Genomic DNA, 237,831 nt, shown 5'->3' with positions numbered 1-237,831 from the left:
GTGTAGGAAAATTAATATTTTACATGCAGAGTAGATAAGTGAGGTGGGATGATTCAGTCCCAAACTGAGCAAGAGATGAATTTGGAATAGAAAGAACAGTGGTGAAGAAAGGCAATTTCCCAAGGGCAGAGAATAAGCAAGAGAAAATAAGCAATTTCTGTTTAGCTGATAACAAGCATATTTGGCTAGCAAGAGCAGAAATCTGTGTGAGGGCATAGTAAGAAATAAGGATAGGTGAGGTGCTGGAACATTCATGTGGTAGCAGATGCAGGAAGAATTAAATAGTGGAAGAGAATGGTGACAGGGAGACCAGTTGGGATGCTATTGTCATAGTGTACATATGAGGTGATAAGAGATGGAGAGTGGTGAACTGGATACTCTCAGAAAAGGCAAATCTGAGGAGAAAGAGGAATAGATAGGATGTGGTGAAGTGAAAAGTGGAAAATTTTTTAAAAAGTCAATAAAGACTTCAAGGATCAAGAAACTTAGTTGCACAAAAGGAATTCTCTTGGAGTATTTAACTTACCTTCTTAATTGAGCATCCTGACACTGTAGGGACAAGAATAGAGACAACATAATGATAGGTGTATTTGCTACTGGAGCAACTTTTGAAGTGTTTGCAGGAGAATAATGGTCAAGAAAGACAAAGTACTCCTGCAAAGCTGTTTTAGAAATGAGTAATTACATTCATTCACTAAATATAATCTCAAATTCTCAAAGAAAGAATTGATGGAGTTTGGTCCTTTGGGTCTCATCTGTCTACTGATTCTATTTAAATTCCTCACTTGATTTTGGAGTATAGAATTATGATCTGAAAATAAAGGCATTGAAATTGTTCAATTAGAGAGAACTTCAAAAGGTAGGGATTGAGGGTGTTTGTCACTAGTTTGAACATAATTTAAAAAACACCATAATAGAAAAAAAATAAAATAGAGAAACTGGACAAGGTTTACAAAGAGCAAAAAGGGATATGTTGAAGTGTGTTGGAGTGGTAGGAGGAAGCTTATGGAGTGGCCCTATGAAGAACAACAAAAAATTAACAACCATGTAAAGCTTGAGCCCAAATAACCAGATTTTTACCAAAATTGAATGTGGAATGATTACCATCTTTAAAATTACGAAGGAAAATTGATAAGGAGCATTGTATTAGTAAGAGTTGATAACTGTTGTTAAAGGACAACAACTCAAATCCTGCAGCTTAATACGATAAAATTCACTGCCTGCTCACATCACAGTCTGATGAGGCTTGGAGGGGCTCATGGGAAGAGGATGTACTCCACAGTTATTCAGAGATAGCCTCTTTTTATTTTGTTTCTCTGATCTCCTCTAGGTTCAAGGAGTTCTCTCCATTCAGCCAGTAGATTGGTAAAAGGAGAGGGCATGGAGATTGGCACAAAACTGCCCATAAAATCCATTCACATTAAAGGGTGAGGGCGTGTAGTCTAGATGTTTGCTCAGAAGGAAAAGGAAATGGAATTTAATGAACAAATGAACAGATTCTCAATTAGTAAGATGTTGAGCAATTCTTTTCCACAATGCCAGAAGATGAAACAAACAAACAAAAAAATAGGACAGTTTTAAGAAAGAGAGCTTTTACCTTCAGAAGCAGAAAACACAAGAATAAATAAAGAGTTTCTGAAGATTGGTGGCCATGTATTATTCCTTGCTATAGTTCAATTACTCAAGACAGTGCTAGTCACAGAGTAGGTGCTCACATCACATGTCTTGATTAAAAGGACAAATGGATTTGGGAGCATCTGTGAAGTTTCAATTCCTGGATTCCTTAAAAAATGTAAGAGGGATATTTTTTTCATTTGCTTCTTTCAGCAAGCAGTTTTGTTTATTATTTTAATTTAAAAAATAAATTAAATTATCTCTTTACGTCCTGTCTAGGTCTAGGATTTTAGAATTCTAAAGTCAATTTGTGGTTGGAGATCAAAGTTTCTTAAGCATTTTGCCAGTCAAACAAATCATTCTTCCTCAGAGCATCCAGACAATTTATTCTATGAAACCACCCAATGGAGTTCATTGCTCCCAACCACATAGAACTTTTTTATAAATATGTACTTTACATACTGACTTACTGCCAACAAAAAATATTGCCTCTCTTTTTTGCAAAGGGTACTTTTATGTCTATAATTATCATATTGGGTGGAATAATAGGGATTTTAGATCAACCTCCTTTACTGAGCACAGGATGTGTCACAGTAGCAATTCCACCAATGAATTCAGGATGCAGAAATATCCAAGTTTCTGTCCTCCCTGCCATATTTTCTAGACAGCCAATACATTGTAATTACTCCCAACCTTCTTGACAAAGGAGATGCAGGGAATTAAACAGAAAATTTGAGAATGCCATTCATTTTAATCTTGGGCAAATTACTTAACCTTCTATGCCTCTATTTTCTCACCTGTAAAATGGGTATAACAATAATATATATATATATATATATATATATATATATATATATATATATATGTTTGCAGTAAACAATATGATTGAATGTATGTAAAGCTCTTAAAAGAATGACACAAAATAAACACTACATAAGAGTTACTGTTATAATTATTATTTTTATACAAAAATGACACTGCTGACCTACCATCCATGGGAAATGCATTTTTATTTTACTTTTCAAGTGGTAGAAATTGGCTGTTCAGTTTCTTGCGTGACTGCCTGTAGGACCAAGGACACTCATTTTTCAGACAGCTGGCTGAGGCTAGAGGTGCATTCTGTGGCCATGGAACAAATCAGAGCTAACTGGCCCTTACAAGGAACAAACCTACAGTAACTTTGACCTCATTAGTAATGTGTTCTGAACTAGACAAAAAACAGGACTCTCAGAACATGGATTATTCAGATTTGCTGTCCATGTTAATCAAAGTCCCCAGATGATTGCCTGATATTCTCCTTCACTTTAGCTAGGTTTACATAAGACCAAAACATCTGGACCAGAAGTGAAAAAATGCAGATGTTTAAGCCACATGATGGGAAACATCCAGATGTCTCAAATTTAGATTTGTCATTTTGTTCTTTGTTTTAAAAGAAAGAGAAGCCAAAAGGAAAAAAAAAATCCACCATGGTTTGTCTTTTTCCTTAACCTGAGTAAAATCAAGCTGTTTTTTTGTTATAGAAATTGAAAATGCCCAGAGGCTGATTAGAAAATTTATTGATAATATCACTAGATTAATTGTGTTTTAAGAGGAGATTTTTAAAATTTACTTTAAGAAGACATCTTATCCATGAGTAGCATTTGTAAGAAGCAATTGCTTTTAGAGTGAGACAATATTTTGGAAGACTTGATCATAATGGATTATCCAGGAAAATATTGCTAGGATGATACCAACAGAAAGGAGAATTTGCTGAAGAAACTCCTCAGACATATTGTTCATTTGCTAAGATCTGAGCTCATCTAAATGAGTAAGGAGTTAAATCCAAAAGGATACATATAAGTCTTTTCTTCTGTTTATGAAATCATATTTGCTTCCTGGAAAGCAACAAAGAGAGTTGACTATAGGCATAAACAAAATAGGTAGCCATTTATGGAGTGTGATTGAAAGGAAAACAAAATTAATGGGGAAGTCTCTGAAAGGCTTCGAATTAGTCTTCTAAAATAATTTTAACTAAGTGAAATCATGATGTTCCCAGGGAGTTGCCACAATCTGGCCCTTATAATCTCACCAAACTCCTCTATCAGGAAGCAAAGCACATTTACTAGATACCACATTAATGCAGGTATTCTAATTTTAGAACTGGATGGGGCCTTCAAGGTCATCTACTTCAATCCCTTTATTTTACTTATGGGAAAACTGAGGTCCAGAAAGTACATGACTTGCTCAAGTGATATGACGTACAGAAGCATACAATTATGAGGCAACTGATGGATAGGTCTTGATGAATGTACAAGTAGGCAGAGAGAAAGGAGGAAGGATTCTGGAATTCATGAAGACACTGGGTACAGAGGGAATGCTGGGAATATGCTGAATATAGGAGAGGGAGTTAGGTGAACACCAAGCAAAGAACCCAACATCAGTAAGCTTCACCCATGAATAATTTTGTTAATATACACATTATTTAACACAAATGGCAGCCTTTTGTGATTGCTCCATCTTCCACCGTGGTTAAAAATCACTGAGTATAATGTTGTTTGGGACTTGGACCAGTTCATTTGACAGACGAAGATACAAAGTTTTAAGCTTTCCCCCAAAGACTCAAATAAGGCGTCAAAGGACTAAGCTCAGGTTTGGGGAGTTGGTTTTGATTATCAGGTAGTGCTCAGTTGCGTAAGCGCATGGCAAGCAAAACTACTTTCAGATCAAAGTGAGTCTTTACAGGTCTCTAACACTGTCTTTGGCAATGTGTGTGAAGAAACTACAAATCATTTGTTTTCAAATGCTTTGAAAGGGAAGGATAAAAAAATTTAGGAAAATATTCTGCACACCTGGCTTTCCCCAAGTAGAAAAAATCTAAGAGTAATTTTCTCCTCAGAGTTCCCCGGTCTTCTCAAGAGCATGCCTGTAAAATGAAGAAAAGCCTAAATCAAGACATACCATTTTCAAGTCTTAAGATCAAAATCCATATAATTGTTCACTGATTACAATTATCACATGATGACCATTTTATCTAACACAGTTGAAATCTACCTGAAAATAATAATGTGTGCATTAAAGAGAAATATAGAATATCAGTATAGAATTCAGAGTTCAACCATTGCACCATACCCGACCATTTATCATTTCAATTTAAAAACAGTAATGCTGCCAGTGGAAACAGAAAACAAGTTGTCAGCATTTTTCCTTAAGCATGATGGAACCACAAAGCCATAGAGTAGGCAGTAAAATTTGTTTAAAAACCTCAATGTTTCAAGACAAGCCAGATGATTATGGGAGATATACTGTAAACTACTCATCTAATTTATTTTGCACTGATGCCAATTCACATGAAATTAGCTTTATTGGGTTGAAAGATTTGTTTTTTTTTTTTCTTTTTCCTTTCCTTTACTTTTTTTCCCCCTTTCCTTTTTCTTTTCCCTTTCTTTCCTTCCCTCCCCCCCTTTCCTTTCCTTTAATATGAGCAAACCCAGTTCTGAGCCACATTGTGGAGGATGAGGTCATTGAGCTCCCTCCTTGCTTTTCAATTTCATTTACAACCCAGAATGATTAAAAATGGCAAAGCCAAAGCTAGACTTTTTTCCTCTATTCACAGCATTTTAAACTCTTTCTCTACTTCTCTACCATTGGTTTACTTTCATCTCTAAAAACATGGAATGCTCGAGTTAGATGGGTCCTGAGAGATCATCTAATCTTCTTATTTTAAAGATGGAGAAACTGAAACTCAGAAAGGTTAACTGACTTATCAAAAGCCAGAGAACCAATTACTGACACAGCCAAAACTAAGATCCAAGATTCCTGACTGATCTCTCTCTCCACTATCCCAATCACAGTCTCAGCAATTAATTCATAGACTGGATTCTTAAGGTATTTATCTATCCATCTACCTTTTTAGGTGGAGGGCAGCCAATGCCTTGCCAATTCATGTAACTTTAAATATTTTCAAACACGATTATGTCACATGTCTGTGAGATCCTAAAATGTTTAATCAAATATACTACATACACAAAGGACCAGAATCAATTGTGAAACTTCTTCCACCATAACCACCACCACCAACACTTGCAGGACAGAAGATATACTAGTTTGAACTATGGGAGCTTAACTTACACTTAAATTTGGTCTTCTTAGCCCAAGCAAGTTGAGGACATTTTCTAGATACTATAAGATATTATTTGGATTCTACTATTCTGATTGAAATGAGTGGTTGGATATGAGAAGCACAATGAGCATCAACTCTGGAGCCAGATCATCTGGATTCAAATCCCATATTTGAATTTACTGGCTATTTCACTTGGGAGAAGTTATTTAAATTCTCAGCACCCCAGTTTCCTCAGCTGTAAAATAGAGATGAAGTGGTTATGATAACAATAGTGTCCACTTTATAGGATGGTTGAGAAGTTTAAATGAGCATGTAAAGTACTTAGAAGAGAACCTTGCATATAGTAGATACCATAAAAGTTTTAGCTGTTACTTGTATTTTCTTCCCTGCTGTATAGGGAAAAAAGTTGGCTCAGCAAATAAATGCCCAACATTGAGCATTACTGGGACTGTTTTAAAAGATTTTAACCATGAAATGTATGTAAGGAAGGGTGCTGTTAAAGACTAGTTATGTCTATTAATTAAAACTAGCTGAGCACATCCTTTCCTTGAAAATATCATCATAGTCTTTATTTCAATTACTGTTTTCTTTCAAATATCATTATTTTTCAAATTAAAAAGTAATTCAGCCTTTTTGCTAATTCAGTAAATAGATCCTCCAACTACTCTTGAATTAGTGAGTTGTGACTGTATCTCAACACTCCTTCTCCCCCCAAATAATAAAAATCCTAGAGATTTTTAAGAAAGAAGTAGTTTTTACAACCTGCCAAGTCATTTAGATTTTCTACTCACAAAGATCTTACTTAACAGGTTTGAAAGGCTAAAATAATAAAGAGGAAGTTCCCCAGGTCAACAAGCCATTGTGTAGTTGTGGCTTTTAGGCAGTCACAAATTGAAATGAGTCAATAATGTGATGTAGCTACTTAGAAAGCAAATGTAGTGTTAGAATAGAGCACTATACAAATAGAATACCCAGTTCACTAGTGCCGAGGAATTTGGCACTAGTCAGGCCACATTTGGTAGGCTGCATTCATTTCTGGGCAACCACATTCTAATAGGAACTTTACCAGTCTAGAAAGATTTCAGAAGAAGATAGTCCAGATGGTAAAGTTTCTGAAATCATGCTGTGGAGGGAGGATTGAAACAACTGCAAGTTTGTTTCCTGAAAAAAAGAATATTTAGCCAAAAATGTGATGTGGAGACAAAATTAGACATTTTCAGTGTAGTCCCAAGGGGAGAACCAGGATAACAAGTAGAACTCATGAGGAGGCAAATTTAGGCTCAGGATCAGAAAGATCTGTCTAAGGATACAAAATACCCATAAACAAAATGGGCTGTCTTGCAAAACAGTAAACTCTGTCACTGCAAAGTGTCAAAGACTGGGAGAATGCAGAAAAGATTTTTACTTTAAGTGTGAGGTTAAAATAATTATTATCTAAGAATATTTCCAACTTGAATCTATGACTGTAGCCCTGTGACTATATGCTCAGATAGCTGAAATACACATCCTGCTGATTTGTCTTCGAATACACATTGAACACTACTACCTCCTACACTATTGCCAGACTAATCCATTTAATTTTTATTTGCTGCTCCCCCTTCTTTTCCCCATCTCTTCCCTCTCCTCTCTTTCTTTCTCTTTTCATACCACACACACACACACACACACACAATTGCTGAACCACGTATGAAGTTCACCGTGTGCCAGCACTATACATACACTGCATGTATTCACACACATACAAACACACAAACGCTTTATATATGACTGCTTCTTCTCCTGAATTGGGTCCAAATCTCTTTTCTGACACTTTGTACCTCTCTACTACCTGAACTCCTTTCTGGTAATGTCATTTCTTCCTCTTTGCCAAAATACATTCTCCATTACTGAAGACATCCTAGCTATATCAAACTTATATTTTACTGCATGACATCTTATGTACTGTACTTCTTCCTGAATTTTTCCCAATCATTCCCTCCACAAAGTTAAATGGTACTGACCCTTCAAGGCTGAGTTCTTCCACCCACCCCCCAAGGCTGAGTTCTAACCCATCTTTTCCTGACTCTTTCCATGGCTGTTATAACCTACACTTTGTCTCGTTTCCTCTGAATTTGTACATATACAACTATCATAGTTTCAATCTCTAATTTTATGTAATCCACAGTTTTCCAAATAAGGAAATGATAATGCCCCCCAAATAAAGTGACTTGTCCTAGCTAACCAGGCAATTTAGTAGCAGAGCCAGAAAGATAACAGACTTTACTGTTCTTGGGCTGAGTGTCTTAGCATGCAATATTTTTTGTATCTATTCATTTCATCTTCTTAGGTGGATTCTGAACTCATGGAAGATAAGGACTGCTCCATACTAAAAATTTTCTTTGTATTTTCAGAGGACTTACCACTTTGTTAAGCATATAGGTACTGCTCACTAAGCTCTTACAGAAGTGAACAAAACAAGAACAAATATCATACCCTTATAGAGCTTACATTTTAACAGATATCCAATAAACTAGAAAGAAGGCCTGGTTGAAAGCATAGTTTATCTGACTTGCCCTTCTATAAAACCTCCTTGCACACTACCAAACTGACTTGAACTAAACAACACTGACCTTAACATGTGGAACAATTTTGGAAACTGGATTCTTGTGTGTGTATTGTGTGTGTGTTTAATGTACTTATTAGAAGGATCATCTGTCATACTTGTGTGAATAAAAGTAAGTCCTAGAAGCTTATAGTCTTATCCAGTCTAACTAGATCCAAACCAAGTTGACCAAAACTAAGAACACAATGACCGAGTTTTGGTGTCTAAAGTCACATTTGCCTAATGAACTCTGTTCTTTGGATTTAGACCTTTAAATGAAAATTCAACCACCTCATCTCTAGGAGTTAGAGATATTATTTTAAGTCACTAAAGTTCAGAAACTGCTAGTCAACATGAAAATTGAAATCCATCAGTAGATACTGAGTATCTATTATATGCTGAGCATTGTGCTTATAAAGTATAAATCATGGCCCCTGCTTTCATGATGCTAGGTGAAAAATAAAATGTGCCTAGTGTGAAATACAAGCACTTCGTATATAAAAACTCCCCTCCCCATCCAGTCGCCAAACCAAACATATGCATAGGAAATAGTATTGGGGAAGGGAATAACTTAAGAGCAGAAATGAAAGCTCCAAGCTAACAAAACCTGAAAATATCCCAATTTTGATGTTGCACCTCAATGGATGAAACCCTAATTCTGAGAGAGTAACTTAAGAAATTGAAGGAGCTCTTTTTCTCCCCACTCTTCACTTCCCCCACAGACCAATGCAGACTACGGAATGTAAGTCCACAAACCGCCACATCGCCACTCTTTACCTTGTGAGGAGGCCAAAAATGTTTAGCTATGTCAGTGGGTCCAATGGCCAAACCTCATATTTTTATGCATAAATAATTGGGAGTATGTGTAACGCTCTGTCCTCAGGGTTTTCAGGGACTGGGAGGGTGTAAATCATCTTAGAGTGCTGAATAAACGCAGATTGATAAAGAAATGTACACAGGTTTACACATATAAATTCGCTGATATTAATATGCTGGAACATTTTCTCCAGCAACCTACAAATAACAACTGGACCTCAAATATTTGAAAAAGATTTATAAGTCCAGCAACAGTTCCTTTGCTGTTTCTCCTTTAGGAGTTACAACTGGTGATTTTTATGTGACTTCTAACAGCACAGTTAGTAGTCTGCAAGTTCCAGCAGCTTGAATAAAGAGAGTCAATTTCAAGGTGTGAGAGTGCAATCACAAAATCAGTTTTACAATCCAGAAAATTTTAGTCTCAATTCATGAGAACTCCTCAAAGAAAGAAAGCTCCCCTTGAGGAATAGAAAAAAAAAAAAAAAAACAACTTCCTTTTGGGCCAGAGACCCTTATTTAATTCTCTGAAGTCTCTTAAAGCAGATTCGTCTAGGTTTGTATACAATGATGCTTCATGTTCAGAACCATATGTTTAATTTTTGGCTCCTGAACCATGGTTGATAATCTGGTGAAATTTATGGATCTTATTCCCAGGAAAAATGCACACATATACAAATATATATAATTTTGCACAGCTCACAATGTGAGAGGTATCATATATTTCCAGAAGCTCATCTTTGGGTGCCATTAAGGGTCAGTGGTCCCCAAATTAAGAGTGCCTCCTCTAGAAGTTGAAAAATGAACATAGGAAGAAGGATGCATAGGAAGACAAAAGGTGGGGAATATAACATTTTCAAGTAAGACAAAAATGTAAAGAATGTAAGCAATTTATAATTATAGCTGTGATATTCCTATCCCAGAAACAAAACAAAACAAAACAAAACAAAAAGATAATGTGAGGAGTTGTCACAAAACTATGAGCTTTTTACTTTGCAAAAATAAAAGCAGAATATGCTTCAAGATATTCTTGCAGAATGTGGAAACTGTGACCCTTGGCTGCTATCAATTTTTTTTCTATTTTTCTTGCCAAATAAATGTTATGAAAGAATATCTCCAGGCATTCGCTCTACCCTGAGGGTTAAAAACATGTACAGGATGGAAACTGGCAGAGTGCTGAGGTTGGCGGACTCGACTGCCTTTCTAAACCTTCTAGAGACCTTCAAGTGCTCTAGGGATGAGGGAGTTGTCTTTTTTAGAGAAAATCAGGTCACAAAAAAGTGTCCAAGTCTTCAGAACAATTGAGCCATGGCAGCAGATACAAGTAGAAAAAAGTTCTTCAGTGTAGATTCCATGATCTCAGAATGCTGCATTTTACATTAAGAGCATCTACAGGAAATACTCTTGCCAGCACAAATAATCAGGAACCTTTCTCAGTTGGAGAAACTGGGAACAAAACAGCAGAGACATTGTATCTTGGGAGAAGATAGATGATTGAGGCTTTGAGACAGGATTCCTTGGGGATAAAATTCTCAAAAAGAATTCTATGGAGCTGAAATCATGCTCAGATATCACCAGATTTCCAAGGATCTTTTCACTACTCTCATGCCTCCAAGAAAACCAACATTATACTTTCTTTTGTATAATTGTGTCAACATACTTTTATATGTTCTTACAGGCCCTGCACTTTTCTAGGCAGAAATAACATGGCAGAAAGCATAATGGATATATTTTTTTTTTATTCTTAAGGAACTCACAGTCTAGTAGAAAAAATAGAAATGCAAGAATATAATTACGATTAAGTGTCCTAAGTGAATTAATAGGAGTATGTACAAGATATTAGATAGAACAGAGGAAGGAGAAACTAAGTCTTCTTGAGGAGGTAACACTTTGAATTAAGTCTTGAAAGAAGAGTAGAAGTTTGGGGGCGCCTGGGTGGCTCAGTTGGTTAAGCAACTGCCTTCAGCTCAGGTCATGATTCTGGAGTCCTGGGATCGAGTCCCACATCGGGCTCCCTGCTCAGCGGGGGGTCTGCTTCTCCCTCTGACCCTTCCCCTCTCATGCTCTCTGTCTCCCATTCTCTCTCTCAGATAAATAAATAAAATCTTTAAAAAAAAAAAAAAAAAAAAGAGTAGAAGTTTGCTAGGTGACCAAATGGAAAAAAGGACATTCAAGGCAAAAAATATAGCAAATCCAAAGAGATCAAGAAATGAAATAACATACATGCCTGGAGAAGTACAAATAGAGTATTGTTACTAGACCATAACATGTGACAAGTTAAACAAAATATAGTTAGTATTTCAGTTAGATCCATTGGTTTTCAATGGTTGTAATCTATAACATCCATGAGATTTATAATTATGGATTAGATTGACCCAGATGACCTTAAGAAGCCTTTAACCTGATAATAGGGTTGCTAAATGGCTAACACTGCTTCTTAAATCTAAATATCTACACATCAATGAGGTTTTTTCTGTATCTTCTGCCTCTAAACCCAATTCATGTTGGAGCGCAAACTGTGAACTTCACTGCTAAAATGCACATTTTAAAAAGCAACATGAGGGCGCCTGGGTGGCTCAGTCGTTAAGCGTCTGCCTTCGGCTCAGGTCATGATCCCAGGGTCCTGGGATCGAGCCCCGCATCGGGCTCCCTGCTCAGGGCAGAGCCTGCTTCTCCTTCTCCCTCTGCCATTCCCTCTGCTTGTGCTCTTCTATCTCTCTGTCAAATAAATAAAATCTTTAAAAAAAAAAATAAAAAAAAAAAATAAAAAGCAACATGAACGGTAACTGCCTACCTCCTTTTAAAGAAGTCAGTAGAGTCCCTTGCAAAACGAGTAAGATAGAAATTTCGTTCTACATCTTTAAAAAGTGAAATTCATGTAACTTAAAATTAACTGCTTAAAATGCACAATTCGATGGCATTTAGTACATTTAGAATGTGATGTGACCGACATCTCTATCTAGTTTCAAAACATTTTCATCACACCAAAAGAAAACACTGCACCCATTAAGCGGTCACTCCTTTCTCCTCCCCCCCAGCCTTTGGCAACCACAAAATCGGGAAGCAATATGCTTCCTGCCTATATACATTTGCTTATTCTGCATATTTCGTATAAATGGAATCATTCAATATGTGATCTTTTGTGTCTGGCATATTTCACTTAGCTTCACATTTTCGAGGTTCATCAATGTTGTAACATGTATCAGTACTTCACTTTTTTTAAATTTTATTTTATTATGTTATGTTAGTCACCATACATCATTAGTTTTTGATGTAGTGATCCACAATTCATTGTTTGGAGCACTGGGTATTATACGAGTACTTCACTATTTTATGGCTGAATAATATTCCATTATATGGATATACCACATTGTGTTTATCCACTCATCAATTGATTGACATTTGGGTTCTTTCTACCTTTGGGTTATTGTGGACAGTGTTGCCATGCACATTTATGTACAGGACTTTTTTTGAACACTTTTTTTCAATTCTTTTGGATATATACCTAGGAATAGATGCCTTTTGGAATTGTTAGGTCATATGGTAATTCTGTGAATAACTTTTTGAAGAATGGCTAAATTGTTTTCTACAACAACTGCATTGTTTTACATTCCTACCGGCAATGTATGAGAGTTCTAATTTCTTCACATCTTTACCAACATTTTCTGTTTTTTTTTTTTTTAATGATGGCCATCCTTGTGGGTATGAATAAGATATAATTTGCAACAATATAAGACAAGGAAAGAAGATCTACTTCAAGTCCACTTTGGCAGACTATCTCATTAAGTAGTGGAAACTTTGGTCGACCACTGCCCAGAACATTAAAATCTGTAGACAGTTAATACCACTGATTAAAATCATGTTCATCAATAAGTCATAAATATCATGCTTTTTAGAAAAAAAAATCTGTTAACTTCATTCTGGATGTATAGGTAGATAGCTAGATAGATACGGATATATATATATAGAGAGAGAGAGAAATAGATATAAATGTAGATAGACATAGATTAAATAGATATGGATATATTCCATATATATAGTTATGTAGATGTATTCCAGATATAAGAATATATATATAAATATACCTCCTTAATCCAAATATTCAAAAGGAGAGTAGATAAAATGTATAACCAGATGTAGCAACACAACTAGAAAAGGAAAGAAAACCACATTCAAATTTCATGACGACAAGTTAGAACATCTTTATCTTCTATGAAAAATATATTTCTTCATTAACATTAAAGCCTATAGATGCTATTTGCTCTGTCAAAATCTCATTTTTATAAAATATCTGAGCCTGTTAAACTCTGGGGCCAGCTCAGGATTTCTTTATCATCAATTAGAGCTACAATAATTTTCCAGTGATTTCAATTCTGATCACACCCCTGAGGGAACAAAGCTGCTTGGGTGGGGTGGAGAGGAAAGAGTTTTGTACGAAAATTCTAGCATTGTGAAGTCTCTGGCAAGCCAAAGCAGCTGGATGAGCAGCATAGAGAAATTCATATGAACCTGGGACCAGATTATATGATAATTTTTTACTTCCAGAAAGCCAGGCCAGCAAACATTTGCCAAAATTAATTATTCCACAGATGAGCTCCAGCGCCAAAAGCAGCATAAAATCCATAAGAAGGACCAAAATTTGAGCACCATTTTGTCCTTAAATATATACATTGTATAATTTGCAAATGATACCATTAATGGTCAGCTAGTGAACAAACTTCTAGATATCTAGGTTTTTCCATGAGTCCAGATATACAAATCAAGACCTAAGGAAGGGGTTCTTGAACATCTAAGAGATAAGAATTCATAATGGAAGACTGTAGAAAGGTAAGGTAGAGTGGAGATTTTTCACCTGTGAAGTTCTTCAAGAAAAACAAAAGATAATAATATGTTGTTATTGGTCCTGCCATAGGCATAAGTATACATGATACCTTCCTGCGTGGAGAGGAATTTGTTGGATGCTTGGGGAGTTCCACCCCCTGACAAAAAAAAAAAAATAATCTACCTTATTAGTCTGCCTTAGTACCTGAAAATTTCAACATTAGACTCATTCTTTCAAGTTTAGGCATTATCTCCAGGGGACTTCAGAGCCAACATATCAACAAACAAGACCAGGATCAACACAAAATGTTTATCCTAGAGAAATGTATTGATAATAACATTCCAAATAACAGGATACTTGAATTTATATAGTGTTTACTTGTGAGGAACACTTTGATATTTTTTTTAAGATTACATTTATTTATTTGTCATAGAGAGAGAGTACAAGCAGGCGGAGCAGAAGGCAGAGGGAGAGGGAGAAGCAGGCTTCCCGCTGAGCAGGGATCCCAACGTGGGGCTCAATCCCAGGACCCCGGGATCATGACCTGAGCCGAAGGCAGACGCTTAACCCATTGCGCCACCCAGGCGTCCCTATGCTAAATATTTTAAGTGCATTATCTCAGTGAATCTACACTATAAATAAGGTAATATTACTATTCCTCTCTTACCAATGGGGAGACTAAGGCTCCGAGGTTGTAAGGGATATAGGCAAGTTCATACAATTTGTCAGTGACAAAACCAGAACTCATGTAAAGATGTAAAGATTCTATATGAATATTCTTACTTAAAGAAGAAGAAAAATGTATAAAGCTCCATTTTTGGCATTTCTTGGTCTTTCATTTATTTAACTTTTCCTTGGTCTCTTTTTAAATTTAAATTCAATTAATCAACATTTTTAACCAACCAATGGATAGAATTAGGGGTGAAAGTGCCATCTCACAAAATAAAATTTTCCCATTACAAAAAAGGATTCAGCATTCTTTAGAGAACCTGGTATATTTAAATGTTAACAAAGAGAGACTGCTGGGGCGCCTGGGTGGCTCAGTCGTTAAGCGGCTGCCTTTGGCTCAGGTCATGTTCCCAGGGTCCTGGGATCTAGCCCCGCTGCTTCTCCCTCTCCCACTCCCCTTGCTTGTTTTCCCACTCTCGCTGCGTCTCTCTCTGTCAAATAAATAAATAAAATCTTTAAAAAAAAAAAACAAAAACAAAAAACCAAAGAGAGACTGCTGGATAAAGCATTTAGTGAGAAAAATTCAGCTAAATCATTAAAACCATGTTGAAATTAGACTATATTCCTGAAAAATAAGAACTTTGCCACAAGGTATTTTCTATTCATTCTTCCATGATACTTGGGGCAGAAAGAAAATTATTATTTCTTTTTTTTTGAAGTATAACTGACATCTAACATTATATTACTTTCAGGTGTACAACATAATGATATGATATTTGTATATATTGTAAAATGTTCATCACAATAAGTCTAATTAACATCCACCACCACACAGTTACAAATTTTTTTTCTTGTGATGAGTACTTTTAGAATCTACTCTCTTACCAACTTTCAAATAGGCAATAGAGTATTATTAACTATACTTACCATGCTGTACATTATATCCCCATGACTTACTTATTTTATAAACAGGAGTTTGTACCTTTTGGGCCCCTTTACACATTTCACCCACCCCCTGACTCTGGCAACTATCACTCTGTTTTCTGTATATATGAGCTTTTTATTATTTTTACTTAGATTTCACATAAAAGTGAAATAACATGGTATTTGTCTTTGTCTGTCTGATTTACTTCACTTAGCATAATGCCCTCAAGGTCCATCCATGTTGCTGCAAATGGCAAGATTTCATTTTTTATGGCTGAATATTATTCCATTGTGTATACATGCCACATTTTTAAAATTCCAATATAGTTAACATACTGTGTTATATTAGTTTCAGATGTACAATACAGTGTTTCAACAATCCCATACATCACCCAGTGCTCATCATGACAAGTGCCCTCCTTAATCCTCATCACCTATTTCACTCATCCCCCAACCCACCTCCCTTCTGGTAACCATCAGTTCGTTCTCTATAGTTAAGAGTCTGTTTCTTGGTTTGTCTCTCTTTTTTATCCTTTGCTTGCTTGTTTTGTTTCTTAAATTCCACATAAGAGTGAAATCATATACTATTGGTCTTTTTCTGACTGACTTATTTTACTTAGCATTATACTCTCTAACTCCATCCATGTTGTTGCCAATGACAATGTATATATAGTGTTTTCAACACTTCCATACAGCACCCTGTGCCCATCATGACAACTGTACTGCTTAATCCCCATCACACTTAAGCCACTGTTAGAACAGTATGGAGGTTCCTCAAAAAGTTAAAAATAGATCTACCTTATGATCCAGCAATTGCACTACTGGGGGTATTTATCCAAATAATACAAAAACACTAATTCAAAGGGATACATACACCCCTATGTTTATAGCAACATTATTTATAATAGCCAAGATATGAAAGCAACCCAAGTTTCCATTGATTGATGAATGGATAAAGATGACCACTACAAATTACCAGGGAAATGCAAACATACACATATATATGAATATTATACAGAAAGCTTCTTATTTTGATGTAGTTCCAACAGTTTATTTTTCCTTTTATTCCCTTGCCTCAGGAGACATATCTAGGAAAAGGTTGCTAGGGTTGATGTCGAAGACATTACTGACTATGATGTCTTCTAGGATTTTTATGGTTTCAGGTCTCACATTTAGATCTTTAATCCATTTTCAATTTATTTTTGTGTATGGTGTAAGAAAGTGGCCCAGCTTCATTCTTTGGCATGTAGCCGACCAGTTTTCCCAACACCAATTATTGAAGAGACTGTCTTTGTCCCATTGGATATTCTTTCCTGCTTTGTTGAGGATTAATTAATTATATAATTGTGGGTTTGCTTCTAGCATTTCTATTATTTTCCATTGATCTATATGTCTATTTTTGTGCTAGTGCCATACTGTTTTGATTACCATGGCTTTGTAATATAACATGAAGTCCGGAATTGTGATACCTCCAGGTTTGCTCTTCTTTTTCAAAATTGCTTTGGCAATTTGGGCTCTTTTGTGGTTCCACATAAATTTTACAGTTGTTCTAGTTCTGTAAAAAATGATATTGGTACTTTGATTAGGACTGCATTAAATGTGTAGATTGCTTTGAGTAGTATAGACATTTTAACAATATTTTTATTCCAATCCATGAGTATAGAATGTCTTTACATTTCTTTGTGTTGTCTTCAGTGTCTTACATTAATGTTTTATAGTTTTCAGAGTATAGGTCTTTCGCCTCTTTGACTAGGTTTATTCTTGGTATCTTAATTTTTGTTATCACACATTTTATTTATTCATCTATCAATGGACATTGAGGTTGTTTCCTTATCTTGGCTACTGTAAATAATGCTGCAATAAACACAGGGGTGCATATATCTTTTTGAGTTAGTGTTTTCATTTTCTTCAGACAAATAACCAGAAGTGGAATTGCTGGATCATATGGTAGTTCTATTTTTAATATTTGGAAGAACATCCATACTGTTTTCCATGGTGCCTGCAGCAATTTACTTTCCCACCATCAGTGCACAAGCATTCCTTTTTCCCCACATCCTTGCCAACACTTGTTAGTTCGTGTCCTTCTAATAACAGCCTTTTTAATGGGTGTGAGGTGATATCTCATTGTTGTTAAGATTTGCATTTCCTTGATAATTAGTAATGATCATCTTTTCATATACTTGTTCATCTGAAAGTCATTTCTGGAAAAATGTCTATTCAAATATCCTGCCCAATTTTGAGAGCTCATTTGGAGGGAATGCCGCTCCTCATATACCCTTGATGAAACAATGATCCTCCTCTATCAGGGAAGGTCATCCTCTTCAACCAAGTGTGCAACTTTGGGAAGGACACACATGGAGTGGTGAGCAGGGAAGGGGACTCCTGCCTAGCCAGCCAGATCAACCAAATCAACCCTGGAGATCAAAGTGGGGACAGATATTGCATTTAGACCACCCTCACAATCTATTGGGCCCATTTTTAAATTGAATTGTGTGTGTGTGTTTTGTTTTTGCTATTGAGTCGCATGAGTTCTTCATATTTTTTGGATATTAATACTTTTCAGATATATAATTTGCAAATATTTTCTCTCATTTAGCAGGTTACTTTTTTATTCTGTTGCTGGCTTTGTTTGCTGTGCAGAAGCTTTTTAGTTTGATGTAGTCCCACTTTATTTTTCTTTTTCTTGCCTTTGCTTTTGGTGTTAGATCCAAAAAAATATTGCCAAGATTGATGTCAAGGAGCTTACCACCTATGTTTCCTTCTAGGAGTTTTATGGTGTAAGGTCTTATTTTCAAGTCTTCAAACCATTTTGATTTAATTTTTGTGTAAGACAGTAGTCCAGTTTTTTTCTGTTGCATATGGCTGTCCAGTTTTCCCAGCACCATTTATTGAGAAGACTGTCCTTTCCCCATTGTATATTCGTGATTTCTTTGTCATAAATTATCATATATGCATGGATTTATTTCTAGGCTCTCTATTCTTTTTCATTTATCCATTGTGTCTGTTTTTATGACAATAGCATACTGTTTTGATAACTAAAGCTTCGTAGTATAGTTTGAAATTTGATAGTGTGACAGTAGTGAAATTTGTTAGTGTGATGCTTCCAGCTTTGTTCTTTCTCGAGATTGCTTTGGTTATACAGGGTTTTGGGTGGTTATCTACAAATCTTATGATTGTTTGTTTCTATTTCTGTGAAAAATGCATTTGGAATTTTGATAAAGATTGTACTGAATCGGTAGATTGCTTTGGGTAGTATGGACATTTTTAACAATACTAATTCTTCCAATCCATTAGCATGGGATATCTTTCCATTTATTTGTGTCTTCACTTTCTTTCATTAATGTCTGATAGTTTTCAGTGTACAAGTCCTTCATCTTCTTGGTTAAATTTATTCCTAGGAATTTTATTTTTTCTGATGCACAGGAAAAAACCTAGTATTTCTTAAATATTTATCAGGTGTTAAGAGTAGCGTCAGACTATATCTGAAACTAATGATGTACTCTATGTTGGCTAATTGAATTTAAATTTTAAAAAAAGAAAAAAAAGAGTAGTGTCAGACACAGTCATTAGTTAGGACTAGCTTTGTTTTTATGTGACAGAAAAATCGAAATAAATGAAAATGAACAAAAAATAAACAAAGTAAACAAAAAGCTGACATTGCTCTCTCCATTGTATAAGAAAGTACAAGTGATCCAGAGTGGTATTATACAAAATACTGCCAGGAATCCAGGTTCCCTTTTATTTGTTGCTGTGCTCCATTATCACTTCATGGTTCAAAATAGCTGCTAGAGTTTCAGTCAATATATCCTTATTCTAGCTATCAAGAGGAAGGAGCAGAAGAAGGGCACACTCTATTTAAAGACACTTTCTGGAATTCCACACTTTTCGACATTCCACTCTTACATTTATCACTTTATCAATTACCTATTGTTGCAGAATAACTTATCCCAACATTTAGCAACTATAAAACAACTCACAATTCTGTGGGTCAGAAACCTGGGCATGGCTTAGCTGCATCTTCTCTCTCACAGTCTCTTGCAAGGCTCACTCAAGGTGTTGGCTAAGGCTGTGTTTTATGTGAAGACTTGCCTGGGGACAAATCCTCTTCCAAGCTTATGCACATGTTACTTGGCAGGATTTGGTTCTTTGCTGGCAGTTAGCCGAAGGTTGTCCCTTGTTCCTGCCAGTTCCTTCTTCTCCAGTCTGATCCATTTGGTGAGAACTTAGTCTCATGGCTACACCCAGGTTCAAAAGAGTCCAGGATATTAAGTCTTTATTCTCGGTGACCATGTGGCAAGATAAAATTAATCTTTCTACTACTAAGGAAGAAGTGTGCTACAGAATATTTGGAAACAGTTTATGGTTTCTACTACATACATTTTATACATCTTATCCCATTAATTCTCATAATTACCTTGTAATGTAACAATATTACCCCCATTATACAGAAAGACTTCAAGGTTCGGTCCCTATTAAGTGTTAGGTTGGGTAGAGAAAAGAAAGGAGATAATGGATGGAACAACGCTGCTCAAAAAGTATCAATTATCTTAACCTTCCAATCTGTATGAGGACAGGTAAACTTCCTGTTTTCCTTGTATTCTATACAATCTTATTTAATAGGAATCAAACTTCCATGCAGATGAGTGTGTGATCTTATTCAAATGTCATCCATTTTTAACCATTGTGATTTTGGCATGCTATTATGATATAAATTAGCCAATAAGAACTGAGAAACCGAGAGGATCCTACAAGCTGTCAAACTTCTGGGAGAAAACGAGCTGGATTATAAATTCCTTAAGGGTAACATATATGACTTTTTTTTCTCCAAAGATTCAGTGATGGTTAATTACCACAATTCTCTTGGGGTGTGATGGAGTTTATTCTTCTTAAACTGATTAAGATATTTTAATTGAAACATTGATAATTTGCATAGGTAAATGCAATACTGAAGGAAATAAATGCCCAACAGTGAAATAACAATGACCTTAATTATCCAAATGCCTGCTTCAATAAACTCAGCTGAGTAGATACCTGGGATAAGAAAAGAAAATAATTTTATTAGGTGAGTCTTCTCCTGTATAAAGTTGGAGACACTTTCATTACCAAAGACCCAAAACTAGGAGTTTAAATTGGTTTCCACAAAGAAAGTAGAATTCTAGTTCTCTAGTGAGCTCATTTTCCAGAACCTTCACTAAGCTAAGTAACTCCTTGCCACATTGACTCTTAAGACCACTCTGGTCTTTTGGAGTTCCTGGTTCCAACTTTCATTTCCTCCTACTGCCCAAGTCCCACAGTGACACCCTGCATATTTTTATCTTGATATTTTCTCTATTCTCTGCCTTCTTATTTTTTTCTACATTTCCCATGCTTTATCTCCCTCCCACTCCTTTTTTCCTCTGCATGACCCTCCTATGAGAGTAGGGAACAGATCCTGTCTGTATGATAGAAAGAAAGAAAATGGACCAAATTTACCCATGTTCCTTTTATCTTCATATCAATTCCAGTCACAACTTGAAATATGTTTATTATTGTGCCTGCTGAGTGTAACCTGGGGCCCAAATGATTCACTGAGTCTGGTTAAACTTGAGAACATCCTTTTTAGGGAATAAGGGTCTCAATGAACTCCTTGGGATATTTTAAAGGGGAAACACTAAAAAAATCTCTATAATCAATCTGTCTACGTACTCCTGCAGGTAAAGTTCACCACCTCCACTTAATTGCTTTGCAGAAGCTCTCAAATTTATGTTTAAAAGCTGGGTGGGCATGTAAGTCACTAATGTTTATAAGCATCACAAAATATGTTTATAACTGGGGCTGTAGTATAGAAAGGCTCAGCTTTAGCTATAGCTTCTATGATATGTTCTTTACCCTTTGGCCTACATCAGTAATAAAACCATGCTTGTAAAAGAATTTTGATAGTCTCTTAATTCTCGCAGAGCTTCCATAAGAGTCTTAAACGACAAAAGAAATCTAGAGCACATGGGATACTTGGAAGATAATGCCTAGTTTGAAAGGCAAGAATATCACTGAGACACGAAGACCTCATTTGGGAATTATAATGACAGATGAGACTGATATCAGTAAATTTATGTGCTTGTCAAGCATTATAAAAGAAAACCTTGGAAGATAATTCATATATTAAGGTCCACAGTTGGAAACCACTAGGCTCTGTTGTAGCTAAGTCCTGCTTCACTAGGAAATAGCCCATCAACTTTGTCTAAACATATTAAAATATCAAGGGCTATTCACAGCCAATATGTCAACATGCTGAGAAAAGGTTATCAGAAGTGCCAATGCATGCATTTGGAGGTTCTTCACAGGAGTGCACAGCTAGTCCCATAACCTTAACCAAGGAACGTGGGTCTCTCTCTGTGAGGGTCAGCTTCTTCCAACAAGTGTGCAGTTCCATGAAAGACCCACAAGGAGGACTGGGCAATTTTGCAGCCTGATCTTTCCAAATTCCAACGTAAATTTATCTGCTTTTGTAATCATCACCTTAACCAAACTAAAAAATGCAGAAGAAGGTACTTAGGAGATCTTGCCATTTTGAAAAGTTGGGATTCAATAAGTAAGACAAAATAGAGGTTTTACTTGGAAAAAATTTTCTTCGTGTTTTTAATGGTCACCAGTGGGGAGGAACCTATAATTTATAGAGTACCTACTGAGTTCTAAGTACTGTGCATAAGTTTTTCACATATTATTAGTTCTCTCAATATTTGTGTAGGTAAATATTATCTTTGTTTTATAAGAGAAGAAATCATAACCTATGGAAGTTAAGAGACTGGTCCAATGATAATGCATAGCTAGAAAGTGACAGAATTCAGAATCAAACCCAAGATAACCTGACTCCAGGACCAATGTTCATTCTGAGAGATTCTTAGCCAAAGAAGAAAGAACCATACAGTTTTTTAGAGCTTCTTTTCAGAGGAAGGGGCTAGCCTGGGGGAAAGAGGTGGGAAGACTGGCAGATTGACTTTCAAAATTGCATTTGTGTAAATACCCAGTAGTGCAATTGCTGGGTCATAGGGTAGCTCTATTTTTAATATTTTCAGGAACCTCCACACTGTTTTCCAAAGTGGCTGTACCAACTTGCATTCCCACCAGTGGTGCAAGAGGGTTCCCTTTTCTCCACATTCTCGCCAACACTTGTTGTTTCTTGTCTTGTTAATTTTTGCCATTCTAACTTGTGTAAGATGATATCTCAATGTGGTTTTGATTTGAATTTCTCTGATGGCTAATGATGCTGAACATTTTTTTCATGTGTCTGTTAGCCATTTGTATGTCTTCTTTTGAGAAGTGTCTGTTCATGTCTTCTGCCCGATTTTTAACTTGATTATTTTTTTTGGGGGGGGGTGTTGAGTTTGAGAAGTTCTTTATAGATCTTGGATATCAGCCCTTTGTCTGTAGTGTCATTTGCAAAAATCTTCTCCCATTCTGTGGGTTGTCTCTTTGTTTTGTTGACTGTTTCCTTTGCTGTGCAGAAGCTTTTGATCTTGATGAAGTCCCAAAAGTTCATTTTTGCTTTTGTTTCCCTTGCCTTTGGAGACATGTCTTGAAAAAATTTGCTGTGGCCAATGTCAAAGTGGTTAATGCCTATGTTCTCCTCTAGGATGTTGATGGATTCCTGTCTCACATTGAGGTATTTCATTCATTTTGAGTTTATCTTTGTGTATGGTGTAACAGATGTAGTGAAAAAAGGGCCATATGCACCCCAAAGTTCATAGCAGCAATGTCCATAATAGCCAAACTGTGGAAGGAACCAAGATGCCCTTCAACAGACGAATGGATAAAGAAGTTGTCCATATATACAATGGAATATTATTCAGCCATCAGAAAGGATGAATACCCAACTTTTGCATCAACATGGATGGGACTGGAGGAGATTATGCTAAGTGAAATGAGTCAAGCAGATAAAGTCAATTATCATATGGTTTCACTTATTTGTGGAACATAAGGAATAGCATAGAGGACATTAGGAGAAGGAAGGGAAAAATGAAGGGGGAAAATCAGAGGGGGAGTTGAACCATGAGAGACTATGGATTCTGAGAAACAAACTGGTTTTAGAGGGGAGCAGGCTGGGAGGTGGGTTAGCCCAGTGATGGGTATTAAGGAGGGCATGTACTACATGGAGCACTGGGTGTTATACACAAACAATGAATCATGGAACACTACATCAAAAAAAAAAAAAACCACTTTGGGGGGCCTGCTTCTGCGCGTGTGCTGATCCTGGCATTCTGCCTGGCGCTGTTTCTCATTCTCCAGGTTTTTCCGGGGGTCTGGTATCCCAACTCCTGGCCCTTTTTCAAGAGCATCCGAAAATGAACAAATCCCAGAGATCAGTTTCATCCAAGGACCTGACTGTGGACTTCACCCAGGAGGAGTGGCAGCAACTGTGTCCTGCTCGGAGGTTCCTGGACAGGGCTGTGATTCTGGAAAACTACAGACAGCTGGTCTCCGTGGGGTATCATGTTAGCAAACCAGATGTGATCTTCAAACTGGGGCAAGGAGAAGAGCCATGGATAGTGGAGGAATTCTCAGGTCAGAACTACCCAGAGGCGCCAACTAAGAGGACTTACTGGTACTCCACCCTCCAGGCCCCACAGTGGGAATGCCACAGAAAAAGAAAGAGACCCTTCTCCCCTTCCACCATGTGAGGACACAGTGGGAAGGCCCCAGCTGTGAACCAGGAAGAGAGCCCTCACCAGAAGAACCTTCATCTTGGACTTCTCAGCCTCCAGAACTTGGAGAAATAAATTTCTGTGGCTTGTAAGCTACCCAGTCTGTGACATTTTGTCACAGCGGCTCAAATGGACTCTGATAACTACTTCTCCACCTCCACCCTTCCAAATTTCACATAAGACCTCACTGGAAATGTACAGGGAAGGGAATTCTGGGGAATATAGCTCAGCCAAGCCAATGTGACACATTACAAAGTCATCACACTCCCCTGTCCTCTTCAAGGTAGGAACAGTGGACACTTCCCCCTGTTGCTAGCCCTGTGTGTCCCCCACCATCCTTGTCAGTTTCCCCCAGCCCTGCCCACACTTGTAAAGAATCTCTTCATCCCATTTTCTTTCATGCCTTTTGAATGCACTGCTTCCTAACAGGACTGATTGCATATTTGGTGCCAGAAGTGGCCCCAGGAAACAGACTGTCAGAATGGAAATAATAAGATCCTGGAGTGGCAGAGGCCAGGTGTCAGCACCCGACCCTTGGAGACACAGTGGACAGTGATCATAACATGCCTTAGGGCAGAGTGGTAATCGGAGGATTTTGGCCTGCTGGTGATGGCTAATTGGTCATGGAGACTCGAATATGGGCAGCCTTCTAAGGTATAGCTTGACATACAAGTGGAAAATGTCTGGGTCTCCTGGACAGAAGCCTGATGAGTGATTATAGTGGAGATTCACTGTACCTTCTTCAGTTCCCAAACCTAAGTCCACTCCTGGGCCCAAAGTAGCTTCAGAGAGGACCTTTGAATAAGGGCCTGTAATGTACCCATAGGAGACAGTGTGAGTCTTCCTCCAGGCCTTCCCAGAGGGAGCTGTGGTTATTTACCAGCGTAACTATGCCCTGGAGAAAGGGAAATACTCGGACCTCCAAGGGTCATTAGGTGTTGGCTCAAATATAATGCTAATTCTTTGATTCCCAAACACCGCCATGTCAGAGTAGGGACTTCTGTAATGGTCACGAGACAGATGGAGTTTGGGCCTGAGTCTACCTCGCAAAGGATTTATTTCCATCAGTTGAACCACAGGCCCATCCTGTGGTTATTTCCTCAGAATGTGTAATAGAGACAGACTTAGCAGCCGGCAGATTTCCTGTCTATGAAGGTATTACATTGATACTCTTGTAGCCCATGATAATCTAGTTTGCTAATTTTTAAATTTAGACCCCCCCCCCAAATCCCCAAATCATCTGAGAGGTAGCAACTGATTTCATGTAAATATCCAACATTGCTTGTATGGTGTACACAGATTACAGTATGCTGTGTACTTACTCCAATTTTGCATTCTGTGCAAGTTGAATGGTCTTCACAGAGATAATTTAATCTTTAATAAAGTTAAAACATTCATCTAAAAAAAAAACCACTTTGTTCTCTGTAAAAAAAAAAATTACATTTGTATGATTCTTTATTATAAAATGCTTTTACATACAGTATCTCTTTTAATTCTCACAATGACCCCATGGGGCAGGTGTTAATATTCCCAATAATAAACTCAAATCTGAATATAAAATCCTTTAGACATTTCTGGAATGCCCATAATCTTACCTCTTTCTATTATACTATCTTTTATTCCCTGTGAAAAGTATTCCTCCCAGTTAATGCTCCTTGTTTCAACTTGCTTTTTCCTTTTTCTTTTTGACCACTTACTTTCATTCCTTAACTGTCATTAAAAGTGCCACCCAAGAAGCTTGGGAAGGAGACCACCATGACTTGAAAGGTGAGAAACTGGAAACTACAATGTAAGCCTGATTATTATAAGTTCTATTGATTGGAGGAAAGATGTTAACCTTTGAGCAGAGATAGTTAAAGTCTTGTGTAGCTTTTCCCTTCAGTGAGTTAAAAGGATAGCAGACAGATAGAATTTCCCTTGTTTGAGAAGAAAGAGAAAATTAAGAAAATTCACTGTTAGTCCTTGAATGCTTTAAAAATTGCAAAATGGTAGCTTTTAAAAACAGAGTAAAGTACTTTTCTCAGTTTTTTTTTTTTTTTTCTGAGTACCTTATCCTATCAGTAAACAAGTTCCAACCTTATCTCTCTACTCAAAGTTAGAAACCATTTGGAGGATGAAGAATTTAATAGATTCAAATGACCTTCAAAAGAAAATCCAAATGAGTCTTCTTAAAAATGAAAGAGACTAAGAAAGAAAGACCTCCAACATGGTTTGCAAGGTGCAAAAAAGAGGTTAGGGTGGGAAACAAGGTAAAAAAAAAAAGAACAAATAACAACAGAAATAACAACAATGTGGAAACCATTGAGACAGGCAATGTTTAATGCAACATGATGCCACATAAGTAAGGTTCTGCCATTCGTGTGTCTTTTTAATTGGAATCAGTAGACCAAATTGTTGGGTTTCTCCAACCTGGCTTCCCAGTTTGCTCCCCAATCTCCAGAAATACTCAAAGCATTTCCTCTCCCATTTCTTCCTATTTAAACTTCCTTACGCTTTGTTTTATTCCTTTAGTATCTTGTTTTCTGCTAGATATATGATAAATTTATACAAGCTAAGAAATTAATGGCTCAGAATGATTTATTAACCCTCAGGTATACACATTTTACATTTATTTTTTTAAGATTTATTTATTTATTTGAGAGAGAGAGTGGGTGGGGGAAGAGGCAGAGGGAGAGGGAGAGAATCTCAAGCAGACTCCCTGATGAGTGGGAATCCCAGCCTGGGGCTTGATCCCATGACCCTGAGATCATGACCTAAGCCAAAATAGAGTTGGACACTTAACTGACTGAGCCACGCAGGTGCCCCAACCCAGGTATATGAGTTTTAGGAGACTTCAAAAAGACTTATTCCAAGGGAAGAAAGGATACTCACTCTATGGTGGGAATTTCAGGCACTGGTGCGTGTTGACTAGAGAGCCATTGCAGGGGTGGTGGTAATGTGATTTCAGCATCTTTCAACTCACACCATAGAATCCTACATATAGTGTATGTATTTGCAGAGAAATGGGGTCATTTTAAAGTTTATAAACTACACTATGAAACAAATATAATAATATGATGGGGTTAAAAACATTGTATTAGGCAAGAATTTACAAATTCAATACTATTTAGGGTGGATGGGGAAGAAAGAGTATATCTTCTGATAATACACATTTCCCACCTCCTATCCTCAATATCACACATAAGCAACATATTTTTTGGCACTTGCGAAAAAAGAACAGTAAAAGGAGTGTCTAGGAGGAAGGAACTGAGTGGACAGTTTCTAGGTCAGAGACCAGACCTAACATCACCAAACACAGGAGCAATTTTCATCCCTTTCTACTTTTGCCCATCTATATACCCACTCCAACACTTTATTGATCTCCCTCATTGGACTTTGTTAACTGAAAAATTATGCCATGAGTTTCTATTTTAAAAAATTTATAAATAATAATGATAATATTTCTTCATAAGGGGGGAAGATATTGAACCAAGGATGAATCAATCAGAAAGTCATGAGAATTAAGGCAACTTCTTTGCCCAAGAGGAGCAGGGTGTTAACCAGAAGGTAGGAAACATAATAACCATTTGCACAAAGTGACTCATCCTTGAATGGGTGTCCTCAGTGACATCTAATATAGTGCTTAGCCTCTCATTTCACCTTCCAAGGCCAGCTAGCTAACCATGTGTAAGTACCCAGATATGATGGTGGTTAGCAGAACCCTTTATTTTCTCATTAAGTTGCTGTCATTCAGACTGCTGATAGCCAAATGACCAAATAGTTCATATAGAATGTGACATTGGCAGCAAAACAAAACAACCAAATAAAATGGAGGAGGAAAAAAAAATGGAGGAAAAAATGTTAAAAGACTCTTCATTCAAGTTGGAAATACAAATAAAGTAGAATGACATTTTTTTCCCATCAGAATTTCTGCATAAAACATTTTTTTTTAAAGATTTTATTTATTTATTTGAGAGAGAGAATGAGAGACAGAGAGCATGAGAGGGAGGAGGGTCAGAGGGAGAAGCAGACTCCCTGCCGAGCAGGGAGCCCGATGCGGGACTCGATCCCGGGACTCCAGGATCATGACCTGAGCCGAAGGCAGTTGCTTAACCAACTGAGCCACCCAGGCGCCCTCTGCATAAAACATTTAGACACCAGGGTAATATGTTCCAAATATATGCTTAGAGAAAAACAAAGATATAATTAGGATGCATTTCCTTTAATTGCAACTTAGTTTATCTTGATCCTATGACAATATATACATTACACAATATTCCACTTTGCTCTTGACTGAATGACAGTGAAAGTTTATAACATTAATGATAGCAAAGAAACAGCTATACATCAGAGTAAAACTGCATTAAATGAACCTGAAAGTACTTTTTTGTCCTTTAGAAATAAAACATAATATTTGTGTTGATAAGTTTGAGGGTTTCTTCTTATGGTAAAGTAGTTTGTTTTAAAGATACTTTTTGGGGCACCTGGGTGGCTCAGTCAGTTAAGCGGCTGCCTTTGGCTCAGGTCATGATCCCAGGGTCCTGTGATCGAGCCCCGCATTGGGCTCCCTGCTCAGCGGGAAGCCTGCTTCTCCCTCTGCCTGCCACTTCCCCTGCTTGTGCTCTCTCTCTCTCTCTCTGTCAAATAAATAAAATATTAAAAAATATTTTTTAAAAATATTGAAATAATATTGCTTAGAATTTTAAGTTATAAATTTAAAATACTTAGTATTTGAGGAATATTCACCCTTCCCCCCTCAGAAAAGCTCTCATTACTTGGAGTCTTCATTTGCATAGATGAGATTGTATTCCAAGCCAGAGGCGTAGACCAAAGGAAGCCAAATCTTAGCCTATTAAGCAAAAAAAATTTTTAGAAGGAATTTGGTAGCCAGACAGGCCTGTGCAAATATGGTTGAAAATTTCCCCAAAGGAAAATTCACACTGTGAGTGTATATAAAAGTAAACAGAAAACTTTCAATGACCAGTGTTACTTGAAAAATAATGTCACGATGTTGTGGAAGAGACTTTGAGCATGGAGGCTAATCTGGTGAGGGAAAGATATATATGGCCATCCTGAGAAACCTGGTAACACTGCTGAGAAATGCTACTTTGCACAAATTAAATGGGTGATTTTTCTTAATTTTTTTATTTTTATGTTTTTATATTAATTCCAATTAGTTAACATACAGTGTTATATTAGTTTCAGGTGTACAATATAGTGATTCAACACTTCCATACATCAAATGGGTGATATTTTTTAACAAAGCATCAAGAAGTCTTCTTCCAAATGGCTAATTAATGGTGTGAGTGAGACTTGGAGCTCACATTTGGCTAAGGGGATTAAGGCAACAAAGAGTACAATGATTAAAGTATCAAGGCCCTCTTCTTCCAACTCTCCTCATCCAATTGGGAATAACTGGGGAAAGGGAGAAAAAGAGATATTGTTGTAAAATTTCTTTTTGGAAGAATCCATTGAAATAAACTCAGGAGTTTGAGAGAAATAAGAGTTATTAAAATTCTGTCTCCCAAAGTAAAGATATTAAATGGCAAACATTCTTTCTGCCATTAGATCCAGGAGGAGAAAAAGCCAGTCTTTTCCTCTTACTGATGCAAGACCAACATATTTCAAGATCCCAAAATTCATGGCTGTACTGTACAATTCAGAATTTAATATACTCTTCTGGGAATTGGTATTATTTCATTCTCCTGCAGGCTGATCATGGCATGATGGTCAAAGTGGGTAAAATCAAGAAAAGTAAACTTTTGTACACTTTTGAATTCTGTTGCATTATTGAGCAATGTTTATTCACTTTCAAAGGATGCTAACAAATCAAAAGTTAGTATCAATAATATATAGATTTAAACACCTTTGGACATATGCTAGCAATACTCTGAGAAAAATTTCTTTTTTTTTCCCTTTCCTCTAAAAACGTATGATTTAGCAATAGAAACAGCTTGGATCATTCATGCAAAGGATTTCTAAAAATCACATTTTCACCTATTCAGATATGATAAATTGAGAGACACTGTGCTTAGAAGAGCTGTTGCTCATCATTATGGGTAGTGAATGGAACAGGCAACCTAATTTATGGTGTGATTATGGAGATATCACAAAGACACCCTCTGTCTCCTTCCCTCTTCCTCATTATCCCACAAATACCTCCTTCATCTAGCTTGGTGATATCTAAATTTCAGTTATTGCTTTATCTTTTTGGCTTGAGGCACTGTAGTACTGGTTAAGAACACAGGCTTGAGATTCAGTCAGATTTATATTCCAAACACATCCATACTTATTAGCTGGGGGTCCTTTGGGAAATTATTCAATCTCTTGAGCCTTTCTTCTCAGATTTATAAAGTGAGGGTGATAGTAATAATAATAATAATAATAATACCTACCTTATTGGATTATCACATAGATTAAATGAGATAACATATTTAGCACAGTGCCAGGAATAGACTAAGTTGGCAATACATGTTAGCTGTTAGTATTATTAAGATCCAACCATCCTCAGGGAAAGAAAACATCATATTTAGCTTTATCCATCATTTTCTATTGAATTTAGCAGCTTCCTTCCTCAGAACAGGTCATGAGGAAATGAAATTGCAGAGAAGACATCAGGTTATTGAGGAGGCTATGTGTTATGGGGAGAGCACCACCACTCTAGGCGAGTGGAGGGGATGCATGAAGAGCAATGTAGAACCTAAGATACACCCTCAACCTTACAAGTTTTTCAGGGTCTGTCCCCTCTCCCTTCTGTTTCAGATATTCTCCAGCTGCTTAGGCAAATGAAGTTTATGAGAATTGGTTTTCAGGGTGGAACTGCAAAATGTCCTCATGAAAAAAAGTGTTTAAAAACACATCTAAAAAGAGAAGTAATGTACTGAAAGCTGCATTTAAAATTAAGGAAAGTTCACAGGAGAACATTTCACTTCTGGCAGTAGGTCAAATTCACTCTCTTGCTGAGATTCCTACGTGACTTCTAGCTTGTTGTATGTTCTAGGGAAAAATGGCATTGTCTTTGGCAAAGGGAAATACAAGTGGTATTCCATCTCATTCTATTTGTTTTACATTTAAGGAATGATCTTGTTTTACTGCTTCACTTCTGTCCCAGAGAAGTTGGACCTGGACTGAAGAAATGTGAGAACCCACCTGAGTAATTAACATTTCTTTTATGTGACTTTAGGACAGAACCACTTTGGGTCACAGTGATGTGGGTATCCGTAATTGACTAGTCATGTGACTTGAGCAAGTTGCTTAAGCCCTCTAAGGCCTTGATTTCTTCATATATAAAATGGGTTAGTATTTCCTGTAGGAACTCATTGTAAGCGAAATAATGTTCCTAAAGTTGTTAGTACAGAACCTCCTCAAAAATTGTAGCAATTAATTAGCATTCTTGGTGAACTAACTCACTTTGTTGGGTAACATCATGGTATAATTACAAGAACATGGATTTCAGAGGCAAAACAATCTCAATTTTGAATCTCAGAATCCTGTGTTACCTTGGGTAAGTTATATAACCTTCCTAAGTCTCAGTCTATTCATCCACAAAATGGAAATAATAGCACAGACCTCTTGGAGCTATTATAGGAAATAAATAAAATGAAATAATATATGTAAGAAGTCTGGTTTAGGGCAAATAAATTTCAGTTCCCTTTTCTTCCACACAGAACCTTAAAAAATGCTCTTTAATTTTTAGAGATTATTCCCTTAGTAGAAAAGAATTATTTAGAAAAGCTTCTCTACACCCCAATTAAACAGTTGAACCTAGGATAAAATGAGGCCTGAAGCATAAACAGCAAGTAGCATTCCCAGCTAAATGTCACCTCTTCATTGAAGTTTTATATGACTACCTTATGTAAGGACAGTCCCCTTATTATTATTCTCTTTCTCTTATCCTATTTATTATTTTCCTAACATTTATCAAAAGACAGTTATTTTGTTTGCTTATTTGACACATAGTAGGTACTTCTTAAATGAATGAATCTCACTTCTTTAAAAGAAAGTCAAATATGCCATGGTCTTTTCCTATTTGCCGTGGTCCATCAGTGCCTAGAGATATGGCAGATAGCTCTCCTATGTTGCACACTGAAGTAATAATCTTCTGTCACTCCACCCTTACTTTTATTTTCCTTTGGAAATCTTTTCCAGGGTTACCAAAACTTCTGAACTACCACCACTAGTAAGACATAGGCTTTGAACTTATTTTAAGGTAGAGGAGAGAGGTTTGTTTTGAGCTATTCACATATACTCTCTCTCTGCCCATCCTGTGATGAAGGCATAGTTACACCGTAGAATTGACAATGGTTAGTTTTGGGGTCTAAAGTTCTGGAGCACAGCAAAAGCTAACAGGTCCAGATGGAAACCACATCCACAATTTTTATCTTACTAGCTTTTCCGCCCACATCTATTCAGATAACAGAACATACAAAGCCTAAAGCCAAACCCACAGGCAGGGAGAAATAACATGGTAATTCTTCTTACTAGATGGTAACTCTGTCCCAAATGTTAATTTTCAATATATGGAATAGCTTGTGGGGTCGGGGGATCGTCCACTCCATCAATCACCAAAAGCTGTGAGAGATGAGACAGTACCATTCTTAAGTAGTTTTCTAGCCTATCAAAGACTCCTCTGACAAAGCAAAAGCTTTCAAAACACCTGTTTTTCTCCTACCCAAAGCTTCAGAAAATCTCTGATCTTATAGCATTTTGGGGACCCATAAGTCCTTTTAAGGAGACTATCTTATGCTATGACTTATCAAAATTATTAGGGCCTATGATCTGAAGGGTGTGTGCATTTTCCAGCTAACCTGGGAAGCTTAATAATTCAGTAATTTAACAAGTGAATACTTACTATGTGACAAGCCACTGTGCTAGGCACTGGTGAGCAAGACATTTACTGTCATGGATCTCATTATCTAGGTATTGAGGGTTACAGTGCATAAGAGTAATGTTTAAAGGGATTAGGGAGAAAAAGGACAGTGTACGGCAAGAGCTTTTTAGTAAGGCTGTCTATTGTTGAAATCATTGACAAGAGTAGAATCCTTCAATCATTCTTAATACTTAAAAAGTTACATATTTGTTATTTTTGTGAGAGTCATTAACTGTTGTGTAGAAAATGCCCCTAAGCTGTTGGAAGATGAATATATTATAGAACAAATGTTGGCACGATGGGCAAGCCTTTGGCATGGTATGTGAAATAAAGAAGAGCCAGGTTAAAAAAATAAAAGAATCCAATAAATACAGACTTGTTCAGTGAATGCTAGAATATTTGAATAGATTCTTAGAAGAGGATTACTTTGTGCCAGATAAAATTAGTACATATATGGTACTGAATAGACAAATATCTCCAAAAAAGACTTAGATGTGTGCATGCATGACTGACCCATACTGAGCTATTAAGGGAAAGTAGAGTGGTTGATGAAGTCTTTCAATTATGTGATTGCCAGACTTTGCAAACTTTGAGATGCTATAGATTAAGTATCAGCAAACTATGGCCCCAGAAGCCAAATCTGGACCACCACCTGTTTTTGTATGACCCATGAGCTAAGAATGGCTTTTACATTTTTTTAAATGGTTGAAAAAATAAAAAAGAAAACACTTTCATGATATATGAAAATTATGTGGTATTCAAATTTCAGTGTCTGTAAATAAAGTTTCGGTGGAACAGAGTCATGCTCATTTGTTTACATATTATCTATGGCTGCTTTCATTCTACAGTGGCAGAATGAAGTAGTTGCAAGAGAGACTGTATAGACTACAAAGCCAAAGCTATTTACTATATGACTGTTTATTTAAAAAAAAGTTGCTGGCCCCTGCCATAAACCATAGAAGCTTTAATGTTTCACAGAATTGGATCTAAGTTCTTACTCTGCTTTGAGAAAATCACTTAACCTCTGTGAACCTCAATTTTATTATGCAAAAAGTGAGGATATTAATAGTATCTTCATATAATTCATATGAAATAATACACGTTAAACATTAACATGTGTACAGTGCCTGTCATGTTTTCATCATTCAATAAATCAAAGCTATTATAAATAGTCTTTTCTGGGTCTGAGACAAAATACTGGGCTTTGTGGGCTGTATGAAAGAGCCCTAGGTGGGAGGGATGGGGTGGCTGGGTGATAGACATTGGGGAGGGTATGTGCTATGGTGAGCGCTGTGAATTGTGTAAGACTGTTCAATCACAGACCTGTACCTCTGAAACAAATAATACATTATATGTTAAAAAAAAGAAGAAGAAGAAGAAGATAGCAGGAAGGGGAAAATGAAGGGGGGTAATCGGAGGGGGAGACGAACCATGAGAGACTATGGACTCTGAGAAACAAACTGAGGGTTCTAGAGGGAGGGTTCTAGCGGGGGGATGGGTTAGCCTGGTGATGGGTATTAAAGAGAGCACTACTGAATGGAGCACTGGGTGTTATACGCAAACAATAAATCATGGAACACTACATCAAAAACTAATTATGTCATGTATGGTGATTAACATAACATAATAAAATCTTAAAAAAGTGAGAAAAAAAAAAGAGCCCTGGGTGGCAGTTCTGATGCTGTTGCTAAGAAATCTGGCCAAGGAGCCCTAAGCTGAAATCTGGAAAACCATTCAATATCTGCTATCCTTTCTATTACCCCAAGTTAAGCATCACAACCTTATTTTTTATTTTTTTTACTTTTTAAATTTTTTCCAGTTTTATTTAGAAATAATTGACATATATCACCATGTAAGGTTTTTTGTTTTGGGGCGCCTGGGTGGCTCAGTCGTTAAGCGTCTGCCTTTGGCTCAGGTCATGGTCCCAGGGTCCTGGGATCGAGCCCCGCATTGGGCTCCCTGCTCGGCAGGAAGCCTGCTTCTCCCTCTCCCACTCCCCCTACTTGTGTTCCCTCTCTCGCTGTGTCTTTCTCTGTCAAATAAATAAATAAAAATTAACTATTTTTTAAAATTTATTATTTTTTTACTTTCAACAAATTTCATTATCCAGATGCAAAATCAACAAGAACATTTTTTACTTGAAGCGTACTTCAGAATACAGGTTCTAAAAGATATATATAAAACATTCCATCCCAGAAAAATAGAATATACATTTTCATCAAGTACATAGAGAAGAATCCCCTGGTTAAATCACATTTTAAAAAAAGCATAACAAATATTACAAATTTAAGACGATTGAAATCATACCAAGTACATTTTCCAACCACAATGTACAAACCTAAAGATCAACAATAAAACAAAGGTGAAAATCTACAATGTAAATATTAAATATTTAACGTGTAATATTAAACAATAGAGCACTGTACAAGCAATGGGCCAAATTATAAATCAAATGGCAAATCAAAATATGTCTCAAAAAAAAACCCCACAATATTCCAAAACCTATGGGATGCGGCAAAAGCAGATGTTAGAGTGAATTTTATGCTATAAATGCTTATATTAAGAAGAAAAGTTCAAATAAACAACTTAACATTACACCACAAGAACTAGAAAAAGAAGATACTTAGCTGAAATTTAGTAGAAGAAGGAAACAACAAAGAAAAATCAGAAAGAAATAAAATAGAGACCAGAACAAACAATAACATGACATTGGTAGTAATAATCAGTTTTTCAAAAAAAACCTAAAAATTGGCAAGGCTTTAACTACATTAACTAAGAAAAAAAGGAGAGAAGACTCAAACACCAAAAGGAGAAATAGAAAACAATACAAGAGACACCACAGATATACATAGTGTGATAACAGATTACTATAAACAATTATATACTAAAAAATCAGATAACTTAGGAAAAAAACAGATAATTCCTAAAACACACAATTAAGTTCTAATAACCACAATGGTCTCCATACAAGCATACTACTATATTGATAGCTTAATTCCTCAGTGAAATGATGATTATCATACTAGTCTGGCCAGAAGGTATGCAAACATACTGATTCTAAATTTTAGTTGGCATATTGACAGTGTTAGTTGAAAGTCTTTCTATCAACTTACCAGATGAGATAATGTCAGATACCAAAGAAGAAGCTGAAAACAAGAATTCTGAGTGATACACTTCAATATAATACTTCACTATATTTAAAAACATTTTCCCATCATTATCATCCCTTCCCATAAATCTATACTCTTGAAAGGAAAAATCAATAGATTTAAGACAGTGTTCCATATGTAAGGAGCTTGGAAGTAACCACTCTCTCCTAACAAGTAAAAAGCTGAACAGACTAGAAACTCAACAACTCTTCTTGGATCCATAAGAGAGGGGAGGACATAGGGCAAACTGCTGCCCCCAACATTGGAGAAACACACAGGTGAAAGAGATTTGCAGTTTATACAAACTGACGCTCACAAGCAGAAACTGCTGTGGGTACCAGTGTCAAGATAGGAAAACTTAAACTGTAAGTGAAGAGTTGCTGGAGGCTCAGTGGGCAAGTCTGAGAGTTAAAAACTTCAGTGTTATCCAGTTGTAGTGGAGCCCCCATGATATCATGAAATTTACTTCCAGGAACTTGAACAGGTTCTTCACAGTAAATATTGGGAAAAAATCCCCTCATGCTTCCATTAGGGGATGGTAAAGTAACCGTTTTGAGATACACCAGAGTACTCTGTTTTTCTTAACAAGGCTCACCCTGGGAAACAGGTTAACCAGACCCTAACCTGCTAGAGTATAATTAGACCTTAAACGACCTGGGGAAAGTGAAATATCCAACTCCAGCCCACTCTAACCATTCTGTTCTAACTAAGCTGGGGGCGGGGCGGGGGGGCAAGCAAAAAATGAAAAAACACATAAAAATATTAATAGTTGCAGAAAAAGCATTGTATCTAAAAAGTTATCACCATAATTAACTAATCGACAAAATCCAACACCCATTCATGATAAAAACACCCAGTAAAGTGGAAATAGATGGGAACTTCCTTAATTTGATAAAGAATATATACAAAAAAAACTTATAGTTAACATTATACTTAATGGTGAGAAACTAGTAGCTTTTCCATTAAAATCAGGAACAAGTCAAGGATGTCCCTCCTACTACTCCTTTTCAACATAATACTAGAAGTCCTAGCTATTGAAATAAGACAAGAAAAAGAAATAAGGTGTATATAGATTGCAAAGGAAAAAATAAAACTGTTTTTGTTTGTAGATGACATGATTGCTTAAGCCAAAAATCTGAAATAATCAATAGAAAATTCCTGGAACTAATCAGGTATTATAGTCAGAATGTAGGACACAAGGTTAATATACAAAAGTTAATTGCTTTCCTATATACCAGAATGAACAAGCAGAATTTGAAATTTAAAACAATATAACTTGCATTAGGACCGCCCCAAAATGAAATACTTAGGTATAAATCTAACAAAATATGTACAAGATCTACAGGAGGAAAACTACATAAATCTGATGAATAAAATAAAAAAAGAACTAAATAAATGGAGAAATAGCCCATGTTCATGGACAGGAAGACTCAATATTGTTAAGATGTCAGTTCTTTCCAACTTGATCTATAGATTCAATGCAATCCCAGTCAAAATCCTAGTTAGTTATTTTGTAAACATTGACAAACTAAAGTTTATATGGAAAGGCAAACAAACAAACAAACAAAAATCAGAATAACCAGCACAATATTGAAGGAGAACAAAATCGGAGGACTGACACTCCCAGATTATGAGACTTAATATAAAGCTACAGTAGTTAAGGCAGTGTGATATTAGTGAAAGAACAAACAAATAAATCAAAGGAACAGAATATAAAGCTGAAAATAGGCCTACATAAATATAGTTAACTGATCTTTGATAAAGGAGCAAAAGCAATACAATGGAGCAAATATAGTCATTTCAACAAATAGTGTTGGAATAATTGGACCTCCATATGCAAAAATAAAATCTAGATACAAACTTTACACCTGTTACAAAAGTTATCTCAAAATAGATCAGATCTACACGTAAAAGGCAAAAGTATAAAACTTGTAGAAGACAACATAAGGGAATATCCAGAAGACCTTGGGTGTGGTGATGATTTTTTAGATACAACACCAAAGGCAAAATCTATGAAAGAAATAATTGATAAGCTGGACTTCATTAAATTAAACATTTCTGTGAAAGATAATGCTAAGAAAATGAGAGGACAAGCCACAGAATGGGAGAAAATATTTGTAAAAGACACATCTGATAAAGAACTATTATCCAACAAGAATACTAATTTGAAGGGACACATGCATCCTGATGTTTATAGCAGCATTATCAATAATAGCCAAAATATGGAAAGAGCCCAAATGTCCATCAACTGACGAATGGATAAAAAAGAGGTGAGATAGGGCACTTGGGTGGCTCAGATGGTTAAGCGTCTGCCTTTGGCTCAGGTACTAGGATTGAGTCCTGCATTGGGCTCCCTGTTCTTTGGGAGCCTGATTCTCCCTCTGCGTCTCTCTCTCTCTCTCTCTCTGTCTCTGTCTCTCATGAATAAATAAAAAAAATCTTCAAAATAAAAAGAGGTGAGATACACACACACACACACACAATGGAATATTACTCAGCCATAAAAAAAATGAAATCTTGCCATTTGCAATGACATGGATGGAGTTAGAGAGTATTATGCTAAGGGAAATCAGTCAGTCAGAGAAAGACAAACATCATATGATTTCACTCATATGTGAAATTTAAGAAAAGGAACACAAATGAAGATGGGGGGAAAAGAGAGGAAAACCAAGAAAGAGGCTCTTAACGATAGAGAACACACTGATGGTTACCAGAGGGGAGGTGGGTGGGGGGATGGGTTAAATAGATGATGGAGGTTAAGGAGGCACTTGTGATGAGCACTGAGTGTTGTACGTAAATGTTGAATCACTTAATTCTACACCTGAAACTTATATTACACTGTATGTTAACTAACTGGAATTTAAATAAAAACTTGGAAAAAAAGAACTGTTATCTAAAATATACAAAGAACACTTAAAACTCAATAATTAGCAACCTAATTAAAAAATGAACCAAAGACTTTAATGGACTTCTAACCAAAGAGGTACACTGATGGCAAATAAGCTTATAAGAAGATGATCCATGGGACGCCTGTGTGGCTCAGTTGGTTAAATGTCCAACTCTTGATTTTGGCTCAGGTCATGATCTCAGGGTCATGTAATCAAGCCCTGTGTTGGGCTCCATGCTCAGCAGGGAGTCTGCTTGAGATTCTCTCCCTCTCCCCCGTCCCTCCCCCTGCTCACTCTCTCTCTCAAAATAAATAAATAAATCTTTTTAGAAAAGATGATCCACATCATATGTCATCAGGTAAATGTAAATTAAAACAATGAGCTATCACTGCATACTTATTAGAATGGCCAAAATCTAGAACATTTACACCAAATGCTGGTGAGGATATAGAGCAACAGGAATGCCCATTCATTGCTGGTGGGAATGCAAAATGGTACAGCCACTTCATAAGACAGTTTGGTGGTTTATTATAAAACTAAATAGGGGCACCTGGGTGGCTCAGTCGTTAAGCGCCTGCCTTCAGCTCAGGTCATGACCCCAGGGTCCTGGGACAGAGCCCCGAATCGGGCTCCCTGTTCGGTGGGAAGCCTGCTTCTCCCTCTCCCACTCCCCCTGCTTGTGTTCCCTCTCTCGCTGTGTCTCTCTCTGTCAAATAAATAAAAAATCTTAAAAAAATAAAATAAAAATAAACATACCCTAATCATACTATCCAACAATCATGCACTTTGTTATTTACTCAAAGGAGTTGAAAACATGTCTATACAAAAATCTGCACACATATGTTTATAGCAACTTTATTCATAATTTCTAAAACTTGGAAGCAACCAAGATTTCCTTCAGGAGGTAAATGAATAAATAACCTGTGGTATATCCAGACAATGGAATATTATTCAGCACTAAAAAAGAAATGGTCTATCAAGTCATGAAAAGACATAGAGGAACCTTAAGTACATATTACTGAGTGAAAAAAGCCAATCTGTAAAGGCTGCATTCCAGATAATTCTAACTATATGACATGTTGAAAAAGTTAAAATTTTGTAGACAGTAAAAAGATTAGTGGTTGCCACGGGTTTGGAGGGAGGTGGGTGGACAACAGAAGATATTTAGGGCAGCAAAAATACTCTATATAATACCATAATGATGGATACATGTCATTATATATTTGTCCAAACCCATAGAATGTACAACACCAACAAAGAATCCTAATGTAAACTATGGACTTTGGGTAATTACGATGTGTCTGTGTGGGTTCATGAGTTGTAACAAATGTACCACTCTGGTTGGGGATGTTGATAATGAGGGAGACTATGCATGTGTGGGGACTGGGTATGATTGGGAAATATATGTTAACTTTCCCTCAATTTTGCTATGAACCTAAAACTTCTCTCAAAATGTAAAATCTTAATTAAAAAATCCAAGATCCTGCACAACAATTTAGGCACATAGAGTTGAATAACATACACCTCTTATTGTACATGAGTTATATAACCATGTGTTCTATTTCTTTTCAAATCTGAACAATTTTTGATCTGCATAAACACTGGTAGGATTGTAGTTCTTTATGAACCAAGCCATATGAAGATCCTTGTTATTTTATTTTATTTTATTTTATTTTATTTTATTTTATTTTTTTAGCCAAAACAACAGAAATTTATTTCTCACAGTTCTGGAGGATGCAGTTCTGTAAAGATCAAGGGGCTATCAGGGTTGGTTTCTCCTGAGACATCTCTCCGTGGCTTGTAGATGGTAACTTCTGTCTGTGTCTTCACATGTCTGTGCATCCCTGGTGTCTCTCTGTGTGTTCAAATCTCCTCTTCTTATAACACCAGTCATTCTGGATCAGGGCCCACTCTTAATGGCCTCATTTTAGTTAATTGCGGCTTTATTTTTTTTTTTTAAAGATTTTATTTATTTATTTGACAGAGAGAGACACAGAGAGAGAGGGAACACAAGCAGGGGGAATGGGAGAGGGAGAAGCAGGCTTCCCACAGAACAGGGAGCCCGACGCGGGGCTCGATCCCAGGACCCTGGGACCATGACCTGAGCCGAAGGCAGACGCTTAACAACTGAGTCACCCAGGTGCCCCAGTTAATTGCTGCTTTAAAGATCCTATCTTCAAATATGCATTCTAAGGTACTGGAATTAGGGTTTCAACATATGAATGGGGGGGTCATAATTCAGTCCACAGCACTGTGATTCTTAAAAAACAAAAAAGAGAAGAAAAAAATATTGGCATCATCTATTGGAACAAATGTGTGGAAATATGAGAACCCTTGTAAACTGCTGGTGGGAATGTGTTTGCTACCAAATATTTGGAAATTAATGTTGCAACAGTTATTAAACATTTAAAATGCACATACCCTTTGAGACAGAAGTTTCAGTTTTAGAGATCTGTACTAGATAATCTAAGCATCAGCACAAGGATATATCTATGATATTTTTGAAGTAAAATCCAGAAACTACTTGAAAGTCCACCAACAGGTTGAATAAATTTTGATATCTTATGAAATATTATTAGCTATTTAAAACAATGGGCTGGATCTTTGCACATTGACCAGGAAGATGTCCATGAAAATTGTTAAATGCAAAAAGCAAGTTGCAAGTTAATATATTTAGGAGTTCCTGCTTTTATTTAAAATAGACTTTGTTATGGGTTTGTTTATGTTTGTAAGAGCATGGAGAATTGTGTGATAAATATAGTTAACTCATGGGAAGTGAGACTGCAAGAGTGAAGGTGGGACTGTTATGTTTTTCTCTTGGGGGGGTATAAGTGTTTTTATTTTTTTAATTTTTCAAGTTTTTATTGAAATTCCAGTTAGTTAATATACAGTGTAATATTAGTTACAGATGTACAATATAGTGATTCAACACTTCCATACAACACCCGATGCTCTTTCTTTATATACCTCTATATAGTCTTATTTTTACCATGCTTTTATCATGAGGTTTTATTACTTTCATAATTTTAATGAACTATGCTTTTTCTTTCTTTTACATTTTCTTGATTACTATGAAGTTGAGTAAGTTTTCATATACTTATTGGTTACTTGTGTATCTTCCTCTGTGAATTGCCTATTCATAGCTTTTGCTCATTTTTCCATTGGAGAGTTTCTTTTTCTCTATCAGTTTGTAAGAGCTCCTTGTTTATTAGTGCTATTAACCATTTGTTGGTCATATGTGTTGCAAATATTTTTCTAGGTTCATTAATGTTTTTAGTTTTTATGTGATCAAACCTATCAGTCTTTTCTCGCAGTTCTTAAAACAAAAAGTTATGTTTACATGTTTTGATATCTATAACATATTAAGTGAAGTAAAGCAAGTTGTATAGTATAATCTATTTTATTATTTAAAAAAGGGAAATATGTTTGTGTATGTTTGCACATATTTATATGAGTAAATATAAAGGTACTAAGAGATAAAACCAGACTGTTAAGATTATCTCAATGCTGCAAAATGGAAGGAGAGACAATTACTAGCTTTTCCCTTACACACCCCTATATGATTTAACTTGTTATAGCAAGTATGTATGATTATTGTAATTTTTAAAACACCCAATAAATGGAAAATATCTTAATGAATACCATCACTGTGCTTTTAACATCCTCCTTGGTGAAGAATGTATATCATGTAAAGCAAGCACCACTCTCTTACACAGGTTTCCCTTGGAAGCACTATAAGAGGAATAATTGACTGGATATGTTCCATAACTTATGTTCCACATTCCCAGAGATGACACACTACCCCTGCAACACACACACTACCTGACCTGAAAGACCCTCTTTAATGTTCCAACACCACGAAGAGAAAAACAGAAAAGATAGTAGATATTTGCAGATTGTGATGAGAATGCACTTGGCTTGGTAATGCCTAGGATCAGGATGGGGTTAAAAGGAGAGGGAAGGAGTGGTGGCAGTGTTTGCATTGCTTGGCACTTGCTGCACATATAAAAATAGCTAGTTATGTTTTTGTGTTCTACCCAAGTGTAGCATTTGTTCTGTGACTTTATATAAAATGTAGTTTCATGGGTGTGACTTAAGGATTGTACATATCCCTAAGTTGGAAACAGAATAGCAATGTATTCTGTGTAAATAGCCAGAGACCACAATATATAGAGGAAAAGAATAATAGTTATACAGTTTCTCAGAATTGGAAAGGATTTAGAGTTGCTTTAGTTCACTCTATTTTCTAATCCATGAGTTCTTTGTACAAATCTGGGGAAGATGATCACCTAGTCTCTGCTTGAAATATTTCTCATTAGAGAGACTTCTCTTCTTTATAAAGCAGCTAATTATTTACAGTGATGATTGTTAGAATGTTCACCCTTAGTTTGCTATTAGTCTTACCTTTTTGGAACCTCTATCCATTGATCCTTCTTCCTTATTTTTTTTTTTAAAGATTTTATTTATTTGACAGAGAGAGACACAGCGAGAGAGGGAACACAAGCAGGGGGAGTGGGAGAGGGAGAAGCAGGCTTCCCACTGAGCAGGGAGCCCGATGCGGGGCTTGATCCCAGGACCCTGGGATCATGACCTGAGCCGAAGGCAGACGCTTAACGACTGAGCCACCCAGGCGCCCCGATCCTTCTTCCTTATGACTTCCTGTTAAAAATATGTGAAGACAGCTACTCCATTTCCCTAAACCTTCTCCTCAAAAAATTAGACATCACCAGTCCATCAACCCTACCAAATGTCATGATTTCTAAATTATTCACTATTGTACTTCCCCTAGTTTGGAGACTATTTAATTTGTTTAAAATGTAATACTCCAAAATAACCACACCTCTTCAGATGTCTTTATCAAGTATGGGGTGCAATTTAAAAATTGGTTTTGATTTGGATATTTTACTGGTCTTTCTGGTATCACTGCAATACTAGATTAACATTACCTTTAAGTGTTAAATTTCTCACTTCTTGAGCTTATGGAATTGACTGCTTGGTTTTTTAAAACTTATGTGCAAAGTTTTATACTTACATCTGTAAAATGTCATCTGATTGGTTTAGGCCAATAATTCTAGACTCTTGCAGAGTACAATTCTCTACAGAATGGACTTGCTACTTTAATGTTCTAGCCCATGCTCAAAGAGAATGCAAAATGCCATAAGCAAAAACAAAAGGAGGAACAAGGCAGCCCAAAACTGGCATGAACTGGCTCTCATTTGTGCTTATTCTTTGCTCCATTTCAGTCTGCCCCCACCTCCCTTTTCTAACCCCCTACTTATTCATCATTCCTGTCAGCTCCAGTCTCATCTCTAGTTTTATCTTCTCAGCATGTCTGCTTCACTGCCTCCCAAATCTATGCCCAATTTATTGCTTGTCTCCTCTACCCTGTTCTGGCCTTGGGACCTTTCCTTTGAACTAACCCTAAAGACTACCTTATGTCTCAGCCCAAACATTTCCTTAGCTCTACTCCCTTCTTGCTCTGACCTTGGAGTGCCAGAACTAGGAAAAATGCTGTCAACCTATTTTTAATAATTCTTCCCACTTTGAGTTCATCAACAAAAGTTATATGTATGTCTTTCATGTTGTCACCTAAAACATTGATAAATCAGTTGAACACCAGGCCAAGGACAGAAAATCTGTACCACATTCCTTTTAGAGTTTCTGTCTTTAGGATTCTGTTTATTTTTTTCCTCTAAATTTTAACAAACCTGATTTCTTAAATCATAGAGAGTTGTACTGTTAATACAGTGACCATTAGCCACATGTGTCTATATACATTTTAATTTACTTTAATTAAAATTAAATACAATTAAAAATTCAGTTCCTGAGTTGTGGTAGCCATGTTTCAAGGACTCAGCCACATGTTGCTTATGGCTACCATATTGGGCAGTGCACATATAGAACATTTTCACCACCGTAGAAAGTTCTATTGGACAACCCTACTCTATAATGTACATTTGATTATGCTCAGTATAAGTTTGTATCAACGTTAAAATGTTCATTTCAATTTGCTATTGATTCATTAGTCAACCTTTTTGTTCCACTCATCATGAATATGCCTATCTGCACTTTATCCATACCACATTTGTCTATCTTGTCTAAGGGGATATTATAAGATCCTTTGTGGAAATAAAAATATAGTGACTATAGTAGTATCCTGGTCTACTTGGTGAGAAAATCATATCAGTTATTTATTGATTAATAACAATTCATCCCAAAATGTAGTGGCTTAAAACAATAACTTTTTTTATCTCTCATGTTTTCTGTGGGTTGAGAATTTGGGAGTAGCTTAGCTCAAGGTCTGTCATGAAGCTGCAGTTGGATGTTGCCTGAGACTGCTATCATCTGAAGGTTTGAATGAGGTTGGGAAATCCACTTTCAGTGGCTTATCACACGATTGGCAAGATGGTATTGGCTGTTGAACACAGGCTTCAGTTCTCCTCCATATAGGTTTCACCACAGGGCTGCTTCAGTGTCCTCAAAGCTTGGCAAATGGCTCATCACACATCAAACAACCTGAGAGACTTAGCTAGAAGGTTTAGTGTATTTTGTAACCTAGCTTTATAAGCCATGCATTATCACTTCCTCTATATTCTATTAGCCATATAGGCCTAGCTCTGATTCACTATGGAAGGAGATAACACAAGGTCATGTTAACAAGATGCCTGGTTCATTGGGGGTACCTTGAAGGCTTGATATTATTACACCATTCAACATAGAACATAAGCTGGTTTGTCATGGCTTATTATTAGCATATCCCTGCTTATTCCTGGGAAGCATCTCCTTGGACCCATCTGTATAATGTTCTATGAGAATTGCCCTAGAACCAACATCAAGTTTACTGGTTTATAGTGTCTGGAATCTATCTTTTTGTTCTGTTTTGAAAATAGGAATTTTGCCCTTTTTCAAACTTGTGGTGCTTCTATGATATTCCAAAGACCACCACAATCACATCTGAAGGGTTTGGTTTGGTTTGTCATTTGTATTTTTATTTTAAGTCTGTCATTTTTCTGAGCCTGGAGATTTGCCCTGGAGTGCAACAGCTGTGTACTTTCCATCAATCTTTACTTTCTCAACTCTCACCTCTCCAAACTTTGTGCAGTGTATCACAATAATTTTTTGGTGAACTGATGTTCTCTCAGAACATTCTTGATTTTGTGTGTATGTACGTGTGTATGTGCATATGCATTGCTTTCTACAAAACAGAATTATGAACAAGAACCACACTTTTGGAAAGAATATATATATATATATTCTTGTGTGTGTGTGTGTATATATATATATGTGTGTGTGTGTGTGTGTGTGTGTATTCTTATAATTTCCAGATCACCAACTAGCTTTCCTTCAATCCTCAAATTAAATCAAGAGTAGAAGCTTTTTTCATTGTTTCTTTTATCTTCTAATAAATGAAATTATCAGCTTGGCAATTCAAGAACTTACTAGATTCTGCTTTTTCTTTTAGAAAAAATTTAAAGGAATAATTTTAGAATAAGTTATATCTATATATTTCACCTGGAAAATATTATTGATACATGTTGTTAAATTGTAAAGTTGTGCCTATGGTATAATCCCAGTTTTGTTAAAACAAATAATAGAACACAAAAGAATGAGGAAAGAGCTGTATGTGTATGTGTGCGTGTGTGTGTACATGTGCATGTGTGTTTCCATAAAGTTTATGGTCATGGAGAATGGTGTAGAAGGATAAATACCAAATTGTTAACATGTTGAAGGAAGGAGTGGTGGTGGTGGTGGTGTGTGATTGGATGGAGAAGGTAGAGACTGCTTCCTTTTTCTGCACTCACCTTTGAATGTTTTGACTTATTATGATGAGTATGTATTAATTTTGGAAATTTTTGGATATAATAATATAAATCATTAAAATATAGTCTCTATCATTATTACTTCCTGTCCCAAATGGCAGTGTTGTGACCTAGATTTGGGAAAATATTGCCCATATAGTTCCTATCATCAGTGTAACATACTTCCATAATGATATTGTTTCCTCTTTCCTTTTTATTCTCCATCAAAGAGATATCCATCCTGCTTATGTGATGTATTCCTTCCTACATATATGGATAATTTCTTAAAATTCAGTATTATTCCTCTTTTCCTTCTTTGAGTTTTCTCTCTTTTCAAAATACACACTTTCTAGTTGTGAATTGCTAGTTGTAACTCATTACTTTGTCAAGCCTCAGTGATATGGAGATCACACACACACACACACACACACACACGCTCTTCAACTATGTTCACTCTACATTATGCATTCACAGCCAAATCCAAGTTTTGTTGGATCTGAAGCTTTTATAATTTGGGGAGCCCACTTCAAAAAGGAATATAAAATTGTCAATATAGGATTACTAGGGCCACTCCTTGGCCCTTGGAAGTACAAGTGAGGTGTCTGGAAGCATAAGTTTCATTAGTATCAAGGTAAATGTGCTCTTATGTGAGTTTGTTCTTAGTGAGGGAGAATGGCTAGCCTGAAGTTTCTGGGTTGGGAATTCCAGGACGAGAATGACATGGCCTCCAAGAGGGAAAAGACAAAAACAAAAGGAAGCCTCATGACCAACTTCAGAAATTTATCTGAGTTTTGGGTTTAATTTCCTTGTTTTAGTTCTCTTTATAAAACAATTGTTTTTTTTTCTTTTTTTTTTTTTTTTTTTTTTTTTTTAGAGTAGCATTCCAGTTTTCAATAGCAACGAGACCCGTGTTCAGTTAGGATCAGATTTCCAGGGCCTCATTTTAGAAACAAGCATAGCTCAAATCATGCCGAGCTTAAGAGCATTCCATAACAAGTGACAGAAGCTTTGCAAACTATGGTCAGAAGGCACATTTCATGACCTTTAGCCTGAGAAACATCAGGTGGCTTTTTGCTTTGTCCCCAGAGGAGTGGCACGTAGGAAAAAATCAAAAGGAGTGGTCGCAAGAGTGTTGGGGATTGTGGCAGAAATCCTACAGTTGCAGAGGTGTCTCCATAAAAAAGAAAGAAAACTTTAAGAAGGTCCATTAACCCAGTGGCTCCCAAAGAGGTTTCCTCCCTCAACAAGCACTTCCTGAGACGCTTTCAGATATGCTGGCCCAGCCCCTCCCAAGTATACTGGGAGATACTGGATCTTCAGTGCTTGCAAGCACAAGTGTTTGAAAGTATTTTTTCAAGAAGATTGCTATATAACCTTATTTCACAGTCCCACCCAAGACCAATAATTGTAGACAGCAAATTTGTCTTAACAGAAGTTGGCAACATACTCATTTTCATACATGAGGTGTCAGAGTAGAGAAAAAACAATAAATGACAGATCTTTTTGTGTGTTTAAATGCTTAATAGATGGTTAATAAAGCATTTTATGAGATTCATTTTTAAAGTGTCTATTAACATATATATTGCCAGTCATAAATGTATAAATGAAAAAAAGAAGAAAATGCAGTCTAGAATCTTTTGAATCTATATATTTTATAACACACATGTGTTCTTGCAATATACTTTCTCCAGATCATGGTGACTAGCAATTTACATGAAAAAAAATGAATATGCAGTTATTTGTATGCAAAGATGAAGTATTGATTTTAGAGTTGCTTTTCCCAAAAGGCATCACTGGTTGGTCAGAGGGGAGGTGTTATCAAGGGCTAAAGAATGGAGAGATGCACACTGACCCTCTGGGGGATAAAGCCCATACCCTTGGCACCATGTCTATAGTATTCCTACCAACTAAGCTAACTGGCTATAACCTTGCCATTTAGCACCTCAGGTCTGCTAAGCACGATTGCTCACAAACACAGCCTCCTTCAAGACTTCACTGAGTAGAGTTTGCTCTCAGCCAAAAAAAATCCCTGGAAGGAATAGGTATGGATTTTAATATTTTCCAAGCATTGAAAATTGCCGGGATTTTTTTCCTCTGGAAGTTTCTTAAGCTTGAAATCCATGATTTTTTCCCGTGAGGTGACCCACTTGGTAATCTCTGCTTAGGCAGGTCACTAGTTACTCTTGGGCTATAACTGGATTCCATTTCTTTTTATAAAAGCCCTTGTTATTTCTGTTAGGAGGGCTTGAAGGCTGAAGGGGGGAAAGGGGAACTGGATAGCTCATGGGCCTAGGGTTAATGTCATCTGATCTCACTTACCCGAGGCTTTTTTGAATTTGGCTCCTCTTCACACAGTCTCAAAATATGCACCAGCCCTTCAGTCATTGACAAGTGGGCTCTGGAGTCAGACTGCCTGAGTTGGAAGCCAGGATCCTCCAATTTCTAGCTGAGGGGCTTTAGGAAAGTTACTTCATCTCTCTGTGCCTCAATTTCCTTGCCAATGAAATCGAGATAATTAAAAACCTGGAAGAATTTTCAACAAAATTAAATGAGATAGTATATACAAAACACTTAGTCCAGAACATATAGCAAGCATTCAATGCACTTTAACTATTAAAAAATACCAACAATCAAAAGTTACAAAGCTTTCAGTGCCTTAAGATAACAGAATGGATTGGAAGAGAAAGAGATGTAATAAATATGGGGCATATGGATGGTATTGGCAGCTAAATTATTTCTGGGTAAAACACAACCTGACAAGTTCCAACCCTGAATGGACTAGGGTTGTTTTTTATGTAGTTTGAGGTCAGGAAAGAAAGAAAAAAGAACATCTTGAAAGGGGAAGGGGAAGTGATGCTTATGGAGTGAGGAGAAAAGAAGTCCTGAAGTTGGAAAACAAGTGCCCTATTTCAAGGTTTCTCCCAGGGTTAAGCCTCATGCTTGGGGGCCACCTATTTGCCTTCTGGTCTGTTAGCTAGGCTGACCTTCCCCAAGTTGGCCACAAAAATGCCCATAATGCCAGCTTACAAGGCAAAGTTTCCATGCTCTTCCATGCCTCATTTTTCCTTGAAAATAATAATAACTTAAAAAATGTGTAGGTTCTCTGTCATGTTCTGGTCAAACACCTAGATTCCCCCCCTCCCACGGGGGTCCACCCGGGGATGTGGCTAATCCCTATGGAGTCATGAAGCCGCTAGCCTCCCAGGGAGCCTTGCAACTAGAGAGCCCAATGATCTAGCCTGGATTCTTTTGCCTGGTCTGGACTTGTCTCTTTAGACAGGCTAAAACAGTCTCTGCCATCGGGGGCCACGGGGCATTTCCCCACATCCTACCTTCAGCAAACCGCATTATCAGAAAAAAAAAAAAAAAAAAAAGTCTTAACTTATGAACCCTTCTTCCCTTTAGCAAAGATTCTCTGAAGAGTGCCTTTAAATATTCTATTTCTTGACTCCGTGTTTTGCTTTCTGAAAACTAGATATGTATACAAAAGTGTAACTTTCTATTAACTAGCGCACCTGCCCATCTCTAGCCATGAATTGCTGTTTTCAGGCTCATATTTAGCAACATCCAGAAGTTTTTCTAATCACCCAGGAATTCTTAAACTATGTTTTAGAAGGGTAAGATCTTGTGCGGTGTAGTTGTCAAGATTTGGATTCTTGGAAAATGCAATTTCTGTATGGTTTACATCATATTTGAATTAACATTAAAATTCGATCCAGAACACCCGAGTTTCTTTTTTTGGGGGGGTGGAAGTTGGTTTTCTCCGCACCCGTTAACAGAGAATTTATTTCGCGAGACCCCGTTCCTCAGACAGGCTGTGGCCATTACAGAGCTCACTGGGGCTCGGAGGTTAAGGAATGTAAAGAGGTCAAACTCCGAACTTGAAACAGACACGAAAGAAACAAAATCCACCAATATATAGAGAATAATTACAAAAGTTAGAAGTGTGTGTCAGAAATGGTGAGCTTCGGGTCGGTAGGAAGAATTATCCGTGTGAATCTTCCTAGAGGAGGCAGAAATTTCTTAATTAAAAAAGAAACAGGAAACAAACCCCCCACATTGCGTTCCAACCCCAGAGTGCCGGTGCGCGAACGCAGTCTGTAAGCTCCGGGGAAAGTAAGCAGCTTCGGGACATTTTCTAAAGTGCTCTTTGCAGTGCAAGAGCTTAGAATGCGGTTAGTTTTACGTACCGAATCCCTTTCCCATAAACTCTTCAAGAGGCGCCTTACTTCTTAAGGCTAAATCCCGTTGTCAGATTCTTTTAAAACGTGTGTCAGATCCCCTGCGGGTTGTGGGGGAAACGGAGGCGAAGAGCCTGGGCGCTCAGAAACATTTTACAACGAATGAGCGAATGAATGAAACCGGGCCCTAGAGCTGGAGACTGGGAAATTCGCAGGAACTTTCTCTGTGCTCTTTGAACGCAGCAAACTGCACTTAGGAACGGGGCAGCTGGGGCTTCAGAAACTCAGTCTCTCTTAACTTCCAGCACCTGTGGACAGGTGCGGTTCCGACTGAGCAGCCCAGGCCTGGTACCAACTAGCTCCGGGCCAGAAAAGATGCGGCCCGCCTCAAGGGGACATCGCGGCGGCCCTGTCCATGCCGCACTGCCCTCATACAGTGGCTTCGAAGGCCGAGCTGTGGTAGCCCTGCGGCGCACTTGGTGCTCTCTCCCCATCGGCACAGGGGCTCCCCTATGTCTGATCCCTAACTCAGTGCCAAGTCATTTCCTCATCTAACTTGATGGGTCTTTGAGTAAACGAAGCAATAAAATCAGAGGAGCAGAAAGAGAAAAGAGACAACTAGAAAAGGCACAAGTGTTTCATGGAGAGACGAGGGCGCGGGCTGTTTGGACTGTGACAGAGCTGTGAGGCCCAGACTGGGAGCGGCGCGGAGCGGGACCGGTTTTCCGGGGCTGGCAGCTGCCTCGAAAAAGTTTCCTGTGGAACACTCGCCAGCCGGGGCGGGGGCGGCGGGCGCAGCGGTGGATGTGGGAGGGGGCGTGCAGGCGGGGGAGGCCGCACGGGGCCGGCTAGCAAACCGTTATAGTCCTTCAGCACCTCCCTCGGCCAGTGCTCCCCCCTCCCAGCCCGCCTCCCCGCCGCGCTGCTGCCCACCTGGCGACGTGACGCTGCACCAATCCTCTTCGAGCTGCTCCCGGGGGGGCCCCCCTCCTTGTACCGCCCCCCTCCCCACCCTGAAAGAGGCGCACCCTGCCGGAGCAGACACTGCGCTCTTGCCCGTGGAGCACCCCTCTAAACTTCTTGGTCTCCAGGACAGACGCTCAGGCTCGTCTCTCGCCTTAGCCAAACTTGCTTTCCCGCCTCTCAAACTCCAACTTCCCTCCACTCCTAACTCTTTCCCTCCACTTTCCCCTCCTCTGTCTCCCAAGCCACAAACCCCGGTCCCCTGTTCCTTTCCCCGTCCTCTCCCTTTTCAACTTCTTGTCCGATTCCACCTCAGACTACCCGAGCGTGCCTAACTCAGTCGCCCGCTTTCGATCGGCTCGAAGCCATGGCGGGACCTGGGGGTTGGAGGGACAAGGAAGTTACGGATCTGGGCCACTTGCCGGTGAGTAGAGGACGCCCATCGCCTCCGAAGTGCTCTTTTCTGCGGGTTCTGAGCACTGGGGTAGGAGAGGGACATCCGCAAGCTGGGCTAGGACAGGACTTCGACGGGGCCGCGGGTGCGGGAAGGGACCCGGGAGCCGGCTCGCCGAAAAGGCGCCCCCCAGGCACCCGGGCCACGCCAAACTCATGAAAAGGCGAAGGGACGGGGGTGGGGGAGAGAGAAGAGGTGGAAGTGGTGCGGGCCCTAAACTACGGGACATTTTCTAAATGTGGCCCGTTTTGTCTAGCGGTGCTCGGGTACCTGTTCTTGCGGGGCTCGAGGAGAGACCAAAGAGCACGACGACGCGTGGCTTCCTGAGAGCACTCTTCCCTGTCACCCCGCCGCCCTGTCTTTTGCTTCTTTTGCCAAAGGAGATGCCCACTCCCGGAGTTACCTTTACCTCTAGGTGACAGCGGGCTAGAAAATTAAAACGTTGGAGTCTCACTTCTCTCACTTTGTAATGGCGCTTTCTAAAACCTTATTCTGCTAGGGCACTGTTCCCGATTTAGTATTGCAGGAGCAAAAGCACTCGACGCCGCTTAGGGAAGAAGTGGATTCTGCACACCCCAATTTAAAAAAGAAAATATTGCGCTCACTAACTAACCAGAATTAACTTTTTCTCATGGTTTTCGTTTGTGGATTCTCTTTTTTCTGAATGCCCGGCTTTCCTCCAGAATTGTAATTGATTGGTGAGCTATTATCGCTGTCGTTATTAGTAGACTTATTATTTTAGCAGTGGCGTTTATTTCATTGGCATCTGGTTTCTGGCAGATATTGGATCCCACCCAGCTCCGTTCTTTAAGTTCCCTTTTTAGATTGGCATTTCACTCGCACCCTCTCTTGAATGCAAAGGGCCCCTGGACTCTGAAAGGGAATAAGCATGCACCGTGCTGGAATGATCGCCAGGCAACTATAGTTCAGGGCAGTGGCCTGCTTGCTTTGGGAAAAGCTAAATATTAACCTTGAGGTTATAGGACTATTCAAAGTCGCGGTGCTTTAATTTTATACATATTTGGCATTTAAAGATTGTGTTCTTGATGAAGGCAGGCACCTGTCCTTATCAAAAATGGGGCATTCCACAAGCCTCACCTATATAATTTTACACTAGAATGGTGTAGAGGAGGAAGTGATGCACGTGGGTAACATTTTAGCAAATTGTGCTCAGCCTTACAAAAAAGGAACTTCAATATTGACATGTTAAATTGCATATATTAGCATTGTTGTTATTGATACAGCTTTATAAAATAAATCTACAAACTTTTTAAAAGTTAGATCTTTTTTCACCTTGCATATATGAGATTTCTGGGATGTGAAGGCCTCAATTGGTGGTTTCCTTTCTGAGCAGAATTTTCATATTTCTACTAGGTTTACTCCCAAGTAAAAGTGTAAAACCAACGAATAAAATGTTACCACCCATCTCCAACAGTCTCTATGTAGGGTGGGGGAAAGAGGAAAAAAAGCAAACTAGGGCAAATATGTGAAACCACAAATAAGCAAACTGAAATAACCATTTTTTTTTCTAAAATTGACTAAAGAGAGGAATGGGAAAGACCTCATAGAAATGATAGAGCAGGGAATTCCAAACCCAAGGGGGAAAAAAGTTTTATTGCCACAAAAAAATGGGGGGAAATGGCCCAGACTAACTGACCCGGTCATGGCCCTGGGACATAAGAACTTGGTGAGAGCTGAGGAGATAAGGGGAAAGGCTGCAATCTTTACACTGCAGTTCAGTGGGATATTAGTTTTCTGGGGTTTTGTAGGGGTGTGGAGGGGAGAAAGATGAGGTTGGTTTTTAATGTAGGAATAGGGAGAAAACAAAATTTCACGAAAGTCTCATTAAGTCCTCAGCTTTGAACAATTTCTAAATTTCTATTATGCAGGATTTCATTGTGGAGGTCTTCATAGCAAATTATGAATATTTGAAAAAACTATGCCTAATTCTCCCCTCTCCCCAAACATCCAGGTCTAAACCCTAAGAAATCTAGCAGAAGGGTAGTACTCCCTTTAGAATTTCCTTACCGTCTAAATTTTAGAGATGCAAAAAGTTCAAGTTGCTTTGGTCACTGAGATATATTTTAATGATTTGAGATTTCTTTGCATTTGACTTATTTCCTGAGTTTCTGAGGAAGTAAAAGTAAATGAAGAGGTCAAAAAGACATCGAAGCTAGCTGGTTGGAAGTTTGCATTTTGATGCAAAGTAGATGATAAAGCAAAGAAATCTGCTTATGGTGGGATCTCTTATGATAATTATCTTCAATATAATTATCCTCATAATATATGAAGGTCAGAAAGTTGGCATCAATCAACACCAAATATACCAATTTGGCAATAGCCAGATAATGAGGGGAGATTCAGACTTTGGTGTTTCACACTGAGCAAAACATAATCTTGCAAATTTTAAAATAATTAAATATGGGTTTAGTTTAAGATTGATATATTATGTCCTTTGTGGGGCTGGCCAGCTAAATGACCACAAGGCAAGGACCCTTGGGAGTGGTCAGCCTTGGCTGTGCAAATTTGGATTTAAAGAAAGTGGTGGAAGGTTATTTGGTATTTTTGTTATTAGATAGATATTATTTTTAAACCTAAAATAGTAAGCAAGAGTGAAAGCTGGGGAAGCAAGAGGCGGGGGAGGGAATTGTTTAACCTTTTTTGCATAATGCCTTAAAGTTAGAGACATAAAATAAGAGAGCCAACATAGGAACCAGGAAATGACAGGTCAGCCATATTTAATTAAGAGGTACTGTAATTTTTTTCTGATTTACTATTGAATAAATATCTCCTACAGGTGACAAAACAAAAAAAGAAAGTACAGAGATTTGTGGTTTGTGCTTCCTTTTTGAAAAGAGAATTGCAAAGCCTTTTCTCTTTATGTATATCTGGGGGGTGTGTGTTTGTGCACACACATATGTAGTATTATTTTCACCTTGCCTGCCAGCAATACCTGGGTGTGTGTGTGTGTCTCCCTCCCCCCATATATATAAAGTGTATATATATATATACTAATATATATAAAATTGATATTATATATATATTAATTTTTTCCTCTAGTATGCCTATGTCACTCAATCCTTGGGACTGGAAACTATTTCTTCATCTCCAAATCTGGCATGTCTTTCACTATGATAGTCTCCTTTGCCTTCTGTGCCCAGTATGGTTATGACATTCCTCATGGCTGTGGCCTTGGTATTTGACACTGCCATGTGTAGTCCTAATCTATATTGGGGTCAGGATTAGACAGGCCTGGAGGACAGTAGTGGCAGAGGTGATCTGAAATAGCACATGATCCAAAAACTATATTTGAATTACATTAGGTTTATATTTAAATATAACTGTCAGCTCTCCCAGTCTTCCACCACCCAGACCAAGCCTGCTTTCCATACTCAGTCATGAGAACCTTCCCACTTTACCAAGTACCTTAGCCCCCTGTTTTGAAGCAGTTTTACCTTCTAGTCCACAAGTATTGAAACTTTCAGCATGTCCTCCATTATGTATTTCAAGCATCACCTCAGCATGACATGGTACTTCAATCTATTTTCTCAGTCTTTTTTCACCCAATTTGTAGAGCAGTGGGTTTTACATTAATGCACAAGAATAATGCACAAGAATCATTTGGGGGATCTTGGGACCCATCTTCAGAAATTCTGATTTCATAATTCCATGGTAGGGACAAGGTATCTGTATTTTATTAAGATTATTTTATTCTTAAGTAATCTCTAAACCTAATGTGGGGCTTGAACTTACAACCCCAAGATCAAGAGTTGCATGCTGCTCCGACTGAGCCAGCCAGCTGCCCCAAGTAATCTGTATTTTAAACAAGATTCTCCAGATGATTCTCAAGTAGGGAGAGTCTCTACAGTCCATAGTTTGAGAAACACTGGTCTTGAGGAAGAGATTTTTCCTTTCTAAATTTTCCACTTGAATTGTGAATCCCATTCGTCCAACTATCTCTGAAACTCACTCTGGCACTTACTGTGTTATATATGTCATTTTCAGGTTTTTCTCTTCATAAACTTTTCATAAAATCTCTATTTCTAATATTTAAAACAAAAAAAGAAAAGCCTCTGCTATTCCTTCTAGGTGCTGTGCAATCTTTTCCCTTCCTTTAGCTGTCTGAATAATGGCTTATGTTCCCTAGTTCTCTTTCTTTATTGCCCTAAATCTAAAATGTATTGCTACCCATATTGACCACTTATCAGTTCCTTTTTGTTCTTAATTTCTGCTATATTTGGTTCTGTTGATAAGCCTCTGCTTTTGAGTCTCCTCCATGACCAGTAAACACTGCCTTCTAGTGGTTCTTTTTCTTCCTGTTACCCCCCACCCCTATCCTTAATAAAATTGTCCATCAAGGTACTCATTCCTCCCCCGCCTCCTTGAATTCAGAAGACAGAAACAACTCCTGAATATTTTGGGTTTCAGGGAATAACCAGACTAAGACTTTTAAGTTGCAGGAGATATTTTATTTAGGTACCTAGAAAATATAACAAAGGTGTAAAGTGTTCGCCCAGCATTTTATGGTTCAAAAATGTTTTAAGACTTAGAATTTTTATAATTTCCTTTGAGAAAGGCTTCTATAAAGTAGGGTTTCTTGTTTACTGACCATTTTTAACTAAATAGAACACCAAAGCATATGAAACTGTCAAATAATCTTCAAATTATTGTAGCAGGCATAGATATAAAGACCTTTCCTCTGCTGGTTTTATCTCAGAGTGGCAGGGCAGAGAAGAGGACCAAGTAATTATGGAGACCCCTCTGATGTGGACTTTTTAATTTCACAGATACAAAAAAAAAAAAGATTCTTTTTCAACGTTTCCTTCATTGGGAGCCCAGAATAAACTTTCTCTATCATTCAGTGGAAAGTCTGATATAAGAAATTGGGTAATAGTACCCTACTAATAATTAGCACAGTTCCTCTCCCCTTGTTTCCCAGTCTGAAAATCATTTAGTCTTGAAAGATACTAGTGTGGAGATGGGGAACAAAAATATTGCATAAAACTAAGGAAAAAAGTACTCTTAGTAAAGATGAATACTAAATTGAGCTGTCTTTAAGAACAGAAGAAAATTTTTTATAACATTCTTTTTTTAAATGTGAGCATGAGGAGAATTACGATGTTTTGGTCATTTGTGAGCAGGAAAGCATTTCCAAACAACATTTCCAAACAACAAACAATGAATACAGATAAAATAAGGCCTCCAAGAATTCCACAGGTATTTTATTATCCCTGTCCATTTCTTTGGTTTTTTTTGTTCTAGTAATTAAATACCTGAGTTCAAATATGAGTAAAGTATTATACTTTTGAAGGCTAGAAAAAGGCTTAAAGACATTTAGGACTTTTGTGCTAAAGATTCAGAAATATAGTTGTTCATATAATATAGTAATTCTCTAATACGTGGTATTTTATTCAGCTAAAATGTAGCCTTAACTATAACAAAGAATGGATTACCGATAGGAATCAGCTAACACATTTGATTCTTTTGACATGTGGCCAGAGGTTGTTCCTCCAGAATTAATAATGTCTAATATGAATCCCTTAATAATATCCTTCAAAGAAATATGCTAAAGTGATAAAGTCTTTAAGCCAAACCTTAGCAACTCCTTTGTTGGTTAACTTTTCTTCCATAAATTTTTCAATGAGTTACAATAACAATGATATGCTTAATATCAAGACCACTGTAACAATTTATTTTTATTTTTCTTAAATTCTCAAAATTATCATTTTAAATAACTTTTATATTTTCATTGGGATTATGTTCCCTGAACTATTTGGTTATAATAATAGAGTGCATATTGTGACATTGATGATGACTTTAAGAAAGTAGGCTGCTGTTTCTCTAACAGTGTTCATATCAAATCCAATTGGGATTTTAGGACATTAGAATCTGATTTTTTTCCTATAGAATTTTAAAGCTAGAAAATAGCCTAACACAAAACCTTCATTTTATATGTGTGAAAACTAAGTCCCAGAAAGAGTAAATAACTCCTCCAGAGTCATATAGTTAATTAATAGTAGAGCTGGGGCTAAACCTCCAGTCTCCTGACTCTGTCCAGTTGAATACTTATTGACTGAAGTAATCCCAGAGCTGTGTCATTTTCCTATGACAGTTTTGTTAGATTACACATATGCCCTGACAGTTTTAAGAAATCCATTATTTCATTCATATACATTGCATATCCTCAATAGTTCTTCTGTTTAGCTCACATTTGTCACAATGATAAAAATGTTTCAAACAAGGTTAAACGAAGTTTGTGTTTATAGAATGTGCCTTTTATATAAGGCATGCAAATCTCTAAGGATTTGCCAATGATCCTACCACTTTGTGTATAAACTGGCATCTACTTGTACCTCATTTTGGTTTTGCTAATATAGCAAAATAAGATGCTAAACTAAAAGTTTAAGTAGTGATAAAATTCAAGAAACCATGTTTTGTGGTGAATAAGAAAGGGATATCCATAGTAAAGGTAAAGAGGCAATATGGAAATCTTAGGAATCTGTCCACAAACATCTTTACTTGTCTCCTATAATGCCACATTCGGGGTTAAGATACAGAAAATATCATCAGGGAATTTGTGCCATGAAAAGGTATTCAGGTAATGCAAAAATTAACTTAAAAATAAACAAATCCCCCAACTGTCTAGTTAAAAAAAAAAAAAACCTGCTGTGTTTTAATGCCAAGCTCTTGCTTTGTTATTCATATATATATATATATATATATATATAAAGATTTTATTTATTTATTTGACAGAGAAAGAGAGAGAGAGAGAGCACAAGCAGGGGGAGTGGCAGGCAGAGGGAGAGGGAGAAGCAGGCTCTCCACTGAGCAGTGAGCCCGATGTGGGACTCGATCCCAGGACTCTGGGATCATGACCTGAGCAGAAGGCAGACGCTTAACTGACTGAGCCACCCAGGTGCCCTCATATATATATATTTTAATTTTTAAAGAAAATCTGATTTTATTGACTTATCGTGGTTCAAGACACTGTGCATATTCTTTTGGGGGGCATTTTATTTATTTATTTATTTATTTATTTATTGAAGTATAATTAACATACAGTGTTATGTTAGTTCCAGGTATGCAATATGGTGATTCAATAATTCTATACATCACTCTGTGCTCATCATGATAAGTGTACTCTTAATCCCCTTCACCTACTTTACCTATGCCCCCCACACACTGGCCTTCTGATAACCATCCGTTTGTTCTCTGTATTTAAGTCTGTTTTTTTGTTTGTCTCTTTTTTTCTTTTTGTTCATTTGTTTTGTTTCTTAAGTTCCATATATGAGTGATATTATATGGTATTTGTCTTTCTCTCTCTGACTTATTTCACTTAGCATGATACTCTCTGGGTCCATCCATGTTGTTGAAAATGGCAAGATCTCATTCTTTTTCATGGCTGAGTAATATGCTCATTGTGTGTGTGTGTGGGTGTGTGTGTGTGTGTGTATCCACACACCACATCTTCTGTTACTCATATTTAGAGGTGATATTTTTTTTCTCAAGAATTACTGTTATGTAAATGAACTGTCCAGACTTTGTATCCAACATCTCTACTCATCATTGCTGTATGCTAAACTTTCTGCCTGTCTGGTTAGTACTCAAAAATAAATTTTAAAAGAGTGTCAATTCTAAGTAGATAAATATATTTCTATTTCAATAATTGTTCTAATTGCATTATGAATATGCTTCAACTAGACATAATTGTATGCATTTTACAGGTTTGTAATCATTTGTTATACAACTGCTTAATGTTCATGTCATTGTTTCTTTTCCATAAATGACTATACTCTGTCCAGGAAAATTGTGACATGTTTATTCATTTGGTAAATGACATTTAGGTTCCTCCTGTGGAAATTCTAAGGAAGCAAGGCAGATTGGAGATACAATTATAGATAGTTGAATACTTGCCTACTTTTCCAAGAAGATTGACAATTTTTGTTCTACATTTTTGCAGGATCCAACTGGAATATTCTCACTGGATAAAACCATTGGCCTTGGTACTTATGGCAGGATCTATTTGGTAAGTGGAGTTAGATTATGTATTGGTTCTTCATTTTCTAATAACAATGATTGCAAGTGAAAACCCTACATTGCAGAACAAATAATGACAAAAACATTTCACTCTGAGAGATAAATCAAATTAAGATAGCTCAGTGATATCTGTGAGAAATTATTACAGAAGAAATGGATTGGAAATCTATAGCGAACCAACAGACCAAACATAAGATCTAAAAATTATTAGCAGAAAATTAATAAAATAATCAACAGAAAAGGGAATTAATTCAAATAAGATATACCTAAATAAAAATATCATTTGTTTTATGTTATACATCCATACCATTCAAATTACATTCAACTTTTAAACTGAATTTTACAAAAATGAACATTTCCACAACATTTTATATCATACTGTGTGTATGTGTGTGCACATGTGTGTGACCGAGTTAGCCAAATAATCTAACAAGAAAAACTCTGCATTTATTTAATGATTATTTATTACACACAAAGTATGTGCTGAGCACTGTCATAGTCTCTGGAGATAAAGTGATGACCAAAACAGATGATCTCTGTTCTTCCAGGGCTTATGGTCTAGAAATGTGTAAGTGATTAAATGTGTGTATGTGTTTGGGAAGGACTGGGAGAGGCACATATACTATATATGTAAGCATACACATAACTGTATATTTGCAGCTATAATATATTCCTTGTGTGGTTGTTGAGGACAATGTTGATGCATTCTAGGTAAAGCAGGGATACTCTTGAGGGCTGGCTTGGAGACGGGGTTACTTTAAAGGCCCTATCACCTTCATCACCTTCCCCCACTCTCTAGTATGGGGATTAGACATTTTCTGTCTTTTATGAGGTTCTGTACAAATGCAGTGTTCCTTTTCCTCAAGCCTGTCCCTCAAAAACCAAATCAGTCTCTCTAGGCTGATCTTTACTGTAGACTAACCACAGGTCCTCTACACTGGGTTGTATAGAGGTGTCCTGGTATAGGTCCAGTGGAAGGGGCTTCTCTCTAGTTTAGACAAGGTTGCCCTCTGCTTGCCAAGCCTTGTACCTTTAGGTTACATCTGCCTAGAAGGGGCTTTAAAAAAAAATTCATGTACCTAAGTTGGGGTAGGGGAGATCTTGAAAATTTGCACAGAAGTACCTATAGCACCAAAGCTGAGTAGTAAACGTAGCACTGTGGAAGGTTCCTAAAAGCAGAAAGAACCTGTGAGTATAGGGAACAGAGAGAATGCCAATATTCATGACACTTTTTTATTTTTTATTTTTTTTGGGGGGGGTACTATTTATTTTTTTATTTTATTATGTTATGTTAATGACCATACATGACATCATTAGTTTTTGATGTAGTGTTCTATGATTCATTGTTTACATATAACACCCAGTGCTCCATGCAGTACGTGCCCTCTTTAATACCCATCACCAGGCTAACCCATCCTCCCACCCCCCTCCCCTCTAGAACCCTCAGTTTGTTTCTCAGAGTCCATAGTCTCTCATGGTTCGTCTGCCCCTCTGATTCCCCCCCCCTCTAATTTTTCCTTTCCTGCTATCTTCTTCTTTTTTTTTTAACATATAATGAATTATTTGTTTCAGAGGTACAGGTCTGTGATTCAACAGTCTTACACAATTCACAGCGCTCACCATAGCCATGACACTTTTTTAAAACCATTTTGATTTTACCTTTTAACAGAATCAATAAGCTGTAGACAGTGATGTGATACAAATGCAAATATGTTGTTTATGCTACCTCATGTGCGTTTCAGGCTTAATAATTAGTTAACAATTGTGTGATGTAGGTGAATTTTGCTACCATATACATAGATACGTACGCCTACATACATAGAAGTTCTTCACTTCTTTGTTATATTTACAATCTCTATGACTTCGTACCCATTTTAAATCCTGAGGAGTGTGTGTGTGTGTGTGTGTGTGTGTGTGTGTGTTTAAGTGTGCGTGTGTGCTTCTGTATTTTTTATTTGAAGGAATACAGCTCGCTCCATCACCAGATTTTAGGAATAAAAACAGTCATATGAGGTAAAAAGTAAAGGTAAGGTTAGATAACACAAAAAGATGGTTTCTCATCGTCAGTCATCAGAACTGTGGTGCCATAAAAAGAAGAAAAGTCAAGAGGGTAAAAGGTGAGTTGTGCATGGTAATTCCTTTTTTTTAAACTAGGGTTTATTGAGGTATAGTTTACATTTGATAAAATTTGCCCTTTTAAATATACAATTCTATGAGTTTGGACTAGTCATGTAGTCATTTAGTCATGTAACTATCACCAGAATCAAAATTTTTCCAACATACATTTTAAAATACACAGTATACCTTCAAATAGTATTCTTCAAGTAATACTTCACTGTGTGCTGACTCAGCTTGTGTAGTATGGTTATATTTGTTATTTATTTTATCTTTATGTGTGATATAAACCCACAATACTATTACTTTGTTCCCTATACTTGATACTATTACTTTTTATTTAGTTAATTATCTTTTAGAGCAATTAAAAAGAAGAAAAAATTATTTTTTATTCATTTGAATCCATTCCTGGAATTTTAGTTTCTTTGGGCAAATCCAAATTTCTATACTTCTTAAGCCTGAAGAATTTTCTGTAATGTTACATATAGTGCAGAGCTTCTGGTAATGAATTCTCTGCCTCGGTTTGTGTAAAAATCCCTCATTTCTTCATTTTTGAAATATATTTACACTGGATATAGAATTTTATATTGATACTTTATATTTTTCTTTCAGCACTTTAAAAATACCACTCTTTTGTCTTCTGGCTTGCATAGTTTATGAAGTCTACTGTCATTCCTATCTTTGCTCCTTTGTATTTTTCTTCTTACTGATTTTAAGACTTTTCTCTTTAACTTTATTTTTTAGCCATTTAAATATGAAATGTCTAGGGTTTTTGTTTTGTTTTGTGTGTGTGTCTGTGTGTGTGTGTGTGTCTTTGGTGGGCTATTTATCATCCTTGGGGTTCTCTGAACTTCTTGGAGATGTAATTTGACATATTTTATTTTGGGTGGGAAATTCTTGACCTTTATCTCTTCCATTTTTTTTTTTTTGCTTTATTCTCTTTCTTCTCCTTGTGGGAAACCGATTTTATATTTGTTAGGCCATTTGATATTAACTCACAGCTCTTGGATTCTCTATTCTGTTTCTTATGTGTGTGTGTATGTGTTCATGTGTTTATTTGCTTTTATTCTCTTTCCTCTTTGTGTTTCACTTTGGATCCATTATTTCCTATCTTCAGTTTTACTGAGTCCTTTCTCAACTTTTTTGAGCCAACTGATGAGACTGTCAAAGGCATTTTTTAGCTCTTTTACTGTTTTTCATTTCTAGCATTTTCACTTGACTTTTATAGTTAACATCACTGCTGAAATCTCCACTTGTTCATGCATGTTTTCCATATTTTTCACTAAAACCTTTCATGTATCAATTATAGTTGTGTTATATTTTCTGTCTCATACTTTGAATATCCAAGTCATCTCTAAGGCTGGTTATATTGATTGCTTTGTCTCTTGAGAGTGAGCTTTTTTTTTTTTTTTTTGCTTGATTATTTGTTTCTCAAAATGTTTGTTTGAATGCCAGACATTGCTGGTAGAACAGTAGAGATTGAAGTAAATAGTATTTATGCCTTGAAATAGGCACTCTTCTTCTTCTAGGTCATTAATATGGGAGGTTGAGTCAATCTAATAAGATGAGCTATGTTTGGGTTATGTTGTTGCTATGGTTACCCTCAGTTCATCACCAGGTTCAAGTTCCTCTGTTACCATGTGCTTAGCATGGTGGTGGGGTTCTCCATTTTCCTGCTCTACCCTCAGCTTTGGACCTCCCCTGTGCATCTGTGCTTCAAAGAGATTCTTCATGCTCCTGTGCCTCCCTAATGGTATGCTGGTATTGCTTCTTATTAAGTGCTTGTTAGTCTGGGACAGGGAGGAGTTCTCTGTTTTCTTTCTGGTGTGGGACAGGGAGGAGTTCTCTGTTTTCTTGATTCAACCTCAGCCTTAAGCAGATCCTGTGCCTCTGGGTCATGGAAGTGGGACTTTCTTAGTTATTCTTTCCCTCTGCTAGTGGTAGGATATTTCTTAATGGTCTGGGCCCAAGACTAATTCCTGCCCCTTCCCAGAAGTAGAGGAATTATTATTTTTTTTTTTTACATTTCCCCAGCTGCAGTAGGTCTTCCTCTATGCCCTGCGGGGAACAGTTTGCTGCCTTTCCCTTAAAGCTCAGGGCTCTTATTCTTTAGGGAGAAAAGAATTGGACATGGTTTCATGTTTTTCCTACTGCAATGGCTTCTCCTCTCTACTAGGTCAGTACTGTAAATCCATGGAGAAAAGCCTGTGAGTGTGTATAAATTCCTCTTATATCTATGGCTAGCTCCCAAGGGTATTGTACTCTCACACTAGCCCATACCTGGCCTTTAGCAGTTCTTTAAAAATTTAGCTGAATTCTTTATACCACCTTCTATGATGACCTTGCCTTTCCCCTGCAGCCACAGGTAAGCCTGTGCTCATGTTCCATCTCTCCTTGCAGATGTTTATCTTTCTTCAGACATCAGGCTAGGTGGTTGCCTTGAGACCTCTCTCTGGGTTCAGTAAAAGTTATGATTTTGTAGATTATTCAGCTTTTTCTGTTGCTAGGGTAGGGGTGACACTCTTTCCAGCTTTCCACATTCTCATCGGGAGCCAGAAGTCCATGTCAATTCCTTTTAACTGAATCTTCATGAAGCACCTACCATATGCTAGGTCCTGTACACATTTGTAATTCCTAAGAATTTTTTTTGTATTATCATATACTTTTTTTATTATGTTATGTTAATCACCATACATTACATCATTAGTTTTTGATGTAGTGTTCCATGATTCATTGTTTGCGTATAACATTTTATATGTACCTATTCAGATCCAGAGATAGAGAACACTTTCCACCATCACATCTTCAAAGCAGAAAGCTCTGTGTTACAGAAGATAGATGATTACAGATGCTTTACTTACATTAGACATATTTTCCTTTGTCACTCATTGATGTGACCTCTTTTTCTCTACCTCAAATTAATTTCCTTACGTAAAAAGTCTTGGGATGGTGTTATTGTAAATCAATACCTCCTTCATGGAAAATAATCTTGAGTATATAGAAAATGCTTTTAAAATATTTATACTTTTTATGCCAATAATTCCACTTTTGGAAATCTATGATAAACACTGAAAATGTAGAAAAAGCATAAAGATTTATTTTAGCAGAAAAGTAGCAGAAAAGGGTTTCCTTTGGAACCAGGCAGACCTGATTCAGTACTTACTTGGCCATTAATTGGCTATGACCTTAAGCAAGTCACTTAACCTCTGAGTATACATTTCCTTATTTATAAAATGGAACTAATAACACCTTATGAGATTTGATAAAATTTAAAAACAGTGTATTACTGTTGCTATTATTTGTGAAAAGACAAATTCGGCAAAATCCTAAATAGTAAAAAATAAGATGAAGTAAATACCTACTCAGTCAATTTCATTGCTCTGAAAATCAATGTTTATGAAGATATCTAGCAGCATAGAACTATCTTTAATATGTTAAGCAAAGTATTCCATATTATTATATGTACCCTCTGATTACAGCTATGTTTAAAAAACATGCATGTGAAAAATGGTAAATTAAATAGCTAGAATAGTGAGATAATGCATGTAATTTTCTATTTCATATTTTTTCTATTCTGTATTTCTAATGTTTGTAATGTTATATTATTTAGGTAAAGAACGTACATATTTGTATATATATATTAAATATATACATGTGTATGTATGTATTAGACAGTAACAAATGCTGTATAAATACCCTGTACAACAAAATGGAAGCATGATACCATTCAAAATTAGTGTCAGAGTGACTCATAGAGTCCTTTGCTTTTTCAGTGCTGCCAACCACATCCCCTGCTGGTGTTTGTTTTGGTTAAGGTCTCTCCAATGTCTTCCAGCTTGTTTCCAAGGCCTTGTTCTCTGGCAGGTTTCCAGCTGTCTGCTGAGGTCTGTGCACATTGAAATGAAGGCTGAGTTGCACACTCCACATTGTAACCCTTTTACTTTCCTGCTTTTTCTTCTAATTAGATGCCTATCTTTCTACACTCTCCCACCTCCTGCCAGTATAAATCTCACTTAAAATAGTGGGTTTTATTTTTCTTTCTCTTTTTCAGGAGAAAGTACTGTTCTTCCTTTTTCCCCCTAGTAGAGTCATAAAATATAGTTTTCTCTTCACCTTTAGCTGCTAGTCTCATAGCTTATGAGTTGTCACTTGATGTAGAGGAATATTTAGAATTTTCCCATGTGAGACCATATTAGTAAAAAGAAGGTAGGTTAGAACTTGTTTTTTAAAGATACTATTAGAAAATTAAACAGTTTCCCAAAGAGCAATGTACACAGAGAGACCACAGTTATTTTATGAAATATTAAGAAGGAGACCAAGAACCTTTAGGGTAGCATAGTGAGTGGCAAACTGACTCTTCCGCTAACTGGCACTATACATATAACTTGACTTTTCTGGGCTAATTTCCTCAACTATAAAATAAATGTGTTAGACTAGATAATCTCAAGGGTTTCTTCTGGCTTTTTGACAATACACTTAGCATAGTGCCTAGAACTCAATAAAATGTAAACTATTCTTATTCTCACTGTTATCAGCATACTTGTAACTGTCTTATATCCCCTTTACCATCTTGCAAAATAGAAGTTGCTTATTGGCTGTTAGTTGAAGTAGTTCCTCATTTCACCAAATAAAATGATTGTCATTTTTTTCCTATTCTTTCCTCTACCATTTGATAAAAAGACCTCATATTTTAGCTCAGTAATTACTATAGTAGCAATGAAAAGATAAAACTGGGTAGCAGGTGTATTGGGAAGGTAGGGTATTTCATTATATGTTACTGTTAACTAACACCATTTTGTTAAGCAGAATACTAGTAGGGTAAGACAGATAACTGAATCTCCAAAATGAACCATTTTGCCTTGAGCTTCATGAAGTCTTTACTGCACCTTTAATCTCAATCATCCGTTCCCATGTTGCCATTTGCAGGTGGTGAGGGCAGAAAAGGCAGTAGGAAAAGGTTTAAGGCAACCATTTCAAGCAAAGGAAAAATTTACCTGAAATAGGGTAAACCTCTTATAATTGGGTCTAGAGCTTAATTGTCACATGTGCCTGGTACTTAACTGGAATGAAATTAATGCTGGCAGAAGGAAAGGACTGCCCCAAATATCTTATTGTCCTAAAACTTAAAAATATACCCTGGGTATCAGTAAACATTTATCCTTGAGAGATAGTAGAAGAGTCATCTGCCCCTTGGTAGTCAGCAGATTAAGTCAGATGCATGAAAGTGTGGCATTACAATCACAAGCAAATTCCTGAATTGCTTGCACTCTGGAAGTACACTGTTGAATAAGGAAATTTCCTTTCAAAACACTGTCAAATGTATCACTCTTAAATTTGTTTTTTTAAATCACTGCTTGACACATTACTTTTACTTGGAAATCTCACCAGACAGGTCAGATTTAGGTTTATTAATTACATTTTCTGGATTTGAAGTTGGAGCAGGGAATGGGAACAGAAAGGCAGGAAAGAAATGTCCTCAAAGTTGATGACATAAATTTATGATATTTTAAATTAAGTTTCAGAAACATGGTGCTGACATTTGGGTTGCCTGGCCACTAGGCCTATTGGATAGGGGTTTGAGTATTTTTCCTTTTAGGCTGAAATTATACTGTTTATTTGCCTACCAAATGTCTAGCACTGTGAATGCTTTCTTTTTAGGTAGGAAAGTTTCCTCACATCCTTGCCATTTTGCAAATATAGCTCAATTAAATCAGCCAACAAATATTGCTTGAGCGCCCATAAAGTGCATAACACTGTGCATTTTATTATACATTGCAAGCCTCAGAAGCAGGAGCTGAAGCTGAAGCTGAAGCTGCCTTGAGGCTACAGGCTTACTAGGTTGTGGTTCCTTTCTAGTGCAGTACCATAAGTCCAGAGCCCTCTCTTGGTTCTGCCTTTTTCTTGTGGCATTGCCTCCTAATGATAATATGCCTCAAAAGTGGGGCTAGGCCTTTTTAAACTAAGCCTCCTGCTGTTCTACATAGGAAATATTAAATTTATCCCTTAAATAAAAACATTGCTTTGAATGTTCAAAATTTTCCATAATAAAAAAAATTTAAATTCATCAAATGCCTACTATGTCCCAAGCACTGTCTTAGTCACTAGGGGCTAGTTAGAATGATCAGAAAACATTGGGGGGGGGCTTATATTGATTTAGTTTTAGGAGACATAAGGAAGGAGGTTATTTTCCCTATAATTGTGGCCTCTACATTTGAGGAGGGAGTGATATATAACAGGAAGGAAAGGGAGAGGTAGGGTGAGATTGGGCAAAAGGAGGGAGGAATTAGGGACGTCAGTTTTTTTGTTTTGTTGTTCCCTGAGTGTAGAAAATATAATGAAGCTTCTAACTAAGACTCCAAGAAACAATTTTTTTTTTTCAATAAGAGAACTGAGGTTGAATATTTGTAATGGGAGTGAAAAGAACTAATACAGGCTAAGTAAATTGAGACTCAGGGGACCAAATTAGTGGAAGGTACTGAGGTTTAAAGGCCTTGGGGAAAAAAATGGAATATTTCTATCTTGACCATGATATCTCTCCGGCTGTGGAATATAACCTAGGCTCTGAGTTGTAGGCTTGTCTTTTTCTTTTTGTTTTATACCAGAATTTACTTCTGCCTCCTGATAAATCTTGAGGGAGGAAGAAGCAATAGCATCATAGATCCAAAAGGTGAAAGTAAGAGTTATATGTGGCATTTGTGCTCTTAGGAGGCCACAGTTAATTTTTTCACAACTATTCTAATCTGTTTAATAAGTTCACAGATATACATGGTGAGAAATTCAAATTCTATATTTGGTGTGTTGTGGTAATGCAAAAGTTATGATCACATATCTTTGATTTCTAATTAAGTTGATTTTACGAAGTTGTTCTAGGGATAGAAAAGACAAATTCAAATGTGTGGAGACAAATATGTATTTCTAAACAAAATCCAAGACAAGTAAACTATAGCATTGTGTCTTTGGTCAATTAGATAAGAGCATCCCAATTATAAAAATGTTTATAAAATGTAAGTATAAATCTCTGTGGGGGAAATAATACAGTTACTTAAAAACAGATATACAAAATTGCACAATTGATGCTTAGTTTATACACTTAAAGCTCTTTCTAATTTATGAGTCCTAGGAAAATTTATGTGGACAAGCTTTATAAACCATTTTATTTTTTAAGACTTATTTATTTATTTCAGAGAGAGAGAGAGAGAGAGAGAGCATGAGCAGGAGGGGCAGAAAAAGAGGGAGATAGAATCTTAAGCAAACTCCACGCTGAGTGCAGAACCCCACACGGGGCTCAATCTCATGACCCTGAGATAACGACCTGAGCCATGGAGCCCCACACAGGGCTCAATCTCACGACCCTGAGATCATGACCTGAGCTGAAACCAAGAGTCAGGTGCTTAATCAGCTGCACCACCCAGACACACTTTTATAAACCATTTTAAAGAGAGATGGAAGTGAGTGGGAACAGTGGTAGAAACATTAATGTACTCTGTGTCTAATACACTAAAAATTTAGGTTTGTTTTATTTTGCATATACATATACATATATATTTATATATACTATATATGTAGAGGTATGTACACATGTACATATATGTATATACAGACATATATACAAATACATGTATGTGCACAATATACTATATCTTTGTATGTATATATAAGTTATACTACATAGAATATAAATTATATATATCAATATATGGATAAATAGATAGGATTGTGGTCAGATTCTCAGTAAATTCAGTAAAGGTGGTTGAAGAATCAAGAGTTCTTGCTTTCCTTGATCCGCTATTATCTGATCACTAAAAAATAGATAGGTTACCACTACATTTTATGAAACAGACACTTTAGAAAATAGCGTTTAGGCAGTTCTAACTCTTGAAATAAGAAAGAGTCCTAACTTTGTTTTAAGAATTTCCAACATCCTACCAAAATTGTGTATCTGTGTCTAAGGTAGTTTTGTGAGTGATGCTAAAATTGCATTTAGAAATGAATGTGCCATGGTAGCTCTCTGGAGGTGTCAAAGAAAAAGCGGAAGCTCTTACATTTTTATGTTGCTGGGACTATACTGAAGGCAGGTTCTTACAAAGAGGTCTGTGAGTAGAATTGTGCTAAAATATCAAAGAATATCAGAATGTATAAGCAGTTTTTTAATCTGCAGTCTTATTTTTTCCCTGCTCAGCTACACCCAGGTTATAACAAAATTCGCCTCCACCAGAGCATAGAGAAAGAGAGGAAAAATTAGGTATAAATTGTGTGTCATTTCAGTTGGAGAAAGAATGATATAGAGGTAGTTTATGTGTAATTTGTGTTGGAAAAACAGGAAAGCTCCTTTTAGGTATGTCATTTATAGGCAGAGTCCCTTTATGAATAGGGAAAGGAGGTTGGATTATTCAGGGTCCCCTGAGGGAAAAGAAGATTGATTATATTCTAAGCACTGCCAGTAACATTTTGTATAAATCATTAACTCTGAAGAGAAACAAAACAAAACAAAACAAAAACACCACCATAATCAAAAAGGACAAGTTTAAGAGTTCTCACAGAAGGATAGCTTTTTTTTGGCTCTGAGAAAAAAATAAAATCAAATAAAAGTAGTCGGTATACAAATTGGATGAGGAAGGAGAAAGATGGAGAATGAAATTTTAGTCACTTTAGAGAGAGTGAGCTTAATGTCCTAAAAGTGGATAACATTTATTGAATGCTTACATTATTCTTAGTGTTTAATTTGCATTCTATCATTTATATTTCCTAAGAGGGTTATGACATGGGCACCATTGTTATCATCATCCTCCCATCTTAAAAACTGAGGATCCAAGAACTTGAGTTACTAAACAAGTTCACAAAGCAAGTAAGTTGCAAAGTCAGGAGTAAAACCAAAATTTGTCTGGCTCTTAGGTTTGTGCTCTTTACTATATTATATTCACCTCAGCATATACAAGCCAGAGTCAAAAAGCATTCAACTAGATCAGCCAGTTGAAAAAAAATATCTGCCCAAGTATAAGAGTATATAGGAACCTGGTGAACTGAGGTCAGTTATGAAGACTTTTCATGATGTGTCCCTCAGCATATTTGTTTCCTTCATGACAAGCACTAAGACACACTCAAGTCCGAGGAACTTTTTCTAGGATTTAGAATTTCAGAAGTGGACAGGAACAAATGAGATGGCCTTTGAAGGACACTTGAAGCTAAGGACTAAATTCCTACTCAGACTCTTGAAAGCCCTAGGAAAGCAGAGATTGCTTGCTGTCACTTCTTTATTCTTTTCTAGTGAGCAGGGGTCTGTCTCCAGGGCCAGAGGCTTTATGCCTCAATTACTGCTCTTAATGGGAGCCCCAGAGAAGAGAGAGACAACAAAGGATAATTGAAAGTTAGTGCCTCTCAAAGATAAAACAGAACTTCAGCATCCCCTTTGTGGATGATTGGTTTCTGATTGGTAGGGATATTAAAAATTAACAAATTTTAAAAGTTTGGGTATTTTCTAACAGATGCATTTCTAGGAACATGGGTGAAAATTAGATAGATAGATAGATATAATTTAGGGTAGGAACGTGGGTGAAAATTGTATATATACATATTTATAAATTATATATATATAATTTAGGGTACCTATGTATGTTCCCTGCCTAACAGTAGAATTTTTCCCAGAGTCTACGCTGGAATAAATTACATGTAGGGGCTAAGTGGCTATAGCTTGAAAGGTTAGAGGCTGGCAGAAGAAGAGAATTGAGCAGGTGGATGGAGGCAGATTTAGCACTGAGGTGAGGAAATGTATATACCAGGTGTGCTGCTTAAGTAAAATTCTCCGTACATCGTCCCATCAAATGGGCATACAGGTTTCAACAGAACTTACATCTTGAGGCTTTCCTGTGGTTAACCTCTACAAGAATTTTGCAAGCTGCCAAGTTCCTCCCACTTTGTCACAAAATAAAGTGTTGGAATGATAGCAGAAAACCAGCTACAAGTCTTGGAGTGAATGCTTAAGAATTTATTAGTCTTTAAAACTAGTTTGAAATTTCTTCAGCAACAGACAGGAACTTTTTAATTTTGGCTATCCCTCCAGAGCACCTAGTAAAGTGCCTTGCACATAGTAGGCACAGGGCGTAAGGGATATATGATAAGCAAAATTTGCAATGTAGATGTAGTATGTTTTCTATTGCCTACACTCATTTTCTCCATTTATTATCAGTGTTGTCATCGTACAAGTAGGTATTATGAAAAAATTAGATGTCTCCAGAAAATCTATGTTAATCACCTTTGTAATCCCTTTGAAACTAGCAGAATACATATGGGTGCTTGGCACAATTTCTTGTGGGATGTGTACAAAAGTGACCCCCTCCCAAATGACATATTTTAACAGGCGCTCTCTGCAAATGTGCCTTGATGGAAAGAATTGACTAATGACACCCTGCTAAGCCAATGCTGGAGACAGGTTGGCCTTTCAAAATTATACCACCTAAGTAACTTTCTACCCTGACGAAAAAAAAAAGGTGTCACTGTGTAGAGATAAATATTTCCAAAGGATGGAAATATTAGCCTTACGTTTTTTTTATTACTTTCTGCTGAATGAGTCATTTAGGAAGTTTGAAAGAGTATATTTTTTCTCAGGGTACTGTAGTTTGCTGTAGTGTTGTTGGCATGGCCAAGTATAAGGATGGTTTCAAGAGAGTCTCATACCTTCAGGAAGATGTCTAAAACATGTGCAAATATTTCCTGACTTGGAAGACTGGCAGCCGTTAGAAAGAAAAACACATAAATAAGAGCCTACAAATGTCCTTACTTCTCTTAGCCTTCTACCCACGCTTGCCAGTTGCTGTAATGGGTTTTTTAACTACCTTAAATTTTAGTAAGTTTCAAAAAAAAAAAAAAATTAAATACCCCTAAATGTTAAACTCTAAAAGTTTTAGTAATGTGGATTTTGCACACACACACACACACACACACACACATGCACACACACACATACACATAAATACATACATACATACATACACATACACACTGACCAACTCTCCTTGGTTTGTTGGGTACTTTTCTAGTCCTGTGTCCTAGGGAACTTCCATCAGTCTAGGACATCATACATATATCCTTGATTTATGTCTTTTAACACTTGAGCAACATATTGTAATGAGTAAGAGTTGTATCCTCCCCTCAACTGCACTAAGGATGAAACTAACAGATGTGACAAGAAAAGTGCAAACTAATTTAAGAAAAGTGGAAAACAGATACAGATATATCATATTTGTAGGGAGCATAGTCTATGTTCACTCCAGTCAGGACAATGTGAAAATTGGTTTGATTAATTTCTTCACCACCACCACCACCACCACCACCACCCCCTCCAAAAATACACAGACAGAATTAATTGACTGGTTTTTTGACAGAAATTACTGAAATGTTTTTTGGCATCTAGTACAAACAGCCTTACTAAAATGGAAAATGGGTGTTCTACATTGCTTCAAAAATGTTTTCTAGAAGAGACTTCTCAGGCAGATTTTAATGCTTGGACTTCAAGAGAGGGAGATTAGGGAAGCACAGTTAACTGTCAACCTACCTCCCTGAGGCCCTTCAGATAGGATGCTCTGGTATGAGGCCAGAACTTTCTAAATTAACCTCCCCCGGCCCCCTCAACCTTTTTGGATCTGGCAGTGGTGTAAGTGATAAGTGAGTTGGTTTGGAAGAGGATTTACAGAAACCCATTGGAATATGGCCAGTTGATTTATTCAGGATAATTTGTTTATAAGAAATAAATAGCAAAGTAACTATTTTTTATGGTTCTATTGAGGCTAAGTTGTGAAACCTTCCTTGCACTCTACAGATCAGAAGAATTTGTATTTTTTTAAATAGGCAAAAGATCTGCCTCTCTACAGCAGCTGGTATATATAATTATGTGCTCTCAACTCCTTTACAAATACTTATTTCTTTTGAGTTCTGTTGGTGCTCTGAATTACCTTTCCATTTACCCAAATTTTATATATCATTATGCACTTGGTAGAGAATTACAATGCAGTTAAGGTAGCAGAGATTCAGTGCCTGAGAATGTATCTCAGGTTTATATAGAAGCAAAAGCTGCTTGAGTCTTTAAGGATGCAGTTTACCCTCCATTTGCATTAAAACCTGCAGAATGAGATGTGGACCCAAGCAACTTCACTTGGCCCAATCAAACTTTCATTTTAGAAAGGCTATGAGGGCAGGGGCTAGATAATCTATACTGCTTTTTTAATTTTCCCTGTAGTAGCACTGTGCTGAATCAAATTTTGTTGCTTAATTCTACATTTTGTAGTTTTCTTTATTTGAATCTTATATTCCAGGGTCCTTTATAATCAGGTAGAGGGATGGGGGAAATGGAGAGAAGAATGGTAGGGAAATAGAAAGACTTTAGAACTAGGGTTGCCAGGTTAGACAAATAAAAATACAAGATGCCCAGTTAAATTTGATGTTAGATAAAGAACACATTTTTGTGTGTGTTGGTGTATCCCAAAAGTGTATACTTATACTAAAAAATTACTTGTTTATTTGAAATTCAAATTTAACTGGACTTGTCCTGTACTTTATTTGCCAAACTTATCTAGAACCAACTTTATCTGGGTCACAGATCTGCCACCTGCCAACCCTGTGTTAAGAAATAAGAGGAAGATTATTCCTCTTACCTGATGTGATATGGCAGAGAATGCCAGTTCATCCTATCTAAGAAGATGCCAAAGAGTGGGGAGGAGGTGATCTTCTGGGCCTAAAACAGTGACCACTCCTCCCTGCTTCTAGCAAATGTTTGGTATTACTTTCAAAGTTCTATAGCAAAACTGCTTTGCTGGTACTTGTAGGGGCCACTGAGTTCAAGTGACTAATTCTGTCCTTACTGAGGGGTTGAGTAGGGGAAAGAAGGAGAGTTTTCTCTTTGACAGGCCAAGAAGAGCATTTTGCCTGCTCAGTCCCCTAGGCTAGAGAAGAGAATCAAGATCACTTTTTTTCCCTCCCTCCAAAAGTGGAAGGGCTCTGGGCTGCTGACTTGATTAGTCATTCTCCAGTTTTATCATGCCTAATATGGTTCCAAGAACCTAGTGTGATTGCAATCAATAGCAATCAATGATTTTTGTTTTGTTTTGTTTTTGGTGAAAGACCTTATGTTCCTCCATTTCACAGGCCAGGCTATCACTGGCTACAATCTACAGACTGTTCACAGAAAGACCATTTGTTATTTAGAGCCCTGTTTCATGTGGTCCATTTCCTTTGTGAGTTGTGAGTTAAATCATTCATTTGGCCTGTGGTATTGGGAGGCTTACCTTAAGGAAGGATACATGGGGCATGACTGATCTACAGTGCAAAGTAGAGGCAGACTGTCACCAGAACTATTTAAATCCAGCCATCATATCAGGCTGCTCCTAATTCCCTCAGGATGGCTCAGAGAATATACTACCTCTTCTTTCCCTTTTGTAGATAATCTTTCCTCAAGGACAGCCGATAATCTGTAAAGGAATAATGCTTCTGTAGATTTTGTGAAGATCCTCGAAAAGGCAGCAATATACTTAATGTCTCCAGCTGATGTGACATTGTTGTTATGCCCTCTCTGGATTTGCCAAGAGTCCAGGTAGAGAGGGAAACAGGGCCTGAAACAGTGTCATTTTCTTCCAGCTTTCCCAGGGACTCTATTTGCTGGAACTTCTACCATCATCAACTTTTTCTAGAGCTTCAGGAAAAAATAGTTCCTAAATAAGAAGTGGAGAAAGCCATGTACTATAATGTAGAGATACAAAATAAGTTAGTCTTCAATTCTAGCCAGTAACAATTCAAGTTAACATTAAGAGTTTACTATATACCAGACACTATTCTATATACTTTATAGGCATTAACTCCTTTGATCCTCATAGAAATCCCATAAGGTATAAATGTTATTTTCATTTTGTATATGAAAATGAGGCATAGAGAAATTAAATAACTTGTCTAAAGTCATGCAGTAAGTGGTTAAGCCAGGTTTGAAACCAGATCTCTCTGGCCCACAAAGCCCTCACCTTTATGCTATATAAAACTACAAGAGGAGGAGCACCTGGGTGGCTCAGTTGTTAAGCAAGCATCTACCTTCAGCTCAGATCATGATCCCAGGGTCCTGGGATCGAGCCCCACATTAGGCTCCCTGCTTTGCGGGAAGCATGCTTCTCCCTCTCCCACTCCCCCTGCTTGTGTTCCCTCTCTTGCTGTCTCTCTCTCTCTGTCAAATAAATAAATAAATCTTTAAAAAAAAAACTACAAGAGGATTGCTAAGTACAATTTCTACATGATATTGTTGGATCCATGAGAACCTGGAAGGTGGATCCACCAGGCCCCCAGGGAGTGTTTATGATGAAGCTCCAGTGTATGCAACACTCCCAGTTTCAGTAGCATTATTGTTTTCCTCTAGTCAGTCTTGGAGAGCCTTTCTGATGAAGACAGAGAGAATTAGAGAATTATTTCAGTCAAATGACAAAGCCAAATTACATGGTACATTTTACAGGGAACATTAGAAGCTACATAAGAAATTAATTAGCCATTTACGAAGTGCCTGTTCTGAATAGTAAATATTTAAGAAGGATTCAATTTAATTTTCTCACTGAGAGGTTTTTATTTTTAAGAATAAATTTTATGTAAAATCTTTTAACAACAAAGTGTCTGATGCACATATAGGTTTTAGAACCAACCAGAACAGAAATAAATTAGACATGCTATTAATATTGTGCTATACAATTTCAAGGGGGAAAGCTCTTTCCTCAAAAAACTAGACAGGAGACATATCATTTAAAAGACTAACCCCTTTAATGAGGGCCCTGGCCAGGAAGGTATTAGTTTAGGTTCATGGAATAGATTCTAAGTAGTCAGCTAAAAATTCATATAGGAACTTACTTTGATACAAGTTTAAAATATGCAGCTTCCATCCTTGTATAATCAAGTCTGCTTAGTCTCCTGCCATGCCACACTGGGAGTATGCATTTTGGTGTCACACAGATGTGAATTTAACTCCATGATGTGAATGACCAGGAGGTGGGTCACTTAAAATTTCTAAGCCTCAGTTTCACAAAAATAATGAGGACAATAAAACCCATTATACAGTGTAGCTGTTATTATCCCCATGAGAGAACATGCAAAAAGCCTGTCATCAATACTGAAAACATTATAAAAAATGTTATTACCACTGAGAGTGGGGGAATTGGTGGAGGAATGTCTTTCTTTAATATAAAGTTTATTTTAATATTCACTACTCAAAAAGCTGAGGCAAATGAGGAAGAATTAAACTCTACTGTAGGACAGATATGAAAAGACTACCTAGAGGTAGTATTATTTACAGATGACAAAACTCAAGCTCTGAGAGGGGAAGTAACTTGCTTAAGGACTATGGACTCTGAGAAACAAACTGAGAGTTCTAGAGGGGAGGGAGGTGGGGGGATGGGTTAGCCTGGTGATGGGTATTAAAGAGGGCGTGTACTGAATGGAGCACTGGGTGTTATACGCAAACAATGAATCATGGAACACTACATCAAAAACTAATGATGTAATGTATGGTGATTAACATAACAATAATTTTTTTTTAAAAAAATAAAAAAAATGATGTAATGTATGGTGATTAACATAACATAATAAAAAAAAGGTCAGATAACTAGAGGTGTAAAGCCTCACTTTGGTATCGAAGTACCATGTTCCTATCACTTGCTAACTCACACTCAATTGTTCAAGGCTTCCCAGATATTAACTAATGCCCTAACTTCCAGGTGGTCATCCCCTAAGTGTCTTACTTCTTCCTGGGGAACTGAAGATAAAATATCTAATTTTACCCTCTCATACCAGATTGTGCATAATTAAAGTGGTGATAATTCAAATTTATAGTAATAAATATTGTCATATTATACCAATAAAACTATAATGTTTATAAAACCAGAAATGATTCAGATGTACCTCCAGACTCTTATGAGTGACAGCTATGAGTAAAGGATATTTTTAAATTTACACTAAAGATCCTGTTGGAATAGCCAAATCATGGAAGAGCCCAAATATCCATCGACTGATGAATGGATAAAGAAGATGTAGTATATACAATGGACTATTACTTATCCATAAAAAAGAATGAAATCTTACCATTTGCAATGATGTGGATGGAACTAGAGGGTATTATGCTAAGTGAAATAAGTCAGTCAGAAAGACAAATACCATATGATTTCACTCATATGTAGAATTTAAGAAACGAAACAGATGAACATGAGGGGAAAAAAAAGAGAGGCAAACCATAAAACAGACTCTTAACTATAGGGAACAAACTGAGGGTTGCAGGAGGGGAGGTGGGTGGGGGGGATGGGCTAAATTGGTGTTGGGCCTTAAGGAGGGCACTTGTGATGAGCACTGGGTGTTGTATGTAGGTGATGAATCACTAAATTCTACTCCTGAAAGCAATATTACACTGTATGTTAACTAATTAGCATTTAAATAAAAAACTTGAAACATAAAAAAGAAGCCTGTTGGTGTTCATCAAAACACAAGGAGAAAAATATTTCATAAATCAGGATTTAGTTACTCCAGCCTCTGAGGAGTGAAAACTGTCTTCAGCTCATATCAGCCCCCTTCACATCTCTTTCCCTTACAAGCTCTTTTCTCTTTTTTTATATCCCCCCTCATTTTTTTTTTTTAGATATTACCAATTCTAAGTTTGGTAAATGACCTTTTCTTCTGTGAGTCTCTATTTTTAAATAAACTTATTAGTTGACTTTCTAGAATCACTTTTCTACCATGCTTATTTCCATGTGCTTTGTATTATTATGTGAAATGTTGAGTAACTTGTCCCAAGTATATTAGGTGGCAATGAACATTTGAAAGCACTGAAATCAAGTAAAGGCCTGGCCTGCCTCACCTCAAAAAGTTTCTCTGTATTGTTCTTTACATGGCCCTTTAAGCAGGTCAAATAACCACTGATACTAGATATGCAGAGAGATGAGAGGCAGTGAGAGAGAATAAATGAAAGAATATATACTCATGGATGTTAATGTTGCATTCTTTCCAGAGAAATTCATAATCTGACATGAATTGAGAAACTGTGTTTAAGCAACACTGTGAGCAGAGGCAATATCAGGCCTGGACATCCTGCCTTCTGATGGAGCAGAATGCTGTTATTTCTGTATTTCCATGGTTCCCAAGCAGGAGCGCATATCAAAACCCTCTGGCGGAATAATTTGAAAAAAGCAAATGCTCAAGACACACTCTAAGAAATTCTGACTGGGAACCACTGCCTATCTGAAACTGAGATTCTAGGTGTATACTAGAAACCTCAGAGAGGGTTTGCTTTTTTTTTTTCAGAAGTGGAAAAAAGTATATATGCTGGGAGTTAGAGATTTGTGATGGAGTGATTTGTGGGAAAGATATCCCAGACCAAAAATATGTCGTACAGACAAACCTGCCACATTCCTTGAAATTCCCATTATTAGAGAGTCATTCCTCTGGACTTTTTACCAGAAATCACCTGTTCACATGCATATTATAAATTAAATAATGCATTAAACCACTAATTAACACTTTACCACAGATGAGATTAGGTCTCACCTTAATCCCAAGGGAAATGAGGCACAAGGCAGGTAAATTATTTTTGATGGCTGTGAGAGAGGGGAGAGGGAGACTTTTGTAACATGGGGAGTTTTTCCCAAGGAAAGCAAAGCCAGATGTAGCACCTATTAAGAGGAGAGCCTTATGGGCAACATTGGAGGGGCCGGTGGAAGGAGGGCAGGGGGATGAAGGCAAAATACACTTTGCCGGAGGTTATCCAATTGCCCTTGATGAAGGGAGCCTGCTTCTCTCACTCTTTCAGGCTCAAGTATCTCTTGCTCAGAATGACCCACCACTGACCCTGGTTCATTTAAATGCAAAGCAACAAAAGGAGAAAGCCTGGAGGGACTTAATCCTACAATTTAGGTTACACAGTATTAAACAGCTGATTGATTTGCCCTGTTCAGTGAAGAGAACACACACACACACACACACACACACAGGCACACATATTCAAAGCAACTGTTTGTCAATTCAGAGAAAAAAGTTAAAACTATATTAGACCGATGGAGAAACAACTTTCTCAAATCTTTTTTGCAAATGCCATTTTCTGTTTGCTCACCTGAATCTCAGCCAGGGTTGTGGGTCCTACTAAGTCCTTTGGTGGAGAGGAGAACTAACTCTTGGGAGAAAGAAAAATACTGTCAGAACATTTCAATATGCTGAAAATGCAAGCTCAGGGATCTAGGCTGAAGGTGGATAAAGTGGTTGGGGTAAATGGTCACTTAGATTTGGCTGTTTTAAGTTAACTGAAAAAAGGTGAAACGGTAAAAGTTCTGGTCTTGGTTGTAAAAAGTTTTGGGACATCGGTCATCATGAATGCTACTATGAATTTTATCTTTCTTTCTAGATATCAATAAAGCACATTTGTCCAGATGTCCTGAGCAGCATATAGTTGAGACTATATTCCCTTAAAAATTGTGCTCTTCTTTCATCTGCTCTTGGATCATCCAGTTGCTCTTTGTTCATATGACTTAAATCTTGGACTTTTTTTTCCTTTTTTATATTTGGCCATGTGAAAGAGGAATTAAAGCATGTAGCAAATCTAAGCAGTAGGATTTAAACCAAGCCAAGTGTATGAGCTCTTTTTCTTACTCCCCTCCCGCCCCAAAGTTAGCATCTATTTCTAAAGCAACACCAATGTTTTCAATTAAGAAAGTCAGCTGAGGGCGCCTGGGTGGCTCAGTCGGTTGAGCGTCTGCCTTAGGCTCAGGTCATGATCCCAGAGTCCCGGGATAGAGTCCCGGATCGAGTCCCGCATGGGGCTCCCTGCTCAGCGGGGAGTCTGCTTCTCCCTCTGGCCCTCCCCCCTCTCATGCTGTCTCTCTCTCTCTCTCAAATAAATAAAAATCTTAAAAAAAAAAAAAAAAAAAAACTAAAAAAAAAAGTCAGCTGAAGTGGTATGAGTAGGGACCACTTTCTTAATGGAAGCCCAGAAGCTAGGACTGAAGTCTTGGAAGAAAACATAGTGGAATTAAAATCTAATCAGTATGGATTTACTGGAAGTAGGCTCAAACTTCTCCAAGCCCCCTAAGATCTTAACAGTTTTGGTGGCAAAGGAAGGTGAGATATAGTGACTTAAAAAATTTTTTTGAGTACCCTATTACAAATACCCTACTAAATCTATGAACCAAGTAATGAAATTAATTTTTTCCTTCTCTGGCTTACCAGTTTCTTCCTGTAAAGTTCAGTGCTGTGTTGCAGCCATCCTTGAAATGACTCTTTAGTCTTTATTTTATGACCTTTTGAAGTGGTTGATTCACAGATTCTACTTTCACACGTTAATGCCCTTAGTACAGTGGTTCTCAAAGTTTGGCCTCTGGACCAGCCACACCACTATCACTCAAGAACTCGTTAGAAGTGCAAATTCTTGGTTGCTACCCCAGAACTACTAAATCAGAAACTCAAACTAGGTAAGGAGTGCTGGTTGTGGGAGCAGGCGAGCTGTGTTTTGACAGATTAGATATTTCTGATGCATGTACCAAGTAGAAGAACCACTGCCTTAGTACTTTCCTTAGTTATATGCCATCCTTGAAGGTGCTCTTTTGTTCCCTTATTGCACATACTACATGTCCCATGTCAGGCATATGCATTTATATACATTATTTTCCAAGTAAGTTCTTAAAGGATATAGACTTGAGGAAGGTATTTAACACTCTTTCATAATAAAAATAAACTATAAACTATGAAAGCATGTCCTTGAGCATTGACAGAAGCAAATCTCCTGATTCCCCTACTCCCATACCACAAATCCCTAAAAATGTAGAAATACATGTAGCCCTGGTTTTGATTATAGAATTAGTTACTTTTCCTTGCTTTGCATATGTATCCTGTTAGTGAATTGGAAACTTAAGCAATTTGTTCCTTACATCTTAATATACAGTTGAGTAGCATTTTGGGGCTGTCTTCACAAAATTCTTTCTTGGCAAGTTAGTGGTGGCAGCTTAGTGCCATGGTTTGGAGCACTGTAACAGCATTCTGTAGTAAATTTCCCCAAGATGATGGCTTACAATTGACTAAATGGTTCTGCAGAACTTTCAGATCTGAAAACCTGGGCAAGATTTCTCAGAAAGGACATAAGTTGCAGTTGGTAATGGAGTGAGCTGTATGATCCCCTATCCTGGTAGTATTTATAGAGTGAGATACTTTGCAGATGATTTGAGGAACTTCATTGTTTTGCTGCCAGATTGGTCTACTCCAGTTAACTTGGTCAATCAACTTAATAATAAAAAAGAAACTTCATCAAACCAGTTGTTTGACTAAATTAACTCTTGATTAACTGTACGGCTGTTTATTTCATTCAAGACACATAGCCTGAAGACACAGCCTAAGTTCGATATATTCCTAATAAGAAACTGAGGAAACACTAACATCTGCAAGCCATGTGAATATAATTTCATGTTTGGTTAATGGGCTTCAGATGAAACTTAATCATTTGAGTCACAGGAAGCACCAAACTTTTTATAGTCTAGTACACTTCACCTACATTTCTTTTAACCTGAACCCAAGTTGACTAAACCCAGGTTCGCTATGGTCTGGTACATAACATTATAAGTGCACATGTCAGATGATAAATGTTCTGCTCTCTCTAGGTTGAGTTTCAGCATTTACAAGGTAATCTTAAGTTGTATTAGCTCTCCTTATTCTTATTTTAAATAAATAAAACCTGGATTGCTTTGGGCACTACATAGTGTATTGCAAAAAGCAAGAGCTTTGGAGTCACTCAGACCTGGGTTTTAATCCTAATTCTGCCCCTTTCTGGGTGATATTAGGCAAATTACTTAACTTATCTGAGCCTCAACTTTCCTCATCTGTAAAATTAAAGATGGTACTATTTACTTCACAAGACACAGTGCCTGGTACTTAAGAAGTGCTTGGTAAATTCTAGTTACCCCCTTTTAGGACAAAGGCATCTACACTTGAGAATCTAAATTAATGGGCATAAACATGGAGTTGTCCTGGTGACCTGGGGGAGTATACTGTTTGTCTTCCTGACAGAATCAGTCATGAGTTGTATGTATGGTAATATATCAGCTGTTGAACAGAGGAAAAAATAGAAAGGGAAAGAGCCTGAGGTTGGCATCTCTGTGATCTGATTTAATAACAAGGATAAAAACAAGAGTTTTGATTCAATGAAGAAAACAATACCAAACGGTAAAATGGAAGTACAGAACTCTGAGGAAAGAAGTAAAAAGTAGGATTGGGAGGAGGAAAGGTATCTTTATAATTGAACTAGGGGAGAATTCAGAAATCATTGTAATACAGGGCGTATTGTAATAGGTACTATAAAAAGAGTTATGAATGACAGTGCGAGTTGTGGGAGAGAAGAAGGAAGAGACATATTGATACTATTCTGATTGAGAAGATTGGGAATGGGGGGTTTCTGAAAGCTTTCTCTTTACAACATCTCACCTCCTCTAGTTGGGAGCATGCATAATTGATTATTTCCTCATGTGACTATCTTCTGAATGATAATCTTTAACTTATAAAACAAAAGAATGAAGGAAAATTATTGTCAATAGAAGATATTCATACCTCTCTTTTTTTGAGACAGTAACATTTTTTCATTGTGCTCTTTGACAGAAAGAAGATAACATGAAATCCACTAAACCACTGTGGATATTATGTTTTTTTGTGGAAGATGAAATATATAATTAAGGTATCAACTCATGCCACACTTTTTTTTTATGCCTCACTTTTTAACACCACACTAATGTACCTAACATTAAAGGAATAGCAAATTTAATGGATAAATTAGGATGAGCAGTCACTCTATACCTATTAATCAATCAACAATAGTTATGGTTTTCCTGTGAGGCATATGACCTATGAAAATAATTTTGTCTAATTTTTATCACTTTTTCAAGTTTTACATTTATCAACCACACTCGAAAGGAAAATTCAAGGTGGTAACATTTTTGTTGCTTCTTGTACTGGTCTGTTTTCTGTAATAATTTCTTCAAAGAAAAGTCTTTTGGACAGTTTGTACCTTATGAAAATTGATCGAAATGTGTTGTTTTAGATACATTAATAGTTGCTTACAACAAATCTGAAAACCAAGAGATTTATGAGAAATTTCTGCTGAGGAAGTACTTAGGTACCTAACAACTCTCATTGGAATTCTTGTTCTTAAAGGAATTCCAAATTCTGGGATTATGTTTATTCTTCACTTTTGCCACTTGATCTTCAATGGTATGTAAACAGTCTGTAATAAAGTAACACTAATGCTCCTGGAATGCCATGAAAAATCTCATTTTAGTCCATTATGTCATAGGGTTAGTGCTCATGTACATATGATGCTAAACATCTGGATATTTGACATTTGAATGTTATGACATGACATTGATATTGCCAATGTGCATGTTCGTTATTTAAGAACCTTTATGGATGCAACAACAGTTGAGAACAACATCAATATTTGTTATGTTTATAGGCCATTCCAGTTTCAGTAAAGTAGAAAAAAATAATATGCCAGGTTGAGAATACCATTGCCATAGGACCACTGACATTTTAGGGACAGAAATAGGGACCTCAGAACCACTTATAGGAATAAAAGTGTCTGATTTTCTTAGATACAGCAGTATCTAAAATTAACTATCCACATATATGAGGCTATTTCAAACATGCTAAATCAAATAAATTTAATCAGTAAGTGGGTTGCTGAGGTTCAATTAAGAAAATTATTTGACTCAACAAATAGTGAAAGGCAGTATTGTATAATCATTAAAAACATGGGATCTAGATTTTCTGGATTTATATCTTGGCTCAGTCACGTGTGATCCTGGGCATATGACCTCTCAATTTTCTCATCTGTACAGTGGGTATAATAATAATCCTCAGTAGTAAATAAGTAATAAGTAGTAAGGATTAACTGAATTTATATATGTAACAATTCCTAGAACAAAATCTAGTACATTGACAGCCATCTAAAATTATTTATTTTTATTGTTTTTATTAGTTATTTGAATCTAATGGCTCTTTGTTGTGGAATAGTGGCAATGCAATAATCAGCATATTAAAGAAATTGAGATTGATTCATTTCTTTTTTTAAGCAATCATTATTTTTATTGCTCTAATCTGCTATTAAGAATATAGTATTGCTGGGGGCGCCTGGGTGGCTCAGTCATTAAGCGTCTGCCTTCAGCTCAGGTCATGATCCCAGGACCCTGGGATCGAGCCTCACATCGGGCTCCCTGCTCAGCGGGAAGCCTGCTTCTCCCTCTCCCACTCCCCCTGCTTGTGTTCCCTCTCTTGCTGTGTCTCTCTCTGTCAAATAAAGAAAATCTTTTAAAAAAAGAGAATACAGTATTGCTCTATAATCTTGAATCTAGAATCACACCCCTCTTAAGATATGGGCTTTCAGTTAAGAAGCGAAAGATTGGTAGAGATTCATGTTGCACATTATTCTTTAGCCAGCTACCAAGCAACCAAATGTAAATAATTTATAAATTAAAGCTTGCCTTTTGTCAGAGGATTTGAGGTCATTTAAAATGTTAATATGCATTGTTAAGATTACGATGAAAGATCAGAAACCAATTAGGAGAAGAATAAAGATAATTATCTCAATAATCTAAGATGAGGAAATAAGTTCAGTTGAATAATAAAAATCTGGATTTTCTGGAATCCAAGGCCAAAATTTAAAAAAAAAAGGAAAAAGAAAAACACACCCTACCCAAAACTATGATGGCATTTATATCAATTTGTGGAGAACTATATATTTAAGGGAAAGAAAACTAATTTTTTTGCAATCATATTTCAATTGGTTCAGCCCAGCCAAAGAAAGCCTTAATTTACTGGGGGTTTTGTTACATAAATAACTTGTAGGACAATGAAGGAAATAACAAAACTAGCTTAAAAAGCTATTTCCAGGTGTTTTTTGATAGGTGGGCACACATTCAGCAGGGTTTCACAAATCTGTCTATATTAACCTTCAAGACTGACTCTGCAAAATATATGAATAAGCAAAATTTCCTCTGCCATTTCCTCTTCCTCTTTTGTTGCCACTTCCTTCCTTTTTCCCTTCCTCCATTCATTTTTCTTTCTTCCTTTCTTTGATTTAGTAGAGTGCCTCACAGGATTGTCACCTGAAGAACCTTAGCTGATCAAGTAAATTGACCTATATCTCCTGCCTTTCTCTTCTCTACTTAATAAGGGAGAAAATGGACTCGCATTTTAGAAAGCTTTCCAGCAAAAATGGGATCAAGAGTGTTTTTTGGTTCCCTCACAATTAAGCTGAACATTTAGTCAAAGAGAACTTTCTATTAACTGTAAGTCCATTACCTGCACTGTCAATAGAGTAATAATAAAATACGACCTGAAGGGATTTTTCTGGGATAGTGAGACTATTCTATGTTTTGACTGTGGTGGTGGTTACATGACTGCATGTGTTTGTCCAAACTAATAGAAATGTACACTAAAACAGGTAAATTTTACTAATGTAAATTATACTTTAGTAAACCTGCCTAAAAAAAAGTGTGCCATCTCCATTTCTTTTTTTCTTCTTGGTGTTAGAAAGGGAGAAATGTGGATGGATGGATGGATGGATGGATATCCAAAATTCTATACAGATAAAATTATGTAGTTATAGAAAAGCACTGAGACTGAGAACCTAGAAGCAGAATTTCAGGCTCAGCCACACCTTGAGCTCTTCCAAGTGACACCAATAAGTTTACTTTCCCTTTCTGGAAGTTGTTTTTGCCTCTACAAACTTAAGGGGTTGGACTAGAATCTCATTAAGCTCAGGCAATTCTCTGTCGAGGTGACCTGATTTGGAGGGAGGGTGGAAGGAGAGATTAGGGAGATTTGTTTAAGTGTCAGAAAGTAAATCATCTGTCACAAAAACAGGTGGAATGGATAATGTCATGTGAAATTTGAGAAACATCTGTTCGCCTATAGCAGTGTCTGGGTCAAGATGGAGCCACCTGGGTGAAGTGATGTATCAGGTTGCCGAAATCAGAATCTCATTGACCCAAGACATTTTGACCAGTGTAAAAAGAAACTATTATCAGTTTTATAGTTTTTAGGGTTGTTTTTACTTTCTTTAATTTCTGGGAATTGTTTTTGTTTTTTTTTTTGGAGCTAGTAGAGGAAGAGGAAAGTTAATTAATGAAGTTATTCTCAGTATAAGAGAAGTATACTTATCTTAGAAGAGTAAAGATTGCCTCTAAGATGAATAGTTATTATTTTATGAATATTTTATTGGCTTGATTTTTTGTAATTGCTTGCTCAAATAGATCTCTTTAAATTAGAGAAATGAGAAAAACCTGTATCATTGATTGCATCAGTATAAAATGTGCAAGAGTAATTCATTGAGCAATATTGAATGTGCTGTAATATAACCTAATTATGACTGGGAGACCTGGGTTTCCTTTCCCATGCACAAATAGACCTACAAAAAATAGTAAACTTGATAAAATGATAATTTGAAAAAGAAATAATAGGAGCCAAAGCAAACCATGTTCTCTGGTTGAATTTGGTTGTCTTCAACCTATAAATAGCATCTGTAAATGAAACCTACCAGATAAGATTCTCCAGTGATAAGTTAGAGTACTTTTATGTCAATTACTTGTGAATAATTGTATATAGCCAGTGTCAGCATGGTTTTAGTGATTCATAACCCAGCGAGGGTTATGAATTAAGATAAAATAAGATAAAATTAAGATTAAGATAAAATCTGGCTTGAGTTTAGAGAATTGCAGCCACTGAGAAGACTGCATATATCTCAGAAACACACTGGAATGTGTTCCTCAATAGAGTTCAGGGACCCAGGCTTCTATTGGAAAATACTTTAAAAAATATATTACAGGTGTTGTGCACAAACAATGAATCATGGAACACTACATCTAAAACTAATGATGTAATGTATGGTGATTAACATAACAATAAAAAATTAAAAAAATATTACAGATATCCCCGATGAGAGATAACTACTTTATAGTGTTCACTCAACAGCCACATGCATAAGTAGAATTCTTTGCACTACCTTATTTGGTGTTCCTATAATCACATGTTTGATTGTGGAGGGTGGGAGGGTGCAGAAACTTTCTGAGGGGGCAATATGGGTAGTTGGGGATCCCTTGCCACACAGAAAGCTTGTAAAGAGTAATAAAACTGGTTGATGGTAATTCTAATAGCCTAGTTGACCCTGAACCTCTTGAAGGTGAAGTCCTAGACTTAATTTGTTTTTGAAGCTTAAGCCCAGCACCTTTCATTGAATAAATTAGTTGCTTGGTTTTATATTCTTTTAGTGGTTGCTATGTGTCAGGTACCGTGCTACTCCTTTCATGTATGTTCTTTTAATCGCTAAAACATTCCTGTGAGAAAGGTAGCATCATTCCTATTTTACAGCTGAGGAAACAGACTCAGAGAGGTAAAGTAACTTGCCTATGATTGTCACATAGTAAGGTAATGGTATAAAGCTAAAATTCAAAAACCAACATACTCTTTCTACCATAGCAGAGCTTGCTTCACTGTCCAAATAGATTAACCATATATTAATGTGTTCCTCTAATACATTACTAATAATTATTAAACTGTTTCTTTTGCTAAATTGTTCTGTAAACACTAGAGGAAATTCATACTTAATGTTCCCACAGTCATTATTTAATTTATTTTCATTTTTAAGTAACAGCTTTATTAAGATAAACTTCACATAACGTTTACCCTTTAAAAGTATATAATTTGGGGGTTTAGTATATTCATAAATTTGTGCAACTGTGATCACTATCTGATTCCAGAACATTTTTATGACCCACAAAATAAACCCTGTACACATTAACAATCATTGCACATTCTGCCTCTCTCCAGCCTCTGGCAACCACTAATGTACTGTCTCAGAATATTTGCATATTCTGGAAATTTCACATAAATGGAATCACACAATATGTGACCTTGGGTAACTAGCTACTTTCACTTAGCCAGATAATTATCCTATACAAATTAAATAGGGGCATAAGACATTTTTGAAAACAAATAATGGTGCTAATTTTTATGGTTCATCATATTGTTGTATGAATCAGTGCATCATTTTTTATGGCTGAATAATATATAATTGTATGGACATACCACATTTTGCTTATTAATTCTTCAGTTTTGTGGGACATTTGGGTTGTTTCAATGATTTTGGCTATTATGAATAATGTTGCTGTGATGATTCATGTACAAGATTTTGCATGGATATATGTCTTCAATCCTAGTGGGTGTATACCTTGGGATGGAGTTGCTGGGTTATATGGTAACTATATGTGATTTTTTGAGGAACTGTAAGACTGTTTTCCACAGTGACTGGACCATTTTACATTCTCATTAACAGAGAGGAAAGTTCTGATTTCTTTCCATCCTCCGCAATACTCTTTTCCATTAAAAAAAATATTATAACCATCCTTGTGGATATAGAATGGTATCTCATTGTGGTTTTAATTGCATTTCCCTAATGACTAATAATGTTGAGCATATTCTCATGTGCTTGTTGACCACTTGTGTATCTCCCCTGAATCAATGTCTATTTAAAATCCTTTGCTAATACAACTTCTTGATCAGATATATGATTTGCAAATATTTTCTCTTATTCTGTGGGTTTTCATTTCATTTTGATAAAGTCCATTTTTTTGTTTTTTTAAATTTTTATTGTTATGTTAATCACCATACATTACATCATTAGTTTTAGATGTAGTGTTCCATGATTCATTGTTTGCGTATAACACCCAGTGCTCCATGCAGAACATGCCCTCTTTAATACCCATCACCAGGCTAACCCATCCTCCCATCCCCCTCCCCTCTAGAACCCTCAGTTTGTTTTTCAGAGTCCATCGTCTCTCATGGTTCGTCTCCCCCTCTGATTTCCCCCCCTTCATTCTTCCCCTCCTGCTATCTTCTTCTTTTTTTTTCTTAACATATATTTTATCTATATTTTCTTTAGTTGCTCTAAGAAAACATTAGCTAACCCAATGTTACAAAGATTTACCCATATGTTTTTCCTAAGAGTTTCATAGTTTTTAGCTCTTACATTTAGGTAGGTGATCCATTTCAAGTTAGTTTTTGTATATGGTATGACTTCATTCTTTTGCAGTTGTTTCAACACCATTTGTTATAAAGACTTATTCCTTCACCATAATTATCTTGACACTCTTGTCAACAATAACTTGACTGTAAATATAAATGTAAGAGTTTATTTAAGTTAATTTCATCTAATTATCTAAGTTTTTTTGATGCCTGCTATGAATTTGATTTAGATATTTGAGTTTCACACTAAATGAAATGGTGATAAGATACAAACCATCCTTACTTGGAGTAAAATAATTATTGAAATAATTTTGTCATCAAGGAAGAAAATTTGAATGGTTTCTAACTTTGAAAATAATTACACTTGGGACTTTGTTACAGTAAATTATTTTCTACTATAGCTTAACCTTAACTGTGAAATGGGTTACCCAAGAGCTAGTTTTGAATAAGGTTATATATAAGTGTTGCCATTGACTGCCTTCTGTTAAATGCAAGAAGAATTTCATATCGGTTAGCCACTAAAATTACAAAGGGGCAAAGAAAAATCAGCCAGATAATTATCCTATACAAATTAAATAGAAGCATAAGACATTTTTAAAAACATATAAGAAGAGGAAAGTTGTCACTCATCTCCAAAATGAAGAAGAAATATATTTTCTATTCTCTGAAATGCTTTTCTTATGATTTTCCTTTGACTGAGATTCGTTTCAAAGAATAACAATGGGTGACAGAATATTTTGGTACTATGATATGGATCATTTGATGTACAAACAAACTATACAGAGAAAAAGTTGGCTTTAAAATGGGTGTGTTTGTGCCTTTAACTTTCCTAAGTCAACATTTACAATGAATACAATTAGTGGCAGATGTTAAAACCAGGGTGGAGGGGCTTGTGCTTATTTGTGCTCTTAATGCATCCAAGCAAGTTGAATAAATTTGTTTCCAGTGGATAATATATTTGTGTAAGAGGGGCACCACATAGTATTAGCTAATTCATACTTAAACTGTCCTTAAGTCATTTGAATGGTGAGTGGCTGGTTTGAGAATTAGGAATTTAGTCATTAAATTTTAAGAAGTAGCAGAAGAGATTATATTCCATTTATCCTGCAGAATAGGCCTGGGAAAAACAACCAATATTGTATAAATGGTGAACAAGGAATAATAGTTAAGCTATGGGATGGTATGATACATGATTTATATGATTTTTATGAAACCTGAGCCCAGGCTTTTGTACCATATTGATTACATTTCCTGAAAGGCAAGAAAGAAAGACACTATGAAAACTCTAGGGGTGATTCTAAGGATGCTGAAGTCACAGACAGTTAAAAAAAGCAATTGTATTATTAAATACTGTTACTATCAGGGAATAGAGAGTTTTGTTCCAATATCCTCTATTTAGATTGGCCAAACTTCAAACTTTTAGGTTAGATAGTAACACACACACACACACACACACAGTGTTTAAAAGTCTCTGTGAGAAGAAAGTAACCCGTTCCTATGTGTTAAAATTCTAATTGTCAGAGTTCTTGCTGATGTTTAGTCAAAATCTTTCCTGCTTTAATTAAAGCCTATTTATCAGTTTCCTGCAGTCACAGGAGCATCCATGACCTTCTGTATATATTTTTTAAAGAATTTATTTATTCATTCGAGACATAGAGATACAGAGAGAGAGAGAGCGCACAAGCAGGGGGAGAGGCAGAGGGAGAAGCAGGCTCCCTGCTGAGCCAGGAGCCGGACGTGGGACCCTGGGATCCCAGGACCCTGGGATCATGACCCGAGCCGAAGGCAGATGCTTAACCATCTGAGCCACCCAGGCGCCCTGACCTTCTGTATATTTTTTAAAAAGATTTTATTTATTCCTTTGAGACAGAGAGATACCGAGAGAGAGTATGAGCAGGGGGAGAGGGAGAAACAGACTCCCCACTGAGCTGGAGCCCAATGTGGGGCTCGATCCAAGGACCCCAGGATCATGACCTGAGCTGAAGGCCGTTGCTTAACCATCTGAGCCACCCTGGTGCCCCTTTCTGTATATTTGAAAACAATCTTCCAGGTTACCATTAAACCTTCCCTTCACTCAGCTCAACAACCTCAGTATCTCTGAACTTTCCTAGATCCACTTGCCATCACTTTAGTTATTTCTATTATTCTTTATAAAAGAGTGTTCTTCTCTTTAAAAGATAATTAATACTCAAATTGGCTTAAGTGGAGTCGCTTTAGAAGAGTCTGTGTTTTGGGGTTTTTTTGTTTGTTTTTTGTATTATTATTTTTTTTTTTTAGATGAAAGAGAGAGCCTAAAATTTCAGAATTCTATCTAGGAGACTTCCATTTCTCACCTTGACATTTTTCAGACTGGTTTTTTTTTTTTTGTCACCATGTATGATCATATCTGAAAACTATATTAGCAAAGCTTAGGCCAAAGCATTTCTCAGAGGCTTTTGCCGTTGGAGTCAATTTGGCCATTAACCCGGGAGAACAACTTGTTTAATCAAATTGAGTCACTTTTTGCAAGAGGACAATCTAAGCTTTCCTTTATCCATGGTCATTCAATGCTATGCATAACAATATAAAGTTGTAGTTTGGATGGAGACTTAAAAATTGGATTAAAAGGCTTTTTCCCTATTCCTATAAATTTGTTTAGTATATATACTTCAGTGATATGCTGAATTTAATTTATACATCTGAAGGGGCAGAGCTTAGAGTTACAAATTCATATAAAAAGGATCACACAGTTCTTGGTGTTTAAATTCAAAAATCTAAATGAGACACAGATAAAACACAGATACTTAGTTTGTAATGCTGTGGAGTACATCTAGTTACCTCGTAAACATAGAGTAGATCTTAAAATATCTGTGGGTCACTGCCCAGTCGTAACTGGCCAATTCTGCAAATTTACTCACCCTGTTTATTAGAGAAATCTTGTTTGAGCTCGAAGTTTCTAAATCCTTTACAGTTAAAAGAAATAAAGTAAGTATTAGTGGAAAAACTCTGAAACCCTCAAATATACCAAGTAGAAGAAGAAATCAGATCTTTATATAAAATCACAATTTATTTTAGCTGGTGGCAAAGACCCATCAAGCCATTCAAAATTTAATGAAACACACATATGCACATGTACACATATGTATGGTTCTCAATACCTGAATAATCTTATTGGTGCAAATTAGTACTTAAACTTGTTGGGGTAGAAAAGTTAGTTTCCATTGGGTTTTCTGTAAGACAAGGCTTTGTCAGGCCAGAATTAATTCAGGAGAACGAAACTAGATCATTTAGAGTGTCTGAATTTTGCTGAGCAGCTAGTAAATGTTATAGATGCTAAGCAAAAAGAACTAGTAAGATGAAATGCTTTGGCTGCAGACTTTGCCCACTCTCAAAGGAAAGTCGATCTTTCCCCTTCCCTCCTCTATTCCTTCTCCCCCTCCTCCTCATCCTTTTTCCTCTTCTTCTCCTTCTTTTTCTCCCCTTCACTCTCTCCCCATCAGTCTTTGTCCCTTCCCTCCATCCCCCCCCCCCCCGTTTGGACTGGAAGACAGCCTACATCTAATCATCTCATCAGCACCCCCACCCACCTTCACCCAATCAAAGTGGATGGTTCTATACAGCTCCCCCTTAGGCTCCTCTTGGGAGATTCTTTTCCCCTTCAAGATTGCCTTAAACATCTGTTGTAATCTGTGAATCTCCCCTGCATTTAAATGCTTGTTGCACTCTTTAACAACTGCTGAAACATATTGCAGGGGGTCCATTTCAGCATGACAATTATGAAACAATCTCACTGTCTCTCAAAGACCACACCTCCAGTGGTAAACTGGGGAGAGTGAGAGGAGAGATGGTGGAAGGTAACAGTGTTCCTTGGAGAGAAAGCTTAATTTTTGCAGGTACAGTATCCTTCTTAAGGAGGCCCCTGAGCTCACAGTCTTTCAGGTCCTGTCCCATAAATATATAGGGATTTTCTGACTTCTCATAGTTCACAATGGAATAAAGGTATAGCGTATTATAAATAAGAGCAACTTTTAAATTAACTCACTGACAGTGACTCATGACCAAAACAACAGTGAAGACCCTTGGAACCAGAGTACTTTGGTTTGGTGGAAGCTCAGGTGTTGGCTTAGAGAGATAGTAGATTTTTTTTTTTATAATTGTCTTGCTGAATTGGAAACTGCAATATTTCAGCAGCTGTTAAGTGGTGCAACAAACATTTAAACTCACACAAATGCCAAAGGCTGCTGAGCTACTACTTATGTAAATATTGTAATTTGGGGATGAAAGGAGTTGGATTTTGTGTATTAATAAATAAAATTAGTATAAAGAAATAAATCATCTGCCTTTGCTATCTTTCTTTGTAGTCCTTTATTTCTGTATTTGTCAAATACTTATTAAGGAAAAAGATACTAGTCTTACAGCCTTGTAGTCATTGCAATGGCAAGATGATCTTTTCCTCATTTAGATTCTGTTAACATAGCCATTTGTCAGTCAGTTCAGGGAAAAACCAGTTCAGTCAGTTAGTTTTTCAAAGTTTTGCCCAAGGAACACTGCTTAGCCTAGGGAATACTCTAGGTGGCATAGCTCTCAAAAAATATTAAGTCAGGCACTTAAAACAAACCAAAGCAAAAACTAATAAATAAAAGTCAACAGATTTTTTTCATAAATTTTAATTTCGGTTATGAAGTCCCAAATGAATATTTTCTCTTGGCTTAAATATATTTTATTATTGAAAAAAAGTTTATTGCATAATGATGAAATTAAAATTAGAAGTTTATTGCATAATGATAACATTTTTGGTAAAAAAATTTGGTATATGCATATAGAAGTGTATGTAAATGTAACAAAAAATATATCCTAAAAGTAAGTGAAGCTAAATTGCTAGAATTATAAGGAGATATTGATCCATTCACAGTCACAATGACAGTCTTTGATGCCTCAGAATTTTACAGATCTAGTTGACAAAAAATTAATAAAAATGCAATTAGCAAGCTTGATTTCATAGAAATATGTAGAATTCTGCAACTAGCTATTAGAGAATAAACATTCTTTCCCAGCACTTAAGAGACATTTTGAAAAATTGACTATATGCTTGGCTATAAAGCAAACCTTAAATACTAAAAAATCTGTATCCTACAGAACATACTCTCTGGCCAAAATTCAGTGCAATTTAGGAAGCAACAACAAAATCTTCATGTATTTAGAAATTGAACACATGCATATGTACATAATTCATACATCAATAAATATTTTAACATACTAAAAAATTTATTCAATCAGATATTTATCTAATCCAATAATACTTTCGATTGAATAGGAAGAATATTTTGAACCTTATATGCATATCAAGTAAAAAATAGTAAATAAACCTATTGCATAATAATTCATAAATACTTAGTTGATTGGAAAAATGTGTTGTCAAAACAAATGAATATAATAAACAATAGTAAGAAGATTATTTAATGTATTTAGAAGAACACTTTTTTCAAGTCCTTTGGCAGCACTAGATTTTCTGTCACACACTTCCCAGCTCAATGCTTTGCAAACAAGCATTCAATTAGTTTTTGTTGGCTTGAATGCAGTAGAAAATAGTGAAAAACTATACCTTGGTACAGTGTTGATGAATTAATTGAAAATCATTCTTACCCAGTCATTAAAGTAGATTCCCCAACGTTGTCTATTAGGCAACCTGGGTCAATATATTGAAGTTACTTCAATTTAGATTTTGAAATAATTCAGATTGGCCTTCTTGAAAGTTCTGCTAAATTAATGAAGCGTAATATAATTGTTTCATCTTTTCAAAAAGGCAAAGTGACTCCTAAAGCTACATCTTGCAGATGCTCTCTTGTGCAAGTCAGGTATGGGTGAAGTATCTTCTCTGGACTCCATATCTGATTTTAAGCCAGGTATGAATGCATGGTTTTTGAAAGGTCTGATGATTAGTCAAGTGGGGCTAGCTAAGATTATAGACAGGCCACCTAAACATAGTGGCCTAATTCCAGACTAATAATTGGGTTCCAGTCCCTGACTTATACAAACCCACCCTGAAAATAAATCTCATCAAACATATTTTTATTATCTAATATGTCCTAACATTGTCAGGTAAACACTTAACTGGTTAAGGTAATATTTAAACAATGCATTTGTCCCAGCATTTGAATTCACAGAAATTTTTATAATAAAATTATTTTTTCCATTATAAATAGAAATTAAAACATAAAAATATTCAATTATCCTGTTATACCAGTTGTTTTCTTTATATTCTCCAACTATTAGCAGTTTGCTCCATTGGATTTAATCATAGATCCATCCTGAAGCTTATGATTATAACGGTAATATGTGATATTACAATCAATATGAGACCATATAGAACCTATGACCTAACAAAATATAACTGTTATATATAAATTCAAATATAAACTGGGAATTTGAAAATAGTCAAATATATAGAATCTCATTGATTGGGGGGGAATACTGGTCTGGATTTGTGAAATATTTTCAATAGGTAAATCTTAAATATAATTCTAATACTTTTAAGGATCTTGCAACTTTTCATTTGTACACTTATTATGAAAATTGCCACATTGTCTCCTGCATTATGGTAGTTTGTGTATCTTTATTACTATATTAAAAGTTCCTTAAAAGTAGAAATGGTAACTAATTTTTATAATGCCTTGCCTGGTGTCCAGCATATAGGTAGGATTTAGTAAATACTTCTTAAATATGGAAGTTGTGTGAAGGAGTGAAAAGAGCACCAGAGTGGGAAAGGAATCTTGGGCTTAATTGTGGCTATGCTACTAATCTAGGAGATTAGTAGTGGAAAATATAGCAGGAAAAAAATAGCAAAACTATCTGAAGAAGGAAAGAAAAAGTCAGAATTGTGAAGAAGCCAAAGTTGGTTTCTTCATGCTCCCATGATCCCCTTAGATTTCACTTGTTCCTTTCCCTCAAATCTGGGAATCATTGCTACACACCCACATTGCTTCCCCTAACAGTCCTCCCTTGTGTGTGTGTATGTGTGTATACACTCACAGAGATGCAGATTTTATTAAAATATGCAGATATTTTTATATAAATGTGTATTTTCAGACTTATTCAACCTTATTATTGCCTTTGTCTCTTAGTCTTCCATATTACATTGCTAGATTTGACTTGCCTCAGTGGCTTTCCTCTTTCAGGTAGCCTTAACTAAGATCTTCCTGTACTTGTAGTTTATTTTCCTGTGTACTAGCATGATTCTCTTTTTATCATGTTATAAGTTTCAGCCCAGCATTTTCTGGGTGGCTATATCCCACTGTCCTTTAACCTGAACCTACTTCTGTTTGCCACACAACTCTGAGGAATACACTGAGGGGTTTAACTTTGAGCCTTTTAGTTGATTTTGCACTCTTCAGATTTCATTTCTGTAGCCTTGAAGTAAACAGCCTGTTACTGGCAAATCCAGCACTATAGTAGCCAATATGTGCTAAAATTCCCACCACCTAGATAATTCCATAGGGTTAAAAAGGCCCCCCAAAACAGATACCTCCAGTTAAAATGCACATGTTGTACCTTAGTGAGAAGGGAGGTCACTGGACAAGACCATCTCAATACTTCAATAAATGAAGGTTGACTAATGTTTTGACATTGAAAAGACCAGAGCAGGATCCTGAAGAAATGCGGCAACAGAGTGGAGTGTTAAGGGAGTAAACATCTGACTAGAGCATAGAGCATTATCTACAAAGGTCAATTCAAGGTCAATTCAAGGAGAAGTAGCTTTTAAATCAACCTAGCGGCTAGAATGAGGAGTCCCCATTTTTTTCTGAGGCTGGCAGGGCCTGGGAGTTAGTGGTAAATTACCTCATTGATACTTATGGGAGATATCCTTTACTTTCTTTACATCTATGCCTTATAGAATTGATTAGACCATAAGGGTTATTGGTGTTTCTAGGCCCATCTTCAATGGAAGCCATTTTTCTCCTATGCTTTTTCAGTCTTTTATACTCCATGCCTGTTCTCTTACTCTCTTAACTTTTCCCACTGCTACTTTCTTTTCCATTTTCCCTCCTTCTTGGCATTTCCCCAAGGTTTAGTTCCATCCCAGTCAAATGCAGATGCTCCTAAGGTGCCTTTGAGAACCGCTAAACACAACTATAGATTGTGGAGACAATTCTGTTTATAAGGACTTTTTTTTTTCTGTAACGCATCAACATCCTCCCCACCTTAGCTTCATGTTAAGAGTTGTTGTGTTTGTCCTTCTGTGATAAAACTGGGAGACTTGAGAATCCTGTTTTGATTGGATAGATTTTGAGGTAAAGCTGCTTCTTTTGGTTGAGTCCCTCTCCTTCACCATCACCCATCTGTCTCAGTGATTTTCTCTCAACTAGTTGTGCTGTTTAATAGAATTGGAAACACTGCAGCTTACATCTGTCTGAGCAGATGGAATGCATTTTGCATGAGAGTTAACTGATTCATGCATTGCATAAAGAAAGCAATCTGTGTTAAAACACTGTGACATTGTAATGAAGCATTATCTGTTGTGTGCTGAAACCTGTTTGCTTATAGAGGGTTTAATTCTTTGCCTTTGCCCATGCCCTCACACACCACCCCCATGGTCAAGCCCAGAAAAACTTTAAAGACAAAAAGCATACTGTGACAATGGGAGAACATGAAAACTGAAAGGAAAAAAATCTTGATACAAAGGTGGCTCTTGATAGCTGAGTTCCCTTTTATTTTTGTAGTGTATGGTCATTCTGAGAGAGAAAAAAGAATATTGTGGGGGAAGGAGGCTTCCCATATGGAGAATAAATTGTCATCTTTCACTAGATCATGATTTTACTCTACTTTATAAAGCATTGGGAATGTTTTTAGAGTGTTTGATGTAGTATGGACCCTAGTCTCAAAGAGTTCCTGTATAGTTTCCTTAACATGAGCACATTTACAGACTGTGTCTTTAAACTTGAATTTGTGACCAGCAATGAAGGTTTTATAATTTCTAGCACCAACCCTCAGTACCTTTGTACTTCTGTCCCCTGTAGACAGTGATGTGCTTCTCACATAGCAGTGCATTGAGGTCTTTCCTTAGTTGCCTACTAGTAGCTATTCATTTACTTCCAGCAAATGTTGTATGTATCCTGCAGCCAAGAATGCTGCACTTTATTTTCTATTTTGTGCAATTCACTGTTTGAATGCTATAACGCAATATAGAGCAGTTCCATTTGCAAATGATGTTATTACATATTTTGACCTATCTTTCCCTGCAGGAGTAATAACAAGGGCAATAAAACTCAGTTGAAGCTGCTGTATAAGCACACATAACTGCCTCAAATTACAGGACAGTTTCTAAGCTACAAAGCCACTGAAACCACGAAGGCCCTCTTCCGACTCCTTTCATAGTTCTAATAAGCATGACCATGAATGTCCCATATTTCTGGATGAAGAAAAACATTATTCTGTTGGATTATGCTGGTGGTTCAGTAGCTTTTTAACTACAAAATTTCTGTTTCGGTACATATTCTTTGGCTCCATTTAGCTAAGGTTTGGGTAATTTGGGGGTTCGCCAAGAAAAAAAAAAAGAGGTGAGGAACTTGGAGCTCTCAGCATCTCATGTACTCACAGTTGACATAACCACAACGGGTATAAACAGCAGACCTTTGGTGAAGAAACCTTGGGAGTAGTAGCCACGGGTTAGGGGAAGTATGGATAACAATTAAGTAATACCACCTGACAAACCGAATTTGTACCAATTTGGCAAGAGCCCTGGCAATTTTATTACTTTTGTAGGTTCATGCCCTGACCTTGAACAGCTCATATCTTCTCCCTTGAGGCTCTCTGACTGAAGAGAGCTCTGAGGAATTTTGAGAGGCTTCACAGTGGAACCACAAAGATGATTATAGGATCAGGAAAATTAAATTAACCTGTGGACAAATAATGGCCTTTGAGTTCCTGGAGTACTCTGCTGCAGTGCAGCATTTCATAGTCTTTGTTAGGAAACCCCTGTGTATCATGGGGCACATTGGACTTTGAGCTCCCTCTAACTCTTTTACCACATAAGCTGGCATAAAAAATATCTGTGTACTTTCTACTATCACACACACATATACATATAAACACCTTTGCCCGTACATCTCCCAATTTAGAGCTCCATGTGGAGACTGATTTGGTTTAGTTCAACGCATTTGCTGAATGCTGGTTATGTGCCAGGCATTGTGCTAGACTCTAAAGATATATAGAAAAAAAATTGCCTCTAGAAAGCTGCCAGTCTAATAATGGAGATGCATAGGTAAATAGACTACAGTTGACCTTTGAACAAGGTGGGGGTTGGGGCACCAACCCTCCACATAATCAAAAATCCATGTATAACTTTTGACTTTCCAAAAACTTAATTACTGATAGTCTACTGCTCCTGACAGCCTTACTGATAATACAAATAGTTGATTAACACATATTTTGTAAGTTATATATATATATATATATATATTACATATATGTATATATTATATATACTATATCATATTATATATAATAAAGGAAGCTAGAGAAAATAAAATGTCAAGGAAATCATAAGGGAGAGAAAATACATTTATAGTACTCTACTGTATTTATTGATACTGTAAGTTTCATATATTTATCGAAAAAATGTGTAAATAAGTAAACCTGTGCAGTTCAAACCTGTGTTGTTTAAGGGTCAACTATAATTAGATAAGAGGAATTTATGAAGCCTCAGGATTATGATGTACCAGCTTATAATGTAAGTTTCATTTGTGTTGCTAAAGCAGTTTGAATGCAGATTTATTCCTATATTTTTAAAGATATGACATTTCTTCATAGTGACTTAAAAGTGACAACTGTCTCATAAATAATATATATAAAGTCCAGCAACAATCTCTTTGTTATTGTTCTTGAAGGAAGAGTAGTTCCTGTGCCCCCCACCCCAGAATTGCAGTATTTGCCCTGAAAGTTATAGCATCTTGATTACGGAAGGCTTCAATCCTAAAGTGCCAAGGTTAAAATAGTATTTATGTAACTCCAGGCTTTATCTGCTCAAAGCCAGAAATATCTGCTGCTGCTTATTCTGAATTCTCTCCAAAAGGAGAAAGTCACACCCAAAATGAATGTTCCAACTTTGATACATTTGGCTGTATCAAAACTTTTGTGATGATGGGGTGCTCATGCAAATATCAAATCAGAAACTCTCTTCAGTGCTTTTTGTCAGCTAAATGACTATTGCCCCTAAATCAAATGTAATGAGCATGATTTCTGTGGCCTAGCAAAATCCCACTAGGCTTTGTGGGAGTTATACGAAATGTGAGTCTTAATCTTGTCAGTTACCAAATAGTACTTATCAAACATTTACACATTTGTGAGTTTCTTAAAACTTTTAAAGCAAATCTAAAGTTGAAGTCTGTGGAAATCCCTTAAGGAGCTCTACAAACAGGCTGCATCTCTTCCTTTGACAATCTTTAGAAATAAATAAATCTTACTGATGGATAAGGTGTGAGTTGAAGGGTGACTGACATGTTCCCTTTATGTTCCCAACTCTACCCACTCATCACTACTACCAGTGCATGCTAGATTCTCTCCAATCTCGGCCACATCTCCAAACCCTAACTGCTCCAAATCCATCAATCCCTTTGGGGTTGTTGAGCTTGCTGGTGGTGATTAAGACTAAGAAGGGAAACAAAATGAAAAGACTTCCAAATAATAACTAAACCACCATTACTTCTCATTTCAACCTAAAGGCCCTGCTTAGAGGCATGGATATGGACTTGCTAATCTTCGAAAGTCCTCTCCAGCCTCATGTCTTCATTTTCCTGCCAACACAATGCTGACATAAACTATCCTGTTAGCCATATTGTCTCATCCCTCCACAGCACAGCACAAAGTACTCCCAGATGCTGTTTACGACTGCACTCTTGGTGGCCTTGAAGCATCACTTGGTTTGTTTGCTAGGAGAAAGCTGGCATTCAAACAAATGACTAGAAGGACAAAACTGTGTGAATAAAAAACAAGGTTACCAAATGGGCATGGGTGTAGTGAGTGCCTTGTGGCCTTCCGCCACCACAAAACCAATTGAAAAGAAAGAAAGAATGCCCTGGGGATTATGTGGTTTAGATTTGCCAACAGAAGGCAAAGCAAATAACTGAAAGGACAATGTAGGAAGTGTTGAATAGTTGACAGTCTTTCCACAACAGTTTCCTTAATTGCATGATTAAAAATAAAGTTTTTAGCCTAATCAAAATTACAAGGCCATCAAGGACTGTCTTGTATTCTTTCTGGGGAAAAACATAGTAATTAACTGCCACAGAATGATGGATTTTTCCAACACAGCTGTCACAACTGCTATTTTAAATCGTTTGTTATGGTTTAAAATGTGTAATCCCCAAGAAATTGATCATTACTGCAATTCAGTACTGGTTTTTCAGTGCCTTAACCACTCTGAGTTTTGCATTCAGACCATTAACTAACAGAAGCCAGTCATAAAATACTAAACAACTAATGGTTAATTACTCCATGATCATTTCTGTCTTATTTTCAACAAGATTTTATTTTAAAAAAATTGTACACTGAAGTTTCTAGCATGACAAAAACAGGTGCACTCTGGCATCCTTTTCTTTTCATCTCTCTCTTTTATGGCTACTCCCACTTTCTCATTTTCTTTTCTTCTTTGGTGGCCGTGCCTTATATTCAACATTGTGTCATAGCCTTTGTTCATGGCGTGTCATTCATTGGGTCCACCCTACCCTTCAGAATTTGTTAAAATGTTACGCCAGCTTTATGGTCCAGTTGATATTCTACCTCTTCCAGGAAGCTTTTCAGTTACTCTATTCATCATTCACTCAACTATTATTTATTAAAATTGTCTTATGTACCAACCATTGTGATAGGCACTAGGGATACCAAAATAAAAGAAATACATTCCAAGACTTCAAGAACTTTTATGTTTCACCGGATTTTATTGATGGGGTGACTAAATCCTTGATAAAACTATGTGCTTTGTAACTAGACTTTATTACCTTAATGTTTTTTTTTATTATCATTGTCTTATGTAATTAATTTACCCTTGTATTGTCAGTGTAGTTCTGTACTTATAAAGGATTTGAGAAGACTGAGTCCTACCTAGGGCTTATCACCTATTCCTTGCTCTACCACTACCCCTCTCCTTTCTCTCCCTTCCATGACTGCATCTATCTCCTAGATTTGCTAATAGAAATAATGAATAACTGGAACAGCTATTTATCTCCATCTGAACAGGGCCAAAGGCACAGGACAAGCCTACAAAACAAAAATGGAAATCTTAAGATTTAAATCTTAAGGAAGTATGGTGGACTGGTTGGTCAGTTAGAAGTCAGCAAGGCTAAGTCTCAAGTGACCAGAATACTGACACTTTATAATTTTCTTCTGCAACAATAGGGTAACTTATACTCTGATTCTGGATCCCTAATGTACAAGTTGACCTGCTTTATTAGTTTTGAGATATTTCCCTAAATTGGAAGTAATCTGAAATGTAGTAATTTGACTTTCCAAAAATAAATTTGAGAAGTTTGGTGTTTAATGAAAACTAGTACAAGTCCACTTGTAAACTAGAGAATTCTTTTATGACAACCCCTTCATTTTTTGTTATGTATATCAAGATATTCCTGCCTTGATTTTTGTTTAAAGCAGGCACATATACCTTTTAACAATGTTTTTATGTGACCAGTATTCTAAATTCAGGAACATGCCAAATTTTCTATTCATAAGACAGACCCAGAATGCTAATGTTCAGCTTGGAGCCATTGCAGAGCAATAGAGCAGTAATAAACTGTTGCCTGGGGGAAGCAGACTAAATAATGCTGCTTATTTCATTATCTAAATTAATTATTTAAGAACACAAATTCTTGCTAAGTTGAAATCAACACATTGAGGACTTTATGTTCTTTCCTGGATAATTTCAAATGGTCCTGGAAAAAGAATACACATTTGTCCCAATTACTGTATTTTATTTTATTTTATTATTTTTTTTTAAGATTTTATTTATTTATTTGAGAGAGAGAATGAGAGACAGAGAGCACGAGAGGGACGAGGGTCAGAGGGAGAAGCAGACCCCCCGCTGAGCAGGGAGCCCGATGTGGGACTCGATCCCGGGACTCCAGGATCATGACCTGAGCCGAAGGCAGTCGCTTAACCAACTGAGCCACCCAGGTGCCCCCAATTACTGTATTTTAGAGTACAGCCCTAGAAAATAGTTGTAAGAAATAAATTACTCAGGGATTATTTTAGGATTTTATTTAAGACCTTCACATGCCATCACATATTCATTCTCGTGAACCCTTTGAACTGTATTTAAACTGTATTTGGGGCCCAAGAATTCATGTTGTCAATTATTCTTTGCATTTGGTTTTATTCTCTAATTGTTTCATGTGTATACATCTTAAAAACTGTAAATTCCTCTAATAAAATTGTGACTTGGCACATTTTGTCTTTTCACTTCTCCAACCCCCCCTCGTTTTTACCTCCCTTCACACTTTGAGTATCCCTTCTCACTCACCTTTACTTTGTTCTGCATTCCAGGCACCTGATACCTTCATTATGGCTAAGCAACAACCTTTCCTGGAACTCTTCAGACTCTAATCCTTTCCTTTCTCCACCTTCTGCTTCCATCAACACCTAACTGTTCATTGCGATTCTTGCAGTTATCTAATCTGATCATCTAACTCCTGCTAAAGTGTTAATGACAAATAATAACTCAGTGTGTCTTTCTCTCAGCTAACATTTGAATAATCAGGGAGTTTTCTTACCTTAATAAAATTGAGGACGTATGAATGATTTTTGTACTTTGTGGCAGGTGGTGAGGTGGAGGGGGGATTTTTTTGAGTACTTGACCTTCTGTTGCCCCTAAAATCATATTGAATGAGCTTGATGACAAGACAAAGAGCTGCCTGAGGTGAAGATATAGATTACTTGATTCTGAATGTCAGTAGGTTTGAGCTTCATGTCAAGAATGGCTACAAATCATTGTTACTACATATCATCTTCTGTTACTCAAATATGAGAGGGCCTGTGAGCTTACACAATAGATTTAAGCAGCAGTTTCTTTTCTTATAATAGAAATAAGAGCTAGGAGAATTTTCTTCTCTTTGCTCTGTGATGCTTGAGAATTTATTAAAAAGTCATTCTTTGCATGCAAACTCTGTTTCAGGAATCTTTGTTAATCCAGTACAACTAGTGACTCCTGCATAATACTAATGGTATTATTGATGGTAGAAAAAAAAAACAGAAAAAACCCACATTTATAGTTTAAGGCTTTCTTTGTGATTTTACTGTATAATATTCAAAAAGACCAGTGAGAACTGTGGGGTTATTTAACATTCAGTCTAGAATCCAAAATGAAGCTTCTTTTAGCATCTCTATGTGTGTTTTCAACAAATGCTGTTTAAAATTAATTTCTTATAAAACATATATTGTAACTGAAAAAAGGTACATCCTAGAAATTGGATTTGCTGGTTTTGGTTCAGTATCTCATTGAGGGAGACAACCTATGACATGGCCTTCAGCTGAGATCACAAAACAGCTTCTATACGGCCATTGAACCACAAGATGGCACCACTGAACAATTAGTTTATCTCAAGATGACTTGAGGTTCTCTAGATAAATGATGGAGGATAGTGTTATCCCTTTTCAAAACCAACATCAGTCACTTCTTTTTTTTAATTAATTTTTTTATTATTATGTTATGTTAATCACCATACATTACATCATTAGTCTCTGATGTAGTGTTCCATGATTCATTATTTGCGTGTAACACCCAGTGCTCCATGCAGAACGTGCCCTCCTTAGTACCCATTACCAGGCCAACCCATCCTCCCACTCCCCTCCCCTTTAGAACCCTTAGTTTGTTTTTCAGAGTCCATCGTCTCTCATGGTTCATCTCCCCCTCCAATTTCCCCCCCTTCATTCTTCCCCTACTGCTATATTCTTCTTTTTTTTTTTTAACATATAATATATTATTTGTTTCAGAGGTACAGATCTGTGATTCAACAGCCTTGCACAATTCACTGCGCTCACCATAGCACATACCCTCCCCAATGTCTATCAACCAGCCGCCCCATCCCTCCCACCCCCCACCACTCCAGCAACCCTCAGTTTGTTTCCTGAGATTAAGAATTCCTCATATCAGTGAGGTCATATGATACATGTCTTTCTCTGATTGACTTATTTCGCTCAGCATAACAATCTCCACTTCCATCCACGTCGTTGCAAATGGCAAGAGCTCATTCCTTTTGATGGCTGCATAATATTCCATTGTATATATACACCACATCTTCTTTATCCATTCATCTGTCGATGGACATCTTGGCTCTTTCCACAGTTTGGCTATTGTGGACGTTGCTGCTATAAACATCGGGGTGCACGTACCCCTTTGGATCCCTACATTTGTATCTTTGGGGTAAATACCCAGTAGTGCAATTGCTGGGTCATATGGTAGCTCTATTTTCAACTTTTTGAGGAACCTCCATACTGTTTTCCAGAGTGGCTGCACCAGCTTGCATTCCCACCAACAGTGTAGGAGGGTTCCCCTTTCTCCGCATCCACTCCAACATCCGTCATTTCCTGACTTGTTAATTTTAGCCATTCTGACTGGTGTGAGGTGATATCTCATTGAGGTTTTGATTTGGATTTCCCTGATGCCGAGCGATGTTGAGCACTTTTTCATGTGTCTGTTGGCCATTTGGATGTCTTCTTTGGAAAAATGTCTGTTCATGTCTTCTGCCCATTTCTTAATTGGATCATTTGTTCTTTGGGTGTTGAGTTTAAGAATGTCTTTAAAGATTTTGGATACTAGCCCTTTATCTGATATGTCATTTGCAAATATCTTCTCCCATTCTGTGGGTTGCCTCTTTGTTTGTTGACTGTTTCTTTTGCTGTGCAAAAGCTTTTTATCTTGATGAAGTCCCAATAGTTCATTTTTGCCCTTGCTTCCCTTGCCTTTGGCGGTGTTTCTAGGAAGAAGTTGCTGCGGCTGAGGTCAAAGAGGTTGCTGCCTATGTTCTCCTTTAGGATTTTGATGGATTCCTGTCTCACATTTAGGTCTTCCAACCATTTTGAGTCTATTTTTGTGTGTGGTGTAAGGAAATGGTCCAGTTTCATTCTTCTGTATGTGGCTATCCAATTTCCCAACACGATTTGTTGAAGAGACTGTCTTTTTCCCATTGGACAATCTTTCCTGCTTTGTCGAAGATTAGTTGACCATAGAGTTGAGGGTCCATTTCTGGGGTCTCTATTCTGTTCCATTGATCTATGTGTCTGTTTTTGTGCCAGTACCATACTGTCTTGATGATGACAGCTTTGTAATAGAGCTTGAAGTCCGGAATTGTGATGCCGCCAGCTTTGCTTTTCTTTTTCAACATTCCTCTGGCTATTCGGGGTCTTTCTGGTTCCATACAAATTTTAGGATTCTTGGTTCCGTTGCTTTGAAAAAAGTTGATGGTATTTTGATGGAGATTGCACTGAATGTGTAGATTGCTCTAAGTAGCATTGACATCTTCACAATATTTGTTCTTCCAATCCATGAGCATGGAACGTTTTTCCATTTCTTTGTGTCTTCCTAAATTTCTTTCATGAGTATTTTATAGTATTCTGAGTACAGATCCTTGCCTCTTTGGTTAGATTTATTCCTAGGTATCTTATGGTTTTGGGTGCCATTGTAAATGGGATCGACTCCTTAATTTCTCTGTCTTCTGTCTTGTTGTTAGTGTATAGGAATGCCACTGATTTCTGTGCATTGATTTTATATCCTGCCACTTTACTGAATTCCTGTATAAGTTCTAGCAGTTTTGGGGTAGAGTCTTTTGGGTTTTCCACATAAAGTATCATACCATCTGCAAAGACTGAGAGTTTGACTTCTCCTTTGCCAATTTGGATCCTTTTATTTCTTTTTGTTGTCTGATTGCTGTGGCTAGGACTTCTAATACTATGTTGAATAGCAGTGGTGATAGTGGACATCCCTGCCGTGTTCCTGACCTTAGGGGGAAAGCTCTCAGTTTTTCCCCCATTGAGAATGATATTCGCTGTGTGTTTTTCATAGGTGGCTTTTATGATATTGAGGTATGTACCCTCTATCCCTGTACTCTGAAGAGTTTTGATCAAGAAAGGATGCTATACTTTGTCAAATGTTTTTTCTGCATCTCTTGAGAGGATCATATGATTCTTGTTCTTTCTTTATTAATGTATTGTATCACATTGATTGATTTGTGGATGTTGAACCAACCTTGCAGCCCAGGGATAAATTCCACTTGGTCTTGGTGAATAATCCTTTTAATGTACTGTTGGAACCTATTGGCTAGTATTTTGGTGAGAATTTTTGCATCCATGTTCATCAAGGATATTGGTCTGTAATTCTCCTTTTTGATGGGGTCTTTGTCTGGTTTGGGGATCAAGGTAATGGTGGCCTCATAAAATGAGTTTGGAAGTTTTCCTTCCATTTCTATTTTTTTGGAACAGTTTCAGAAGGATAGGTATTAATTCTTCTTTAAATGTTTGGTAGAATTCCCCTGGGAAGCCAACTGGCCCTGGGCTTTTGTTTGTTGGGAGATTTTTGATGACTGCTTCAATTTCCTTAGTGGTTATAGGTCTGTTCAGGTTTTCTGTTTCTTCCTGGTTCAGTTTTGGTAGTTGATACATCTCTAGGAATGCATCCATTTCTTCCAGATTATCTAATTTGCTGGCATAGAGTTGCTCATACTATGTTCTTATAATTGTTTGTATTTCTTTGGTGTTGGTTGTGATCGCTCCTCTTTCATTCATGATTTTGTTGATTTGGGTCATTTCCCTTTTCTTTTTGATAAGTCTGGGCAGGGGTTTATCAATCTTGTTAATTCTTTGAAAGAACCAGCTCCTACTTTCGTTGATCTCTTCTACTGTTCTTGTGGTTTCTATTTCATTGATTTCTGCTCTGGCCTTTATTATTTCTCTTCTCCTGCTGGGTTTAGGCTTTATTTGCTGTTTTTTCTCTAGCTCCTTTAGGTGTAGGGTTAGGTTGTGTATTTGAGACCTTTCTTGTTTCTTGAGAAAGGCTTGTATTGCTATATACTTTCCTCTTAGGACTGCCTTTGCTGCATCCCAAAGATTTTGAACAGTTGTGTTTTCATTTTCATTGGTTTCCACGGATTTTTTTAATTCTTCTTTAATATCCTGGTTGACCCATTCATTCTTTAGTAGGATGCTCTTTAGCCTCCATGTATCCGAGTTCTTTCCGAGTTTCCTCTTGTGACTGAGTTCTAGTTTCAAAGCACTGTGGCCTGAAAATATGCAGGGAATGATCCTAATCTTTTGGTACTGGTTGAGACCTGATTTGTGACCTAGGATGTGATCTATTCTGGAGAATGTTCCATGGGCACTAGAGAAGAATGTGTATTCTGTTGCTTTGGGATGGAATGTTCTGAATATATCTGTGAAGTCCATTTGGTCCAGTGTGTCATTTAAAGACTTTATTTCTTTGTTGATCTTTTGCTTAGACGATCTGTCCATTTCAGTGAGGGGGGTGTTAAAGTCCGCCACTATCATTGTATTGTTGTTGATGTGTTTCTTTGCTTTTGTTATTAATTGCCTTATATAATTGGCTGCTCCCATGTTAGGGGCATAGATATTTACAATTGTTAGGTCTTCTTGTTGGATCACCCTTTAAGTAGGATATAGTGTCCTTCCTCATCTCTTATTGCAGTCTTTGGTTCAAAATCTAATTTGTCTGATATAAGGATTGCCACCCCAGCTTTCTTTTGGTGTCCATTAGCAAGGTAAATGGTTTTCCACCCCCTCACTTTCAATCTGGGGGTGTCTTTGGGTCTCAAATGAGTCTCTTGCAGACAGCATATTGATGGGTCTTGTTTTTTTTATCCAATCTGATAGCCTGTGTCTTTTGATTGGGGCATTTAGCCCATTTACATTCAGGGTAACTATTGAAAGATATGAATTTAGTGCCATTGTATTGCCTGTAAGGTCACTGTTACTGTATATTGTGTGTGTTCCTTTCTGGTCTATGTTGCTTATAGGCTCTCTCTTTGCTTAGAGGACCCCTGTCAATATTTCTTATAGGGCTGGTTTTGTGTTTGCAAATTCCTTTAGTTTTTGTTTGTCCTGGAAGCTTTTTATCTCTTTTTCTATTTTCAGTGACAGCCTAGCTGGATAGAGTATTCTTGGCTGTATATTTTTCTCATTTAGTGTTCTGAATATATCATGCCAGTCCTTTCTGGCCTGCCAGGTCTCTATGGATAGGTCTGTGGCCAGTGTAATGTTTCTACCATTGTAGGTTACATATCTCTTCTCCCAAGCTGCTTTCAGGATTTTCTCTTTGTCTCTGAGACTCCTAAGTTTTACTATTAGATGTTGGAGTGTTGAGGTATTTTTATTGATATTGAGAGGGGTTCTCTGTGCCTCCTGGATTTTGATGCCTGTTTCCTTCCCCAAATTAGGGAAGTTCTCTATAAAATTTCTTCCAATATACCTTCTGCCCCTCTCTCGCTTTCTTCTTCTTCTGGGATCCCAATTATTCTAATGTGGTTTCATCTTATGGTATCACTTATCTCTTAAATTCTGCCCTCGTGATCCAGTAGTTGTTTATCTCTCTTTTTCTCAGCTTCTTTATTTTCCAACATTTGGTCTTCTATATCACTGATTCTCTCTTCTGCTTCATTTATCCTATTAGTTAGAGCCTCCATTTTTTATTGCACCTCATTAATAGCCTTTTTGATTTCAACTTGGTTAGATTTTAGTTCTTTTATTTCTCCAGAAAGGGTTTCTCTAATAACTTCCATGCTTTTTTCAAGCCCAGCTAGTATCTTTAAAATCATCATTCTGAACTCTAGTTCCAACATCGTACTAATGTCCATATTGATTAGGTCCCTGGCAGTTAGTACTGCCTCTTGTTCTTTTTGTTGAGGTGATTTTTTCCATCTTGTCATTTTGTCCAGAGGGGAATAGATGAATGAGAGAACAAAATGCTAACAGGGTAACAACGTCCCCAGAAAATATACACTAAACAAATCGGAAAAAACCTGAGACTGGGGGAAAAGAAAGGGAAAGAAAGAAAAAAGGAAAAGAAAAGGAAAAGAAAAAGATAAAATTAAACAAAAACAAAACAAAAAAACAGAATATGATCAAATATGATACGGCTGGTGCATAGATCAATGCCACACACTAGATTATGGGCGTATTTTGGTCTGTTAGAAGAAAGTGCCTCCCAAAATTTTAAAGAAAGAAAAACGTATATACGTACAAAAATAAGGGTTAATACAATGAAGAGATGGAATATGACTGTAAAGATGAAAATTATAAAAGGTTTTATAAAAGAAATTGATAAGATAAGAAGTTGGTTGAAAAAGAATGAGGATTTAAATAAAAAAGGGAGAGAATGTGATCAGGCAGGAGACTAGAACAAAGCCATACACTAGAGATTTAGGGTATATTTTGATCTGTTAGAAGAAACTGTATCTCAAAATTTTAAAGAGAGAACAACTTATATATATATATATATATATATATATCTCAAAAATAAGGGTAACTACTATGAAGGGATAGAATATGACTAAAAATGAAAAATAAAAAAGATTTTTTTAAAAAAGGGATTGATAAGATGTTGGTTGAAAAAGGGAAAAAGAAAAATTCAAAAAAAAAAAAGAAAGTGAAAAAAAAATTCACTTTGAAAGACTAAAGAATTATGGTAAAAAAGCCATGAATTCTATGTGCCGTATTCCCCTAGCGCTGGAGTTCTCCTGTTCTCATTGATTGGTAAACTTGATCTTGGTTGGCTGTTCTTGCTGATCTTCTGCGGGAGGGGCCTGTTGCCGTGGTTCCCAAATGTCTTTGCCAGAGGCAGAATTGCCCCGCCCTTGCTGGGGGCTGGGCTAAGTAATCTGCTCGGGTTTGCTCTCGGGAGCTTTTGTTCCCTGCAAGCTTTCCGTACAGATTTGGAGGACGAGAGTGAAAATCGCAGCCTCCCAATCTCCACCCCGGAGGAGCCGAGAACTCGGGGCCCTGCTCCTCCGTGTGCCCCCAGAGAAAAGCAGTCAATCACTCCCGTCTCCCCGGTCTCTGGCCGCACTCCGTGCTCACCCGGCCTGTGACTGAGCGTTTCTATCTCTGGTACCCGACCCTGTGTGGAGTCTCCAAACCCAGCAGAGTCCTGTGGTGCGCTTCCGTGCCGCTCCTCCCGGGGTAGAAAGGGGAGTCTCCCCGGATCTGCTGCTTGTTGGGTCCCTGCTGGAGGAGCAGTGGCCCGACTGTGCTGCGGATCACGGTTTATGGCAACCCGGAGCTGAGAGCCCGCTCCTTGGCTCCGTCTCTGCAGCCAGCTTCCCTGCTCCGATACCTGGGAGCTCTGCCACACTCAGGCACCCCCAGTCTTTCTGTGACCCCAAGGGTCCTGAGACCACACTGTCCCACGAGGGTTCCACCCCCCACTTAGCCACTGGAGCGATGTCTCTCAGTGGAGCCGACTTCTAAAAGTTCCAATTTTGTGCTCAGCTGCTCTATCACTTGTCAGAATCGGCCGACGGGGGCCACCTCCCCCGCCATCTCTCCTCCCAAATATCGCCTTGGATTCACTTCTCCGCACATCCTACCTTCCAGAAAGTGGTCGCTTTTCTGTTCAGAGAGTTGTTGCTATTCTTTTCTTTGATCTCCTGTTGAGTTCGTAGGTGTTCAGAATGGTTTGATCCCTATCCAGCTGAATTCCTGAGACCAGACGAAATCCAGGTCTCCTACACCTCTGCCATCTTGCTCCACTCCCCAATCACTTCTAATAAATAGAGTATGAAAGGGAAATATTGTAACTTCTTCAGTGGAGAAACTTGGCAGACATCACTTTAACCAAGTACTGAAGGTTAACATCACTGGTGATCAGTCATGGCCATAGCATATACTCCTCACATGACATGGTGAGAAGGACACTTCACCTCTGTGACATTCTTTTCCCAAACCCATAACCTCAGTCTACTTATTAGAAAACATCAGACAAACCCAAAGTGAGGTATATTCTACAAAATACTTGACCAGTACTTTTGAAAAGTGTCAAGGTCATGAAAAGAAAGAAGACTGAGGAACTCTCACAGATTGAAAAGGCCTAAGGAGATATGACAGCTAAATGGAATGTGGCATCCCAGTTTGGGTCTTACAAAAAGGACATTAGTGAAAAAACCAGGGAAATCTGAATAAGGACTACAATGTAGTTAAGAGTATTGTACCAATATTAATTCTTAGTTTTGACAATTGTACCATGGTCGTATAAGATGTTAACATTAAAAATAATAATAATAATAGAAAAGATGTTAACATTAGAAGATGTTGGGTGGAAGATAAACAGAAACTTTCTGTATGATCTTTGAAACTATTCTCTAAGTCTAAAATTATTTGAAGTAAAAACTTCTAAGTCAAGGAACTCTCAAAAATACTAGGTTAACAGGCACCAGTTTTCCATTTATTTTTTATTTAAATTCAATTAGCCAACATATAGTACATCATTAGTTTCAGATGTAGTGTTCAATAATTCATCAGTTGCATATAACACCCAGTGCTCATCACATCATGTGTCCTCCTTAATGCCCATCACCCAATTATTTATTGTATAGATATACCAGACTTCTATAAAAGCTTGAATAATGGTTAGGCCTATTAACCCAGTATATGGTTTCAAGATCTGGAGTTTAATTCCTCTGTAGACACAGTGAATATGTTTACCAAACCCCACATTAGGATACTTTGTCTGACAAAATATGTTCAGGCAACTTTCAAGTGAGAGCATAAATCACAGGTAATAAGAACCAAGTTGATTATCTCTGTTCTATGGCCATTGTGGCATCTTTTAAAGACATTCAGTTATCTCACTAAATGTGTGTCATGAGTATGATAACTGTGTATTCTAATCTAGCCTTTTAAAAACTCTGTGGCTTACTAACCACTGGTCATATGAGACAACATATGGCTAATATCTTTACTAACATGCCACATATTTGTGTAACACAGAATAGAAGTTTGGCCTATAAGTATCCTCTTAGAGTCAAGGAAGGAAACATTTTTAACTCCTTTAAAGGATGTATGAGAACCAGTCTTCAACATGTTATATTTGTGCATACAGATGTGAGAAAATTTTGAATAAAAATGCTTATATATTGTTTGTGTATAATAAGCATTTTTATTCAAAATTTTCTCATCACCAGGCTAACCCATCCCCCCACCCCCCTCCCCTCTAGAACCCTCAGTTTGTTTCTCAGAGTCCATAGTCTCTCATCATTTTTTATACGCAAACAATGAATCATGGAACACTACATCAAAAACTAATGATGTAATGTATGGTGATTAACATAACATAATAAAAAAAAGCTTATATAAATGATTAGGAAAACAATAATTTATAAGTCCTGATAAGAGCAAAACAAATAAAAATATCCCAGAGATGCAAATGAATGTGGGAGTCTCCAACATATTCATATATCCACATACAAAAGAATGAAATTGGACCCCTATCTCACACCACTCACAAAAATTAACTCAAAATGTGTTAAGATTTAAGATTTAAATAACGTGAAACTGTAAAAATCCTAGAAGAAAACATAGGGGAAAAAATTTCATGACATTAGTCTTGGCAATGCTTTTTTGGATATGACACCAAAAGCAAGTGACAAAAGCAAAAATGAGACTACATCAAACTAAAATTTCTGCACAGCAAAAGAAATCAACAAAATAAAATGCAGTGTGTAGAATGGAAGAAAACATTTGCAAACCATCTATCTGATAAGGGGTCAATATCTAAAATATTAACTTCTTTTCTCTGACCAGTCAATAACCTACAAATTTTCCTTTCCTTTAAAAATTCTAGGTTTTGGTAGCTGTCATGCTCCACCCAAAACTGGTCACCTGATTCTAGACATTTCCTTATACATTAATTAGTAGTTTCTGAACCCTATCCCAAGTCCAGCCCATTCCCTTAGCTTAGTTGCTATCCTTCTATGTGTACCAATTTCCTAGGGCTGCTGTAACAAATTACCACAAACTGGATGGTTTAAAAGAAAAAAAAAAAAAAAACTGTTCCCTCACAAGTGTGGAGGCTAGAATTCTGAAGTCAAGGAGTCTGCAGGGCCATTTTTCCTCTGACAGCTCTAGGGAGAAAGTCTTCCTTGCCTGTTGTAGCTTTGGGCGATTGCCAACAATCCTAATTGTTCCTTGACTTATATATACATCAGTCCAATTTCTACCTCTGTCCTCATATGGCATTCTCCCTGGGTATCTGTGTCCAAATTTCCCTCTTCTTAGAAGGACATTTGTCATTGGTTTTAGGGTCAGCCCTAATCTGGTATAACTTCATCTTAACTTGATTATATCTGCAAAGACCTTATTTCCAAAAAAGGTCACATTCACAGGTTAGTGGTTAGAACTTCTGCATATTTTTTGGAGGACACAATTCAGCACAAATTATCTTGACCTAACTCTCTCAGGTATGACTCCATAAACTGAAAACAGCAACACATGCCACTTCCCATCAGTGCTACAAGCATCTAACCAGTATAATTATTTAATGCTTAATTATTTGGCAAGAACTGGAGTTAAGTCAGGGTGGCAGCATTTCTAGAGACGCTTTAGTTACTGGAAAGTCTTTTGATCCATTTCTGACACATGGACCTATTTACAAACAGTGGCCTGCTCAATAGGATTGAAGTAACCTTAAATGTATGGGATTAAAACCTATCAGTTTCATCAGTGGGAAAAAAAAGAGAGGTGTTGACACGCTTATGTAGCATGTAATATTGGTGGTAATGGTGGAGAGTTCTTTTCCTTTTGATTTTCTTTGATGAGTTGGCTTTATTTTCATGAGAGAACTTGCAGGAATCATCTAAAAATAGCATTCATATACTTCAAAGTGGATGCTTTATAAAAAGAGATTTGACAACAAACAAGTAATATATTTAAGGATCACATTCCTGAAATCAGTTGGTCTTTTGCAATTACTCACTGACATGTCACCTAAGATATTAACAATACTATTCAGACACACTATCCCTCATTTGGTTATTCCTTAAGTAAAAAAGTGTTGCTGTCTTTCACATGAGAGTGTGACTAGTGACAGTCCTTTTGTTTGAATACCCCTGTATTTTCTACAGCTGTGGCAACAAATCCACAAATTAAGCGGCTTAAACAACAGAAATTTATTCTCTCACAGTTCTCAAGACTAGAAGGCTGCAGGGTCATTCTCCCTCTGAAGGCTCTAAGGAAGAAGACTTTCTTCCCTCTTCCTAGCTTCTAGTGGTTGCCAGCAATCCTTAGAATCCCACGGCTTATAGCTGCATCACTCCAGGTTCCTCTGTCCTCCCTTTGTGTGTGCATCTGTGTCTCTGTGTCCAAATCTCCCTCCCCTTTCTCTTACCAAGACCGCAATCATTGCCCCTGTAATCCAGTATGACCTCATTTAACTTGATTACATGTGCAAAGACCTTATTTTCAATTAAGGTCACATTCTGAAATTATGGGTTAATCTAAATTTTGGGGAGACACTGTCTAACTCACTACAGCCCCCAAATCAAATCTTCTGTTAGATAAGGCATTATATTTTAAGTTGAAACCTTACTCATATAAATACAAAACTGAATTTTATTCTATGACTACAAGTTGAAATATTTTTTAAAGATTTTATTTATTTATTTATTTATTTATTTATTTATTTATTTATTTAGAGAGTGAGAAAGTAGGGGGAGAGCCAGGGGAGAGGGAGAGAGAGAATCTCAAGCAGACTCTGCACTGAGCATGAAGCCTGCCCCGGGGCTCGATCTCACGACCCTGCGATCATGACCTGAGCTGACCAAGAGTTGGATGCCTAACCAGCTGTGCCACCCAGGTGCCCCTACAAGTTGAAATATTTTAAAAGGCACCAGCCACAAAATGAGAGCTCTGATTCCAAAAGTATATGTCCATTTTTGAAAATTATAAATCTATAACTTGTACTTGCATTTAGGATAAGACTAAATTTTTAGAATTCATGTTTTCAATAAGAAAGAATCTTTAAGGGGCCCTTGGGTGGCTCATTCAGTTAAGTGTCTGGCTCTTGGTTTAGGCTTAAGTCATGATCTCAGTGTCCTGAGATAGAGCCCCGTATGGGGCTCCATGCTCAGTACAGAGTCCTTCCCCCTCTGCTCCTCCTCCTGCTCCCACTCTCTCTCTCTCTCTCTCTCTCCAAAATAAATAAATAAATAAAATCTTAAAAAAAGAAAGAATCTTTCAGAACTTCCTTTCATAAATATCATTGGTTCTCATGACTGAGGGCATACTGAACAATTTACAGGTCATTGGATTACTTATGTATCACTCTTACCTGTGATCATTATGGAAAAACTTTAGTGTTTAAGGGGGGTCGATTGGAAAGATATGTCTGCATAATACCACATAATCAGTTGAAAAATTGTTGAGTATTAACATCTCCTTTTTCCCTCTCTTCAGTCTGAAATACTTTTCATATATATGCTCTGGTGCCATGTAAATTGACTAAAGATACTAAGAAAGCAGTGCCTTCAAAGGCCAATTATGTCCACTATTTTAATACAAACACAAGACAGCGAAACTACTTCATAAACTTGCTTGATTTTTGAAGTGAGCTGGTTGGAATTTCTTTAAAATATTCATAATTTAGGGGTGGCTGGGTGGCTCCATTCGTTAAGCACTGGACTTGTGATTTCAGCTCAGGTCATGATCTCATGGGTCCTGGAATAAAGCCCCGCATGGGGCTCGTGCTCAGTGGGGAGTCTGCTTAAGATCCTCTCTCTCTCCCTCTAAACTCCCCCCACTTGCACTCACTCTCTCTAAAATAAATCTTTTGAAATAAAATAAAATATTCATAATTTAGCGGTGCCTGGGTGGCTCAGGCATTAAAGCGTCTGCCTTCGGCTCAGGTCATGATCCCAGGGTCCTGGGATGGAGCCCTGGATCGAGCTCCCTGCTCCTCGGAAAGCCTGCTTCTCCCTCTCCCACTTCCCCGCTTGTATTCCCTCTCTCACTGTGTCTCTCTCTCTCAAATAAATAAATAAAATCTTTAAAAAATAATTTTAAAAATTCATAATTTAATATTTCTGTTCTCTATACAATACCTGATATTTCTTATATATGTAATATGCTATATTCCATAATAGGCTACAATGTTTGACCTTATTAAATTTTATTATTTATTTATTTAAAAATTTTAATTCCAGGGGGCCTGGGTGGCTCAGTCGGTTAAGCGTCTGCCTTCGGCTCAGGTCATGGTTCCAGGGTCCTGGGATCGAGCCCCACATTGGGTTTCCTGCTCAGCGGAAAGCCTGCTTCTCCCTCTCCCACTCCCACTGATTGTGTTCCCTCTCTCGCTGTGTCTCTCTCTGTCAAATAAATAAATAAAATATTAAAAAAATAAAAAAAAATGTAATTCCAGTAAACATACAGTGTCATATTAGTTTCAGGTGTACAATACAGTGATTCAACAATTCTATACATTACTCAGTGCTCATCAAGATAAGTGTACTTTTAATCCCCTTTACCTATTTCACCATCCCCCCACCTCCCCTTTAGTAACCATTAGTTTGTTCTCTATAATTAAGAGTCTATTTTTTATTTGTATTTTTTATTTCTTTTGCTTATTTGTTTTCTTTCTTATGTTCCATATGAGAGAAATTGTATGGTATTTGTCTTTCTCTGACTTATTACACCTAGCATTATACTGTCTAGCTCCATCTGAGTTATTGCAAATGGCAAGATTTCCTTATTTTATGGCTGAATAACATTCCATATATATATATATATATATATATCTCCATCTTTTTTTATTTTTATTTTTTAAATTTTTTATTGTTATGTTAATTACCATACATTACATCATTAGTTTTTGATATAGTGTTCCACGATTCATTGTTTGTGTATAACACCCAGTGCTCCATGCAGAGCGTACCCTCTTTAATACCCATCACCGGGCTAACCCATCCCACCACCCCCCTCACCTCTAGAACCCCGTTTTTCAGAGTCCATCATCTCTCATAATTCGTCTCCCCCTCCGATTTCCCCCTCTTCATTTTTCCCCTCCTGCTATCTTCTTCTTCTTCTTCTTCTTTTTTTTTTAAACATATACTGTATTATTTGTTTCAGAGGTACAGGTCTGTGATTCAACAGTCTTGCACAATTCACAGCACTCACCATAGCACATACGCTCCCCAATGTCTATCACCCAGCCACCCCATCCCCCGACCCCCCACCACTCCAGCAACCCTCAGTTTGTTTCCTGAGATTAAGAATTCCTCATATCAGTGAGATCATATGATACATGTCTTTCTCTGATTGACTTATTTCGCTCAGCATAATACCTTCCAGTTCCATCCACGTTGTTGCAAATGGCAAGATCTCATTAATTTGATGGCTGCATAATATTCCATTGTATATATACACCACATCTTTTTTATCCATTCATCTGTCGATGGACATCTTGGCTCTTTCCACAGTTTGGCTATTTTGGACATTGCTGCTATAAACATCGGGGTGCACGTACCCCTTTGGATCCCTACATTTGTATCTTTGGGGTAAATACCCAGTAGTGCATTTGCTGGATTGTATGGTAGCTCTATTTTTAACTTTTTGAGGAACCCCATACTGTTTTCCAGAGTGGCTGCACCAGCTTGCATTCCCACCAACAGTGTAGGAGGAGGGTTCCCCTTTCTCCGCATCCGCACCAACATCTGTCATTTCCTGACTTGTTAATTTTAGCCATTCTGACTGGTGTGAGGTGGTATCTCATTGAGGTTTTGATTTGGATTTCCCTGATGCCGAGCAATGTTGAGCACTTTTTCATGTGTCTGTTGGCCATTTGGATGTCTTCTTTGGAAAAATGTCTGTTCATGTCTTCTGCCCATTTCTTGATTGGATCATTTGTTCTTTGGGTGTTGAGTTTAAGAATGTCTTTAAAGATTTTGGATACTAGCCCTTTATCTGATATGTCATTTGCAAATATCTTCTCCCATTCTGTCGGTTGTCTTTTGGTTTTGTTGACTGTTTCTTTTGCTGTGCAAAAGCTTTTTATCTTGATGAAGTCCCAATAGTTCATTTTTGCCCTTGCTTCCCTTGCCTTTGGCGGTGTTTCTAGGAAGAAGTTGCTGCGGCTGAGGTCAAAGAGGTTGCTGCCTATGTTCTCCTTTAGGATTTTGATGGACTCCTGTCTCACATTTAGGTCTTTCAACCATTTTGAGTCTATTTTTGTGTGTGGTGTAAGGAAATGGTCCAGTTTCATTCTTCTGCATGTGGCTGTCCAATTTTCCCAACACCATTTGTTGAAAAGACTCTCTTTTTTCCCATTGGACATTCTTTCCTGCTTTGTCGAAGATTAGTTGACCATAGAGTTGAGGGTCCATTTCTGGGCTCTCTATTCTGTTCCATTGATCTATGTGTCTGTTTTTGTGCCAGTACCATACTGTCTTGATGACGACAGCTTTGTAATAGAGCTGGAAGTCCGGAATTGTGATGCCGCCAGCTTTGCTTTTCTTTTTCAACATTCCTCTGGCTATTCGGGGTCTTCCTGGTTCCATACAAATTTTAGGATTATTTGTTCCATTTCTTTGAAAAAAGTGGATGGTATTTTGATGGGATTGCATTGAATGTGTAGATTGCTCTAGGTAGCATTGACATCTTCACAATATTTGTTCTTCCAATCCATGAGCATGGAACGTTTTTCCATTTCTTTGTATCTTCCTCAGTTTCTTTAATGAGTATTTTATAATTTTCTGAGTACAGATCCTTTGCCTCTTTGGTTAGATTTATTCCTAGGTACCTTATGGTTTTGGGTGCAATTGTAAATGGGATTGACTCCTTAATTTCTCTGTCTTCTGTCTTGTTGTTAGTGTATAGGAATGCCACTGATTTCTGTGCATTGATTTTATATCCTACCACTTGACTGAATTCTTGTATGAGTTCTAGCAGTTTTGGGGTAGAGTCTTTTGGGTTTTCCACATAAAGTATCATATCATCTGCAAAGACTGAGAGTTTGACTTCTCCTTCGCCAATTTGGATGCCTTTGATTTCTTTTTGTTGTCTGATTGCTGTGGCTAGGACTTCTAATACTATGTTGAATAGCAGTGGTGATAGTGGACATCCCTGCCGTGTTCCTGACCTTAGGGGGAAAGCTCTCAGTTTTTCCCCATTGAGAATGATATTCGCTGTGGGTTTTTCATAGGTGGCTTTTATGATATTGAGGTATGTACCCTCTATCCCTGTACTCTGAAGAGTTTTGATCAAGAAAGGATGCTATACTTTGTCAAATGCTTTTTCTGCATCTCTTGAGAGGATCATATGATTCTTGTTCTTTCTTTATTAAGGTATTTTATCACATTGATTGATTTGCGGATGTTGAACTAACCTTGCAGCCCAGGGATAAATCCCACTTGGTCGTGGTGAATAATCCTTTTAATGTACTGTTGGATCCTATTCGCTAGTATTTTGGTGAGAATTTTTGCATCCATGTTCATCAAGGATATTGGTCTGCAATTCTCCTTTTTGTTGGAGTCTTTGTCTGGTTTGGGGATCAAGGTAATGGTGGCCTCATAAAATGAGTTTGGAAGTTTTCCTTCCATTTCTATTTTTTTGGAACAGTTTCAGAAGGATAGGTATTAATTCTTCTTTAAATGTTTGGTAGAATTCCCTTGGGAAGCCAACTGGCCCTGGGCTTTTGTTTGTTGGGAGATTTTTGATGACTGCTTCAATTTCCTTAGTGGTTATAGGTCTGTTCAGGTTTTCTGTTTCTTCCTGGTTCAGTTTTGGTAGTTGATACATCTCTAGGAATGCATCCATTTCTTCCAGATTATCTAATTTGCTGGCATAGAGTTGCTCATACTATGTTCTTATAATTGTTTGTATTTCTTTGGTGTTGGTTGTGATCGCTCCTCTTTCATTCATGATTTTGTTGATTTGGGTCATTTCTCTTTTCTTTTTGATAAGTCTGGGCAGGGGTTTATCAATCTTGTTAATTCTTGAAAGAACCAGCTCCTACTTTCGTTGATCTCTTCTACTGTTCTTGTGGTTTCTATTTCATTGATTTCTGCTCTGGCCTTTATTATTTCTCTTCTCCTGCTGGGTTTAGGCTTTATTTGCTGTTTTTTCTCTAGCTCCTTTAGGTGTAGGGTTAGGTTGTGTATTTGAGACCTTTCTTGTTTCTTGAGAAAGGCTTGTATTGCTATATACTTTCCTCTTAGGACTGCCTTTGCTGTATCCCAAAGATTTTGAACAGTTGTGTTTTCAGTTTCATTGGTTTCCATGAATTTTGAAAATTCTCTTTAATTTCCTGGTTGACCCATTCATTCTTTAGTAGGATGCTCTTTAGCCTCCATGTATTTCAGTTCTTTGCAACTTTCCTCTTGTGATTGAGTTCTAGTTTCAAAGCATTGTAGTCTGAAAATATGCAGGGAATGATCCTAATCTTTTGGTACTGGTTGAGACCTGATTTGTGACCTAGGATGTGATCTATTCTGGAGAATGTTCCATGGGCACTAGAGAAGAATGTGTATTCTGTTGCTTTGGGATGGAATGTTCTGAATATATCTGTGAAGTACATTTGGTCCAGTGTGTCATTTAAAGACTTTATTTCTTTGTTGATCTTTTGCTTAGACGATCTGTCCATTTCAGTGAGGGGGGTGTTAAAGTCCGCCACTATCATTGTATTGTTGTTGATGTGTTTCTTTGCTTTTGTTATTAATTGCCTTATATAATTGGCTGCTCCCATGTTAGGGGCATAGATATTTACAATTGTTAGGTCTTCTTGTTGGATAGACCCTTTAAGTAGGATATAGTGTCCTTCCTCATCTCTTATTGCAGTCTTTGGTTCAAAATCTAATTTGTCTGATATAAGGATTGCCACCCCAGCTTTCTTTTGGTGTCCATTAGCAAGGTAAATGGTTTTCCACCCCCTCACTTTCAATCTGGGGGTGTCTTTGGGTCTCAAATGAGTCTCTTGCAGACAGCATATCGATGGGTCTTGTTTTTGTATCCAATCTGATAGCCTGTGTCTTTTGAGTGGGGCATTTAGCCCATTTACATTCAGGGTAACTATTGAAAGATATGAATTTAGTGCCATTGTATTGCCTGTAAGGTCACTGTTACTGTATATTGTGTGTGTTCCTTTCTGGTCTATGTTGCTTTTAGACTCTCTCTTTGCTTAGAAGACTCCTTTCAATATTTCTTGTAGGGCTGGTTTTGTGTTTGCAAATTCCTTTAGTTTTTGTTTGTCCTGGAAGCTTTTTATCTCTCTTTCTATTTTCAATGACAGCCTAGCTGGATATAGTATTCTTGGCTGCATATTTTTCTCATTTAGTGCTCTGAATATATCATGCCAGTCCTTTCTGGCCTGCCAGGTCTCTGTGGATAGGTCTGTCGCCAGTCTAATGTTTCTACCACTGTAGGTTACATATCTCTTCTCCCGAGCTGCTTTCAGGATTTTCTCTTTGTCTCTGGGACTCATAAGTTTTAATATTAGATGTCGGGGTGTTGACCTATTTTTATTGATTTTGAGAGGGGTTCTCTGTGCCTCCTGGATTTTGATGCCTATTTCTTTGCCCAATTAGGGAAGTTCTCTGTTATAATTTGCTCCAATATACCTTCTGCCCCTCTCTCGCTTTCTTCTTCTTCTGGGATCCCAATTATTCTAATGTGGTTTCGTCTTATGGTATTACTTATCTCTCAAATTCTGCCCTCGTGATCCAGTAGTTGTTTATCTCTCTTTTTCTCAGCTTCTTTATTTTCCATCATTTGGTGTTCTATATCACTGATTCTCTCTTCTGCCTCATTTATCCTATTAGTTAGAGCCTCCATTTTTTATTGCACCTCATTAATAGCCTTTTTGATTTCAACTTGGTTAGATTTTAGTTCTTTTATTTCTCCAGAAAGGGTTTCTCTAATAACTTCCATGCTTTTTTCAAGCCCAGCTAGTATCTTTAAAATCATCATTCTGAACTCTAAGTCTGAGATCGTACTAATGTCCGTATTGAGTAGGTCCCTGGCAGTCAGTACTGCCTCTTGTTCTTTTTGTTGAGGTGATTTTTTCCATCTTGTCATTTTGTCCAGAGGGGAATAGATGAATGAGAGAACAAACTGCTAACAGGGTAAAACGTCCCCAGAAAATATACTCTAAACAAATCAGAAAAGACCTGAAACCGGGGGAAGAGAAAGGGAAAGAAAGAAAAAAGAAAAAGAAAAAAAAGATAAAAACAAACAAAAACAGAACAAAACAAAACAAAAAAAAACAGAATATGATCAAATATGATCAGGCTGGTGAATAGATCAGTGCCACACACTAGATTTTGGGTGTATTTTGGTCTGTTAGAAGAAAGTGCCTCCCAAAATTTTAAAGAAAGAAAAATGTATATATGTACAAAAATAAGGGTTGATACGATGAAGGGATGGAATATGGCTGTAAAGATGAAAATTATAAAAAGTTTTATAAAAGGAATTGATAAGTTGTTTGAAAAAAGAAAGAAGAGGATTTAAAAAAAAAGGTAAAAAAAAGGGAGAGAATGTGATCAGGCAGGAGACTAGAACAAAGCCATACACTAGAGATTTAGGGTATATTTTGATCTGTTAGAAGAAACTGTATCTCAAAATTTTAAAGAGAGAACAACTTATATATATGCCAAAAATAAGGGTAACTACTCTGAAGGGATAGAATGACTCTAAAAATGAAAAATAAAAATGTTTTTTTAAAAAAGGAATTGATAAGATGTTGGTTGAAAAAGGGAAAAAGAAAAATTAAAAAAAAAAGACAGTTAAAGAAAATTCACTTTGAAAGATTAAAGAATCATGGTAAAAAAGCCATGGATTCTGTGTGCAGTATTCCACTAGCTCTGGAGTTCTGCCGTTCTCATTGATCGGTAAACTTGGTCTTGGCTGGCGGTTCTCGCTGATCTTCTGGGGGAGGGGCCTGTTGCCGTGGTTCCCAAATGTCTTTGCCGGAGGCGGAATTGCCCCGCCCTTGCTGGTCAGAGCTAAGTAATCTGCTCGGGTTTGCTCTCGGGAGCTTTTGTTCCCTGCAAGCTTTCCGTACAGCTTTGGAGGACGAGAGTGAAAATGGCAGCCTCCCAATCTCCGACCCGGAGGAGCTGAGAACTCGGGGCCCCGCTCCTCAGTGAGTCCCCAGAGAAAAGCAGTCAGTCACTCCTGTCTCCCCAGTCTCTGGCCGCACTCCGTGCTCACCCGGCCTGTGACCGAGCGTTTCTATCTCTGGCACCCGACCCCGTGTGGAGTCTCCAAACCCAGCAGATCCCTGCGGTGCGCTCCCACGCCGCTCCTCCCGGGGGAGGAAGGGGAGTCTCCCCGGATCTGCCGCTTGTTGGGTCCCTGCTAGAGGAGCAGTGGCCCGACTGTGCTGCGGATCACGGTTTATGGCAACCCCGAGGTGACCCCAAGGGTCCTGAGACCACACTGTCCCACGAGGGTTCCAGCCCCCGCTTAGCCACTGGAGCAACATCCCTCAGCAGAGCCTACTTCTAAAAGTTCTGATTTTGTGCTCCGTGGCTCTATCACTTGCCAGAAGCGGCGGACGGAGGCCCCCTCGCCCGCCACTTATCCTCCCGAATATCGCCTCAGATTCACTTCTCCGCACGTCCTACCTTCCAGAAAGTGGTCGCTTTTCTGTTCAGAGAGTTGTTGCTATTCTTTTCTTTGATCTCCTGTTGAGTTCGTAGGTGTTCAGAATGGTTTGATCCTTATCCAGCTGAATTCCTGAGACCAGATGAAATCCAGGTCTCCTACTCCTCCGCCATCTTGCTCCGCCCCCTACACCCATCTTCTTTATCCATTCATCCATGAATGCTTATTTCTTGATTATATAGATAGTATTTAATGTTTATTACTATTCTGTGTTTCAGGGTCTCCATGAAAAAACTGGTGCATTTACAGCTGTTAAAGTGATGAATGCTCGTAAGGTAATATGTTTGTCCATATTCTGTTCACTTAATGGACTATGGTCTTGGGATAAACAGCTCAGAAAATATTTGTTTTTTAATCATTATTATACATAATTATAATTATGTTAATCTGGATTTGTTATTATGATCACTTAATATTATTTCTATCCATTAGTATAGTATCTTTATTATTGATTTAGTATATTTATACATAAGAAATGTTTCACAGTGAAAGGTCCACATATTTTGGCATTCTATAAGTATGAAGAAAATGTCTATATTCCTGCCTATTTCTAGTTGATTATCTCTAGGGATAGTAAAGAGTAGATTTCCTCTAATACCACGTTCATCCTTCAGTGTTCCATCATATACTTTTCCCTGTCCCAACATTTCCTTTTGAGAATTGAGGCCATTAGATTCTCAATGACAGGTAGAAGGAAAGAATTTGTCAGAGATGCACATTTTTCAGGCATTTTCTGACAGATGAGCAAGAGAGACAGTTTAATTGGCACTGTTCCTGCTAACATTCATAAGGTTGTGTCATAGTTCATAACATATTGTCATAGAATTTGCTAAGCACTGATTTCTGTCTTCTTTCTTTAGCATGAGTGCCTCAATTTCTCAAGATAATATTAGTATGAACACAGCAAAGGTCAAAAAATTTTCACTTCACTATACCCTAAAGAAAAATTCTCAAATGTTATGATTGAAAAACTATACATATTCACTAAACTGTTGTCAATGCCATAAACTGTTCTTTTCCATTTTGTGCAATGAGTGAATTGCTGAAACTATTTAAGGAGTTTTATGTTTTTTATTTTGCCAGTAAATGTCAAATGTTGAAAAAACTGTTGTAAAACAATGTGAATTTCAAGAGATTTTGAAGTTTTGTGGATTTATTTTGCCCTACAAACCATGGCTTCCAAATAATCAGCCTAGTACTTTTTGAGTGCGACTTTCTAAAATACTTATTTCCTTGTTTTGACTTGAAAGAACTTTGACCTAACTTTAATCTACATTTTAGATACTTTAACTTTTGAAATATTTAAAAAGCATGTTTAGACCATAGTTTCAATTACTTTGTTTTGTGAGGAGAAATAGCACTTTACAAACATCAAATTGTAATTTTCCCATTAATATGGCAGTTAAATCTGTTACTATGAATTTAGTGCCAAGTTTCTGTATATATACGAATCTGATTTTTTAAGTAAAATTATTAGTGAAAATTGAGAGAAAGAATATTATGTTACTCTGCCATTGAGTGCCAAAAGAACACAAAATATTTAAAAATAAATCATTTTCAGAGTGTACCAGTGGGTCTAATAACATTTTGTTCTTGGTTTTGCAGACCCCTTTACCTGAAATAGGAAGGAGAGTGAGAGTGAATAAATATCAAAAGTCTGTTGGATGGAGATACAGTGTGAGTACTGAAAGTCCCTGTTAGCTCTCAAGTTGTCTTTCCTTTAATTTTCAACTTTAAACTAACCCTTTGTATTGTTATCTCTAGAAGGCCGCCACTAAAATATTCTTGCCTGGAAGTGGTAACATATTATCTTTTAACACATTCACATAGATTCAATCATATTTGAACACTAACATCTGTCAGAAAGCAGGAGCTAGAAGAAATGGTTCCCTGAACTGGTAAGAGTTGACAGCAGGTGAAGGATTGATTATATCCACAGAGCGTAGAGCCCTTTAGCTGAGTAGCAACAAAAGAGATAATGAAACCAAGAGAAAATTTTGCCTTAAATTGGCCTTGTCAAGGTCTTTTTTACACTTTTTACAGGGTATTCCAGACTGACTGGCTATTCACCCATTATGATTCTAAGAAACGTTGCTATTGTAGATGAGCTAAATGAGGACTACTCTTTTTTTTTTTTTTAAGAACAATAGCAGACAGAAAACCACAGGCTATCCAACCTAAAAGTCTTCAGACATCTGGCACAGTACTTGAATAGATAAAGGATTGTGAAGATACTTTCTACTTGAAGCTTTTTAACTGTCTTACAAAACAGTCTCTATTTACTCTAATAATTTTCTGGCTCTAGAATAAGATCAGACAAAGAAAATTCTTTTTCGGTAGATGTTAGTGATCTATCAAAATATTCTGTGGGCATAAAAGCAGAATTCCTGCTCTTATCAGTATAATTCATTGATATCTTTTTTTCTTACTTTCCTCCTTAGCTATCTGGTATTCAAATATTTTCAACCTTTTGTGCCTTAATGAATATAATCTCAGGATTTAAAATAACTTTTTCCATTAACACAATCACATTCAGAAAAACTTTTTATTTATATAGAAAGGTATTGATAAACAGCTTCATGATTCATCTAGTAAGCACCAGGCTCCTGTTTTGTTTACAGTGTATCTCAGAAGACAAAGCATATCCAAATGAAACAGATAGTACTGATTAATAACATGCTTTGGTAGGTCAAGAAGCTGCAAAGAGTAAGGCATGAAAAATATAATCGTTTGACTAATTTTGGTTTCATCAAACATTTCTGTTAATAAATCCCTTTCTTCCCCAAACGTCTCTCGTATTCTTTCCACAGGGAAAAATATTTTGGTTCTAGAATTGGGTGAAATTATAAAGGAAGTTGTGGTATCCTTGAGCTGCCTCTTTTTGACAAAAATTAGGATATTCAGGCTACTCTGGAATCAGCTGGCCCTGAGCCAGGAAATGCTATAGCATCATATTACTGGGATATGTCTGAGAGTTTTAAATTACCCACTTGGCCTGATGGATATAATGTACTTACGTGTTTCTCACAAGCTCAACTTCCTGTTAATTGAGAATGGCAAACACACTAATGCTTTCCAAACATATCTGATCTTGGTTTATTGGTTTTGGGGGAGTTTACATTTATGTGGGAAACTCACTCTTAGAAGTTTTTCTAGTTGGAAACTTTGAACTCTGATTATATATTTTAGTAAGAAAAATAACTGCTAGCTGATCAGCCAGTTAGTATCCCTAAATCATCCTGAATCCTTTGGGATAAGAAGTTTGTGACTTGCACACACATCTCTTTGAGTCAGGGGTTTATGGAAATAGCAATAATGTGAAAGTCCAGACACATGAGTTTAAATCCCAAGTCTACCACTAGTAGCTAAGAAATACTTGGAAAACTGGTCTTACCTCTCTAGGCCTCAGATTCCTCATAAGTAAAAGGGCACCAGAAAATTTGGTCTACTTATAAACAGGGTTAAAAATACGGTCAAATGCAACTGCATAGCTTCCTGGAGCCCAGCCATTCTATTCTTGCTTGGGGACCTGAACTTTCTAACCCAGAAAGAAAAAAAAAAGCTCTTTGATTGTAGTGTCCCATGATTCATTGTTTGCATATAACAATGAATCATGGAACACTACATCAAAAACTAATGATGTAATGTATGGTGATTAACATAATAAAAAAAAGCTCTTTGATAATCAAACTACCAAACAAATTAAAGGACTTAGTCTGGCCCCTGCTTCTTCTACATGTTCTTTGTGTTCTTACCTCCATACCATCATCTCATGCCTATTTATCACACTCTTTATGAATTCATATTCCTTTCAACACAACTATGGTGTCTTGATAGGAACTGAAAGTGCCCGTGTACATACAGAATTGCTAGTTCCTGAGGTTTTTTTCTATATGATGGCAGATGTTGTTACCATTTCAAAGGACAGCCACATCAGAGGGAAAGCAGAAAGTTCAGTGGTCCTACATGGCAAGAATGAAAGTCACAAGGATCAACTTTTAGCTTTGTAGAAAACAGGGTAAGGGAATTCAAAGGGAGCTTATTAACTGAGCTTCCTTGGGAGGCTGGGATGAGACTGGAACTCGAATTCCTATATAATTCTCATGCAACAAGTTGATTGTTTTATTTATTTCTGCCTTTATTACACAATAAATACAAAGAAAGAACCTGTCATTGGGTTTCCAGCTGGAGAAACCAGGCCCCTCTCCTTCCCCCCAAAGACAAATAGGTGTCTAGATTTATTTTCTAGTTGTTGAATATTTATGGGTAAATCCACTGGAAAATCCCAGGGAAATGTTAAAGAATGTTCTGCAGCTGCTAGTCATTTCTCTGAGATTTCAGGCTTTTTCCAAGATATATTATGAACACTTGGGGACATTTCTGGACCTAGTACATTGCCTTATATTTATTTCATAACTATTTTTAAAGTCCAACCACATTATAGCTAAATATAAAAAAAATTGTCCATTTTTCTACTGGGTCTCAAAGAATAAGCTAAAAAGGAAAATGATACCTGACTAGAAATATTCAGCTACCTATTAATTTCAGCTGAAAGATGTATTTTCCCCTACCCCCAGGTCATCAAGTCAAGGTAATTGAAGGAAATTCTGGGGAGAACTAAAGATAGAGGTTGACCCTTTTTTTATTCATTGCCCCAGAGAAGTCAAAGGTATCCTTTTTCACTGGATTTCAGAACCCACCTATTTTTAATTAAAAAGTCTTCTTTTCTATTTTTAGTTTTTTGAGGAACCTCCATACTTTTTTCCAAAGTGGCTATACCAATTTACATTCCTGCCAACAGTGCATGAGGGTTCCTTTTTCTCCGTATCTTTTCCAACACTTGATATTTCTTGTCTTTTTAATTTTAGCCAGTCTACTAGGTAAAATAAGTCAGACTGAGAAAGATGAATACCATATAATTTCGCTCATGTGGAATCTAAAAAGGCAAATGAATAAACAAACAGCAGAATCAGACCTATAAATACAGAGAACAAAGTGATGGTTGCCAGAGGGAAGAAAGTGAGCGGATGGGTAAAATAGGTGAAAGGGATTGGGAGATACAGGCTTTCAGTTATGGAATGAAGAAGTCACAGGGATGAAAGGTGAGGATAGGGAATACAGTCAATGGTATTATAATAGTGTTGTGTGGTGACAGATGATGCCTACACTTGTGGTGAGCATTGCATAACATATAGAGAAGTTGAGTCACTATGTCATACTCCTGAAACTAATGTAACTTTGTATGTCAACTATACTCAAATTTTAAAAAATAAAAATTACACTTTTTGGTCAAATAATCTTTTCTTTACATACTACTATATATTTACTTTGTACAATAAAGAGTACTCTTGAAAAGGTTATATAAATTGAACTTTTATAGGTGCAGTAGGAGAACTTTTTTATTTATAATCAAATGAAATTTAGAGCTAGTAGGAATTCAAAGGACCCAGGTCATTAATCCATTTGTAAAGTGTAATTACTTCCTGAGTCATTTCATATCACCCTCAACTTCATTATGCACTATCCTGTATTCATCAATGGTTGTAATTCATGTATGTGAATCTTATTTCCTTGTATGTAAGTTCCTTTAAGTTAGGGATATGATATCTAAATGCATAAACTGATGATATGCTCATTGGAAATTCCTAACAATTTAAGTTACTTTTTTAAAGTTAACATTTTAAGATATTTTTCTCCAATGCATTGCACCTCTATACACATAAAGTGTGATGATTTTTAAATTATTGAGAAGAAAAGAGCTTTTTTTAGATTGGTTAAGAATAGTTACAGATAGATTATGGAACATATGGAAACTACTATGGAACATATGGAAACAAACTACTTATACCTCATGGTATAAGGGGAATAGCTTCCCATTTCAATCCAGTATAATAAAAGTGATGGAAACAAAAGTTGCTGATGTTTGTAGATTAGGGTAAAAAGTGGAGAAAGGTGTATAGTTCTGATAACACTCTAAAGCAAATGAGAAGGTCAAGTAACAGAGATACTGTATGATAATACCTTACATTTATAACATTCTTCTTTCAAGGACTTCAAAGAACTTTAAATTAATTGTCACATTTGGCTCCATTAATGTTCCATGGAGAGAGGTAATGGCTGCCAACTTCCATCAGATTTCTGAGGATAAATTCAACCTTGGGAAGATTAAGTGAATTTCCAACTTTTAGCTATTAGTGGTAAAACCCAGGTGTCCTACTGCCCAGTGTAGATGTTCCTTTTTTTTTTTTTTTTTTTTTTAGAGAGGGAGAGAAAGAGGGAGTGGGGAGGGAAGGAAGCAGAGGAAAAGGGAGGGAGAGAATCTTAAGCAAGCTCCGCACTGGGAGCCTGAGATCATGACCTGAGCCCAAATCAAGAGTTGATGCTTAACTGACTGAGCCACCTAGGTGCCCCTAGATGCTCTTTTCTGATGACATCATACTGTCTTCTAGTAAAGATATCTCTTGAAATTATGTATTCTACCTTGGAGATCCCATACAAAAGGATAGCTTCAATTATCACTGTAGAGATAATCCTCAAAAACAGTACCTTTAGCCCTGATCTGTTCCCTGAGTGGCAGACCCATATCTTTAATCTGCGCAATTCTATGCATCCATAAAAAGGAAGTGCATTTATGTTTATTGATATAGAAACATGCACTTTAGGTATAGAATAAGACATGCAAGTTGCAGAGTAGTGAGATATATATATTCTGAAGGAATAAACATGACTGGAGGAAAATACACACAACTGTTACCACTAGTAGAAGGAAATATTCAGTGAATGTATAGCATTTACATATTTTACTTCATATATAAAAATACATTTTATCCATATGTATCACTGTTGTGATTAAGAAAATGAATGACTTTAAGCATATCTTTAAAAGGATTAGCACAAGGGCGCCTGGGTGGCTCAGTCGGTTAAGCGGCTGCCTTCGGCTCAGGTCATGATCCAGGGTCCTGGGATCGAGCCCCACATCGGGCTCCCTGCTCCGCGGGGAAGCCTGCTTCTCCCTCTCCCTCTGCTGCTGCCCCTGCTTGTTCTCTCTCTCTCTCTGTCAAATAAATAAATAAAATCTTAAAAAAAAAAATAAATAAACTTTAAAAGGATTAGCACAGATAACACCTGTACCTTAAAATGCAATGAGTCATAAACCAAGTCAGTGTGGTACAGGCGTAAGGATAGACATACAGATCAGTGGAATAGGACTATTTCCATATATCTATGGTCAATGGATTTTTGACAAGGGTGCAAAGATAATTCATGGAGAAAAATAGTCTTTTCAACAAATAATGCTGAGACAATAGATATCCATGTGTAAAACAATTAACTTACATCCCTAGTTTATATGAAAATTAACTCAAAATTATCAAAGGCCTAAATGTGAGAACTAAAACTATAAAATGCTTAGAAGGAAACATTTAGATAAATCTTCATGACCTTAGATTTGGCAATGGATCCTTAGATACGACACTAAAAGTATAAACAATAAGACAAGAAATCAATAAATCACTTTATCAAAATTAAAACTTTTGTTTCTCAAAGGACACTATCAAGATAGTGAAAAACAACCCACAGAATGGGAGAAAATGTTTGCAAATCATACACCTTATAAAGTACTTGGATCTAGAATATATAAATGAATCTTACAATTCAATAATAAAAAGACAGATAACCCAATTAGAAAACAGGGGCAAAGAATTTCAATTAGACATTCCTCTGAAGATCATATACAAATGGCTAATGAATACATGAATAGATCATTAATATGATTAGTTATCAGTGAATTGCAAGGGAAAACCACAATGAGATACTACTTGAAACCCACTAAGATGGCTATAATAATAAAACAGAAAATAGTAAGTGTTGGTGAGGGTATGGAGAAATTGGAATCATCATTGCTGTTGGGAGTATAAATAGGTGCAGCGCTTGGAAAACAATTTGGCATTTCGTCAAAATATTAAATACGGAGTTACATTTTGACCTAACAATTTCACTACTAAGTATATACCAAAAAGAAATAAAAACATATATTCACACAAAAACTTGATATGAATGCCCACAGCAGCATTGTTCATAATAGCCAGAAGGTGGAAATAATCCAAATGTCTATCAATTGATGAGTGAAAATGAATAAAATAATGATATGTTCTATATTATGGGTGAATCTTGAAAAAAAGTCACAAAAGTCCACATACTATGTGATTTTCATTTATATAAGATGTCCAAGATAGATATATCTAAAGAAATAGAGAATATATTAGTGGTTCATTAAAGCTGGGATGTGTGTGTAGCAGAATTTGGGAGTGATAACTAAAGAATATGAAGTTTCCTTTTGGGGTGATAAAAATGTTTTAAAATGGATTGTGGTGATGGTTGCATAATTCTGTAAATATACTAAAAACCATTGAATTTTATACTTTAAATGGATGAATTATATGGTATGTAAATTATATCTCAATAAAACTGTTACAAAATAAACAAAAATGTAATGACTCTATTCAGTGAAAACTTTATACAGTGGCCATTGCTGCTGGTACAGGGATCCCACTTTGAGAACCACTGAATTTAAAAGATCTTCAATTAAGCTTTATTTTCTCCCAAATTCCCGGTTAACCAGAGGTCTCCATTCTCTGACATTTCTAGTTGAGATTTTATTATAAATTACTCTGTGACATAATGGGTAGCCATAGGATTTCCTTTGTTCTGCCATAGTTTAGGATTCCATAGTTATTAACTGGCCTAGCTTAAGAGCTTTATTGTCTATTGTGTATTCTTATTCTGCAGGATGAGGAAGAGGATCTCAGGACCGAACTCAACCTTTTGAAGAAGTACTCTTTCCACAAAAACATTGTGTCCTTCTATGGTGCTTTTTTCAAGCTGAGCCCTCCTGGCCAGAGGCACCAACTTTGGGTATGTATTTAATTACCTTCATCTTATTTCCTAAGACTAAGTCTCACTTGAGGAAATACATTTTCAAAAGCCGAGATGTCACTTTTGTGCACCTACAGGAAAATTTAAGAACTCAGCTGCTCAAAGTAGTATGACAAAATATGTTCCTGGAGATGGGAGTGATAAATATGGAATAATTTCAGGAAACTTAAGTTCCTGGAGAGAGGATTCAGGATAAATAGGGGAGATTCAAATGAACACTGGGAATATCTAACATATTTCTTGTCAAATGTAGTTTTGCTGCTTTTAACTTTTTATGCACATTTGCTGGTAAATTAGAGGTATGGCTAAGGAGACTACCTGATAGACTTGCAAATGATGACTGGATAAGTATCAATTCTAATTAGCATTTGGTATGAACATATGGGTGCATTTAAGTTTTTCTAAGTATATGCACTTATGTAACTACCAGGAGTTCTTTTCTAAATGGTTAGTTGACTTATCCTTTTCTTAGCCTATTTATGCCTAATGCCTATACTATCACAAATTACCGATCAATGAAATGTAAATTTTAGAGGGCTTCTAAAACCTACACTACAGTTGCCAGAATTGTTGCTGCTTCCCACTATAGCAGAAATTGTCAAATAACAAAAAAAAAAAAAAATTGAGCTTTGGTCAAAGATATGTTTATTTAAAAAGGGACATTTAGAACATAAGTGAGGTCAGTGTACACTTGCGGGCTACATTTTCATTTCCAGTTCAAGTCAAGAATAACATTGTTTCTTCAAAATAATAACTAAGACTTTTCAGAATCTTCAGTTGTCAAGGAAAGATTGTTACACTTCATATACATGTCCCTGACCCATCAGAGCTTACAATTCATTTGCAGTGACCGGTAGCAGTCAAATAATCACACATATGAGTAGATAATTGGTCAGAAGGGAAATAACATGCTTCTATGTGGGCAAATAACAAAGGAATCTAAATTAAGTTGGGGAACGAGAAACTCTTCTTTGAGAAACTTCCTTGAACTGCGATCTGAAGGATGAATAATTTGTGGAGGTAAGAGTTTTCATAAGACCATTTACAATTTCTTGCCCATGTAAATAAAAACAAATAGGAAGTAAGTAAATGACTAAATAATTACCATTTATAAAGTGTATGTTCTGGGCATCATGCTTACAAAGCTGAGAAAATAATTGAGAATGTCTTACATTCCTTTCAGAGTAGAGCTCTTCTGACTCAGGTAAAATTAGCAAGATTTTCCAGGGTGCATCTGAATGAATGGCTTTAATTCAGGTTTGTCATGGTTTAAAATGAGCCCCTTTTCTTCCATTACCACAGTTGTACATGTTGTGCCCAATTAATATAGTTAACATGAAAATTAAACTTTTGTGGCTTATCTGTATTATTGGTTTTGTTAGTCTGTTTCTTCTCTTCTGTTTCGTGAGAGCATACTCAGGTGAAAGACATGTAATAATATTAGTTGTGAACAAATATAAATTAAAAGAGTGATTTTCTGAAAAGAAAATGTTAATATTCCAAAAGGAAATAAGGTAGACTTTTAAATATTCATGATTTGGGGCCTATTTTTTTGGTTTCCTTCTTCTACAGCAAAAATTAATTAACTTGCCTACAGTTCAAAAAAAGACATGTTTTGTTGTATTTATATAGCAGTTTTGACACAGGCATTAATGCATAAACCTGTGCTTAAAGAAAAGTTTGCTGGGTTGATTATAATAGCTATATTCTCTTTCACATTGGCCAGTCCTCTAGTTAGCTAAAATGGGAAAGGAAATTTACTAGTTGGGCCCCTGATTCATTGATGGCAAAAAGATAAATTTTCTGAGAAATTGAGTTTATTAATAAAGTAATACCTGAATGAGATGCTGTCAATGATAATAGCCTTAAAATAGACTTTCCTTAGCAGTAAAATCATTTGGAAAAAAATGCCCTATAGGAATGCAATTGACAGTTTCCCCCTTGGAATTGTAGTTTGCCAGTATCTTAGGGAAAATAATCTAGAATTTAAAATACTGCTCAAAATAAAGCTGTTACCTTTCTAGCCCTGTCCGCCATGGTGCTTAGCAGCCAGGGATGCATGGTCTCAGACATGTTTACCAAGTAAAACACTGACTTGAGGGACACCTGGGTGGCTCAGTCATTAAGCGTCTGCCTTCGGCTCAGGTCATGATCCCAGGGTCCTGGGATCAAGCCCCACATCGGGCTCCCTGCTCAGCAGGGAGTCTACTTCTCCCTCTCCCACTCCCCCTGCTTGTGTTCCCTCTCTTGCTGTGTCTCTCTCTGTCAAATAAATAAATAAAATCTTTAAAAAAAAATAAAACAAAATAAAAACAAAATGATAATAAAAACAAATCTAGTCTTAATTTTGAGGTGTAAATTCTTTTGAGATACTTCTTTCCTGCTTTTTCACTTGCAATCAAACTGTTCCCTCAATGGTCTTTCCCCTTGAACTCCAGTCATCACTCAGGCTTGTCTCCTGTACAAGCTTATTTCTAAAGGCATGTAATCATTCTGTTTTCAATAAACTGAATGTTCTTCCTTCTCAGTATATTCAAACATTATCTATCCTTCAAGGCTTAGCTCAAATTCCACCTCCTAGTTAAATATCCCTGGTGTGATACCTCCCTTTCCCCCTTCCACAGATCCTTGGATATGTTCCAACTCTTTTTAATTCCACTAGCCTTTAGAGACTTCCACCAGACAATTGAGCCAGTCTTTGCAGTGTCTTAATCTCTAAACATCACATATAAATACAAGCCATATGGACTAAAATTCTCCAGATATTTTCAGAGAATTACTTTCTAATTCTCGACACTTTACTGGCTTCCCTGCAGATGGTGATGGAATTATGTGCAGCAGGCTCAGTCACTGATGTAGTAAGAATGACCAGAAATCAGAGTTTGAAAGAAGATTGGATTGCATATATCTGCCGAGAAATCCTTCAGGTGAGTCTTCATACAGTCATTCTCCCCTGGCCTTGAAAACACCTGGGAGTAATATATGCAATGTACATTATACCTGCCCATATAGGGTGGTTTAAGAATTCTGAACATAACTTCTGGATGAGGATACCAAAAAAACCCAAATGGCTTTAGAGAGAGCAGATTTTCAGGTGATGTCTTTAACTTTAGGTAGACTGCAGGATGGGTAGCCAGGGCCTTCCAAATCATGGTCTTTAATGGCTCTGTCAGAGTGAGACTGTTGTGTTCATTGGATCATGGAAATAACCACTTGGAATATTTATTACATTATTTGGATTTTTAGAGTTCTTTAAAAAAAAAAAAAGTAGCACTATCATTAGAGAGTAAGAAAAAAGTAAGACAAAAGTCAGTGTTTTACCGAATGGGCCCCAAACCATCCATAACCATTTTGCAGACAGCTATCCTATTTGAATAATGCCCTGCTTTTAAAACTTGCTTTATTTTGAATACCAAATTGAATGAGAACAATCTTCTTAATCTACCACACTCAAATTTTTCTTTGTGACTTAAGTGCTTAGGGTCACCAGAGGAGGATATAAACAGAACTGATAGCACCACTGATATATAATGTTAGAATGTTCTTCCTCCCATCTTAATTGGATTCACTTGTGCTAATAGTGTAACTAGTTGAGTGTAAACTCTGGACTGAGTTTAAATGCTGGTTAAACATATATTAGCTTTGTGTCCTTGAATCAGTTACTTAATTTTTCAAAATCTCACTTTTCTTGACTGTAATATGGGGTGATATTAGTACCCTCCTCAAAAGATTGCAGTGACGATTTCATAATTTCCTCCATGTAAAGCACTTAGCACAGTCCCTGGCAAAAACTAAAATAAAATAAAGGACTCAATAAATATTAGCTGTTTTTACTGTTACTTCTATTATTCATCCCTAGTTATTATCTGGAGAAATCTCCCTGAAGCCAGGTCACGGGTTAAGCGGGTCACAGGTTAGTTTTAGTGGTGAATAGGCTGGATCCAGCATGGTAAGCCAATACAAATTGCAAATGCTTTAAAATGAATTTCCATATTCTCCCAAATTCTCAGCCTACAAGGTTGACTAGAAAATATTTTGGATTAAACAAATGGTTGGATGAGGAATAGAGTAAAACAATGGCTGAGCTATGATATTTAAGATGTCCAGGTCTTCACTCTTATGGTTAGTTGGAAATAGGGAGACTAGAAAGGAAGGTAAATGGCCCAATGTATACAAACACTACTTTTTGGTGTTCTTTTCTTTTCATGGGTGTCCTGATTTATTTTCCTTTCCTTATAGCCAAAAGTAGTATTTCTGGGAACTGGTTGTAGTAATTCCAGCCTAAAGAAAGAATTTTGTCTGAAAAATGCAAATCTGGGCCATTTTTCTTACCAAAAGGTCTTCCAAAAATACGAAGAACAGTACCAGAAAAAGAGAAAATATATATAGTGATGTGACTTTTTGAATAAATATGTATCTATCTATGTGCAGGGCTTAGCTCATCTTCATGCACACCGTGTAATTCACCGGGACATCAAAGGTCAGAATGTGCTACTGACTCATAATGCTGAAGTAAAACTTGGTAAGTTTGTTCTTGTACTTTAAGTGAGGCCCCAGTATTTTAATGGAGAAGAATCCTTTAAGATAACTGTGTTTTTTAGCATGTCATTAACAATATCCTCTACTTACTTAGGCTGTGTTTTCCTTGCTTGCAAAACCAGTCAAAATATGAAAATTTGTTTGGGAAGGGAGGTGGAGCAGGAGAAAAAGGCACCTTTTACTGCTTCTCTGAAATCGTGTAGTTAAAAACTTTTAAATTATAATGGAAGACTTACATTTTGGTCATTGTTTTATTCTCTATTAAGTATAGATATTATATTTATTTTAATAATTGAATTATTGAATATTTATTATGTGCAAGTTTCTGTGCCATGGACAAGGAAACAAAAAGACAATTCTTCCACATCACAAAACCATATTTTCCAAATAATATCAAAGAACTTTTAAATTACTTAAGTACAAATTGCTTCTTTGAAATTTTCCCTCAAATATTTAAAGAACTGATATCAGCTGCTCCCATAATATCCAACTTAAGTTCAGAATTAGAAATTAAAAGACCGGAAAGTCCCTGGCTTTCTATTCCAGTATTCAAAATGGCATAATTTATTTGAAAATAACCACACATACTGTCTCACAGGCACACAGGGCACAATTTATTGCATCCTTTAATGTTTAAAATAAATATTGTTGGTTGGTTTTTAAGTAATACCATATGAATAATGTCAGTACTATGCAATGGCAGATAACCTCATTGATATAGAATATAAATTACTTACTGGTTATTGGGGCGCCTGGGTGGCTCAGTCGGTTAAGCGGCTGCCTTCGGCTCAGGCCATGATCCCTGGGTCCTGGGATCGAGCCCCACGTCCGGCTCCCTGCTCAGTGGAGAGCCTGCTTCTCCCTCTCTCTCTGCCTGCCTCTCTGCCTACTTGTGCTTTCTCTCTCTGTGTCAAATAAATAAATAAAATCTTTAAAAAAATAAAAAATAAAAATAAATTACTGGTTATTAAATCCTGTATTATTTTTAAATGATAATCAATCCTTGCCTACCATGTCTCTAGCATGACCTTAAGATAGTTCCCATTTTCCTGATGAACAAAAACAACCACAGCAGGAATTTTTGTTCATTCATTGAGAATGTTTTCATTGAATATTTGTAGAAGAAGCTTGAGGTAATTGTTCTTGAAATAAGAAAAAAGTAATTTCAAGAAAATGTATTATGTCTTATGTGTCTAAAAGCTACAAAGCTAGCAACACAATTTTAAGACACTGTTAATAGATAAGGGGAATTTGAATCTCACATTCAAATGTGCAGGATAGATAGTCTATCACAAAGCTACATACACACTATGTTCACATGTGCTAGCACTCCCATATATTTCTGTCAGGTTTCTGGCCAACTCTACCATTTGCAACACAGAAGAGACATTGTAAGTAAATGAAGAGCCACTGAAAATTCTGTCACAAAGTCGATGCACTAAAGCTTATGTACTTTACTCTGTAGGAGAGACCTTTTAGCACTGGATTAGAATTCAATCAGGCTTATTTTACGTACAACCATTATACATTTGGTTTTACATTTCTCAGATTCCAGTATATTTTTAAGCTATATATTATAAGGAGAAGGTTGCAGAAGGCAAACCCAAGGACATCAGAGGGAGTGTTGAAAGGAAAGAGACTGGAAAGTGATCGTATTGTAATTGCAATTGATCAATAATCCTTACATTCTAGTACTGAGGTCATTAAAGAAAGGTTAAATTATGCCACTGTTGAGATTTCATCTCTACTTTTATCTAAATTTCAAGCTTTTTTTTTCCTTTTCTTCCATCCATCACTCGTCTTCTCTTCTTTTCCCCTTTCATTTTCTTCCCTGAATGCCGTATATATTAGCTCATGGACTTCATAGGTATCTCTTGGCCCTTAAAGTTGGCCCTCAGGGGATAGTAAGAATGCTGAGCTTTGATTTAACATATTCTCAAAAAAATATCTAAATAATAAGATTGTTCAACACCCAGTGATGATTTTCACATATTACAGACGTTTCTTGTTTTGTTAAATCCTTCCTTAAAGACTACTTTAAACTCTTAACTTTTTAATTTTTCATTTCTTCTCCTAAGTTTTTCAAACTACTGTTCAGTCAGTGTTGTTCTCCATCCTTTAGATTCCTGGAAACCATTCTAAATTAGAAAATCTACTTCATTTTTCATCCCTGAAAAAATTCATCTACTTTCATTTTTCATCTTATTTTTTCTGGACTAAGTAACCCCAGTCTACTTTAGCCTTTTTTTCTGTCTGTTACTGAGGATACCATACTAAATATTTTCATATAATGTATCCCACAGATGAATAGAAGACTGAACTTTTATAGTCTAAGCTAAGATATAGATACCACAGTAAATATTTGCATCTGATTCAGAAGATCTGTAGAAAAACTTAAACTAAATTCTAGCAGAAAACTCATTTTTCTTCATTGGTGTAATAGAACTTTCTAATGTCATGAGTGAGGCTTCCTAATAAACTACTAATAGGTTTTAGATTTCTTAGATGTTGTTTATAGTGCTGGTCTTCCTCCAGCTTGGTGGCAGGTCCAAACACTACATATGTTATCACTTCAGAGGTTCAGGGTATACTGATGGAAATTTATTTTTAATATTCATGGTAAACTTTCAGCCAAACCTACTGTAGATTTATAATAGCACTTCTGAGTCTCTTTCCAACATAAATAGCAGCAAAAGCCTATTTCCCAGTATTCCTGGAGTAGACTTCATGGTAAAGTTTTCTGGGTTGGAATGAAAATCTGTTATCCATTGTGGATTTTGTATTGGCTTTCCAAGTTAAAGCAATAACTTATTGAGCTTTTTGTTACTGATTAATTATTTTGACATATGCTGAATTTTGCAGTGGATTTTGGAGTGAGTGCCCAGGTGAGCAGAACTAATGGGAGGAGGAATAGTTTCATTGGAACACCATACTGGATGGCACCTGAGGTGATTGACTGTGACGAAGATCCAAGACGCTCCTATGATTACAGAGTAAGTGTGAGCATTCAGATAGTGGGAATCAAAGTTTGGAAAGGACTTTTGACTAATGTTTATTTTAAAATGATAAAAGAATAAAAAGCAGGCAACTCCTTCTTTCACATTAAACTCTAATAAGAAATACTAGTTGCTATTCATATATGTGGTTTGATTATATGCATAAATATATATTTTTTTAAGAATTTAGACAAAGTAGACCATTGGGAATTATCTATATTTGAGGAATAATGTCTAGTTCATGTTGCTTGCAACTTCTTGGGGAAAATATTATATTATGTGGCTTTATATGGAAATTTAACTTCCAGGGGCAGAGAACTTTGTAAACTTAAAAATGAATGAATGTAAAGCCAATTATTAATCCCCACAGTAACTAAGCTCCAAAAAGAAAAAAATAATAATTTCATTACTCAGGGTAATGGAGAAAATCCTTGTCATGGTTCACTTCCAAACCACTGAAAATCAGTGGAATAGACAAATTAAGTAACAATTCATGCTATTTATTAAAATTTCCACTGAAACTGCAATTTGGACAATATACATCTACGTACACATTTCAAAAAAAGCTGATGTGGAAAGAAAACTCTCCATTTGCTATAGACTGGAAAAACCACACTCACTCTTCACATCATAAGTCATCCAAACAATTCATTGTGGTTTTCGTCGTGTGGAACCTAGGACTCAATACTTGAAGTTGATTAATTCAAGTCTCATCCCTTTTCCCTTTCCCTTAAATGCCCTCTGCTTGATCTGCAAGCAGATCTATTGAGAGCTTATAGTCTAGTACTATTACAGGCTATGCAGACTATGGAAGCATAACGTTCTTTTAAGTGGCTTGCTGTAAAATCTTTTAAGTGGATGCCTTATACCTCTACAGATTTTTGCAGTCTTCCAAGGACTTTCACTTATATTAATTATTTATTTTTAATTTTCAGCCCCATGTAAATTGAAAGAAAGCTTCAACTTACACCATCACAATAATCCTTTGAAGCTAAGAAATCTATTAACTGAGATTCTCAGAATTCAGTTAACTTGTGTAGCAGTCATCCAGCCAGGCAGTGTACCTCCAGCCCTGTGCTCTTTTCACATTCTAAAAAACAAAGTACAGTTAATAATGTGGATAATTTCCTTGAGCCTTTTAGAATATAATTTCCTGGAATAACAATAATTATATTCTCAATTACTATATTCAGGGAACTGACTGAAAGTGCTTTTATATAGATTATTTCATTTAATACTCATACCAGTTCTATGAGATGCGTATCATTATTATCTCTATTTTATATAGAGTGAAACTGAGGTACAGAGAGTTAAATCATTTACCTAAGATGGCACAGCTAATACATCTATGTGATAGGATTTCTTCACAGCAAGCTCCTTTTGCTATTTCAGTTAAGGCAACAATAGTGATACATTCAAGGTGAATTTTCCTTACACTGAACCCTGTCCCATATCATCCAGTTATTGGCTGATCACAAGCTCAGCTAACGTCTTCCTATAACACCAGCCTATAATGAAGGTTCATTGTAGAAAACCCATAAAATGGCTCTGGCATTGACACTCCCCCACCCAAAGATTGTTTTGAGATTCTTTTTTTTTTTTTTTTTTTTAAAGATTTTATTTATTTGACAGAGTGAGACACAGCGAGAGGGGGAACACAAGCAGGGGGAGTGGGAGAGGGAGAAGCAGGCTTCCCGCCGAACAGGGAGCCCGATGTGGGACTCGATCCCAGGACCCTGGGACCATGACCTGAGCCGAAGGCAGACGCTTAACGACTGAGCCACCCAGGCACCCTGTTTTGAGATTCTAAATACTATTAGTTTCCCATTGTTAAATTACTTTTTGGGGTCATTTTTTCTTTTGCAGAGTGATGTGTGGTCCGTGGGAATCACTGCTATTGAAATGGCCGAGGGGGCTCCTCGTGAGTAAAAATGTTTATTTATTAAAAAGTTGGGGAAGCATGCTGTACAAATCTGCCACTTGTACCAGTCAGAATGGCCAGATATATCTATAAAGAGTTTGTGCTTTTCCCTTATGATACCTTATTTTAGGCTATTGACTGTTGTTTCAATTTGGCCTCAAAGTATTTGGTACTGACAGTCCTGACTAATGAGAATCTAAAGCCGTTCTAGTACATAGTGATTGGTGGAATATTTAGGTTCCAGAATATTTATAGTCACACACTGCCACTGCTTCAGAATGTGATAGTTAAGAAAATCTTCCAGTGTGTCATTGAAATCAAACCAATCCCCTACCTTGGGAACTCAGGTTTTCTTGTTTTTTTGTTTTGTTTTGTTTTGTTTTTTGGTGTTTTTTTTTTTTTTTTTTTTCATTTGAAGTCAGTCCAGCTCACCTTTGGTGCTTTCTTTGCTCCTTTTAGCCACTCCAGTGCCCTTAATTGCTCAGAAGGCTCAATTTCCTCATGTTTCTCTCTCATCTCCATCATTTAAATCATCTGTCAGAATCCTGTTCTCTCAGGACTCTGCTTTCTGATAGAAAAGTGAAATTGAAAATGTGAACTTGGATATAAATGATTGATAACCATCTAATGTATGACTCCCATAAGCAGAGCATATTTATTTCTTCAATATCTAAATCTAAAGATATAAATGATAAATGCATTCCTGGTATTGTTGGATGAGAAGTGAGGAAATGCCTGGAGTGTTTGCTGGAGGGCAGGCAAGTGGGGGTGGAATTTCTTTGCTTCTACCTTTCTAAGGAGGTCCTGTAGGTTCCCATGTTCCTACATGCTCTATCTCCACACTGTCCACCCAACAAACTTTATAAATTTGGGCTATCTTAGTACTGTCTTTCAAGGCCAATGGGAGTAATTTCAAGGGGTAGAAATAATGGTAACATGATTGTTAAGAATTCCTGGTGTCCCTTAGAATATCACAGAAGAGGCTTAGATTAAATCTGGGACAGATATGAAGGTCAGGTTGCTGCTGTCTCTCTTTTAGTGCCCTCCAAAACTACAAAATATGTATGCTGGGTGAATAAAAAATCAATGATGGAAAAATTATTTATACCACATATATAAAATTGAAATAAAAATGGGAAGATGCATATTATTCCTCCTCATCTCTTGATTATTTGTTTTTGTGAACATACTTAGATTATATTAGATTGATCAGCAGCTTCTCCTTCTCTTTTTCTATCTCTTTCTCCTCCCCCTTCCCCTCCCCTTCCTCCTCCTCCTCTTCCTCTACCTCTCCCTCCTCTTCCTCTTCTTCTTTCTCTTCTTCTTCCTCTACTCTCTCTTAACAATATGGTATTGCATATGAGTATTGATTCATGTTTTTATTTAGAATACATGATTGCATCAAGTACTATATTTTTTCTATTGTTTCTGAATGTTCCTTACCATTTCTTTTCAAAACACTAGCTTTCTACATTTTGCAGATTTGTATTTCCTGGTTCATCTTTATTTTGTTTCATTTTTTCACTCCAAAATATTAAATCATGGGAGAAAACTCACAGAAGGAGTGCAGAGGAGTTTTGCATGGAGTACACAAATGGCAAACTTCTTACAAAAGATGTGTAAGGACCAGGAGATTTTTAATTCACAATGAGAAAAAAAATCGGACATACATGCCTAAATAAGTAATTGGAATGCTGCAACTTTGGTCATGAGCAACTTGAAATAGCCACACTGCTAAAATATTGGTCTTTCGCCAGCCTCCTATATTGCCTGGAGTATAAACTTTGGATGGAAATTATTGTCATTAATTTGACTGCAGAAATCCTCCAGGTTTTGATAATTATCATCTCAGAGGGGGTGGCCCTCCAAAGTGACAATTATATGATAATTGCCTCTGAGGTCCAGATAACAAAATTTCTTTCTTTCTTTGGTGAGTCTCTCCCAGAGAAGTAAAAAGAAAGGGAGAGTAACTTCTCACTGAAAGGGTGCTGTAGAGGCTCTCAGAGGAGGGAAGATCTGTACCATCCCACACCAGGACCTTCTTAAGTGCTTGGGTTCATTCTTCTTTATTTGTTTTGTTTCTTAAATTCCACATATGAGTGAAATCAAATGGTGTCTGTTTTTCTCTGATTTATTTCATTTAGCATTATACCATCTATGAAATGTATCTTTAAAGGAGGTTTGCTATTTCAAAGGAATGAAACTCTAATGGTGAAACATTTAGGCATGTTAGATATGGGATAAAGGGAGTATTTACTGGCATTCCTAAAATTAGACTATATAGAAAACGTCTACTGTTTGACATACCCATGTGCTCCATTCCTTTGTGGACTTCTCATTTCCCTAATGAAAACTTCCCTACTCTATGCTCTGACTCTTGACCCCTGGGGATGTTGTTAGTTGACTGCATGATGCTCAAATGTTAATAAATGACAATTGCTTAATATTGTACAAACCCACTTAAAATATGTTTAAAGGACAGAATCTGGTGACTGGACAGAGTAAAGGAATGAAGAGAATCAAATATGATCTTGTTTATTTATTTACTTATTTATTTGAGAGAGAGTGTGTGAGAGAGAGTGTGCATGCAGATGCAAACCCATGAGTTGGGGGAGGGGGACAAATGGGGAGGGAAAGGGAGAGGGAGAGAATCTCAAACAGACTCTGCACTGAGCCTGATGCAGGGCTCAATCTCAAGACTCTGAGATCATGACCTGAGGCAAAAAAAAGAGTTGAACACTTAACTGAGCCACCCAGGCACCCCTGACTAATCTTTTCAGCTTGGGGATAATTCTGCCCTCAATTATAAACCTGTATGTCTATTAATTTATACTTATGTAATTGAAAAAACATGACATTTGAACAATTGCCTTTAAATCACTCTAATGAAATAACCCTGGGGAGTTTTTTCCTGCTATTACAAGAGGCCAGTTTGGCATTGTAGTTTTTCTGGATATGTATTTTGGAGGAGAAAGGGTGACTCTAAAGAATCATTAATATCAAATTGTCCTCACATGAATGACACACTTGTGGTATTAGATAAAATTTGTTGGTGAGGATGTGGAGAAAGCGGAGCCCTCTTGTACTGTTGGTGGAAATGCAAACTGGTACAGCCACTCTGGAAAACAGTATGGAGGTTCCTCAGAAAGTTAAAAATAGAACTACCCTATGATCCAGTAATTGCAGTACTGTGTATTTACCAAAAAACTACAAAAACATTAATTTGAGAGGATATATGCACCCCTACATTTATTGAAGCATTATTTACAATAGCCAAATTATGAAAGTGTCCATTGATAGATGAGTGGATAAAGAAGATGTGAAATGTGTATATATATATATATTCTGTATATATATGTGTGTGTGTGTATATATATATATATATATACACATTCTGTATACACACACACACACACACACGAATATTATTCAGCCATAAAAAAAGAATGAAATCTTGCCATTTGCAACAACATGAATGGAGCTAGAGAGTATTATGCTAAATGAAATAAGTCAGTCAGAGAAAGACAAATACCATATGATTTCACTCATATGTGGAATTTAAGAAACAAGACTAGCAAAGAGGGAGAGAGAGAGAAATCAAGAAGCAGACTCTTAACTATAGAGAACAGACTGATGGTTATCAGAGAGGAGGGTGGGTGGGACAAGGGGTGAACTAGGTGATGGGGATCAAAAAGTACACTTATCATGATGAGCACTGAGTAATGTATATAATTGTTGAATCATTATATTGTATACCCAAAAATAATATAATACTGTGTGCTAACTATACTGGAGTTAAAGTTAAAAACTTAATAAAATAAAAAAATATATATGAAGAGAAAGAGAAATTTAAAGTATGGCTCTCCTTCAGGGATTTTTTTGCACTGCCAGTTTTCTTTAATCAAAACTCAAGAGGAAATAAGTGAAGTGAGACATATTTAAATGCTTATAAGAAAGCTTATAGAAAATTCTCAGACCAACAAGGTAATGAATTTATATAGCACATAATGGAATAGGCTTTTCTTTGTATAGCTGTGTGTTTCAAAAAGTGAACGGAAGTCCTATAATTTGGCACAGACTTGAAGTGCCAGATAGGTAAAATCTTTATTATAATACCAATAACTAATATTTATTAAGTACCTACTCTATGCCAGACACTTTTACATGTAGGTTAATCCTCATGGCAACTCTTTGAAGGAATTCTTGATTTTTTTTCAGATAAAGAAGCCAAGGCACAGATAGGTTAAGTAATTTGCCCGAGTCACAAAGGAAGAACTAGGATTTGAACCCAGGTGATCTTACTCTAGAGGGTGTGTTTTAATAGTTAGTTACACTATATCTACCTCTATTCCTAGGACTGTCAGTTTCCAAAACAGATTCTTCTCATCTTTTTAGACTGCTAAATCATTCTTTATATATTATTGTGCTTAGCTACTCATTTGGTTGACTTTTTAAGCCTATAATGACATATTTCAATTTTATAAGTATAGATACCTACAACACAAAATACAGAAGAGTGTTTGTCTCTATTTTTTGTTTACTTCTCTAGATAGAAATCACCAATCATACATTTTGAAATTTTTATCCAGTGTAGTTTATTATTAATTTGCCACACCTGTCAATGGTGAAACTTGAGGATCTTATATAATGGACTGTTTGTATGAAAATGAACTTTTCCTGTAACTACATTATTTTGTATCTATTTATTCCTTAGTGTCTATTCAACATGATATGTGAAAGAACACTGAGAATCCCCTCTGGAATGAGGAGTGTGCTCTGTTGTTACCCTTCTCATTCATTCTAAACACATCTATTTTCCTTTGCAGCCCTGTGTAACCTTCAGCCTTTGGAAGCCCTCTTTGTTATTTTGCGGGAATCTGCCCCCAAAGTCAAATCCAGTGGATGGTAAAGATGAATGACTTAATCTCCTAAACACATTAACTTGCCATTTTTTATGTAGGAAATGAGTTTTAATTAATTTTGTAGTCCTGTTTCAACATCTTTTTTGGACAGTATTTCCTAAAAACTAATACGTTAAGTGGGGGGTCTTAATGATTAGTTTTCATTAAGAGCTAGCTAGCCAACTAGACATAAGTAATACCTTCCATAGTATATTATGATGACATCACTGCCCTGGAATTAATGGCATGTTCAGTTGTTTCTCCATTAATGGCATGGACCAATAGAAATCATTTGTGACATTTCTCACTGTGCCTAGATAGGCAGTCAGTGATTGTGATATACAGCTCAGTTGTTCAGCCCATTAAACTAAACATCCACAGACCTGGAGAAGAGGATTTGTTCTCCCAGGGTGTTACAGACCAACTAACTTGGGAACCCTTTATACTGAAGCTTTTTGATTGAGTGTCAGAAGCTCTTGTTTATTATTAGTATTTATTGCTTGCCCTGCTAGAAGTGGTGGCTGTGATTTGATTGCTGACATTTTTCCTTGTGATTCAATTTAACCCTTCCCACAGATTCAGGCTTTCTGGACACTTCTGTTTTCATGAACCATTTTATAAGATTAGTTAGTCCTGGTACTATTAACACCTTTTTTTTTTTTTTTTTTTTTTTGGATCATTACATTTATGACTATGTAGCTCCAAGTGCATGTAGTCAAGTGAAACATTCAGACTTCAAAGTATGACTTCTGTGGGCTGACCAATCTAGATACATGTTCTACATATATCACATTAACCACTCCATTGCCATCCCACCAATTGACTTTTTACCACGTACATACTTCTGAACTCATTGAAGTTTCTACTACTATTTAAATGCCATTGACTCTGGCTCATCTGAGGTTTGAGTGGTATTGTATAATGTATATTGTCAAGCTGCAGGACATATGGCAGTTGAAAAGACAATTATAACTAGAGGCAATTCTCTCCAAAAATATGACCTGCAGAGTGGCATATGTGTGAGGATGGGAGAAGATATGGCAAGCCTGAGGATGCTTTTTTATCCCTTTGACTCATTTCTTTTAGGTCTCGCAAGTTCCACAATTTCATGGAAAAGTGCATGATAAAAAATTTCCTATTTCGTCCTACTTCTGCAAACATGCTTCATCACCCTTTTGTTCGGAATATAAAAAATGAAGGACACGTTGTTGAGTCATTGAAGAAGCATCTTACAGGAATCATTAAAAAGAGACAGAAAAAAGGTTGGAATATGTCAACTTTCATTTTACTAGAATGGATATTTAGATGAGAGCCGAGTTTATTCATTTTTGTCAGAAAAAATAATATTTAAGAATTAGATTAAAAGTAAAAATTCTGAGGGAGGCCTTCCATATTTAGTTTTTCCACTAATATGCCATGTGCAGTTAATTAATTCTCTCTCACCTGATCATCTGTATATATATGATTATAAATTGTCACCAATTACAACTGGCAAGTGTTCATATTTATAAAAACCTTGAAAGCATCAAGAAGAATTTTGTGATGTGCCAATTTTATTTTAAGAAAACTCCTAACTAAAGAGATAAAATAAATAAAAAAGGTAACAAAATCTGTATCTTACTGTTCTTTTTTGGTTGACATTTTAATTAACTCCAATGAGATAAATAGATTTGTAATTGTCTATTGATGACTGTTAATTTTGAAGTAATTTCTGTGTACCATACTAAGTTTGTTTTATGCACTAATCTCCAAGTATAAGAAGTAATTAAAAGGACTAATTTATACAAGTAAAAGTTAGTTTCTATATATTAATGCCAAAAATGGCAGGATGGATTTTCATCAAATCCAGATTAAACTACTTAGGAAGTTTTAACTTTGTATTGTATGGCATATTCCACATTTAAATTGGGGCTCCATGGGCAGTGTTGAGAGTGGTGATATAATGGAAAAGGGGAAACTGGAAACATAGTCATTCTCAGAATAGCTACAGGATAGATTGCAGTAGAGTTTCTTCCATCTACATAACTATATGTATCCTATTTTGGAGTGAGAAGCAGCAGAAATTAATTTATTTAACCATGGGTGAAAATTCACTGGACCAGCATCACAAAAACCAGCTAGTCTCAAATGGGTGCAGGAAGACCCCATTTCTATTTGAGAATTTGCTAATTTCCAGAGTTGCAAGACTTCCAAAATATTACCTGCAGGAAAAGTCACATTTATGTGGGAATTACATAGGTGTAAATACAGTTGCCCTAAACACTTTTATTTAGGAAATTCAAAAGAACACTCTTGTTTGTAAACGTCTATATTTCAGTACAGCACAGCAGAAATGAAAGAAGCTGAACATGTTGAATGTGTTAAGTGTAAAATCCAGAATTTAGATTTTTACTTTCTCATTGGAAAGACCAATGATCCTGATCCTCATTTTCAATGATCTTCATTGAAAGGACCAAAGATAGGGTGGGCCCAAGCCATAAAGTCCTCACATCTAGATCACACACCTTTAAGCCATGTTCAACAACCATCTATAAAGTTTCTCTTGTCCCATTCTCCCTTTGTCTTTCTCAATTACTTCTCTTTAGATTGCAGCTACCAAATTGCTAAATTCCCTTTCCTGTGCCCAGAGAAATTAGTCTGTATGGAATAGCTTCACTGTGCTGCAAAAGTGGGCCTAGGAACTGGGATATTGTCCATATTACCAACCAAGTGTGATTTGAAGGGTTACCCTCTTGTCCTTGTAATTCACTTGACATCCTGAGCATTAAAGGGTAAAAATTCCTAAGGTAGATTACACTAATATCTGCTGATTTTTTGCCTTGTTTTTTTCTCTTTTATAAAAAGGAATACCTCTGATCTTTGAAAGAGAGGAAGCTATTAAGGAGCAATACACCATGAGAAGATTCAGGTGTGTTAGATAAATTACAAATATAATTTGTTGTTAGCAATTTATGTAAGACAGTTGATTCTATTCTGTTGGCATTTGACTCAGAAGAGTTTAATCCCTTCTGATGCAACAAATAACAGCTCTCTCTATATTTTCAAGAGATATTTGAATGGAAATGTTGAGGAAAGATTGTTATTACTACTCAAAGAATCTTTTAATTTCTGGCACTAGAATGACCAGGTAGATTATTAGATAATTGAGTATATTAGTAATACAAAGAATATTTCAGACATTACAGGAATGATTCAAAAAAATTTACTGAAAATATCTTTATTGCACAAAATTTCCGTTTTTTAAAATAAAGGCATTTTCCCCAAGTGGCTTCACTCCACTGACAATTATTACTATATAGCAATCATTTGTATGTTTATTTCTAGAGGACCTTCTTGTACTCATGAGCTTCTGAGACTGCCAACCAGCAGTAGATGCAGACCACTTAGAGTTCTGCATGGAGAACCCTCTCAGCCAAGGTGGTTACCTGATCGAGAAGAGCCACAGGTCCAGGCACTTCAGCATCTACAGGGAGCAGCCAAGGTGTTCATGCCACTACAGGCTCAGGACAATGCACCTAGGCCTCTACAGGGGCAAGCCCAGGCACCTCAGCGACTACAAGGGGCAGCTCGGGTGTTTACGCCACTACAGGCTCAGGTTAAGGCTAAGGCATCTAGGCCCCTACAGATGCAGATTAAGGCACCTCCACGACTACGGAGGGCAGCCTGGATGCTCATGCCACTACAAGCTCAGGTTAAGGTACCTAAGCCTCTACAGGTACAGGCCCAGGTACCAAAAGAGCAGCAGGTTCAGGCTGCTCAGGCCCAGCCCCAGACATCAGAAGAGCCACAGGATCTGGACCAGGTACCAGAGGAATTTCAGGGGCAAGATCAGGTACCTGAACAACAACAAAGGCAGGGTCAGGCCTCTGAACAACAGCAGAGGCAGAACCAGGTACCTGAACAGCAGCTGGAGCAGAACCAGGTACCTGAACAGCCAGAGGTACAGGAACAGGCTGCTGAGCCTACCCAGGCAGAGAATGAGTCAGAGGAACCTGAGGCATTACGAGTACATGCCCAGGTGTTCCTGCCCCTACTGTCACAGAACCACCATGTGCTGTTGCCACTACATTTGGATACTCAGGTACTCATTCCAGTAGAGGGGCAAACTGAAGGGTCACTTCAAGCACAGGCCTGGGCACTAGAGCCCCCACAGGCAGTTGGCTCAGTTCAAGAACTGATAGAGGGACTATCAAGAGACTTACTTCGAGCACCAAACTCACATAACTCAAAGCCACTTGGTCCACTGCAAACCTTGATGGAAAACCTGTCTTCAAACATGTTTTACTCTCAACCAGAACAGGCACAGAAGAAAAAATCGAAAGTTTCTAGTCTAAGGCAGGCATTGGCAAAAAGATTATCACCAAAGAGGTTCCGGGCAAAGTTATCAAGGAGACCTGAAGAGCTTGAGCTCTCAGATTTAGAAGCCTGCAGGCGAAGGCGCCAGCGCAGATGGGAGGATATCTTTAATCAGCATGAGGAAGAATTGAGACAAGTTGCAAATGTAAGAGTTTCTGATATTTTTACTGAATCAAATATGCAGAGAAAACATGCTAGTACATGCTCATGTTTCCCTCTGTTAAGACCAAATGAAATCAATATTCCTTATGTGCCAGAGAAGATTAATTTAATAATTTGTACTTCAAATAAATTATCTTAAAATTTACAGATAATTATGACTAAATTTGAGAAAGAAAAATTGGCTTGAGTGATCCAGGTAATTGCTTAATATCTTTGTAGAGATATAGCTTTAATTATTAGCTAATAAAGGGACACCATAAGGACATGTAAAATTACTATTTTGGATCTTTGAAAATTACTATCATAGTTCCAAATTTCAAATAGAACTCATTAAAAATAAACACAGAAAACAACTTTGGTTTTGCTCCCCAACCTCTAAGTTAATTTGTCTTTCTTCTGATAGAATACTGAACTGTGCTATTTAAGTGAATTATACTATTTTTTTTTTAATTTCAGGATGTTTAAATCAAGGTTAAAATGAAACAGAAAAGCAGTTTCCAAAACATTTTGTATTTACCATATGTATGACTTGTCTCACTAATTTTCCACCGTTTTACATAATTAATCAATGAAATCTCTGCATAGAACATGACACGTTACAAATTCATCTCTGTACTCTTTTGAAATGCAATATGTTAATATCTTTATCTTATTTGCAAATAGTCAAAACCTCATTCTTTCAAATTCTCTAATATAAGTGAATATAATTTGGTTGGAGTTGATGAATTCAATCTGGCAGATCTAATCTGACAATGAAGGGTTTGTGGGCTTTATAAGCAAATTAATGAGGTCAATAGGATTAGGAGAGCACTTGTTTTCTAATACTTCACAACATCCATTTACATAAAGGAATCCTAAATTAAACCCTGGTATCAACATCAATTTATCTAATAATAATTAATGCAGTAATTACAAATGTATCTTGTCTGAATGTCTGGATAAGTGAATCTTTTGGCTTGTTCATTGAGCCAATTAAACTAATGTTATTTCCCTAACATATTTAACAAGTGAAGAAAGGCCCAAAAGGGGAAATGGATGTCTACTCTCAATAAAGGGGGAGATAGGAAGAGAAAGAAACCATATAGAGAAGTGGAGGTATGAGTCTAGAATGGTGATATTTGCTTGAAATTAAGGCATCTAAAATGCTAGCGACTGATTTCAATGAGGACTAGTAACAATTAAATCTAATGGGTTTTGCATTTATGAAAAAGACTTGTATGCATCCTTGCAAGACTCATAGCATTGGTAGCATGACACATACTTATTGTCATTTGGTTTTTTAAATGTACATGTGAGAAGCCATTCTAAACTGGAAGAAAAAGTCAGTAAATAATATTTACCAATCCCATGACTCTAGGATCTTGTACAGGTATTCATATCTTTGTATGTGATTTTTAAAGAAAATATAAAAAATTGATACTAACTCAAAGTCATAGATCTTTTGAATTGCCTAAAAATTTGTTAGCATTTAGAGATGTATGTGAATTCTTCAACTAACCAAAGAAAAGAAAACTCATTTTCATTACTCTCTGTGAATTGAAGAAATAATACTGATTGGCTTAAATGTAAAAACAGAAACTTTCCTAAATTCCTAGAGCTCAATTAGTGAGAAATATTTGCACTGCTGTATTATAGATCTTCCATTGCACAGGAGGACTGAACTTCATAGTTATAATTGCTTACTAAATGTGACAGTCTGGGGTTATGAGTTAAGCTTTAAACCAGATATTCTTAACCTGGGTCTAATAGATTAGCTGCAGGTGTTCAGGGATCCCCCTGAAAATATATGCAGACATGTGTGTCTATATGCAGTTAGAATCTCCTCAGATTCTAAAGGGAATCCAGAACCAAAACCTATTAGAATCTACTGGTTTAAATCAATTTTAATATTTGAAAATTATTCTAAGTTGTACATTGTGAAGATAAAGTTGCTCCTATCATTTGCATTTTAACAACAATTAAAATATTTATTATCCTTTTTGTTTCAAAGGACAAAGAAGATGAATCATCAGACAATGATGAAGTATTTCATTCAATTCAAGCTGAAGTCCAAATAGAACCATTGCAACCATACGTTCCAAATCCTAAAGGAAATGAGGTAAGTTTCTCAGTATGAGTTGCTGTGACATTAATAAGTGCCTAGAACAGTGGTTCTTAAACTTTTTGGTCTCAGGGGATCTTTATACTCTTAAACATAGAAGACCCTAAAAAACTTTTGTTTATGTGGATTGTGTCATTCAATATTTAATGAATTAGAAATTAAAATTAAAAAATTAAATATTAATTCATTTAAAAGTAAATAAAAATATTACATGTGAACATAAGAAACAAAGTTTTAATAAAAAATAAGTATTTTCCATTTTACTTAATGGAAAACAACTGGATTCTCATATCTGCTTCTGCATTCAATTTGTTGCCATATGTTTGGTTTGAAGTATATGAGTAAAACTGGCTTCTCACATATAAGTAGCTGGGAAGGGAGGATTTTCATAGCTTTTTCAGATAATTGTGGATATTCTTTGATAACACACCAAAACTGCAGAAGTGGAATTTAAAACCCTATCAGTGAAATTTTGCATATTCAGAAATATTAAAATCCATTGTTCTATTGTATGCTATGAATAGATGTTTTGCTCATGCACAATTTTGTATCTTCATACATTGGTCAGTTGGAAAACATTGGTTCAATGTGTATGTAGATCTTTCCAAATATTTACACATTTCATTATACAGCATCAATAAACAGCATTTGTTAATGTCACCAATTTCATCAGAAAAATGACTGAGTATTGATAAGTCAAGTGCATGGTGACAGATAATAAATTTAAAATTTTAATTTTCACTTCAAAGCTTAATTTTATCATTGCTAACAAATAACATCAGTTGTTTTTTTCCTTGAATTGACAGGCTAACTTCATTGATTTTAAATAAAATGCCTGCCAAATACCCAAGTTGAATAATCATAGTTTGTCTTGTCAGTCATTCTTTTAAGTAAAAATATTGCCAATAAAACTTTGGGTAGTTCAGCTTGTAACACAATCACACATACCTTTTCCCTTGATTGTTCTAGGATGTAGTTTATGACAGGATCTGGGTCATTTAATATGTGATTTATTTTTTTACATTTATATGAATAATCAAGTCAGTCCTCATGTCTAGGTTGACTTCTGTTTTCACAACTATATTAACAGCATTTAGCTTAGGGTATTGGTGAGGCCCAAGTTGCAGTTTCAATTCCCATGTGGACAAGGTATTATCATCATAGCCAGCATTCTTAACAGCTAGCCATCTAAAAATTTTTTGGTCACTAAGGATGAGCGGGTTGCTGGGTGAAGAACTCAGAAATTCTTGTCTTACTAATAGTGGGTCAGGAGTCTCATTGTTGTCCTTAATCAGCACAACGGCCCTAGATCACTATATTTCTTTCTTCTAGATGCTTCAGAGTAGGCCACTATGATTTCTTTCATGGACAATTATCCTTTTTTAAATATGTTACTTCTGATACTAGCAGTCCTCTGAAGTAAATAGCAGAGTATTGCTTTATAAATACTAACCACTGGCAGAAGGAACATAAGCTGGATTGTATTATTAATTACAAGAGGCCTTATGTCTCTCTCTCTGCCTTATTAAATTATGACTTTCCTCCTACTCTCAGATAATAATTATTACCTTAAACATATGTTTTTAAGCAGGAAATATAATGAGTTGTGCCTGATTGGTTTAGAATGCATCATTTGCCTTATATATACTATTCTTACTAATCATCTTCCCATTTTTTGGACCAAATACAGCCAATTCATATCAGGTATTAGCTTTTCTTATTTTTGGCCTTTATCTTTTCTGAGTAATCCTGGTCTCTGGTTTACTAATGTCAATAAACTTTCTGAGACCAGTTTCATAAACCAAGAGGCCTAGACGGGGTCAATATGATGCCAGGTATCTGAATCAAATGTGGAAAAAGTCAGATGCTTATCGTGCATACTGCCAAACATCTGGTTACATTTGGAAGCGCTCATTTGCAAAACATGTGAACAATTAACAACATTTTTTGTTTCTTACCCATCTGTCTGTTAGAGTTTAAAGACAACCTTAATAAGTCACTACATAGAAACAGTGTAGTAAGGTTAGTGTAGTTTCTAGAAACTATAGAGTGACTTTATCACATGAAAATGCTAGATTTTTTAAAAATGTAACATGTTTAGTTTTTCTTTCTAAAGAATCTACTGTGACTGCCTCATTGAATGTCAGAATAGCCTATTTTTTGATTAGCTAAAAGCTATTTTAAGTAGAAACCTAATGATATAAAACTAAATGAGGCAAGCCAATACTACATGGTCCTATCTACTAATGTTGGCAGAAAATAAATCTGCCCCACTGATGGATGCTGGCTCATTTTATGTGATCTTAAGTATTTTTCTATATTAGATGAATGAATAATTAATAGAAACCAAATTAATTCATTTAGAATTGAAAAAGTATTGGAACACTGATTATGACATTACAGTCCAATTGTAAAGTGAAAAAACATACTTTCTTGAAGGTGGGACACTTTTGACACTTGAGAGATTTTAATGATGTGTTGTATGTGTGTTACAACTTTTGAAAATCTAAGGTTAGCTTAAAAGGGTAAGTGAGTGAGAAGTTTGAGCTTAAATTCTGAGAAATTTGGACTTGGTATAAAAGTAATATGAAAACATAGAAAGCATTAAATTAGCAGTTGAGGGACCTACATTCTGATTATAAATATTCTTTAACTTGATGTAAAATTCTTAGAAAAGTGATTTTTCCTCTCTGAGGTACAGATTCCTCAAAAATAAAATTAGAGTGTTTGATTATATAATCTCCAGAATCTGTTATTATACTAAAATTCAAGGATACCATGAGAAATTATGGTTAAGCAGTTCTAATGTTATACTATAAGTAATTATGAAAATACAATCTAGTTATGAAAATCAGATTTTGTAAGTTGGATTTTTAGTAAACTATCTTTATATGAAGAAAGGAATTTTTCCCATGAATTAATACTTCAAAAGAATTTATGATAAAAAATTTTACCAAAGTATTTCATTGTCTTTAAGGTCCAGGAAAGATCTACTTCAGTGCCTTACAATCAGGATTGTGAACACCATGTCAAGTTCTCTTCAAAGTATGTTTCTCTGATTACTATATTCAAATTACTCACGATTTACTATTACATGGAACATTAAAGCATATTTATTTGACACTAAGTTTTGTGTAAAGTGAAAACTAAAATATTAATGAAAACATCATCACTAGTGATATTGTCAGCCTGTATTTAAAATGTTAACTGCAGTAATTCATTAACTAGATCTTTCATATTTGGACCTACTGTAGTCTCAGTATCATTTAGTTTAATAATTTGCTGATAAGGGGCGCCTGGGTGGCTCAGTCGTTAAGCATCTGCCTTTGGCTCAGGTCGTGATCCCAGGGTCCTGGGATCGAGCCCCGCATCGGGCTCCCTGCTCGGCGGGAAGCCTGCTTCTCCCTCTGCCACTCCCCCTGCTTGTGTTCCCTCTCTCGCTGTGTCTCTCTCTTCAAATAAATAAATAAAATCTTTTAAAAAAAATAATAATTTGCTGATAAGAGCCACAATTTAATAAAAGAAATGTCAATGAATTTTTTGAAAGATTTCAATTGGTACTTTATAATAAAAAGATGTGAAACTTCGTATGTATCATGTACTTCAGTTATACATTTTATCATGTAGTACATCATGAATATCATGTACTTGTACTACATGTTAAAATACACACACAATTCCTAACTTCAGAAGCTAATGCTATGGAATGGGCAAGCTTGAAATGACCTATGGGAAAAATCAAATATAAAACTCAGTATTATATCAATGATATTTTATCCTGGTAACTATATTTTTTATCTCTGTAATATTGGTGATCTTGAGTAATTTTCAAAGATCATATTTCATATTTTAGATGTTATGTGCAAAGTGTTATATTTGAAAGCTAAATAAATTTTTTTATTTATTTAAAGATTTATTTTAGAGAGAGAGAAAGAGCACAAGCAGGAGAGGCAGAGGCAGAGGGAGAGAGAATCTGAAGCAGACTCCATGCTGAGCACAGAGCCTGACGTGGGGCTCAGTCTCACAACCCTGAGATCACAACCTGGGCCAAAACCAAGAGTTGGATACTTAACTGACTGTGCCACCCAGGTGCCCCTGAAAGCTAAATTTTAATGTAGATTTTCCTTGAAAATCATACCCCTTCCAACTCCAGATTATAATGGAGAGAATTTAGCCTATATTCATTCACTCAGTCATTCACTAAATATTTACTGAGCACCTGCTATATTCAAGATACTGGACAATATGGTCAGACTGCATAGAGTTGATGGTATGTAGTATGTATATTACTACTTCATTATTATTTAAAGCCCCATATATTTACGTCTTTAGATTTAACTTGTGTGCAAAAATCTTAGAAAATTAGAAAGCAAGATTAGGAACTTTTGCTTTCTCTGCATTCAGTGAATAAGGTGTCATGGACCTTCTGACCATAAAGCGAGAAAACTGCTTAATTTTATGCATCTTTTTGGTATCGTGGGATATGTCTTTAATAAAATCCAATACATAAAAATTAATATTGCTGTTAAATTAGAATTGGCTATTCCCATTATAAAAAGATTTTTGAATTTATGAATAGCAAATATATTATCTTAAGTCTTTCCTGAAATTTAGGGTCATAGAAAAGACTCTTCTCTGTTCTAGGCTTAGATCAATAACCAAAGCCCTTCCTATATAGAAATTCCAAAGTGACATAGAATTCAGCAGCACCAGTCCAAAATAGCTTTCTAAATATTCCCTGAATTTGAATATTAAAAATTAAACTGTTTTATTTGTATGTCCATCTATCTAAATCAGGAATAGGATATTAAAAAATGCAAATGCCAATTCAGGATGATAATAGTGGAATATTTGATGTAACAGTAACAGCTTCTTATCTTGTTAAAATCCTCACATAGACTATTATGTTTATTACTGTATTACTAGGTATATAATAATGTCTGAATATTACCTTAAAGAAACGTTATTGAATTTTTAGAAATTAAATATGATATGTGAAGGAAACGTATACTATATGGAAGCACTTTATTTATATTTTGGAAATTGTTTCTGTGTTCTAGATAAAATAGCACATTTGAAGAAAAATGGAAATTTGAAAATATTAATTAAGCTCTACTTCTTTTTAGTTTGATATATACCCTATACCTAAAACTTTTTTGTTGGTCTTGATTTTGAGCTGTATATTCCTTTTATGAATATTAGGACATGGCATATGCTTTTCTGTCTTTTCATTTAGTGTTCCTCAGTGGTCTGTTTTGGAACAAGCTCAGAAGCCCATTGACATCAGACAAAGGAGTTCGCAAAATCCTCAGAATTGCCCAGCAGCATCAGGTGATTCAAAGCACAGAGTTTAAACAGCCAAAACACAGAGCTAATGTTTAACAGTTTATATTGCAGAAGTGAAGAAAGAACTTCAAGAAGTAATGAATCAAAAGTGTTAGGGAAGCCACATAGAATTAAGACCAAGAGGCCATTGAATTTGGCAATTAGGTGGTCAGTGGTGACCTTTGAGAAATGGAAATTAATTTTTCTAAAGTTATTTTCTTTAAGTTGTGTAGTAGTTAGAAATGTGTCTGGGGAGGTGGGGATGTCAACTTTGGTTTCTGTACCATGTGTGAAAAATATGAGAAAGGAACTTGGAAGAGGCCTTTCTAATAGGCTAAAATTTATAGACAATCCTTAAAATATTGAAATATTAGATGGAGTAGTTGTGGGCATGTGTTTTATTTATCCATTTATTTCACCACCCCAAAGTAAAATATATACAGTATTTCATAAACTTCCCTAGATGTTACAAATTGATGTTTTTACTCAAATACATGAAAAAGTAATAAAATTATAGAAAATAACTTCACAATTTGTGATATGAATTTCAAAACAAGTGTTTTATCTTATGATATGCTTTTGAGAGTTTAAATGAATTATAGATTTTTGAAATATTGAAATAAACAAAGCCAAAAGTTAGGCCTTAGACTGTAAAATCTGGCATTGTGTACTTTTAAGCAATCCAAGTAAATTCTGCAAGGGCAAAACGCCTGAATGAGTTCTCAAGTCATCTGTAAAAATGTAGAACATAGATTTTATTAAAATGTTAATAATAAAGAGGGCACATACTGCATGGAGCCCTGGGTGTTATGCGCAAGCAATGAATCATGGAACACTACATCAAAAACTAATGATGTAATGTATGGTGATTAACATAACATAATGAAAAAAAAGATATATAGGTATACTCTATCAAAATCAAATATTTCAAAGACCTGAACTTAAAAACCCCGTTCTTCTTAGGAGACTCAGATAATGGTAGAATTCTTTTAATAGTGTCCTCTCGTGAAGAAATATTATCTTGTGAGAAATAAAATAAACCTGAATCAAAAGTAACTTTAAGAATATTTTCCCCAGAACCTTTCTGGTTTGGCTAGGGCTAATTTTACTAATAGTGGGCAAACACCTAAAAATTTAAGGTTTATTCATACTGCCTTTTCTGAAATAAGGAAATTCTAGATTAGGTCCCAAAGCAGTCATGAACATTGGTTAGGAGCGGGGTGAGAAGGGGATAGCTGCTGTGTAGATAATAGCTGAAGTTCTTTTCAGCTCTAAAATTATATTATTTTATTGTGTGTACCACCTAGACTATTTGAAGTTCCCATGAAATTACATACTTTATTATGCAGGAAATCAGAGCACCTTACTATAAATTTGCCTCAAAATCTCAAACACTCACCCAAACTTCTTATTTAGCCTAACAACATACACAGGGACTTGAGAAAAAAATGGTTTTCTGAAGAAAGATAATAAACTGCAAAAGTAAAATGCCAGAAGATGCAGACACAAATTGTAGAATGTGTTCCAGATAATATACTCAAAAGATAGCAGTGTTTGTAAATACATGATTTTGGGAGTTGCAGGGTCTACACCTTGGCTATATATAGCACAGTTGCAAATAAAAAAGGGATAGGATTATTTATCTTTAAAATCCAAGCACATAAAAAAAAAAAGTAAGCAAGGATGTAAGTGCTCCTTGGTAAAGCTTTTTCTAAGTATACTCAGCCAGATCTAGTGATTTTTGAGCTTAAATATTATCACTGAATTTTAACCACAGGTGTTACTTACTGTACCATAAATCTTAATATAAAAAATCCACACTTTTAGTCCAGATACATTTGCATTTTTTAAAGATTTTTTTTTTTAATTTTTAAGTAATCTCTACACCCAATGTGGGGCCTGAACTCACAACCCCAAGATCAAGAGTTGAATGTTCTACAAACTGAGCCAGCCAGGGGCCCCTAAATTTGGATTTTAAATGGAAATATTTACACTATGGAATTAAGCTGCTCATTGTGATAGCAACTAGCTAAATTAAAACTAAACTGTTGGTGGGAATGCAAGCTGGTGCAGCCACTCTGGAAAACAGTATGGAGGTTCCTCAAAAAGTTGAAAATAGAGCTATATGACCCAGCAATTGCACTACTGGGTATTTACCCCAAAGATACAAATGCAGGGATCTGAAGGGGTATGTGCACCCCGATGTTTATAACAGCAATGTCCACAGTAGTCAAACTATGGAAAGAGCCAAGATGTCCATCGACAGATGAATGGATAAAGAAGATGTGGTATATATATACAATGGAATATTATGCAGCCATCAAAAGGAATGGAATCTTGCCATTTGCAAAGACGTGGATGGAACTGGAGGGTATTATGCTGAGCGAAATAAGTCAATCAGAGAAAGACATGTATCATATGACCTCACTGATATGAGGAATTCTTAATCTCAGGAAACAAACTGAGGGTTGCTGGAGTGGTGGGGAGTGGGAGGGATGGGTGGCTGGGTGATAGACATTGGGGAGGGTATGTGCTATGGTGAGCGCTGTGAATTGTGTAAGACTGTTGAATCACAGACCTGTACCTCTGAAACAAATAATACATTATATGTTAAAAAAAAAAAAAAGAATATAGCAGGAAGGGAAAAATAAAGGGGGGGAATTGGAGGGGGAGACAAACCATGAGAGACTATGGACACTGAGAAACAAAGTGAGGGTTCTAGAGGGGAGGGGGTAGGGGCATGGGTTAGCCTGGTGATAGGTATTAAAGAGGGCACGTACTGAATGGAGCCCTGGGTGTTATACGCAAACAATGAATCATGGAACACTACATCAAAAACTAATGATGTAATGTATGGTGATTAACATAACATAATAAAAAAAAAAAACTAAACTTAAAATGTCAACCCCTCAGGCATACTGGCAATATTACAAATGCTCATTAGCCATGTGCGACTACTGGCTGGCTACTGTATTAGACATCAGATACAGAACATTTCTGTTACTGCAAAAAGTTCTAGTGCACAACATCACTATAGAAAGATTCCCAGCTTTATAAAAAGGGTTAAGTTTTGTCTCTTTTCAGTTGTTTGCTTTTCAACTGTATTGAAATACTTCGGGATATATCACTGAGTGGAAATTGGGGGATTAAGATTGCAGGGTCAACTTTCCTCTTGAGAATTTTGTCTAATCTATCATATTCTAATACACTGTTGGGCTCTTTTTCTACTGGTTAATATTGGAGGCCAGTGATACCACCCAGCTCTCCCTTTTCTTTTTTTTTTTTTTTTTTAAGATTTTATTTATTTATTTATTTGAGAGAGAGAGAGAGAGACTGAGAGAGAGAGCACATGAGAGGGGGGAGGGTCGGGGAGGGTCAGAGGGAGAAGCAGACTCCCCGCCGAGCAGGGAGCCCGATGCGGGACTCGATCCCGGGACTCCAGGATCATGACCTGAGCCGAAGGCAGTCGCTTAACCAACTGAGCCACCCAGGCGCCCTCTCCCTATTCTTGATACATATTTTTTTAAATGAAACTGTCTACCAGTCTTACTGGGTATCTTTTCACACAGATAGAGAGAAATATTTAGCAAGTGTACACTTAATATTGAAAACAGAAAAGCCATGTAGATCTACAGACAACAAACCTTGAGCCTGTCACTACCCCTGCAAACAGAATCTAGGATCCTGGCCCCATGAGAATTTATCAGGTGATATTTCCTGAATGGAAAAAGGCTACAAGAAAAATACCAAGGTATTGAACTGGTACACTATAAAAGTGAAGGCAATGGCTGCGATCATCGTTGTAACTAATGTCTTTTTGTCATTCCACAGAATCTTCTTCTGAGGAACAGAGTCCTGCGACCTGGAGGAGGTCCCAGTCATCACCGCCTTATTCCACTATTGATCAAAAATTGCTGGTTGATGTCCACGTAGGTTTCCATCTTAACTCTTAACACATTTATCTGTTTTTTAAAAATGTCTTTAGACTTACATATTTTCATCTTCACTTAAGGGAAAGGTCAAAGTGTTTAGTTTTTTAATTAATCTTTCAAAGATATATTTTCATTGCTATGTGAGTATGTAGAATATGAAATCTAGAAATTAAGTTTGAAATGGAGAAACATTGAATTGATCAGAAAATATTTTATATGCACATTCTTTTATCAGAATATATTATTGGTGACTAACATAACATAATAAAATTAAATAAATTAAAAAAATAATATATTCAGAGAGGAGTGATAAAAAGGTCTTTGTAGAAGCTAATCTCAAATCAAGGAGTAGAAGCTAGATGTTCACTTTTTGTCTAATATAATTTTTTGGATGATAACATAATGCATAAAAATAAAACATTTGGGAAGAAATAAAATGTCCTCTGATAGCATAAACATTCTTCCAATTGTTTTTTTATAGTACAATGGAGATAATTTTTTTTATTATTATGTTATGTTAATCACCATACATTACATCTTTAGTTTTTGATGTAGTGTTCCATGATTCATTATTTGTGTGTAACACCCAGTGCTCCATGCAGAACGTGCCCTCTTTAATACCCATCACCAGGCTAACCATCCTCCCACCCCCCTTTCCAATTGTTTTTGCAGTGTACTTTCAGGTCATTCCATTTTATTTTTGTAATTATTCCTACCTACCACATACACATCTCTTTCAGGTTGCCTAAAGGTTGCTTATATGACACTTAAAGGTGGATTTATATTAATTTGTTTCTTAGAAGTGTTTGATCTACTGTGAAACAACCTGTGTACAAAACTGAGTTGGCAAATTAATATATCAATTTTAAGAGCTATGTGGTAATCCTAATATCAGAGAATAAAATGAAAGGAAAAAATAACTATATCTTTTATAGAACATCAAATAATCTGTTCTACTCTCTGTCACCAAAACTAAATGTCCACTCCTCAGCAGAAAAGTAGGGGTAATAAAAAAGTAAATTTTGCCCTGTGTGAGCCAGAAAGGCCATTGATTATCATAGCCTGAAGTTTGGGTTTTGGCATCTCATCCTCACAAAAATGTTGCTTTATCTAGTGAGTAAAAATCTTCATTTCAATCGAAAATATATTTTAAAATATTGTCAGCTTGGAAACTTTCCAATCTAGAAGAAAATGAAAGGCTACTGGAGACTACATTAACCTTTCTTGTGCACACAGGTTCCAGATGGATTTAAAGTAGGAAAAATATCACCCCCTGTTTACTTGACAAATGAATGGGTAGGCTATAATGCACTCTCTGAAATCTTCCGGAATGATTGGTTAATTCCTGCACCTGTCATTCAGCCACCTGAAGAAGATGGTGATTATGTTGAACTCTATGATACTGGTGCTGATACTGATGGTGATGATGATGATTCTAATGATGCTTATGAGGATACCTATGACCATGACAATGGCAATGATGACTTGGATAACAAGGTTGATAAGGCTAATAATGTTGGTGAAGACCATGATGATAATGACAATGACGAAGCTATTGATGACAAAGACAATAATCATAATGATGCTCCTTGTTGGCCAAGGTTGGTTTTTCTATATTATTTGCACTACCAAAGTTTTAGAATTTCAGAACTATTTGCATCTTAGTTTTACTTTCGAATTTTATTACCAAGAGGGTGAATGCATTGCACTTGCATATTAGTAAATGGTTGATTTTCAATAATAGATTTTAAATTATTTTAATGCAAAACACCTAATTTTGCATTTTTGCATACTATATTTTATTAGTATTCAAGTATTAAGTTCTTTATAACTACAATTGTTGATGTTTCTATTACAATTAATGCTACTGAATCATTTTACCCTCTAAAACCACAGTGAGTATATGAAATGAGGTGACAAATAGTGTGCTACTTAATAACTGTAAGAGGAAGTCCTGATATTTGCAAACAGAATCTCCAAATTCGCTGAGAAAAATGAATTGCAACCTTGATTTTCACTTGATAATTTTAGGCTGAAATGTACTAACAGCATTATTTTTGGAATTCTGCAAACTGCTGTAACTAAATTCAGTACTCATTCAATTTTATCTTCTTACATAGCAGCTGCCAAAAGTGGTAATATTTAGTGAAGTGATATTTTCGGCATGCCACCAGTTGTTTGCTGTATATATAGTTCCTTTCTCCTGCTTTAAACAAGCCAGTGTGTTCTTATTTACATATGTTCATGATTTGTATTCAAACTGTTCTCAAAGAAGATTAGTTAATATAGTAAATGTTTACATTAGTAGAAAAATGATTAACAGAGGGAGAATTGTTTGCTTTATAATATTGAAATCCATATTTTTTTGTTAATTTTCAAATGTTATTGGGTGGATATACACGGCAGAACCGACTACAAATTATTCAAATTTTTTTCTTTTTTGCCAACTAAAAAAATCTACCAGGAATTCCATTGTCAAATAAATTTGCTTTTAGGATTATCATAGGTACCTGGATATGTTGTCTCTTATGCAAAATACCATTGTGACATTTGGTAAGGTTGGTGTTCTCAGCAACTAAATAAATGACTATCTTAGCCTAATGAGATCTATATTGCTGAATTTCCTGGTGGTAGTAATAGAAAAATCAATAGGATTCTTTAGCAAAGTAGTCAATACACATGTTAGAAAATCAAGGCGTGTGTTAAAATTAACAGAAATTAAATATATTGCAAAAACAATTATTCAGTTATGTTGTGGCTGTGCCAAAAATATGGGCTTAATCATTTATGTGGCTGTGAAGTTGCTAATACATGTAGTCTATTATTCAAGCAAACCCCCTCCAAAACAAAACATATTTTTGCTGCTAACCTAACACATGTTCCTAATAAAGGATGCAAGTTCTCTTCCATCTGCCATCCATGTGCAGTCAGGGAATTGATGGTGGCTATGGTGTTGATTCAGTATTTAAGATTGACAAGATATAGGGGTATTTTTCTTGTCCATATCATACCAGTATTGTTCACATAGAGCAAAAACATTTCTAGAGATAGTATATATGTATCAGATACGTCCTAATTCTGTTTTATTTGCTGACTTTCAAATGTGTTTTTGTTCAGTGGCTTTCTATCATTAATTGGATCTTGTTATCAGACCAAGCTATGGCAGAGATGGAAGCTGCAAGCAAGATAGTAGAGATGAAAGTGATGGTGGAGAAGAAACCTGCAGCAGCTATGGAAGTCAGAGAGTCAGTAGAAGCCATGGAGAAAGTGTAGCCAGTGGGGGCAGTGCAGTCAGTGGAGACAACGAAGAACTTGGAGCCAATATAGGCAATGGAAGAAGAGTTAAGGAAGTAAATGGAGGTAAGGGAATCAGTGGAACCAATGAAGAAAGCGGAGCCCTTCAAATCAGTGGAGGAGAAAATTGCTCAGAGACTGATGGTCAAAGATTGGAGAGACCGACATCCCAGGACTTTGAACATCAACAGGAGGTAATGCACCATTTGAAAAGGAAAATGAATTCCTCTCCTTGTAAATTTGTTTTTTCATGTGATATGTCACATTTCCAGTCATTCCAAATATAATTTTAACTTCTAACCCAAAGCCTTAAACATTTTAATTTATAGCTGTAGATCTTTACTTCTCATTTGGATGGTTCCTATTTACTTCCAGGGACAAAAATACGTTTTTTTTGTTCACCTTTATTACTCAGATCACAAATTTGGGATAGTGTCTCTTAACATATACAATTCTTTTTTTTTTTTTCTGGGAAGTTATCATTGTGGTAAAATTTACTAACAGAATTTTCCATCTTAACTATTTTAAGTGTATAATTCAGTAACATTAAGTACATTCACACTGTTGTACAACCATTATTACTGTTCATTTCTAGAACTTTTTCATCATCCTAAACAATTAAATAATTAACTCCCTATTATCCCTCCTACCAGTCCCAAGTAACCTCTATTCTACTTTCTAAGTACCTTATATGAGACAGTCATACAATATTTGTCCTTTTGTGTCTGGTTTATTTCACTTAGCATAATATTTTCAAGGTTCATCCATGTTGTAGCATGTATCAGAATTTTCTTCCTTTTTAATGCTGGATAATATTCTATTGTATGAATATATCACATTTTGTTTATCCATTCATCTGTTGATGGACACTTGGGTGGTTTTCACCTTTTGGTTATCATGAATAATGCTGCTGTAAACATTGGTATATAACTATCTGTTGTTGGAGTGCCTGTTTTCAATCATTTGGGCTATCTACCCAGGAGTAGAATTCCTAGATGTAGAATTGCTAGAGTGGAATTAGATTCTGTTTTAACTTTTTGAGGAACTATTAACACATACAATTTAAATGTAAGTAATGTATTGTGTTAAGCAATGATTTTATCATTCACAAAACATCACTGACTTTATAAATACATTTAAAAATACTCAAATAGTATCCAGTTTAGACTGCATCTCATTCATAGCATTTTTAAGTTCAGCCTGATTAGATCTCATTTCAGCCCTTAGAGATTTCGATATTGTCATTAATGCTTTTTTCAAGCCTAGCTATTGACTTCATGACTGCTACTCTGAAGTATATCTCTGACGTCTTGCTTATATTCAAAGTGTAGAAGGAGCTGAGATGCCCTTCAACAGATGAATGGATAAAGAAGATGTGGTTCATTAATACAATGGAATATGACTCAGCCATCAGAAAGGATGAATACCCACCATTTGCATCAACATGGATGGAACTGGAGGGGATTATGCTAAGTGAAATGAGTCAAGCAGAGAAAGACAATTATCATATGGTTTCACTGATATGTGGAACATAAGGAATAGTGCGGAGGACCACAGGGGAAGGGAGGGAAAACTGGGAAGAAATCAGAGAGGGAGACAAACCATGAAAGACTCTGGACTCTGGGAACCAAACTGAGGATTACAGAAGGGAGGGGCGTGGGGGTGGGGTAACCAGGTGATGGGTATTAAGGAGGGCACGTGTTGTGATGAGCCCTGGGTGTTATATGCAACTAGTGAATCATTGAACATTTCATCAAAAACTAATGATGTACTATATGTAGGCTAAATGAACATAATAAAAAATTCAAAAAATACTCAAATAGTTTTGCAGATGCTAGATCAATAAGAATGATCAGAGAAGATTTCCTGGAGCATCTGGTATTTGAACTAATTCTTGACAAATAGGGAGTATTTGGATATCTGAAAACACAGGTGAGATTCCAGACAGAGGAAAGATCATTCCAATTTACTTTCCCAGCCTGTTGTCCTATCACACAAACTGGCTTACAAGATGCCATGCTCCTTCATGAATTAGTGCCCTTGTGCAAGCTGTTCCCTCTGTCTATAAGGCTGCCCCCTCACATCTTCTCTGCTTGGTTAATTAGTCATTCTCATGATCCAACTCATATATCCTCTTTGACTTTTCAAGATGGAATTATATACCCCTCCCTCTGTGTTTGCAAGAATTTTGCCCATAGTTTCATTTTAGTACTTGTGACATAGTATTTGGTTGTTGACTTGCTTTTCTGCCATACTAGATTGTGAACTCTTAAAAGGCTGGAACTCTGTTTAATCCATTCTTGATTACTTTTCTCTACCCACTCACCCAATCCCAGGACCCAACCTAGGACTTGGTTTATGATAGACACAATAATTATGGAAGAAATCAATGAAGGAAGGAAACTTCCTAGATAGTTTCCAATGGGAAAGTAGTATGATTGGGAAAGTCTCTTTCTCTCTCTCTCTCTTTCTCTTTCTTTCTCTCTCCCTCCCTCCCTACTTACCTATCTTAATTAAAGACATTAAAACATGATGTCCCATCATAGTTTTCATAGCTCCCCCGGGTATCTCCAATTATTGCAAGGAATGTTTTTGACATTTACAGAATGAGTAGACAGTCCTTTCACTTTAATTTGAAAGGATATGTTGCCATACAACACTTGTGGTTGGAAAGGTCATAAAAACAAGTCTTTGACAGGGCAGCACAGCTCTCTCAATGCCAGGAATCACTGGATGCAAAAAAATGCTTATCAACAGACAAGCTTACCAAAAACAGTTGGCATGTTTTTCCACAGGATATGGCATTCCATGTAAATTCTGTCGCATTTTGTGGCTTTTATCCTTGAGTTTCTTCTATGTAAGTTAATGGAAGCCAACTAGATTTTCAGTGAGGCATGGTCACACCCTTGAATTTGTGTTGGTTGATTTTCCATCACTAGCTTTGTCATTTGACAAAGTAAAATTGATACCCCCAACTCTGGTGCTTTTTTATTTTTTTCAAGTGGCTGTTTAGCATAGCATAGCTCAACATAAGCTTTGGAATCAGACTTTGGCTTCAAACTCTGGTTCCCCTACTTTATCTCTATGATTTGAATAAATTATTTAACTTTGCTAAGCTTTTGTTTCCTCATAAGTAAAATGGAGATAATTATACTTACTTTTTGGGTTGTTGTTAAGGATTTGCAGTAATATATAAATAAAATAACTAGCAGTATACCTAGTATATAATAAAAATTCCACTAATATTAGGCCCCAAATCACACAGCTAGGGATTTTAAGCTCCTTAAATTTTTCCTCTGACATCAGTTGTCTCAATTTAAGTTAGTTCTTTCTTTTCTGATAACATTGTTGAATTCTTCTGATAAATGTGGATTTTAAAAGGATGAAGAATTATAGATGCTACAAATTTTGCATTCTCTTTTTCAAATGACTTCTAGGCATATTATATTTATTTCACAGTTAATCTCCGAATAAAGTCAAAATTGATTTTCGATCTTCTATTAGGAGCCTAGTGGTAGAAGCGAGGCCTCAAATGCCATTGCCTTAGGCCCTGCACCAGCAGCACCTGATGACGAGAATGACAGCATGGACATATCAGAAGCATCAACACAATCAGGTTTTTCTGCCAGCCACTCATCTCCCTCCAGTGGTTCTGAGAGGGCTGCAAATGCTGACTTTGGCAGTGCCATCTGTAAGTGTGTTTAATATAATCTCCAAATGCTGCAGTCTATTCACACATTACAGCGTTTGACCACTGGTTCATGGTCTGAAAAGAATGAAATCATTCTGATATTCAGTTAACATAAATTCAGATGGATACATGCTTTAAAAAATATACTCCTCACTGAGTCTTTATGGCACCTAAATTTAAACTACAATTGAGTAACTGAGTCCCTCATCTGGATTTTCTTTTGCAATCTAATCATGGTAACCTGAAATACATTCATTTTCAGAAATGTATTTTAACCATCATGATTTGTGTTATCTGATGGTTTAGGAGTTAATAGAAATGATACCTCCAGGAAAAAGAAAATTCAATAAAGGAAAGAAACTTTTCTAGGCTGTGTCTTATTTGTGGAAACATTCAATCACATATGGTATATACACTAGTAATTTCTCTGAATATCTTCCCCTTACTTCTTCACAGTGTATGCTGGATTAGTGGAAGCACCTGAGAAATCACCTAAGCGACCCTCTGAAGTCAATGTTAACCCACTATATGTGTCTCCTGCATGTAAAAAACCACTAATCCACATGTATGAAAAGGAATTCACTTCTGAAATCTGCTGTGGTTCTCTGTGGGGTAAGTTTGGTTTCTTAAAACTGAGTTGTTTTTTCAAAGAATACTTTTTTTTATCAATGCAGCAAACTTGTGAAAAATCATAGATGTAAAACACTTGTTATTACCAAACCATTTTCAAGCAAATAAAAATATATATATTTATACTAGCTAATTTGTTCCTTTTCTTACTGATTTATTTTCACTCATTTATTCTGCAGTTTGATGTTTGAATTGGCACTCCTTCCCTTTTTTATTCTCTTTTTAACTTGAATTGACTTGACTAAAACATAAAATTGGACTAGGTTATGATTATTTAAAAATTTGAGCTTAGTATTTTTACTTTAAGATAGTGTGTAGCATTTAATACCTAATGAGATAGTTAAGACATATTTCTGTAAGTTCTTGTTTTTAAATAATCTTGTGGATTTGTAGAGAAAGTTCTTTCAATCATGTCTCTTTTTAAATGTTTCAAGTTTTTATCTAAATTCTAGTTAGTTAACATATAGTGTAATATTAGTTTCAGGAAGAGAATTTAGTGATTCATCACTTATATATAACACCCAGTGCTCATCACAACAAGTGCCTTCCTTAATGCCCATACCCATTTAACCCAGCCCACTCCCACATCCCCTCAAGTAACCCTCAGTTTGTTCTGTCTCTTTTATGGTTTGCCTCCCTCTCTTTCTTTTTCTTCCCCTTATGTTCATCTGTTTTGTTTCTTAAATTTCACAAATGAGTGAAATCATATGGTATTTGTCTTCCTCTGACTGAATTATTTCACTTAGCATAATACTCTCTAGCTCCAACCACATCATTGCAAATGGCAAGATTTCATTATTTTTGATGGCTGAGTCTCTCATGGTTTGTCTCGCTCTCTGCTTCCCCCCCCTTCAGATTTCCCTCCCTTCCCCTATGGTCCTCTGTACTATTGCTTATGTTCCACATATGAGTGAAACCATATGATAATTGACTTTCTCTTTTTGACTTACTTCACTTAGCATAATCCCCTCCAGTTCCATCCATGTTGATGCAAATGGTGGGTATTCATCCTTTCTGATGGCTGAGTAATATTCCATTGTATATATGAACCACATCTTCTTTAACCATTCATCTATTGTATATATATACAATGGAATATATATGTATACACACACACACACACACACATATACATACTACCTCTTCTTCATACATTCATCAGTCAGTGGACACTTGGGCTGTATCCATAATTTGGCTGTTGTTGATAATGCTGCTGTAAACATTGGGGTGCATGTATCCCTTTGAAATAGTGTTTTTTATATTCTTTGGGTAAATACCTAGTAGTGCCATCACTGGATCATAGGGTAGTTCTATTTTTAACTTTTTAAGGAACCTCCATACTGTTTTCCAGAGTGGTTGCACCAGACTGCATTCCCACCAACAGGGTAAGAGGGTTCCCCTTTCTCCACATCCTCACCAACATCTGTCGTTTCCTGTGTTGTTAATTTTAGCCATTCTGACAGGTGTGAGGTGGTATCTCATTGTAGTTTTTATTTGTATTTCCCTGATGATGAGTGATGTTGAGTATATTTTCATGTGTCTATTAGCCATCTGTATGACCTTTGATAATGTCTTAACTTCGATAGACTTTTTCAGTCCTTTGCTCTAGAAGAATTATAACCACATTAGTAGGGCTCAGACAATATTTTACCTCAAACCAGTATGAATCATAAATGAAACAGAATAAATAAATGGAAGGAGGGAAGAAATTCAAAGTAAATGCCAACCTCTGACTTGCAATTTCATAGATTTTGCTTAATGTATGTTTGAACAGGGGACAGAATTTTAAATTAAAAATAGAGCAGTGTAGCAAACATTATAGCTATATGGATTGAATAACTTAGAAAAAACATGTTACCCTCCAAGCTAATATATTGTGTCAGATAACAAGAAAGCAGAGTTTATGTCTTTATCATTTCAGTCAGGCAACTACCCAGAGATCTAATTAATGTCTAATAATTCATTTTTATAACTTCTGGTTTTACATTTTGAAAAATAAAATATTACAGTCAAAATTGAATATACTTTACCCTCCCTCTCTGATTCCACTTTGGGAGGAAACGCAATTCCTAAATCTGCCACAGGCCATTACTTAGAGAACTGGTAAAGGACAGAATAGAAAAATGAAAGCAGAGACCCTTGTCTTTTCTCCTTATATCCTTGAAACACAAATAGTCTCTAAGTAGAAGGAAAACACTAAAGTGCTCTCCATTATATTACTTGGCTGAGTTTTTCCTATGTCTCAGGTTATGGGGGAAAACTCCCACAGTGGTTTGAAGTGTATTCTAATTTAGCTTAATCTTCTATTTCAACCCTCTCATTCAGTCTTTTAACAGTTTTTATATCTGAATAAATAGAGCCAGCAGACAAATAATAGAGTGTAGGAATTTAGATACATAAAAGTAAGAACTACTTTCACAGGTATTTTGCAATCTAAGTTTTATAATATATGCATGAATACAGACTCAATTTAAAATAAATTTAAAAATAATTTACATATAATTATTGTAAAAGCATTAAACTCTTAGTTATAATTAGGAATGAGGAATCAACTGAATTGAATTCTTCATATACATCCTTAATGTTTAATGGTAATTCTTCATATACATTCTTAATGTTTAATGGTAATTTTCAAAAGGGTTGATTGATTTTTATAAAGTTTGGGATACTGCTAAAGGGTGGTGAGATATTTATAAAATTCTCCTTTTGAGATGCCACACCAGACACCAGCCAGTAGAAATATTGCCAGAAGGTATTATCTTCTAGATTTTAATATATTTCAGAGAAATTTGTTGGTAGAGTTCATTGTTACACAGTATGAGGTTAACATTAGCCGAAAGTGATATGTCATCTTTGCACAGATCAGCACACTGGAATTGCAAAAGTACTAATATAAATTCAATTATAAAAATGTAATCTGAGCTAATATAGCACCTTTCTTTTTATGTGCAAACAGGAGTGAATTTGCTGTTGGGAACCCGATCTAATCTGTATCTGATGGACAGAAGTGGAAAGGCAGACATCACTAAACTGATAAAGCGAAGACCATTCCGTCAGATTCAAGTTGTAGAGCCACTCAATTTGCTGATTACCATCTCCGGTTTGTTTAAGAACTAAAATTAGCTAAGTAATTATGTAGATTAATTAGGTTCCAAACTAGGCTAAAGACTTTCTCAGGTAAAAGTTTCATAGGAAAGCACTTTAAATATAACCTTAAATTAGGACACCAAACTTTCCTACTTGTGTTTTCTTATCTATTCGCAGTTTATTTTTTTATTTTTTATTTATTTTTATTACGTTCAGTTAGCCACTATATAGTACATCATTAGTTTTTGAGGTAGTGTTCAATGATTCATCAGTTACCCATAACACCCAGTGCTCATCACCACACATGCCCTCCTAAATACCCATCATCCTGCAACCCCATCCTCCCACCCCCTCCCTTCTGTAGCCCTCAGTTTGGTTCCCAGAGTCCAGAGTCTCTCATGGTTTGTCTCCCTCTCTGCTTTCTCCCCCTTCAGATTTCCCTCCCTTCCCCTATGGTCCTCCACGTTATTCCTTATGTTCCACATATGAGTGAAACCATATGATAATTGTCTTTCTCTGCTTGACTTACTTCACTTAGCATAATACCCTCCAGTTCCATCCATTTTGATGCAGATGGTGAGTATTCATCCTTTCTGATGGCTGAGTAATATTCCATTGTATTAATGAACCACATCTTCTTTATCCATTCATCTGTTGAAGGGCATCTTGGCTCCTTCCACAGTTTGGTTATTGTGGACATTGCTGCTATGAACATTGGGGTGCATGTGTCCCTTCTTTTCACTACATCTGTATCTTTGGGGTAAATACCTAGTAGTGCAATTGTTGGGTCATTCTATTTACAGTTTAAACTAACTTCTCACTCTCCTTTGCTGTCTGGATATTTGATTGCAATGCACCTCACCTAGGTCGTTTGATAAGAAAAAAAAAAACATGCCATTTACATCTTTCAGGTCTTTTCTGAGTAGCCACCTGCAATTTTACAACTCAAAATTTCACCCACCCATGTGCAGATGACCACATCCATCATATAATTTCTTGTGGTGTGCTAGAAGCAACAAAGAACAAAGTGGACAATAATTGGATAAAAATGAAACTCTGTTGTCCCTGGCACAGCCTTATCATGAGGGCCTACAGATAGGACTAGTAACGAGAATGGATACCCTAAGACCTCTACCTTCTTCCCACGTAGTAATTGAACTTCTTAGTTTTGGTCAGTCAGAACCTGAATCTCTGAATAAGAGAGAGCAAGTAAACAGATGTTAATAATAATTGTCATTACAATACATTACTTGGTATTAGAAAACACTAGTACTAAAGTCAACTAAAGGCAAAAGACAACTGACAAAAGGAAACAAAAAGTTAAAAAAATGCTTTAACTGTAGAATAAAATGATGCTAATTACAGTTATTTATATGTGTTTGCATGCTTCCTGTCTGTACCTAATAGCTATATGGCACATTAATTAATGATTATGTATATTCCTAAAAATTATTAACTTTGCTTTAAGTTTTGGTTAGGGGAGAAAATCCTCGATAGGTATGCTAAAGCTTGATCGTTTTTTGGTCATGTTTCATTTTCATTCATTTTTAATTGTTTGAGGTACACAGATTTTGAGGTAACATTTAGATTTTGAAAACATCTGGGTGGCTTAGAGATTGCACATCTGGAAAACAGATTTCTTTACTTTTTATCCAGCTTTTCCTAACCCAAATGTGTCCCTTTTAATGGTTAAGTTTTTCTCAAAGTGGATTATTTTTGCATCAGATGACACTGAGAACATCAGTATAGAAAGATACCTAATAATTTAGAGCACAAATTTATTCTACCACTTAAGAGTAGAATGGAAATAGACAAAGATGTTTGAATTCTAATGCTGCTTCAGAAGATGTCATGTAAAAACATATGTAAGATTAATCACATAAGTAAGAATCTTATTGTTGAGCCTAGGAATCTTATTAACAATAAACTGTAAAAAATGAATACAAAGTCACTACATATGAAAACAAATGTGTAATTCAATGGCTTGTTTTTCCTTAAGGGATTGTAAGGATTTTCTGGGGTTTACAATTAGAAAATTAGCAGTGAAGATATGAGGAATTCTTAATCTCAGGAAACAAACTGAGGGTTGCTGAAGTGGTGGGGGGTGGGAGGCATGGGGTGGTTGGGTGACAGATATTGGGGAGGGTATGTGCTATGGTGAGCACTGTGAATTGTATAAGACTGTTGAATCACAGACCTGTACCTCTGAAACAAATAATACATTATATGTTAAAAAAAAAAAAAGATAGTAGGAAGGGAAAACTGAAGGGGGGAAATTGGAGGGGGAGACGAACCATGAGAGACTATGGACACTGAGAAACAAACTGAGGGTTCCAGAGGGGAGGGGGGTGGGGGGATGGGTTAGCCTGGTGATGGGTATTAAAGAGGGCACATTCTGCATGGAGCACTGGGTGTTATACGCAAACAATGAATCATGGAACACTACATCAAAAACTAATGATGTAATGTATGGTAATTAATATAACAATAAAAAAAGAAATAATTCAATTGGCAAAAAAATTAGCAGTGAAGATAAATTTGATTGAGAAAAAAATAATAAAACTTTAATTATTTTGTAAGTATGCTGGAATGAGAGAGCACAAAGAGACCCTTCCCACTAACCCTGAATTCCTAACAGTCGATACATCAGATATCCCTCTCATACATACATACTACCAAGGACAGCTTCTAGGTCTCCAAATCCCAGAAGGACCATGACTTAGATAAAAGCCAAAGTATAAATGAATGGATGGTAATTCTGTTGCTGTACCATGGCAGTCTTAACCTGTCCCAAAGAAGTATTGTACTTCTCTTCAGACAGGCACATAGGTAGCTGGTAGACATTTTGACTATCTCTTGGAAGTGAGGGACTAAGAAAGACTTTGCTATCATATTTACAAAATCTGAAGGGAAGAATCTAGTAGTGTAGTTTTTTCTAAAAGTGCTTTTTACTTTAATGAGAAGATTTGGTTAAAAGGGCAAAATACTTTTGTTGTTTTGTTTTTCTAATATATGAAAAAATAGACTGAATTAAAACACTCTATCTTATCTATCAGGCCATAAGAACAGACTTAGGGTGTATCATTTGACCTGGCTGAGGAACAAGATTTTGAATGATGATCCAGAAAGTAAAAGAAGACAAGAGGAAATGCTAAAGACAGAGGAAGCCTGCAAAGCTATTGATAAGTTGACAGGCTGTGAACACTTCAGTGTCCGTAAGTCCCATTTTATGTTTACTATAGCTATATAAAGTTTGCTTTCCTTTGTTTAGTAAAGTACATTGTTGTGAGAGGCAGAGTAGATAAAGAAAAGAATTTGCAACTTCCTATACAAAAATGAGTGAATTTCACTGAGACAATTTCCGGGTCCTCTATGTCACAATCATGGCTGTTGAGAAAATACTGATTGACTTAAATAGCTATTGAAGTTTACTTTCTCACCTTTCTTCCCTTTCCAGTCACTCTAATTAGTCCAGATGAACTGATACTTCTTTTCTTGCCTCTGTATAACTCCGACTATATAAATGTTCTTGATGTATCTTCAATAACCTGCAAGGAGATTCATATATTATCTTCCCTTGGAACAGCCGTAAAATGGAATCACATAATAATTCCACTTCCTTAAATTGGAAAATTTATCTTAATACTGACCAGGAAACTTTGCGATGAGTCCAAAAGAAAATTCTTCTGTGGTTTACTGGCTCTTGCTCCCACTGTCAATATTCATAAATATAATTGCTAAATATTTTCTGTCTGATTAAAGTGTTTTCATATGTCCTATCTCTTTACAACCATTCACTGCAAAATGAAGTAACAACTCCATGGTCTCAGAATCCTTCTCTCATCTGTCTACAACTAGAAAGTGATGTTATCCCATTCTCTTCTATTTCTGAAGCAAATCCCCGTTGTTTTCTTCTTTCCTTTTAATTAGTTGCCCCTTCAGACAGAGCTAGTGGCATAGGTAAGTGATAGCTGGAATCACATAATATGAGTTTTAGCAGGATATTGCTATTCTGACTGACCATTTCTGTTCTGCATATAGGGGCTTTTCCAGAATAGGTTCCCATATGTGTGTATATAAGTACACATACACCATTAAAGGGAGAAATGAGTACCCAGACAAACCAGGAATTAAATAAATACACTATTTTCTTCTAGTTTTATGTATCACTACTCTCCTCCAAATCATATTATATGTATTTGGTAGCCAAAGGTGAAAGAGATCCCCAGATGTTAAACAGGAGTTTATGTAGCAGAACTGCCTGCCTCCTAGTGGGACAGCCATGTACTCATACTTTCGTGGTGTTTTCAGTAGCCTCTCAAGATCCATAAAATAATTGACTGATGCCAATTACTGCCATATATTAAAATTATAGGAAGTGTTTGCTTAACAGAGAATTTCTTTGCTTGTTGGGGGTTTATTAATCATGCTTCTTTGGCCTACTTGAGAACAGTGTAAAAGAAAAAGATAAAATAACTAGAATCAGAGAGAGATAGAGAATATGAATAAGAGAAAGGGGGAGATAGAAAGAGAAGCCTTATATTTGGTCTCTAATGAAATCTGACTAGAAAGGATAGAAGCAATATTCCTGCCAAGGAGGAAGGGTTTTAGCACAAAATATAAATCTAGCAAGTAGACCAACATATATCATAAGAATCAGAAGGTCTATATGAGAGAAAGCATATACTTCTTATTCATTTTTCTCTTTTTTAAAAAACAGCTGTGTTGGAATTAATTTATATAGCATAAAATGTACCCATTTAGAAGTGTACAATCAATGGTTTTTAGTATGTTTATAGAGTTATATAACCATTATCATAATCTCATTATCCCAAAAAGAACTCCCATAGCCATTAGCAATTACTCCACATTCCATCCCTCTTACATTCACCTTATTCTCCTCAGTCCTAAATAACCACTGATCTACTTTCCTTTGCTCTGTTTTTTTTCTTTTCTGGACAATTTATTTAAATGGAATCATATATGGTCTTTGTGACAGGTTTTTGTCACTTAGTATAATGTTTTCAAGGCTCATGCCTGCTGTAGCCTGTATAACATGTATCAGTACTTACTTTTTATTGCTAAATAGTATTTCATTGTATAGGTATACCTTTTGTTTATACAATTTTTATACATCCATTGTTTATACATTTGTACTCTTTCCACTTTTTGGCTACTATTAACATTTCATACATGTGTCTGTACATGGGAATGCATGTTTTCTTTTCTCTTGGATAGTACCGCCACACTGTTTTTCAAAGTGGCTGCACCATTTTACATTGACATAAGTATGGAAGATCCATTTTCTCTTCATCCTTGCCAACACTTGCAGATGTCTGTCTTTTGATTCTAGGTATCTAAGTGGGTGTGAAGTGGCATCTTGTTGTAGTTTTGATTTGTATTTCCCTGATAGCGAATGTTGTCAAGTATGTATGTGTGTATCTATCTATCTATCTATCTATCTATCTATCTATCTATCTACCTATCTATCATCTTTTTGTTGTTGAGTTGTAAGCATTCTATACATTCTGGATCCTAGGACCTTATCAGATATATGATTTTCAAATATTTTTTCCCATTTCATAGGTTGTCTTTTCATTTTCTTGACAGTGTCTTTTGATACTCCAAAATTTTAATTTGGATGAAACCCAATTTATCTATTTTTTTTCTTTTGTTGCTTATGCTTTTGGTGTCAAATATAAAAATCCATTGCCATGAAGATTTATTCCTATATTTACTTCTCATAGTTTTATAGTTCTATCTCTTACATTTATGTCTTTGACTTTTCTGAATTAGTTTTTGTATATGGTGTGAGGTAAGGGGTTCAACTTATTCTTTTGTATGTGGATATTCAGTTGTCCCAGTGCCATTTGTTGAAGAGAGTATTCTTTCCCAATTGAATTATCAGGATATCATTGACCATAAACGTATGGGCTTATTTGTAGACTCCAATTTTATTCTGTTGATCTATTTGCCTATTCTTATCTCAGTGCTACACTGTTTTGATTACTATAGCTTATAGTAAGTTTTGAATTTGGGAAGTATGAGTCATTCAACTTTGTTTTTCTTTTTCAAGATTGTTTTGGTTATTTGGGGCCTCTTCCAATTCCATGTGAATTTTAGGATCAGCATTTCCATTTCTGCATAAGAGGCCATTGGGATTTTAATAGCAAATGTATTGAATCCATAGATCACTTTGGATGATACTGTCCTCTTTTTAAAATATTGACATTTTTATGGGGCACCTGGGTGGCTCAGTATTTAAGCGTCTGCCTTCGGCTCAGGTCATGCTCCCAGGGTCCTGGGATCGAGCCCCGCACTGGGCTCCCTGCTCAGTGGGAAGCCTGCTTCTCCCCCTCCCACTCCCCCTGTTTGTGTTCCCTCTCTCGCTGTGTCTCTGTCTGTCAAATAAATAAATAAAATCTTCAAAAAAAAAATATTGACATTTTTATTTATTTAGTGACTTAAAACAACAGTGATTTATTTCTCATAAGTCCTTGAGCTGACCAGGGCTCAGCTGGATTTTTTTAATACAGTTGACACATAATGTTATATTAGTTTCAGGTGTAGAACATAGTGCTTCAAATTCTCTGTATGTTATGCTGTGTTCACCACAAGTGTAGTTAATATCTATCACCATACAACGTTATTATAATATTATTGGCTGTATTCCCTATGTTGTACCTTTTATTTCCATGACTTATTCATTCCCTAACTGGAGGCCTCTATCTCCCACTCCCCTTCACCCATTTTGCCCATCCCCTGTGTGCCTTCCCTCTGGCAACTATCAATTTGATCTCTGTATTTATAGATCTGATTCTTTTTGTTTATTCATTTGTTTTGTTTTTTAGATTCCACATGAGTGAAGTCATAAGTATTTGTCTTTCTCAGCGTGGCTTATTTCACTTAGCAGAATACCCTCTAGGTCCATCCATGTATTGCCCTCTTAACAGTGTTAAGTCTACCCATCGATTAACAAAGGAACTCTTTCCATTTATTTAGTTCTTCTTTAATTCCTTTCAACAATGTTCTGTAGTTTTCAGTGTACAGAGTGCTCCTGAAGGCTAACACACTTCATAAAACTATATAGTTAGTTTTGTCACCTTTTGGGAGGCCTCAAATTGTAACTAAATAGCTTTTCTAAAAATATATGATCTGTTCTCTTATATTGTGGTTATAATATTTTTAATGACCAATACAAATACTTGAGTGTTCTTGTTAACTCTGTGGCATTGTTACTTCTTTATATTTTATCATTGTAGTTCAACATGAAGAAACAACATATATTGCAATTGCTTTGAAGTCATCAATTCACCTTTATGCCTGGGCACCAAAGTCCTTTGATGAAAGCACTGCTATTAAAGTAAGTGGTCTCCTTCTTCTTTGGATCATATGGTTTTTCTTTTGAAAAATTGTAAACAGAGCAATATTTTGAAATATAGTAGCAAAATTATATACCATTCTTCTACAGTTAATGTAATTTGACTATACCATGTAAATAATTATCATTTAACCCTTTTTTAGATAATTCACAGACACCACAGCAAAGGAGAGTGTGAGGGAAATCCCTGACCCCTCCCCTTAGAGGATCTCCCTACCAGCTCCTCACTCCCAATTCCTGTAGTCAACATGAAGACCTCTTCTAGAGCCCCAAACACAGGCTTTGGGTGCCACCCCAATGACTTGAAGCTAAGAAAGTCCCTGTTCTCACTTAGTGGGGGGTGGAGAGCAGAGGGAAGGTAAGGAAAGGTGTGGCAATGGTAGAGGGGGGAGCCCCACTGGAAGAGGAATGAGGGAAGAGAAAGCCTTTGCTCTAATTACCAGGACTACAATAGATGGGGTGGGGAGGAAAGGGCAGGGCGGGTCTATATTTCTTCCAAGCTGGAACTCTAAACACATTTCTCTCCAGAACTATTGCAAGGAATGGTGGTTAGGCTTATTGGATTACCAGTAATATTTCCACCTTTATTATGGTTTAACTGAACTTCTATGGATCAGCCTCTTAAGGTAACCAATTGGTATCCCAAACAGTTAAGTTGCTAATGATTTTTTAATCTCATCTCATAAACTGGGGATTCTTTTTATCTTTATTATTTTTAATGATACTCCAGAATTCTATGTCAATAGGATTATTTTGTGTTTATTCCATAGCAGTGAGGACTGATTAATGAACTGGGAGCATTATATAGAGGCCAGTAACTCCTAATCTGGAGTGTACATCAGAATCATCTGGAGCATTTGTTAAAAGTTTAGATCTCAGACCCAACTTCAGGCTGAATTAGTAGGTCTGGAGTGGGGCCTGGGAATCCATATTTTTAACAAATGTTCCAGGTGGCTTTGAACTAGCTGGTCAATGGACAAGTTTTTACAAAGCACTGATTAAGGACACATCATGATAGACTCCAGCAAGGTATTTATGAAATAATTTTGTATCTTAGGTCAAGTCTGCTTACATGGTATATTTTGCAGCCAAAACATCACACATATGCAATAAAGATGGACTAATTTTTATGACTGCCTCCGGATGTCTATTTGTACAATAAATATGTTCTTTTGTAAATAGCACAGACTACTATATAGACAGTCTGTGTCTGCCCTGACACAAATTATATCTCTGATCTGATCTCCCTAAATTGGGCCTTGGGTCAGCTGTCCGTATTTGGATATGGGTTTGTTCTTGGCTGTCTGCTGATTGGTCAGAGCTGCCTGATATGGAGCTGGAAAACAAAGAAGATAAGTACAAACAGTCTGTCTAGCCGATATACAGTTCCTGATCTAAGTCCTCCCTCCAGTTCTTGAATCTCACCTCATGACTACAGTATGGTGAATCCTGTGATGCCCAGTCCTCTACTGTGACCTGAACATGGCAATGAATCCTGTTTGGCTTTTTGTTTCCTTGGACTAGGAAACATAGGAGCCTAGAGTACATCCAGTCTATGGTAGGTTAACATGTCTGGCCTTTTTCATTCCCTACCAAGTATGCATTGATCAATCAGCAGACTCCGAAGGAGACTACATGTCCTATGAAGCCTATATACGAATACTGGCAAAAATACAGGCAGCTGATCCAGCGAACCGGTTTAAGAGACCAGATGAGCTCCTTCATTTGCTGAAGCTCAAGGCAAGGAATTTAAAGACAGCAAACAGAGTGCAGGGCCATACAAGGTTCTTATGATCATTGGAGATTTGGCCTCTGAAGGGAAACTCAAAATTTACAAACTGAATATAATTATGTTCTTGTGGTAGTAACAGACCTAAGAAAAAGTCATAATACATAGTCTAAATATATTATGTAATTTAAAGAATCAACGAGGGTTTTATAAACCTGTTAAACAAAAGGGCAGGGGGAATTTTTGCCTTAGAGTGTCATTTTTGGCCTTTTGGCCATATTTGGTTTTATATCTACAGGTGTTTCCAACAGTTGGTCATAAGCCAGTGACAGTTGACCTGGCTATTGGTTCTGAAAAAAGACTAAAGATTTTCTTCAGCTCAGCAGATGGATATCACATCATTGATGCAGAATCTGAGGTTATGTCTGATGTGACTCTGCCAAATAACGTAAGATCCCTAGAAATTATTGTACACCATAATTTGAGTTTTTCTGTCAAAACTCTTAAAGATTTAAAAATATGATTATCAATATCTGTACTGGAACTGAAACCTAAAAGGTAAGTATAGAGTGCCAGAAAGTAGTAAGGGATAAACAGAAATCACTGATGGTTTCTTAGTCCAGACAGCTGAGTGTATTCTTCGGGTAGATTTTGTTTGTCTGGCACAGTTTTTTTGTTTGTTTGTTTTTAAATGAATAGAGTTTACACTTAAAAATCTGGACTTCTATTGATGAACCAAAAGATCTGATAACATCTGGCCCTTATTACTATCTGGCCATTATCAACTAGAAATGATTCGTGCCTGCCCCCTTTTATTTTATTTTTTTTTAAATTTTTTTATGCCTGCCCCCTTTTAGATGGACTATATACTACACATTGCCTATCCATCCACCTTTATAAATTTATAATAACCAGTCCTAATAGATGAATGAGTTTGCAGTCTTTGCTTTTAGTCCTTCTGTACCCCATAATACATAAACAGATTCTTTAAGAATACACCAGTACTGCAGCATTATTATCCCCCTTCTTTATCCAAATTGTAGTACTTTAACCATGATATATAGCAAAGTATCATAAAGTGTCCTCTTATAGTATCAATTATAGACTTTCTGATTAAAAGATTCAGCATTTTAAAAGCTAATGCACTTCAACTCTTAATTCTTAAATAATTATAAATAATGATTCTATGGCACAATATCTAAAATATGGATAATTATAAAAATACTATATACATCATTTATATAGGGTTCAAACATAATACCCCCATATACACATGCACCATACAAAATATAATTCTACTGTGTCTCAAATTTGATGGTAACAGTGATATTTGTTTATGGAAAATTATATTTAAAAGAAAGGGCTGAACCAACAAATCTCTGCTTCACCCTTTTTTAATTCCCCAGTTTGTTGACAACTAAAATTTCAACAGTTTAGCATTATATAAAGTCCAGGAGAAAACTTTTAAGTACCTTAAATCACTGTAGTAATGTCATATTTTGCATAGCTTTCAGAATTGTCTCATACATCTCTGACAAATTACATAGAGCATTTGTCAAATTAATAGTGGAAACATTTTTAAAAAACGTGTTTTTTTCGGTCATATTAACAATCTAATTAGCTCATCATTCAGTTGTCACCTATGAGTATGTAGAAATCACCCTGTTTATAATGTAGAAAATATTGAACTGAGCCCAGCCAAAGCCACTTAGATATGAGTTCATATAAGTGTTATAGTACTTTTCAGTTGGAGTGTTCCATAGCTTCCTGCATCCTATTTTTTTTATGTAATGGCAGATAGCCTTTATTTTGAAGCTAGTGCCATATTAAACATTGCAATATTGGTCCAAGTTTATACTTATTTGAAACATCATTCAAGAAGATTGCACTCTGTGTTCCACTTGATTACCAAGCAAGAATTATTTCCTTTTGAAGCAATCAGTTCAGTATCATAGAAGCAAGAATGAGAGATCGGTTTAAAAAATATATATATTTTCTGACCTAATTAGGATACTTTAAGTATATTCAAAAATAGTATTTTTAGCTAAATGCCGTAGTGTCCTGACCCATTAAAAGAGAAAGGACTCTAATAAAAGGGAGGGGAGTTCTTCTGAAACAGAATGTACTAAAAATGATATTTTTCCAAGAGTGCCAGATTACAAAACCTGTAATGCTACAAGGGAGCCATGTGTCCTAAAGAATATCTGGTTACTGCAGGAATCATCTGAGAAGCAAGAAATTACCTCTGGGACTTTCTGGATTTACAGCAGTCCAGCTTTATTCTAAACAGATTTTTTTTTGAGACAACCTTCTTTCTTGCAATTTCTTTTTCTCTCTTCCTTCATCTCTTTTTTGATTCAATTGCTCATGCAAGTGCCCAGGGAACGTATTAAAATTGCTTTTCGCCTCTGGATCCCCATTTTAGTTTTAAGGATTGTTGTTGCTGAGACATGGCCTCAAGCACTTGGCCTGAGTACGCTGGGTTTGGCAAGTATAGTTTCTGACCTTTTTTTCTTGTAACTTGCTAATTTAGAGAAATAATAAAGGAATGTAATGGTTCATTTCTCAGGGAAATACTATTAATGTGGCAATTTCTGTAGTTTAAGTAAATTTGGTCACATTGTTTTATGCATCATAAAATTTATGAATTTTTATATATTTCTTAGTATTTCATATTATGTCACCTAATACATCTCTGTATTTATATATTGAAGACATTTTGTGATTTATAAATTGGATAAGAAATCCTACATTTTTTGTGAAGGGAGAATGACTGTTATATTTCAAGTAGTGATGAATATTATAAAGTTGCCCCTTGTAAACATTTTAAGCTCAAGCTATTTTTAAGTTAATTTTCTATTTTTGATTTAAATGAATTGGCTAGATAACCAGTGATTGCGTATTTGTTAGTTGCTTCACATATTCATCACTAAATTATTCATTAATGTGCTGAAATGAATCTGAAGTCCCACTCTGTAACAAGTAATGTTTCTTTAATCATTATACACATTTTGTTAAATTTTAACAAATTTTTCTCTGTTGGGAATATATCTCTTTTTTTCAAAGTTTTCTCCTAAATATAAAGGACACTACTAAACAGTGATGCCTTTATGACATAGGAAAGGCTCTTTTCAAGTGTTGGATAGCATGCTGTTTAATATTAATGTAGAAGTTTCTCTTCCTCTCTGTACTTCGAACCCCTTTTTGGTCTTTATTGCTCAGCCAAGTTGCTTCAATTAAAGTAGTAGTGATAAAATGTTGGACATATAAATCTTTATGAAACATAATTCCAGCCCCTGGAAATCATTATACCACAGAATATCATCATTTTACCTGATTCCTTGGGAATTGGCATGATGCTCACATTCAATGCTGAAGCCCTTTCAATGGAAGCAAATGAACAACTCTTCAAGAAGATCCTTGAAGTGTGGAAAGACATACCATCTTCAGTAGGTATGTACAAAAATGTTTCTCTTTTATATGATCTCAGAGAAACTTCTGTTTTCTGAAATATCACATTTTCTCAAGGCATATCAGGTTAATTTAGGATACTGTATACTGTCTGGAATGCCTATTAGGTACTATCCAGATGGCAACATAAAAATACTGCCTTTCATCTTCATCAGGCCAGGACATTTTTTTTTTTCTTGATGAATGCAGAACTGCTGATCTGGAAAATATGAATAATTTGAGACTCTTGTGTATGTCTCTGAGGCTTGGTGACTACAAAAGTGATTCTAGACAGGGAACAGAATGCATATGAACAGTACAAATATTAGGGAGAGTAGAATGATTTGATGGAGGATAAATGTTCCTGAAAAGAAGAGGGGATTAATGAAGCAAATAAAGGAAAAAGGGGAAGGAGAATTAAAGGGAAGGAAGGAGAGATAGAGAGAGAAAGGTAGTTTGTCTATTAAGGAGCCAGAAGTTTCTGAAATCTTTATGAAGTGGCTAAATGTGATCCCCATGTAGCTTTAAAGACCAGTTTGAACTGCTTTTTAATGGACATTTCTTTCATTATGGGATGATGGCACTTTGCATTGCATCTGCAGAGTCCTTTCTTTTTGCACACATAGTGTTAACAATTGTCCTGAAAACCTCTTCTAATTTCTTCAAACAGGGAAGAACTCCCAAGGGCTTAAAACCATTTTAAGTGACAGGGATATATGATTATAATTGACAGATCTGGGGCAAAATAAACTGAAAATAATGAATCTTGTTCTAACCTTTACAATGTTACTTTTGTGATCAATATTTTAATCAGAAAATGAAATAAGGAAATTCAGTTCAAATGGGAAACTGAGCAAACCCCTATATTTATGCCACTAGACAATCATAGGAATCAAAGGGGTCTTAAAATATCATCTGGTAAGCTCTTGTCCTTAAGAAGGACAATTTCTGACCTAAAACAAAAAGCTATTTTAAGTTGCAAGAATTTGAAAAACATCTCTCTCTATGTAAAATAAATTATAGCACTATAAGAATGTGATATTTTGGTTTGTGTATTAAGGATATTTTGAGAATATATTAAAGACTACATTATAACATTTTTATTAAGGAAATCAATTTCCCTTTCTGTCTAAAAACAACTGCTTTGCTATTTAAAACTAACCTAGATCTAGATTTCCTCAATCTAAAATGTACATTTCTTGATATATAATAGATATTTTCAATAATAAGATCATTGCTTTGTATATTCAAACAAATATATAGAAGCTTAGCAATGACATCAGGTATCACTAAGCATTCCCATTCCAAACCATTGGATCCCATTTCATAGGCAAGCTAGCTCAGTTGCTAGGTTAAATGGCAAATTAATGTTTTCCAGAATTAAGGTAGAAATTATGTAATGCCATATGAATGGTGTGCTTGGACTCAGCAAGTATTAAATTTAGAATTTTTTGCTCTGTGTGGTTGTTGACAAAATACCAATTTTAATGAAGTATTCACATTGGTGACAAAAATTCAAATCCGAATAGACTAAATCTATTACTTATTTCCATCACTCAGGTCATGGATTCCCCTCACTTTCTTTGTATATGGAGTGATTTTAATTCCTGTTTGAAACTGGATTTATAAAGTCTTCTTCCAGGAGCGCCATTTTTCTGAATAAAAATACAATTGAAAATGTAGTTATAAAAATGCAATTGTAATTTAATTACAATTTTGTGATCAATTTCATACACATAAATATTTTGAATTATAATGAAAAGGAAACAAGAGATCATAAATGCTTAGTTAAGTTTTAGTTGAGGAATTCAAAATGCCTCACGCTATGCCTATGAAAAGTCACTTTTATCAAAGTTTTAATAATTTTTTCACGAGTCCTTTTATGCATATTTAGTGTATACATACATAGGACAGGTAAATTTTGGTTTAAACAAAGGCATTCTAGAACTTTTTAGAATGATAAAGAAAAAATTTTAAACTATATTACTATTATAACAACTCAGTTTATTGTGTTTATAATACAAGAAAATGTAAAGTCTAGTGAACTGAATTCTGATTTTAGTCATGTTTATAATGGGAATGAAGATGCTTTGTTTTGGTGTTTTCTAGACTATTTCAGCTTGACTCAAAATCTTGATATTATTTTAAGTACAGGATTGAATTTATTTATGGAAATTTACTTCCCTATGAAGTACATAAAAAATCAACTTAAAAGTTAAACATTTAATGATAATACTGCTCCCTGTGTCAGAAAATACCTTACAGCACCAGAGAGTATATGGCTATTTACATAATTAGGTTTTCTGCTTTAAGGCAATTCTCATATTTTTTTTAAATATTTTATTTATTTATTTGACAGAGAGAGACAGTGAGAGAGGGAACACAAGCAGGCAGAGTGGGAGAGGGAGAAGCAGGCTCCCCGCTGAACAGAGAGCCCGATGCGGGGCTCGATCCCAGGACCCTGGGATCATGACCTGAGCCGAAGGCAGACGCCTAACGATTGAGCCACCCAGGCGCCCCTGTCATATTTTTTTTTTTAATTGAAGTATAGTTCACATGCAATGTTATATTAGTTTCAGGTATACAGCATGGTGATTTTATAATTCTATATTACTCAGTGCCCACCACGATAAGTGTAGTCACTATCTGTCAACATCCAATTGTCATAATCTTTATTGTCACCACATAGGTGACACAGGGTCCAAAAGTTAAAATCTTTTTTTAATTTTTTTAAATTTTACTATGTTATGTTAGTCACCATACAATACATCATTAGTTTTTGATGTGATGATCCACGATCCATTATTTTCGTATAATACCCAGTGCTCCATGCAGTATGTGCCCTCCTTAATACTCATCACCGGGCTAAACAATCCCCGCACCACCCTCCCCTCTACAACCCTATTTGTTTCTCAGAGTCCATAGTCTCTCATGGTTCATCTCTCCCTCCGATTTCCGCCCCCTTCATTTTTCCCTTCTTTCTCCTAGTGTCCTCCATGCTATTCCTAATGTTCCACAAATAAGTGAAACCATATGATAATTGACTTTCTCTGCTTGACTTATTTCACTTAGCATAATCTCCTCCAGTCCCATTCATGTTGATGTAAAAGTTGGGTATTCATCCTTTCTGGTGGCTGAGTAATATTCCATTGTATATATGGACCACATCTTTATCCATTCATCTGTTGAAGGGCATCTGGGCTCTTTCCACAGTTTGGCTATTGCGGACATTGCTGCTATGAACATTGGGGTGCATATGGCCCTTCTTTTCACTACATCTGTGTCTTTGGAGTAAATACCCAGGAGTGCAATTGCTGGACCATAGGGTAGCTCTATTTTTAATTTTTTGAGGAACATCCACATTGTTTTCCAAAGGGGCTGTACCAACTTGCATTCCCACCAACAGTGTAAGAGGGTTCCCCTTTCTCCACAACCTCTCCAACATTTGTTGTTTCTTGCCCTGTCCATTTTTGCCATTCTAACTGGTGTAAGGTGGTATCTCAGTGTGGTTTTAATTTCGATTTCCCTGATGGCTAATGATGATGAACATTTTTTCATGTGTCTGTTAGCCATTTGTATGTCTTCTTCAGAGAAGTGTCTGTTCATGTCTTCTGCCCATTTTTTGACTTGATTATTTGTTTTTTGGGTGTTGAGTTTGAGAAGTTCTTTATAGATCTTGGATACCAGCCCTTTATCTGTAGTGTCATTTGCAAATATCTTCTCCCATTCTGTGGGTTGCCTCCTTGTTTTGTTGACTGTTTCCTTTGCTGTGCAGAAGCTTTTGATCTTGATGAAGTCCCAAAAGTTCATTTTCGCGTTTGTTACACTAGCTTTTGGAGATGAATCTTGAAAGAAGTTGCTGTGGCCGATGTCAAAGAGGTTACTGCCTATGTTCTCCTCTAGGATTTTGATGGATTCCTGTCTCACATTGAGGTCTTTCATCCATTTTGAGATTATCTTTGTGTATGGTGTTAGAGAATGGCGAGTTTCATTCTCCTGCATGTGGCTGTCCAATTTTCCCAGCACCATTTATTGAAGATACTGTCTTTTTTCCATTGCATATTTTTTCCTGCTTTGTTGAAGATTATTTGACCATGGAGTTGAGGGTCCATATCTGGGCTCTCTATTCTGTTCCATTGGTCTATATGTCTGTTTTTGTGCCAGTACCATGCTGTCTTGGTGATCACTGCTTTGTAATATAGCTTGAAATCGGGCAGCATGATGCCCCCAGCTTTATTTTTCTTTTTCAACATTTCCTTGGCGATTTGGGGTCTTTTCTGATTCCATACAAATTTTAGGATTGTTTGTTCCAGCACTTTGAAAAATGTCATTGGAATTTTGACCGGGATGGCATTGAAGGTATAGATTGCTCTGGGTAGCATAGACATTTTAACAATGTTTATTCTTCCGATCCATGAGCATCAAATATTTTTCCATCTTTTTGTGTCTTCTTCAATTTCTTTCATGAGTGTTCTGTAGTTCCTAGAGTATAGATCCTTTACCTCTTTGGTTAGGTTTATTCCAAGGTATCTTATGGTTTTTGGTGCTATTGTAAATGGAATCATTTCTCTAATTTCTCTTTCTACAAATGCATTGTTAGTGTATAAGAAAGCAACTGATTTCTGTGCATTGATTTTGTATCCTGCCACATTACGGAATTGCTGGATGAGTTCTAGTAATTTGGGGGTGGAGTCTTTTGGGTTTTCCACATAAAGTATCATGTCATCTGTGAAAAGAGAGAGTTTGACTTCTTCTTTGCCAATTTGAATACCTTTTATTTATTTTTGTTGTCTGCTGTTGCTAAGACTTCTAGTACTATGTTGAACAGTAGTGGTGAGAGTGGGCATCCTGGATGTGTTCCTGATCTTAAGGGAAAGGCTCTCAGCTTTTTCCCATTGAGGATGATATTTGCTGTGGGTTTTTTCATAGATTGATTTTATGAACTTGAGGAATATTCCCTCTATCCCTATACTCTGAAGAGTTTTAATCAGGAAAGGATGCTGTAGTTTGTCAAATGCTTTTTCTGCATCAATTGAGAGGACCCTATGGTTCTTCTGTCTCCTCTTATTAATGTGTTCTATCACATTGATTGATTTGAGAATGTTGAACCACCCTTGCATCCCGGGGATAAATCCCACTTGTTTGTGGTGGATGATCCTTTTAATGTATTGTTGGATCCTATTAGCTAGGATTTTGTTGAGGATTTTGGAATCCATGTTCATCAGGGGTATCAGTCTGAAATTCTCCTTTTTGATGGGGTCTTTGCCTGGTTTGGGGATTAAGGTAATGCTGACCTCATAGAATGAGTCTGGAAGCTTTCCTTCTGTTTCTAATTTTTGAAACATCTTCAGTGGAATAGGTATTATTTCTTCTTTGAATGTTTGGTAGAATTCCCCAGGGAATCCATCAGGCCCTGGACTCTTGTTTTTTGGGAGGTTTTTGATCACTGCTTCAATCTCATTACTGGTTATTGGCCTATTGAGGTTGTCAATTTCTTCCTGTTTCAGTCTTGGCAGCTTATAGGTTTCCAGAAAGGCATCCATTTCATCCAGATTGCTCAGCTTATTGGCTTATAGTTGTTGATAATAATTTCTAATAATTGTTTCTATTTCCTAGGTGTTAGTCCTGATCTCTCCCCTTTCATTCATAATTTTATTAATTTGGGTCCTTTCTCTTTTCTTTCGGATAAGTCTGGCAAGTGGTTTATCGATCATACTAATTCTTTCAAAAAACCAACTTGTAGTTTCGTTGATCTGATCTACTGTGTTTCTGGTTTCTAATTCATTGATCTCTGCTCTAATCTGAATTATTTCTCTTCTAATGTGTGGCTTAGGCATCGTTTGTTGCTTTTTCTCTAGTTCTTTAAGGTGTAGAGTTAGTTGGTGAATTCGGGATTTTTCTCTTTTTTTAGTGAGGCTTGGATGGCTATGTATTTCCCCCTTAGGACCGCCTTTGCAGTATCCCATAGGTTTTGGACCGATGTGTTTTTGTTCTCATTGGTTTCCATGAATTGTTTAAGTTCTTCTTTGATTTCCTGGTTGACCCATTCTTGAGCGGAGTGGTCATTAGCTTCCAAGTGTTTGAATTTCTGCCAAAATTTTTCTTGTGATTGAGTTCCAGTTTTAAAGCATTGTGGTCTGAGAATATGCAGGGAATAATCTCAGTCTTTTGGTATTGGTTGAGACCTGATTTGTGACCCAGTATGTGTTCTATTCTGGAGAAAGTTCCATGTGCACTCGAGAAGAATGAGTATTCTGTTGTTTTAGGGTGGAATGTTCTATATATATCTATGAGGTCCATCTGGTCCAGTGTGTCATTCAAAGCTCTTGTTTCTTTGTTGATTTTCTGCTTAGATGGTCTGTCCATTGCTGAGAGTGGAGTATTGAGGTCTTCTACAATTAATGTATTATTATCAATATGACTCTTTATTTTGGTTAACAGTTGGCTTATGTAGATGGCTGTTCCCATGTTGGGGGCGTAGATATTTACAACTGTTAGATCTTCTTGTTGGATAGACCCTTTAAGAAGGATATAGTGTCCTTCTGTGTCTCTAACTATAGTCTTTAGTTTAAAATCTAATTTGTCTGATATAAGAATTGCTAGCCCAGCTTTCTTTTGAAGTCCGCTGGCATGGAAGATGGATCTCCATCCCTTCACTTTCAGTCTGGATGTATTTTTAGGTTCAAAATGAGTTTCTTGTAAACAGCATATGGATGGGTCCTGTCTTTTTATCCAATCTGCAACCCTGTGCCGTTTTATGGGAGCATTTAGGCCATTCACGTTGAGAGTGATTATTGAAAGATATGAATTAATTGTCATCATGTTGCCTGTGAAGACGTTGTTTTTATAGATTGTCCCTGTAAATTTCTGTTATATCACTCTTGGGGTCTTTCTCCTTTTATAGAACCCCCCTTAATATCTCTTGCAGGGCCAGCTTAGTTGTCACATATTCTTTCAATTTCTGCCAGTCTTGGAACCTCTGCATCTCTCCATCCATTCTAAATGACAGCCTTGCCAGATAAAGTATTCTTGGCTGCATGTTCTTCTCGTTTAGTACCCTGAATATGTCTTGCCAGGCCTTTCTGGCTTGCCAGGTCTCTGTGGATAGGTCTCACATTATTCTGATGTTCCTCCCTCTGTACATAAGGAATCTCTTCCCCCTAACTGCCCTTAAGATGGTCTCCTTGGTTCTAAGATTTGCAAGTTTTACTATTACATGCAGGGGTGTTGGCCTGTTTTTCTTGATCTTGGGAGGGGTCCTCTCTGCCCCTAGAACAAGAATGTTTGTTTCATTCCCCAGATTAGGGTAGTTCTCAGCTCCGATTTGCTCAAATACATCTTCTAGTCCTCCCTCTCTCTCCACTCCCTCCGGGATTCCAGTAATTCTGACACTGGAATGCTTCATGGTGTCACTTATTTCTCTGATTCTATTTTCATGGATTCTGAGTTGTTTTTCCCTGGCCTCCTCTTTTCCCTTTTTATCTATTATATTGTCTTCCAGGTCACTGATTCGTTCTTCTTCTTCACTTACCCTAGCTGTTAGATTATCTAGATTAGATTGGATCTCATTGATAGCGTTTTTAAGTTCTGCCACTTCAGCTTTCATTTCTGCCCTTAGAGACTCTATGTTGCCATTAATCGATTTCTCCATTCTAGCTATTGTCTTCACAATTGCGAGCCTGAATTCCATCTCCGACATCTTGGTTTTATCTGCATCCATTTGTTAATCTATGGCATAAGTCATAATCTCTGAGTCTTTCCTATTTTGGGTGTTCCTCCTCCTAGTCATTCTGTTGAGGGGTGGTTGAGGGAATATATAGAGTCCAAATTATTGACCAGAACCCAAGCTAGATGCACCTGTTTTCTAGGGACCTTAGGGTTGCTGGCCTCTTTTTTTCTCAGCCTGTCTTCTGAGGGAGGGGCCTGCCGCACTGTTACTCAGGAAACCCTGTTTGGGCAGAGTTGCCCTGCCCCGCTGTGGCGGGGCATGGGCTCAGTGGGAACCAGTTTTTTGGGCTTTTGTTCTCTGGTGGCTTTCCATGTCTCTTCCAAGAGTCAGAGCAGAAGAGACCATTTCCAACCCTCTGCCTCAGAGCAGAGAGTTCGCAGTCTGTTCTTCAGTGAGCTCTCCAGGCCACACTGTCTGTTTCTGTCCGTGCTGCTATAAACTGCAGCGTCCTGGGTTTTGCGCCCCTCAGCAGTGCTCCCAGTCCTGCCTCCAGCTCGGGCACGTCTCTGCCCTTTGTGCTTCTAAAACTGCCAGCCACTCCCAGTTTGCAGGCGCGACCCCGCAGCTCCGGGTTTCCTTCCCCCAGGCTCCCCTAAAGTCCTTTCCAGATGCTACCGGTCTGCGAGTCTGTGCCCCATCCCCAGCGCGCGAGGCTGTCGCTCACCGGCGGTGTAGGATCCCCACAGCCAGGCTCCCTCCCACTGCCGTTTATCCTCCAATATCTGCCCACGGAATCACGGCTCCCCGCTTCGTACCTCAAAACCAACCGCCTGCGATATTCTGTTTGTAGAGATCCAGATCTTCTTACATCTCATGCTGATTTCGTGGGTGCTCAGAGTGGTCTGGTAGATATCCAGCTCAATTCCAGGGACTAGTTGAAATAGGGTCCCCTACTCCTCTGCCATCTTTTCTCCCAAAAGTTAAAATCTTAATAAAATTCCCTCAGTCAGACTCAGCCTAAACAGCATCAAATTAGGTTTAGTTCTGTTTATAATGTGGTCATTCATTGACTTGCATTAGAGTTGCTAAAGTCATTATCTGAGCAAGTCATTCTTAACAGTTTTAATTTTGAAGTTAATCAGGTTTTTATGTATGTCACTTGAGCACAAATACTAACTCCTATGAAATGCTTTACCTCAACTAAACTGGAAAACAAAAAATGGCTGTCGGTAGATTTTACTTTCTACAAATAAGATAGAATTAATGCTTAGCTTTTTCTGTGGTATTAGAGAATGGAAATACAAAAACTAATTAAGATCTAGTTATTCAACATTGATCACAATTGTAACAGTAGATAGCCTGCTTAAATACCACTGCTGAGCAGCATAATGACCAAATGACTATAGAAGGAGGAAAAACAGAATGTGTTTACCTGAACTGTAATAATGAGCCTCTTAATAATCAAATGTTGACTGTGGTTATAATTTGCTATTAGTAATAGAAAAATCTGTATTTTTCTGATTTTTACATTTTTATTGTAGCTTTTGAATGTACACAGCGAACCACAGGATGGGGCCAAAAGGCCATCGAAGTCCGCTCTTTGCAATCAAGGGTTCTGGAAAGTGAACTGAAGCGCAGGTCAATTAAGAAGCTGAGATTTCTGTGTACCCGAGGTGACAAGGTATTGTTTATGTCTCCCCATTATAGCAAAAATAAAGCAGGCAATGAAAATTAAGAAAATCCTTTTCTTTCTGGCCATAAATATATTTATGATATAATTCCCAAATTGGCAAACTATTGATAAAAACAATTTTTCATTTTGTAGTAGTAATAACCCATTTTACAGGAAAGAAAATTAATATTGAGATTTGTCAATTATTTGTGTAATGTGATCAATTTAACAACCAATTCAGATAGTTTAAATGGAATATATGCATTGTATAAAATCATTATAGTCTCTACATACTATGAAAAATAATAGCATGAAAAAATAATCCTAATAAAACTAGGAAACATCCACATTTTGAAGAGATTGCAGAGGATTCAAATTAATATCAGAAAAATCAGGGTAAAGCATTGTGCATGAAGGAAAAGTACTGGTTTGCAATATGAAGGGATATCATGGGAAGAACCAGTGTTCAACGTCAGATAGACTTAGCATGGAGTCCCGGCTCTGCCACCTAATGAGGTGTAAGAACCTGGAAGTTTGATTAATCTTGAGTCTTAGCTCCTTCATCTCAAAAATGAAAATATTAATAACTCTTCTGGTAACAATTTTGAAAATTAATGATAATGTGTATATAGTAAGCATCTCACAGAGTGCCTGGCACATAAAATGTGTTAAGTCAAGGGCAGCTAGTGTTATCATCATCATCATCATCATCATCATCAATGTCCAAACCCTTTTTAGTATATTCATTGTGGATGTGGAAAGTCTTAGTCCTAACAAGGAGGCCTCTGTTTGCTATTTATGTTCATGTTCTGTTTTAATTTTCTTTAAGGCACAGAACATATTCATAAGACATGTTCCTCTCTAAGCTGGTTAGTTTAACTCATAATACCAATCTATTGATGTCAGTCCATTCCACTGAAATAGAAAATCCCCCAACAAGTAAAAAATTTCAGTGGCCACTTAAACACCAGCAACAATGGTGAACAACATTGAATAATTTAATCATTTCCTTATATTAAAAGTAAAGCACTGTGAATTGTGTAAGACTGTTGAATCACAGACCTGTACCTCTGAAACAAATAATACATTATATGTTAAAAAAAAGAAGATAGTAGGAAGGGAGAAATGAAGGGGGGGAATCAGAGGGGGAGATGAACCATGAGAGACTATGGACTCTGAGAAACAAACTGAGGGTTTTAGAGGGGAGGATGGTGGGGGGATGGGTTAGCCCAGTGATGGGTATTAAGGAGGGCACCTATTGAATGGAGCACTGGGTGTTATACACAAACAGCGAATCATGGAACACTACATCAAAAACTAATGCTGTAATGTATGGTGAATAACATAACATAATAAAATTTAAAAAAAGTAAAGCCAACTTGAGTAAAAGTAGATTTTTTTTTTTAAAGATTTTATTTATTTATTTGACAGAGAGAGACACAGCGAGAGAGGGAACACAAGTAGGGGGAGAGGGAGAGGGAGAAGCAGGCTTCCCGCCGAGCAGGGAGCCCGATGTGGGACTCGATCCCAGGACACTGGGATCATGACCCAAGCCGAAGGCAGACGCCCAATGACTGAGCCAACCAGGCGCCCTAAAAGTAGATTTTTTTAAAGCGAAGGGAATCCTTAAACAAAACCAATCAAGAATATCAGCAGATGAATTCCACAACAAAACTTAATTTTATTTAAACCATATGAAGTACAATTATATAGAATATGGTAAAAGATTGTTTTTTAATATATAATTCAGACTCCATACCAATTTAAAGTCTTGTTCTTTCTGTAAATCCTGTTCAGTAAATAGTATGGCTTAATGTTTTAATTGGTTGATGTGGAATAATTGAAATTATAATTGTATCTGTCAAATATCAGGTTACAATATATTAAATATTTACTGACGGTGTCTCTTTCTCTCTTTTTAAAGCTATTCTTTACCTCTACCCTGCGTAATCGCCACAGCCGGGTTTACTTCATGACCCTTGGAAAACTTGAAGAGCTCCAAAGCAATTATGGTGTTTAAAAGGTTCCAATGATTTATTACATTTACAAACATCATAAATATGCAATTTGTATCTTAAAATTTCTGAGATTAAATGAGCATTCAGTTTTATTGTTAGGGAAAAATTAAATCAGATACTTTACTTTTAATGTAGCACAAAATAGTTCTAATGAGAAATGCAGCTTTATATATAAAATTAACTATAGCAAGCTCTATGTACTCCAATGGTGTACAATATCTTTTGCACAAATTTTGTAACTTTTGTTACTGTGAATTCAAATATTACTCTTTGGACAGTTTGGACAGTATCTATATTCAGATTTTATTACATGGAGTAAAGAAACCTGTAATGAGTTAGTTTCCAAATAACTTTCAAAATAATTGGCCCTGAATGAGGTTTTTCAGAAAAAAATAAAAATAACAACAAACTATATGCACATTTGCAAAGTCATATAAAGAACCAAAGTTTAGATTATTAAATGAAAATATTAAGGACTATGCTATAAACCAGACTAAGGCTGAACAACCTGCATGCCTGGAGAAAACTACAGGGATAAAGGGGAAAAGGTCACCCGTTATTGTTCCTTGAAATTTAAGCCCCCAGTCAACAACCAGTTGTGTTTTTTTCATACCATGTTAAGCTGGTTTCCTCCTGATAAGGAGGAAGAAAGTCTTAGATGCTTGCTTTTCCCCCAGAAGCCCTGAAGATGTGCAATAGCTGTTTAAAAAAAAAACACACCAAATAATACACTTGCAAGCCTGAATACAGGACTGAACTCCTGTATACATGTACTGTAGAATGAGTTTTTTTAAAATACTTTAAAGTAGGCGTCAAATTCTAACCCCCAAAGACAGATTGGTTGATTTATCAAAATTATTATCTGGCCAACAGTGGGACCATCAGACAACATTGAATATTTTCCCAATCCCAGATTAAATTATATAAAAGTTTCCCCCAGTTATAAACAAAAAGAACAAAATATAACAACAAAAACCTTGGCTGCTAATACTTATGTTTCTACTATTTCTATTTCTGTAAAATCAGAAATTAACCTAAAAGTGACAAGTTGGAACTTAATGTTTAGGGAAAAAAAAGAAAGAAAAGAAAGGAAAGGAAGGAAGGAAGGAAGGAAGGAAGGAAGGAAGGAAGGAAGAAATATTTTGAAAAAAAGTACAACTTTCATCAAATTTAGAGTAGTGAAAATCATGCTAGTCCATCACCCAATATGTTATAGACGCCATAGATAGGTGGTGTTTGGTCACCTATGGTAACTGCTACCTGGTGAAAAGCATAATTTCTGCATATCCATCCTCAATACCATGGTTAGTTCTGGGGCAATAGAGAAGCAACAGAACTACCACAAAGTATACCTCAGTATAATCCCTCTAGTTCTGCTTCGGAAGTATGAAGACAGTGCTAGTGGGATAATAATTTTCAAACTACCTGGTTAACCAAAATACAAAAGCAGCTGACTATATGTGATTTCATGATAGCACATTATTTCTTGACACCTTGGTGCCAAGAATGAAGATTTGGATTTTCCTAACAACTTATATCAAGAGTGTAGTAGCTCAAAATGAGAATTTAGGAGAACCTGAATCCATGAATTAAAGAAATAAATGTGATTCACATTTCTGTTACTGTGACACAATAATGTGATCCTAAAACTGGCTTATCCTTGAGTGTTTACAACTCGAATGACTTTTTAAATGCAGTAGTTTAAAGAGAAAACAAACATTTATGTCAAATTATTTCCTTAGAAGTAGTCTTCATTATTATAAATTTGTACACCAAAAAGCCATGGGGAACTTTGTGCAAGTACCTCATTGCTGAGCAAATGGAGCTTGCTATGTTTGAATTTCAGAAAATTTTCTCATTTAAGTAGTGTGTAGAATCAAGTCTTTTAAGAATTCATTTTTTTCCTTCATAATATTTACTCAAAGTTAAGATTCAAAAATAAGTTTTATCTTAAAATCATATTTTTAAGGCAGTAAGACAGTAAACTATTTTAGGAAGTCAACTCCCATTGTGCTTTGTGGCTGTTATTCTAGTAAACAGAGACCATAGTGAACTGAATCTACAGAGATGTCTCAAAGTAAACAAACAAGAAAAATTGCAGATGTGTAACTGAGCTTTAAAGGATGAGGTATTCATGAAGAAAGAGAGCTGGGCACATATCATGAAGGGAGGTTGAAATCTTGGGTAGCCCAGAAGAAAGGATTGAAAATATTTAAAGTGGTTCATGGGTAATGAATATTTCCAATTTTGATGTTATTCCATCTGGAATTTTTATATCCTTTGCCAGCTGAAACAAAGTGAAGGGACAATTAAATTTCATAGTCAGTGCACAATAATAGAAGAAATTATATCTATACCTCACTTTGTAGATCAGCACCTGGAAGCCCCAGCTCTTTACAGAAGCAATGAAGGGGGACTCCTGACCAGAAATTCCCCTAGCATTGTGCTTGAAAGCATGAAAGTTCTAGCACGTTCTGAGTAGCAGTGGGACAGAATACAGTTTTATTTTAGCGTACTTTAGTTTTTTCACTAAAGCCCTTGTCCAAAATAAAAGGCACTGTTGGAAATATTTGAAAACTAGAAAATGATGTATGAAAAGGGTTTTACAAGAAAAGCTCTGAGTGATTAGATCTGTTGAAGTAAGCTAAGAGCGTCAGAGGAAATAGTAGGAAAGGATAATCATTTAGATAGTAAAATAGGCAAAGCAGAAATCACACATGTGCATATACACACATGTATGCATACATAGATACAAACCATTAGAATGCATAACTTTTAATATTTTCAGTGCTACCAGTTTCTAGAGAAAATAATCACTAGATGTTTTCTGCCAGAACTCATTTAATTGAAACAGTTTTCATAAAACTAGGAATAATGCCACATGCATTCAATGGGATCTTTAAAAGCTCTTCAATTCTTTTTAAAAATGTGCCTATTTAAATCAATTTGTATTCAATCTGTGCTTTAACTTTAAAAATTATTGAAATAATCTTTGAGACTGTTAATTGTTTCATCAGAAAATCTGCAATGAACCATTGTTCAACCTCTAAAAATAAACATTTTAAAAATTCTTGAATGATATCAGTATTTGAAATATGTTTGTCAAAATGCCTCAGAATTAGGATTCATTCAGGGAATATTCATTTAAAGTATGTAATAAGGCACTGATTGGAAAGTATTAGGGGTTTTGCTTGTTGTTCCATTAAGAATTCTGGCTAAGGAGGGTTATATTGATATGACTAAAATTTTTCTAGGTACAATGGTAGAATTAGAAACTGATTAATTTTCCTCAAAATATGTGGGACTTTACACAGACACACAGCATCACACAGCATGGGTAAAACTCAAGGAAATTTTAATCTGACTCCCTTCCCATCCCACCCCAGTGTCCTGAAGTCCAGTGAAGAAGTAAGAGGAGAAAGCTTATCCAAAGAGAGGAGTAAAAGTTTTATAGTTTCTTAGCATTCAAGAAAAGGTTTAGTGCTGGCTGATGGTTGAAAATGGAAGTTGGAATAATTATGGCAGGTTATCAAGGAAGCTGAGTCCTTCATTTGGGAAGAGAAGAGGAATGACACTTCTCTCAGCAGGTCACAGACTCATTAGAGGCATGACCCCATGAGTATTCTATTGTTTCAGAACATTCTGGAGAGAAGTTTATCAAGCTTTCACATTAGGGCCAGCTAAATTTGGTCCTAATTTGTCAAGTGTGGTAAGGCATCCATGAGTTGGGTTACCTGGACATGACAAGCTTATCCAGGCTTTTAGAGTCTAAATTCAAAGTGCTTCTATGATCAAATTGACTCATTTAGCTTAATATATAGAGCCCACAGACTTCAACTATTTTAAGGGGCAGTGAGCCAAGGAATAAAAATAGCATCACAGATTGGAGTTAGCATGGGCAGGGTGATGACCCAAGGCTGAAAGAGGGCATTATCCTAGGAACGCTTTACCAAAGCATAGGGACAGAGTAGGTCATGAGTAGAAGTTGCTATCAGTAACTTTATCATTCTCAAATGGAGCAGTGGGTTTACAGACTCCAATACTGCAAATCTATTAACTGAACCTTTTCCAACATTATGATTTCCAGTATAATAGCACCTGTTTATTTACAGGGCCTTTGGCCGTCACTTAAGAATACTCAGGTTCCTGAAGATAATAAAGCCATTGAGTATAGCTACTCTTTAATTCCAAAAATTGAGTAGAAGGTAGCTAATGAATTAAAGGCCAAATATGTTTCAGAAAACATTGTCATATATCATGTTTTATGTTGTTCACAACCATTTCAACTGATAAAAATATAGTTCCTGAGGGAGTAAAATTTATTCTATATGGATTTATATTTTTAGAAGCTAGTCCACACCCTACTTTGTAGATGAATACAAAATCAGGTTGGGGATTAACTTTCTCTAATAGCTTTGCCACCCTATATGTCAAAGTGCCTTGTTTGGTGCTTATCATACAGCAAAGACATAAAACATGAGTTGAAAATGAGAAATGTACTTTTTTTTTGCCTTGATTGTCCTTTGCTATTTTATTTACAACAGTTTAAAATTAAAATTCACATACCCATTTGTTTCATCAAAGTACCATCTGTGTCTGGTGATCAAAGAGTAATGACCTATTTTGGGTAATTTCAAATGATTTTACCCTACAAACCTGAAATTAAACAAAGAATAGGTCAAAATAAAATTAAAATTAAAATTGTCTTCTCAAGTTTTGTTAAATTTTATTTTTTGGAGTTTTATTTTTTTATTTTTTGTTTTTTATTTAAGTATAATTCAGGTACAGTGTTATATTAGTTTCAGGTATACAATGCAGTGATTCAGCAATTCTGTACATTACTCAGTACTCATCACAGTAAGTGTACTCTTAATCCCCTTTATTACGCCCATACCTACCCCCAGCATTACTTTAAAAGCAACACATGAGAGGCCACTATGCCTCTTTAGTAATTACCCAAAGGTCATGAGTAATGACAAAGATTGTTTAATAACATAAAAATAGCACATAAGCCATTCAACTGGCTGTTTTGCACAAACATTTGTTTTGAATGTAGTTCTTTTTCACAAGATTGACTCTATGTTATATCATCTTGAGACATATTTAAGGGTCATCAAAACTTATCAATATACTTTTTGATCCCAAAATTTTAAGTTATGTTCTCGAAGATATATATCAGATTCCAGGCATTCCCTGAAGGTACGTTTTGAGCAGATGGAGTGTATCTGACTTGCAGGTGGACAGATAGCCATTAAAATGCATGCCAAATGGGACCATCTTTCCAAAAGTCTAAAGGAAAACATGCAACACCATGAAGTTGAGTCTTACAAGTCAAGAGAGTCAGAAATGAATACAATAAATTTCAAAGCAAATTAGACTACTCACAGAGCTAGAAAAACAATCCTAAAATTTGTATGGAACCACAAAAGACCCCAAGTAGTCAAAGCAAACTTGAAAAAGAAAGCAAAGCTGGAGACATCACAATTCCAGACTTCAAGTTATATTAGTGATGAAAAATCCTCTCTCTACTAAAATTAGTACTATATGACAGACTGGGAAAATAAGTGCTTCATTTGAAAAAAAAATGGGCAGAAGACATGAACAGATATTTCTCCAAAGACATTCAGATGGCCAACAGACACATGAAAAGATGTTCAACATTACTCATCATCAAGGGAATGCAAATCAAAACTACAATGAGATATACCACCTCACACCTGTCAGAATAACTAAAATCAAAAGCAGAAGAAACAAGTGTTAGTGTGGATAGAGAGAAAAAGGAACCATCTTGCACTTTTGGTGGGGATTCAAACTGGTGCAGCCACTGTGGAAAATGGTATGGAAGGTCCTCAAAACATTAGAAGATAGAACTACCCAACAATCCAGTAATTGCACTACTTGGTATTTATCCCAAAATACAAAAACACTAATTCAAAGGGATAAATACACTCCTAAGTTTATAGCAGCATTATTTATAATAGGCAAGATGTGGAACCAAGGTTAAAAAGATGTGAGATACACACACACACACACACACACACACACACACACACACACACACACACACTGGAATATTATTCAGCCACAAAAAAGAATGAAACCTTGCCATTTGCAACAACATGGATGGAGCTAGAGAGTATAATGTTAAGCGAAATAAGTCAGTCAGAGAAAGGCAAATACCATTTGATTTCACTCATATGTGGGATTTAAGAAACAAAACAAATGAGCAAAGGAAAAAAAATAGAGAGAAACCAAGAAATAGACTCTTAACTATAGAGAACAAAGTAATGGTTACCAAAAGGAAGGTGGGTGGGTGGGGATGGGTTGAAATAGGTGATGGGGATTAAAGAGTACAATTATGATGAGTACCCAGTAATGTAGAGAATTGTTGAATTACTGCATTGTATGCTGGAAACTAATATAACACTGTATGTTAACTATACTGGATTTAAAATTAAAAACTTAATTGGGGTGCCTGGGTGGCTCAGTCGGTTTAGCATCTGCCTTCAGCTCAGGTCATGATCTCAGGGTCCTGGGATCAAACCCCACATTGGGCTCTCTGCTCAGCAGTAAGTCTGCTTCTCCCCTCTCCCTCTGTGATCTCTCTTGCTTTCACTCTCTCTCAAGTAAATAAATAATCTATTTTTTAAAAAACTTAATTAAGAAAAACTTATATCCGAAAATATAAAACATATTTGTGAATTTTACTCCACAAACTTGAATGTGCAAAAACCAAAACAAACAAACGAGAAAACAAAAAAATGGTTATTTGAACTCCAGCTCATCCCATCAATCTAAGAGGAAATTTATTCTTAATCATTATTTGGACTTTCCTCATTCATCCATTAAGGTCGTACAAATGTCTAGGGGAATCATAAAATTGAGGGATACTCCCATTGGTTTACACTAGTCAATATTGATATTGCTCATTTAGTCCCTTGTAGTGACTCTGATACTTTTGTGTTATGTCTGGCCATGGAAATCTTAGGCAAAGCAGGGAGTCCAGATAACTTGGGTTATATCTACTGTGGTCACACTACTTCCCTGGGTGCTGAGTGGGCATGAGTCCCTGCTGTTTTAGTAACCTGAATTCCTTATATCCTTCCTACTCCTGATGAATCTCTTTCTCTCTCCCTAAACTCTTGTGTTTTTGTTCTACCTCATCCCTTATAAAATGTAATTACCTCTTTCCCTTTCTTTCATGAGAATGACCTAACATAATTGTGTCAAAGAGCTTAGGCTTTAAAAAAATCCAGCAAGAGATTTTGAGAAAATTTTTCCTTTAAGCTCCACTATATAAACTCTGTACCTGCCCAAGGAAAAACCCTCCGTAAACTTGGGGAGAGAAACTCAGAACAAATTAAGAACACAATTAGTTTATCCTGTCACCGACATATGAAAAAGGATTCAACTTAATGCAGTCAAAGAAATGAAAATTTTGAAAAAGGAAACACTATTATTGCTATGATAAGAAAATCCAGAAATTTCTAATCATCTCTCATTACCATCTCTATAATCCTCTTCCTCATACCCTGATACTTTCCTTTATGTCCTGTTGCAGCTTCCAAACCATTGTCCCTTCTAGATCATTGTCCCTCCTTTCTCCTTGATGGCCCCCACCTTTGAAACTCTTGCTATCAGATGATATTATGCATTACCCCTTCATTTTTGCAGTCATGTATAGACCCCCACATCATTCCTCCTCATTCTTTAAAAACGTTATCACTGGCTGTCATTTATTCCAACACCACTAATCCTTGATAAAGTTAATATCTACTTAACTGATTCTGTCAATGTCCTTCCTCCTCTCATCCATGACTTCCTAGCCAAATAATCTTGACCACATTATCTCAGCCACCTACTTCCACAGTAATATACCTGGACCATATAATTACCAATAACTATACTTCTCTTACAACTTTATTTTCAATTGTCTCACTCTGATACCACTAATTTTTCCAGCTGACTCCTACTATCACTGGACTCCAGAAATTCTTTGACCTCATATGGACCCACAATCCATTGATTTTAACATCTTTTTACTCCCCTTCACCCTCCCCCAAAGAAGTTCTCACTCTCTTACTTACTCAGCTAAGATTTCATGGTGTATCAACCTAATCAATCCTTTGCATGGACCCTTAATTCTATAGCTTTTCTTTAGCTTGGCAAAATCACAAGTATCTTTGAACTCTTCATCCCTTCCACACCCACATCAGTGCAGCTGACTGTGGCTATAGAAAATACACAAGCATGCTAACTGCTCTCATTTTTAATTCATGACTGAAAGCCACCAGTGGGCTGACAATGCCACCCAGTAACATGATACATTCCCTTAGTCCACTTACATCTAAGAAGATTAAAAATTCATACTTTTTCTTCTATCCTTAATCCTCCAAAATCTCCTCCCTCATTCTCATTTTCACCTAATGACCTCTATTCACACTTCACTGAGAAAATAAAAACAACCACCTTCTTACCCACCCACATATCAAATTGATTTTATTCAGTTCCTCTTACTCAGATCAGTTTTGTATTAATTCCAATCAGATTTTCATCCCCAGTACTCCATGCCAAGAGCTAAAGAGCCCTTCTCAGTGTCATCAATGACCTCTACGATGTTAAATACAATGCCAATTCTTCCCAGTCCTTTTTTATTTAACATATCAGTAATGTTTGACAAAATTGATCACTCTATCCTCCTTGAAACAGTTTCTTCTCTTGGCTTCTGGGATACCACTCTCTTCTGATTTGTCTCCTACATTACTAGTGCAGTTGACTGTGACTGTAGAAAAATATACAATTATGCTAACTGGTCTCATTTCTTCTGGTCTCCTCTACTGGTTTCTTCTCATCTCTCTAATCTCTAAATGTTGTGATATCTTGGGGCTCAGTTCTAGTATCTTATATCTCTTTATTTACAATTTGTCCATAGGTGATAGCACCCTAGTCTCATACATTTTTATGTCCTCTATCTATCCACTGACAAAACCCAAATAATTATCTCTAGTCTAAACCACTCTTCTGAGCTCCCAGACTCATATAACATACTGCTTTGCACACCATAAAGTTTACCACTTTAAAGTGTACAATTCATTGGCTCTTAATATATTTACATATTGTGCAAACATCACCATAAACAAATTACAGAACATTTTATCACCCCCAAAAGAAACCTCACACCCATTAGTAGTCATTCACCATTAACCCTCCAAACTTTCACAACCCTAGGCAACCATTAATACGCTGTCTTTATACACCTGCCTATTCTGGACAATACATTTAAATGGAATTATACAATATGTGGCCTTTTATGATTGGATCTTTTCAATTAGCAAAATGTTTTTCAGGTTAATATATTTTATAGCATGTACTTCATTTCTTTTCTTGTTGAATAATATCCCATGGTATGAATATACTCTTTTATTTATCCATTTATCAGTTGACAGACATTTGGGTTGTTTCTACTTTGGGCTATTATGAATAATGCTGAACATTTGTGCACACACCTTTGTGTGTATATGTTTTTATTGCTCTTGGGTATGTACTTAAGAGTAGAATTTCTGGGGGCATGTGGTGACTCTATGCTTAACATTTTAGGATTTGTCAAACTGTTTTCTAAAGCAGCTGCACCATTTTACATTCCCACCAACAATGTATGAGGGTTTCAATTTCTCCACATCATGGAAAATACTTATGTTTTTATTTTTTATTTTTTATTTTTATTTTTATTTTTTTTAAAGATTTTTTATTTATTTATTTGAGAGAGAGAGAATGAGAGAGAGCAAGCACATGAGAGGGGGGAGGGTCAGAGGGAGAAGCAGACTCCCTGCCGAGCAGGGAGCCCGATGCGGGACTCGATCCAGGGACTCCAGGATCATGACCTGAGCCGAAGGCAGTCGCTTAACCAACTGAGCCACCCAGGCGCCCTGTTTTTTTTTTTTTTAAATAATAGTCATCCTAGTGTGTGTGTGAAGTAGTATTTCATTATAGTTTTGACTTGCATTTCCCTAATGACTAATCATATATATTTTTGAGTGATATATATTCATATCTTTTGCCATTTTAATGAGGTTATTTGTCTGTTGTTGAGTTGTAAAAATCCCTTATACATTCTGGATCCAAGTCATTTAACAGCTATGTGATTAGCAAATTTTTTCTACCAGTCCATGAGTAATCTTTCATTTTATTACTGGTATCATATGTACTACAGAAGTTTTTAATTTTGATGAACTCCAATTTACCTTTTTTTCCTTTGGTTACTGTGCTTTTGGTGTCATATCCAAGAAATTGTTGCAAATCCAATGCTATTAAGCTTTTCCCTTATGTTTTCTTTTAAGAATTTGATAGTTTCAGGGGTGCCTGGGTGGCTCAGTTGTTAAGCATCTGCCTTCGGCTCAGGTCATGATCCCAGCATCCTGGGATAGAGCCCTGCATCAGGCTCCCTGCTCCGCAGGAAGCCTGCTTCTCCCTCTCACAGTCCCCCTGCTTGTGTTCCCTCCCTCACTATGTCTCTCTCTGTCAAATAAACAAATAAAATCTTTTAAAAAATTAAAAAAAAGAATTTGATAGTTTCAGTTCTTACAGTTAGGTCTTTGATCCATTTTGAGTTAATTTTTGTGTATGGTGTGAGATAGAAGTCCAACTCATTTAATTTTTTTGTACCTGAATATTCAATTATACTAGAAACATGTGTTGAACACACTTTCCCCAACTGAATTGTCTTATTTCCCATGTTAAAAATCAAGGACCATAAATGTATAGACTTTTTTTTCAGAACTCTTAATTTCATGCCACTGATCTATATTTATGCCAGTACCATGCTGTTTTAATTACTGTATATTTGTACTAAGTCTTGAAATGGGAGTGTGACTCTTTCATCTTTGCTCTTCTTTTTCAAGATTATTTTGGATCCCTTGCAATTCAGTATACATTTTGAGATTAGCTTGTCAATTTCTGAAAAAAAATGGAAGCCCAAGCGTTTCATAAAGATTGTGTTGAATATGTAGATCAACATGGAGAGTACTACTATCTTAACAATGTTAAGTCCATTAATCCATAACACAGATTGCCTTTCCACTTATTTCTGTCTTCTTTAATTTCATTCATTGATATATTATAGTTTTACGTGTACAAATCTTGCACTCCTTTTGTTAAATATATCCCTAAGCATATCATTCTTTTTGATGCCATTGTAAATGGAATTTTTTCTTAATTTCCTTTTTATGTCTGCATTACCTGAAATTCTAGGTTTTTAATTTCTCAGTGAGCAAATTCCAAAGCTTTACACCTGAGTTTTATTGGTCACCTAGCACAATATTGATTGCATAACCATTTAACAACTGGCTAAAAACCTACTATGTTCTAGGAACTTAATGCAAACAATAAAAAGATAAGTATTTCATATTCCGTAACACTGAGAGAGAGAAGGAGGAGAGAAATATAGTCCAAAAGTCATTTAAAAATTATTTTCATATTTTCACTAAGATTGTAAACAGCTAACTGCTAACATTTCAAAAAAAGTAAATTTAGCTCAACCCAAATATCTCAAAACAAATCCAAAGAGAACAATAAATATATTTTAAATGTATGGAGAAGTAAAAGATTCATCAAAAGATAACTAAGCATATCTAGCAAAAGGCAACAATGAAAATTTATCTTCTGTAATACAAATTCAGCTGCTATATTTAATTTTTTGAAGTTTTTATAAATGGTATTGTTTGCAATTTTGTTTTCTAATTGTTTCTTGCTAGTATATAGAAATATAATTAAATTTTGTTTATTGACTTTGTTGTATCCTATCACCTTGCTAAATTAACAGTTTTAGGAGCTATTTGTAGATTCCTTAAGATTTATTATGTACACTATTATTTCCTAATAAAGACAGTTATATTAAAACTTTCCTTTTTATATAGTTTATTGCTTTCATGTGTTTATATAGTATCCTGCAACTTTGTTGGATTCATTTATTTGCTGTAATAGTTTTTGTAGAATCTTTATGATTTCCTATGTATAAGACCATGCCATCTGTGAATAGATATGGTTTTACTTCTTCCTGTACGATTTGGATGCTTTTTATTTCCCAGCATCCAAATAAATCCCATTTGTGACAGTGCATAACTCTTTTTATATACTGTTGGATTCAGTTACCACATATTTTGTTGAATATTTTTTGTATTTAATTTCATGAGAAATACTCATCTATAGTTTTCATTTGGGGTTATGTTTGTCTAACTTTGATATCAGAATAATACTGACTTCATGAAATTATTTGGGGAGCTTTTTCCCCTCATCTCTTTTCTGGAAGAAAATTTGCAGAAGTGTGAATTCATTCAATGTTTGTTAGAATTATCCAGCAAAGCCATCTGGGCCTAAAGATTTCTTTTCAGGTGGGAGGGAATATTGAAATTATAATTAAATTTCTTTACTGGTTATAGGACTATTCAGATTGTTTAATTCATCTTGGTTAAGTAATAGTTTTTATTAGTTTATTGTTTTTGAGGAATGGCCCAATTCTTCTAAGGTGCTCATAGTATTCCCTTGTCAATTTAATGACTTAGTGATATTCCCCAACTCAGTTTTGATAGTTGTGATTTATGTCTTCTATCTCTTTGTTTTTGTCTGTCTTATCAGAAGTTTCTCAATGTTATTGCTCTTTGGAGAAACATGTTGTTTTGTTGATTTTTTTATAGTTTTCCAATTTTCACTTTCATTGATTCTTGCTCTTTTTTTTTTCTTGCTCTTATCTTTATTATCTCTTTCATCTGCTTGCTATGGATTTATTTTGCTCTTCTTTTTCTATTTCCTTGATGTAAGAACTTACATTATTAATTTGAGACCTTCCCTTATTTCTAATGTAAGCATCTAATGCCATAAATATGTTAGAGCTTAATTCTGCAATTTTATTTTTTCTGTTTCATCTACTTCTCTTTTTTCTGTTTCTTATTCCTTTCTTGTGTGTTTCTTGAATATTCTTAAGATTCCATCCTGCTTTATTTATAATGATTTTTAGTGTATTGCTTTGTATAATTTTTCTAGTGGTTACACTGAGTATTAACATGTACTTACGTGACTTATCCTAGCCTATTTGGCCACATGAAGTAAAATGTGGAAACCTTACTTCCGCATAGGCTTTACCTTCCTCATTTGAAAATATCATTGACTTAACAAATGGTGTTATAATCTTTTCAATTATCATTTATATATGATGATATGTAAATTATTTATCATTTCACATAGTGATATCTAAACATCATTACAATTTATACAGCTCATGATGGAAGAAATACTTTATTGTATTATCTTTCTGCTTTTTCTTTTTTTCTTTCTTTTTTTCTGAGTCTACAGATTCTTTCTTGTATCATTTCCTTTCTGTTGGAAGAACTTCCTTTCACTGATCTTTAGATGTAGGTCTTCTAGAAACCAATTCTTTTAGTTTTCCTTAGTCTTAGAGTGAATTTATTTATACCTTCATTTCTGAAGAGTATATTCACAAGATACAGAATCCAAAGCAGATAGTTCTTTTCTTTCAGTGCTTGAAAAGCATGTGTCACTATCATTTGGCCTCCATGGTGTTAGATGAAAAATCTTCTCTCATTCTAATTGATGCAACTCCATAGGTAATTCATTCTTTATCTCTGGATGTTCTCAAGATTTTTGCTTTACCTTCTGTTTTCAGAAAATTAATTATGCTATGTTTTTGGGTAGTTGTCTTTGACTTACCATTTTTGAATTTTATCAGATTCTTGAATTTTTAGGCTTATACTTTTCACCATATTTGAGATGTTTTCAGCCATTATTTCTTTGTATTCTTTTCCATTCCTCTCTTTCTCTCTCTTGTCCTTCTGCAACCCTGATAGTACAAATGTTAGCTCTTTGTTATTTTCCCACAAGTCCTTGTGATTTTGTTCATTTTTACTTTTTTTAGTCTATTTTCTTTCTATTGTTCAGATTGAAGAAATTCTTTTGACCTGTACTCAAACTCACTGATTCTATTGCTGTCATCTCCACTCCACTCTTGAACCCATTTAAAATGTTTTCTTTTTATTTCTATGATTCTATTTTACAGTTCTATAACTTGTTTATTTTTATAACATTTATCTCTTTGCTGAGATTTTCTAATCTTTCATTTATTTCAAGAAAATTTGTAATTGATTTTTAAAGTATTTTATGACTGCTTTAAAATCTTTGTCAGATCATTTCAACATTTTTGGGTAAGTTTTAAGAAACCTAACTAAATATAGATCATTATGGCCAATTAAAATTTAGCATCTAATTTGAGATGTACTGTATCTCTAAAATACATACTGGATTTCAGAGATGTAGTATGAAAGAAAGAATGTAAGATATCTTATTAATAAATGTTTTGTATTAATCATAGGTTGCAATCATATTTTGGATAATTAGGTTTGATAAAATATGTTGATAAAATTAATTTCAGAGAGCCTTGGAAAGATTGCAGAGTAGGAGGACCCTAAGCTCACCTTGTCCCACGTGTAAAACTATATATCACTCACATCCCAGTAAAAAAACTAGAGAGTGATCCAAAGACTGGCAGAATAAACTCCACAACTAAATGTAGAGAAGAAGACACGTAGGAGATGTTAGGAAGGGCAGAAAAGGTGGTTGGGAGCTGCTTGCAGGAGGGAGGGAGGCTGCAGTCATGGAGAGGGAAAAGCACCAGGGACCCACACAGGGTAAGTAAATCCCGATAACATCTGGACTTGAAAACCAGAGGGACTGAATTCCCTGAGTTTGTATAACCAGCAGGACTTGGAGGCTGGAGTTTTAAGGTCAGCTGACTCAGCACTGGGAGAGCCAGGAGAGTGAGTGATAGCCAGGTCCCCAGCCTTCAAGAGACAACAGCCTGCAGAGAGGCAACATAGAAGAGACAGCTTGCACAACAGGAGAGAGAACTGTTTATACTGATTTCAGAACATGTTGGAGATTTCTCTGGGAACAAAGGAACTTTCAGGTACCAATTTCCTCCCTGGCTCCCCCAGCATAAACACAGGACCACCTGTGGGAGGCAACACTGCACAGACACTTGTTATCTAATCTGCTAGTATTGCACCCCACCCACAAGTTCTCCTGAGGACTCACACACTTTAAGCCTGCTGGCTTCCACCCTTGGCTTAGTGCAAGTTTTGTTAAGGCCATGCACACCCCACCCAACTACTGCCTCCGCACACCATGCCCCCACAGCCACCACACTTCAGGGGATCCTACCTAGGAGTAGTGGCTCAGGGCAAATTTTCTTAAAGACTTGAGCACACCTCCCAGCCACCACATGCCTCCAGCCACCGTCATGCTTCATGTCCAGCCTCTGCACACACAGATGTCATGTGCCATGCCCAGCAGAGTGTCTTGCCTCTGGCTGCTGCCACTAATGCATGCCATGCACCAGGCCACCACCATGTTTCAGGGGATCTGGTTGAGGACTTGTGACTCAGTGCAAATTTTGCTAACACCACAGTCCCACTCCTGAGCCCTTCTATGATCATGTGCCCTCAGAGCCAGCCTACTTGGGTCTCACTAACACTACAGAGAGTAAGCACAGCCCACAATAAGCAGAGAGTCAGTGCAGATGTCTGGACTGAAAGGGAAAGCAACTGAGACACAATAGCAGGATGCAGCAACACATATAGAAGACTCCCCTGAAGTGCCAGGTTCTGGTGAACAGGGGACACTGCACTGCCGGGCACTACAGGACCTTTTCTTCATAAAGTCACTACTTTCAAGAGCAAAAGTTGTAACTGAATTTCCTAACACACAGAAACATACACAGAGAGGCAGACAAAATAAAGAGACAAGAATTTGTCCCAAGTGAAAGAACACAACAAAATCACAGCGGGAGATCTAAGCAAAAGAGAAATTAATATGCTTGAAAGAGAATTTAAATTAATGATCATAAAAATATTCACTGGACTTGAGAAAAGATGGAAAACATCAGTGAGACCCTTAACAAGGATGTAAAAAATAACATATCAGAGATGAAGAACTCAATAAATGAAATTAAAAATACAATAGTTGGAATAAACAGTAGGATACAGGAAGCAGAGGAACATATCAGTGATTTGGAGGACATAAAGTAATGGAAAACAATCAAGTTAAACAGGTGACAGACAAATACTGCATAATGAGAATAGACTTAGAAAACCCTGTGACTCCATCAAGCATAATAACATGCGCATTATAGAAATCCTAGTGGGGGGGCACGTAAAATGAATTTGAAGAAATAATAGTTGAAAATGTCTTGAATCTGGGGAAGGAAACAAGAGATCCAGATTCAGGAGGTACAGAGAGCCCCCAACAAATTCAACCCGAGGAGGTCCACACCAAGACACATAGTAATTAAAATGGCAAAAAAAAAAAAAAAGGTAGTGACAAAGAATGAATTTTAAAGGTTAAAAGAGAGAAAATAGTTGCATACAAAGGAAACCCCATAAGGCTATCACCTGATTTTTCAGCAGAAACTTTGCGGGCTAGAAGAAAGTGGCACATTATATTCAAAGTGCTGAAGGGAAAAATATGTAGCCAAGAATACTCTATCCTGAGAATCTATCATTCAGAATGGAAGGAGAGATAAAAATTTTCTCAGACAGAAACAAAACAAAACTGAAGGAGCTCATGACCTCTAGACCAACCCTACAAGACATATTTTAAGGGTATTCTTTGGGTAGAAAGCAAAGACCATAAGTGAGAACATACAAAGTAAAAAACACAAAAGCAGTAAAAATAAGTACTTCTGTAAAAATCAATAAGGGATTTATAAAATAAAATGATGCAAAATATGACACCAAATATCTGAAACATGAAGGGGAGATGAGTAAAGAATGAGTTCAAGGGACGCCTGGGTGGCTCAGTCGTTAAGCGTCTGCCTTCAGCTCAGGTCATGATCCCAGGGTCCTGGGATTGAGTCCCACATCGGGCTCCTTGCTCAGTGAGGAGCCTGCTTCTCCCTCTCCCTCTGCTGCTCCACCTGCTTGTGCTCTCTCTCTCTCTTTCTCTGACAAATAAATAAATAAAAATCTTAAAAAAAAAAGAATGAGTTCAACATTAAGTGACCATCAGCTTAATATAGACTGCTATATGTAGAATATGTTTTATGCAAACCTAATGGTAACCGCAAATGAAAAAACAGTACTAGCTATGCAAAAATTAAAGAGGAAGGAATCTAAGTGCATCACTAAAGAAAACCAGCAAACAATGAGAGAGAGAAAGAGAAGAAAGGATCAGAGAAAAACTACAAAAACAACAAGTAACAAAATGGGAGTAAATACATATTGATCAATAATTACTTTGAATGTAAATGGACTCCAACCAAAAGACATAGGGTGACAGAGTGGATAAAAATACAAGACCTATCTATACACTGCCTACAAAAGACTCATTTCAGACACAAAGACATCTGAAGATTGAAAGAGAGGGGATGAAGAAATATGTATTATGCAAATGGATGTCAAAAGAAAAGCCAGAGTGGCAATATGTATATCAGACAAAAGAGACTTTAAAACAAAGTCGAATAATCCTAAAATTTGTATGGAACCAGAAAAGACCCCGAATAGCCAGAGGAATGTTGAAAAACAAAAGCAAAGCTGGTGGTATCACAATTCTGGACTTCAAGCTCTATTACAAAGCTGTCATCATCAAGACAGTATGGCACTGGCAAAAAACAGACACATAGATCAATGGAACAGAATAAAGAGCCCAGAAATGGACCCTCAACTCTATGGTCAACTAATCTTCAACAAAACAGGAAAGAATGTCCAATGGAAAAAAGAGAGTCTTTTCAACAAATGGTGTTGGGAAAATTGGACAGCCACATGCAAAAGAATGAAACTGGACCATTTCCTTACACCACACACAAAAATAGACTCCAAATGGTTGAAAGACCTAAATGTGAGACAGGAGTCCATCAAAATCCTAAAGGAGAACACAGGCAGCAACCTCTTTGACCTCAGGTGCAGCAACGTCTTCCTAGAAACATCGCCAAAGGCAAGGGAAGCAAGGGCAAAAATGAACTATTGGGACTTCATCAAGATAAGAAGCTTTTGCACAGCAAAAGAAACAGTCAACAAGACCAAAAGACTACCGACAGAATGAGAGAAAGATATTTGCAAATGACATATCAGATAAAGGGCTAGTATCCAAAATCTATAAAGAACTTATCAAACTCAACACCCAAAGAACAAATGATCCAATCAAGAAATGGGCAGAAGACATGAACAGAGATTTTTCCAAAGAAGACATCCAAATGGCCAACAGACACATGAAAAAGTGCTCGACATCGCTCAGCATCAGGGAAATCCAAATCAAAACTACAAAGAGATACCACCTCACACCAGTCAGAATGGCTAAAATTAGCAAGTCAGGAAACGACAGATGTTGGTGGGGATGCGGAGAAAGGGGAACCCTCCTACAGTGTTGGTGGGAATGCAAGTTGGTGCAGCCACTCTGGAAAACAGTATGGAAGTTCCTCAAAAAGTTGAAAATAGAGCTACCATACGATCCAGCAATTGCACTACTAGGTATTTACACCAAAGATACAAATGCAGGGATCTGAAGGGGTACGTGCACCCCGATGTTTATAGTAGCAATGTCCACAATAGCCAAACTGTGGAAAGAGCCAAGATGTCCATCGACAGATGAATGGATAAAGAAGATGTGGTATGTATATATACAATGGGATATTATGTAGCCATCAAAAGGAATGAAATCTTGCCATTTGCAACAACGTGGATGGAACTGGAGGCTATTATGCTGAGCGAAATAAGTCAATCAGAGAAAGACATGTATCATATGACCTCACTGATATGAGGAATTCTTAATCTCAGGAAACAAACTGAGGGTTGCTAGAGTGGTGGGGGGTCGGGGGGGTGGGGTGTCTGGGGGATAGACATTGGGGAGGGGATGTGCCATGGTGAGCTCTGTGAATTGTGTAAGACTGTTGAATCACAGACCTGTACCTCTGAAACAAATAATACATTATATGTTTTTTTAAAAAAAGAAGAAGAAGATAGCAGGAAGGGAAAAATGAAGGGGGTGAATTGGAGGGGGAGATGAACCATGAGAGACTATGGACTCTGAGAAACAAACTGAGGGTTCTAGAGGGAAGGGGGGTGGGAGGATGGGTTAGCTTGGTGATGGGTATTAAAGAGGGCATGTACTGAATGGAGCACTGGGTGTTATACGAAAACAATGAATCATGGAACACTACATCAAAAACTAATGATGTAATGTATGGTGATTAACATAACATAATAATAAAAAAAAGAAGGACAATATAAAATAATGAAGGGGACAATCCAATAAGAAGGTAAAACAATTGTAAATGTTTAGGCACCCAACATGCGAACACCCAAATATATAAAACAATTAGAAACAAACATAAAGGAACTAATTGGTTCTAATAAAATAATAGTAGGGAACTTTAATAGCCTACTTACATTGATGGACAGATAATCCAAAAAGAAATTCAACAAGGAAACAGTGCTTTGAATGACACACTGGACCAGATGGATTTAACAGATATATTCAGAACATTCCATCCTAAAACAGCAAAATACATATTATATGCACATGGAACATTCTCCAGAATAGAGCACATATTGGGCCACAAAATAAGCCTGAACAAATTCAAAAAGATTGAAGTCATACCATGCATCTTTTATGAACACAATACTATGAAACTAGAAATCAACCACAAAAAAAAGTCTGGGAAGACCACAAATACATGGAGGTAAAATAACGTGCTACTAAACAATGAATGGGTGAAACAAGAAATCAAAGAAGAAATTAAAAAGTACATGAAAACATATGAAAATGAAAACAGAGCACTTAAAATCCTTATGGATGCAGAAAAGAGAAAAGATTATAGCAATACAGGCTTACATCAAGAAGCAAGAAAAATTTCAAATGAACAACCTCAACTTACACCTAAAGGAGCAAGAAAAAAACAACAACAAAAAGCCCAAAACCACAAGAAGGAAAAAATAAAGATTCAAGTAGAAATAAATGATATGGAAACAAACAAACAAACAAAAAAACAATACAAAACATCAATAAGGGGCACCTAGGTGGCTCAATTGGTTAAGCATCTGCCTTTGGCTCAGGTCATGATTCCAGGGTCCTGGGATCAAGCACTGTATTGAGCTCCCTGCTTAGCAGGGAGCCTGCTCCCTCTCCCTCTGTCCCTCCCCCTGCTCATGTTCACTCTTTCTCTCTCTCCCTTCAAAATAAATAAAATCTTAAAAGAAAAGATCAATGAAACCAGGAGCTGGGTCTTTGAAAAGATCAGCAAAATTGATAAAACTCTAGACAGACTCATCCAAAGAGAGAGAGAAAGGACCCAAATAAATAAAATCACAAATGAAAGAGGAGAAATAACAACCAATACCACAGATATACAAAGGATTATAAAAGGATATTATGAAAAACTGTATGCCAACTAATTAGATAACCTAGAAGAACTGTATGAATTCCTAGAAACGTTTAACCTCCCAAAACTGAAGCAGAAAAATAGAAAAGTTGAACAGACTGATTACCAGCAAGAAGATTGAATCAGTAATCCAAACACTCCCAACAAACAAAAGTCTGGGAGCAGACGGGTTTACAGGCAAATTCTACCAAACTATTTATTTATTTATTTATTTATTTATTTATTTATTTATTTATTTATTATTTATTTTATTATGTTATGTTAATCACCATACATTACATCATTAGTTTTTGATGTAGTGTTCCATGATTCATTGTTTGCGTGTAACACCCAGTGCTCTACCAAATATTTAAAGATGAGTTTATAACTATTCTTCTCAAACTATTCTAATAAATAGAAGAAAAAAACTTCCAAATTCACTCTATGAAGCCAGTATCACCCTGATACCAAACCAGATAAAGAGATGACAAAAAAAAAAAAAAAAAAAAGACTACAGGCCAATATCTTTAATGAACATAGATTCAAAAATCCTCAACAAAATACTAGCAAGTTGAATCCAATGATACATTTGTAAAAATCATTCACCATTGTATATATATATATATATATATACACAACATGTTCTTTATCCATTCATCTGTTTATGGACATCTGGGCCCTTTCCATATTCTGGCTATTGTGGACATCACTGCTATAAATATCAGAATATTACTCAGCCATCAAAAAGAATGAAATCTTGCCATTTGCAATGACAGGGATGGAAGTAGGGGGTATTATGCTAAGCTAAATACGTCAGTCAGAGAAAGACAAATACCATATGATTTCACTCATATGTGGAATTTAAGAAACAAAACAGATGAACATAAGGAAAAGGAAGGAAAAAGAACATAAGTAAAAACAGAGAGGGAGGCAAACCATAAGGGACTCTTAACTATAGGAAACAAACTGAGGTTTGCTGGAGCAGAGGTGGTAGAGAGGGATAGGGTAATTGGCTGATAGGCATTAAGGAGGGTACTTGATGTAATGAGCATTGGGTGTTATATGCAACTGATGAATCACAAAATTCTACCCCTGAAAGTAATAATACACTATGTGTTAATTAAATTGAACTTAAATAAAAACTTAAATAAAAACTCATTAGGAGAAGGAAGGGAAAAATGAAGGGAGGGAAATCGGAGGGAGAGATGAACCATGAGAGACTCTGGACTCTGAGAAACAAACTGAGGGTTTTAGTGGGGAGGGGGGTGGAGGGATGGGTTAGCCTGGTGATGGGTATTAAGGAGGGCACGTACTGCATGGAGCACTGGGTGTTATATGAAAACAATGAATCGTGGATCACTACATCAAAAACTAATGATGTATTGTATGGTGACTAACATAACATAATAAAATAAAATTTAAAAAAAATAAATAAAAAATCATTCACCATGATCAAGTGGGATTTATTCCTGGGTTACAAGGGTGGTTTGATATTCGCAAATCAATCAACATGATACATCACATCAATAAGAGAAAGGACGAAATCATGTGACTATCTCAATAGACTCAGAAAAAGCATTTGACAAAGTAAAACATTCATTCATGATAAAAGCCCTCAACAAAGTAGGTTTAGAGGGGACATACCTTAACATAGTAAAAGCCAAATATGAAAATCCCACAGCTAACATCATCCTCAATGGGGAAAAACAGATGTTTTCCCCTAAGGTCAGGAACAAGACAAGGATGTCCATACTCACAACTTTTATTTAACATAATACTGGAGGTCCTAACCACAGCAACCAGACAACAAAAGAAATAAACAAAAAGAAATAAAAGGAATCCAAATTGGCAAGGAAGAAGTCAAACTTTCACTCTTTGCAAAGGACATGATACTGTATGGAGAAAACACTAAAGACTCCACCAAAAAACTACTAGAACTGACAAATGAATTTAGTAAAGTCGCAGGATAGAAAATCAATCTACAAAAATCTGTTCCATTCTTATACACTGATAATGAAACAGAAGAAAGAGAAATTAAGGAATCAGTACCATTTACATTTTTACCCAAAACAATAAAATACCTAGGAATAAACCTAACCAAAGAGGTGAAAGACCTATACTCTGGAAACTATAAAACATTGACGTAAGAAATTGAGGAAGACAGAAAGAAATGGAAAGATGTTCCCTGCTCATGAGTTGGAAAAACAAATATTGTTACAATGTCTATACTACCCAAAGCAAGCTACACACTTAATGCAATCCTTATCAAAATATCAACAGCATTTTTCACAGAACTAGAAGGAACAATCCTAACATTTGTATGGAAGCACAAAGACCCTGAATAGCAAAATCAATCTTGAGAAAGAAAAGCAAAGCTGGAGGCATCACAATTCCAGACTTCAAGTTATATCACAAAGCTATAGTAATGAAAATAGTATGGTACTGACACAAAAATAGACACATAGATCAATACAACAGAATAGAAAACCCAGAAGTAAATCCACAACTATATGGTCAATTAATCTTTGACAAAGCAGGAAAGAATATCCTATGGGAAAAAAACAGGCTCTTCAACAACTGGTGTTGGGAAAACTGGTGAGCTCCATGCAAAAGAATGAAACTAAACCACTTTCTTATGCTGTACACAAAAACAAACTCAAAATGACTAAAGACCCAAATGTGAGACCTGAAACCACAAAAATCCTAGAAGAGAATTGCTCAGGCAGTAATGTCTCTGACATAAGCCATAGCATCATTTTTCAAGATATGTATCCTGAGGCAAGGGAAATAAAAGCAAAAATAATCTGTTGGGACTTCATCAAAATAAAAAGTTCCAGGTAGTGAAGAAAACCATCGACAGAAGTCAAAGGCAACTAACTGGGAGAAGACATTTGGGAATGATATATTTAATAAAGGGTTAGTATCCAAAATACATAAAGCACTTATACAACTCAACACCCCAAAACCAAATAATCCAATTAAAAAATGGGCAGAAGAAATGAACAGACATTCCTCCAAAGAAGACACCCAGATGGCCAACAGACACATGAAAAGATGCTCAACATCACTCATTATCAGGGAAATGCAAATCAAACATACAATGAGATATCACCTCACACCTGTCAGAATGGCTAAATAAAAAAACACAAGAAACAGCAGGCATTGGTGAGGATGTGGAGAAAAAAGAACCTTCGTGCCCTGCTGGTAAGAATGCAAATTGGTGCAGCCACTGTGGAAAACAGTTTGGAGTTTACTCAGAAAGTTAAAAATAGAACTACCCTGTGATCCAGTAATTGCACTACTGGGTACTTACCTGAAGAATACAAAAACAGTAATTCAAAGGGATACATGGACCCCTATGTTTATAGCAGCATTATTTATGATAGCCAAGATATGTAAGTAGCCCAAGTGTGCATTGTTTGATGAATGTATAAAGAAGTGGTATACACACACACACACACACACACACACACACAATGGAATATTATTTAGCCATAAAAGGAATAAAATCTTGCCATTTGCAATGCCATGGATGCAGCTAGAGAGTATAACACTAAGCAAAATAAGTCAGCCAGCGAAAGACAAATATGATTTCACAGATATGTGGAATTTAAGAAATAAGATGAAGAAGCAAAGAATAAGAAATGATAGAGTCAAACCAAGAAACAGACTCTTAACTATAGAGAACAAACTGCTGGTTACCAGAAGGGATGTGGGTGGGAGGATGGGTGAAATGAGGATTAAGGAGTGCATTTGTCATGATGAGCACTGAGTGATGTATGGAATTGTTGAATCACTATATTGTACACCTGAAATTAATATAACACTGTATGTTAACTATATTGGAATTAAAAAAAAAGAATAAAAAATTTCTTAAAGCAGAAAAGATGCCATTAACAAAAATAGAACATATCTGGGGTGCCTGGGTGGCTCAGTCAGTTAAGCGTCTGCCTTTGGCTCAGGTCATGATCTCATGGGTCCTGGAATCAAGCCCCAAGTCAGGCTCCCTGCCCAACAGAGAGTCTGTTTCTCCCTCTCCCTCTGCCCCTCCCCACTGTTCATGCTCTCTCTCTCTCTCTCTCTCTCTCTCAAATAAATAAATAAAATCTTAAAAAAAATAGTGCATATCAATGTGGGCCAAGATGGTAAAGTTTCTCAGATTCATTAATGGACAATGCAAAGTGCAAAAATATACTCCATATAATTAAGGATTATATTATTTATATTATCTTTTATACTACAGTAATATATAATTACTATATTATATGTATGTAATAAAGTAATAATTAGTATATTTATATTATATATAATTTATGTTATATTTATATTTTATATTATATTTATTTTATAAAAACTTTTAACTTTAAAAGTTAATTTCATATATTTCCTCTGTGAAAGGAAAAATAATGTCTGAATGGGTGAAATATCTATTTTTCACTTTCTATCTCTTTTTACTCTTAGAATTTTTAGTCATGCCCTTACATTACTTTCTCAATTATAAAAAAAATCACCAAATAATGGATGTTGCGTTCCTCAATTGTATTGTAATTAATCTTGTCTAAATTTATCTATTAGTTTCATAGAAAACAATTATCTCTCTGTAGACCTTGTGAATAGAATAAAAAAATACATACACACCAAAATGTTAAAAAGCAATTATGTACATAGAGGTAGGGTTATATATTATTTATTCTTCATAATTTTCTGAATTATTTGTAATGTGCGTACATTACTTTAATAATAAAATAATAATAAAAGCCTCTCCCTCAAAAAATATTTTTATAAACTGCATAGCATTTTTGGCTGTCATTATCCCCTTTACTCTAATGGTCTTTTATCCTATTACTAGCTGCTCCCTTTCCTTTGACCCTTCTACCTTGGTCGAATGTTTTTGGAGCAGAATCACGCAGTATGAGAGAAAAGGAGTCCCCTCACTTGGATATGTGAGCTTAGGCCCTTAATGCATTATCTATCAAGGGGGAATATGATTTTTCTTTGAGATTAGATGAAACTACAACTATTTGATATTTGGATTATAGTTCTGCTGAACTTGATTATTTTAAGTGTTTTCACAAAATCAGAACATAGAAATAGCATCTATTTTCCTACTAGAGTTAGGAAGAAAACTATTCTTGCTTTTCCTATGAACCACACTAGCCACTAAGTGGAGCTATAGGCTCAAGTATAAGAAATGTGAGGTATGAGTTCAATTATTTTGTGAAAATATAATGATGTTCTTGGAGTTCTCCAAAAAATAATAACAAAAATTGAGGCCTATTCCCTCCCTTGTTCAAAATCACTATTCAGGAGCCGGGATGTTGAATAGCTGGATGAGGTCAATTAGAAGGCCTAGGGCTGAGATATATAGTGACATTCAGTTTCATTATTCCACTTCATACTAGATTATTTAAAAACAATTGCAGTATTACAAAATGTTCAACAATTTTAGTATTATAGAATATTGTTCTATTGCCTAGAGTAGTGATTTTCAACTGGGGTCAACTTTGCACCTCCCCACGAGGGGACATTTGGCAATGTCTAGATACAATTTTCATTGTCACAAATAAGTGAGGTGGGTGTTATTAACATGCAGTGTGTAGAGACCAAGGATGTTAAGGAGAAAGTACTTTATATTTTCCCTAATGCATTCCTATTACCTCTCATGATTCTTGATACCACAATTGAAAGAAGAAAGAAAGAAAAAGAAAGAAAGAAAGAAAAGAAAGAAAGGAAAGAAAGAAAGAAAGAAAGAAAGAAAGAAAGAAAGAAAGAAAGAAAGAAAGAAAGAAAGAAAGAAAGAAAACAAAAGAAAAAGAGAGGGAGGGAAGGAGGGAGGGAGGAGGGAGAGAAGGAAGGAGGGAAGGAAGAAAAAAGGAGAGGGGGGAAGAAAGAAAAAAATGAAAAAAATAAGTAAGTGAATTGCCCAAGTCCATCTGAGTTAAAACTCAGGGCTTCTGACTTTAGGGCCCTTTCATAAAACCACGCTGTCTCTTTGAAAATTAATACACAGTACTACAACTTTGAAACTATTGTTTGAAAAGCCTCCCTGTGGATATATGGGTAAGTTTTTATGTGAATAATCATGCAAATATATATAAATAAGGTAATAATAAAATCTATTTATTGAACTTACTATGTGTCAGATGCTTTGCTCAAGGAATTTATATGTATTATTGATATTAATATTACAGTAATCTCAAGATTTTGTGTTATTTCTGCTTCATCAATGGGAAGTTCAGGGAGGTGAAATAATTTGTCCAAGGTCATAAAGTTTGTTAGTGGAAGAATTGAAGTTTAAATCTGAGGCCTACTGACTCAAGTTCATGGATTTGTTTTCTATTTTGAATATATTTTTTAGAGAAGTTTTAGGTTCACAACAAAATTAAGCAGAATCAAATCCAAGACAACTATCTCATCTTATAACACCTCTCCCATAAAGGCTACTACTACTACATACACACACACACACATGTGCATCCATATACCTATAGAGGCTCACTGTACTATACATACATGTAACAGAAAGGTAGCTTAATTGAGAAGGGTTGTAGCAGAGACTGCTCCTAATATCCATTCTTTGCGAGCCTGATTCAAGCCCTTAGACTCAATCAGCCAAGCAACTAGTATTTTTAGCTGGAAATATAGCTGCCCAGCATTAAGAATAAATTTCTGAGACTTCCTACTCATGACAAGTTCTGGCCAAAAAGATGAAAGTAGAAGTGTCATGTGATAGTTTCCAACAACCATCTTTATAAACGTGCTGAAGTTTGCACTTTGTGCCTTTTTCTTCATTTTTTCCTCCGCCCTGCTTCTTGGAATGCAGCTGATGCTTCAGACCCAAGGATGAAGGCCGCATTCAACAAGGTGAAGAGTAAACTGGAGGAACTTATGTTCTCAAGGATTTTATTGAGCAGAGCTGCGATGTCACCCCTGAAATGTGAAATTACAGAATTTATATGAGAGAAATACATTTCTAAATTATTTAAGCCACTGTAATACTGATTTTTTTAAGTCACTGGCAGCAGATCCTAATCCTAACTATCATAAGGATTAAGTATTTTTCAAATGGACAACTGAAGGTCAGGAATGCAGCCATGCTTCAGACCTTATTGGTTATACCAGAACACTGCTTTTCCAGATGGGGCCACCCAGTCTTCAAGTCTACGGTGTATTTTCCCCAACAATATTTCCCTAGATACAGCTGAAGAGATATTCAGGGGGTCTTTTTCCTTTGATACTGCTGGGACACAATCTTCCTCAGATAAAAGTATCCTGACTCTATGAAACTAAATCTGCTTTCACTTTGTCATATAAACACCTTACTAGACACATGTGACAGGTGGAAGAGATTGAGTCTGTGTTGGCTAGACCTCAGCTATGCCATCCTTGATGAAGGCCCCCTTATTAGATGCAATTCATCTTCTAGGGAAGAACTTGATTTTGTATAGAGCTTACAGGATCCTGCAAGTGAATCCAATATGGCAGAATATGGAGTCTAGCAATATGAGCCAAGTATATAACAGAGACTGAAGCTAGAGGATAGTAAGTTTTGGTGCAGTATGCGGCATTCTGACAACATTAAGGCATTCTCAGTCCAAGACGATTGAACCCACCTTCACCCCACTCCCAAGAAGCACATTTATGTCCTAGGAAAAGAAATAGTTGTGATCATAAGACTGAATGTATTATAGCACGAGGGTTCCTTGCATATTTACTATTAGACCTTTCTAAACCAGTACAAAGATGTGATTAAAAAGTCATTTCCTTGTGGTTCCAAGAAGCTTAAGCCCAGGAGATCATTATAACAAATTATTATATCTAAAGTACACTGTGATGGTGTGGATAATGACTTAGGCAAACTCTAAGTTATGATCTAGAGTACTGAATAAACAGGAAATCCATGAAGGTGGACTTTGGACAAGTTTACCTCAAATGGTGACCATGGCAACTAGCACTTATAGATGGAGAGTGTCAGTCAACAATAGCAATCACCTGAGTGTATGCTGTGGCAGCAAGATAACACTGGTAAAAATGGGTGAATCCAGGATGTGACACATATTCAGGTAAGAACAGCCTTGAAAACAGTTCAAGTGGAGCATGATTCAGAATTCTTCAACTTTTCTTGAGTAACTAATACTTGTGAGTCTCCCTTCTAGATACTGGTGATACAGCATTGAATGAAAGAGACTAAACTCTTTGTTCTCATGAAGCTTATTTTCTAACACAGTGAGATACCAAATAAGCAAAATGAATTGAGTAAATTTTAAAATATTTTATAAGGTGAAACATTATGGAGAAAATAAAGCATACTAAAAGGGAGGTATGCATGTTAAAAGGAATTGCTTGCAATTTTAAATAAGGTGGTCAGGGTAAATCTCATTGAGTTAATATTTGAGCTATGTGTCTATTTCAACAGAGCATAACAAGAAGAAAAAAATGGCAAGTACAAAGGCTCTGAGGTGGGAACATGCCTAGTATGTTCAAGGAGCAAAAAGGTCAGAATTGCTGTAATTGATTGAGATGATGAATAGTAGAAAAGGAAGTCATAATGTTAAGATCTTACAGACCACTTGAAGGACTTCAAATTCTCTTCTGAGAGTATGTCATTGGAGGGTTTTATGCAGAAGAAATACATGCGCTGACTTAGGTACTAAAAGGATTTTTCTGACTTTTTAAGAATAGGCTACAGGAGAGCAAGAGTAAAAGCAGTGTAAAAGCCATTAAAATAAACTGAGAGATGATGGTGGCTTGTACGAGTGTAGTAGCATTAGAGGGAATGAGAAATAGTTGGTTGGAGATATTGTATGTAGGTAGGGCCAACAGAATTTCCAGATCAGTCAGATTTAAGGACCAAGAAAGAAGTCAAGGATGATTCCAATGTTACTGTTCTATGCAAGTTGAAGGAACTGAAATGAACTGAAATGAACTGAAATGAACTGAGAAAAATAATGGTGCAGTAAGGTTTTTGTTTATATGTTGTACTGTGTTTGTTTATTGGTTTGCTTGTTTGTTTTGGGGTGGACTGCTAAATTGGTTTCAAACATGTTAAATTTGAAATTTCCTTAGATATGCAAGAGATGTCAGGTAGGCAGATGAAAAGGTGTATAGATGGTAATATAGCCAGGAGATGTGAAGTCATGTATTGGGTGAGTGTAGATTGAGAAGAGAAATGGCCAAGTAATTGAACCTTGGAGGTTCTCCAATCTTTAGAGGTCAAATGAGTAGAAGAAACAAAAAATAAGACTAAAAAAGAGTGACCATGAGGTAAGTGGAGAACCAAGAACGTGTGATGTCCTGAAAGTCAAGTGAAAAAAGTACTTCCAGGAGAAAGGAGTGAGTAATTATGTCAAATACAAATAGGTCAAGTAAGATGAGGACTAGGAATTAGCCATTGGATTTAATAACATAGAGGTCCATGGTAACATTTACAAGACTGTTTTCAGTTAAGTTATGGTGACAAAAATGTGACTGGAGTTGATTCAAGAGAGAATGGGAAGAAAGGAATTGGAAGCAGTGAATAAATATAGACAACTCTCTTCAACAATTATGATCTGAATATGAATACAGCTGTGGCAGGGTTTATATATTGAGAGATGGACAGAAGCAAAATGGAAGGATGCCCTTGCTTCTGAAAATGCAATATCCATAACCCTGTAATTTGAGGAAGTTGATCCTAGAAGTTGAGTTAAGCAAGAATACAGCTTCCTTGGAAATCTGAAAGAAGAAAATGTATACGTTTTGAGGGAGCAGGAATGTGTATCAATTTGAGGCTCGTTGAAAAAGTTGGGAGTCGAGGTTTAAAGATGCCCATATTTTCTTCTTAAATAGATTGCAAATAACTTTTGTGAAAGGCAGAGTGCTTGGCAGCTAATGCAGAGTAGGGGCAAAAGTTTAGATCAAGGTGCAGATCATATGTGAGACCATCCTTAGGAATTCACAAGGAGATACTCATAAGATGACAGACCCTAGGAACAGCAGCCTATAGATAGACCCACTCTCAACTATGCTAGTATTAAAAGTGCTAACTCATTTTCAATAGGACAAGAGGAATATGAGAGACAGCATGGAGTTCTGATTTGAACTCTTGAAGGAAAACACCCTTCAGGGTTGGATATACCATCAATAAATAAGTGATACTTTTAAAATAATTTTTACTTTGCCTTATTCAATGAATATTTTTGAACTCATAATATGACCTGGCACTGTTAGAGGTACTTGGAATACATCAGGGACAAAACAGAAAAGTATTCAGTATTCATGTTCTCATTAAAAGTGTATTCTAGTAGGGACAGAAAATAAACAATAAATATAATAAATATGTAAATTATATAGAACGTTAGTTTGTGATAAGTTCTATGGGGAAAAGAAGACACAGAGAAGAATTAAGGTAGATTCCTCCAGTGGTGACACTTTGTGGTATCTTACAATATCACAATGAGAATACTGAAATTGATAGAGTCGAGATATAAAGCAGTCCCATCAACACAAAGATCCCTCCTATTGCCCTTTTATAGTCACACTATTCTCAATTCTTTCCCTCCCCTCACCTAGGTATCCTTGTGGTGATGGAACTGTTCTGTATCTTGACTATATTAATGCTGATATTCTGTTTGTGATGTTGTGCTATAGTTTTGCAAGATATTAGCCACTATGGGAAACTGGGTAAAGGATACAAAGTATTTCTCTATATTATTACAACTGCATGCAAATCTACAATTACCTAAAATAATATTTTAAAAGTTTTTTCATATAAATTATTTTTTTAAGTTTTTGTTGAAATTCCAGTTAGTTAACCTACAGAGTAATATTAGTTTCAGGTGTACAATATAGTGATTCAACACTTCCATACAACACACAGTGCTCACCACAACTTCACTCTTTAATCCCTATCACCTATTTCACCCATCCGCCCCCACCCCCTCCTCTCTGGCAACCATCAGTTTGTTTTCTACAGTTAACAGTCTGTTTCTTCAGTGTGGAGGTGCCTCAAAAAATTAAAAATAGAGCTACCCTATGACCCAGCAATTGCACTACTGGATATTTACCCCAAAGGCACAGATGTAGTGAAAAGAAGGGCCATATGCACCCCAATGTTCATAGCAGCAATGTCCACAATAGCTAAACTGTGGAAAGAGCCAAGATGCCCTTCAACAGATGAATGGATAAAGAAGATGTGGTCCATATATACAATGGAATATTGCTCAGCCATCAGAAAGCATGAATACCCAACTTTTACATTAACATGGATGGGACTGGAGGAGATCATGTTAAGTGAAATAAGTCAAGCAGAGAAAGTCAATTATCATATGGACTATGGACTCTGAGAAACAAACTGAGGGTTTTAGAGAGAAGGGGGGTGGGGGGATGGGTTAGCCCAGTGATGGGTATTAAGGAGGTCACGTATTGCATGGAACACTGGGTGATATATGAAAACAATGAATCTTGGATCACTACATCAAAAACTAATGATGTATGGTGATTAACATAACATAATAATAATAAAAAACTAATGATGTATCATATGCTGACTAACATGACATATTAAATAAATAAATAAATAAAATATTTTTAAAAAAGAGTGTTTCTTGATTTACCTCCCTCTCTGTTTTCCCCCTTGGCTCATATCTTATCCATTTCTCTATAAATCTAAACTATTACAAAAAAACAAAGTTTATTTTAAAAAATTAACTTTATTGAGGTATCACTTATATATAATAAATTGGATCCATTTAAGCTATATGAAAAGAAAATGAGCAAAAATCTCTTTATATTTAATGGAACAATATTGATACATTATTACTAAGAAAAGTTCATAGTTTATTCATATTTCCTTAGTTATTACTCAAAGTCCTTCTTCTGCTCCAGAATCCCATCCAGAATATCACATTGCATTTATTTGCCATGTCTCCTTGGGGTCCTCTTGGCTATGACAGTTTCTCAGATTTCCTTGTTTTTGATGATTTAGTTTTCATGAGTATTGGTCAGGTATTTTCTAGATTGTCTCTCAATTGAAAATTTTCTTATATTATTCTTATGATTAGACTGGGGTTATGAGTTTTTTGAGAAAGACAACAGAAGTAAAGTGCCGTTTTTAATACATCATGTCAAAGGTTCATATGATCAACCTGACTTATCACTCTTGATGTTGACCTTGATCACCTGGATAAAGTAGCATTCATCAGGTTTCTCCATTGTAAATTTACTATTTATTTTTCTTTCCATCCAGTACTCTCTGGAGGGGAGTCACTATGTGAAGCTCACACTTAAGAACAGGGATTTATATTCCACTTTCTTGAGGGCAGAATATCTACATAAAATATTTGGAATTCTACTTCATAGACTATCTGTCTATTCTCCCTCTATGTATTTATTTATTAAATCATTTACTTATATCAGTATGGAATTATGGATATTAATTTTATACCTTGAGTTATAATCCAATACTATCTTATTTATTTTGTTGCTCAAATCGTTTCAAAATTTGTCAATGAAAGATCTTTCAGTAGACTCCTATGTATTTTTGACATACCCCGACATCATGCTTGTTTTGAGCACTTTTTACTTTCTGGCATTTTAAGAGGCTCAAGACCCATTTTGTATATTTCCCATCCTATTCCTAGAATTATCGATTGCTCCAAGAAGTTGTGGATTCTTTTTTGGAGAATAGTAATAGAAACCAAGGTCTGGGCATGAGGTATGCTCATTGCTACTGAAGTGTCATTGTTTTAGGCCCTCCCAGCTGACAGAGCAAGGAGATATGTATGTGTGTACTACTGTGTGTGCGCATATTTACAAAGATTTTTATATGTAATCATCTGTATCAATATTGAGCTAAATATGAGTTTATACTGATGTCTGCAACTCTAGTCCATTACCACATGGATCCCTAGCCTCCTCTACTTGCTTATCTCTAACCTCTGAGTCCAATAGTGAGAAAGTTATTTCCTACCATCCTCCAATGATCTACTTATTTGTTCTATTACAGTATTACATGCATAGTAGTTTTAGGATTGTTAAATCATAGCCACATGGGGAAAATTTTTTCTCATCTAGAATACAATGCTAATATGAAGTCTACTTTGCCTTTCATCTTACAAACTCCAGTCTTTTCCAAAGTTGTTTAGGTCAGCACCTTCTCACCGATCCCTTTAAAGCAAAGTTGTTTCATATATTTGTAATACAGTTATATTCTCTTTTTATAGTCTATACTTCTTCATGGGGTCCTCTGACCCCATGATGAAATTTGTATACATTAAGATTCACTTTCTGAGCTGCAAATTTTGTGCTGTGGATTTGAAAAATGCAAAATGTCATATATCGAACATTACATTATCATAAAAAATAGTTTTATTGCCTATACTGTATCTATTCAATTCCCCTTCTTCTTGAACCCTTGAAAACTACTGATATATTTACTGTTTCTATAGTTTTGCTTTTTCCAGAATGTCATATAACTGGAATCACATGGTATGTAGCCTAGTCAGACTGGCTTCTTTCACCGAGCAATATGCATTTAAAATTCAACCATATCTTTTTATGGCCTGACAGTTCTTTTCTTTTTATCATTCAATTATATTCCATTGTATGCCTGTACCAATTACGTATTCATTCACTTATATAAAGGCATCTTGGTTGATTCCAGTTTTGGGGCAATTATGAATACACCTGCCATAACTATTTACATGAAGTGTTTTGTGTGAATGTAAGTTTTCAAATAAGTTAGGTAAGTACCCAAAAGATCACCACATGATAAGACTGTGTTTACCTTTGTAAAAAAATTGCTAAAATATATTCCAAAGTCTCTGTAACATTTTGCATTCAATTCACACCATAAATGAATGATAGTTCTTGTTTCTCTGTAATCTTACCAGCATTAGATGGAGTCAGTGTTTTGGATTTTAGCCATAGGTCTGTACTGGTATCACACTTTTTAAAAAAATTTTTATTGTTATGTTAATCACCATACATTACATCATTAGTTTTTGATGTAGTGTTCCATGATTCATTGTTTGTGCATAACACCCAGTGCTCCATGCAGAACGTGCCCTCTTTAATACCCATCACCAGGCTAACCCATTCTCCCACGCCCCTCCCCTCTAGAACCTTCAGTTTGTTTTTCAGAGTCCATCGTCTCTCATGGTTCATCTCCCCCTCCGATTTCCCCCCTTCATTCTTCCCATCCTGCTATCTTCTTCTTTTTTTTTTCTTAACATATAATGTATTATTTGTTTCAGAGGTACAGATCTGTGATTCAACAGTCTTGCACAATTCACAGCGCTCACCATAGCACATACCCTCCCCAGTGTCTATCACCCATCCATCCCATCCCTCCCACCCCAACCCCCACTCCAGCAACCCTCAGTTTGTTTCCTGAGATTAAGAATTCCTCATATCAGTGAGGTCATATGATACATGTCTTTCTCTGATTGACTTATTTCGCTCAGCATAACACCCTCCAGTTCCATCCACATCGTTGCAAATGGCAAGATCTCATTCCTTTTGATGGCTGCATAATATTCCATTGTATATATATGGTATCACACTTTTTAAAGTTTTTGTTTTGTTTTGTTTTTTGAGAGAGGGAGAGAGTGGGGGGGGGAGGGACAGACCGAGAGGGAGAGAGAGAGAATCTTAAGCAGGCTCACGCCCAGCACGGAGCCAGATGCAGGGCTCGATCTCATGCCCCTGAGATCATGATCTGAGCCAAAATCAAGTCAGACACTAAACGACTGAGCCACTCAGACACCCCACATTTTTTGTTTTTATTTTAATCACCCAATGCTCATCACAAGAAGTGTGGTCCTTAATCCCCATCACCTATTTCACCCATTCCCCCACCCCATTACCCCTCTGGTAACCATTAGTTTATTCTCTATAGTTAAGAGTCTGTTTCTTGGTTTCTCTCTCTGTATTTTTCCCTTTTGCTCCTTTGTTTTGTTCCTTAAATTCCATGGAATTTAAATCATATGGTATTAGCCTTCCTCTAACTGACTTATTTCACTTGTTATATGCCCTTAGCTTCATCCATGTCATTGCAAATGGCAAGATTTCATTCTTTTTTATAGTTGAATACTATTTCATTGTATATACATACCACTTCTTTATACAATCATCAATTAATACACATTTTGCCAGCTTCCATATCTTGGCTATCATAAATAATGCAGCTATAAACATACATAGGGGTACATGCATCCATTTGAATTAAGGTTTTTGTATTCTTTGGATAAATACCAGTAGTGCAATTACTGGATCATAGGCTAGTTCTATTTCTAAAAATTTGAGGAACCTCCATACTGTTTCCAGAGTGGCTGCACCAGTTTGCATTCTCACCAACAGTGCAAGAGGGATCCTTTTTCTCCACATCCTCACTAACACCTGTTGTTTCTTGTGTTTTTGATTTTAGCCACTCTGACAGGTATGAGGTGATATCTCATTCTAGTTTTGATTTACATTTCCCTGATGATAAGTGATGATGAGCATCTCTTCATGTCTTTGTTGACCATCTGGATGTCTTCTTTGGAGAAATGTCTATTCATTTCTTCTGCCCATTTTTAAGTTAGGTTATTTGTTTTTTTGGGTGTTGAGTTGTATAAGTTCTTTATATTTTTTGGATGCTAACTCCTTATTGGATATGTCATTTGCAAATATCTTCTCCCATTCAGTAGGTTGTCTTTTAGTTTTGTTGATTGTTTCCTTTGCTGTGCAGAAGCTTTTTATTTTGATGTACTCCCAATAGTTTATTTTTGCTTTTATTTCCCTTGCCTCCAAGGATATATCTAGAAAAATGTTGCCATGGTTTATGTCAGAGACATTACTGCCTGTGCTCTCTTCTAGGATTTTTATGGTTTCAGGTCTCACATTTAGGTCTTTAATTCATTTTGAGTTTATTTTTGTGTTTGATGTAAGAAAGTGATCCAGTTTCATTCTTTTGCATGTAGTTGACCAGTTTTCCCAACACCATTTGTTGAAGAGACTGGAAAAGATGGACTTTCTATTAACTAAAATGGGGAAGTCTCTGGGTGGACCTGGTATCAGGTAGAAGATTAAGAGGGTTAAGTTGAGTTGAGTATATATATATATATATATATATATATACACACACACACACACACACACACACACACACACACACACACACACATATATATATATATATATATATATGACATTTAAGCAGAGATATCAAGGAGGCAGTTGGATATACAAACCTGGAGTTTGGGAGAGACATGGGGTGAAGATATAAATTTAATTGTCTTCAGCATATGGATGCTATTTAAAGCTACAAGACTGAATATAACTAAGAGAATGAGTATAGATAGAGAAGGAGAATAAGGACTGAACCCTGGGGAGTGTCAGTGTTAAGAGGGTAGGGAAAACAGGAGAAAGTGAGAAGGAGCTAACAATATGTTGAAGAACAATCATGAGAATCCCATTTCCTGGAAATCAAGGAAAAAAAGGTTTATCGAAGAGAATGTGTAATCAATTGTCTCAAATGCTGTTGCTAGGACAATTAATATGAAGATTAAGCATTTAATAAGATTTAGCAACATAGAGGTAATTAGTGACCTTTATGAGAGCAGTTTTGGTAAACTGCAAAAGAAAAAATTTGGAGTGGGTTTCTAAGAGAATGGAACTTCTGTTTCTTATTAGGGTAATAGAAAAATGTGAAATATCTTTGTTCTCATGGAACTAGCAAAGGAGGTCACAGAAAGACTAGATCTACTGAATTACAAAGAGTAATGAACACTTCCTGGGGGAGCAATTTCCCAGACAATTTCCGCAGATGAGGGCAGGTGGCTGATATAGGGACAGGATAATGAAGCAGTCCTTCCATAGATGGAGAGAGAGGTTTTGCCAAGACAAGGAGAAATGAGCCAAGTCTCAGACAACAGTGTGACCTGGCAGGACATATTGCAAACTGGATGAGTCTCAGAAGCAAAATGAAACTGTGTGGTCCAATAATTCATTTCACAAACACATCCCAAGTATTTGCCCAAATTATTTTACTGGAAGAGCCACTAGAAGGAAGAGAACATTGAAGTAACAATATTCCTACAGTGCCTGAATTTTTAGGTTGTGCAAACTTTAATCCAAATGTAAACCAAAAATACAGGAAACTATAGCCTAAACTCCTCACAAATCAAATACTCGCAAAATCAAAATAGTGGCAGTGGTGCAAGAGTTTGGGAGTTGAGCTCTTCACAGATGAACCCAATCTAAAGTTGTAGCTTTGCCTACTTTCAACTCTAACTTAAGAGGGATGTAAATGATCATCTTCTCAACAGAACCTGTAGACTAGCAGTCAGCAAACTACAGCCCATAGGCAAATCCAG

General features: G+C 36.3%; 1 protein-coding gene across 1 annotated transcript; it reads left to right on the top strand.

Annotated features, from left to right (window-relative positions):
- The first annotated feature begins 52,395 nt into the window (after nt 1–52,395).
- Nucleotides 52,396–200,081, top strand: NRK (Nik related kinase). Its single transcript, XM_078065456.1, has 29 exons — nt 52,396–52,452; nt 60,443–60,508; nt 126,510–126,566; nt 127,897–127,968; nt 135,079–135,204; nt 138,042–138,152; nt 139,657–139,747; nt 142,627–142,757; nt 144,627–144,681; nt 149,508–149,586; nt 150,669–150,844; nt 152,427–152,490; nt 152,907–154,083; nt 156,091–156,198; nt 159,179–159,246; nt 161,438–161,532; nt 165,358–165,455; nt 166,695–167,059; nt 168,610–168,946; nt 172,257–172,443; nt 172,900–173,055; nt 176,030–176,173; nt 179,217–179,375; nt 183,423–183,527; nt 185,139–185,281; nt 185,569–185,718; nt 188,564–188,723; nt 197,931–198,070; nt 199,986–200,081. The coding sequence occupies exons 1-29, from the start codon at nt 52,396–52,398 to the stop codon at nt 200,079–200,081; spliced, it is 4,773 nt and encodes a 1,590-aa protein (XP_077921582.1).
- Nucleotides 200,082–237,831: the final 37,750 nt, after the last annotated feature.

Source organism: Halichoerus grypus, chromosome X (genome assembly GCF_964656455.1).
Source record: "Halichoerus grypus chromosome X, mHalGry1.hap1.1, whole genome shotgun sequence".
Taxonomy (NCBI): Eukaryota; Metazoa; Chordata; class Mammalia; order Carnivora; family Phocidae; genus Halichoerus; species Halichoerus grypus.
The sequence above is the reverse complement of the archived record's forward strand: the minus strand, read 5'-3'. Positions and strand labels throughout refer to the sequence as shown.

Coding starts and splice junctions, on each gene's coding strand:
- NRK (XM_078065456.1), top strand. CDS start 52,396: ATGGCGGGACCTGGGGGTTGGAGGGACAAGGAAGTTACGGATCTGGGC. Junction 149,587..150,668: donor AAAGTCAAATCCAGTGGATG/GTAAAGATGAAT, acceptor CATTTCTTTTAG/GTCTCGCAAGTTCCACAATT. Junction 176,174..179,216: donor TTTGCTGATTACCATCTCCG/GTTTGTTTAAGA, acceptor CTTATCTATCAG/GCCATAAGAACAGACTTAGG.